At 44.2% G+C, this 288,358-nt stretch overlaps 9 protein-coding genes across 10 annotated transcripts; 4 read left to right on the top strand and 5 right to left on the bottom strand.

The window, feature by feature from the left end:
* Nucleotides 1-43,034: 43,034 nt before the first annotated feature.
* On the top strand, nt 43,035-58,357 carry LOC306734435 (serine/threonine-protein kinase pim-2-like; the record flags this gene model as incomplete). Its single annotated transcript, XM_079215792.1, has 7 exons — nt 43,035-43,191; nt 43,737-43,831; nt 43,917-43,964; nt 44,088-44,309; nt 44,394-44,577; nt 44,690-44,863; nt 58,326-58,357. 7 exons carry the CDS (start codon nt 43,035-43,037, stop codon nt 58,355-58,357), a joined length of 912 nt encoding a protein of 303 aa, XP_079071918.1.
* A 4,877-nt stretch (nt 58,358-63,234) lies between these two features.
* Nucleotides 63,235-78,567, top strand: map3k7 (mitogen-activated protein kinase kinase kinase 7). Of its 2 annotated transcripts, XM_079214614.1 has the most exons (17): nt 63,235-63,352; nt 63,524-63,634; nt 63,822-63,887; nt 64,028-64,073; nt 65,932-66,070; nt 67,016-67,144; nt 68,371-68,495; nt 68,888-69,018; nt 69,731-69,812; nt 70,221-70,345; nt 70,457-70,604; nt 71,265-71,345; nt 73,472-73,539; nt 75,246-75,342; nt 75,748-75,809; nt 76,133-76,248; nt 76,851-78,567. In XM_079214614.1, exons 1-17 carry the CDS (start codon nt 63,260-63,262, stop codon nt 77,029-77,031), a joined length of 1,800 nt encoding a protein of 599 aa, XP_079070740.1. In that variant the 5' UTR covers nt 63,235-63,259; the 3' UTR covers nt 77,032-78,567. The 2 variants fall into 2 exon arrangements, with proteins under 2 accessions (XP_079070740.1, XP_079070741.1); XM_079214615.1 differs by lacking the exon at nt 71,265-71,345.
* Nucleotides 78,568-111,012: 32,445 nt separating this feature from the next.
* bach2b (BTB and CNC homology 1, basic leucine zipper transcription factor 2b) lies at nt 111,013-178,095 on the top strand (the record flags this gene model as incomplete). Its single annotated transcript, XM_079215911.1, has 5 exons — nt 111,013-111,051; nt 151,934-152,188; nt 165,427-166,938; nt 176,207-176,413; nt 177,625-178,095. 5 exons carry the CDS (start codon nt 111,013-111,015, stop codon nt 178,093-178,095), a joined length of 2,484 nt encoding a protein of 827 aa, XP_079072037.1.
* A 6,526-nt stretch (nt 178,096-184,621) lies between these two features.
* Nucleotides 184,622-188,038, bottom strand: gja10b (gap junction protein alpha 10 b; the record flags this gene model as incomplete). Its single annotated transcript, XM_079214642.1, has 2 exons — nt 184,622-184,660; nt 186,710-188,038. The coding sequence occupies 2 exons, from the start codon at nt 188,036-188,038 to the stop codon at nt 184,622-184,624; spliced, it is 1,368 nt and encodes a 455-aa protein (XP_079070768.1).
* Nucleotides 188,039-190,133: 2,095 nt separating this feature from the next.
* On the bottom strand, nt 190,134-199,438 carry casp8ap2 (caspase 8 associated protein 2; the record flags this gene model as incomplete). The annotated part of the gene is made up of 9 exons (XM_079215791.1): nt 190,134-190,561; nt 190,653-190,752; nt 191,348-194,105; nt 195,339-197,695; nt 197,907-198,022; nt 198,573-198,647; nt 198,910-199,010; nt 199,177-199,251; nt 199,405-199,438. The coding sequence occupies 9 exons, from the start codon at nt 199,436-199,438 to the stop codon at nt 190,499-190,501; spliced, it is 5,679 nt and encodes a 1,892-aa protein (XP_079071917.1). The 3' UTR covers nt 190,134-190,498.
* Nucleotides 199,439-202,035: 2,597 nt separating this feature from the next.
* On the top strand, nt 202,036-251,438 carry mdn1 (midasin AAA ATPase 1; the record flags this gene model as incomplete). Its single annotated transcript, XM_079215005.1, has 102 exons — nt 202,036-202,131; nt 202,421-202,647; nt 202,753-202,977; nt 203,989-204,096; nt 204,346-204,538; nt 204,615-204,824; nt 205,205-205,336; nt 205,482-205,585; nt 206,099-206,213; nt 206,306-206,481; nt 207,903-207,984; nt 208,119-208,214; nt 208,347-208,459; nt 209,499-209,647; nt 209,769-209,829; nt 210,243-210,454; nt 210,545-210,648; nt 211,014-211,158; nt 211,503-211,599; nt 211,775-211,888; nt 212,307-212,454; nt 212,587-212,694; nt 212,844-212,995; nt 213,603-213,781; nt 213,888-214,096; nt 214,600-214,746; nt 214,868-215,009; nt 215,104-215,238; nt 215,863-216,001; nt 216,210-216,342; nt 216,545-216,675; nt 217,034-217,172; nt 217,331-217,445; nt 218,084-218,344; nt 218,425-218,622; nt 218,802-219,010; nt 219,102-219,224; nt 219,353-219,550; nt 219,740-219,847; nt 219,964-220,152; nt 221,028-221,117; nt 221,232-221,495; nt 221,585-221,849; nt 221,935-222,094; nt 222,245-222,361; nt 222,449-222,657; nt 222,741-222,889; nt 223,417-223,616; nt 223,849-224,072; nt 224,901-225,014; nt 225,780-225,909; nt 226,078-226,184; nt 226,300-226,433; nt 227,642-227,808; nt 228,007-228,127; nt 228,282-228,495; nt 229,068-229,308; nt 229,392-229,515; nt 229,869-230,033; nt 230,118-230,332; nt 230,419-230,806; nt 231,027-231,139; nt 231,419-232,097; nt 232,190-232,351; nt 233,198-233,483; nt 233,571-233,809; nt 234,450-234,545; nt 234,671-234,765; nt 234,932-235,056; nt 235,239-235,391; nt 235,566-235,675; nt 235,764-235,837; nt 235,965-236,148; nt 236,261-236,405; nt 237,052-237,198; nt 237,297-237,423; nt 237,561-237,666; nt 237,808-237,923; nt 238,817-239,224; nt 239,314-239,540; nt 239,694-239,834; nt 240,487-240,674; nt 241,388-241,549; nt 242,436-242,573; nt 242,938-243,073; nt 243,284-243,456; nt 243,652-243,783; nt 243,931-244,078; nt 244,677-244,978; nt 245,087-245,248; nt 245,886-245,987; nt 246,084-246,282; nt 246,390-246,554; nt 246,866-247,023; nt 247,157-247,246; nt 247,627-247,742; nt 247,906-248,080; nt 248,181-248,254; nt 248,383-248,497; nt 249,274-249,340; nt 250,101-250,243; nt 250,340-251,438. The coding sequence occupies 102 exons, from the start codon at nt 202,036-202,038 to the stop codon at nt 250,523-250,525; spliced, it is 16,584 nt and encodes a 5,527-aa protein (XP_079071131.1). The 3' UTR covers nt 250,526-251,438.
* Nucleotides 251,439-258,314: 6,876 nt separating this feature from the next.
* gpr63 (G protein-coupled receptor 63) lies at nt 258,315-259,535 on the bottom strand (the record flags this gene model as incomplete). Its single annotated transcript, XM_079216351.1, has 1 exon — nt 258,315-259,535. One exon carries the CDS (start codon nt 259,533-259,535, stop codon nt 258,315-258,317), a length of 1,221 nt encoding a protein of 406 aa, XP_079072477.1.
* A 6,446-nt stretch (nt 259,536-265,981) lies between these two features.
* ndufaf4 (NADH:ubiquinone oxidoreductase complex assembly factor 4) lies at nt 265,982-268,235 on the bottom strand (the record flags this gene model as incomplete). Its single annotated transcript, XM_079215525.1, has 3 exons — nt 265,982-266,456; nt 267,866-267,957; nt 268,091-268,235. 3 exons carry the CDS (start codon nt 268,233-268,235, stop codon nt 266,151-266,153), a joined length of 543 nt encoding a protein of 180 aa, XP_079071651.1. The 3' UTR covers nt 265,982-266,150.
* A 1,972-nt stretch (nt 268,236-270,207) lies between these two features.
* Nucleotides 270,208-284,437, bottom strand: dse (dermatan sulfate epimerase; the record flags this gene model as incomplete). The annotated part of the gene is made up of 5 exons (XM_079214654.1): nt 270,208-273,022; nt 273,832-274,039; nt 275,061-275,300; nt 280,294-280,547; nt 284,001-284,437. The coding sequence occupies 5 exons, from the start codon at nt 284,435-284,437 to the stop codon at nt 271,285-271,287; spliced, it is 2,877 nt and encodes a 958-aa protein (XP_079070780.1). The 3' UTR covers nt 270,208-271,284.
* Between the last annotated feature and the right edge of the window lie 3,921 nt (nt 284,438-288,358).

The following is a 288,358-nucleotide window of genomic DNA, read 5'->3' as shown; positions in this document are numbered from 1 at the left end:
ACTTGCAGCACTTGAATGATCAGTTCTTCTGTCTCACTGTATTAGGCCAACAACACAAGAGGCAATTTGTGCTGTCACTCGGTTCAAAATTGCTCCAATCATGACTTCCAACACTTAAAAGAGCAATAAGGAAGATTTTTATTGCTCTATAACACAAAATGACCGCAATATATCTGCAGGAGTTTGATAGGATTTTAGATTAATTCAGTGATTACTGAGCCGGATACTGATTTATCAGGCTTGCACAAATCACATTTTGATCTATGGTTTCTTTCGGAAAAAAGCATTTACTTCTTTTTTTTCTTCTTATTTGTGATGTATTACATGCTCAGTATACATTTATGTTTGATCGCTGTGCTGCATTTTAAACATGTCATTGTTTGTGTCAGATACTGGCCATTAGAAAAGTTATATCTATGTGGTTTTAAGTTTTCTTTGGCTATGGACCCCTTAAAGTTAGGCTGGGTATTGTATTTTAGAACAACATTTTTTTTGTATTTGTTGAAATTCTCTTTATATCCTGACAGTGCTCAATGAATCAAATGCTCTGACAGAAAAAGGAAGACAACAAATAATCTGCTACTCGTGGATGTCACAGGATTGTAGTTCAATCATTTCTTTCATTTATCATCACTGATATCCTCAACTAATCAAGTAAAGTCTAAAATTAAAGCAACAACAACAACAAAAACACTTGAAAACAATCAGCGGGCACATTGAGCATTTCAATCGGTTTGCCGGTCATCTTCAACCGCAAACAATGTCCAAATTAGTTATGAATAACTTCCAGAAACCTTCACCCTTCCTCTTTAAGTCCTGACCGTCTACTACAATGCTTAAAGTAGGCCGGGTCGGATGGTTGATTAACGCAGATTTCTGCTGGTTGGGTGCTGCAGATTGGCTCTGAGAACGGGTCAGGTGGGTGCGGGTATGCAGCACTGTTACCAAACAGTGTACCAAATCCATGAGAATAGGACCTTTAGTTGAAACAAGCCAGAGTTTGCCTTCAACTTTTTAGTAGCGGACACAATAGATCTGCTCGTAAAAGTGAAACCCAAAGCAAAATGTGAAAAACTGCACTCCAGACACAGATCAGCGTTTTGCCAAAACTCCCCTCTCAACAGCTCTCGAGCTCATTCCCAGGCATTGTGCCACTGCAGGAAACGGGCAGCCTCCTCAACTCATTGACAGCTAATTTAATAAAGTGAGACAATAAAGACCTGGCCAGACACTGCATCAGCCGGAGCCGTCCTACCTCCCCGAAATGCATGAACAGGCGTCCTCGCAAGGACAGAGGTGCTGCCTGTCAAGATGGCCAGAGCGCTGTCGAAGTCTGCTAACTTTTCTCTCTCTCTCTCTCTCTCTGTAAAAGCACAGCACTACAGCAGCCGTCACAGTCTGTCAGGGATGAGACGCGGCTCCATTAGCACCTCAGGCTACCTCCGATTCTGAGACAAAAACACCAGCGTCTGAGTGCATTGGCGTCCAAGTGTTTTCGTCTCAGTCACGGACATTAAAAGTGATGGGGCTGTGCCTTATAGATAAGTGATATCTGACAGGCAGGAATGTTTTGATGATCAAACCGGAGAAAATAAATTTCCCCTATCTGGATGTTTTTAAGGTGCTTGTAGTGGAAAGTCCCCCTTCTCATACTGTATATGGTTTTATTCGTCTGTATTCTCCAGTGATTTATATTGTGGACGTTTGTATCAATTTGTGCCCCCTCAAAAATGTTGGCCACACTATGCCCTTGTCAGTATCAGTTTGTTCTGATGTGTTGGTTCATAGATCTCATACATCATCCAAGTTGCCAACAACCACAACAGTGTGTGTGTGTGTGTGTGTGTGTGTGTGTGTGTGTGTGTGTGTGTGTGTGTGTGTCCAGCAGATTGGTATTTTAGTTTCACAACATTTCTTGGAGGCAGAACTTTCTCGCTCTGGAGAAAGAAATAATCTCATCGGAGTTCAACCTCAATGGCTGCAACCACAACTTTTTTCAAAGTAACCGTCCAGCAAGTCGCCCTGTTTTTTCTGTTCATGTCCATTTTCGGTGCAGGGACCACTGTGGCACCGATGGCTGTTTCTAATAACTGCCGTGGCCTCTTCTTCAGAGTTGCTTGTTAGTGGGGCCCGAGTTGCGAGTTCAACCTTGTACACAAAATGGGCAGAAGACATACAGCTCGGCTCAGACAATTCTCTCAGCAACCTCAGCTGCCTCCGTCCTTGTTTCGGGGGCCAAAGGCTCACATGAGGTCAAACTCTTTCCGAAGTGAGACAAGCTCTTTTTTAAAAAGGATGGCGATCGACGCAGTGGCCAGATGACCGTCCCACCGTCGATCGAGCCGACCCTTAATGCGCTCGGCCCTTGTAATGTGCAGCATTCAAGGTTTCCTGAAAAAGTCGTACAGTGCATTGCAAAATCCTCATTTACGACCAGATGCATCTGATCTATGGAAATGCACGTATGGTATGTTTGTTTGACGCAAGTTGCAAGGTCCCCTTGTAAGATTTCTGCTGAACTCCACCGTGCTTGCCGGAATGTTTCAGCGTCGCCCTGCAGACGCCCAGCAGACGCCCAGGCCGTTCAAAGCAGACGCTCTCTTCAGAGAAAAAACTAATGACTATTGATACCTCGTGCCAGTGAGATGTCTTGAGACCCCTCCCCCTCCCCCCGATCAACTAATTCTGCACATTGTGGCATGTGTACGTCGCGTTACATGGGACAGTAATTGCCTTATCGAATACAGACAGAAAATGTCCACTAACTCCGTCTGCAATTTCACGAAATGCATCAACTTTACAATAGGCATCAAAAGGCAACTGATTGGATACTATAAATTCAATTATATCACTAATAGCCCAAATATCGTATCTATTGTTTTTCATCTGATCTGAATACACAAGTGATTTCTTTTCAAATGTTCCTACTGTGTCGCCTGTTCGTTACACGGACCTGACAGGAGAGGCGCTCCTTGGTGGTGGCGTACTTGTGGAAGCCTCTGTAGCACTTCATGGCATGCTTCCAGTTACAGTAGCCAGGAGGCAGCTCCAGGCTGCCCCGCTAAATCTTCGGCATGGATTATCAGCTTTGACCGAATATTCTAGTAATATGCAAGTGAAATATATGGTTTGGTACATGAGAAAATTCAAATGTCACAGATGCGCGCAAATGTGCCCCAATGCAAATTTTGGAGACCTCGTCCAAATTTTCTTTGTACTAAACCCTCTCTAACTTTGTTCTGCTTCACTTTATCAAAGTCAATCTTTGCAGAGAGAATGTTCACATAGTGTGCTATGATTTGGGTTAGAGTTGGACCTTACAGCTGCATCATTTCAAAGAAATAATCATCCTGAAAGGGATTTTTTTCTAGGCGAACCTGAAACCTTTTCACTTTTTATTTTATTATAACCCAAATTATTCAAATAGCCCTAATGGTTGCAGAAATACACCCTTTTTAGTTTAGGTATGCAATTTTTGAGGAAAGGGACGAAAAATAGGTTGGTGTTCTCTTGTTATTAATCAGTAAGCTAAACAGCTGGATAGCTTGCTAACTGACATTCTGTTCAACACTGTTCTTCTCTCTGGTCTGACCATTACATTACATTTCATTTAGCTATCGCTTTTATCCAAAGCGACTTACATGTTTGCTCTATACACCGTAGACACAGCAACGGGGAGCAATTAGGGTTTAAGTGACGTGCTCAAGGACACAACGACATGGACTAGCGGAGCCAGAACCACAGACCCTCTGATTGAAAGACAGGCATGCTAACCACTGAGCCACAGTCGCCCCCACACACCAGGCTTTTGCTCTGAGAACCTGGTCCTCCTTTGCTCCACCAAGTGATGTTCTTTGAAGTAGATTGGTGTTCACCTTCCGACATTGTCCATCATTTTGTAAATTAGATTCAACAAACCTTTTTTTTTTACTAAACAAAAAAAATCCTAATTAAAGTTGTAGGCAGTGAAGCAAACTGAAAGCATCTCTGATCTACTTGCCCTCACTCCCACACACACTCACACGCTTCCTCACACTTGTCTGCGCTGGTGAAGGTATGTTGATTTGAGGTATAGCACCACTGTCAACCACATCAGCTCTGAGTGGATGGCCGATCAATAAGCTTGTTCTAATGCCTTTCTGAAATGTACCTGTTTACCACAAGGACGGTCCAAATGAAAAGCTGTCAGTCAACCACACAGATGGAAGATAAGGCTGTGGTGTGTGTGTGTGTGTGTGTGTGTGTGTGTGTGTGTGTGTGTGTGTGTGTGTGTGTGGAGGGGGGCTGAGTATTACTTGACTTAAGGGGACATACATTTGTAGACACAGACATTATGGGGACTCGCTTTCCTTTTGGGGACAAAAAGTCCCCGTGATTTAAATCAACACATTTTAGGATGACGACATGGTGAGGGTTTGGTTAAATTTAGATTTAGGTTTAGATTAGGGTCAGGTGTTTCAATTAGTCTGCAGAAAATGAATGTAAGTCAATGTGATGTCTTCTTAAGTCACGGCGTGTCTGTGTTTGGAGAACTCTTATAGTTTTTGATTGTGCACTGTGAACCAGAAAAGACTCTATATGTATGTATCATACACAAGATGTTGTTGGCCTGCTGACTCTTTGGTCCTGAGGACAAACAAACAGCCCAATGGAGTGGCTGTGTCTATTTCCTGTCTTCCTCCCTGAGCTCCCTTTAATTTGCTCTGGGGCACTGCACCTACAGAAAAGGCCAAGGGCCTGGACCTGCTCATTTACTGGAGTGCGAAATGTCAATATATACTCACAACAAAAGGTATGCCGCTGCACATCCAGCTCTGTATTTAAACCGAAGCCCCCGCGCTCTGAACAAACGGGCAGTCTCCGAACCAAAAGTTTCGCATTGCGAATACCAAACGTCCACTTTAAAGACAAAAAGTCTGCCGGTGTCAGAAGATCCGGCATCAGGTGTTCACACGAGACTTTGGTTATTCTCTTTGTGGTTCCTCAGCCAGCACTCCAAGAGGATAACTCTCTGATAATGTGTATAGATATGGTCTGTTGAAGGAAAGGGGAATAGCCTGTAGAAAATCTCCTTTCCCTTCCTCCGCCAAATGTTAATCTCTTCTAAAAATGAACGATGATTTTAGCTCAGGGGCCACATTGTCTGCCTCCCGAGTCACAAAAGGCAGCAATTAGCATCACAGGAGCAGACAAAAGTACCTATGATTGCCTCTTTTGAATCCTGTATTGTAGTAGAGGTTTTTTATGCTATTTTAATGGGGAAAGGTAACATGGAATCTGACAATATTCAAAGCCACACTGGCAGCAAAGGTTATGAGCATTAAGTGAACCGACTTGTGACGGCGAAAAGCGAAAGTCAACATAAAGGGCAGCACTTGAGAGCCGCTTTTATCTGTACTTGGAGTGAACCATCATCCTGTTTATTCATGCACAAAGAGGCATGTTAAGTTCCTTACATCCCCTTTGATGCCGTTGGGCTAGCAAGGCGCAGCTATCCCTCTTTTTACGATTGCAGCAGTGGATCTGATTTAGCTGATCTCTTGTGGGATTTGCCTCCAAACTAATGGGTTTGCCATGTTTAATGATGCGGGAAATTTTATGGATGGAAGTTATTTATCTTTATCAACGTTCCTTTAAGTGCTCTGTCTGTCGGAAAAAAGCGCTCTGTCATAGACTCTGGGTCGAAGTAATACAAAAGCCAATCACCATCACCAGGGATTTCAGCCAAAGCCAATAGTTTGGGTGAATGTTGAAATTATAATAACATTTGTCATCACTTCAATATACATGATTTCAAGATAGAGTCTTATAATGCTGCAGTGACAAATTAACTGTGGCCAGAAATACAATCGATGACTTTCACAACTTCTTCAATGAGTCCTACAATCAAATGACATCATCATCACTATATTTGGGGACTAACACAGTATGTGAAAACTAAAAAAACATGAAAACAACCAAGCGATAAATGATAAAAGCAACAATGTTAAAAATAGATAAGAAAAGCTTATAACAGAAACTGTCAGGTTTCGTAGGATCAAATTAAAGCTGCTTGAATATGTCAACTTTGGCAGTGCAAAGGCTAAGCTACAGTATTTAAGGATAGGTAGGTAGGTGAAAGAAGTCACTCATAATTGAGCTTCTATCCAGCTATTTATATGGACATTTTCAATTTATGCATAAAAAAAAGAAGAAAACAGAGTGAAAATATGATAATGTGTGGAGCCAGACCTTTCTTTATAGCTGGCACGGTGATGTGGAGATTTGTATGTATATACAAAACTGCAAAAAAAATGTTTTACACGTAATTTAATTACACTCACTATACATACAGGTACATACATTACATTTGACCTCTGCATTTAGCCCAACCAAAGCATTTTTAGAAGCAGTGGCTGCGGCTCGGGGAGCATCTTGCAGTTCAGGGTCTCTCTCAAGGACACGTTGACATGCGGACAGGACAGTAAGAGCTACGGACCAAACCACCAACCTTCTAGTTACAGGACGTCCCACTCAACCCACTGAGTTGCCCCCCAAAAAACAACTAGCAGATATATTTCATGAGTGAGTGGAAACTAAAACACAGTTAAAAGAAAAGTCAACATTAAAGTTACATTCAAGAAAAATTAAAGTTGTTATGGGAAGAGATCAGTGGTCTCCTTTGTAAAGGTCACATAGAAGTCACTCACTATACTATATCTTGCCTTGTGAGGATATTCTCATCTGTATCAACAGCTTTGGGGATGAATCATAAACATTGGGGTAAAAAGTGAAATATCTAGTCAGCATGTTGATTCTATTCTTTAAAAAAAGAGAAAATATGTAGGCCTTTCAGATCAATTTCCCTTTTAAGTTTCTCTTGCCATTTTTTGTTGAGATACACTGAAATCAAGTGGAAGTCGGCACCGGTGTTTCCTTTCCTTCTTGACCAAAATATTAAATAACGTGGAGATTTTTGGCACTGAAGGAGCCAAAGGCGTTGGAAATTTGGGGTAAAATGCTGCCAGATAGACCACACAATAAGATGAGACATTTGAATTCTAACGGTTATTCGTTCTGTCAGACCACATCGTTATGAATAGCCAGATCATACCAAATAACCTTCCCTGTGAAGCCCTATAAAAAAAATGCCTTGAAGCTGCATGGATACCAATATATGTTGTACAAGTTTGTACAAGTCAGACATTGCTTCAAGTTTTGGATTTGAACTTTGGACTTCATTTTGGAGCCAGCAGTGAACACCCTCCAGCATGAGGTTGTTTTGGATTACCTTCAAGAGAAACCATCAGAAAGACACCACTGTAGCATGCACTGGGAATATCCGCTGTTCACCACTACCTCCAACTGAACACCAGTGGTGAACACAGAGACGGAGGCCAGGGGGAGCAATTATGTGTTAGTCTTCCTCTTTTTCTTCTTCTGGCCTTTTTGCAGGCCAACCCGGAAGTTAAGAGCGCACTGGTTCCCTCGACACAAAGCCATCTGGATTTTTCCACTGGATTGTAATACTGTGATCAGGACCGACCCTGGTAAAAACATGCTTCTCCATCGTGGAGCAAATGTATCTGCAGTTTTTTTGTTTGGCCCAGATAAAACAGGACAGTACAACATAAAGTAAAAAGTTACTCTGTGGAAAATGGAGACATCGCAGTACTCAGCTGCTGATACTGAGTTTGTATACAAGATCAGTAATTCCACCTCTCGTTATGTTGACAAGGGACAGGAAGTCTATTGCATCCTGTTGTTGCCTCATTATGGTAGGTGTCATTGGACTGACTTAACTAACCTGTAATCAGCACAACACATGGGGACAGTTGCTACACGATACGATTGCTTTGATTGCACTTGCAACTGCACCCAACAGGGATGTTGCCATGTCCTGGAGTGCACATATGCATCACTGCAGAATAAGATAACCAGATAACAAGTTAAACCACTGGAGATCAGCAAAAAGGTGAGATCAAGACACTCTTGAAATTTCCATAGCGGGCCCAGTTTTTTCTTCAGACATGATTACTTTTTTTTGCCCCCATGGACATAATTAATTATTTCCACACTTTTTTTTCCATGCTTTTCTAAATAATTACATTCCTGAATTGATCTGGACAACTGATTTACATATTGTTTTTTTAAACGATGGCTACGAGTAGTCCTTGAGACTCAAATATTTTAATTGTGGTTAATTCCTCTTTCTTAAAAACAAATCACTAATTTGATTTCTTAAATGTTACGTGAGCTTTCCATAATCAGGGAAGACACCTGATTTCCCCTGCTAGATTCATCCTGGAGAAAGTGGATTTGTGTAAATGGGTTTCTATTTGGCCTTTTTACATGAATGAATGTGCAGGACAAAGACTTCAGACCGGGAGAGCCGTGCTGTGACAGAAAAGCCCACCATGACACACTCTTGTATTCAAAATAACCTCACGCAAACTCCGACGACGACTGACAGACAACTCTGTGACTCTAAATTAATCAATTTCCACCTCTGAGCGCTCAACTCTTTGTAAAATTCAGACATATTCACGCTCTCATGCAGAGCCTGACCTCTCACTGCACCGACGGTCCAAATGCTACAAAAACAACAAAAAAGATGAAATCTGGGGTTGGGGGAGAAATGCATGTACCACATCGTCTGTTATCTTGTGTGATGTGATTTGTCCGCGAACCTGGTTTCTTGTGTGCATGAAAACATAATGAATGTTATATTGTTTCCATTCTCGGTTGTTGTCACTAGCTGTGTTTCCATTCAGTTTCTTTTTGTGCGCATTTTGAAGTATCGCATTTGATTTTTTTTTATGTTCTCAATTGGACAAAAAAAAGTTTCTACATTTGTGTGAGGTGTTTTCTTCTGCTCTAAATTCGATGTGGGGAACGCCTCTGCCGAAACATATTTTGACATAGCGAACATTACATTTTTTTGGGGTGTTGGTGCCGCATGAATGCTTGGCCAACATAGCCGATACGAGCTGACATGAAAGAACGAATAAAAGTTGTCAACTGAAACAAATTCCTGAGGACCTTTCTCCATCTGTTTACTGGCGGAATACAGCCATGCGTAACTTATAGCGCCAACTTCTGACCATACCATGCTGTCGCCGAGTTTATTCGCTCGGAAACAGTTGATGGAAACACCCTATAATATTTAAAATTGGAGTCAATTTGCCAATCATATGGTTCATTGCAATTCAAAAGACCTTGAACCGCCAGATACAGAGGAGGAACTAACTACTACATTGCTATCTTTCAGTATCTGTCTTCTTCCTGATTGCCCTGCACATACAATAATTGGCTCAATTTCCCCTCGAGACCGTTTGACCACACAGCTTCATTCACCCATCTCCTCTGTCGAACATCTCTCCAACATGCACGGAATATGCCGCCGACATCTCTGTTGTTCAGTTGTTTATTGCTTCATGTTACTTCTTTCAGAGTGTGAAGAAATGTGAAAAGCATTTTACATGCCAGCGGAAAAAAAACTTCTCCTGCTGGGTTCTGCCCTCACACTTGCCTTTTTAACAAGTTGTTGGAGCGGTGCTGTTGTCACGCTTGACAAGAGCGCATAAACTGAGCCGACGAATTCCTCCAGCTACGGCTGCTTGCGAAACAACCCACTTACTGTCTGCCGACATCATGCTCTGGATGAAATTGCACTCTTACACGTTTATCTGTTACACGGAGAGACACGATGAGTTGTGGCTAAATATTCATTGTTCCTCTTTCGAAATGCACGTCTGACTCCCGAATGAAACCTAGATACGCCGTGAAGTTCTCATTTGTCACGCAAAAGATGTCATCTGTTGGCGGGAGCCGAGTCTACAAGAGAAGACAGCTGTGTGATTAAGATTCTCACACGCTCTCGCAGTCTAAAATACTTTGGGGCAGACGGCTTATTATGGCATTCCCTTTCATGTCTTTGGAATAAACTTATCACAGTAATACTCTTCCCCTGATCTCACATTGATTCGCATCCCCGTCGGCGTGTCAGGAAACTTCAGATGGAGATGAAACGAGAAGGGGAATAAATAGTCTTTCAGATATGCAAGTCTCTCTAATCAGCTGTGAGACAAACAGTGAGAGTTCATGGGGAGGTCGTCCGTCAGCACAGCTGTTCAAGAGTTATCCGGACAAGTGGTTAACAATCGTTTTCTCAAGTCGGTCGCCCACGGACGCATGATGTAACCCTACATGGATGTTAACACTGTTGGGGGAAAAAACTGGATATTGTTAGCCTAGAATTTTGTTTTCAAACGCTGTATTTTATTCGGAGTGGCTGACTTTCTATTTTAACTGTTTATCCGGCGACTGCCCATTGAGTGAGTAGGGCGGGTCATGCCTTTGTTGGAACAATGGCATGGCACTTTTTTTTTTATCAAATTGTAATATAATTTACTACTAAAAAACATTCTTCATATCTCATGGCCACTACACAAGAATCCTCTGAGGTACCATGACCTTGGTTGGGAGTCACGGATCTAGACGTCTAAGTGTTTGCGCAGCTTCTAATCAGGAAAGGATCTCACTCAGGGTACCTTTTATAAATGGTCCAAAACCCCAGACAAACTCCCCTAAACCCTACATTGAGTGTGCGAAGTGCCAGGTAAAAGGATGATAAAAAAAAAAGTCATCACCGACCTTGGAAAGGTACATTTGAATAGCTGGTGTCCATTTAACTGTCAGCATGCCATTGGTTTCTGTGAAGTCGAGTCCTGCACATAAGACGCCAAGCAGCAACCTCATGCTTTGATCTCTTTACCTGCTGTGTATATTTGATCTCATCCTCACTTTGTTGGACTCTGACTGGAGTCACAACGTGGAAAACTATGGCTGGATGGAGGGTGATTGGAGATGAACACAGGGCTGCCATACGTCCAGGGTTTTCCATTAAGGCAGAGTAATGTCATCGAGATTTCAAGCATTAACGTGATTTCTTCTGGGGGCGCCTGATAGTTTCTGTTCAGCTACATCAAGTCCTGCTGTCCAGGTAAGGAAACAGCATGCTTCTCATTAATCCTCACAGTGGGACCCCCCAGTGGTTCTCCAGTCGGCCCCCCGATCAGCTCTTGACGCTGCATCAAGTCACCTCCACAGGCGCGGCACTGCTCTGGTTACCTTCGCGCTGGGAATTAACAGGAACACACGTGAATCCGGGGAGAAATGGGCCCAATTAGTCAGTTGAACCACCTCCAGTGTGTGAAAGGAAAGGTCTCTGTTACTAGAGCAACACAGCGAATGCATGTACTGCAAAAAAAACAAAAAAGCACAAGATAAGTATCAAGGACAGCTCCCCAGCCCTACTTTCTCAGGCTATTTCTCAGTACTATACCTGCCTATCAGTATAATTACCACTGGGGTCAGTGTACACCCTTTGGCCCTCAGCAGTAATAAATGTTACATTCCGGGCATGTTGGAGGGAAACTCCCGCTTGATTGAAGGAAAACGCAATGGAACAATTCCCTGGAAAGATTTCCCAACTCTTGGCTATCTGAGATGCAGTTAAATGGTGTCAAGTCCACATTGCAGCTGCCATTGTGCATTACATGACACAGCATTACGTCGAACAAATGTTCAGTATAATCCTGAAAACACAATTTGGTACGACATTCCATGTTGCCTAAGGGGGTAGGTTTGTTTGCAAGTTATACATTTATATTAAACAGTGCATAGCTTTTAGCAGAATATTATAATTACATATTGCAAACCAGAATAAAGATTAGCTTTTCCAAGAAAAGCGGGACAATGTTTTTTTCTCACTCTGTAGTGTTTGCAGATCACTCTTCTCTGGCTGTATAAAAGTAAAAAAACTATTAAAAAGAACTGCTTTGTGGCCTGAGAGGTTAACCCAGGTGTAAAAAGGTCATCAAGCCCTCACAGATGCTTTTGCTTATGGTGAAAGTTTGCGCTTTTTATTTCATTCTTATATATGTTTTTATGTTTTTCTATGTATTTTATCTTTCCTTTATAAAATCATCCAACGCCCCTTTCAATGGACTTGGTATAGTCTGTAAAACTAACCCTGATGGTGTCATAGTGACGTCATCTGCGTTATTTTCATTTTTTTCTTCCCGCCGATGCTAGGCCGCTTGCATTGTTGTCGAGAATCGCTTGTTGATCGTTGACGCCAGAGAAGTGAAGAAGAGTTCGGTAGTAACATTTGCGCAGAACGCGATTGCTTGTATATTAACAATGAATGTGTGCCGTGTCCAAATTGCACCAACTTCGACAGTAGTTTGAGTCCTTGGATCCCCCAGGAACCCAATGCACCCAACCCACCCAAGTGTGAAGTAGATCAGATGAAAAGGTTCTCGAGAAATGCTGACGACATAAACCCAGAAAGAGCATACAGACTGTATTCACCATGATGTCACCCATCTGTTTGTGGACTACGGTTCTGAAGACTCAAGTTTGATGCTTTGGCCGTCGCCATCTTGGTTTTTGGAACTAGAAGTGACAAGAAAGGGTGGAACTAGGGACAACCGACCAAAATGTTCCTATTAAAAGAGCTGTGTCTAACATTCTGAACCAACAACTATTTGCTATGTCAAGATAAAGTGAAGTAATGTGTACCAGAGCAGAGAGTGAAGTTCTCCCTCTGTGTGAGTCGCTGAACAAGCTCCTTCTTGCTTTAATTACATTGCCTGGTTTGCCGTGCGGGGCTTTCAGTCCATTATTGAGTACCCTTATGGAAAATGTAGGATTCAGTGTTATTGGAGCTTGCCCTATAAACACCTGCTTCAATTTTAACCATTGGATGTAATATGGAGAATGGAGTGTTACACAGTGTGTCATTTAGTCTCCCAGACCTTTATGTTTCACTTTGTACGAGTCGGACTAATGTAATGCACTGAGGTTATAATTATCACCTACCAGCTGTGAACAGTCAACCCCTGACTTTTACTGTAAATTGAATGCAGAACATAATTCCCACCTCCACATGATGACACTGCCAGCTATGGTAAGTGTATATTAGACATGACACACAGCAGTCGCTGTTCATATATAATAATAGCAAGAGCTCAAAATTCAGACGTCTTCCAAAGATTTCTCTTCAGAACATGGCTTCTTCACCTCCTAAGCAGGCCAGCCAGAGGCAGATCAATATTTACGGTGTACACACTCAGGTAGAAGAAAGGAGATCACCGCTTCCTGAAACGTATTTGTTCTCGTCAAATTGAGGGCTGAGGGTCAGTTTTGTCTGAAGAGCAATATTTATCTGCAAAAAACAGATTTTTTTTTCTATAGTAGTCATCTATTTCAAGGGTAAGGTTAAAGTATCAGACACATTTATCTTTGCGATATTATTAATTTGCAGCTTCGGGCCAAGTCATGTCCACAAAATCAATACAGTGCACACAGGTTACAATTAGGTGGGAATTAATAAGCGCCACTGGGCTGTTCACCCTGTAAATAATCAAGGGACAAATCCTTGCTACCGCCTGGAAACCAAACCGGAGTAAAACACCAGAGTCTGGTGCGATTCGAGGATCAATCAAAAGGCTTTTATGAAAATGGTTGGAAAAGAGAAAGATTCTGAAATCGAGCTGTGATGAATACGCTGGTGCAGGAGAGTGTGCAGAAATCAATAGCAGATGATTCATTTCTGGCGGCGTAATGGTAGCAAGCTGAGTCCCCCAGGAAGTCTGAGCCATTTCCAACACCGTGTGTGTGTGTGTTCTTGTATGAGTGGAAAGGTGGGTGCATGGAGAGAGTGTGTGTGGGCCTCTCTCTTTTTGTGCGTGTTTGAATTTGGCCATTTCTGCTTGTGTGTAACCCTCAACAATATCGAGAAAAAGGCACTTGTACCCAGAAACGATGCTCCCAACAAAAGATTATATTGGGTGCAGTTATGACCTCTTCAGTGGGGAACACAGCATGTGACAAGAAGGTGCTTGATTCAACCATAGGCTGTATATAAGAAGTGGACGTAGTCGTTGTGACGTCACCCATTCCTTTGTGGACTGCCATTTTAAACCCTTGAGTATGGGGGTTTTGGCCGTCGCCATCTTAGCTTTTGCAACCAGTTAACAGAAGTCTCCATGGGCTGTGTAGGAGTGACAGAGACAATGGATATGGCTCTGGTAACGACCTGTCAATCATAAGGCAGCTACCCCCTAAAGCATATCCTGCTATATCATCTATTTTACTCTAAATGGGACTGTCATATGCTGTATTGAAGAAGACTTGAAACTAGTGATTGATACTATAAACTCATGTTTACAATGTTTTACTGAGGTAATAAATCAAGAGAGAAGTAGAGTCATTTTCTATAGACCTCTATACAATTCAACTTGTTTTTGCAACAAAAGTAGTCGGCCCCTGCTGGCCATTAGAAAGAATGCAAGTTGAAGGCACTTCCCCAATGGCCTTACTTTTCAGGGTTGCTGCCTGGATTCAAACAAGGTTGCCTACCATCAATACATCAAAATTTAGAAATTTTGCGACACAAAACTCAGACCACGTATATAAATCAACAGGGTATATTCCCAAACAACACCTGAAAGCAGGCATTTCTGAATATCGTGATATTTAAAATGAACAAAATAGAAAACAGTTAACATTAAAATGCAAAAAAACTAAATTAACAAACATCAGTGAGCTGTGGACTTTAATGTCAACGACTTGTGACTTCACTGGCACTTGTTATCTCTTCAGGCCCAATCGAGAAAAATAATGTCACGTAAAAGTGTGCAGCGGATACGCTTTGAATCAATAAGCTGACCCGCGATCCAGACGGCGTCACGTCTCATTGTTGCCAGAAATCCTCACCTTTTCAACTGGCTTTTATTGAATCGATAATTTCAAAAGGCATTTTGAGGTCTATTGTAAAGGTTTTACAAAACCTGCCTTTTCAGGTAAACCGCTGCATCAGAGCTGAGGCGAGTGTTGAGAGATAATCTTTAAGTCAGGTTACAGACGAGGTGGGTGGGCACCCCTTGAGGGTGCCAAAGACAAATAGAGAGGGCAGAAGCAGATCTCTTCATTCTGCAGAGATTCATTGCTGCTGCCATGCCATAATTATCTCCACTCTGGGGCTTGTCGGCCGACCATTCTACAAAGCACTCATTATACGCTGTACATTGTGGGCGCAGCTTTGTCTCTGTCGCTTCCCTCTCACCCCTCCCTGCTCTCTGTTCCCGTCTCGCTCCCTCTTCCTCTCCATCTGCTCCATCTCTGCAGGCGAGTGTGTGTCGGATGTGTTGTCACTTCTCACCTGGTGGGCCCGAGTCGCGTAATTGAACGACTCTGCCTCCCGACTTCATCTCTATCAAAGTGAAATGAGGCCGGCCTCCCAAGATATCTTCAAAAAGACTAGGCGGGGGGTGAGGAACACGGGTGAAAATTACAGGTGGGACGTGTCTCGAGTCTGTTTATTTAACCTCCCCCGGGTGTTGGAGTGAACTTGTCCTCTTTTTTGAGAATCCCTGTGATACACGTAAATAGTGTGGCCTTCATATTGAACTTCAGAGAGAGGCAGGAGCTCGTTCAAGCCATTCATGCATCATTAAAATTGGTTTCTCTACACATCCTACATGGAAGTTAGTTGTTCGAACCATAAACGCTGAAACCCAGTAACTGCAAAGGTGGAACTGTTGTCAGCAGAAGTTTGGGTGGTTAACATTGGAGACACTGACAAGAGTGCAATTTAACAAAATATCCAATGTAAAAGACCCTGCCCAGTGTTGCCAATTCCTTTCCAGTGAAAGTAGCCAAAAGCTCCAAAAGTCCCTAAATCTGGCAAGAAAGTCGTTAAGTCTGCAACACCAACAGGCCTTCGTCAGGCCCTTCCGAGCCACTCCCCTAAAAATGCCCCTTGTGAACATACACAACCTCAAATCATTTTATTTGTGCCAAATTAAATGATTGGACGGGCTAATTACAGCCCCGCATCAACCACTTACGCCATTTTGTTTCTCCTTTGTCAAGGCATCTCATGTATTGATTTCTGTCTGGATGTAAACAGTGTCTAAAAATAATGACCCACCTTAACAAAGTATATGTTAGCTTGCTAATTTAGGACCGACTTTTTCTGTTGCTAAATTCAACTCAGAAGCCCATTCAGGGGTCTGAAAACCAGGCTAGATTCCTCCATGTTTACCTCATATCTTGATGAATTCACAGCACTACTTCCACCATTGCAACTGAGTAACCGTTATGATCAACATTCTCTTTTTACTTGAAATATTGTTCTCATTCACTTATTAATTTACAATATATCCTACTTCCTGTGGTCATAACTCTTTGCAGATTTGTCAAACTGCGAGCGACACCTTTCACCTTACACATAGTCGTTTGATCCATTGTTCGTGAACAATCATTGTTTAGTGCACCTTTTTAAAATTCAACAAAAACAGCAAAGGGTAAGTAATTGGAATTGTGCCATTCCATTGTGTGTGTGTGTTTTTAAAAAAAAATTTTATGAAGGTCTTTAGCAGTGACTGTTTTTATTTGTTTGTGCTGGCCAAGAATTCATCATAGATGCAGATGATAAGATTTCCTATCTCATTACTCTGAGATTTAGACGCAGCAGAAATCTTATATATTGTAATATTGCTGCGTTGAAATCTCATTCACTGTGCCAGATGCCTTCTGCCCTTGTTTGTGTGCGCCGAAATTGGGGGTTTAAATGGATTTCTGTGCCGAAGGAGGTCCAATGGAATTCTATATCCTGACAAAACATTTGTCCTTTCTCCAGTGCCAGAGCTGATCTAACGGGCTTTACTGTAGCTCTCCGAACACCTGAGCGGGGCCCTGTGAATACAAATACATCACTACACCTCGTCTGTTTCATCCCGGTTCAGCTTGCCTGCGAGCCTCGCTATCTGCTTAATCTGTGGAGCCTGAAGTTGTAAATTCAATAAAGTAACCTCTCCTCAAAATCCGTGCATCCGTCCGCTGTTATGACATTTGTGCCGTGCGGTCCCGGCGGTGCGAGAACAAAAAGTAGGGCCGCCTGAAAACTTTTTCCATGTGAATGTGATCAGTCCACGGAAAGAGGAATCGTGGTTTCCCTGCTTGTTTGTGCAGAGCAACAGCATGGTTCAATTTCTTTACAATGTATTTGCTTCATTCAATTATACCGCCACGGTCCTGTTTTTACTCTACAGTGGGTTTTTTTTTGGCTTACAATCATTCCACATTTATCTGAGTAATGATGGAAGCAGCCGCTGGGAGATTACAACCAAGCAAAGCCTGTGCACGTATCGGGGTTTAAGTCACGGTTCTCACTAGCAAGCCCCGGAAAACTGTTCTGTAAGGGATACTTCTAAAATAAACCGGTTGAATATAGTTTGTCAGAGAGAAACTTTGGGTGTGTTCAGATCATAGGCTGTTCGTGAAGATGGACGACGCGTCTCCACTTCCTCCCACTTCAAACAAGTGAAGCCAAAAGATACGGGAGCTGCCATCTTGCGTTCTTTGATGTCGTTGAGGGCTCAAGGTCTCGCCCATACACCCGGCCGAGCCAATCGCGAGCTGAGTATAGCCCGGTAGCTATTTGGCTCAACAACTAACCATCATTTCTCTACTTGTTTATTTGACTTGTGATTCATGCTTCAGAAACGTAATTTGCGTGTCTGCTGATACTACCGAAGAACACACACGGCGGTCCGACAGCCTGGCTTGTCTTACTTTCACTAGCTAGCTACACGAACAGTGAGTGTATAAACCAGAGTCTGTATATCATGATATCTTTATACACACCTCAGACAATCACGGTTATGGAAAGTTAAAGTATGTCTTCTCTCAACGTTCCTCTACGTACAATTCCACTTTACTCAGAGCAGCTGTCAATCAACGCTGTCCGTCATGACGTCCCGCCCCCTTTGTAAAGCATCAAATAACTAATTAAAACCAAACTCATCACAAAAAAACAACACTTCAACATGCACCAGAGTGATATGAACTACTTAGACTTACAGAAACCCTCTTTGGGAAAATATTCTTTTGACGTGTAGTTACATTTTTTAGTTTGTGCTGTGTACGAGCCGCTAACATGGAGGGGGCACACTGCAATCAAGTTGCTTTAGCTTCACTTTCAGGGAGCTTTGATGTCGTCCATCTTTATTTCCAGGTGATGGTTCAGATGGACTTAAGTTAATATGTCTAATAATAGTTCACATATTAATATATATATATATTTTTGGAGGGTTGTTTAATGTATGCCTTTGGTGAAGCAGTGAAATGAGCTGGGTACGTCATAAAAGCACATTTGAACCCTTCCCAGACAACCCTGGCTCAAATTCTGATATATGTCTCCTGCTCCTTTCTCCTCTCTAGTATTTGTCACCACCGTCTAGACTCATACTGACTCGTGTGCTTGGGGCCTGATGGCCTCCGCCGGAGGTGAGGCCCCTCTGCTCTGCCCCGGTGACACACATGTTGCCTCCCGATGCTCCGGGCGAGCAGCTTGTCCCCCCCGGGTCACACTTCAACCGCAGGAAGGAATCTTTCAGCCGGTGCCGTTCGTCCGTCAGCACCGGCTGTCTTGTTGAGCTGCCAAATTGCAGCCCCTTGATGTCGGGCTTCATTGGCGGAGTTCTCCAAAAGAGCGAGCAGAGATCATGAACATTTGAGAAACAAAGCGCCTGCGATTTTGAAGAGATGTGTTTACTCCACAGGCGCGAGCCGGTGGGGTTCGCCTAATGCAGGGGCAGGGTAATCGTGGAGACAACACTTAAATCTGTGATAATTACAAGTGATTTGGGGAGGGGGTGAATATAATAACTAGGAATTGTGCCCTGGAGGAAAGCGGATGAGGCTGTATGTCATGAGCAAAACCAATATGGCTGTCGGTCGGCCACTGTGCCGCCGCATCACAACGGTGATCTTAATAAGGGAGCATTAAGCAAATTACCTGTGAAAATGGACAGTCATTTTCCTGCCCCAGGCAGCGCATTTTTTCCCACTCATCTGATTAGACCATTGCCGTCATTAATGTGAAAGGAGGCCATTCTTCAGCAGCTGCGTAGCTTTTTCAGGAATGAGGTTGTTTATTCATAACGTCGGGTTCCAAAGCGACAGGGGTTATGAGCCCGGGTCGTACACAGATGTATATCTTAATCGACATCAGGTGGCTGAGCTCTCCCCTCTGTTACTCACACCGTTTAACACACACACACACACACACACACACACACAAAGGTAGATACACAGTTTTAGCAACCAAACCAGGTCGCTGGTGGATTAAATGGTTTGGATATGAGGCCAAAATTAAATTTGATTGTATGGTCTTTAGGTTCGGGCACATAATATATAAGAATTGTACAATAGAAGTGTCAGATGTAATGGACTAAATGATTCATATGGATGAGCCATTTTGCTTTCAAGAAAATAAAAGTTATTATGGATCATTTCAAATGCTTTTTAAATCACCGTCCAAATTAAATGATTGCACTGTGTATAATTCAAATACACTATACTACAGTACAATTCCTACTGAATATAAAATATAGCTTACTGTAGTACATATTATAATTAGGCTACGGCCTGAAATAACAGTGCGCCGTTACAAATAGAGTCATGTTAGTAGTGCAATTAGGCGTAGGCTACTCAGCAACAGCCTGAAAATAAACTGGCTATCATTGCCAAACATCAAATAAAATAGATCATTGTTTTCCCCATATGATATGTATGAAAAGACCTAAAAATGAACACTGAAAGCGCACAACTTGATTACTAAAAGCTAATTATTCAAAACAGCAAGAATAATTTGCACATGGTGCAAAGACCTGCCCTACTCTGCCTCTAATTGGCCGGTACTTATTGCCTTCTCCGCAGGATTTGTTAAATTCATTGCAAATAACTGATTAATGAATTAATTCAACTTAATGTTAACTTCAATGTTGATACAGCACACTGATTAATAAGAACATTGTATATGGTACTTCATATGAAAAAGGTTGCCGACCCCACAGACAGATAAACCATTGATAGAAGCTGCCACCTCCATACCTCCTCTGACAAATCATGTAATGGGATGTGTCCCGGTCCTGGTCTACAGACTGACACCTGCTATTCACTCACACCACTGCACATCTCTACTGGAAGTACAAATCCACAGACATCCTCCTTATCTTGCTCGCTCACATTGTGCCCCCCATAGGGAAGCTGCAGAATTGCATTTGCCAATGTGCAGCAAGTACATCATGGTGATGAAAATGTAAAAAAAAAAAAGCGTTTCAATGCGTTCTGGGATGTGAAACATTTTCGAATTAAAGATAATTCCTTCCTCTCTTTGAGGTACAAGATGAGACCGGTTATTAGAATGTATTAACATTAAACAGGAACAGTGATTCAATCAGATTACAGGACTGCAGGCAGTACCTTGCCATGTCTCTGAATTAAAGTGGCACAATAGGATGTAGTGCACATGATGGGTATATAATGAGAAGGGGACATTTTTTGGGGCTGCATGTCGTGCTGAATGAAAGTTGTGTCTCTCTTCAATCCCACAGTAACTGAAGAACTGCAAAGGATTTCTGCTTACCCAGCAAGGAGCTGAACAGTTGACAATATAATTTCTTTATTTATTCATTTGCCTTTTCTTTCCCCCCCGCCACAGTGGAAATAACGAGACATGCCCTGAGAGGACGTCCCAGCTCTCCCAGGTGTAATTGGTGCTGCATTCATTCTGATGTGTCAGTCACCCACTGCAGTAGATTTACAACTTCATCTGGTGTGGGTGAAACCCCATAAGAGCACTTTCCCCTGACAGCTTTGTTTTGCAGCCTTACAGTGGTTCCTCCGAATATTTGGAACATTTTACCTGTTAAACAACCCTTAATATTTGGAGATTATCCATTAAAAACATCTTAATATGTTCTAATCTTGTTTTTTTTATTTGTATTAAGCTACACATTTGGGGTGAATGCTTGAATTTCCAATTAAGGAAAAAGTTGTTTACCTCTTAAAATCTACTTAAATAGAAAAATACAGTGTTTAAAGGCATTTGAACAATACCTTTTCAAAAACTTTGTTAGTTCGGTATTTTTTTCACAACTGATTATATATAACTTTCCTGATCTGCCTGATATGAAATTTGTAAAGTGCACGAAAGCCCTTAAGATTCAGCAGTTTTTTTTTGTCTGTGTTTAAGGTACTTGGTGTTCTTCAGATGATTGATCAGGGAGACATTGGAGAAACAACAGGGTGGGAAGGCTGAAGAGTTATCTGCCATCACCAACTTTGTGGACTGCAGTTTTATAGCTTTGAGTTCGACATTTTGGCCATTCCTATCTTGGATTTTGGCTGTCATCATCTTGGTTTTTATCAAACAGTAAACGCAAGGAACCAAGACTTGAAACTAACATTTGAGACCATAAACTCTTTTACAAATAGAGGAGTCACTTTTCCGTACCGGAGGTTTCCGCCTGTTGGCTACGCCACACGTCATTGAAATGTCTTCTCAAACACTCAATCCATCATTCAGTCCCTTCTGACATATATTAGTCCCACAAAACAAAATACCCATAATATGACAGGACCCATGGTTCACAAAGTAATAACTGCACAGAGTATTGTGCAAAGAACATCCCAAATATAATACAATTTAATGTCTTTGGGTGCTCCTTAAGAGTTGAAGATTAAACTGAGCCCAGCAGCTCAAAGATTCTTGGTGTTGGGCCCTTGTTAAGATAAAATAGGTATTATACATAAGAGAGGATGTGGCAACATGAGATCCTCTCCTTTTTAAATAATCGCTTCTGTCAATTTCACTTTCTGGGCAGCCAGTGTGCCCCATGCAGTCACGATTCCCCTTTCAATTATTTACGGTGTTGAGAAACTGTGGTTTAAATGGCCTGGACTGTGCCGAAAAGCCACAGCAGGCTCTCCAGTATTCTGGCTTCCAAATGAGAGCCACTTGTCAAGGTCACATCACAATCCGTTATTAATTTGTCCCCCGACACAAACTTCCTGGGGTCTTCCCCATCATCTCTCATTGGAACAACTCAATCTCTTGCCATTTGTGTTTACAGAAATCAGCAGCATCAGTCGCCTGCAGACAGCCAATTGAAAATGTCGCCCCCTGCATCTTTTCAAATGACCATGTAATGCCACCGCTGTTGCTTAGATCCGATCAGGAAGATATTTCTTAGAGGCATTAATGGGGACAACAGTGCCTGCAGATGAGATTGCCTCATCACATTTTGGCTCCATTCTGCAGTACTTAGTATTAACGAAAGGCCACAAACACATTATTGTCTAAGACTGTATAATGAAACGACAAAGCATAAACTGAGGTTGTGAAGATGTTTACTGTTTCCTTTAGTTTTCTGCATCGCATGCCAGAATCACCCTACAAACAAGACTAATTTGACTCCCGCTCTGCTGGCAGCCTCTAGAGGCTGCAATGTTCATTGCATCATATAATGTGCAAGAGATAAGGCCCAAGCGAACAGTCACTGTCAAACAGGGTTGAAACTGACTGATCTTTAAGTGCAGCAGCAAGCGCATTGACCCACATGACCCCCTGAAGTAATGCTTCCGCAAGGTTCAGTGTCTTTGCTCTCTCCCGAAGGAAAACAATGGCTCGTTAGCAGTTTCTTTGAGAAGCAATGGCATTTACGTTTAACGACTATGATTCAACCTGTTTCATGGGAAAATATCGTATCATATCATATAATTACATGTAAACTATTCTCCGGCTTTCTCCCACAGTCTGGTTATGTTATTCGTTGACTATAAATTGTTAGTAGACGTGAGTGATTGTCTGTCTTTAAGGCCGTGGTTTCTTGTCTTTTCAAGGCGACTTCTGTCCTCCGATCATGCCAGGACACATAAACTGTCGAGACCGCAAGCTCTGAGAAGGCATCGTGCTCCAATGGGGTCCGATCAGCCAGACCACATGTCGAGGTGGCCTTGCTTGCATTGAGTTTGGATGTCAGTGAGGTGTGGACAGCTTGTGGGCACAACCAGGACAATGTATCAACTGTTGGTCTCCGTCATCATCTTCCCCCCAAACGGGGGTTCCACAGGGATTTTCTCAGCAAAATTCACGGCAATCTGCCATTCCGATTGTGTGCAAAACTGACACTTTGGCCTGACGATGTTGACATGGTAAAAGCCAGCAGCAACATTTGGAATCATCTAGGCAGATTTGATGGAAGGACAAATGTCTTTGGCTAAATTATTGGTTAATGTTCAAATGAGACAACACAATAACACTAAAGGTCAGGGGTCACCAAAAGCAGTCTGAATCATCCTCTGGGGACCTTGAAGATACGGCTGGGCGATGTCTACCAAATTGGCATATGACGATGTCCACAGCAGTGTTGTAGTACTGGAGGTCGGTCTTGGTGTCAAGGCCAAGGTCTCGGAATCAGCTACACTTTAACACAGTCTTGGCTTGGGCTCAGAAAAAGAGAACTCTGGATTACATTTCGAGAGCAGTCAAGACAAACATTTTAAAGATATTACTAAACTGCCTCTGCATTGACTCTGATAAATTTGCTGACATCATTCCTGTGATTGCTCATAGAAAACAGATTGGAATTCCCAACATAAGAGAGAGTCGTCTAATGGGGCAAGCATATAAAGGAACTATCATTTTAACTGATCGAACAGTCATAATGTTTTTGAATTCCAAGGTATTATTAATTCATATTATTGAAGCGCTCCCCGTGCGCTCTAGTCTGTTAGGGCCCATCTGTCTCTATACCAGTCATCCAGAGAATCGTGACGTTCTTTTGCCAGAAATGAGTTCCATTGGTCTTTAGACTTTTAAATCACGATGTTGGGCTCTGTCAGCCATCGCCAATGGATGATGGCATCGTTCAATCGACCTAACCCGACTCGAAGATCCTTATGTAAATTGTTTTGTAGTCTGACCAACTGACATCCCCAGCCATAGACTTCATTGCAGCAAAAGAACTTCCAGCAGTAATTAGTGACATAATGATTTTGTCCTCTACTTGTGGGGCCCCCTTACAATCACTATCGGAATCTCTGCTGACTGTCACAACCAATACAGACACTTTGCACATTTATCCAGTCTGACATCCTGGCGAACCACCATGAAATACTGAGGTCCAGGTTTGGCAGCTGGAGTACAGCCAGAGGCAAGAAGTGAGGGAGTGTGGAGGGACGAGACAGAGGTACGTGGAAGTTCTTCTATATGTGTGTGTGTGTCTGCACGCAATGAGTGCGAGGTTCTCCCTTGACTTCAGAGGAGGCGTCCAAAGCTCTCTTGGGTAGAGGATTTCGGAGGAAGACATTGAACAGGAAGGGAGAGTTCATACACTCGACAGTGCTCAGTTGTGATGTGAATTATGCAGTGTGGAGGCATTAGGGCTTATTCACCCTGGTCTATGGAGACCCATCGCAGACAGTCCGAAAGAACAGAGAGCCTGTTTTCCCTCATTTCCTACAGGGGAATAATCTGATGGGAGATTTCTGAGCAGCTTCTTATCTATATTGAGGTCTGTCAAGGTGTTATGAACATCTTACTCCTGTATGAGGAAGCTCATATTCAAACCCAGCGGATGCTTCAGTACATTTCCCTCACTTATCAAGTTGCAGTTGTTTGTAAATCTCTCACTCTACCGTACATCTTCAATGTTGGAAAACATATGTAATCCTTAATCTTTTTTAGTTTCTAGGAAAGATTTCTAATAGATACAATTATATTGAATGTAGTGAAGTGGGTGTGTGGAGTAGTGAAGGCGGTACATTGTGAAGTTAAGTGGGTGGGTCTTATAGTACAGTGGGTGTGTTGCATAGGGAAGTGGGTCGTTTGCGAGACTGCATCTAGACCAGGGGTTCTTAACCTTTTTGACCTCGGGGCCCAACTTTTCAAGTACAAAGTGCCCCGGGGCCCATTCAAATACTAACACTGTATTGGTTTATTAACTAATTGATCTCCCTCTTGGTTTGATTTGTATTCAATAACTAAATCAAATCTACCTACAGTTTAACAAGCCTTGTCAAATAAATGACTTGATGCAATGGGATCATCACAAAGACATGCATTGATCATGTGCATGTAAACCTGCACAGACAACAAGTCAGGGAACAAATCAAGCTAATACAATAACTAATTTAAAGGCTCAACACTCGTATTAACACAAAAATAACTAATAATTTGATTTTTCAACAAAAACAAGGGAGACCCTTCATAGTGCTCTAACAACCTTTATCAATAAGGTATAGCATGCTGCCTCTCAATGTAAGCTCGGGTTTCTGTTTCATTTCATGTTTAAAACAGCTACAGGTATCCGTTTTCAACAAAAAACTCACTTCACTAATAACCTGTCCAGCAGGGATTAGCAGACAGACAAAAAAACACAAAATGAATGCTAATGTTGCCACATGTCTGCTGGACATTTTGTAAAAAAATAATAACAGTCTACTTTTTCTGCCTTTTGAATAGGGCTTTCCTAAAACTGACACCAACATCTTGTCACAAGTGTCACTTCTTACTCAGTAGAAGTGTGTGGCTGTGTTTGTATGTCTAAAAAAAAAAGGATCGGAGGCTCACATCCAAGAGAAATCTCTGAAAATGGCAGAAAGAAAAACACTAATATAGAGATGCCAAAACGCCAAGCAAACAGATGTATCAACATGAGGGATTCTTAGGGGTGGCTTTCATTTTAAGGTCAATATAAATCTGCGGAGCAACGTGTTTTAAAGCTGTTGATTATATTTCTTAGTGATTTAGAATAGGCTTGTAATATTTCACTTTCAAAAATGTTTGAAAATGTTTAGAAACCACCGCACTATGTACACTTGCATTGTGTGTTGTGTTTTAACTTTGGAAATTGCTCGGACAGTTAATTAATCTAAAAGAAATATTGGTGTTCCTGAAGTGTAGTATTGAGAGATTCTCCCAGACGAGTGGGCAGTGTAAACACCAGTTTGTTTTGTTCATTGATTACCATTTGGACCCTCCGGCTTAAACCAAACCTGATACAAATCTGCTGCTGCTCGTCTCCTCCGATGTGTGACTCTGCTACACAACAGAAGACAAAAACAAATCTCCATATCACGGCTGTATGTCCACATGTCCGTCTTAAATCACACTTTTTTTTTCAATTAGATGCAGATATAATGATTTTTTGTGCGCGCAGCTGGGAAATTAGGCTCTTAGGGCGGGACTGGATTGGAATGATCAAACATTATTATCCTAAACAAAATCACAACTCATGTCAAGTGAGAAATGATACCCATAATTAGCACCAGTTGCTTCACATGATTTTGCTGCCTGTGTGTAGTAATCAGGTGAAGTGTGATGCACTAAAGACTCTCAGGGGAATATAAACTGATGAGTGCTAACAAACAGAGAACACATTTCCTCCTTTCCCCAGCCCTGGAATATCTAACCACTTTTAAAAACCAAAGCTCACCAAAACGCAACTTCAGGGTGACTTTGACTTTGTTTCAAAAACTGTTTCTCTTTTTTTTTTATCCTATTTGACGGTGTGACACAATGAGGACAAGCTGCTGGAACGCACGGTTTGACAATGGCAGATTAAAAGATGGATAAAAGGAATAGATAACAGCAGGAACGATACTGAACAGATGTATATGAGGTGTGGATATGACAAGGTGATACAAAAGAGCAAATGTGGAAGGAAGACACCAGAAAATATGGAATATTATCAGTTTAAACAGCAAAAATATATGGATGTGAACTGCCAACCAGTTCCCAACTCATTAAATATCGACTTTGATACCTACGCACCGAGGTTACCTTTAGCATGTTTATGAGATACACTTGGCTTTCAACTAATTCCAATGTAAACCCATCTGTGTCATTATTAGACGCCCAGAGCAGCTGACATAGTGGAAAGAGCAATAAAGGGTGGGGGAGGGGGAGGATGTTGGATGGTCACACAAGCAGGACCTTCACCAAGGAGACCGCTGTTCGTGTCCCGTGTGAACCGCCGATCCTCTGATTGAAGGACGACCCTGCTCACCCCTGAGCCACAGTCGCCCCTAAATTCATGCTTATAATGTTACATTATGCTTCCTTCATGCATATGGTCTTTTCCAAATTTGGGTTATTCTAACCCAAATTTGTCGTTTGGGTTAAAATAACTATGGAAGTGAATTGCGTGACAAATAAATCAATGTCAACTTCTTGTTTCTCGCGGAGAACCAATAGCAGTCTCCTGTCTGATAGATTTAAAGTTTATCTGACCCATCTACTGGCTTTTGAGGCTTTCATATACTTCCTGGTTCATGTGGATAACGCACTGTCACATAGCGTCATAAACTCATGCTTACAATGTTTGATGAAGTGATGAATTGACTTCCATTCAAGCAGACTTTTTTTTTTGCAACAAGAGGAGTCGCCCCCTAGTGGCCATTAAATAAAAATGCAAGTTTGAGGCACATTGGCTTCACTTTTCAGACCCGGAGGTTTTCATGCAGGGATTGGTTTATAATCCTGACAACAGCAGTGTCAGTTTAAAATATGGGCGACATCTGAAAATCTATGTTAACAGCCCGAAAAAAAAATGATACAAATTGAATATGAGCAGCAGCAGCAGCTGAGCACGGCGGCCTGTGGTGTGAACACAAGCCTTATCGTCAGTCCCCACATCAACACGTTTCCCATTTGCTGCTTGATGGCTGAACAGCTCAACAGGTCCTTCTCAGCATATGGTGCGACTCTGTGATTCCCAGCAGGCGGTGAATCCTGCGCTGAGAATACATCCGCGCATTGGAACAGCTGTGGACACAAGAAACGTGTCTTTACTTTTCTCTGCAAAGCTCGACACACTTGGGGCATGTCCCGTCTCCTTTCACAAAAAAGGTGACCGCTGTTAGTCAACCGCTCCTCACAAAGAAAACATTTCGATCCTCTACTGTCTGGCACGCTGGCGTCGACTTGTTGAAACTTTGTCATCACTGAACATTTTTTACACGACAACTCTGCCGGGTAAACAAAATACTTGTGATGAGGACTGGATTGCTTGTTTTTGAGGAACTTTGACTGCCGTCTCTTTATAAGCGGCGTGCAACCTGCGGAGAATGCCAACTCGTGCAACACCAAAAAACGGCGGCATGAAAGAGCAGTCCGTTTTTTTTTTTTTTTTTAACGTGAATCCGGACGCGAGCACATAACAGTCCACGTATAAATACCTGACAAAAAAAAAACTGCCCTCCGGAGAGACGCACTGCGGCGGTTGATGGCCCATTCTCTGCAAACGGAGCTCCTTTTATTGGAGGTGACTTCTGAATGGCAGCCTGTCTCTCTCACGAGAATGTGAAGACTCAGTCTTCCTGTCAGCAGGCGCTACAGGCGCTGCCTACTCTGACATGTATTAGACCTCCACTGAATTAATAAGCTCCCAGGCAAGACAAGTCCACGTCCTGTATGGATGTAGCCGGAGTGATAAAAACATAGAAGCCGAGTGATTACCACACAGATGGAAAAAAAAAATAATGAAAAAACTGTAAGACCTCAAAAAAAGAGGAGAAACAAATACATGTGTCCAGGCGTGATAAAGTATCCTGAGGGGTTTTTACATAATATTTCAGAAAAAAAGAAGCACTTCATTTTCTGTTATCTAATAGCACACCATGCAGGGAGGTAAAACACGGCACACATCTGGGTCACACTTGATTTGAATAGTCTAACGCTGACATTCAACTTACGATCAAGTGATGGTGAAAAAAAGAAGAAAAAGACAGAAGGTGAGAGAGAATTGGTGAAAAGTAGAAGGTAATACAGTGTGGTTGGATGAGGGTTCATCTGCAGGTCATGGTGGGAGTTGCATTGTGGGTACACGCGTTGTGGGTACTTGCTTGGGGATGAATGAGTTAAGAAGCACAAAGTTGATATCTAAATAGGTATTCTTTTTTCTTTTAAGATTTTCCTTTTCACTGGCATTCAAAAGGCGTAGAAAAATCCTAGCTCTGCACGACAGAACAGCACTTCTTGTTCAGGAAAAGAAACAAGAAGATTCATTTCAATTTCAGGTTTGTTAAAAATACAGAGCTGGTTGAATAAAGACGGGAAGCAGGGGGAAACAAAAAAACTGGCATCGGTCCAGTTCAAAAATACATTCCTCTAAATTCACTAATTAACACGTTGTATTTTGTTCATTTCATTCGTACACAAACAGCACGTCAAAAAAAAGACGTGGGACACCCTCCTGTGTAGTCTCGCCATCGCAGTGTCTGCTGCTGTGCTGCTGAGCAGGTTGTGTACAGTGTTTGTTTGTTTTTCAGCTTTTTCTCCGCCTGCTGTCGCCGGAAACGACACTATATGAGCAGTGAGTTCAGTTTCTGGTGACTGTAACAGTGAACAGATCAACAATGAGCTCAATATAAAGCTCTGTAAAGCCGAGCCAAACCATCTCCTGTGGGTTCATGCCCTTTCACATTTGATACATTGTTCAACAAATATATATTGATTAGAGCTGCTTTAATCACAGTCATTTTCAAGAGCGTAAAGCAGGTTGCTGCGTGAATGTGCTCCATTCATTTCGCTTCACTATCAAGGTCAACCTGCAGACACTTGAAGATTGCGTTCCACAAAAGAAAAGTCTGTTTTATTATTTATTACTATTATTGTATGCTAATGCACTGAAAGTGTGAACGCACTAAAAAAAACAAGTCGACAGCGATATTGTGTGTTTTTAAAAATGTTTTATTAAATGAAGACATAATAAGCAAACATGGACATTGAATTTGAAAACTGCTTATATTCAAATGTGGCGGTTTAGCAGCCAGCTGGCATGGCATTGTTGCTCCACTAAATTATTATAATATCGTCAATTTAAACAATGACGGATTAATTATTGACTGAATAATCAGCGTCGGTGACACATAAAAACATGCCCTATTCATGGTTTCAGCTGAATGTGAGCACAATTAATCTTTCCGTTCAAAATGGCATCAGGAGTCCAAATTTGTTGATTAATAATTCAGCTTCATCATGTTTTGCTGTTTGCTGTAAAGAGTTTTACAAAATGTCTCCATAGAAAATGAACATTCGCTTTCTTTATCTTTATCAAAACTATGATCTTGTCCTAACTTAACCACGTTTTAAGAAATGGATGTGAAAGTGAAAAAAAGAAGAAGAAAAAACCAGAACAGAATCGTGGGTCCTGGGTCCGTGACGACCTCTGCAAAGTGACACTACTTTCTGTCACCTAATAAACCAAGATAAACATCAACACCGCACAATCCAATATGAACACACAGCCTCAGTCACACAGCTTGATGTCAATTGAATTTGCTAAATCCGATGGGGAAGCCATGTAAAAGCCAACGGGGCCGGTGTTGCTGTTGCTGTTGCTGACTTTGATTTAATAAGGGAATTGCGATGGTGATTGAGGTCATCTTCCACGTCCGCTTCTTTCAAAAATAGTCCAACATCTGAGCTCATGAGACCGCCTCCACTCCCACTTCCACACACTGCTGCTGACATCTTCATTTTCCTTCTGCCGGGGCAGGTTTACTCCTCTGCAATCCTTCCGAAGAGGATTAAACGCAGGCCCGTTTTATTCACCTACAATTCCAATAGAAATGTTTTAGCTAGTGGCAGGAAAAGGAGAAGAAGAGAAATCTTATTTGATTTAGTTCATAGGGCTGTTTGCTCAGCCAGGAAAATAAAGAGCACTCACAGGTGAAACCCGCTTGATAATTGCTCTATTTTCCACATTCATTTTTCCTCTGCCGTGTTTACACACAGGCCGCGGGAAAGAGAGAGGGCTCCACGAGTGAAGTCATTACGGAGGGGTCACGGCGGCTGCTTTCTGCCGGCAAGCCGACCGGCTGCATTCATGAGGTGGAGTGCCTGACTGCTCTGCCAGGGTGGGGAGTGGGGGGGGTGGCCGCGATTGAGCAACTTTTCCGGACGGGCCGGACTCCGCTACTGTCTAATCACAAAGAGACGGTGGCTCCCAAAGTGATGAGCGAGCGTTCCTGCCTCATTATTTTTTTTTCAGCTCCACACAGGTTGTCACTTTGGCTCGGCAGAGTCAAAAATAAGATTCCAGACTCCTTCCTCCAGACTCTCAAGGTTTGAGCTCTCAGTAGACATCTTTATTACCCTTGCCGCTGGAGGCTGCGCCGCACACAGTGTTCCTGCTTCTTGACAGTAAAAAGACATCTTTGTTCTTTTGTGTGGATTGGGAAAACGGAGAGTCGCATTCAAGATGTAGAGATTAAAGAATTAAATTATTTGAGATAGCGGATTATACATTATTGTATCAGGTCATCTATGACACGAAGGTGATGAATGTTATTTTACCGGATTTCTCTATTTGTGGCTTTTCTTTACTACAACTGCAGATAACTTTAATAGAAACATCCTCATGTTATAGACCTATGTATTATGTCTTATTTATCATATTAAAGTAAGAAACCTCCCTGCTGGTCTGTGTATGTGGGAGAAATAAAAAATATGGCATCCCTAAGCCACCTGGAGGCTGTGATTATGCAGCTGGTGGTTGGTTTGCTGCAACACCTCCAACACCCCTACTTTTACTTTGTATTTTCCATATACCGTCTAGGTCTGGGGTCGCAAAATCAATTGGTTGGGACCTTCGGTCATTATCGCAACAATTGTTGATTTTCATGAACAATAACTTGACTTGAAGAACAGCATGCGAGTAGTAGACTGGAATTACTGTAAGAATACATTATATTACGAAACAAACTTCATTATTTTATGTATTAAACATACTTATTTTACAAAACAAACATTCTTTAATTTATTTAAACCCAAACCACTATGTGTTTCTGTTGTGTTAGTAAAACAAAAATCTAAGTAAACCTACATTGGAAGTTTATTTTTGAAAAGAGACTTTATACATATAACAGGGTTCTTACAGTCATGGAAAACCTGGAAAAGTCAAGACATTTTAAAATGGTTATTTCCAGGCCTGGAAAAATCCTTGAAAAAAATAAAATCCCAAAAGTTTTGGAAAAGTCATGGAAATTTGTTATATTAATGTCGTTCATTTACGCTGAGTTTGAAATAATGAATATGCTTTTAAAAGAAAGATGCTCAAAATATAAGCAGGCATCTGCTCTATCTATAAATGTTTATTCTTTTAATCAAACTATTGTCTTTCATTCATTTGTGTCATTTAAGGTATACTGTATGCTTCTGAATTCTCATTGTTAGTTTACATACTACATTTGATCACTTTTTCATGTTTACACCGAGATTTCACAAAATGTTTGGTCATGGAAATTTGGTTTAAAGTCATGGAAAAGTCATGGAAATCCATTGGTCAAAATGTGTATGAACCCTGATATAACAAGCAGAAACTGTATGTTTCCTGTGAACATGGAGGTTTATTTTGAAAAGACACCATGTAACAAGCTAAATGGTGTCCCTGACTCGAGTTGGGAGTGAAAACGAGTACAGGTAATTTAACACCCACTCTGTGTGCTGTACCTGCCCTATTACCAAGTTGTCTTGACTCAGCCATTATTGGGCCATCCACCTGCTTCTATTTGAGAATTGACAGCACTACCTATTCATTTGAAAAACGCCTCTATCGTCAGCACAAAGTGTACAAGGCTCTGTTCTTCTAAATAGCCTCTAAATAGGTCTCTTTCATGTTTATCTGCGGTAATGAATGACTTTTGCAGGTGAGCAAGCTGAGGGAGAATCTGCACCTGGTCCCCTGACAGAAGAGAAATTTTAATTAGCATTGCTTGCAGTTTGGGTCACCAACATAGACATCCATCTGAGATTGTTCAATATTTAATTAAATGGCTCTTGCTTTACACCTTTGTTCACCTCAGAACACAATTCCCAGCAACACCTTTTATTCCGCTTCCCAATTAATCAGTGCAAAACACTTAATGAGAAACAGCTGTCAAAGCAAATACTCAATAAATCCCCTAAGCGTCAGTTTGGTGTCGTTCTGAGTTATATCAGGTCTTTAAAGTGTTACGCAGAGGCTGAAGAGCAACAGATTTCATATCAGGTACAACAGAAAAACGCATCAGTGTTTTTAAACGCTAGAATATCTGCAGTTGTCTGAAAGGCGTGTTGGGGGGCAAACTCATCCCTCACTATCACCCACGAGCCCATTCATTACTTGCCGACAGAATAGATGCAGTAGGTGAACTGTTTGTCTTCATCACTTGTCATTTCCTGCATTCGCTTCTTTTAAAAAAAGAGAGAAAGTAACGTGTGTGTACTGAATTTGGAACATTAATGTTCTTTAATGCAAATCACATGCAGTATTACTTCAGCACTGGCCAGCATCTATGAGCTTGTTGTTACGTTGTTACTCTAGTTGCATTGTTACTTTTGTTATGTTATGTAGTTAAACGTGTCATGTAATGTTATTTAAAGATTATTTATTCTCGCTAGTTGCATTATTATGGTTGTTATGTTACATGCTCATGTAGTGATACGTAAGAAAGTCAGCTAAGGGCTGTTGCTATCTATTTTAGCTAGTTTCCGTTGTTACGCTGCGTTGTTACGCTGCGTTGTTACGCTGCGTTGTTACGCTGCGTTGTTACGCTACGTTGTTACGCTGCGTTCTTACGCTGCGTTGTTACGCTGCGTTGTTACGCTACGTTGTTACGCTACGTTGTTACGCTGCGTTGTTACGCTGCGTTGTTACGCTGCGTTGTTACGTTGCGTTGTTACGCTGCGTTGTTACGCTACGTTGTTACACTGCGTTGTTACGCTGCGTTGTTACGCTGCGTTGTTACGCTACGTTGTTACGCTGCGTTGTTACGCTGCGTTGTTACGCTGCGTTGTTACGCTGCGTTGTTACGCTGCGTTGTTACGCTACGTTGTTACGCTGCGTTGTTACGCTGCGTTGTTACGCTACGTTGTTACGCTGCGTTGTTACGCTGCGTTGTTACGCTGCGTTGCTACACAAGTGTGATACGAGTGTGATACGAGTCGGATATCTGTGATTTGTGATATCTGTGGCAAATCTGTGATTCAGACAAGTTGACATTCAACGTATATCGTGGTTTGCAGAAACCTTTTTTTCTGCCGACTGGGTTGTCTTGCTTGTGCATTTCAACAGGACACATGGTGGTCGTTGCGTCCAATGAGATCATTTCTGAGACATGTTTCCCTCCCAGATGAAACTACCAGTGTCATCTACTGTATCGTCATTTGAAATGTTCTGTGTGTGCGCCTCCTTGTTTGGTGTGATTCAAGTGTATCCTCTACTGTTTGATCGTGAGGATTATTTGGAGGTTTAGTCTTTTAAGTCCTGTTTCGTTTTGCCCGTCTAGCTTGTTACCATTTAAATAGCTTTTTGTAATTGCCTAGGCGAATCTTGAAATAACATGACTCCAAAAGCTTTCTTTCTTCCCGCTCCTCGTCTGCACTCCCTCCTTGTTGTTAACATCCCAATTCAGTCTCAATAAACAAACAAAGAAATCTCAGGATCCCTGTCAAGAATTTGGTTCACTCCATATGATTCACGTTGCGGCTGCGAGTCGGCCTTTGAAGTTGGTCTTTGCAGAAACCCTTTGAGTTTTTCTAGCCCCCCTTATATGGAGGACATATTCGCCAATGATACGCACAAACCCCTGGGAATGAGCCACGAGGGACTCTAAAGTGCAGCATGCTGCTAGTGCGCACACGTTGCAGTTGCAAGAGCTTCTTTGAGTGTGTCGTGTTTGTGAGAACTGTATAAGGATGCCTAAGATGGCCTGCGGTGAAAGCCCCTATCTTGTATTTACACATAAGGACTTTGGGCAGGGCACGACTTCATTTTTAATCTTTAAGCCAGCTATTCCAATATGATTAAAACCAAAAGAGGAAGCTATAGAAGTGTGGCCAGAACATCCAGCAGCACTTACCCGGCGAACAAATCAAGGAGGTCGCAAGAGGAAACAACGTTTTGCCTGTGAGAATTGGAACGCTAGCGCTCTGAAATTAACAGCTTTTTTTCCATCCGTTGGGAAGCAGCATTGTTTTTAAAAAACATACACAGTATCCACAATTAAAGTATCACTGACTAAAATTAGCAGACGAAACAGCTTTGACTTTCAGACGGCGACGTGCCTGTGGGGCACCCTTTACCTTAAGTAGGAACTCTCCTTTGAAAATGCAAGTTATTTTTATCCCATAGTCAAGATAAGTCAGTGGCTTAATGTAGAATCAAGTACTTTTAAAAAGTGTGTCTGCATCATACTGATAAGCAGGCAGTATGTAAATAAAGTGAATATCAGCAATGCGGCATACACCATTGGAGGAAAACAGCTTTGTGACAAAAATGATAAACCCAGCAGAGAGGAAATATGTAAAAAAAAAAAAAAGTGTCTCAGTTATATGTAACGTGATATGGGACATGATTACAATGCTAACGCTCGGTATAGCTGATTTATGTGTGATTAGCCGAAATAGCGGAAAGTTGGGCACTTGTAGGGTCGCCGAACATATCAACACATTTCACATGTGTGGAGCATTTAGAAGGGTGATAAAAGCAACTTTATTGATTCCTTTGTGGGTATTAAATTGCAGCAGTGAGCCGTGAGCACGAAAAACAACAAATGAAAATGAATGGAAATAATTAAGAAACCAAGGAGAAAGTAGGGTGACCAAATCTGAATGCTCAATTCAGTCAAGCAGAATTGTCAACGTGCGCCCATCCACCTTGTTCATTTCATTACTGTTATCTGTAATTGTGTGTGCAAAGGTAAACGCAGTAGGCTGCAAAATGCAGTGTGTCTTCTTTATGAAGAGTTTTATTTTAATAGTGTGCATTAAAGCAACCCCAGTCAGCTGCCAGAATCTATTTTGGCTATTTGATTGTTTTTACTCATTCCGCTGTTTAGCTCAACTAATCCGTGAATGTTGGTGAACTTCAAACAAAGCAACCTGAGCCACAGCATGCGATGAATGACTCTGTGTCCAGGTGCTGGGATGACAGGAGGTGGATGAATCAGCGCTATCATGGAAGTGTTCAGAGAGGTCGCCCACTTCTCACTAGTGGGCGTGAACTATTATTACCACGGGAGCTGATATACATTCAAAAGATGAACATGATGATTAGTGAACTGAACAAGGGAATCACTGCAAAAAGGACCCTATTTCTCACTTGGTAAATAACTCAGTAAACATTGTAAACAAGCAATGTAAAGGATGATCATTTGGTTTATGATTCCTAAATTATGATCCCATTTTGAGTAAAATACGTCAAATGTAGCTTCTGGTTGAAAAAAACTAAAACAAGATGACCAAAATCCGGCTCCCAAACCAACTCAGTGGCTATGTCCACTACTTGTATACAGTCTCCGGTCAGACGCCCTGTTCCTATTTATTTCTGGCTCTGGCTTTGAATGTGTTGCAAGGGCCGACAAACAGCTGGTTGGTGGAGCTGGAATGAGCAGTTATCTATACCTTACCAGCTCATGTTGCTACAAAAAAATAAGATAAAGTGACAGTTGACTGAAAAGAGATCATCTCAACGTTTCCTACTTACTGTTGATTATATTGTATGTCATTTCCAATAAATATCACAATGTAAAATGTGTGTTTTCTGTTTAAAACGTACAATGAGTAGGTGGATGGGTAGAGTGGTAGGGTTGGGAATGAGGATTTCAATTTCATCTTTAATTGAAGTCAAATATATGTTGTGTATAAAAACTGTGAAAAGAAATAAGACATATTTACAAAAAGACATGTTGGAAGACAGCAAGTATGACTCACCCATCATTCAAGTGGGAGCGTCTCCAGTCTGAGCTGGAGCTCCACCGTCGTATTGTTGAATTATTCCTTATTGCTTCGACATTTTATATATATGTATATATATATATATATATATATATGTTGACCGTCCTAGTTTCCACCCCGATACTGTCACGATTCAGTCATGTCATAATGAATGATTCTGCTCCATGAAACGAAGAAGTGGAAAATTGTGAAAGTGGAAAGAGATACAATTTTAGGTCATTATCATCGTTATCATCTGTACTATGAGACTTAATAAAATTGCAGGCCTTAGTGGATTTAATCAACCCACATGCCTCCGTCTTGTCCAACTATTACCATCAGATGAATCCAGCCTGTCCTCATTTACTGATTCCCCCAGTGATTCATCGAGGCTTCACTATACGTTGGCCGTCGACAGTATTGTCTGCGTCTTCGATGTCTTCCCGTTGTTCTCCCGGGCAGTTCACTCACCTCCCGGTGAATTAAATAGTTCCAAATGAAGAGCTGCCAGCAGCTATTCACTGTGAGCGCTTCCTCCCTTTTCAACATCTCTCACGAAACACAAAGGTGACCTCGGAGCCTTGCGTGTACCTCAAATCAAAAGGAGAGGAGCTGGAAGACACAGAAAACTTTCAAGGACTTTCAGATGTTGGAAGTATCTCATGTCTGGCTAAATAGAAGAAAAGAAAACAAAGAAGCAAAGATGTATTCTGTACTTTTGCTTATTTCAATGTCAGTACCAGACTGGCTGACCTCTGTTTTATTGAAGGTAGCTCATTACAAATAATGACATTGAAAAAACTTAATCAAGTTACTTAATATGTGTTGCTATTTTTCTATTACTCTCATATCAAACTCTATAAAACTGATGAGCCGACAGTGAACATTTCAAAGACCAGGCTTGAAAAACAGACAGCTAAATAATAGGCTGCAACGAGTGCCTTAATATCACGGTTGGCCCTGTCGACGGATATCGACAAATCTTTTTTTATATATGATTTATTTGTAGAAATTACAAAACAAGACTTAATATACAATATACCTCACAAATAAGGAGTGAAAGGATAACATATCAGACAGCCAAAGGGTACACATTACAGCCCCCCTCCCATCGCCTCCCTTTCCCAAAACAAATATACAACAAGGCAATTTGATACACAAACAGAAAAGAAAATTATAAAAGCAACCAAAACCCAAAATCAACAACTGGCGGTTAAATGCTTGCAGTGGCAGATAATATTGTAAAAACATATGCTTATTCTTACTATCCCACCTTCTCTGATAATATGAGTCCAATCTCGGCTGTACCAAGTAGTTCAAAGCTTCAAAGCTTGATTAATTGAAACAAACACAGGACTATCACCCAGGAGACCACTGTCCGTGTCCAGTGTGAAACCTAAAGTCAACGTTGACTTTTTGTCACGTTAGTTGCTTGTCACTCGTTAGCATTGTTAGTCCCGTCAAACCTGAAAATAAACAAGTGTTGCATTTTCAGTTTTTAACTGCATCTGACTGATGTGGTGATGATGTTTTCCTGCGTATGACCTCCCATGTCCACCCATAAAAGCATGTAGCACAATATCAAGTAATTTGCTCTAACAAATTAATTACTTATAGCTGCATAATTCATTATTAACAATGGATCAAATTATTATGTGTAATAAGAAATGGGGGGCTCGTAAATATAAACCCACAAAAAATTATCGCCAGCTGTGCCGTTTTCCCCTCAGCTCTTTGAGTCTCTTTTATCTCAGCGCTTTGGTTTTCTGGCACTTTTATCGGCCCCATTTCCAGCAACAGTTTCTGTTTGTTTATTTTTTTTCTGCAAAATAAAATGTTAAAAAGTGTTAAACCCACTGTACACTTCCTGCCCAGCACCAAACAGCAGACAGGCACAGTTAGTGACTAGCTGGTGAACATAGTGGAGCATTTAGCATTTAGTGGGGGGTTTTCCTCAGAAGTTGGTGGAGCAAAGCTAAAAGAGACTGAATATTTCCTCACATTCATGAGGTAGACACAAAACTCAAAATTCTAATGTTGCTATGTGTCGCCCCGATGTGTAAGCAGCAGCAGTGGTTTGCAAACATGCCGGTCACGTAAAGTTCTCCCGCCATAATATGTCTACTTTATCTGAGATCAAGATAAAGGTATCTGAATAATACAATGTTATGCCACTCACCTCCACTTATTTCAGGGGGAAATATTATACTCTTGTAGTATGTCTAAAGAGTGAATTATTTGCTTTCACATTAGCCATAACGATAACGTAAAAAGATGGAAGATGTTTTCAGCTTGGCTTGCAAAAACCAGTGAATGCAGCTTTAAAGTGTCGGATGTGCATGTGAATAGAGCACCTTTTGGAGACAAATAAGACAATCCCTGTGAAAACTGGAGCGGCCTATATGTTGCTTTCTGCCCATTCATTCAGCTACTCTCTGCTTCTTTGATTATACCACTAAAACATTCAGAGATTTTACATTTTATTCAGGCGGCAACCCTCTGGTTCTGAAAAGTGATGCTTAGAAACTTGAATCCTTCCTGATGGCCATCAGGGGGCTATTGTATAGTATTGAGGTTGTTTTTTTTTTACATTTTGAGCATGATTTATAGTCTCAATCTCTAGTTTCGAGTCAAATAGACCATAAAGCAGGGTATGATTTAATCTACCTTGTGTTCAACAGGTCACTATCATGCTGTTGTCCGATCTGGGTGTTTTTGTCTTGACTAATTTAACCCTTATTCAGCATTTGGATGTACTTAACTCCCCCAACAAATGGATGACATCACAGTGACTACATCCACTTCTTATATATAGTCTATGATCTTATCCTTGTGTTGAGGCCTTTTAGAGAAATATATAGTTTGTAAGCATAGCATCAATGTGCTCCAGTCATATGGCATTCACCAAGAGACAATACTTGTTAACTACCCTTTATTTACCTATTAAATCAATAATGATAATAAGCAATATATTGTAATAATTATTATTTCTATTATTATTTAGCAGAATGCAATACAAGATACCTGTAGAATATGTATAAGCACATGCTGTGCTATTGGGAACTATATTGGATTAGGTCAAATCAAGGTAATTTCATAAAAAGACAATAATAGCACAACATACCACAAAGATGTGTATCAGTGTGATAAAAAAAAAAGTAAAAAAGATTTCAAAGATCCAGCAACTGTATGACTATAATGTCCACACGAGTGACAGTGGCAGCTGGCCATGCAGCAGGACAGGGCCCTTCAGCTCGCCCTCTCTTCTGCAATGACATCCTTCAGCGTTTGCAGTGGAGGGCTCCCCGGCAGAGCTGGATGGCACAACAAGGTAGAGCAATAAGGAGCGGCGGCGACGGGGAGAGGAGCGCTGTCGTCCTCGCACTCAATCACCGTGAATTCATTCGGGGGAGATGGAGGAAGTCTAATCAGTCTCGCAGGATCACCCGTGGATCCTGTTCTATTCACAACGGAGGCATCTGCTCCAGCTGCATGAAGCATGGCACTCTCTGCGGCGTCGCTCCCCGCTCTCAAGGCGGAATGACGAACGCTGTCTGTGCCCTCTTTTCCTCTCGCTCCTGTCAAAACACTATGTAATTATGTCGAAAGTTCCAATTTCCAGGGCCCGTGTTTCTTTCTGTCTTTCAAGTCCCAGCTGCTCTGCTAATGCCTTGTAAAAGTCGCAAATTACCAGCGTAAATAATCCTTTAAATGACGCTCAAAGTACACAAAGACTGAACCTCGCAAAGCAGTTGCCGGCTGGAGTCCATGTTTGGTCTCATCTGAAACGCATACCTCGTCACGTTTGCAGGGAAGGTTTTTTTATTTTGCTTTCGTTCTCATTTTGTGTTTGTCTGATTCAACACGGACAAGGTATAAAGAAATTAGGCATCATGCAAACATCCTCTCCAAGTGGAATGCACTGGTATAAAACTGCCTTATGAAGTTGTAAAGTTGATTTATTAAACCTGCTGCAGAGCCACATTAGCATTTCAAGTCTCGTTTCCGCCGTTCTGATGAATGGATTTTAATATAATGTTACAATGTTGATGCCGTTTTCATTAAATGTTACAATGTTGATGCTGTTTTCATTTAGTGTCTGAGCTGGTCATTCATGATTTTATGATTTCATTCTTCTTAACATGTGAGTTTAGTGATGTTATACAAATGTACCTTTAACATTTGTCTTGTCGACATGTAATAAAAGGCAACAATGATGTATTAGATTTGTACTCTTGTCTATCTTTTATTTGTTGGGAATCAAATGCAAAAGTAGCGTGTGTGTGTGTGTGTGTGTGTGTGTGTGTGTGTGTGTGAGACTCTGCTAGTAGTCCTATGGGTGGGGCCCTGGGTAGTTTTAAAAGTGATGTCGCTATTACCTGTTCTTATAAATTAATATAATGATACTGACAACCGTTGCTCTCTTATTCTGGAAATTTAAATAACTGCCGGTGCCTCCAATAATATTAAGGAAGTAAAGTAAAAGGTCTATGCCTCTTATCAAGTCTTTTTATCTTGTGTTTTAATTGTATTTTAGCCCTTTTTCAAACAGTTCTTAACAAAAACATGAATGTGTCTTACTGTGATGAACTTTGACACTCCAAAGATGCTTTAACTGCCTTAAAAACTGTTTGGTATTTATACAACAACAAAAAGACATGCAGATCCCTTATGAAATGCATGTCAATAGAGATATGACACAATATCAAAAACACAGAATAATTATCTCTTTGTATTTCAAGTATTTGATGTTAGTTTCAGGACAACCCAATTACACAAAGAAAACAAAGATGGACATATTCCTCTGCTAAACAAGTGAAGCTGTTCGACAGAATGCAAACGCATTAAGGAATCATGGACATATTATGCTCATTTGCATGAACTCTAACCTTTGAACTGTCAAGATTATGACTCTTATTTCTATATGTATCCACTTTCAGCTTAATTTTAGAAAACTATGTACATCTTGATGTCTAAATGATAATTTGTAGACAGGGCTACCTTATTAAAGTCATATCTCTGTTTCGAGTGGTCAGTTATCTCCAGGTTTATGTATTTTGGAGGTTTTACAATGACTGAAGTCAATTGGATGTCTTCAGTGAAACCCAATACATACTGTAATTCACCTTTCCAGCTTTTTGACTTTGACATTTTTATGTTTTATAGGTTTGTTTTGTTACGATGGTTATTTCAGCCTCTATATGTATATGTTTATATTTAATATTTGTGATGTCACAGAACTTCAGGACCCATTGTGGGTTCTGAAGTTCTTGTTCTTGTCTTTGATAACCAGGGTTCCATTTCATTCACTCTCATTCTCAACATTTTAGCAGATGGAAACACAAGTCTTGGATCTTTATTGCAACATATTTTCACAAATATTTCTGTTGAGGAACTTTACAAAAACAACATGGATGCAAAGACATTAAAGACTCTTCGTTCTTTAGATTCGGAGAAGGATTTAGGTGAGAGTGAACTCTTGTTTCACAGCTACTTTTCATGCACTGCAAACAGTTTCTCATCAAGTCACTTTGCCTGTAGTTTAGTGTGTTTTCCTTAAAAACAGGTAAGTTGCCTCACTCTTTCTTCTGACTGAAAAATTCTTGAAACAGATTATATACACAGTATTCATATCTTATATAGTGTTAATTCACAGTTAATTACAGACAGAGGTAACTTGATCAGCTGAACTGTAGTTGCAGATTGATGATAATATGATTTTACTGAAAGGCTGTGTCCTCCATCAGAGTTAGTAATGAGTTGGAACTCAAGTAAAAGTATAAATACTTCCATGACATAACAAATTTGACTGAAGTTATAGTACAAAAGTATCATCAGCCAAATGGAGTTGGTGTCAAAAATACAAGTACTTGTTGGGTCCAATGGCTTTTAAGTGTTGTTGTTTTCCTTTATATATATATATATATATATATATATATATATATATATATATATATATATATATATATATATATATATATATATATATATTGCTATTATTACATAACTGCAATGTTATTACTGCTACATTGATAACGAATCAGGATTTTAATCACAGCTGAGTACTTAAATCTTCAATTGTAATGTGCAAAGTCACTCATAACTAAAGCTGTCAAATACACGTAGTGGAGTACAAAGCTAAATGTTTAACTGTATTTAAATGCATTCATTTGTAGAACACAGTGGCTGCACCACCAAACCCAACAACTGCGTGGGAACAGACTGCAGGTTGACAGAGACCAAAAGATCGGCCGGCATTAATTGCCCAAAACCACCCAGAAAAAGGAAGAGGGGTGCCGGAGGACCCACTGAAACCAAGCGGACCAAAGGTAAGTACTGCACAGAATGGGAGGTCCCCCAAAAGAAGCAGAGGGTTGGCAGAAACAATGTTGACACCGGAAAACTCATTGAGGTGACAGTAGAGGGCCGGATGGCCCACGGCACCAAGAGAAAGGCCGGCGCTGAAAGTGTGACACCCAATAAGAAGAGGAAGGAGATGGACTGTGACGTCTCCAAGAGCTGCAGCAGCCCTTCAGCCTCCCAGCAGAGCAATGGCAGCATGGCCACCTCAGTCACGATTTGCAAACGTAAGCTGATAATGTGACAGAAAATAAGATGAGTGCATGTGAGCAAATTCACCACTCCTGGCTAGTGCTCAGCCAAGGAGTAGTCCGGCACATAACTCCCTGTAAAATTAAAAGATGTAGGGTTTTTAATACAAGTTTTGTGCGAATTAAAACAAACCAGATCAAATGTCTTCATTGGTGAGCTTCAGAGGTTCTGGTCAAAATATTTGTTGCTACATTTGGGCCATGGCAGCCATTTCCCCCTGCTTACAGTCTGCAGCTAAGCTAACCTGCTAATGGGGGTGCTTCATATTTACCGCACAGACGCGAGAGTTGTTTCCATCTTTGCCTCTAACTCTCAGCAGAAAAGCAACGGGAAAATATCCCTTTTGTAATTTAAAGCATTTACACATATATATATATATATATATATATATATATATATATATATATATATATATATATATATATATATAGCTCTGATTTCAACCATAGAGTCTAGCTTTAGCTTTAGTTTCAGCAGAGGTTAAGCTCATGTTCCTCACAGATGTTGTGTTTGTGTTTAGCCACATTTGAGGACGCATACCTGCAGCTTGAAAAGCTCGGAGAAGGAGGCTTTGGATCTGTGTATGCTGGGAAAAGGAAGACTGATAATTTACCAGTAGGTATTACGTTCGTATTCTCACATCACACACACAGTGATTGCTCCGTGCTCTAACCAAAGTACTGCTGCTTCTGTCCTGTAGGTGGCCATCAAACGCATCCTCAGAGTTGATGTGGAGGGTCGACCATCGGTGAGTGATGTCTCAGCACCGACCGTTAACATCATTGTTGAACTTTCTAGTTACTTTTTGGTTGATGAGGGAAACACAAGCACATCTATTCAAACATTTAGTTCTGTATATTGTTTCCTCCAGGTGTCTCAAAGGAGGACAACCTTGGCCCCCATGGAGGCGCTCCTCATGTTGAGAGCAGGAGGTGGACGGGCATCTGTGGGGAAATGTGCCGCTGTGTCATTAATAGATTGGTATGATCTGGACCAGGAGGGTATCCTGGTCATGGAGAGGTCAGTCCCCTGTGTTGACCTCTTGACATACCTGGATAACAACAATGGTCCGCTGAGGGAAGACCAGGCCAAGGTGCTGAAGCTGGGTGGAGCCTGCTTCTGTGTTGGTGTTTGGTCCTCCAAGCGTTTACATTTGTTTCCTTTCTCTCTGTCTCAGGACATCATGAAGCAGCTGGTGAAAGCAGCCATCCAAATGCTCTCTGAGGAAGTCTGCCATCGCGACATTAAGGCAGAAAATGTCCTCGTCCAAACCAACTCCGATGTCCCTCGAGTGCGGATCATAGACTTTGGATGTGGCTGCCTTGTGAGGAAGATACCATACTTCTATACAGAGTACTTTGGTAAGCCGTCTGGCTTCTGCTCCATCTGTTGGTCTCTGGAGTGACTTTCATTTGAATCGTACCCTCATCCTTTGTTTCTTTCCGTCTCCATCAATGTGTCTGTGTCTTGTAGGAACCCCTGCGTACGCTCTTCCCGAATGTTATTCAGTGGGGAGGTACGAGGCCGGCCCCACCACGGTCTGGCAGCTTGGCGCGCTGCTCTTAGAATTGCTGGATGGACACAAACAGTTAAACACCTCAGAGTTCCTCCAAAGGAAAACCACCCTCAGCAGTGAACTGTCCCGAGGTGAGACGATGCTCGTGTCAATACAGTATCTGAGTTTTGTAATGATAATAATGTGCAGAGTCCTTTCCTTCCATGTTCCAATCGATCACTGCAGCATCCCCCCAACGTTTGCTTTGCTCTGCCTCCTCTCTCCCCTCACACTGCCAGGATTTGTTGCAGAAGTGTTTGGCCATAAACCCGAGGGGTCGTGCCACCCTGGAGCAGATGCAGCGGCGCCCCTGGTTCAAGTGAAACGGCACAAGCCGACCCCAACACATCCCACCACCCCTTTTGCTGTGTATCTATCTGTCTGTCTGTGTGTGGAATATTCTGTCTGTCTATATGTCTGTCTGTCTGTCTTTACGTCTGTCTGAATAGGATATAGCATTTTGTCTCTGTCACTGTGATGCAGTTATATTACAATGTTCTTGTTACTATTTTAATTAAATGTTACAATGTTAATGCTATTTTAATTCAATGATACTATGTTAATGCTATTTTAATTATGTTAAAATGTTGATGCCATTTTAATTCAATGTTACAATGACAATGCTATTTTAATTCAATGTTGCAATGTTAATGCTATTTTAATTCTTATGTAACAATGTTAATGCTATTTTAATTCACTGTTAATGCTATTTTAAATAAATTGTACAATGTTAATGCTATTTTAATTCACAGTTAATGCTATTTTAAATAAATTGTACAATGTTTATGCTATTCTAATTCACTGTTAATGCTATTTTAAATAAATGTTACAATGTTAATGCTATTTTAATTCAATGAATGAGTCCGCCATGTTACAGTAGCACCGAGCGGACAAACCGAACACTGGCTGCATTAATTCCCTTCTTTTTTCAGTCGTTTGCTGGATAATAGATGTAGGGAGAAACTTTGTCAGAGTCTGCCACTACCACCCAACTTGGGTGAGTAGATTTCCAACAGCAAAAAAAAAGAGAGGGGGCAATCATCTGGTGTGTGCCCATGTTATTTTTCACAGAGATAGTGTTTAGATTGCCTGGGGGGAGGAAATGGTATTATTTACTCCAAAATTGCCTTCGCTTGATCCGCATTGGGTGAACTGGCAAGCTGTGACTATATATGTCTTCTCTCCTCAGCGTCTCATCCCCTCAACACAAGCTCTCTTTTTTTCTGCCGCTATGAGGAACAGTCTTTACAGCTGAAGAAGTTGGATTCTACCAGTTCTCAGCAAGATAGCTGTGTCAAAGGGCTCAGTGGGAATACTTGAACACAGCAGGGCCTGAGCAACCCGTCTCCTCAGATGAGAGTTCTTCATAGCAGGATGGGCTTGATTTGAGCGGTTCAGGGCCTCTCCTGACTAACCGCCAATAAGAAGAAAAAAGACAAATCTGTCTACTTTGAAACTCTCCACTTGTTTTTTGTCAGCATGACATCCACCAGCAAAAAAAGTGGTGGACTTTCTGTTCTGATGTGTGTTTTTTTTTCCTGTAATCATCACTGGCACCAATTAGCAGCCGCGTTAAACACCAAGCACTCGGATAGCAGGTGCCAGATGAATCACGCCGGCTTGTGAGTTCATTGAGGGAAGATAAAATTAACGCATCACTCACTTCTTGGAATGCCTACATGGGCATATGCAGCAATCTGGATGACAAACCAAACACAGAAAAGGGCCTTTCGTGTAGCGGAGGCGTCGCAAGAACGGATTCGATGTGCGTGAAACACGGAGGAGACAGAGGTTGAGCCATCTCTATCAGCTAAATCGCCGTGCTAATCAATGCCAATAAACTGGGGGCATCGTGGGGTCACCACCCCACCCCTCCTTAACACTCTACCCTTACATATCAAATGGCAATTAATGCCTAATATGTGTTAGAAATTGTCTAATTACCACATATGCCCAATACTCCCGGTCACCGTTCGGGTTTAAACGGGGGGATGAGTGAGCTGTTAATGATGCTCACTGCACTGTCGCAATCTGGCGCGACCCAGACACTGTTCCTAATTACAAGCCTGCATTCTGTATAGAGCACCATCATTACCGCCGGGAGAGCGAGGACTCGTCGGCTCCAACTGCAGCCTTCATCAGATGAGGGTTACCAGTCGCCCCTCATCTACCTGCATTGAATTTCTTTTATTATTGGTTTGCTGTGTCAGTCTGACTTATTTAATTTACATACTCTGCATGCTTTTGACTTGCTTCTGTTTTAAGTGTCTAACAATGCAACATAATGATGCCTCTAGTCCATGTTTCCATTTAGCATAATTATCCCTCGTTTTATTTGCCTCGTATGTGTTGTTTTATGAGCCCCTGCATTGCATGTCTTAGTAATACTTGTCAATGTCGGACAAGGGTGTCCTGTATGATGTTTCTACTTGTATTAATATTCTCTCTTCTTTTATTGTTTCTGCATGCTTTGTAAAGGGTAAATAATGCATAACTTTGTAATTTTAAACATATATGCTGTTTTTCTGGTGACTTTGTAATATCTGTCCGGGGACTACAGATGAAAAATAGCTTATTGGCTAACTCTGGCGCATTTACAGGAATGTTTTATTAATGTGCACTGTCCTACCAAATCAAATCAAATAAAAATAAAAAATCAGCACTGTTTTTTCCTTTTTAAGAAAGCAAAATGAATAAATAAAGTACTGCACCTAGTTTTTGTAATTTCACATTTTACATTTGTGTCACTATTCCATATGATATGATTTGCATACTATCTCATATTGACGTCCGGATGATTGGTGACCCTTTTTTAATTAGTCACCCATAAAGGTGCTCAATATGAAAGTCAGAGCCTTCTTTTTAAATTATTTATAGTGCAAATGATTAAAGTGAACGCAAACATATAAAACACATGACACCGCACAATATAAGCTGGAGAACTAGACTCAAACTAACCGAAACAAAAGAGTAAGCAACAACACGGGGGCAGCAACAAAAAGAAAACTAAAACAATGATATATAAGGGTGAGCTAGCAAAGCAGCTATCTCTAAACAACAAAGTGACGGCTGAGCTGGCGGCTCGCAGCTAACGGGGCTTACAGCGCTAACAGCGCTAAAAACGGCAACAGTGCTATCAGAGGGTAACTTTCATAACTGTATGACCACTGTGCAGGGCTTTCAGCCATGAGCTAGCCCATATGGGGCATGCTAACACGCACTAACATGCACTAACAGGCATGCGCTAACATGCTACGTAAACAAAGCACGGAGAAACTCGGATTGTAACACACACAGAAAGAGGGTGACTTAGTTCTCTGCTCAGTTGGTCGTTAGTCCACCATATCTTTACACAGCAAAAAGTTGTATGCTGCTATATTGATGCCCTGCATGTTTTTAGAGAGAACCTTTCATAAAATGTTCTCAATTGCAATTAGTCTCAAAGATTGCGAATCAAAGTTAGTGTTAAGAATCTGCCCAACATCTTCATAAAGCATAATCCATCTTTACAGAATGCAATATCACTGACAACAGGAACTGATAAGGGCTTAAAATTATATTATTCATGAGGATTTACTTCCCTGCGATATCATTTCCATAAATCGTTAATAAGTAAAAAGAGATGCTCATTATTGATGGCCCTGCACAATACAGCCAAAACATTACCCCAAAACACAAGCTACAGGAGGTTGTCCCCAGAGCTGGGACCACTGGCGGTGCAAGGGATTTAATATTGGGCCCCATGATAAGATATCACATTGGGCCCCACCACTAGGAAACACCAAGCCTGTGCAATGTATGTATTCACACGTCCAGAACTCATGGCCATAAGCACAATGGGCTAGAGTCTAAATGTACATTTTTATGGGAAAATCTTGAATAGAAAATTCTCCTAACATTAATGAATATAAATAAAAGTTCAATATACATTATTATCTTCAATTAGATAGTGGGCCCCTACTCTTTGTGCAAAATTGGGTGACATACTGTCGCCATTTATTTTCTTTCTCCCGTCTTGATTTTGGAATCCAGATTTAAAAAACAATTTCAAAGCTGAGAAATGATGCCAGGTCTGTAACCAAAACTAATTTAATCGAGTTCAAGTCAAATCCAAGACAAGACCTGGTCCAAGGCAGTCAAAAAAGACCTTAAATGAAAATAAGTATTTGCTTTATTTATTTTTTATGTTTACAATTGCCCAGCTCATTACTATCTGGCACAAGCGCATGCCTCTTTGTAACCGCGCGTACAGAGCTCGGCTCATTTCCGTTGATGCAGACAAAATGCTTCGTAAGATGACAGACGGGGGAACAACCCCCATACGGCAGCCCCGGCTGTCACTCACTGATGTTTCTCATTAAAATGAAAATGGATTTTGAGCGTGACATTGCATGCAGGTCGCATCATAGGCCCGTTTCAAGTGAATGTGAGGTCATGTTTGTGTTCCTTTCATGTCCTGATACCAGAGGAGGCGATGGAACACTCTGTCTCCATCTCCTTTCTGCAGCCTTTGTAGCTGCATAATGAAAAAGTCTCTTCACACTGTGAAATTTGAAACGTCTCCTTTCTTGGTACTGTTTCTGCCGGCTGAAAGGCAAAACAAAGAATGGATTACCTTGCGCTTTTCTTTTTTTCTTCTTTTTTTTCACAACAATTTAAACAGCAGTGCTCTCCGGTATTTTATCTAATCCTTCGTTTGAGTTCCGTCTCGGCCACAAGAAAGCGATTCTGTTCACACAAACAGGAAGATGCTCTGATTTTATCTCGCCTCCTGGCTCATCTCGGCTCCAGCTAATGCTTTTTTTCTCTCCCCCTGTTCAAAAGCAGCTCAGGGTTGTTAGCTTTTGATAGAACGCCAGAAGTGGTTAAAATCCTCATAACGGCATATGTCATTTTGCAGGGCGCGCGCGTAACCATCTCCGAGAATGCTTGCGTACTGAGAATGAGTGTCTTCAATGACACCGGCAATGACAATCAGTTCCCTGGGAGTCAGCCGGTGTTTGTCTCGCGCTCTGTTCGTGCATCCATTTGGGACCACGCAGTTAAATACAATCTGAAGACGTGGGAAATCGCAAGGAGAGCTTGATTTAGTTCAGCCTGCAGAAGAAATACGCTCACAGTGTGAGGCGGCGAGATAAATGAAGTGAGGTTCAAAATCTACGCCAGAGTTTGCAGCGTGCAAAAGCACCGGTGGGAGATCTCTGCTATTATCAGTGAAGGAATCACAATTCTTCTCCAGCGATACAGAGTTTATTACAGTCATGCACAGCAGACAATACGACCGGCTGTGGGCATGGCATGTTTGGCACAGAGTAAGCGCTTGTTGGTCATACCTATCTGCACTCGTGATCGTGTTATCAAGCAAACGCACATGTTAACTTCCATTGTCGGCCTTGGCGACGGAAGGCCCGTTGAGGGCTCGTCATTTTAATAAGCAAATTCAAACCCCCTCCGGGTTCGGAGAAAAATACACAGGCAGCGAGGCAACTGCACTTCAACTTATGCATACTGTATGTGGCATTCCGGAAATTGCTAAACACTGATTTATGTGCTCTCCTGGAATAATTAGAGAAAAATATCTCCTGCGCACGCCCCGCTCTTTCAGCTCTTTGAAAACACAAGCGGCCCTGAGAGGGGGTTGCACCCTGCGAGCGCACATGCAGGAGGGAATAATTGGACCCAGCAAGCTGTGAATTGGGCTTGGGCAAACAATGTGCAAATGGGTTGAATGTTTAGCTGCTGCTGATTGATAGATATACCGTGTGCCCCGGGCCCTCGAACGTATCCTATACAGTAGCTAAGGCTCCAGAGGATATGGTTCACAGCGCTATATTGAGGAGTCACAGTGGAGTCGGCGGGTGCTGGTATGCTGGTTTAGTATCTGTCATCTGCCACACAACGCAGGAAATCACTAAATGCTTGGTCGTCCCACTGATCAGAGGCTTCGTTTACATCTCAGTTTTTTTAAATGTATTAAAAGAATTTCTTCAGCATTTTAGGAATTGTTTTTATTCACTTTCCTTTCAAGAGAGAGATCAATATCCATGTCCGGCCTGATTTCCCTCCCAGGGAGTCAAATACCGATGCCAGGCCCGCGCAAAAGGCATGCTTTAGCGAATGTATGAGACTCCCTGGGCTTTAAACTAAAGTTCTGCTTGGCACATCCGCGAGTGTCAGTACAACGAAGTATAACGGATCCAAGCGTTTCCACCTTTCCCGAGATTTCCGCGTCAGCTTTAACAGGCAACCAGCACCACCACGTTGAACGGAAAATGAGCTGCAATGGTGTCACATTTGTGATGTGAAGATATTATCTGCCCAGAGAATTCCCCACTGCTTTTGTTTCTGCTGTTTACTTTCCTTTTGATGCGAGTCAAAAGGGAGCTTGGAATTTGAAGAAAAAAAGTCTCTCATGTCTTGGATGATATTAAACAGAAGTCAGGGAAATTGTGAAAGCAAGTTACAAATCTCTATGAGCCATGTTGCTCCATTTCACATAAAGTAGAGACTGTGCCAATGATTCAATAATTGAGGGAAGAGCAACATTGCACCATTATGTTTTCGTTGCAAAAATTGCTCTTTTTTTTCATTCAGTGCTCTGCAACTCCTGTTGTTGCAGACCAGATCAATCTTTTTAATAATACATATTCACTTATGAAAACAAGTATGAATTTCTTTGATACATGCAGTCGGCCGTGGTCTCCAGATCACTTTAAAGTTGCCCACCAGCTCCAGTTACGTGATTGAATCTGATGAAATGAAAAATTTGATTAAAGCCGTGCAGAATTCGGGTAAAGTAAGGCGAAAGTTCTCATTTCATTTTTCATACTATAGCGAGACATGCAGGAAATGAAAAAGGAGAGCGAAAACGCTGACTCGAACATTGGAGGGAAAATACAGAGGAAAGCTGTAACTCAGTTATGTTCTTCCCGTGGAGTATACAATATACATGAAGACTGCGGCACCAAACTGAGATGTGGATAAGAAACAATGATAATTGTGTCCAATGACCCGAGAGGGAGCCGCCATGAGGATCAAATTAAGCCTCTTTCATTCAGCTCATCAGGGAGGAAAACATGGGTTGTCGGAGTTGGGGAGATTACTTAAAAATCTGTAATTTACCAAATGACTAACAGGAAATACATTATAAGACTTTCTTACTACTGTCATATTATATATATATATATATATATATATATATATTATATTGTGTTATATACGGTGTTATATGGTCTTTAACCTTCATTTACTACCGCAAAACGTAAGGTCCGGGTCACTGGTGATGAAAAATGTGGAAATTGACTGGATCGAGAGTAACAATGGGTAGAACCATTTGAAGAAACAGCGATTTAGCATTGCACTTGAGTTAGGGAGAAATAATGGTGCAAATCGAAGCAGTCTGAAAATTCCTGACTTTGGCCCCTAATATGGGCCATGTCCCTGGATCCTACACGTCCCGTGAGTAGCGCCTTTCACTAAACCCTTCCTGCCCGATAAAAGCTCACATCTTTAAGACCTTCACAACCTCAGCCAGTGAACGGAAATGACAATATTTTGACTTTGGAGAAGTGATGCCGTAGTAGAGATGCCATGTATGGCTCTGGTATCAACCTGTCAATCACATGTTGGCCATGGTCTAAAGCGTGCCCTGCTTTTTGGTTTATTTTTTACTCTAAATAGGACCATCATTTACTCAATGGACATCATACTTTAAGGAAGAAGACTGCTGCCTGCATGCTTTCTGTTACAACTATGATGTCCCATAGCAAAACTAAAGTCATCTTGATGACATCATAGTGATTTCATCATCTCATATTGTCACGGATGGGTCACCGAGGGCCGTGACAGAGCGCCCGTATTTGACGCCCTTGGAACGAGACTAGGCTGAAATATGTGTGCAAAAGACAGCATATTTCAGCTGGCTTAGCGGAGTGATGTTGTTGTTTACATGTGTGGCTCCTTCACTAAACTCCACAGAAGCAAGCCCTGACAAGCTCTGTTAAGAGCCCTGATCTATTGCTTCTACATGGGATTAGATGTCTGCTGCTGGCCACAGAGAAGACTACATCCTGTTGGAGTTGGAAAATATGCAATTTTCTACTTGGCATAGGGCCTCCTCCATCGGAAGCATGGAAATATGTGACCTCTGTTTGACAGTTTTGCTGATGTGCCTGCTGAGGCCGGCATGTATAAATGAATCTCAATTTCCTTTATTAATTTCAAACGTCACTATAAATTTGCGTCTAAGTGGACCTGACCCAATGTTTCAGCTCACCACCACACAAGAGGAGGTGACTCCCATCACATTTGCACACATTGTACAGACGACATTGAAAGTTACCTTTTGACTCCTTAAAGCCTTTACACATAGAGGGCGTTTGTTTCTTTTTCGCACGGCAGTACATTTCACTTTAACGCTTTAACAAAGAGCGTGAATATTACACGGCGAAACATTCCGAAACCAAGACGGCAAACTTTATTACTCTTTCCAACCTTGACAAATGCAGCGCAGACCAGATCCACTTCTTCCCGTCTTACAAGTTTCACAATAAAAGCCCGAGACATGCGTAACCAGAGGGAACTCAAATTTCACTCAGAGCTTTTCACTAAAAGGTAACTCAATAAAAAAAAGCTTACAATAGCTGAGGCTATACAACAATAACTCAGACATATTTCCAGACAATGCTCTTGGTCAAAAGGATCCTGGTAGCTGGTCTTCCCATTGGACAAAAGAAAACACCCACTAACATCTGGCTTTTGTCTTCAGTGAGAAAGGTTACGATCTTTATTTATTCCTGGGAATATTTGTATTTGTATTTATTTTATTTAACCAGGAAAAGCCTCATTGAGATTAAAAATCTCCTTTACAAGAGTGTCCTGGCCAAGACAGCAGTAGCACGTTAAAACAAAGTTTCAGACATACAACACAAAACAGTAACAGAACATTTTTAGATCACGGCATGAGTAAAAAATCAAAAACCAAGACTCAAAACTGAAATAATGACGATTGTTTATGGTTGGAAATCTGACACACATGTGAACGCGGCAATTCCCCCCCCCCCCCCCTTTTGACGTGTGTTGAAGTGAATATATAATAAATAACATCAACCGGGATTTGGACAATTGTTACAATTCAATAACGTACAAAACATACAATTATTATAATCTACAGTCATCAACTCTGGTTTGGTCAAAATCTCCACCAAGCCACCAGGCTTACTTCTTCTTTTTGACAGAAAACATGCATTACAAACTGACAGTGTTGAGTTTGAAAGCTGTAGATTTTTATAAGGCAGGAAGTGTCAAATGAAATATGCTGCTGCATTGCATTATGGGACATGTAGGATTGAGAGTTTTTGGAGATTATCCACTCAGCTAGGGGTTAAAAGCCAAGATATCTCAGCCTTTGCTGCATCAATTTTGATTATAATTTATTTTGCCTATCACAAGTTCCCCAAAATGATTCAAGTGCAATATGAAATAGCTGGAGTGCCCCTTTAAACACTTTAAATTAATTGTAACTTCCTGCAAGTCCTTCCAACTGCACCGGTGACGGTTCTGTTGTGAAGTTTTCTGAAGTTTGGTGTTTGAATCTGTCGTGGAAAAACATGTAACACATTTTAGCCGACTGTGATACAACTTGGGAGTATGCAATTTAACGCGCGAGAAGAACTAACTTGGCATGATAGTAGAGAGCATCTCATCCCACAGAAGAATGTGAGTTTTATACAGATGGATATATTAATGATGTACTAATTAAAATGTTAGTTGCGCTATAGCTTTAACATGGCTACGTAACCTTCAAATCAGGGGGAAATGTAGCTTTTCAATTAGGACTCCAAGTACAACTCCAGCCAAGACGGATTCCTATTGTTGTCTAAATCAACACAATCTGGCTTTGAGTCTCGCTTTGGCCTGTTTCATCCTAAAGGCAGCTGGCCAAAGCGCGACTGCAGGCCAGATTCTGCATTTTCTATGAAGCCGTATATGCGACGAGCCACATTTTCACACGTGCAGGCAGGGCCAAGATATTCGCTTCTCCCCCTCTGCTCAGACGGAGAGTGATCTCAGAATAACCCACCAGCAGCACGTGACAGCCACCGGCGCATCGAGCCTGCCAGAGCCGGTGCGGCCCTGGCAGAGCAGGGGAATAACTTTATCTGAAATATGATGGCATCTGTCTCTCAAGCAGCAGACTCCTCATTACAGGCAGTTTCTTTGACTGGTTGTTCAGACATCAGCTGTCACAGTTCATCAGCTGGGCCAAGGTAGGGGCAAAATAAGCAGCTGCCACAAGTCTCCTCTACTGCAAAGGAGCCGTGTGGAGATAAATGCGGGGCCACAGAGCTCTGGAAACACTCCAGACCCCTCCGTCACTCTGATGTCTGTGCAGTGTACAACCCCACATTTCATTTGAGTTCACGTCTGCAGGATTAAATGGTGATTGTTATTGAAGAAGTCGAGAGAGGAGTTTAATGTTAATATGTCAACGGACTGCTTTTATATAGACGTTCTCAAAGTTACGACAAGGAACTTTTAACAGTCTCAATTTAATGCCTCTGCATGCATAAGTAAACAGGACCATCAGTGAGATTGTCCATTTCTTCTTAGTTATTCTTGATGCTTGTGATCTGTGCAAAACCAGAGCGGAGAGAGACCGGAGAGCTGCTCTCCACCTGGCAGGAACAGAGCTGCTGGAGGCCCAGGCCTTATTGCTGGGCCCGCATGGAGGGAAGGGAGGCAACGGCAGAACCAGAATCAGGACTGCATGGTGCAGACCTTCAGACCCCGCTGCAGGAAAATTAGAGGTTTTCTAAAGGGACTCTGGTGCTCATGAACGCTGTTGTCCACAGGGACCACCAGAAACAACACCAAATAAAAAATCCTCGTAGTAGCTTTAACTGAATGTAAAGCTAGGTTGTGTGACAGTGGATATTCATCGTAATAAGAGACAGTATTGTTATCTTGCTGATTGGATTTTTTATCATTGTTTTTTTTTTACCTTGGGCGCAGTCGTTCACATCTCTCCTTGCATTTTTATGTGGCCTTGTTCCTTGGACCTGTTATCATCAAATCAGACACAGTTGTTCATCTTTTCCACTGATTCATACTCCCCTACTTTCATGATTTCCATAATTAACACTGACGGCCACAACGTACACCTACAGTACCTCATTGAAACCTTATTGGTTTCAAAACAGCTGGCCAAAGGACTACAGCTGGCTAACCCTGGCACATTTACGGAGATGTTGATTAATGCGCGTTGTCCTTACGAATGGATTTAAAAAAAGAATTGAATAAAATGTCCATCCAAGTCTTTAAAAAGTGCTCCGACAGCCAGTCGCCTGACATTGTCGCTGCAGCAAATGAACGTCCCCCCCACCCGCATACCTGTCACATACACCATCCCCGGCGTTGCACAGGTGCCGGAGTGAAAGCCTGTGGTCAGGCGGAGAGACGGTGCTAAAGGGTGGCCATAATCCCCCTAAATCCCCGAAAGGTTGTACGCCTGACCCAGTGGCACTGAAAAGAAATGAGTTCCTCGCACTGTAACGATTTCTTACGGGGCTCCTGAGTTGTGAAGGAGTGGCTCCGAAACGGCCGTCCACTTTTCCATGCTGTTTCTTATCACCTTCAGAAGCAGTCCTGCAGATACTAGGAGGAGCAATCTCAAATAACAAGAACGCCCTTGATCCCTGTCTGACCCCCCTCTGGAGACAGCCACACTCTGCCCCTCTGTGTTCTGGCCCCCGATACCGTCCGCCTGCTCAAGGGCATGGACATTACCTTATCCCATTCCTCCAGATGCTCTACGCTGATGTGCTGCTGCACCGGCCGCTCGCTTGGAAAATGGCCCCCGTCTTTATCGGAGCTGCAGACTCTTGACTCGTTGACTACCTAAAAAGAAGATGCCAGGAAAGCAACTGGAAAGCAGCTGGGCGTGTGATGTCTGCAAACCACACAACAAAATGAAATCGCATCTGTCGAGGATACAAGCAGCGGAAATAGGTTTAATAAATTAGTATTTATCAGGAGCTCTATGAGAGCAGTCGTAACTCCACTTCGAGACTCGGCAACCAGACGACGTCACGGGTTGTATTAGCCCTGCGATAACCTCTTATGTTTCCGAAGAAGAAGAAAAAATAACACCACCCAGCTTCTAAATTAGTGTAAAACCAGTGCAGCTTTGAACCACAGTGTACCAGTGATTTGTTTCCATAATCATATACTCCAAAGCCAAAACAAATCCGCAGACAGGCCTGTCAAGCTGGTGGCTCCGGATGAAATGTAGTGTTTACCGAGATGGGTCCCATGGGAGCTCTTTGGAGAACTAATCTACAGCTCTTGATGCTATCCAACCGTTTTGCAATTTGTTTAAATATGATTGAATCCCTTGGAAAATATACAAATATACTGGTGCAGTGAGCTAAATGCAACACAAAAAAACACAAAAAACAGACAGACGAGGCCTTTCAAGGAAGAATTGACTGATATGGCTGGTTATGCTCAATGTGGTCACTTTTCTTTCAGCCTCAGACACACATAAAGCTGAATGCTAGACATTCCATAATTCATCTTGTTAGATATAGAGCGCTGGGTGGAGAGAGCGTCGCATGAAAGGCCCAGGGGTGAATGACAGAGCCACAACGTTTGGCTAATATAATTGATGAGGGAAGGGTTACTGTTTTTAAGCTACTAAATTGTACAAAGTCTGGGAAAAGTATTAAAAAGATAAATCTCTTAAAGTTACTTTGAACCGACTATACTGCCGGACAAAAAAAAATCCACTGATATGGGATCATTCTGCAAAACCCTTCACAAAATGAGTTCATGCCCACTTCCAAATTCTTGCTTTCCAGAAAAGCAAGAAAGTTACGGAAAGTTTGTGGTTTGGATAAATAAAAAGGCAAAGGCTAAATGCAAGTCTGGGACGCAAGCTAAACCCAGTCGCCTGGAAAAGAATGTTGGCATCGTTCATTTCTGCAAACCGTTGAATGACGACATTTTGGCATTGTTACATTTTGGTTAGGTATCCCTAACCGTTATTGAAAGGTATGCGGCAAAATAAACAGTATTACATATGAGAAAGTTCACTCAGAATGCTAGGTTGGTGGATCAAAGAAACACAGGACTTTCATCCAGGAGACCACTGTTAGTGTCCTGCGTGAAACCAGAAGTACATGTTGACTGTACTGTCATTACTACACGTTACTACACGTGTCACGTAACATTAATCAGGCTTGTTACGTCTCATTTCTTAAGAAAGTCCGCTAAGAGCAGTTGTTGTTTTGTGGTTACGGCTGTTAAATTACGTTATTCTTTCAACAGGAGCCCAGATCTTTTTTCTAACCTTAACCAGGTAGTTTAGTTTCCTAAATCTAACCAGTCGTTCACAATGTTAACCACGTGGTATTGTGCGTTTCTGCAAGCATGATATTCAGAAACGTTGACTTTCAACACGATTTTCTGAAACATACAATGCCAAAATGTCTTATACAAGACAATGAAAAAAGCTTCTGTGTCATTCGCTCTCTGTACGTATGCTTTACACAGGCTTTAACCTGAACCAGGCCATGGAGCAATGATAGCAATCGAGTTTAGAAGTCCAGTAGTTCACTGTCCAGACTGTAACATAGGGTGAGCAGGGCCTGTAGACACCATTTATGTTGGGGTATATGCCGATGAGGCCAAACTTTATGGCCGTAAAGTCCACCCCATCAAGCCCACCAGGCTGTTGACAGGTTGGTTTGGGAATCAATTAGTATCCTCATCCGGCCACTTACTGTCTGACCGGGCAAGCAGTGCAGGTCTCAGCACAGCTGCTTAAGTTTCAGGTGCAGATTGCAACAAACTGAAACTTGTCCTGTGTACCAAGCTAGTGTTCTGCGTCAATGGAATTAGATCTTGGACACTATTTTGTCATCATTGACATGTGTAGGTGTGTGATTTAATGTCTCCCCTCTTATAATGTCAAAAAAGGAGAAAAAAATAAAAGAAATCTTTACAATCTGTCAGGTGGATTATTTCAGTCTCTACCTGTTTTAAAAAGCGTAAATGCACCATTAAGAGAGGAAAAGAATATTATATATATCAAAGTAAGTTTCGTGGTAGAAAATAATAAAACGGCCAACTGAGCACAATATTTGTACCTCATTAAACGTTAGGTGAACAATATTGCTACTACCAATGTAACACAACCAGCTTGTCGGGTTGCTAATCCAGCAGGCAGGTGTCTTGTCCAACACACCAACCCCTGCCTTGAAATAAGAAATCACCCATAAGGTAGCATTGGCGGTGAAAATTAAAAGGTCAGCCACTCCCCCTCAGATACACCTGGGCGGAGAAATCATCCCAGACGAGAACCAAAGGGAGTGTTGGCGTTTCGTGGGGAGACAGACTGCGTGTACCGGCCCCCGCGCTCTCCTCTCTCAGGGCCACTAATCAAGTCTGATGCATCCCAGTCTTGGTGGAACAATGCAGAAAAGGTCATTCTCAGCTGGTACCCCACTTTGCCCGCCCCGCCTAGCAGTCGGGCCTGTACTGTGGTACAGCCACCACCAACTGTGACTGACTGGAGCCACTTGGTGAACAGGAGGGAGAGGAGGTCGGGGTGGCAATCTGATTCAAATCAGCCCCTTCAAATGAGAACAGAGAGGCAAATAATGCATTCATCTCTACACTGGGCTTTGAACATGACTCTGCTGTAATAGTCCCACCGCTACCGTCTTTGCGGGGCCTTCTATCGTGTTTAAGCCACTCTTTCAGGTGTAGCTCTTTGATTCACACTGCGACTCTATATTGGGTATTCATGGCGAGGCGCACGCTGCAGAAACAGTTCCTCAGACTAATACTAATTAGCCTCCGGGATTATTTTTCAGGTGCTGCTGCTTCATCCGTCAAATAAATCCGGCGGCAAGTGAACGCAGCATTTAGATAAAGTTAAAATGATTTTGCAAAATGACTTCTTTTTTCCGCCGGTCCCCAGTGTCTACGGTGTTTACTTGTCGCTGGGGTGCAGCGGTGGGAGTTGCTCCACTTATGGAAAATTATTTGGGTGAATATTTGCAAACAGTGGTCTTTTTTTTTCCGGCCGCCCCGCCCCCCCCACCCACTATAATTAAACAATGTAAGTCCTATCGGGGACAGGGGTATCAATAACAGCAACCTGGAGCACTTAAAAGCCATAAACACAAGACAAATGTTCATCAGCTGCACGAGTGAGCCATAATCAATCATAGGACTTATAGCGGAGGAAACAGATTATTTCCCGTGCAGGAGAGTGCTGATGCTGACATAAGAATATAAATGAATGCATTCTAATTGTGAGAAATTCTCATGCATAACCAGCACACAAGTACTGCTCTTATATAAGTGGAGGAAGAGAGCGGAGCTGGGATTGATCACTATCGGACTCATCCGTGGGAAGTACAACAGCAGCACCCTGTGGCCGTGGCAACACATAACACTCATGAGTCCCCCATGTGCACAAGAGATCAGAGGGTTGAAGAAAAACAAACATGCAGAGATTTGGTATCAAACACTTTTTGACATTTAGAGATGTACTGTAAGAACTACATGTGTTGGTGATTGGATGGCGAGCCCCTCTGTTCTGGAAACTTCTCAGAACCCCCGTTATTGTCAGTATATCTGTGAGACATACATCCTCTGAATGATCCAGGTCTTTGTGGCTACTGTGGGGACTAACATCGTCACACATGCATACAACTGGGCTCATTGAATCTGAGGCTTTCCTAGTCATAATTCAAGCAGAGATATTCAGGGGCATGTCGATGAAGGGGAGACCCATTTTCATTCTTGCAAGTATTCCCAGATGATTGAGGGCTGCAGAAGGCCGTTATTTAGTAGAGTTGTTTTTTTCCCCACTCACTGCTGTTACGGCTGATAACTTATCTGAAAGCCTAACTCCTCAATGAGAGAGGCATATTGATGTCGGTACTACCCTCCGAACATCCAGCATCAGTCACTTCGAGCGGTTGACCCGCGGGCCCCCGAACCATATGCCGGGCGTAGTCCCCAGAAAAGCAGCCAGGTGAGAGCGTTTTAATCACCTTTGAAATGAGTGATTAGAATAATTATTTCAGGGGAAAAGGATGGCTCCTGCTATTAACAGCACTCTATTCAATATCACAACAAATGAGTCTGTGCTCATTAGCATGAGTTGTGCTTGCCTAGTGGTTTGGAAAGCCTCCACCGGGGACCCGCTTTATTACTCCCCGTGAGTGGGGCATGTAATTAGCATTCGTCAAGAGCAATGTTTATATAACGCCCCTCCTCGCAAAAAAATAATTGTAATTTTGATGTTACATAAGTGTTACTTGCCTGATCAAGGAGGGTCTTGCTTGCGGAGGCCAAATTGCACATCAAAGGTCGGCAAAACTTCCTCTTCAACTCAGAGTCCCTGGTGAAGGACCCAAACCGACAGGCTGCGTTCTCAAGTGTCAAGTGAGAAGTCAAGTTTATTGGCTTTCATCACGTATTTTACAGGCCCGCTGAGACATGCAGCAGTTGCAGATGAGCCAGCCTGGGAGATCTACAGTACAATGGAAACAGAAAGCAAAACCTAAAATGAGAAAAAAACGTCAGTAGGGGGAAGTCAAAAGGACAGAGGTCCAAAAATGGGTAGAAAGTTGTACCAATCAGGAGAAACACAACTCACAACAGCTGGAATAAAATCAAAACAGTGGCAAAGAAGTATTCAGATGTTTGAGTAGTGAAAGTATCAAAGGTTAAAGTACTCATTAGGCAGCAGAAAGGCCCCTGTCATTACTGTGTAATGCATTATTACATTAAATACAGTTGCATTAACATGTAGGCAGCATTTAAAAAGACATATTCCTTGTCCTTAGTTCGCTGATGATGTTGATATTGTAACTTTCTGTAAACTCAGTCAGTTCTCCAGGGGGAGCAGAACCGAGCCGAAGACCAAAACCCTTTTTTATGATGTTGTATATATGTTTGAATAAATATTCAATGAATCGTTTGTTTGGCAACTCCTCTCGTGTCTTTTCAGTTTTTGTATTCTACCATTTTGAACTTGGCTGAAACTTTCTGTGAGTATAGGGTATTAAATTATACACTCCCTCAAACGCTATAACGTTAGACTTGCTGGGAGTGAAAGTGAATTGCTGTCCTTGGAAACAGCAGCTTGACTATGAGATGGGGTTGAAATATAGAGAAAAAAAACTTGGAAGGGGACCTTGACTTCTGAATATTATGCGGAAAAAATTGAATTTTGATTGGATGAAAAACATTGACTTTTGAATTTAGTAGGATTGCAGTGGTGGAATATAACTAAAACCATTTACTCAAATACTGAAGGATACTTCACTTCTACTTTACATGAATATTTCCATTGTGTATTACTTCAACTCCACTCATGTTACATTTCAGTGGGCAATGCAGTTTTTGCCCGACTACATTTTACTGTTAAGATTTCCATTCATACAAAACACATAATCATCTTGAAAAATATGCTTTTTTATTTTTATTAAATGGTTTAAACTATCAAGCAGTATATATACATTTGCTCATATTAGCATAATTAAAGAGAGCATTTCCTTTTTTATAATGGTTGGAATGAGGTCTCCTGCTCGGCGTGCAGGGGACACAATTGCAGTGCGCACACACTTCCTGATGGAGCTGCTCCTGCGAAGAATAAAAATACACTCCTAGCCAGCCAAGCTAGACGAGTTGTGAAAAAAAAAGTTATGTCTGGCTGTCAAGTGGATAGAGAAAGACTATTTCTAAAAATGGACGTTGTCCCTCGGTTTTCTGTCCATTAATAGCAGAAAACGTCCCCCATGTCCAGAGAGCCACCGGCGCTGGCGACAAGACAACTACGAAAGGGTTGGATTGTTGGAGCTAACTAAGTCCCGGTAGCTACCTAGCGTTAGCAACCAGGCTAGCCAACTAACGCAAACTGGCTAGCCAATATACTGTAGGCCTTACGTATCTTGTTTTTACCCGCGAGCGTTGCGTGGTGCTGTGGACTTATGGCCGGCTCTGGTCTGCAGTGATGCCATGGGCCCGTGTTACGTGTGCCGAAAGCTAACTTTGAATACTCTTGAGATAACAGTGACAGTTTTGCTAGGGCTAGCTCGCTAGCTGCAGTTAGCTGTGCTAGTTAAGCTAAGTGGTTAGCCAGTTGTCTGACTGCATCACAACTAACTTAGCTGACAGGAGGCTCACATTAAGCCATTTAATCGGGTTTGACAGGATGTGTAACTGACTGTAGCTAGCTAACCTCAGCGTTATGTATTATGTCGCTCAGCCACGTCCCTGGACCGGCGACAAGTTAGTTAGTTAAGCTAGTCATACACTTGTGCCAGTGTTGATAGCTAGCTAAATGTCTTGAAGCAAGTCTTCGCACCCTTTTTTTTGTTTGTGCCCCAATTGAACTAACTGAACAGACAGTAACTCTCGTGTTCTTCTCTTTTCAGTAAGCTGCTAGCTGACGTTAGCTAGGAATGTCTCTGACGTTACCGTCCGCCGATATACTTGAAACACCTCCTGGATATCCATTCGAAGAAATCAACTATGAGGATATTGAAGTCGAGGAGGTAAGGGTTGTGTTTGTTTGTTTGTTTTGTTGTTGTGGTGTGACAGACAAAGACTGGACGCTGTTAAAGCTCTTAATGCTCTTAACTACATGGACGTGCAGGAGACAAGGTGTTGACGTTTTCTGAGGAGCAATGGGAACTTTCTGATGAACTGTCCCCATTGTTTTGCAGGTGGTGGGGAGAGGAGCCTTTGGGGTTGTTTGCAAAGCCAAATGGAAAGGCAACGATGTGGCAATCAAGACCATTGAAAGTGAATCAGAGAGGAAAGCTTTTATTGTCGAGGTATTGTTGTTGTTGTTCTCTACGTGTTTAGTTGACACACACACACACACACTCTCACTCACTCAAGTTCAAGTAGGACAGAGTTTGTGTAATGACAGCCTGGGTGATAAATATTTGTCAACTTAAAGTATTAAATAGCATGCATGCAGATGATATTTGCGTGTGACGTTTCCCTCTTTGTCCCCAGCTCCGGCAGCTCTCCCGCGTGAACCACCCCAACATTGTGAAGTTGTACGGCTCTTGCAATAATCCAGTAAGTTATGCGGCATCATATCGCATGTCGTGCTCTCTTAACCACTCTGCCACGTTGACGATCTGACCCCCCCAGTGTGATCTTGTATGTTTGTATCCGTCTGCCAGCGTTTCTGAGGACTTTCTCTCTTCCCTTTCCAGGTCTGCCTTGTGATGGAATACGCTGAAGGCGGGTCACTGTACAATGGTGAGTCCGCGTGCACGATGCTGAGCGACACCGCTGTGTTCCAGGTGTCGGCATTTGTTTCTCCTCGCTGGTGGTGAAAACAAACCCTGCACAGACATGAGAAGCAGCCCCGTTCAGTTGACCCCTCCCACTGTTTGCATGTTCGGTCATTTGTCCCATTTCCTCGATAGACTAGTATTTGCACAGTGACATGCAGCACAACCTTGTTTGTACCTGCAGTTTAGTATCCGAACAGACCCTTGGAAATAGTGAGATTGAACGAACGGCAATATGCAGCAATGTTATAAATGTCTTATTGAAGATACATGTGTGTCTGCAAAGTTCAGCATCATCGAATGTGTGTGCAGATGACCTTGTGACTGTTATGTTTAGGCTGACTTAGTGGATGTGGTCCACCAAAGCTGACCACACTTGATCACAAAATAATCAAATGTATTACTCAAATTTCACAGAATTTAGTTAGCACGTCACTGTTTCCAGTTGATTAATTATTTTATTGGAAATTTGGGTCTTGTTTTTACAGTTTTGACCATCTGTTGGTAATAATAAGAGTCAGTCTATTGTTGAGATCAGAGAATGTGGAAACATCGTTAAAAAGAACTTACATGGGGTCAAGAGCGGATGTCAGACGGTCAAGAGGTTTTTAAACAAGCCCCCAGGTTAGTTCAATTGTTTTCTCAACAGTTTGTAGTAAAGGCACACTTTCTGCTCTAACTGTGACAGTGAGGGATACCCATTATTGGGTGGTTTAGCTCCGTAACAATCTGAATACCCTGTTGGTTTGTTTGCAACCTGTCTGACCATCTGACTTCTCGGTTTTGTTGCCAAACATGGACTTAGATGTAGCTGCTGCTGTCGCTGTGTTCCCAGATCTCTGCAAGTACTTTGGTGAGGACAAAGTGATTGAAATAATGGCCAAAACCACAAAAGACTTGACTTAAATACATTTGGAATTTTATAAATGCTGTTAGAGACTTCTCAGCTTTAAAAGAATCATTGCGGCGAAATCGATGGATGCGTGCCTATTTCATGTGCATCTAGGCCTTTTAGCGGGTTTCCCAAGACATCAGTGGTTGGAACAGCTGTTATTCCCAAAAGGTTCAGATTGGAAGGTTTTTGTTTTTCCAGGATGTGAATCCCACCGTGTGGGACTCTGTGCTGCGCTTTACTCTTCACAATTACCTCTCCTCCCTAGTTACTGAGTCTCCATCAGAGTTACTCCTGGGAGCTACGTGATGGCGCCACAGCTTTGATGCCATTAAGTTGAGTTGGGAATACTGATGGAACCTTTTTGAGGAACGGATTGCGTTTCGACCGCAGGGACCAGGAATTAAGTACTTTGTGAAAGTACAGGATTGTTCAGGGTGGGGTTTGCAGGGATGACTGTCTCTGATTGGCCATTTAGAAAAAAGAGTGTGGTAGAAGAGAGAGACTGTTGTGAAAAAATAGGTTATTTCCGATCGTTTCCAAAGCAGCAGCAGTAATTGTCGTTGCAGCCAGACAAAACTGAGGTTTGGGGATTTTCTTTTGACATGTTTTTTTATTTATTTTTATTTTAAACACACTGAGCTACATAGTGCGTTTACTCCTGCGACCACCAGCAGCCCTCGTCCAATTTCCTGTTGCCTTTTTAAAATGTTATATGCTAGACAAATTGACCTAATCCCGCTACCGAAACGCCGACAAGAATAACATAACCAGGAACTTCTTGGTGGCAATGAGGTGTGTGTGTGCGTGTGTGTGCGTGTGTGCGTGTGCGTGTGCGACGGTGTCGTGAAGTACTACTCTCTGCGTGGTTCCTTTTGTAGGTTTATTGTCTGTGGTGGCGGTGGTTGTGACTGTGCTCTCTTGTCCACAGTGCTGCATGGTGCTGAACCCCTCCCCTATTACACTGCTTCCCATGCCATGAGCTGGTGTTTTCAGTGTTCCCAGGGCGTGGCCTATCTCCATGGCATGAAACCAAAGGCTCTCATTCACAGGGACCTCAAGCCACCCAAGTATGCTCCTTCCTCACCTCACTCTCTTGTCTCCTGTTTCACTGTGCCAGCAAAGTGCCCGGTGGTTTCCCCTTTTTAAATGTGTTTAATTTAGTTCATGTTGTACAACAAATATTGCCCTTTGAATATGATCTGATGGTGTGTGGCAGAAGTGTAGACTTTAAGTGTTTTACCACGCTTTACCACACTCAAAAATGTGTTGTCATGCAGGGTTATTTAGTCTTTACAGATGTGACAGGTGTGCAGAGGTATCAAAGTAGGCAGGGTGTGAACTTACCTCTCAAGCTCTTCTTTAAATGAGAGTTGACCCTCTGAACCCCATTTTAAGTCCTGCACCACAGTGGAAACATCACAGTCTTGTCTAGAAGTAGTTAGAACTCAAACGGTTGTGCAGTATAACACAGTTATGATGCCATATTTCAAGAAGAAGAGGAAAAAAACTGAATGTTTGTCCAATGACTGTTGGTCTCAGTCGAATAAAGACCGCAATGTTTTTTTCAGGATCTGGTTAGTGCAAACTGTTTATTTTGTTCTGTTTATATATATATATATATATATATATATATATATATATATATATATATATATATATATATATATATATATATATATATATGTGTGTATGTATATATATATATCTATCTATCTATCTATCTATCTATCTATCTATCTCTATATCTATATCTATATATATACACACACACACACACACACACACACACACACACACACACACACACACAGTATTTCTGAGCCAAGCAGTTTTTAAATGAAACAATCTGAGAAGGAAAGAAGGGTTCAGATGTCAAAAAGTTTGGAAACCACTGTGTGTACGCTGGACCTGTTGCTGTGGTTACAGCACAAACTTTTTTTTGTATTGATTACTTCAAGCTCAAAGCATTGTCAGCATCTAATCGAGTTCATGTCTTGCTTTCTTTGTTCCAGTCTGCTTCTAGTGGCAGGCGGCACTGTGCTGAAGATATGTGACTTTGGAACAGCGTGTGACATTCAGACCCACATGACCAACAACAAAGGAAGTGCAGCATGGATGGCCCCAGAGGTATTTGAAGGCAAGTATGAGTGGCATTTCAAGTAGTTGAACATCTTTGGATACCTGCCCTGTTAACTAAATAGTGTGAATGTGTATCCAGTTGCTGTTTGATTTTTGTAAATGCTCACAGAATCGCCATAATCCAGTAAACCAGCTCTTGACCTTTAACTTCCTAATACTAGCTCTAAGCAGTTTTACATGCCAAAGATGTTTTTTCTTTAAAGCAAATCATTTAAATAAAAATACAATCATTTATTTGACATCATTACATTACATCATTTAAATTGTGTGTTTTTTATCCAAACAACCACTATAGAAGACAATAACAAAGTAAAGCGATAATATTTTGAATCTTCGAGGGATTACAATGACATTGGAACGCTTAAAATCATTTTTTGAGACGGTGGTGGAAAAGGTTAAGATTGGCTTGCCTTGCCTCTGTGTACTCTTTCTCCACCCAACAATTGTTCAGGAATCACTAAAGAATCGGATCGACAGGCGGAAACGGTGAATTCCCATCAGCTCACTCATTTGAATGTGCTTCTTCTTGCACCCGCCTGTGTTTGGTCACCTTTCACCTGAATGGCAGCGCCGCGCCTCCAGCATCGTGGCACTAATCCTTGATTCAGCAGCAGCAGCCTTACTGTGCTGCGTTATCGATGGTCGGCCTCCCAAGCACAGAGAAGATGAATGGAGTGATGTCGGTGGCTTTATTTCCCTCGGGAGAGCACGGTGTAAAAATGTGTCTCATTCAGCCGTGAGCCTAATGTATTTCTACATGATGGGATGTGTTCTCGGCGAGGGGGTTCAGGAGGAAAGATGAATTCAGCCCAAGTCATTATCTTGTTTTTGGAGGCAACTTACAAGACTCCGGTGTGATTAAACAACTCACTTCTGCCCTCTCAGTGAACTCTTTACAACTCATTTGCATCAGCTTTAGCCACGCAGCAACTTTAGAATAGGTGTGCGATGTGCACTTCAATTACGCAATAATAGGCCCACTAATTAAGCAACACAGGAGCCTCGGTAAGAAAAGAAAAAAAAAACTTGCTCCCTTATTTTCCTCCTCCCCGAAAGCCGAGATGAGATAAAAAGCTGCTGTGCTTTCTCAGGCGCATCCCTGCTCTCATCTCAAATGTGCCACAGAGAATTACCTTCATCAAGTCAGTCAGCAGTGTCAAACGCAGCCTCCTCTCCCCCTTTGTAAAGGACTAGGTGTTACTGTGCATTCTTCTGTACTTGCAGGCAGCAATTACAGCGAGAAGTGCGACGTCTTCAGCTGGGGGATCATTCTCTGGGAGGTGATCACACGCAGGAAGCCCTTTGATGAAATCGGAGGACCAGCCTTTCGCATTATGTGGGCTGTGCACAACGGTGAGTCACTGTGTGTGTGTGTGTGTGTGTGTGTGTGTGTGTGTGTGTGTGTGTTGGGGGCGTGGGGCGCTGCAGGATGTACCGCTGTGAGTCTTTAGACGTGCCCTCCCGGCTCGGCCTGCTGGGAGACTGTGGGAGTAAAGAGTCCAGCTGAAAGGCATGTTCACCTGCGCTACTGCAGAGATGGATGATGGGAGAATACTAATGGGACACTAATAACACCTGGGCACAAGTTTAATATTTTTCCCCACTGAATCTGCCTGCCTGAGTCATTATGGTTCGAGCAGCGGGAGACGGGGGATTTAGCATAAATATATATTTGCTTGTCTGGTGTGATGCTACATTTAATTTCTTTGTTTGACTCTTTTGTTTGTTCTTTCTTCTACATTCAGGCACAAGGCCTCCTTTAATAAAAAATTTGCCCAAGCCCCTTGAGAGTCTGATGACTCGCTGCTGGTCCAAAGACCCCTCTCAGCGGCCTTCCATGGAGGAGATCGTGAAGATCATGACTCATCTAATGAAGGTAACCCTGCTTACCCTTTCTCCCAGACTCTCATTAGACTGGAGTGGAGGGAATCTATAAACCTGACCAAAAAGTTAAATCACAGAGAGCAGAGTGAAATATATAAGATAAAGTTTTCATGCTACAGTATACACTATATGGCCTTACATAGAGAGGCGTTTCTGTTATTTGGCCGACCCTCATTGATATAAATGGGGTGGACAAAATAATTATTTCATCTCTAGGTTCTATAACTCATTTCTGCAGCACTCCATAGAATTTAATATTTGAACTTTGATTCAGCACATGACACAGTCACGTAAGCAGCTCATGGGCAGAAATGCAGCCTGGCTCCTCAAAGCTTTTTAAGTCATATTAGAAAAGAGTTTTCTGTCTTTCTTTCTTGACAGTAGCCTATCAACACAATGGCTTTACTAGTAGTTTAGCTTTTAGATTGAAGCTAAAATCGCATGTCTACTGTCAAAATCCTGTGGTTTGGTCTTCATCGCTTTCACACTACAAGTCCAATCAGGCCCGCCAAACAGTGTGTTAATTGTAGCTCATTTGTAGTCTTCCTGAATAGAAGTTGTTTTATATTGTAATCAACCTCACCGTTTCACACCCAATGAGTTTGTGTAGAAAGGTGTAGTTTTGGTCACTTTTTTTAACTCAATTAAGAGGTGCATATTTAAGAAATGACGTCTTTAATTGCGCTTCTTTCTTCTTTTGGCAGTACTTCCCAGGATCTGATGAACCCCTGCAATATCCATACCAGTATTCAGATGATGGACAGAGCAACTCTGCAACTAGCACAGGTACAGGAGTCTGCATTTAATGGGGTGTCCATGGTCCAATTTCTAAGTGTAGTCAATGGTTATTAACACTGAAGCATGTAGGATGTTTTACTTATTTGTGTGTGTGTGCTCATCCTCTGTCTGGATAGCATAAGTATTACTTGGAAACATCTCTATTTATATGATTTCTCCTTTGCACTAGAGAATGTGGTCATGTCTGAAAGAACTGCTGTTGCTACAGTTGCTTTGCTAACATGCAAATAGACACTCACACTCCCTGTCCTCTGGACCAATACAGCTGTGAACTTATTTATCTATTGCGGGTTTCTACATTTGTCTTATCTTTCTGAATCGTTTGAATACATTTTTTTTTTGACGGTTGAGATATTAAGAAACCTCTAAAAAGCTCTCTCCCGTCCTGTGTCTCAGGTTCGTATGTGGACTACACGAGCACAAGCAGCAAAAGCGACGCGAACATGGAGCACAGCGACTCTCAAGGGAGCAACGACACTATCAAGATCACGCCTCAGTTCGCTCCCTACTTCAAGCCCAAGGTGAAACCAACTCTGTGTTATTGTTGGTCGTAGATTAAGTCACGGGGGGGAAAGCAAATCTTGTCAAAGCGGACGTTTAGAGTGAGAGTTTTGTCTTTTCTGTTCTCTCAGGCAGACCCATTGAGGACTCTGCCTCTGTCCAGGGGGGGCAGCGTCGAGAGTCTTCCCGCACGAACACAGTGCCTGGCGTCGTCGGACAGCAAGAGAATGAGCGCCGACCTGTCGGAGCTGGAGCCCAAGATGCCGTTCACGCCGGCAGGTAACGCCAGACATCACACATGGCACATGAGAGCGGGAAGAGGAGCTCAGCGAGGCACATCTGGCATGCTGTTATGAGATCCAGAATGTTCTATTAAACAAGAAACGTTGCACAGGAGAAGGCATGCAGTGGTATCGTCAAGTCATGTTGAAATGAGGCCTCTCCAAGTCCACAAGAAACTCCTCCCGTGACACTCGTGTCAGTTTATTTTTCATCACCTTAGAGGGGAAGATTGATTCCTCATACAAACGCACCCATATCCCCCCTGAACGCAAAGGCCCGCCTGTAAAGACCCTGCCAGAAAGACAGAAAGAGGATGTCTGGGCTTCTGTCGTTGCTCTTCTTGTTTTCACACTTTGACGCAACATTAAGGAATGGAGTTCCTGTAGTTCGAGCACCAGCAGTCCCCGTCCTGAGACCGTCTTGTTGAACTTCTAATCCAAACAGCGATAGAGCCGAATGCCCGCTGATGTTTTTGTGCTGAGAAAAGCAGCGTCTGCATCGTACGTGCATGCTGCCCTTGCACGTACACCGTATGCTCTTGCATGTGCGCGGCCCACAATTCCACACAGTCCTGCTGTGGGCCCCGCCCCCAGTCTGTCTCAGTCTGCATGCTTGTCGTGTTCGCAGCTGTATGTGTGTATGTGTGTGTTTTCGCAGCACGTCCCCAGTATAAACGAGGCCACCGTAAAACGGCGTCGTACGGCACCATTCTGGATGTCCCCAAGATCGTCGTCACAGGTATCTCTGGGACCACTGGGCCTTCCTGGTGACCGGGTGGAGTTGGCTTGGCTTGGCTGGTGTGGGTTGCTGTGCTCTGACGTGGCTCTCTCCTGTGTGTCACTCCATATGATACCAACCGCTGAATGTTTATTCATATGAAATCTGTTGCATGTTTTAGGGCAGTCTCCATTTTCAAGAAAACAATGTTATTGACCCTTCGCTAAGCACCTCGCCCCACTCCGCTGCTCCTCTGTCTAGCCCTCTGAGCTTCCATGGAGCCCACACTGTCACTAACCGCACTCCGTGACTATAGATTATCTCATTTTTGGAGAAAAAAAAACATTTCAGAATGGTCAACAAAAGGCTTTTTGAAGGACATATCAGGATGTTAAATTGATTCAACGAAGAAAAAAACGGGTAAAAAAACAAAGACAGACGCTGACGTCTACAGATCACGGTAGGAAAGTGACCCACCACATCCGGTGGCGGATGCTACACTATGATTGGCCGGTCTGCTCTCGAGCGGCGGGACTTGGCGAAGGGTCATTTGAGCCGGTCCTGGAGTAACACACATCGGAGTTGTCTTTTGTCTCTGTGTCTTCTGTGATTTTTAGTTGGCGGAAGCGGGACATGAGTTAATATTCTCATCTGGTGTCACTTTTATCTTTTATTTTGAACACCCCAAATCGAGTTCCAACTAATTAAGTGTCTGTCACCACTCATTTTGAGCTGACTTCAGGGAATCCAATCAGTACACAGATGAGACCAGCCGTCTGACTCATGTCCCCGTGCTCTCGTCACCTCGCTGGCTTGGCTGCAGCAGAGCAGGAGGAAATCGATGCGCCGGTTCTCTGCATTTCAGCTTGTCCTCGCCTTTCATGCATCGAGGACTTGGCTGTTTTTTTTTTGGGAAGGGGACGCGGTTCCTCCCCCCTCTTGCTCTCTTTTACATCCATTAACCTTGGGAAAAAAAAAGTCCTTTTGATTAATTTCTTTCACATTGAGGGTCAGAGCTATTATTACAAGCAGAGGTACGAATGAAAGGAATGGGGACAGCGCTGGATTTTTAGAAAAGGCTTCTGTTTCAGAGCCGCGTGAGACACGTTGGAGGTGGCTAATTTAAGCCGGTGACTGAGGGAGTTATTACGTATTGCACATGGACGCCAGGACATCAGCTCATAACTCCTTGGTAGCCATTGAGTAGGGATGTAACGGTATTCAACATGCACCATTCGGTATAAGTCGCAGTACAAAGCCTTTCCAGTAGCAAGGAAAACAAAGAAATCCAGAAAATAGCATTTTGTTATTGTATAAGATGTGATCATTTAACGGTGCTTCATCTGCTATGTTTCTGAGTGTAAAAATCAGAGTGCTCAAACATTGGTTTATGGACCATAATAAGAAAAAAACAAAACGGACATCAATATGTCAATAATGCACCATTGTTATTACGAAAGAATCCGATATATGGTGTATAATTAACTGAATTTAGAAAACAGCTGTAAAGTTACAATGAAATGGAAGTTGGAGCATCTTTAGCTTCAGTATTGTGGCGTATTTCCAAATGAAACGGAACATGTGGACACATTATTCACAAAATGTTCAAATTCTGTTCAGTTAACAACAAATATAATAACTGGAAAGAGTTCCAGCTCCTCCAAGTTCTTTGTGTTCTCCTCCGTGTGTGTGTGTGTGTGTGTATGTGTGTGTGTCCTTAAGCGTTGTGCCTTCAGTGTGTCGTAGACAGCTTCTAGTCAGCCAAGAGCAGATGAACCCGGTCCTCTGTCTTAGCTTTGAGTGAAATCCACTAGAGGTGTCCCATGTCATGTAAAGTTTAGGGGGGAAACCATGTGCAATCCCAATACACCTGGCATAGTCATGTTGCATATTGTTGTTATGTGAACCCTGGTGAACGCCATATCATATGTGCTGTAGACTGTGGTTGTGGTTAGATTTGGTCCACGGTGATCCCGTCCTGGCCATGCCACGGTGCATGCAGACAGGCCGGGACACAGAGGGGTTAAACCGGTGCAGCTGTCCCCCGTGTCGCTCCATTAGTCTGGATCACCCTCAAGCCAGCACGGGGGCATCAAACCCAGCGCCGCCGTCTGTACCAAGTCTCACTCTTTCTCCTCTGTCCGCAGCCACTTGCGACCCTCAGAGACGTCGGTCCGTGCAGGACCTGCCAGGCATCGGCACAGAGTCCAGCCAGGTAAAACACGGGGGAGGAAGGAGGGACGGCCCAGGGATACAGTCACAGTCGGGATCGGGGGTGGAAATTGGTCTGTGCAGCTGGTGTCGTGTTTCAAATTCTAATCTAAATTAAATTGCTCTCTGAAATGAAGTGGGCGCGGTGGCCCTCTGTCGCTCGTTTCAAAGTACATGAAAACAGTTACTGCGGGAAATACAGTTGAGTATGGGCTTATTATATAAACGATACATCTGTCCAGTGTTGTTAATAATGTGCGCTGACACACACACACAAAGGAAAAGAGAGAGGGAGCTCTTTAAGAGCGTTTGTCGCCTTTCTTTCTCCTCTCTGTTAGTCAGTAAGAGAAACCCATCTCAGTTAGATACAACGTAAAAAACGTCTGTGAATTAAAACACATTTGGGAAGGGGGGCACACGCTGTCATACTTTCCTCAAACGAGCGGCCATTTTTAACTTCTATTGTGCTTTACTTTGCTGTCATTGCCTCATGACTTCGCAGGTTTTCCTTTTTTAATTTGAACGAAAACTGCCACAAAATGTGTTTAATAATCCCACCAAATGCACAACAGCGGTAGCCCATGAAAGCAGATTCGCTCATACGTATAGGTCTATAAACAACCAAATGAATGCGTAGACTGTCGCTGATGCCAACGTGACTTTATTGCGACTGCGTTTCAGCACCCGGGACAGCGCCGCACACACAAACAGGGCTATCCACGATGAACTCATAATATTTCACGATGATGCATCATGAATAATGTGAGAGTACTACTCGTTATTTCATGAGCTAATGAATAGTCTACATTAAAAGAAACAACGGATGAATTAAAATGCACGGATGAAAACTTTATCTTCACGATATGCAAAATGAAAAGTTGAACTCCACCAGAACCCGACCGAAGGTTGTTGCGTCTTTGTTTTTATTTCTTTGTTTGCGACTCATCATTCCTCCCGCGAAGCCGTGTGTATATGTGACTGAAGCCGTCTTTCCGGAGCATTTGATGCATTCTTTGTCAAGAGCGGGAACTCCCTCGGGGGAAAAAAAGGTCATCGAACGCGGCGCGCGTCTTGATACGTCACTAGACGCGCCCTCTCCTCAGACACGCTCGGCTTCAAACGAGCTCCCGGGCTTAGAGCGTTCCTCCCGCTCTCCTCAAACATTTGTCTCCATTTGTCTCCATCTGTAACGCTCGTGAACCCGCAGCTTCGTATAATCAAAAGTTCATTTGGAGTTCACCCTGAAGACTTTGAACACCGATACTGTTGGTACAGGAGATGCTGCCTGCTAAGAGTCTCAGCGCGGAAACGCTGCCATTGATCGTGGAGTTGTGTGAATTTGCTTTGTTGCCATTTTGATTCCATTCCCACATTTGGATCCAGAGAGACACTGAGACATGTGCACGCGGGTTTAACATCGCTTTAACCTCAGATTCACAGGATATTTTTCACAAGTCATAATTCTTTTTTTATTTCGATGGCATTGAATTCGGCAAATGTGGCTTTCAGTCTCCAACGACCAACTAATTGCAAGCGGGCAGAATCACAAACCTCACCGGTGTAAATGGAGGGTTCTTCAGTAAGCTATATTTGGCCGATGCCTCCAAAATGTTCATTATTCGTATTATTTTAGCCAGATCTCATTTTTGCCCCTCTGGAGCTGCGAGTGGCTCGCCAGGTGATGAGACGGTGTCTTGTGTCCTCTTGCAGGGGAGCAGGAACAGCAGCCGCTCCTCCAGCCCGAGCCTGAGGATGATGCCCGATAAGACGAGCAGCCGAGGCTACTTCTCCCCCGACGACCCCTCAGGTATGAATTAATGAATATATACTTTATTAATCCCCAAGGGGAAATTTGTTGTCAGAGTAGCAGCAATTTACGGACTTAAAAAAATCAACATATTAAAAACAACAGGGTTGAGATGAGCAGAAATGAAAAGTGTGTATGTGTAAGTATATGAAGTGTGAAGTTTAGGTAAACATAAACGTGTACAGTGATTAATCAATCAACAGAGGATCTGTCTTCCACTACAGTCGGCTACGCAACACAAGAGTGAATGATGGAATGTCACCATTATAAAGAAAAAAGATAACTGGCATCCCCCCACCCCCCTAACTGGGATGCGTTTTGGTCATATTTAGTTAACATAGTGGTTGTAACAGCATCGGTGTAATCCCAGAGAAACCCAACGTTCTCTTTCCTCTCCTTTCTCAGACACCAACGGCTCGGACAACTCCATTCCCATGGCTTATCTCACCCTGGATCACCAGCTGCAGGTGCGCCGCCGCTTGTTTCCCTTAAATGTTGTCAGACAGCGACGGCAGCGGATGGGATTCTAGCTGTCGCAGCTCCGCTAGATCCTCCCAGAGATGAATTGAAGGGCATTGTAAATGACTTAATTATGAAGGGATTAGCCCTGAAAACATGATGCTATCTAAAAAGCGGAATGTGCACATGAATACACGTTGGCAGCACCAGTGAGATGTTTGGCGTATTATTAACTGCTCAGACGCTACTCGCAGCCGGTATAAATACATTCTGCCGTCATGCCACGGGGGCCGACGTCGATTAACAGCAACATGTGTGTGTCTGTTTCCAGCCTCTCGCTCCCTGTCCCAACTCCAAAGAGTCCATGGCCGTGTTTGAGCAGCACTGCAAGATGGCCCAAGAATACCTGAAGGTGCAGACGGAGATCGCCCTGCTGATCCAGAGAAAGTACGTGTACTTGCCCCCGGGCGTCCAATTTCCAATCCGCTGAGATCGTTAAGTGCTTTTTGAGTGGTTTGGTTGGCGTTGAGGTGAACTGCACGTTTCTTTTCATGCATGTGTTGTTCCCACGAGGCCAGCGGATTAAAGGAGGCTATACCAAGGTCACTTCACAGGATGAAGACGTTTTAATGTGGAGCGTATATATTTTGTTATAGAACGTGGAGGAATCCTCATTTTCTCCACGATCATCCACTGCATTTTATTTTGAAGGTCATATCATCCCTCTGAGAATAGTGATGTTGTAGACATGTTGGTGTCTATTGTGTAATGTAATTTCTATATAATCCTATTCAACTTAACACTTAATTCTGAAAATGGAGCAAAGTCGAGAAAAAGTCGTTATCACGACATTGAAACGTTTAAGAATCAGTTTGTGGAATTATATGTTGGTCTCTAAACTGCAGATGGCAAAATTCCCAGACTTTTGTGTGGCAGCAGAGGCTCCAGAAACGAGTGCAGCCATAATTAATCAAATTAATTATCTAGAATAAATTCAACGTGTTAGTTTGAATTGATCCGAACGTCCTCCATGTCCCCCGTCTGCGCAGGAAGGAGCTCATCGCCGAACTGGACCAAGACGAGAAGGACCAGCAGAACACGTCCCGTCTGGTGCAGGAGCACAAAAAGCTGCTGGAGGAGAACAAGAGTCTGTCCACGTACTACCAGAAGTGCAAAAAGCAGCTGGACCTGATCCGGGTCCAGCAACAGAAGAGACAGGGCACGTCGTGAGGAGACGGAGACGTCTGCTGAACTGCTACCAATCCCCTCCCTCCCTCACACCGGCACTATAACACTACTCACTCTTTCTCTGCACACACACACACATACACACACACACACACACACACACACACACACACACACTGTTCCCAGTCCAGCTTTGTAAAGAGACCCGTGTCCTGCATGTCGCATCGTAGACCCTCAACGTCTGTCCAGCGGGAAGACGACGTCCTCTGTACATACATTTGCACATCCTCACAGTGTGAGCTGTGACCGCAGACCAAACAATCACTCTAGCCCACGGACCCTGCCGCTGCGCTCCGGGGGTCGGACCCTTCCCTTCAGCGACCGAGCGTCTACCCCCCCATCCCCCTTTTTCGGGTGCGGCGACGGACCGACGAGTGCGGGGTCGTGTCTGGGCTGCCCGTTCTCTCAGAATGTAAAATGGCTTTCTTTTCATTTTTCGGGGGGGGGGAGGGGGGGTGAATCATATGCAAGAATCTTACGAGATCGGTGAGGAAGTTTGGAACCTGTTCTATAGCGCGTGTGCGTGGAATCCCTGTTATGCAAACCACACACCCCCTTAAATCAACATCTCCCATTTTCTCTAATCGTGAGCATGAGCCCTTTTCCGAGTCTACTTCTCCGAGGTGCCGTCAGGTCGGAGAGGGGGGGACTTTGTGTCGGACGCTGCAGGAAAGGGAATAGTGTGAAACCTGGATGCAGCGTTAATAATCTGCTCCTCATGCTCTTCAAACAAAACACACACCTAGCTTCCCGAGCAAACATGGGAGGCTGCAGATTCCCCTTTTTATTTGGACTTCCGTATTGTTTTTTTTTTGAGTGTCCATGTTTTTTTGTGTCTTTTCTATTCAGTAGTTCACTTTGTATGATAGCTCTTGTGTCATTTCTGCGTTAGGACATGTTTTATCTGGTCTGGGAATGCCCTTGCGGACAAAAATAGAGGGGCCTATACCTCCCTATACAGTATCTAGTTTGTTTTTAGTTCACATGTTGCCTTAGAAGTTGCCTGCATTTTAAGTGCTTGTTTTATGTGACATTTAGTGGGGATAAAAGCTAAAAAAAAAATCTATTTTTAATGTAAAGGACAGTGAATGAAATTCTCTCTGGAGGTGAGCGAGAAGGAATGATGTCATTAAAGCTGATCATGTAAATGTCTCCCACCAGCTTTACATCCAAAACATGACATGTACTCTAAAAAAAAAAAGAAGAATGTGATATAGTTGTTTCTTTCTCGGTTTCATAACCCTCAAGTACTTTTTGCACAATCACTTTTGTTTTGTCTGATCATGTACAAATTTTATCTCTCATTTAAGGAATTCTGATTTTAAAAGGGTAAGACTTGACGAGTCTTACTTTAAAAAGAGAAAAATGTGTTACTGTACAGGTGTGAATCTTCACCCTCGTGAGTTTTCTGTTCACCAAGAATGAATTTACCACGCGCACAGCACACCGGTCAAGGAGTGTTTCCTAAGTCAGAGGGAACCGAGCTGCGGTATACGACAGTGAGCAAGGCATTATGAAATAAACTGAATGGTGAAAAAGATGCACCTTTTCTGTTTGTGAGTGTCTGTGGCGGATGAATTTACAGTATTTTTCTATGTGTGCTCTTTTTTTATTGTCAAGCCATGTGATTTATTGAAGTGTCAAGTAGCTCTTACATGTGATGGTTTGATTGTTTTCAGCTGCTCGAAGGTGCAATGTGTAAGATATGTGTACCAGCGGGCCCAGGGTGGCGTCTCGGGTGGAGCAGCGAGGTGAAGCTCCTAGAGGAGTGAGTGGTCAAAACAAACAAAGTTATTCAGCATCAGTGTCGGGTTTTTTTTTATCTTAAAAGGACAGCTTGTTTTCAGTGTATTTTCCCAAAAAAACTGCTACATTTTAGACAGAAAAGCTTCCCAGATTCCATCTACCAGCCCAACGCTGGTTGTTTTTCACCGTCCAATAAATTCAAAAGTAGCCGAATGTTGCCAGGTTGGGCGGAAACCAGTCTAATCTGGCAACATTGGTCAGCCTTATTTTTTTGGAGTCATCAATGGCACTATATAGGACTTTATTCCACCACGCAGTGAAAGCTGTGTTTGGTTAAAAGCTTGGCTGTATGGAGAAGTTTACTGACCACCCTTATGGATTCTCACATCAAAGGACAAAGAAGCAGAAATTGGATTTTCGCAAAAGACCCGATCGAGTGTGATTTGTGATCCCGTCTTATGCAGCCCCCTCAGTGGCTTTCAGTGGAGGCGTAACCCGCCACATTAACGTAAATAAAAGCCAACGTGACTCATTATTATGACTGGCCATTCATGTTTGTGTGCGCCACACACACTGGCGTAAATCCAAATGCATTTGTGTTTGCCAAAAGAGGATGGACGGTTGACTGATCGGATACGGGCCAGCTGATCTGTTCAAGCGGAATCTGATGCACACAAAGGACAACAAAGTGTATAAAATGTTGTGGTTAACCTCGAAAGGTTGCAGGGTGCCAGGAAGACTAGTTCAAATAATGCAAGTAAGTTAAGAAACATGATGCAATTATGCAAAAAAATAAAGATAACAATGTGATCTTTACAATTTGTGTGATGAAGCAAGAGAGAGGTCCATGGTTCTTTGATGGGAGGTCAGCAGAGGCGATTTCTTACATGACTTGGAACAGTTCACTAGAAGTCAGCCAAGGGAGCTAGTGTGCATCTGCTGGCATCTGACTCCTGATCACCCGCTGCAAGAACACTTCGGCAATGAGTATATGAAATTGCTGCTTCGCCCGGTAAATGGTGTTTGCTCGGCCTTCAATAAACCGAGGGGGTTTTAGCCGACTCCTGCGTTCACCTTGCAACTCCATAAGGAAGTAGGATTGGACTTGCCCAGCAACAGGAGAGCGGTCATGTCTATATTGCCGTACAAGCTAAGGTAGCAATGAAGAACCCGTTAAGACAATAGACTGGCCCTGTTCAACGATCTGGTAGTATTCATTGAAAAGCTTCATAATTCTATTGGATATACCATCTACAGCAAAGGGTTGACAGGTTGTCGATAGCCAGGTCTTACCGGCTCTCGACTCCACAGTGACGTCAACTTGTGTTGGCTGAACTCAAAGCCAGGGCGCTTTCACACCAACCCATGTGGTTCGGTTAAAACTAACTAGCTGTCAATCAATTCCTGAAAAGGACCAAACAACTGAGACCGCCTGACAAGGTGGGTGTTGAGGTTCGTTTGCGGTGACGAAGGAGTGGTGGTCTTGGACTTGTGGTCCTATCAGAGCCGGAAAGGATTCACACACATGCTTTGTGGTTCCTGGCAGATCAGCCCCCCTTTTGTTTTGGAGCATCTCATGAAAAGGTTCAATATGGCTGCCAGACGAACCCACTTTCGGCCACAAGCCGGGGGACAAGGAAGGGTTGTGCCGTCATATTTGTGTTCTGGCTCTGAGACATCTCTAAGCTGCCAGAGGGAAATGCCTGTCAGTACAGACAACATTGTGACTCAAGGAGATTTGGCAAAAGGAGCCATACCTTTCAAAGGTACGATCTCCAAGGCCCAGCAGCGTAATGTCGATCGGAACCAACACTCCCCAGATGTTGGAACCTTGGGAGATCATTCATTTGACCATGGGGATGAGCCGTGTGCTATGAGCGCAGCGTTGGGACGGGTCATCGATGGTCCTTTGCCAGGAAAAAAACAGAAGCTTGGAAGCGCAGTTCCCTTCAGCAGTGGTTGGAAGGAAATGCCGAGCAGCTCAAGCATGATTTCAACGAGAGCCATACGAGAGGAGGAAGAAATGAGGAAGACCCAGACGACACAGGAGAGGGTGGACGAGTGTCAGAGGGCTGTTACCCAGTTTATGGTGAAAGGCCTTCACCCCTTTGCACAGTGGAGTCATTGAGATGTAGGTAACGACTAATACGTCTGTCAGTGTATATTGAGTTGTGTGATAGTTAAGTGTATGTAGAACATAAGTAACTGTGAGCCTTGTGCTCTGGGTCATGTACGGTACAGGTGAGGACTCACTCGGGGACAGTTCAAGCTCAACGGTGGAGGATAAATATATATATATGAAAGCTGTGTTGTTGTAATGGTGAAACGTTTGGCTGCAGATTCATGGACAGCCGTTAGAGACCGTGAACAGGTTGAAATGCCGATGCTGTATCCACACTGCAGGAATGGGCCCCCACCGGAGACCACTAAGCAAAGTCCATTTACTAATAAAGACCATTAGAAACGGTTGGATAGTCTCGGGTTAGTAAGTAAGTGTACTTTGAGTTGAGATTCCACTCTGGTGCTCACACGGAGCGAGCGATCGCATCGGGATCTACTCGGCCAAACCAACCCGACGTCCGCTAGTTCTATGTGTGTCAGATGTGAGGACACACCGAAATTAGTTTTGTGATCCATCGTCCGCCTTAATTGCAAATGAATGAAGAGGATAGTCTTTGGACTGTTGATCAGACGACACAATACATTCTGTTGACTGAATGTTCGGACACCCACATTCTTTTGACTCTTTAGTGCATATCCAAAAAAGTGGTTCGTACCCAATTAGATGTCCCATTTGCTTTTTGAGATTATTGAACACATAAAACATAGAAGCATGCGTCTGGAGACCATACAGTACAACCCTGCCGCAGTGCCTCTGTCCAGCCAGCAGGCGGTGCTAAACATCCAGCCTTTGCCAGTTAAGGAGGCTCCGTGGAGCTGTTTTTTTCACAGACAAAGAACCATGCACCTTCAGTGTATCAATTGCTGGGATCAAAGTGAATCCTCATTATGTCATGCCCCGACCGACTTCACTGATTGTGTGAACACCCGCTCCTTTTGAATTGAGCTGATTCGGATCCGACATAGCGACGGATTCGGTTACATAAGCCGCGTCTGGCCTTTTGATAGCGGAGGGCCTTGAACATGACCCGTTTGTCTGTTTCCGCAGTCAAAGGGCTCACGGCTTCTGGTTGGAAATCATCTCGGCATTCTGCTGACAAAGGGACTCCGTGCTTTTCCTTTCTTTCTTGTTGCCGTCTGTGTTTTGAAGTCGATCGCTAAATGGGGAAGAGTGAGTCATTTCATTGTGGAGAAGTGATGTCACCTTCCCTTCCTTCCTCCGGCCAGGTATTGTGCACATGTGCCCCTGCTCGCCCTCGCTGAACTCGGAGAATGGAGGAAGACAGCGTCCTGCGCTCTTTGTTCTCACAAGGACGTGGAAGCGTTTGGTCCCACTGTGGGCTGCTTATAGGAAATCCAAGTGTGTGTGGAAGGGGTGGGGAGGGCATTTAGTTTATCTTGTGGCCGAGGAAGGAAGGCCACTTTCTATTTGTGGTCAAGCTTTCTTTATTTTCAACAGGGGCCCATGAAAAAAAAAAAAAAAAACCTCTGTCACATTTTAAAGACTTTAAATTCATGTATGCAGAGTATTTTTCCGACGAGGAAGCCAAAGATGTCAAGTGTTAAACATAAAGCCAGTCCAGAAATATGTCTAAATAAATTTAAAAAAACACATTCAATTCAATCTGGTGACCTAATAGGTCAGTTGTTGGGATACTACAGAGATATTTGGGCCAACCCTGAAAAAGTTTTGTGCGATTCAACGTCATCCCTCTTCTCACTTTGCAAGGGGGAAGTTGGTGTTGGCTTGAGAACCTGTGTGTGTGTGTGTGTGTGTGTGTGTGTGTGTGTGTGTGTGCTTTAGATTTTATCTATGGCATGGTAGCCATGGAAACTGGGTGACATAAATAGGCTAGCGCTGGCAGAGAGAGAGAGAGAGAGAAAGAGAGAGAGAGAGAGATGGGGGAGAGAGAGAGTGTGTGTGAGGGAGATGTTGCCGTTTTTAATAATGGACAAAATGTGGGTCATAACATCTCGCATGTTGGTCTATAAATTGCGCCGTGTGCTAGTTAGAATTCCATTAATCTGCGCGAATCCCCGGCCGGTCTCCGACGTGGCCGCAGGCGCCTGTGTGAGAACTCGCCGAGGCCTCCGTCCAAAGCCGTCAGAGGCGCAGAGGGAGCCCCGCGCTCTTTGTTTACTCCACTTCATGCATTATGTAATAACACGTTGCGTTTGGAGTTGCGTTTGGAGCTGCGGTCGCGGCGACAGAATGCTAATTGGGATCGTGAATTAACTGCGCCTCGCTCTCGTCATTCTTCATTCATAATTTTCACCCCGCCGGTCTATTTTGGAGGGGCACTAATGAGGACGGAGGGGAAGGGAGAGCAAACTCCTTTTTCTGCCACTAAATTCATTTTTCTGTGATTTATTTAAACGACACGCGGCGTCAGCGGTCCGAAGAGGCCACGAGCCGACGCGACACCCTCCTGCCCCTCACCAAGGCACAGGGGGCACAAGTTGAAACGGAGGTCTCGTATTGAAGCACTTCAAGGAGCACTTCAGTGAAGGAGGCACTTCACTGACATAATTGAAGTGGCAGATGTATTAAAAAAGTAGCGTGTCAGTGGGAGACACAACGGTTTGTGTGACATCTCAGGAAAGGTCATTGCCGATTTCCTGTGTTCTCCTAATGTCCAGCAACACGCGTCGATTTGAACTTGGGTCTTTTCAAAATAAACTTCCTACTTATTTCTGTTTGAGCCAACATAACTATTTGGTTGGGTTTAGGAAAAAAATTAGGGTACGGAAGACGCTTAACGAATGGGTCAATGTTTGAGTTACAATAACTACGTCAGTGGTTATTTAACTACGGGAGTAACGTGACAAATACGTCGACGTTGGCTTCTGGTTTCACGGGGGACGCAGACAGCGGTCTCCATGGTGAAAGTCCGGTGTTTTTAGACCACACCCATCCACCTCGACCTCATCCCTACAAAGACCATTAACATGCTAGTAATAGCTTAGTATAGCAATTATGTCAATTTGATGCCAGAAAATGTGTCGTTTTATCGGCACCAGTATTAGTTCCGTAAGTGTGTTCTAGATAATTATCATATTTACAGTAGGCCAATTTGAACAATACTTTTTTTCATCATAATAGAATAACATTCCATTTGATAGTACTTTATTTTCTCAAATGTTTAAAGAACATACAATTAGTGTATCATTAACAACGATAAGTGAAACTTTTATTTCAGTAGTCCATTTTTATTACATTATCTTTACTACCGTTACCATAAAAGGACAATGGAACCATTTTGTGTGTTTTTAGGAAAAGATTTGCCCTTTCTTTTTTTGTACCAAGTGACATCATTCTGTTCAGTAAGACCTAGGACTCATCAATCCTCGCAGTTTTCATTGCAATGCATGGGATTTAAGAGGTATTGTTAGCTCACTGTATCGTTAGCTCACTGTATCGTTAGCTCACTGTATCGTTAGCTCACTGTATCGTTAGCTCACTGTATCGTTAGCTCACTGTATCGTTAGCTCACTGTATCGTTAGCTCACTGTATCGTTAGCTCACTGTATCGTTCCCTCCCTGCTGGTGTGTTGAATGCTGAACGGCCTCACGCTGGAGGGCACTGCGTGGGCGAGAGAGGTGAGGCGGACATCTCCTTCCCGGGCGCCCTCGGGGTCAAGGGATGAGAGCGGCCGTTACAGAAAAGGAAATGGCCACCGTACGCCGCATCAGCAGGTTCTCTACACCTCGTGTAGCCACATTGTTTAGACGCTTTTTTTCTTCTTCTTTTTTTTTTACAAGCAAGAGTGTGTGTCAACTAGATTTGTATTCAGGGCGGGGGAGGCCTCTGAAGCCGCGTCGATGCGCTGTGATATGACTGACACTCTCCACGGAGGCCTTTTATTACCGCGGGGTTTAAAGCGCAGTCACACTGCAGCATCTATTCAGCAGCAGGTGAAACCCACTGTGGGAGTGCAGGCTGCGGAGTTCAGACCAATAACATGCTGCTTTTTTCTTGCCGTGTAAACACAGAGCCTGCGTCAACCCGCACAGTTTTTCCACGAGCAACGGTCTGGGAAAAAAAAAAAAAGCACAAATAAACCATCAAATGTCACAAGAGGGCTGTTTATTCACTGGCTGGTTGGGCTGGAGGTTTGCAGGGCTGGAGGCGTAATATGTGGATTGTGTTTGCATAATAACAGGCCCACACGGCGAGCTTTGATGTGCCAAGCGCTCCATTCTGATCAACTGCACGGAGCCGATGTTTTCAAGGAAAATTCATGCACTTTTGTTTGTGAGTTGACAATTTTGAAAGAATCCTACCCAAGATGCTTCAGTACGGGGATGGAGATGAATTAATTCCACATACGTCGCGTCGGCGTGGAATAGAAGTTCTGTGTATTCTGATAAACTAAAGTTGCATTCCCACATATCAGGCTGTATCAAATTTCAAAATTCCTATAAGAGAGGGAGGAATCAGAGCCGAACATAATGATGTGGTGGTTTTTTTCTCCATTTCATGTCATTTGATTAAGACGAACAAACATACCAAAACCGAACACCTACCCAATGAACGAAAAGTCGGAATATTTGGTTTCCGGCAGCTAGAAGATTCACACCTCTGATGTCACCTGCAGTGGGAATGTATTCCCAGTTTGAGCCATGCATGTATTAATCTCAAGAGAAATATGAAAGTAATTGTGTATGTCAATATTACAGTCAAGGTAACATGGATGTAGACAAATATATAATGTTAGTTGTTTCAGCTTGGGAGGGATGTTCATTTGGAAAAGATGTATGATGTAACGAGCAGAACTGTTGGTTGACATTCGTGAGAGACTGTACGCAAAACATTTCGTAATATCGCACAAACCGTTGCACGAGGATATGTTTCTTTACTATTTATCCTCGTGACAATGTTGCTGCGGTTTATTATTAAACCTACTGTCTCTATTCATAGTCGAATGCACCGCTTAAATCTCAGTTATTTGCGTATTCTCTTTTTGGCCACTGGAGGGCAGTGCAACAAGCCCAACATTGACATAATATATATCGCCTTCTACATGTGTGAGCAAACATTTGCCCGTTGACACGTCCCAGCAGATGCGGAGCGACATCAGCATTCATTTGGAGTCATGTTTGTGTGCACATGTGGAAAGTCCAATATTTACTCTCCCTTTTAGCTGCTAAAAGCTCCACTATGTCCACCGGCTAGTCGCTAACTGTGTCCGTCTGCAGAGTTTCTGTGGGAAGCAATTCATATTAATCATTTAATCTTTTTGAATATATTTTATATGTATATATGTGTGTGGCTTTGAATAATGAATTGACATTTTTTTATTGAATGAATATATATTTTTTTAAATGGGAAAAGAAGAAAGACATATCTCTTTGTCAGCAGTTTAAGATGCAGCCTCTGGAAAAATCTGTTTAATGTAGTAATAAAAAAAATCTAATAGTGCCGGGTTCAGCCCATGTAATCATATTCAGGATGTGTGTGTATGTGTGTGTGTGAGGGGGGAGAAGAGAGCTGGAGATCGCCTGTGAGCGAGTTTTGGAGTGGGACAGCAGGACAGCCTGTTATTACGGCCCATGTGACTGACAGCGTGTGGGCGAGAAGGTAATTGCTGAAGTATGCCTGCGGTGACGAAGGGCCTTCGGGGGAGCGGATGTTCAGCAGACTGAGGCACGCAGAGCGCACAACTGATGACTCATCCCCTCGCACCCAATCCACTCCCGTTTTGTTTACTCGGCTCGACTGCACGGTCCTGAGCCGGAGAGTGGTGACAGACAGGGAACTGTCGCCCATATGATTGGGCCGACTTAAAGGATTTCACCTGTTTAGACTTCGGGACAAGCGGCTTAGTTGGATCCAGGTCCACTTCCCATGTAAACAGACGCCTGAGGCTGGGAGACTGTAAGCCTCTGTTTACCGGACTGAGCAGTCAGACACAGGTCTAAATTTACTGACTGCCCTCCCGACCATGGCGGTGCTGCAGTGGATTGGGGGGTTAGACCGCTAGATATCATGTCTTTATGTTACATTTATTCATAGGTTAAAAGGAATTAGGAAATGTGTATAAAACAATGCATCTTTTCCATTTGCTGGAATGGTGCAGTGTTAACAAAAAATGCGGGAAAAAAAGATTTAACTTTAAACGTTATATAGCTTCAATGCTGCTGATAACATGTGATGCCATAAGTCTCTATTTCTGATAAGTGCAGCCAACACAGAAGTGCCTTAAACCTGCATGGCCATCAGGGGGCGACTCCTCTGGTTGCAAAAATAAGTCTGGTTGTATAGAAGTCTATGAGAAGATGCCCTGACTTCTCTCTTGATTTATTCCCTCAGTTAACATTGAAAGCATGGGTTTATGGTTTCAGTCTTTGGTTTCAAGTATTCTTTCAAACAGCTTGATGTTTATTTTGTAAATCATAGTCCATTTAGAGTCAGATATATGCTAAAACAGGGTATGCTTTTCGGGCGTGGCTACCTTGTATTGGCCTTTCCTCCGCAGTCCAAAAAATGGTCACTTCCGTCTGCTGTTTGCAAAAAAAGAAAGAAAGATGGGTACAGCCTAAAGATTGCAATGGCTAAAAAAAATGGGGGAGGGGGAATAAAACCCCAACTATCTGCATGGCTTTTTTTCTTTTGCGCTGTCACTTCTTTGTCAGTTATGATACCAAACTCTGTGGTATTCGCAGGATGTGCATGAGCCGGATTCAACGGGCGTGGTGAGTGCACAGATACAGGCTGTCGACAGTCAGATCAGCGTCTGCCTCTCGGAAAATACTTGCAGCTTGACATTAATCTCCACCTTTTCAGATGATCTTTTCCGTTTGTTTAGATCCGCTCAGGCCCCCACCACCCCCACCCCCTTAGGGGTCAAAGCGTGAGCTCAGACTCACAGAGGGTAAACAACGCCTGCCCCTCCTCTCTGGATTGTTGTTGCACTTCTGGTTTGTGAAAGCAAAACAAATATGATGGTCGTTTCGTCTTATGTGCACGCAAGGTGCAAACTCTTCACCTCGCCCCAACTCCGCCGCCCACGTTCACCATGCGTGCCGCGCACACTGGCTTAAAACACAGCGATGACAGCCTGTCGTCCGTGGAGGTTCAGACTTTTTTACCTTTTATCATCTCTGCAAACCAGCCCAGTCTGTCGGATGGACCCGGTGGTGAGCCGGAGGCAGGGATTGACCCCATCTTCTTTCCACTCAGCCAGCCAAACAGTTGTTTCTCAGAGAACACACACACACACACACACACACACACACACACACACACAGACTGGGAGGTGGGTGGCTTTCCGGCAGCAGTCCAATAGTTTCTGTCTGTTAACCCTTGCAGTGGGTTCATTGTTGCCATGTACAGTATGCAGTGGTGCACTCGAGCATTTCAAAATGGTACTTAAATTTGGAGACTATCCAAGGATGCCAAAAGTCTAAAATAATGCATAAAACATATAGAATAATCCCATTTGACTGACTTGACGGAGTCCACAAAAAAAAAGAAGCTGTAGTGAATGATCAAGGCTTTTTCCTACACTCAAAGAAAAAACAACCTCACTAACCCAACAATGAGTCAGACAATAAAAACTCAGCCTGTTGAACTGTGTTCAGACCTACCCAACATGATTTTTTTAATTCTTCTGGAACACCACAATCGTTTGCAAAGATAACAAACCTGTCATGATGAATTCCAGGGAGATGTTCATTTGATGGAGTGACTCAGCCATAAAAACATGGAGTCCTGTGTTTGAAAAAACGGAAATATATACAAGCTAGAAAGAGGAAGATTTTAAATGCAAAAATAAAAATAATCAAGCAAAGGAATGAAGAGAATCGAATACACACAGTTGCAATGTGCAAAATCTCCTCTCAAAACATCTGTATTATTTATTGCATATAACCTTATTAGGGCATCACAATATTGTCGGTTGGACGTTGAATGTAAGATGAGCACATGAGAAATGGTGTGTGTGTGTGTGTGTGTGTGTGTGTGTGTATGTGTATGTGTGTGTGTGTGTGCGTGTGCGTGCATGTGTGCATTTGTATGTGTTTTATTTTTTTTGTCTCCAAGGAACGAGGAAACTGAGTCTGATAGGTCGGTCTGTGGCAGCCGCTGTTATGAATGGCAGTTAGATTGCTCCCTGAGGCACCGCCGAACTCGCGGTAATTGATGTAATCAAAGGTATTTTGGCTCGGGGGTCACAAGCCGGCTCGCTTGCTGACAACAGCGCTGCATTTACGTCTTGTGTGCCTCTTGCCTGGACTTGCCGCTTCCCTTGAGCCAGCAAAATTCATGGAGAGTTCTCTTCTGGCTGGCGGGATTCTATGTGCATGGCCGCAAAAAAAACAATGATGAATCACTTGGAAGTGAGTCATCCTCGCTCTCAAAGTGATGACTCTTTGACCGAGGTGCATCTTGTTTTAAGCAGGGCTTCTTTTTCTTTCTTTTTGCTTAGAACGTTTTTCCTATGAGTCACCGCTTTGAGAAGATGCAGGATTATACATGTGCCTGTTTTGCTCGCGGAGCAAATTTACTGAACGGCACCGGATACAAAGGCTGTTGCTGTTGCTTGTTGAATGACAAGCTTCGTGAAATCCCCAAATTGTTGAGTAAAGAAAAAATAATCACTGAAAACACAATAGTTCCACAATGTGTTGTGAATGGCTCTCATGGGGGATTTTAATACTGAGCCGTCTCTGTGCAAACAAGAAGCTGAATACAGCTTCAAGTTGTTTTGGTGTGTGTCTGTGTGTAAATGAGATCATGCTTCATCCAATCCCTCCTAAATAGCGCTGTGTGATTAATCTGACGTTGTCACTCAACTGCATCGCCAGTAGTGCTGCATCCAGGAGTCGCAAGTCTGCACAAGCTGATCTCATACACTGCCTTCCAAAAGTAATGCACTGAAATTCGTATACTGTATATTTAATTCGTGCACGTAACCCGGGGAGGAGTTTGGGTTGGGTGGTCTAAAAACGCAGACTTTCACCCAGCAGACCGCTGTTGGTGTCCTGTGTGAAACCAGAAGTCAATGTTGACCTTTTTTACACGCAACTTCCCTGTGCTTGACTACATTTACGTATTTATTGTAACGCGAATGTTGACTTTATTGTCACGTAATTTCTATGCTTTATTATTCAAAAACTTTCCCTTACCGGATTAATAAAGTATCCATCTATCTATCGATCTATCTTAAGTAGCGCCCCTTTCACAGTTATTCAAACCACAATGGTGACTCATTTGTCACCTAACTTGTATGCTTTGGGAGCATCACCTTTGTACTTATTTGACCCAAACGTTGACTCATTTGTCACGTAACCTCCGTACTTTAGTAACATCACTTCCATCGTTATTTTAACCCAAACCACAATCCTAACCTAAACCTAGCCAAGCCTAAACACCACAGAGGCTTGCACATGCGCACTGTTCGCTAGTGTTGCCTGACATTTGTCGGAAAAATGCACGAAAAATTAACAAAACAATATTTTATAAGAGATCATACAAACCCGTAGTATGAGGATACGTTGGTATGGCAAGGGAAATCTTTACGCAAAGGTACATTGTAAAAATCCCCTGAGCCCATCGCAAAGTGTTTTAGTTGCCTCACCTTAACCATCATTGATTCACGCAAATATATATGTGTTGACTAAACAATCCTATTGAATCTTACACAGAGTTTCGCAAAACAGTTGTCTTTACACATCACAAATTTGCCTAATTTGCACCCAACACCTCTTGAGAGTGTCAGTTTTGATAAGGAGAGAATACACAGAAACAGTTATCGGGAAGAGCAACTGCGGGGGGATCCCCAACTCTAGGAACAGACATGCACTAGATGTTGAAATACACATAGAGGTGCACTCATTGTACAATATGATTATGTTTCAGTTAAAAGGTATGAATAGAACAAAGCTCTTATCAACTGTATAAAGGGGTTCATCATGCAGTAGGAGAAGTGGTGAAAACACTTGGATTTGTAACCAATTGCGTCACAGTTACTTACTGTGTTGGACACAGTGTTTCGGCACGGTGCTGCACCTGCGCATGGCTGTCATCGGTTGCCTCTTGGTAAAGCATTTTTCATCTGACAACTATCCAGCAAACGGTAACATTCCACTAATGTTGCACAAGTGCCAGCGTTGCCTCTTCCCGAAAAGCTGACGGGTTTCGGAGTGTCCCCCGTAGCCTCTGCGTGGAGCTTCCTCTTTCTGTCATGGAGGAATGGCAAGCGTTTCACATGCTGCTTTTATTAAGTCTAATTGGACTTCCTGACATAAGAACGCAGTGTTTGTCCACAGTACGGACGCTGGGCAGGAAGGCGAGGCCAATACCATCGAACTGTGGACTCTTTTACCCCCCCCCCTCCTCCTGCACGTTTCCGTCACCCAACTTCAGTCAGCCGCCTTTCTTGAAAAGGCCACGTAGGAGAGGTCAACGAGTGCAGGAATGCCACTGCTTACTGTGTGTCTTTGCATGTGTGTGTGTTCAGGGACTCCATACTCTTTAATTAAATTCTCCTCATGCATTTAAGTGCAACGGGAGCATGAGCTAGATGTTGACTGTGAATGCACCGCACCGAGACAAAAGCAGTCGAGGCTCGTCTCCCAGCCCCTTTAGACACGGGGTCCGCTCCCGGGTGCTTAAGGCCCCCCCTGGCCCAGCTTTTGCTCAGCTCGACTTTAGGTTCCCGAATTAAAAAATAAACCTCAGATGTCTCGGAGGTTTCGGCAGGGATGAATATGAATATGAATACCTTTCACTAATCTAGGGGATTAGCCGCTGGATTGTCAAAATGGTTTCTCTGGACCCCAAAAAAATCTGGTTTCCTGACAGATTGCAATTCTCCTTTTCAGAGCTGTACTTTTTATTTAGCATTTAGTTCCTCATTTCAGGACCCCTTCTGTCACATTTAACTTTTAAATGATCAGTAATGCATTCATTTCAAGCAGAAGCACGTGCTGGCTGCAATGAAATCTGTGGCCGTCATCTGAGTTCTTCGAGGTAAGCTGATTTTGCGTACCATTTGGATTAAGCCCCCCTGTCTGTTATAAAACATGTTTGTAGAGTTTGTGGAGGAGCAGCATGTTGAGAGTAACAACTCAAATTTGAAATAACCTGTCCTTTTGTGGAAGGAAATACAAACTATGGGAAATACAAACTATGGGCATAGTGCAGCTATTTTACAGATCACTTTTTCAATATTCAAAAGAGCATAAAACCATTTGAGATATTTGTGGAAACCAGTTGTTATTAAATAGCGTTTCACCCTATTTTGGGGTCTACATACAGTTAGCTAGGCAATGGTTAGTGATTAAAGCTGTGTGTCTTAATACGCGTCAGTATCGTGACAAAGAGAACGAGTATTGTGCAGATGTATGCAAGGCTATTGTCTGTTATTACAGTAACAAGTAACTAGAGGGCATACATAGTTTTTTTGTTTTGTACCTAAAGAGGTAGACAAGAAACGAAAAGGGATCAATAGCCATAGTGCTAAAGAGCTACTAAACAGATGGCCAGAACCCCAGAAATGTTACATAAACGTTTGTTTTTTTTGTAGTTGAGATCTGACAGCAACACTGCGCTGCTAGCTTAAAACACAGGCAAGTTAGTTTTGCTTGCTAACGTAGGTGTTAGCGCTGACTTCCACTAGACGCTACAGCTTGCTAACGTAGTTTCAACACCTGCTACGTCATCGGAAGCTCCTGCACACTATGGGAAGAATTTGCAAAGGGGTTGTTTGGTTTTTACGACCACTAAACGTGCACAAAGCAAAAGTCTCGGAGCTACCGCACTATTTAGCTTACCTGTATTTCAATTTGGTAATAAAACAGAGGTTTGGGCACAAAATCGTCCTCTTTCCATGCCAATGAACCTAATTGAAAAAACAATCCACGAGGATCCGTGGGGCCGTACGCGATTTTTTTAGACAGCATTGCCTGCTTTTTAGTCAAATCTATCAAATTTACATGCAAGTTGTTAATGCTAATGTTGTAGCTGTCATTGCTTGAAGAGTCTGGGTTACTTGTAACAATAAGTGAGGAAATTTAGCAGAATTGAAGCGGAATCTGTGAGCCAATGAAGCCCACACAATGTGCTGTTTGTGTTTCAGAGAAATCCGCTACACCATTTAATAGTTGGCATGTGTGACTAGTTTGTATCACATTTTTAAACGAGCAAAAACGAGCTGTAAGATAGACAGATGTGTAAAATATGTTACAGCCATCTCCGACCTCCCCTCGTCTAGTTGATGTTGAGTTCAGGTTAAATATGTCACATTAGGTTCAAAGTCATTGGAGCTGATTTTATAAAGATAATTATTGTGTGTTAAAGATAGGAATTCAATCATGATGTTGTTTTTCGACTTATTTTTTAAATATTTTTTGACATTTGTTTCATAAGTTGCCCTACTCATCACAAAATGGCATCATCACCTTCCTTTTGCATACAGTGTGCAGTCTTTTTTTTTTTATTCCTCCCCCCTGAATCTCACTCACTTTGATGCTTTCTCCACACCAATAACAAACGCCTGTTGGTTGTTTTGATGTCAGCAGCAGCAGCGGCACCATCTCAAATCGCCAGTTTAATGCATGCAGCAGCACAGGGAGCTGCTCTTTGAATGCCACTCATGGAAACATCCTGCGAGAAGTGACGGCTGCTGCGAAGAAGGGGCCGTCTGCTGCGCTGTGATAATTCATAATTACATGCAAACTCCCCAGGGGTGGTTTTTACATTAGAAATTAAAACATCTCCAGCGAGTGTTCGCTTGTCCAAATAGGATGTGAGCTCCTTCCAGAACAAAAAAGAAGAAGCTTGCCTCCCTCACATGGCTGCTGTTCAAGTCGAGCGGCGCTCTCGGGCTTACCTCCCTCCCACCACCTCGCTCCGCTAATTTAGCATCGTGCATTTCCATTTCTGTTTGTTTGCTTTGGTCTGTTTTCACTTATGAAAACTTGGAAACGAGCCATTCACTAATACCCTTTTTTCACTGAAAGTAGCATGTGTGCACTTTTTTTAAACACAGCGATAGACTCCTCATCCATTGATAATAGAGTTTATATAGGATTTAGCATATATCAATATATCAATACAATAACCCCAAAACATTTTTTTTTTTGCTCAATGTCCTTTCGAAATCCAATCTGCCTGTGAATTTCGCCACTGTAAAACCTTTTGGTACACCTTTACTGCTAATCTGTTAAGCTGTCAGAGCTACCATGGAGCCCACACTGTCACTAACTGCACTTCCTGAAGAAATACTATAAATATTGTGTAAGGGGTAGACCTTTATTCCCTGTTATAATCATTAAAAAACAAAAGCAGCATCTGTAGGAATTCCGTATACCGCAGAGTGGCATAGTTGATAGAGCTGACAGATGCTTCTCTGTGATTGGACAGTTTACACGTGCCTATGGTTTACATGGTGAATATTCCTTTATAAATTTTATTTAAAGGGGAACACCATCTCCAATAGGTTGTTTCCGTGGCCAAGGAGAGTTCAAGCAATGTTTGTGAACATGAGCTAAAGAGAATATGAGCCTTATCTTGGCTGCTCCCAGTGTCCTCTATAATATATTTTCCAATTCATCATCTAATAAGCAGCTCCATGCTTTATACTCAGTGACTTTAGTTTTGGAATTTGGGAGAGAGTTCCTAATGGTGACTAATATGTTTAGAATGTCTTAGACCGAAGGAATATCATGTATGAATTATGAAAATGGGCGTGTAGTTCCCCTTTAACCAAATTACCACGAGCTAATTTCTTCATCAGGCGAGTAAACACCAGAGAGCGAGCAAAACATATGAACAGAAACACATCACACACAGCTGCAATCTGCATGATTAATGAAGCATCCAGACGTGCACCAATCAGAGCAGAGTTGAATTGTGTGATACTTCCCAAGGTGTGCTTGTAGAAAGGAAACGGCTCACAGCAAACATGCTGAATCAACAACACTCCCCACCCCCAAAGAAATCTGTGAAATACACAAGTGACAAAGGAAGCAAATGTGGGGGCAATTCACACTGTATGTCTCAAATAGCGATAAGGGAATATTATATATACAATATGCAATATAATGTACAATAAAAAAATACAATATATTCGGAATATATATGTATATATATATGCATATATATATATATATATATATATATATATATATATATATATATATATATATATATATATATATGCATATATATGTACATAGGTGTGTATATACATGTGTGTGTATATATGTGTGTATATGTATGTATGTGTGTGCATAAACTGTATATATTAAATTAGATAGTCCTTTATTAGTCCCACAAGAGACATAGTAAAAAATCAAAACAAGTAATATAAATAATAGATTAGACGGTATATATACGTATGTATATGTACATACAGTATACATACACATGAGTTAATTTATACAGTATATATATATATATATATATATATATATATATATATATATATATATATATATATATATAACACACAGTGGGAATATGAAGGGGAAAGATGACACAAGGCATTTTTCACAAGCTGTAGATGCAAATGTGAAGAATATTTAGTCCAGTGTACTTATGTTTCGAGTCAAACCACCATACAACAAAATTCCATTCAAAAATAACATACACACAGAGGCTTACATACACACATGTATAATATACACTCAGCTAAAGGATTATTAGGAACACCTGTTCAATTTCTCATTAATGCAATTATCTAATCAACCAATCACATGGCAGTTGCTTCAATGCATTTAGGGGTGTGGTCCTGGTCAAGACAATCTCCTGAACTCCAAACTGAATGTCAGAATGGGAAAGAAAGGTGATTTAAGCAATTTTGAGCGTGGCATGGTTATTGGTGCCAGACGGGCCGGTCTGAGTATTTCACAATCTGCTCAGTTACTGTGATTTTCATGCACAACCATTTCTAGGGTTTACAAAGAATGGTGTGAAAAGGGAAAAACATCCAGTATGCGGCAGTCCTGTGGGCGAAAATGCCTTGTTGATGCTAGAGGTCAGAGGAGAATGGGCCGACTGATTCAAGCTGATTGAAGAGCAACTTTGACTGAAATAACCACTCGTTACAACCGAGGTATGCAGCAAAGCATTTGTGAAGCCACAACACGCACAACCTTGAGGCGGATGGGCTACAACAGCAGAAGACCCCACCGGGTGCCACTCATCTCCACTACAAATAGGAACAAGAGGCTACAATTTGCAAGAGCTCACCAAAATTGGACAGTTGAAGACGGAAAAATGTTGCCTGGTCTGATGAGTCTCGATTTCTGTTGAGACATTCAGACGGTAGAGTCAGAATTTGGCGTAAACAGAATGAGAACATGGATCCATCATGCCTTGTTACCACTGTGCAGGCTGGTAGTGGTGTTGTAATGGTGTGGGGGATGTTTTCTTGGCACACTTTAGGCCCCTTAGTGCCAATTGGGCATCGTTTAAATGCCACGGCCTACCTGAGCCTTGTTTCTGACCATGTCCATCCCTTCATGGCCACCATGTACCCATCCTCTGATGGCTACTTCCTACTTCCAGCAGGATAATGTCACAAAGCTCGACTCATTTCTAATTGGCTTCTTGAACATGACAATGAGTTCACTGTACTAAAATGGCCCCCACAGTCACCAGATCTCAACCCAATAGAGCATCTTTGGGATGTGGTGGAACGGGAGCTTCGTGCCCTGGATGTGCATCCCACAAATCTCCATCAACTGCAAGATGCTATCCTATCAATATGGGCCAACATTTCTAAAGAATGCTTTCAGCACCTTGTTGAATCAATGCCACGTAGAATTAAGGCAGTTCTGAAGGCGAAAGGGGGTCAAACACAGTATTAGTATGGTGTTCCTAATAATCCTTTAGGTGAGTGTATATATATATATATATATATATATATATATATATATATATATATATATATATATATATATATATATATATATATATATATACATATATATATATATATATATATGTATATATATATATATATATATATATATATATATATATATATATATATATATATATATATATATATGTATATATGTATATGTGTGTGTATGCTATTGTTTAATGGAAATTAGTTGTATGGTGGTTTGACTCGAAACATAAGTACACTGGACTAAATATTCTGCACATTTGCATCTACAGCTTGTGAAGAATGCCTTGTGTCATCTTTCCCCGTCATATTCCCGCTGTGTGTTTGTGCACGAGAGGAGGAGGAGGAGGAAGAGGAGGAGGAGGAGGAGGGAGTGTGGTGGGGGCTTTCATGCCGCCGAACCAGCGAGCGCGAGGGGAGGGACTTGAGCGAGCAGCCCCTAGTGCGATTCTCCATGCCCGGCTGCGCACGTTCGAGGGAGTACGCGCGCGCCCCGCGCGGGCACCAACGGCAAAGCCGCGCCGCGCTGACGATGTTGTGAATGAGGGGATGGAGTGACGTCAGCGGCCGAATGTCAACAATGTAGCGACCGAGAGTAGGCGTTCCAGTCGAGTGTAACAAACAGCGGAGACGGAGCGGCACGCCGCGCTGGATCGCACACGCACACTTTTACACACACGCACACACACACACACACACACACGCAAACAGGCGCGTGCGCGCGCAGTCGTACACACGGCGGCAACAAACAGACCGTGGAGTCACACAGAGACGCTGTGTGTGTGTGTTTTTTTACTAGAAGAAGTCACCCATATATCTGCAGCCCGGGAGGCTTTGAGGAAGCGACAAAAGCGAGTCACCATGTGAAAGAACTTATGTGGGAAACGGACGAAAGCGCTGGAATACGAGCAGAATAGGAAGTAAAAGGTGAGCTGCCGTGCACGCTGCTATACTGTATATCGCTGTGTTATGTGTGTGTGTGCGTGTGTATGTGCGCGCGTGTTATGAATGCCAGGTTTGTCAATCTCAGTCTTTTGTTGACGCTCTCGGAAAGCGAGTTGCAAACTTGCATAAGTGCCGCAGCGGTGGGAGAGTGCTGCTCTCTGTGATATATGTTGGGGGGGATATAGTACTTATAGTAGAACACCACAGAAGAAAAGCAACAAAACAACAACAGCATGCATGCCTCTGGAAAGCTTTTTTTTGGCGGCGGGGCGAATATTGAAAGAGTGTAAGATTTATCTGTGTCGGGGTGTGAACGCGGGTTCAGGAGTGAAACACAACTCTGTACCACATCCTGTTGTGCTTTGACTCAATGCGCTTTTCTTTTTTTTTCTTTCCTCCTCTGTTTTTTTGTGTGCAAAGTAGATGCGTCGGTGATCCCGGAGGAGGCACAATATATACACATATGTAGATATTCCCATAAAATAAGTGTCTGTCTGTCACTTTGCAGAGTCATTAAACGCCTCCTTCGTCCACTACATGTACATTCATCAAATTAATCTGCGGCTGAATTGAATGCGTATTATTATTATTATTAGTAGTAGTAGTAGTAGTAATGGTAGTAAGCATTGCACTTTCTCGTCTTTTCCCCCAATCTGAAATGATGTAATCACCTGCTCATTATTCCACATGAGGAAAAAAAATCATCAAAATATTTGCTGTGTAAGGACGAGCCTTGTTTGCTCCGACAGCCAATAGAATCGTCTCAACCGCTCGACGGTGTCGTTTAAGAACCCATATTTTGATTATCATTAACCCTTTATGTGAAAAAAAGAATATATAAATAAACGGGAGCGAGCGTTTCTCCCATCTACTCTCTAAATAAGATAACACATTTTTTTGTTTTTTAAATCAAGTGGTGACTGTGTACATCCAACCAGCTGCGCCTTTACGCGCGGACCTGCATTGTCATGTGGATGGTGCGCTGCAGCAGCGGCTTAGTCAGTCCCTGTCAGTTTAGTATGGAGGAGCCCGCGCTGTGCTGGGGAATGCTGCTGCCATGAAAGGGTCTCTCAACTCCATTTAAAAGAACATAAAGACAATAAAACGGTTTTTTTTTGTTAAGAATCCCGTAATAAGCTAGTTAGACGCACGCGGACCATTAAAGGTCAGCGCGACTTGTGTGTGTGTGCGTGTGTTTATTTTTTCGGGACAAAGTTTCCGATGAGAATGAATGCACGCTTCCGCCGTTTGGCTTTGCTGAGTCCACTCTCGTGGAATACAGAGGTGCAGCGTGTGCCCACACAGAAACAAACGCACACACAAAATACCTCCTATCTAAAAAATACAACAACCCATAACAAAAGACGGAATGAATTGTGTTTATTTCGGGATACCATTGTTCGATTGCCACGTGCGCGCGACGAGGTGCGCCCGAAATCATAAGGGAGTGGAGTGTGATGCTGGCATTTAATGCGGTGATACAGCATTTTGCAGGAGGGGGGGTTAGTGACATCCACGGCAGAGCAGCCTCTTTGTCTGTTTGTGCTGATGCAACGCGATGATGGTGGTGGTGATGATGATGGCACCGAGCTGAGGGGATCGCAGCATCACCCTCCGTCCGCGGCCGTTATGCGGCGCGCTTTCTGCTGTTATTACTCTAATCGCCAATCAACGGGGGCTGCACGAGTCCGCACGCTGAGTTGAGCAGGGACGGTGAAGAAGGTGTCGGCATTTAAAACAAAAATGTGTGGGGGTGGGGGCTGAAATGTCAACACGTTCGGCCGTTCAGTGGCACCGCATGCTTTCACAACACGTGCGCCGATAGAGCAGGCGGCACTCATGCGCAGTTTTTACGCAGCGGAGAGCCTTTTGTTCTGTACAGTAGCCCCGATGCCTTTCTTTTTTTTTCTTCCCATGCGTGGCAACCCCCCGTTTATTGTAAGGGAGGAGGAGGGGGGGCTCCAAAAAATGTGTAAATCCCTCAGTGACTCAGTCGGGCTTAAAATGCCACTTCATCGTATCTGCCGGCGCGTTGTTTGTCCTGCTTCTAGATTGCCATCTGAAATATGCGGATGTTTATTTCTCTGCATCGGGATTCACTTTGTTCTTTGTCCGACCACTTTGACCTTGGCAGAAGGTTCTTTACAGTGTATCATTGTTTTTTTAAAACGTGTGTATTACATGTATACAATGTGGCTTGTATATTATTATCAGTTTAATTGGCCAATGATTCGTGTCAGTGCATTTGTGCAATATTTTTTTGTCTGTAAATGGAGAAATTTGCATGTTTTTGTTTTGTGTTTTGCTGGAAAACCTCTGATTTGGACCGAATCTTTTTAAAAATCTTTTCTTTCGAGGCATTCCTCATCCAGAGAACGCTTCTCCATTGTTGTCCAATTATACCTCCCATTTATTTATCTTCTGGAAATACTTATTTTTATGATAGTTCAGCATTACTGCTTTAGTAGATGTGCACAATACAATACTATCACCACTCATAGGGCAAGGCGATTATTTAAATCAGTATCGAAATGTGAATACCAACATTTTCATGCCATTGTTTCATGCATTATAGGCAAAGCTACAATAATATATATATACTAATATATACTATTCATATGATTGATTCATTTAGGCAATATATTATATGATAATAGATCACATAGAATATATTATATGATTTCAATGAATGTCAGTAAACATTTATATACAAATTATTGCCCAGTTGTTGCGTCAATTTTTTTTTATTTCCCCTCGCCAAGTTCTGCCTCTACCATTAGTGTAAAAGTCGCCTTTAAAAGTTCCCATATGTCTTTTGTGGTTATTAATCTACGCTCAATCCACGAAGATGGCAAAAGCACAGATGCGGAAAATCAGAAGAAGAAAAAAACGCTGACCAATCAGAGCACACTGCTTTTTCAGAGGAATAGGGTCTTAAAGAGACAGGCGCAAAAACCCCGCGTTTTAAAGCATGTCAACATGTTCGAGTAGCAAAAAAGCAAAAAATGTCAATGCAATTATGAAGTAAAACAAACCGTACCTTATAAGTCATAAGCAAATGCTTTATAATATGTTGCGGTTATTGTTATAAAGTATTATGGAGTACTTGTAAGTATAAGTACACACTTTATGGAGATTATAATGCATTATCAGTATGTTTATTATTCATTAAATACATAGAAAGTGTCATAGAAAGTGAATATTTTCAAACTTTTTCAATTCAAATTAAAAATAAACTTTGCACAAAACATTTTGGAAGGTTATTGCAAAGCTTCATCTTCCTTCATTTCATCCTTCTGTCACACAACTGCAAAGTGAGTCAAAAATAAATGTGGCGAGACCCCGCCGAAGTCCTTTTTTTTTTAAGACAAGTCATCGTGTTGTTGTTATATAACAAGTTGAGCTCAGCTTGGGAACATGTCCCAGTCTGAGCGAGGCTGTTTTGGGGATCTCGACATAATGAGTCCCTCAGGGTTCCCAGCCGCAGCTGAAATCCCACACGGCAACAGGATCCCCTCCATGTGACCCCCCCCCCCCCCCCTTTCATGCTTTCCATTCTCAACTGTACCGTCCAGGACTACAGCTCCTCCAGCTTTCCGCTGAGCCCGTAGTAATCACGCTTTTATCTTTAATGTTCCTATCAAGCTAATTGAAATGGTGATGACGAAAAAAGAAGCCGCTTGTGTTCAAAAGTAACCGCGCACTTATGGGTTAATGATTCATGAAATTGCATTTGGAAGCCGGATGGGACAGAGTGATCTCTCCGCGGGGAGCGCAGCGGCCCCTCAAAATGCCCAAACTAGCAGCAATTTTTTCATTTTTTGTTGTTGATTCTTCTGAATCTCAGCAGGCGTACGGTTATGGAAAACCAAAAAAAGCGGGCTCTCTTTTAAAAGAAGTGAACAAAAAGCTGCAAATCCCCGTCGCGTTCCCCCCCACCAGCTCTGCATCATTAAAGGATCGTTTGCATCACTGAGGATATTTGAGTAACCCCCACTAGCTCAGCTCAAACATCCCAAGTCAGTGCCTTGGCCAGAAGAGAGAGAGGGAGAAAAAAAAACATGTTCCCATAGCTCTCCCACGTCAGCACAAAGGCATGTTTGACTGGGCTGCTGCCAGTGTGAGGCGTCGATGGAACAGCACTGCTGGGAGAAATCTAAGATCCTGCTGCACGTTACACCAAGGGCTATTGTTTCCTCCCTCTCTCTCTCTCTCTTTTGTGATCCCTTCTTCTCCTCCGTCACATCGCGGGCTCGTCTTCTTCTTCCCGTCGTCCGCGGCGACGTGCGACCCGGCACCGCGTGAATCAGACTGCATTATCCCGCCGAGACCTGGCTGTCGTCGTTCTGCGGGCCGCGATGTTTCGAGCGCCTGTTTGTGCGTTCGTCGCTCAGCGGAGACACTTGCCAAGAAGCTATCACCAATCTAAAACACCACAGGCTTCTTTTGTTTTGTGTTTTGTGGTTTTTCTTCTTCTTGTGTGTGTGTGTGTGTTGCCTGTAATAAATTAGCGAGACACGCAAGTCATCCCGCGTCGAGCCTATTTGGAGATGTCGCCCTCTGAACTCTTTGAGTCGATCCCCTTTGGTAGCCCGTCCCGAGGTCGTGTCCGTGAGATTGTGACAGTGTGCGAAACGCTCTGAGCGGAAATAGAATGATGCACATCTGGTCCTAATGGCTGTGAGAAATACACCATTGGAAAAAAGGGCGGAAAGAGGTTCAGTCGCCATTGAGGCCGTTTAGGAGAATTGGCCTTGTGTAAAGTGGCGTTCGGCGAACGCAGAGAAAACATTTAGCGCCATGTAATGACCAGTTTGGATTGGATTAGAGCAGCACTATTACTACTACTACTACTACTACTACTACTACTAGCAGTAGTAGTAGTAGTACTACTACTGTCAAGGGACTGGAGAGCATTGCAGAGGTCTGTTTAAAGCGAGCTTCTTGACGAAGGCTTGGTTTGCACCGAGGGCGATCCAATCACGGTTTAACTTGAGGGAATATAGTTGAGGGACTCATGTGGCCCTACTTACCTCGGTCATCGTCGTCTGCTGTCAGTTGGACAATTCAGTTGTGAAATTGCCATGATATTGCTGAAAAGAAAAAAGAAAACACAAAACTTTAGCATCCAGTGCTGTGGTTAAAACGCACACCACCATATTGTAACACAACATGTATGAAGCTTCCACAAGAACAAAACAAAGAAACTTAATTAGGAGAAATGTATTTAAAGTATTTAAAGTAAAATACGTTAAAAAAAAGTTTGCTCTTATTAAGACTTCAAAATGAAGAAATCAGCAGGAGTAAGAGCTAAATAAAGTAAAAGTAAATGTAGTAAGATAAGATACTGAGTTGCAGAACTATTAGATAATAAGATAAGAACATATAAATAGAGAAAATAATTAGAAGTATAAAAAACAAAAGTGAGAATAAAGAAATAGAAACTATACAACCTTGAAAACTTAAATATGCTCCACCAATTACACCAGAACTTAAAAGTTGCACAACAAGCTTACGTAAGGAGGTCAGAGTTCACACACACACAGACACACAGACACACTCACAGATTCTGTCTACCACTTAGTGGTGAAGTAATAGATTACCTCAGAGTTACTTAAAGTCCTCGCGAAAGACTAAAAAAGCAACGTTTTCTAGCTGTTAGGAAAAATAATAATTTGTGGTTTCTTCTACTCGTAGCCAAACGACGCTAACAAGCATGCACACCTGTAAACACCAAAGTATCAGACAGAAAACCGTTATTAGTTTTTTTCTAAATATAAAAGACATCTGCGTGTGAATGACGTTAGAGGGAAAAAAAAGAGTGTTTCGATACGTTTGCCCCCCCCCCCACACACACACTCCCACCCCCCGTCCTGCGCAGGCAGAACAATGCTGTTGTGTACTTCTTCCTCTGAAGTTTCAGCTCATATCCTTATGTGACACCCTTTCGTTCTGTCCGCTGACACTGGAGCAACGAAAATGTTGCCGGCGTTGCTGCAATCATCGGTGTGTGTGTGTGTGTGTGTGTGTTTGCAGGTGCCCAAGGAGGAATTGCAAATACACAAACTGCACTTTCTTTTTGTATATTTAAAAGTTGTTGTACTTTAGGTGTGCATACTCGCTCGCTCTGGCTTAAAAGTTACATTCTTAAGCTGACAAAGCGCTCGAAGTCTGTCGATGAAGACCATGTGATAGGGTTTCAAAAAGGTCCCGAACAAGTGGACCAGGAGTTCAGAGCGCCAAGAGCGATTGGCCAACGATTTAAAGTTGAATTGTGGTTTCTTTATTTCTTCTTTTTAATTATGGCTGAGTATCATTCCCATTTTAGATGTAATGTTTATTTTTATAAATATTTTCCTCTATGTCTCAATGACAAAATATATTTTCTTCAACATATCTGTATTACAAAATATGTACGTTATTAAAACAATTAATATCAGATTTTTCTGGAAGTATCAGTGTCGGCCTCTAAGTCCTGTATCCTCTGTGTTTTCTGATGAGACTCACTGAGTTACATCACAGACCCCCCCCCCTCCACCGTCTCGGAGTAGTGGAAGGTATTTCAAACAATCAGCGGATTCCTGGTGAGGTCATTGTTTTAGTGAAGGAGGGGGGGGATGACCCTCGTGGCAGGACATTGTTTTTCCGTCAGAATTCCTCCCTAGATGGATTTATTTGCACTGCTTTGCACATCACACAGACACCCTGCGGAAGAAGAAAAAAAACACTCCCCCATTGTGCCTGTGAGGCGCGGTAACACGGAGCTCTGACATCTGTGGCTGATGAAGCGCAGTATAAATAGAAAATAACAGGCTCGCTTTTCTAAAGGGCCGGAGTAAACAAATTGTCGAGGGGGAGAACTATTGATCACCCGATACTCGATGTGATCTCTTGTTTGCTTTGTGAGCTCACACACAAACAGACAGACACAGTCACAGACGACAATGAGGAACGCTCTTGGTTCGTGCGCATCATTATTGCTGCACGATTGCAAAGCTTGGCAATAACATAAGATCGTGAACTCTACGGTGCAACATCCATTTTTAAAGCGACAGTACACGCGGCGCCGCAACAAAACCTACTCCTTCACTGGAGCCTGGTGGTTCCTCTGCATGGCAGCGGAAACCGACAGATGCCTGCAAGTTTACTCAGCCGTCACTAATTAACGAGAACCCTGTAAATCGGCTAACGATTAGATTTTCTACCAATGTGTATCATTTCGATGTTAGAAACAAAAAAATTGATTGTATGGACTTTCTCTTGAAAAAGACCAACAAAGTCGTCTTTCTCTAAACTATTTCCCTTTTCAAATAAAGTTTCGTAAAATATTTCACTTCCGTCAAGTATGCAACGTAGGTTAACCTGCGTATGGAACAAACACATTTATTTGAACCCAACCAAACCTAACCAAATACTTCAGGTACCTAAACCTAACCAAGTACTTTAGTAATCTAAACCTAACCAAATACTGTAGTAATCTAAACCTAACCAAATACTGTAGTAATCTAAACCTAACCAAATACTGTAGTAATCTAAACCTAACCAAGTACTGTAGTAATCTAAACCTAACCCAATACTTTAGTAATCTAAACCTAACCAAATACTTTAGTAATCTAAACCTAACCAAATACTTTAGTAATCTAAACCTAACCAAGTACTGTAGTAATCTAAACCTAGTCAAATACTTTAGTAATCTAAACCTAGCCAATTACTTTAGTTATCTAAACCGAACCAAATACTGTAGTAATCTAAACCTAACCAAATACTTTAGTAATCTAAACCTAACCAAATACTTTAGTTATCTAAACCTAACCAAATACTTTAGTTATCTAAACCTAACCAAATATTTTAGTTATCTAAACCTAACCAAATACTTTAGTTATCTAAACCTAACCAAACTGTGACACAACATAACATAACTGTCTTGTTGTGAAGATTGATTGAAATTTCCCAGGAAAACGTTTAAGCACATTATAATATTGTTTGAAGCTCATCACCTTTGTTGCTTTGAATTAAGACCGCCAAGATAAAATAATAATAATAATAATTAAAACCCAGCAACATCTGGAAATTAAGTTTTCAACTTGCATTTAAATCCACTCGCAGTAAACCGACTCATATCTCCTTCACTGGCGTTGTCAAAGCAGTGGAGTGTAGAACAGCAAAGCGTGTGCAGTGTGTGGTTTGGTGAAAAAGTGCAGCTGTAGAGGAGTTTGTCTGAGGGGGAGAAGAGGGTTGGAGGGGGGCATCCTGTGAGACCAGCACAGGTGGTTGGAAGGGGGTAGTGGTGGGAGGGGTGCAGGGAGGTTGTGGGCGTGGACCTGCAATACTGTGCCCACTTCCTGTACCGAGCCCCCCGCGCTCTACTGTAAAACAGTAAGCTTACAACGAGATCAGCAGGATTTGCCGGCGGTGGCTTCCTGCCATTTCGCAGCATGCAGTCATAGGTGGAGATCCCGCCTGTGCAGTCTAGTGTCCCACTGAGCCTCGTACTGCTCCTAATGATGGCAATTTCTCTTTTCTTCTCCGAATGGCACAGGACAAGGGGCAAGAAAGGGGAACATTAATAGCAGTGAAATGAAATGAAATGAAAGCATTAAAAAGCGAGAGCATGACGTTTTCAGTCCGATGGGTTTTCCATTTGTTTCACACTCACAGATGGGGAATGGAAAACATGAAAGTCTAAGTGTTGGGTGGAAGCCACATACATGCGCCGTTCCTGTTTGGGCGGGGGGGTGGCGATGTGCATGCGGATACTTGACAGCCAGGTTAATGCTGATTTCATCCTGTAATTTCATGGGAATGGGCCTGTAAAAAACATAACGATAGCAAGTCCTCGCCGGGCGGGCTCACGTCAGGCATGCTTGATGGAGGAGCCAAACAATCGTTCGGACTTTCACCCAGCAGGCCGCTGTTCGTGTCCCGCGTCAAAACCAAAAGTCGACTTGTTTTACCTTGATTTTGTGACGCATCTGAACTCAAGCGAAGTGTCAAATCAGACTTAAAGTTGTTTAATTTCACTTCCCAATTTTAACTTTCACTTATACAAGGTGGTGGTTGCAGGTCGGCCGCGCCGAAGCATTTGAACGGTAATGAACGGTAGTGATCACATGACCACAGAGAGCGCCCATCAATCAGTGTGCAAATGCATGTCATGTAGATACGTGAAGACGGAAAGTATCATTCGGACCCTAACAAAAACATACACATACGCAAGCTGTTTGCATAATCCAATGTCATAAAAAAAAGTTTGTGGTACAGAATTAGCTCAGAATTGTATACTCATAACAGAGACTATCTAATTGAGTAATTGTATATGAAAAACCCCCAAAAATGATTTACTGGTTGTTAATTACGTACAAATGAAAAGATACACATCAGACATAGTAACTCAGAATTGTCAGTATCAGAGTTAAAGATTCTATATTAAATGAAGATGCTTATAAGTTCGGCGCACTAGCTGCCCCTCCAGCCTATCGTCATTCGCCAAATTCCACGCTTACGCCCTGACATCATTGACGTTTCTTTAGTCTACAAATTGCACAAACGAACCATTCTAGCTGAGGAAATGATTGCACTTAGTTATGAATAAATAACTTAAAGAGACAAACCCTCATCTCCTCTTGCGCTGTGTCAAAAAAACAATGTTTTTCTCCCGCCCCATCTGCCAGAGCGCGCTCGCTCGTTAGGAAGAGGTGTTAGAATGTAATCCAGAGTAACGAGGGGAAATTACCCCGGAGCGCAGCGTTTTATAGGGCGCGAGAAGACGGATGTTGACGTCTGATAGCCAGCAGGTACTGATTCTCACCTCAAGTAATAAAAGCTGGTTTTGATAGTGTGGCATTCAGAACAGGTAAGTTATGGCATTCCAAAAAAAAGCATGGGGTTAGTGTGAACCCTGGTGGGTTTGCAGGAGGGGGGTGAACCTAGATGACCCGCGTGGGCTCTTTAGTGAGGCAGCAGACTGTTGTTGTGTACCTGCAGCGGTCACATGCAGTCCATGCCGTGTCATCAAGGACAGACGGGGAAAAGGTCAACAAGTTGGAGTTGTGGACGGTCCGCTGTTGATAGTGAGTCACAAGATCTGTGTCAGCCAAGCGTGTCAAAACAAGCCGGGCCTCTGACTTTTAAACTCTTCACTCGCGTGTTTGATTTTAAAGGTGATTTTTTCAATATGAATATTTTTTTTCACCATTTTATTCCCATAAAAATAGATTTGAGTCTAAGGGGTTCGACTCCACACGATATCTTGGCTCAGTCTTGATTGGTACCCACTTATCACCCTCCGGTCTGTGTGTGTGTGTGTGTGTGTGTGTGTGTGTGTATATATGTGTGTGCGTGTGTGTGTGTGTGCGACTCTTCTCACTTGAAGGTGTGTGTCAGTTCCCATTTGCTCTCGATTTCGTAACTCTGACATGTGTCAACGGTTTTCTCGGCAAGTGCGAGACACATTGTTATCACCGCTTCATTATTGATGTATCAGTCAGAGCAGTTGGCGTTCAGGGCTCAACAATTCATGGAACATTAATGGCAATCGCAGTCTTAGCTCATTTAAAATCCGTGCTCTGCTGCGTTGCCATAAATAACCAACAGCCAAGCCACCAGGGGGCGATACAGATGTTTCGGCCTCACTTTGGAGGACTGTTGTGCCGTTGCGAACATTTTACTGGCAAAACAAAAATGCAATGAATGTAGCACAACGTGAGAATCAAAGCAGTGCTCTGTTTATTCCATTTAAATTTGCTACTAAGGTTGAATTTTGACTCTACTACGCACGCATTTTGGTGGATGAAGTATTTATATTTTAAAGGTACAGAGTATTTGGCGACATCTAGAGGTGGGGTTGTAGATCGCAACCAACTGAAACTTTTCGGTGACGGGCGCAAAAAAAAAAAAAGTGAAAGTGCAATTGGCCCTATCTTGAGACAGTGTTCGGTTTGTCCGTCCTGGGCTACTGTAGAAACATGGCGGCCAGCTGTGTGAAGAGAACCCTCTCCGTATGTAAATGTGAACGTCTCGGAAAAAAACGCAACAGATGACATACTTGTACAATATTATATTCCATTTCCACCAATAGATCCCCCGAAATGCCACACGCGGTCCCTTTTTTAAGACGACACGGAATGGTTAGCGAGTCCACATTTAAAGTTCAGTTCCATAAAAGACAGAGAAGAAGAAAGATGGAGAGAAAAAAAACAAAGGCGGACACTGGGAGAGTCAGTGAGAGCGGGGGTGGATCAGTAGCCATGACTGCATGAAAGGATGCAGGAGCCGGCCATTTAGATGGATTACAGTAGCGCAGCTTCCCTTTTCATCTCTCTCAGGGGGTCGTATCTGGAAGGGAGGAAGCAAATTGGTTCCCATCATGCTTCGCAAAGCGCTGCTCGGTCTCACTCCGATGGCTGTCTTGCAGAGTGTGACGTCGAGGCCAACGCTCACAGTCATCTCGCCCTCGTCCTCCTCCGAGGGCGACGAGGCACGGACAGGCTCATCCATCGCCCTCTGCGGCCGATTTTTCCCCAGATATCGCGATATCGGCATCGTTCAGGTCGAGCATGTGCTGTTTGTTTCCAGTGGAGATTTCACAACTGATTTGGAAATGAAAGTGAAGGGTTTCTTTTTAACCACAGTGTTGTTAGTCAGCTCTCACTATGCAGCCGAGACTCAACCTCATCATGTCAGACAGTCCATGGTTTTGACTGCTCTGTGATGGTGGCCCTGATGGGACTACGGCGGGCTCCTCCTTCAACACTAGTTCCACCTGTGTCATTGTTTCATGATCTACTGTTACGCCAAATGAATCCGATTGAATCCAAATTAATCCGATGACATTTCCTCAACAGCTGCAGTCGAGATTAGCGGTTGGAGGACAGCAATTGAGATTGTTGAAAATTATTATCCTTTTTTCAAAAATATTTTTAGCCAATTGATGAAGTCCACGAGATGTGGTTGAAAGCTCTGGAAAAGTGGACCATAAGTAGAACGATGGTCAAGAATGAGCACATGATTGTATTAATTAAAAATTAGATGAGGAGGTGCAGCCACAGATGTCATTTAGAATTCAAAAATCTTTTTTTCTCATATTATTACTAAATAATTCGAATTAGTTTATGAATCTTTTTTTTAAGATAATATTTTAATTTTAATTTAGAAAAAATAAATGAAAATTATAAATACATTTGTGTAATTGTGGTAATGTTTTAAAGTCAATGATTAATAATATATTAAATTCATACTTTACTTTAGTTTAACAAGAAAAATCTCTCTTTAGGTGTACTTAAGAGCTTTTTCCAGAGCTTCATTGGTGGATACATGCTAACTCTATCCACTGATGAAGACTGAGATGCAGTAAGATCAAGGATTCGGGCAAAAAAAAGAGTTTAAATCAGAAATCTGAGAATAAACTCACTGTAAGATAACTTTAAAGTAAACAAATAATTAAATAGATAAAGGTTTAAAGAATTTCCATTTAAAACTCAAATATTTATATATAAATTTCCAACAATATAAATGTCTTCAAACTGCTTATTTTGTACAACCAACATGAGGTATTGGTATTTGACAAAAACATCAAAGCTTTAAAGAAATATAATATTATTAAAATTATGTTTTTGGATGAACAAGTAACTGATTGTCATTACATTGTTTTAGGAGCGAACTTAACTTTGAGAAACAGTGAAGTGAAACCTTTAAAGCAAGAGGCTGGAAATAAAGTGGGTAGATGTTCGTCACTGTGAAGATTTTTGAAATCTTGGGGAAAAAAGGGGGGTGAAATATTTGTTTGAACTTGAAAAGTTTGCATGTAGTACATATAAGTTAATGGATTATGAATAGTGTAGCCCATATCAAGGGGGTTGCACTGCAAAACAAAAATGTAAAGTTAAATTAATAAAATAAATTTAATACAGAAAAATAAAACTGAACAAACAAAAACATCATGTCCCTTGTTTAGAAAGCAAATCGACATAAACGTTTTAAGAACAAAAACTCTAAGAACCAATATTATTCATTGTTGCCAAGTATATTGATTTTCCCTTTTTTCTTCATCTTCATTCTTCATTGTTGATTCTAGAAAAATCCTGAAACAAAAACTAAACTGAGGCAAAAGTATTGAGCTCGATCTTAACCGCTACACCCCCCCCCCCCCCCCCCTCCCCCCCAAACACCCCTACACACACACACATCCCCCCTCTGCACGCCCCGTGGACCTGTCAGTTATGTACCTACGTCTTTCTGACTCACAGTGATGTCGACGTTTCAGTGTGACCGTGCACCGCTCCTGGATAAATGATCACAGATCGCCATCGGAGGATGAAGGACAAGTCTGCAAGTACCGCTGTATGTACTCCACCTTCTGTTTATTACACGTCGAGACTTTATTTTCTGTTGGCAGGAAGGCCGTTTCTTTTATTTTTTCCTGTTGTGGTCTGACAGCGTGACGCCGATGCAAACGTTCTGTGACACGCGCACACACACGGAGCTTCAGACAGGTGCTATATAGTCTTTGTTTATTCAGTATGCCATTCGTGATTCAACAGCGACAGAAATTTATGTATTTACTTTGCTGGAATATAATACAATGCTTTCCTTTATGTTTTGAAGTAAAAAAAAAAATATTAATCACAATTCTTCCAATAAAACGGATAATTCTGAAGTTCTTGGCGACGAGCGAAAAGCACACCGTTCCAAACTCGTAAATTGTGCGCGTTTCCATTTATAGCTAACTGTTGCAAAGGAAATAAAGCTTCCTTCTCTGACTTCCTTTGCAGGTGCTAGAATAGCAGCTGTAGTCGACTTCAAATTAACTGTTAATTGACCCAACCCGCGCCTTTCGTCCTCTCCCGTGCTCGGGTAAATCTTTCAACGGGCCTCGCCGCCGCCGCCGCCAATAAAACTCGTAAAAATAAATGAAGGAAACCTACATTTTTAACCCTCTCATAATAGACCCCTGGCAAGATATCCCATTGAATATGTGCTTGTTAAAAGGGAAACTATAACTCTGACGTGACACGCTGCCCACAGATCTCTTTATGGCAGCTCTCGTGTGTGTATGAAGTCAGAACTCTTATCCCGGCTTTTCTTAAGTCTTCTCTCCAAACACAAAGAAGTTCTTTGTCCTGGAGCTGTTAGTCTCATAGCCAGAGTTTGTGGCTCAGCGCATATACCGTGGGGTTAAAGCCGCTGTAGTAAGAGCACAAGTTGTCAGAGTGCTTAGCGCAGACCACGTGGAGCGCTGGCATCTGTGGAGACCGGCTCACCGTGGAGACTTTTGCTTTCTGGCAGCAGCTGTGGCGTTCTGTTACAGGGCCGGTAAGACGTGGATCTTCCGCTGTGAAATGCAAGTTTTGGAATCATAATTCACTTTTACTCTTTTACTTTTAAATCTGTTATAAATCTCTATCAATTCCACATCCTTTGTGTTTGCTTTCGTCTTATTTAGTTACCATTGTAGTGTTCTTCAGATAACGTCATAGTCTGTATCAAAGAAGTGGACGTAGTCGTTGCGACGTCACCCATTGGTTTGTGGACTACGTTTTTGAGGCCTTGAGTTTGGCTTTTTGGCCGTCGCCATCTTGGTTTTTTGCTGTCACCATTTTGGCTTTTGAGAACCAGAAGGGACTCAAAAGGGTGGGGCTTAGTTCAACCGACTGCTGAAACAGACATTGTTGGCGCCCAAAATGTTACAGTCAACTTTCATCTCACTGTGAAAGGGTCAAAGTTCTAAGATGGACAACGCTGTGGCAGCAACCAATCAATCACAAGGTAGTCATGCCCTAAAGCATACTCTGCTTTATGGTCTACTTGACTCTAAATGGGACCATCATTTACTAAATGAACATCATGAAACTAGAGATTGAGACCATGAACTCATGTTCACAGTGTTTACTGAGGGAATAAATCAAGTGAGAAGTAGTAATTTTCTCTTAGACTACAATCTGACTTATTTTTGTAACCAGATGAGTCGCCCCCTGCTGGCCATTAGAAAGAATGCTAATTTAATTTAAGGCACTTCCCCATCGGCTTCCCTTATCAGACCAGGAGGTTGCTGCCTGGTTGGCTCGAACGTTTGGTGCCAGCTGATGATATTGGTACTGCAATTTGATTGGTGCAATATCTGTGCTGGTGCGGACTAAAAATGGTTTGTCCCCCATGACTTCTCACTCCATGACATACAGAGCGCAGAGGCCACTGGAGAATTCACTGGAATAAGTCCTTAGGTTGACCAACGAGACAAGCTGTTTAATATTTCTTCACTCTTCATGAATGACTTCCTGCTTCCTGTTTCTAAAACAATGTTGTGACGCATGTGCGTATACCAAAAGTATCTGAAGGGGAACCCCCGTCTCCAAATTGTATTTGAGACACAAATCCTCTTATTTTTGTTAAAGAAACTTTAAGAAATTCCACAGCCTTGAAATGGAAATAAATAATACATGCATCCACATTAATTTAAGTATATTTCCTAAGGCATTAACTTGAATTCTTGCAGGTCCCCTTTTTATTTAATCGCCAAGAAAACCTCCTTTTCAAGTCCTTTGTGCACCTGAGAAATCATTTGTGAAATGAAATACGGTACCAGTTGTGCTTGTTCGACATCTTGAAAAGAGTTGCGAGGCGCTCTGTGAACCGCCTGCCCTCTGATCCGGGTTTAGCGTTTCGGCGGCCTGTGCTTTTTTCACAAAGCGCACAACTCTCACATGGCCCATATCTGGAAGCTTTAAGTGCCGCCGCTTGTTGCCGGGGGTTTGTGCGAGGCCTCTCTGAGCTTGTCCGCCTGTCTGCTTCCCATGATGCACCTCCCCATCTCCAGCCCGGCGACGGCAGTGAAAGAGGCCATTGTTCCTGTCACTCCGAGGCATGTTGCATGCACTTCTGACACAAAGTGGGAGAAATGATTCCCTTTTATACCCCTCGGAATGTCTTTTGAACCAATCATTTCTGAATGAAGAAACGCTGCTCTTTTCTGTCCTCTGGCCGTCGAATGTGCTTGTGTGGCAGAGAAAGGGAAAGTATTGCATAGTAAGGAAAAAAATTACAACACCTTGTTTTATGCTAATTGTCTTCCTCATTCAGGCATATTTTATTTATTTTGACCTGGAACGAAAAAGACCACCTCTGGAGCCCGATTCAGACGTCTGATCCTCTGATTGAATGGATCGGCCCGATAACACTTTGCAAGAAAACAAGTGGCTTTCAGGAACCCTCCCTCCCTCTCAGCGCCCCTCTTTTCTCACCGGGCCCTTGATTGATGCGCAGCAAAGCGCGCTTGGAAAAGCTCGCGGCTCTTCTCGCGGATTTTTCCTGCATGACACAATGTTACGGCGCGCGCAGTGGCATCAAAACTAAAAGAAGAGTCCTCCCTCTGAAACAAAAAAAAAAAGGTGGTCTCCTCGGCCAAATCAACCATGCCTCACATACCATGAGGGCCTTTGAACCCGTTCTTTGCTTTGACGTGCGTGAGAATGTCGGATTCCCTCTGTTTTCAACTTCCAGGCCACATCAAATCCTAATAAAAGTGAAGCTTTATTTCTGAATCTTCAAATGCGCGAAGAAAAAAAAAGGCTAACCGTTGTTTTGTTTTTTTTTCGATCCAAAGTTTGTCGGAGTCTTACTCGACCTCTACTCGGGATTGTAAACCAATAACGCTACGCAGAAGTCACCAAACACTGCCCCGTCCGTCAGCGGCGAGTCTATTTTTAACCCTGCTGTATCACGTATCGCCTCTTGCAATTGTTTTCCTTTGTTTGCCGAGGAGGGATATAATCAGGACACTCTCGGGTAGCGTGGGAGGCGAGGTGAGGCCAATCCTCTCCTCCCGACAATTGATCTCCGTCTCCGCTCTGTGCATGTGTGTGTGTGTGTGTGTGTGTGTGTGTGCGTTGCGTTGCAAGGGAGGTGCAGGCCCACGCCCGCCACTGACCTGTTGCAAGGGGTTGAGAATGTGCTCTCCCCATTCATTAGGCTGGGCGGCCCGCGCTGCCACCGAGCGCTTTCACTACATCTGCGTTTGCGGTGTGTGATCGGATCCAGATGGCCGTCTGGAACACCCGTGCAGACCTCGTGCGAGCTTCCCATATGGCGAACGGCGAAGGAACATTTAAAGGAGCCTCGCGCCCGGGGTTCACGCTGTAAACAATCTCTGCCCCTGGGCATTTGGAGTATTGGCAGTATGAGCTGGCACATTTTTTTTTTTTACAACTTTCTGTCTGTTGGTAAGGTGAAAAGCCAGTCGTCATGGGGGCAGGGACAAGATGGACCGAATTGGGACAACACTTCTAGACAGTCTCCTCGTAGGCCTTCGTGGTGTTGCATTGGGGTTGTAGGCTACACCCCCCCCCCCCCCCCCAAAAAAAAGAGAGCGCTTTGAGAAATCAGGGTGGCGAAAGTGGGGTGACGCTTTTTGGATTTAGCTTTGCAACAGAGAAGCGGCGCATACATGCTGCTGGAATCCGTGGGACTGACTCATCACAGCAATGACAGTATCTCTGACTGAGAGAATTTCCATGAAAAATGCTCGGTCCCCAACTTCCAGTGTATTCCAGTACAGTAAAGCATTCAGCAAAGTTGTTCTGTTGTCAACAAAGACACGTCTAAGCATACAGGCATGAAACTTCCTCAAAAGGTGGTTTGGAACATGTGTGGTGCCACACACACACACACACACACACTGGTGGTGCTTGTCGGTAAATTACGATGTATGACATGCAGTGACCGAAGGCTCAAGTGGTTTAAAGGGTGACGAAAGAGCGACAAAAGTTGCTGAAAGATATACCACTCAAACGATAATTTGGTGAGTTTGTTGAGTTCTAGTCAGCGATGAGGAGCAGACTTAATCTCCTGGAGGGAGAAGCCCACAGACTCGTCTGCTGCTGTATTTGTTTGGGTTGGGTTATGACCATTCTATCCAGTCTGCTGCTGTTGCTCTGTTTTGCTCCATTTTTCTTTTCTTTTTCTTTTTTTCCTGCTGCTATGAATGTGGCGGGGGAATGTGCGTAGGGCGGGGTGACAGAGGTGGGGAGGGGCAGCAAGCACAGGAATTCCTCACTAACTTGGCTCATCTTGCATTTGCTCTCCTCCTTCGCTGCGCATGAAAAAAGAAAAAATTAAAAAAGGGGAATGTTTTGTTTACGCGCTCTCCCGAGGAGGCATCTCCGGGACCCGGGGACTCTGCACAATGTCGTGGGCCCGGTTTAGCGGGAGGAGCGCTGCTGAGTTCATTAATCCGCCTTTTCCGAGGGCCCCTTTTATTTGCTTTTATTTTTAGCCCAAATCCCTCAGGCCTGACAAGTGGGGGCAATTTGAGGCAAATCGAGGGCAGGGCTCCAGGCCACGCCCCTCCGCAAAGTCAATCTTCTCCTTCCCTCTTGGGGGGAAAAAGAAAAAAAACAAAGCCCGGGGTTTTGCCGAGTCATGTGAGATCATGTACACAGCAACACAGGAGGGGTGGGGCCCCCTAAGACGGAGGGGGGCCGCGAGGCAAATGGGGTGGGTGGGGTGGAGGCCGGGGCCAGCAATGGGAGCTAAAATCTGCTCACAGGGCGGCGGGACGGCACAACGCGCCGGTGCTGGCCTTGTATAAGGTAATGTCTAGAGAGCTTGCTGGAGTGGGACGTGTGCACAGATTTATTTTAATACACTGCCGCTCTCGCCGGTGGGGGGAGGGATGCAGAGCCTGCCAGCTCGTCCCAAGACCACTGTCACACTTCGGACCAGACGGGACTTTTTAGTAGACAAACCCACCACCACAGGCGAGTTTAAAAAACACAGAAAGGAGGCAAGTTTCGCTCCAAGTTTGACTTTTTAAATTTGCATGACCAGACCGGGTGGATTGCTTCATCCCCTGAATGCTGTTGACCTTTACCTACCACGACCAGCTCCTCTCACACATGCATGTTCTGAGTGAGTTGCCCTGCAGGGGAATACTGGATTTGGCATGTCAGGCTTGTTTTTAGCATCGCAGTGATACAGTATAAGTGGAGCCTTGAGGCAGTTACGGTACGCTGCTCACAGCTGAGTGTCTGATGTAGCTTCTCACCTGAACCCAAATGTCTCTGCCTGAATAATTAGACACTGTTGGGGCGGCAACTAATCCTTTATGAATCTCTTTTTTTTATTTTATTGATTCATTTACCAATTAATCTTGAAATATATTCATGATATGATAATTAGTGGATTATCAAAATTGGTTTCGTATAACAGTTGGTTGGGTGTGAAAGCTCATTCTTCCAGTTGAAGAAAAAAAAAAAAGGAACTAAAATAGTAATCATTTTAGTAATATAATAATAATTCTTCCGGCTGCCCCCATACACTGTTCATGAATATTTCTACGATAAAAGTAATTGCATCTAATTCCTATGTCTATACCCCACAAAATCAATTCATATGATAGTAGAAAGTTACAAAAAAGCTTAAAATTCCGCATAGGGAGGAGGTTGGGGTTGAGGGGTTGGGTCCAACAACACATGGCTGTCTTACTGACTTAAGTAACATCACTTATGGAGTCATTGTAACCCAATACACAATCTTTTCCAGAACCTAACCAAGAAGTATTCTTGCCTAACCAGCCTTCCCATATTTGTTCAGCATCGGGATAGAAAATGGTTCGGTGAGGGTGCCGGTGTAAATTTTATTTGTTCATTTTCTCATACACTTCTATACAATCAGACTTTGCACGGGAACGTTAGCATGCCAACATTAGTATTAATTATTATAGTAGTACAAATGTGTCTATTCACAGAGGCGCTAGCGTGGCCGTGGACTCTTGTTGTGCAACCAAAGACGGGGCGAGAAAGCATGCCTATCCGGCATCCATAATTTAATCTAAGCTAATTTTGGAGTCGAACTGGCACAGAATGCTACTATCAGGTTCAATGTTAACTCCATGGCTGGTAGCCAGTGCTGTGATGCCAAGTGAGTGCTGCTTGGTTGTAAAGTCCACTCCGAGAAGAGAAAATACATTTTTCTATTGCATTAAATTTCTTCTTTGACAGTGCAGTAACAGTTTTTTTTGTTGTTTTTTACATGATTTTTTCCATTGTGGAATTAAACTGTTTAGAGGACGATCAGCAGGTTAATGCTTTTTTATAGCCTATAAAAAGCGGCAACACTCTCACAGGACATAAATCAGCACAGTCTGGTTCCTGTGAGCACGTTGGAAGAAAACAAGGCTGTATACACTGCAGTGGCAACCCCTACTCAACCCACCTTGAGCGACAAAGGGTCGCAGAAGATGAGAGTTACTCACCAACACACAGGGCAACTTTAAAGAGCCCTGCACAAGTGTTATTTAGATTGCATCATAGCGGGTCTCACCACTCCCATTGGAGCTGTCAAAAGGCTAGCCTCCGTCTGAGCATGTGTAACTTTTGTCTCTCTGGGAACTATACGTTTCAATGCTGCTATTTGTGTTCAACAAACACCTGAACCACAGCTCTGATGTTTTGCATCTCATTGCTGTGCATTAGAGCTCCAGATGGTGCAATCCTACTAGGTATCCAACATGATCTCACCACTACCCGTCAAATTGGAAGAAGCACGTCACTATAATGACGCCAGGGCGAAGTCTTTTGCGTCGTATCTTGACGCAGAAGGGTCGCATGTCTTAGGAACTAAACTACTTGTTCAGGGTTAGAAAAAAGTCCATTTAACATCCGTTAACCATTTACCTTAGCGGCACCAAAGAATCACTCATCTTTTGGTTTCCACGCGGCAGTAAAAGTGTTTGTTTGGCCCATCCACCTCCCGCCCCTCCAACTCTTTGCCTTCTCTCTTTATAACATGTCGGTTACTCTGCGCATCTCATTGGACAGAAATGGGTTCATATTTGCATTTGTTGAACGGTGCCATGTGCGTTGGTATCAAGATGCCGAGGGCCGCTGCCCCACCATTGGTATTTGTATGTGTGAACAGCAGTTCCCCAAATAGCTCTGCAAGGAGCCATTACCTCAGCGAGCTCCTCGCACCGTCTATACACTTCTGTCACTTATTGATGCATTCCTTTAGACCAGCCCTGCCTTAGACTTCGACCCCATTCGTAACGTAGACATCCTGGAATACATTTGAACTCTAGAGCCAACTGAGATAACGCTGATGATATCGCTGACGTCATCAGGGGTCAGACTTGACAACGCTCCTCTCGAGGCAAAGGAAGTCATTGCACAACAGTTTTTCACTTGCTGAGTCGTACTAGCTCTAACACGCAAGATAGCGGTACCGGCCGCATCTTTGTGACTGTACAGTGATATGTTGTGCTATTACTGAGAGTCATTGGGGCCTTTTGACGTCTCATTCCAGAGCCGTGACTGGATTTATTGCTCTCTCTGTATTTCATGTTGTGTGGCATCTAGCCTTTGTTCCCTGTGACCAGGGGTCTATAAGTGGGATGTCACCCACCCAGCTGTGAGCACGGTCCACAGAGCCTTCAACCAAGGGAGGTATAGCGGGGTGGCGTGTTTGCCAGAGCCGTGTCTGTGGTCAGTGCGGAGCTTACCCGCGGTTCCCTCTTGCAGTGTGACATCATAGCCTCCAGCTATGTAGCTTTACTCAAAAGAATGGATTGTTTTCCTTCCTTTTGTCGTCTTTCTGTTGCACTACGTTGTGAAAAGTGTTAAATTGCAAAAATGTGTATTGACTAAAAACGTAATAAATAGCTCACAAGAGACGATAGAATCGAGGGCTGCTACAAATCCATAATGTAGATTTACCAATTATCTCACTCTGGCTGCAATGGAAATGACCCTCCCAAAGGGATGTGGCTCTCCAGACTTGTGGATTATGTTAAGGATGTTGTTTTCTTCCAAACTATTGATGCATGCAAATTCCCACTGTGTTGTCAAGACCGTAGGCTGAAAGGATGCCCCTGGCAAAAAAAAAAAAAAAAAAAAAAAGCTTTAGGAAGTTTGGGGCTGTAACCATGGGCCATGGGAACAGCAGAGATGGAAACGGAACACGGACAAAAGCGGATTTTCTTTTCTGTAAATCAGCGTTTACTTACCTTCTGACACAGAACGGGGGAATAAAAGGAGCCGGCTGAAAAATGTTCTGTAACGTGGTGGAAGTTGGGGTCATTGTTCTGCCGGTTCATTTCTGTACCGCAGCCCTGGATCCGAGGACCCATCTCCATGGAAACCATTATGTGGGGCAATTGGCAGCAGAGCACTTTAGAAATCTCCTTGGAATATATTAGTAGCTGCAAAGGCCCCACTCTCCTCACCTTCAACCTCTCGTCATTGTCTCGGAGCTAGTCTACTTAAGGCGCTGTTCTCAGGATTTCAGACCTCGCCTCAGGAATGCTCGACCTACAGCCCGTCTCTGCGCAGGGACGTCGAAACAACCCCGCCGACGTCGGCGGAGGCTTGAAATCTCAAGTACACGGACTGGAAACCAGCAAACCTGCCCGCCAGGTGAAGCTCCAATGCTTCCCAATGTCTTTTTTTTTCATACAGAAGAAATCAAATTAAAATCCAAAAATGATTAATTTCACAGACGCATACGGACGGTGTCAGTGCAGAATGTCAATTTAGACTTTGACCGAGGAAATTAAATGATTTGCACCGCAGAGCGAAAGAACCCCGCGTCTTTTTTTTTTTTTCCCTGACGTGGCACAAAACGCTAAATAAGATGAGGTCTTCATATCGAGCAGATGTGCTGAGACTCAAATTTCAGAGGGAAAGTGCTGCTGAATCAGAGTGCTCGACGAATTGTCAAGCTGTGCATGTGTGTGTCATTAACTGAGCCCTGCCTACTGAGCAGACCGCTCATTTTCTTCTCCCTCTTTCACAGTGATATTACCTTTTTGCCCTTCACAGACATTTCCCTCAGGTATTTAGTCGGAGGTATGAGTTCTGAAACATAAAACCCTCAGCAATCTTGTAGCCGATCACCTGGGATCGCTCAAAGGCGTTGGGGTTTGAGCGCCACGTTCTGTGCTATGGCCTGATATGGCACATTTTATGGCAGCAGGAAAACAAGCCTCCTAAAGATCCGCTAACCCATCTGGCTTAGGTGATTAGCAAAAGCCGAGGCAGATGGTCGCCACGGCCAGATTCTGCGTCGCCTCGGGTGTGTTCGTCTGCACGTACAACCGACAGCCAAGTTCGTCTGTGAAAGATTTAATTTGTTTGGTGTGTGTGTGACATGACTGACTGGGAGTGTGAAAGTCGGCCTTTTCCAGCACAGTGTGTGGGGTTTCTGGTGGTGCTGGTTCATTTACCGCGCGGCAAGCCAATTGACTGGGACCCTCAGGATGTTTTTGTTGGGAGACGAGGAAGGCGGGGGGTGGAAAGGGGGAGGATATGTGGACCTCCCCCCGCCCCCTTCTTCATATGCGGCAAACACGCTAAAAGTGAATGAGCCACGCAGCCGCCGGCCCTCCCTTCCCTGATGGCAACGGGGTCTGGAAATGTTGACACACGGAGCGGAGAGCAGACCCAGAAACCCCAGGAATCCCCCCGAGAAGGCGCTGGGCGGGAGGGTGAGGTGGAGCCTTGGAATGTGCTCGGAGGAGTCACTTATTTACTAGCTGAACTTGGTGAACCCTGCCTTAGTCAGCCACTTCCACCCGGCCAGTCTGTCCCACCCCTCCCTCCTGCTCCCCTCTCTCTTGTTTTCTTCTCGGGACCAATCGCGACGCTCCTCCAGCCCCCTTGTTGACAGACGCTCCACTTCTCGGCCTCTCATTGGCCGGGCGCCTTCGCCCAAGCCCCGGAGCGGCCTAATCCAACCCCCGTCGCCCTGTTGCTCACACTTGAAGCACTGAGGTCATACGCTCATGATGAGTAATAAAACAAATGTCAGTGGGAATGTGAGTCAAGCTGGCCAGTGTGTGCAGTACAAAGGGCCGTCAGTATCATTCCTCCACATTTTCTGGAATTCTAAAATGAAACCTAATTGTTGTTTTTGACAACGCTTGAGTCCTATCATATAAAAATAAGTCTTTTTACTTTGTGCATCCACAAGACGACTTCCCGAACTTGATTGGGCCGAGTCAGGCCAGCCAAATTCTTTACATGTATACAGTATTTTGTAAACGCAGACCGTATGTGCAATGTAAGTGAACAATCTACGGGCTGAAGTCTTTCTTTTTAGTTGATATATCTGTGTCCCCCTCGTCATTAATTAAAGTCCCAGTGAAACTAAAAGAACCTAAAGTCATTAGCTTCTGTACTGTACGTATCCCCCTGTGAAACAGAATATTGGAGCGTACAATTATAAGGGGGGGAGGTTTGAATAAAATCTTTCCCATTTGATTGGACAGCTAAAATGAGGGCGGACTTAGAATGTAGTGCGAAACTACAGAGGCTCCACACCCCCTTCGCTTGTCGCTAAAAGTCTCAGATTGATTGACGGATGGATGTCATGATGATCATTATCAGTTGAAATTGGTTGCTACTAGCTTATGTAAGCACACGTCATATTTTGATTGACAGAAAAAAGATGATTGGATTTTGATATACATTTTTGATTACATTTTTTTCATATACTGTTAAATAGATGCACAATATGACCAGGGATCTAAAGGGGTTGCAAAAGGCACTTAAAATCCTTCCATCGACCTGCTAGGTGGCTCTTCCCGTGATCGTCCTGTCATGTTTGAATGAAGCCATTACAGAACATTTACAGCCAAACACAGATCCCACGTCCGAACATGTTGACGGGGACGGGATCTGGTGGAAGTCGATCCTCGGCCCGAGAGAAGCATCCCGAGGAGGAGGTGTAGTGATTAATAGCCGTCTCAGTCTTGGCCACTGATCTGATGAGAGAACAATAATCCATGACTCAGTGGGAATCCAGCGCTGTCTTGTCAGTGATACTCCCTGCATGTCAATTATTCGCACTGGGAAATGTCAATGGGCTTCATCTGAATTCAGCACAGCAGACACCGGAGCGCGGCACAAAATCGACAGCGAAACGACTCGTTAGTTCCGATGTCGAAAGATGGACCAAGATTTTCACGCAAAAGTGCAAACAGGCAATATTTCGTGAAGACGGAAACATTAATAGAAAAGTTAGATGGGTGTTCAGCCATCTGATGTTTTGTGTGTGCGTGTACGTGTGCATGTGTGTGTGTGTGTGTGCGTGTGTGTGTGTGTGTGGTCTACTGGAGAACGCCTGCATGTGCTGAATCTGTTTGAACGGTAGTCAGCAGGACGTCTGGGAAATAAATATCAATATTTCAAGGGAAAAAAAAGAAGTACATTGATGAAAGAGTGGCTTTTTGAACATTTTAACAAACCACTTATATTATATGAACCACTTCCTTAGACATATCTGTCATATGCATGACATCATCGTCGTTTTGTTCCCGATCCAGAAACATTTTCTTTTTAATAGGAACTTTTCATTTTGTGTTGATTTTGGCGGTCCCTGTGGACAAAAGCGGTAGTGTTTCCGAGGGACCAGATTCTCTTTTGCAGCAGGGTCTGTCATTCAGATAATAATCAACCCGACAGCACACACACGTTATATTGGAGTCTGTTTCTTTTGGTTTGTTGCTGTGGTGTTTGTACACCTCTGGAGAAACACCCGTCAGTCATGCCGTTTCTGTTTGTGCAGGTGCGGCCTCCTCTCCTCTCCTCTCCTATCCGTCTTTTCGCCTCAAGGCGGCTTGCCCTGTATCGCTATACTACTGTTGCCTGTGGTCAGGTTGAGAAATGCGTCTACTTGCGGCGGCTTTAGAGCCGTGCTTCCCTCGAATGACCTTTGCTCTGTGTTTATTTTGGACCGCGGGTGAGAAGCAGCCCCAACCCCATTCCACAAAGCCTCCTTTCCAAATCAATCAGTGAGCAAGTTTCTTTTTTTTTCCTTTCATACTTTTCTGTTTTGACTCCCCACATCCAGCAGCAAAGTAGGTCACACGCTGACCGAGGCAAAGTATGAGGCAGCAGTTTGCCGGGGCCCGAGGCAGATTGGGCCTCCCGTACAGGAAGCTTGTCGCAGAGAGGAGAGACGTTAAACACACAAGTTCCTGTTTGACATCTGTTTCCAGCGGGCCTCCCCTCCCCTCCCCTCGCCACTCACGCTTCACCTATAGCTACTTTATCAGCCAGGTTTGTCGGTTGAACTGCTCTGTGACCTCCTTCCTCCACTCCCTTCCTAGAAACCAAAAAGAAAATATCTGGTGACGCTCCCGCCGTTGACTCGGTGCCCAGAATAACAGAAGTCTTCAGAGATACAGTCGGGAAAGACGGGTCCTGACGCAGGCAGCTGCACCACTAGACTGCGGACCCTCAGGGCAGTGAATAATTAACCAGGTGTATATTTAAGGAGACGAGGCAGCGACGTGTGTGTGCTAGATCGTGAACGAGCTCATCCTGTCGCCTCACACTTGTGAAAATCCTCACCTTTCTCATGCCGAGGCCCTGAACTGAAAGAGAGAGTTCTCCAAGTGAGACATCAACGTGACAGACACACTGTGACACACCCAAGGTGCTCGGCGACGGCTCTAATTTGAATTTTTTTTCTCCGTCATCAATAAACGGGTTGTGAAGCGCTTCCTCTCTTGTCTGTGAAGCATTATATTATATAAAAAAAAATAGTAAAGTTATTGTAATATAATAAATCAAATGTTTGCAATTCATAATATATATATATATATATATATATGGCTGATATTTTACATTTTCCGGACACTCAATTGAGGAACAATTAAGATCGTTAACTAATTACACTAATTGCCTGATATTTTGTCACATTGGGCGCAAAAATCTTTTAAATCGCAGAAACCGCCATAAAACAGTCCTAACATGACCTCAATGGGCCCTCTATGGGCCCTCTATGGGCCCTCTATGGCGTAACACAGAGATAGTAAATGGAGCAGACGAAATGTCACAGTTGATTATCATCCTCTGGTTTCCTTAAGAATTACGCTGCCGGAGGACCAAAGTGGGAGCCTGGTTTTCTGTTTTGTTTCTCGACGTTTCACGAATATGTTTCTGATCACAGCAGGGAGGAGATCGGCTGGACGGCCGGGTCGATCAAACAGTCACCCAGAAGGGGGCGCTGTCCCGAGTGACACAAAGTCAATGTTGACTCATTTTAACGTTTTAGCGTTCACTCTCAGCCCTTTTCCCTTTTTTGTACCGTGATTATTTTGTTGTAGTTCGGGCCATACTTTCTGCAAAAGTGCTCTACCCACCAAATAGCTGGGAATGAGGCATCGTGGTTTAAATGTGTTGGCTTGTTTACAAGCTGTCTGATCATCTGAGCTCATCAGATCCCCAAAACTGATTAAAATGAAACCAAAAACCAACTTTGTAAGAAAACAACAACAACAACAACAAGAAAGCAAGTCTCAGCACATCCCTCAAGTCGAAATCTGATTCGCAAAGTTGTCATTCTTTCTGCAGAGTGGAGCACTAACGTTCTCTCCTTGTCAAAGTCTTAATGTAATCAAAACATTGCGTTTTACCAAATGCCAGACCGTTTACTCATCATGCATTCGCTCAAAATGGTTCTGCCCACTTCCTCAGTGGAGGCCGATATCCTGCAGTCAGGGATGTGATACAGTCAGATTTTATAAATGTTAAACCGCTGTACATTTTCCTGTGTGGAAACAATGAGGGGTAGTGGGCCCGGCAAACATTTCCACAGATTTCTTTTTTTTTGGGGGGTGGGGGTTGAAGCGTTACAGTGGGTGATTCACATTTTCCACTTAGTGTAAACTCCTGGCAGCCGAGGGTTTCTCTGTGAGCAGTTTGTTGGCAGCGAGCACGGTGAGACAGCATCTTCAAAGTGTTTCTGCACTACGACTCATCATCACATCTGACACAAGTTGAGTCAATGCAGAGGCTCTTACATAGTAACATTTATTTATATTTTCCTCCTGAGCAGCCTACTCCGCTCTAATTAATCGAAGTGCGGAGCGAAGGCATCTGCTTTACGAGCGCCGAAGCGCGTCTTCTTAATGATCGCTTTGCTGCAAAAATCTATTTAGCCGTGAGGGATGCAAAAAAAAATAGATAAAGGACAGGAATTTAAAATCGCAGCCGCATCGACCCGGCTCTGATCGATAAACCACGAACGGAGAGGGTGCAAGGGGGGGGGGATTCAAGGGAGGATGCTGGGAAAAAATAAAATAACAAAAATTGGCACAGTTCTTCTCGGAGTGTGTGGGAGTCAGTGGGATGAGAACAGAGAGAGAAAAAGAAGAAAAAAACCCAACTCTGTTTGTTTTTGCTCGCCCCGGCGCTCTGGGCTGAGATCAGACTAATCAATAGCGGGGATAATGTGGAGATGAGTAGTATGACATCAATATTAGGCGCAGAGGTCCGGCAACACCATTGTGCCGCTCTCCGGCTCGCCCTGTGCTGAGTAAACAGTGGCTCCCCGAGGAGAAAGGAACTTATTGATGCCTCCCTTCGGCCTCTTTGCCTCTGTGCATTGTTGGGCCTCTCATACAGAGCAACCTCATCACACAGGGGGGGGGGGGGGGGGGGGGCAGACACACACACACACTACCTGCTGGCTAGCACCAATCGATCGGCGGTGAAATACGACGACGTCTTAGTGGTTTGCGACATTGGATCCGGTACCCCCCCCAGGCCCCCCCGACTCCACTCCACCACCATTCACCTCCCAGCGCTTCTTTGATTGGATCGTGAAATAAATCACCGAGGTCCGGTCGAGACGATTCCCGCGGGTGACTTAGGAGTCGTCCTCGAGGAAGGTTAGGCTTTCACTGGCGCCCGGCGATTTCGCAGCAGCGTTGGTTTCCCCCCCGCTGGGAGAGTGTGCAGGAGTTTGGTTATAAAATGAGCGATGCACAATTTAATGGAAGAGGAACGTGAAACGGGTGCTGATGTACCGAGAGAATCTACTAGAAATAAGGGAGGTAGTCTGTTCTCTCTCTAATTCATAACTGACTTGTTACACATTACTCGCCTTTTCAAAAATAGATTTTTCCCGTACATGTTTTATACTTCACGGCCTAAGGAGTGGTCAAGGCAGTGGGCGGGTCAGTGTGGTGCTCTGTTTGCTCACTTTGACCCTGACAAATACTGGATGGAATACCAAGGACAGTTTGAGACATTCATGGTCCCCAGTGGAGGAATCCTCCTGACTTTTCCATCAGCCACCACAATGAGGGTTGACACGGTTACATTTTAACTGACATGTCAGTCATGTGGAAGAGAGCCAGCGGCTGAAGTATAAAAGCACTTCATTTGCTGATCTGCTGATGAAGCCTCTTCTTGTTGCGGCAAGAAGTTCAGTTTTGTACTGATGTGCACATTAACTGCAATATTTTCAGTTTGAGGACTTTCTCCTGAGTGCTGTCATGTGGGGGTCTTTGTTTCTTTGGATAGCCATGATGTGGTCATTCATCAGGCGTCACCTGCTAGTGGGCTGGTGTTTTGACCGTGAACACAATACCTGTCATTTTAAATTGGGGATTCAGGTGTGTGGGTGAAATCATATTTTTTCAGCATACTGATACTGTATTCTTCTTACTGTTCTACTACTGTTTATTGTTGTTTTATTTATACTACTTTTTTACTATGTGTGTCTATTGTATGCAAGGCTGCTGTAATCCCACAATTTCCCCACTGAGGGACTAATAAAGGATTATCTTATTTTATCTCTTATCTTATCTTATCATGAAACACATCTGTCTTTGGAAATAAAGCCTTTTTATTACAATTTGTCAAACTGTTTTCCATGGCCCAGAGTGAACTTTGCAATTATACTTTAATTCCTGCGAATGTGTAAATCTTTCATCCGAATAATTTGCATTAAGACCAGTCTCCGTTTGAAGCGAATTGGACTTGTCAAGGTGTAACCAAATAAAAACTAGTTTTTGCTAGTATATTAATGACCTGCGTAGTAAACGTGCTCTCGCCTGCAGCCACAACTATGGCTGAGATTGGTGAGTCAGGGAAACTGTGTGTAAGGGAGCGCTTGATTTGGTGCAGCAGAGCGAGCACTCGTAACTGCAATATTGCTTTGTTGATTGTGAGATCGAAATCCCTAATTGTCATTGTGTTATTTATCTGGAGTCCCCAGTTCAGCCCGGCATCCCAAGAGAATTCCTGTTTGCATTCTGCGGCGCGCAATTTACCGCTGTTTGGTTCGCTTCCAGTGCAGGATGCAGTGTGCCCTCTATGTATAGCGAAGAGGAAAGTAATCTTCTGTTTCACTGAAGTTTAAAGGGCAATGTTGTTTTTTTTCAACCCATGGTTTTGTATCTGTATGACTAATGGGGGCAACCATTGTTGTAGTCGGTCCAGTATTGAAGAAGAGCCACTAAACGGGCTGCCATGCGATCACATCGGGCAATTCTTCGCCATCAATACGTACACTAAAAGTGCTTGTTTTTTCTGAGTGTCTGATAACATTATGGAAGAAACCCGATGTATAAATTCAACCTTTTGCTTTACCTTTCTCCTCTGTTTCTTATAGCGACTAACCCAAAAAAACCCTAAAAGCATGGGAAGATGGGGGTCCAGGCAGAAAAATACCCAAGTTAGACTTGTTGTCATTGAAGAGAGGTCCATTATTAACGCTCCTGTCTGTAAATTGGTTACTGAGAGATAGAGATGGAGCGGATCTGGGGGCAGAAATAAACCTCAATAACACTAAATAAATCCTGCTGGTGCTGAACAATGAGCCTACGGTGGAGTGTGCGAGTGGGACAGACGGACTCGGGACGACGCTTGAATTGTCATCCTACCCAGAGTCCTCCTCTCTGCCTTCCATCCCCACCCCCTCTGACGGCGAGCCCGGCTCCCCTCAATGGATCGGGGGATACCCGACGTAATTGGCCGCGCTTTGATGTGACGCGGCTCCGCTAAGCCTCTCAATTCAGCACTTAGCACTTCTTAACAATGCGCATTCTCTTTCATCTGCAAAGCCAATTAATTTGTGGCGTAGAATTTCAAAGAGCGGCTGCAGAGAGGGGCAGTAGATATGTTTTATTTTGTTCTTCTGATTCCTCGGCAGAGGACGGTGGTGCGTTACGCGATGCATGCGCTTGGTATCTGCAGTGTTTTTGCAGGGAACGAATCTGAGGCGGTCACACAGGCAGTTGAGCCAGTTCACCTCGGGGGAACCTCCGTTCTCTACTGCGAGATCAGTGTTTATCTACACTCGTTTTTTATTTATTGGAGGCAGCAGGCAGCAAGTTCAGTCTCGTCACTGGTCTTATTTATCATGGCATGAGACAAATGGCTCCTGAGAGTCATTCACGCAGCCCTGAGATGTACTATTAGGCTTGTGGAACATTTTATGACTCATTCGTGGCTTCCTCGTTCATATTGTGACTCAGAGGCACGTGGTGAAAAAAAGTTTCAGACTTTAGAGCATTCTTCTGTGTGTATCCGTGTGTGTGTGTGTGTGTGTGTGTGTGTGTGTGTGTCACCCGTACCATACACCCGTACCGCATTCATAAAACGATGTAATCAGATTACAAGGAGCTTGAGTTGCCCCGAGATGCATTTCTAAAAGTAGGTGATCCCATTACTGGGGCTGTTCCAAGAAATCGCTGTACACGTGGTTTACTTTGTGAATTATTAATTTGAACATTGGGAAGTTCAATGCATGAAATATAGATGTGCTTATTGACTTTTATGAAAGTGTTAATTCTGTCTCAATGTAAAAAGGTGTAATCATGCATTTCAATGTAAAGACTCATTGGTTGTGCCCCACTTGTTTTTAGCCTATCTGCTCTTATTGCAGATTATTTAATTTTTTTACTGCTACCTACAATCAACAAAATATCTTTTACCAATATTTTCTTTTGCCTATGAATAAGTAGCAATCAGGCAGGATCCATGATCTCATCACGGTTCTTTTTTATGACTATTTTGCAAACTACTGAACAGTACAATCAAACTAAGTTCCCTATTTAAAAATACAAATATAGCCGCACCACACCGAATTCCTTTCTCAAATTTAACACTAACGCTTTGTTTAAAGTTTCTCTAAATTGTGCGTTTCTGTATAAGCATGATACGAGTTGCATATGAAGCGTATTCATGACATTTTCTGGGTTTTTTGGAAATGCAGTTCACCGTTGTGCTTCCAAGCTCCGATAATGCACACACACACACACACACACACACACACACACACACACACCAGGAAGACTGGGAATAAAGCAGGTAGACAAAATAATGGCAATACAGAGCAAAAGTAATACATAATAATGAACTATTGCACAGACTCAGTAAACACCACCTATAGCATCAATGCACATTTTAGGGCTCGGTCAGACAAATACTTCATCGGATGCAATGGAGATTTTAGCTGTAATTTCTTTGAAAGTAAAAAGTGCAAACAGGTCTGACAGGGCCTCCCTAATGCCGAACAGACCTGTTGGCTCATACTGAGTAATCCCCTCTAACAGCGTATGGGCATTTCACATGGGCATGAATGTGTGTGGGCCTCCGTTGCTCTATATCTGTGGGAATGAGGAAGTGAAGTAGAGTCCAAATGCCCCCACCGCGTCCACTTCCAGTGTGTGTGTGTGTGTGGAAGAATGGGAGGAGATGCATGTCCTGCGGCAACCCCGGTGCTTTGTGAGCTGTTTACGAGTCTCCTCTGCAGCCCAGCACCTCCCTCCCTCCCTCCCTCTTTCCCCTCCCTCCCTCCACCACTCCGCCCCCGCCTCCTCGGCGTGGAGAGTTTGTTGTGACGAGCCCGAGCAACTGTTAGAAACACGGTTGCGGCAGTCGCACAGGATGTGAAAGAGTTCGGAATAAGTCAGCTTGTCGCGAACGCCATCAAGTGATATCTGGCCGGCCTGTGTTTACGTTACCATGTGTGACTGTCAAGTTCCTGGATCACGAGCTTAAAAGGAGTTGAACGCCCCTGATGCGTGTCCCTTTAAGAAACTACAAACTCTGAGGCCAAACAGCAGCAGTCAGTTTAGTTGACGTCAGCTCTTCCCTCAAATAACCTTGAGTCAGTGGAGGGCTGATGAACGGACCATGACTCATTCTGAGCCGTTGCCCTGACAGGTGAAGTCTGGGCTGGGGCTGTTTTTCTTTTACGAGTTCTGAGAGCTTTAGAGGTGAGAAAAGTTCACCAAATGAGGCGGGCGAGGACCAGAGGCACTGCTAGTAAACCGTGCTCATGTTGGAGCCTGTGCAGAGGGCCGGAGATCCCTGAGATACTGTGACAAAGCACACTCTAGGAATGTAGAGCTGCTGTACTCCTTCATGATCTGTGCATGAAAGCTCAGGAAAAGGACAGATTTTTTAAGACAGTGGCGAGGCTGTTACAGTTTGCCATGCTGTGTTAGTTAAATGAACACAAAAGCCCTCAGGGTTTCCCTTTTTTGCCTCTTTCCCACTGATTTTGCTCAGAAACATGTCAAGGGTACACTGGAGACGGTGAAATATTAAATCTCGACGAAGGGCACGCTAATGACCCGGCAAGCATTAGCGTGCGATAACAAACACAGGACTTCCGCTATTCATGTTTGTGACGTGTTTTCTGTACTCTCGTTACATTGTTTACTTAGTTCACTTATTTATTTTACGCCCAACCATGAGTTTTCTTTCCTGAATGCAACTCACAGTTTTTTCCTGGCTAAACACAACTCATCGGACACCAGATTTTGGATATCCTGATTTGAATTTAAAGTGTTTTCTTTTTTTTAGAGCCTGCATTACAGTAAAGCAATGTCATTTTCTCAACTCTCCACTGAAATCATATTTTTGAAACATTATATTTCACACCTGCTGATAGATCCCCCGAAATGCTGCACACTGGCCCTTTTTAAGTCGCTCACTTTCACACCTCTCGAGTCCGAGTCTCACCTCTGCAACGCTGCACTCGTGTTATTGTTTTGTTTTAGGTGCTAGAAGCTGTGTCAAAGTCTGAATTCTGGTAAGGCGGAGCGTTAACACTCACTTATGCTTTGAGACCGGATCCCGACGGTTCAGCACGGATCGCTGCTTCTGCCTCAAGCGGATGGCATTCGCACTCCGTACAGCGACCACAGCAGTGTGTGTCGACGGAGTTATCGAGCCTGTGTTGGCTGCGCGTCGATAGCCGGCTTTACATTGGAACATATTGAGCAGCGAGGGAGAAAGAGCAGCTGGTTGGGGCTGAATACCTGCCTCTGACATGCACCCATTCATCAACTCCTGGAAAATGAATCGCCTGCTATCCCATCATCCCTAAGTGCGTGCTCTTATCTCATTGTAGCGTGAAGAGGTTCCACTGCGCGCCTCTTGTTCTGCGGTGCGCCGCCGTCTGCTCGTTCATCTGCCCGGCCCGAGCCGCTGTTGTCGGAGTCGTTCGAATCTCTTGACGATCTTCACTGTGAAGTTATTCACGCCTTGCTTGCCTGGCAATATGTCTTACAGACACAATGGACACTTAAAATAATGAGAGGACAAAAGACATAAATAGTATGGAATGAGTATAATAGAAGTTGACGATGTGAACACGTATGTATTTTTGAATATATTTCCAAATGGGATCATGAATTAAATATTTAGAGGACAGGAAAGAAAGGACAGCATGGCCAATCTCCCTCCATTAAAGGACAATTATATATATCACAATTCAATCTCTTTGGGGATCACTCCTATCTGTCATAACATTTTGCTCAAGGTAATTGCTGAGATCTGGTGATGTCACTAAAAAAAATTCTATTCTATTTTATTGTGTATATTTAAATATAGATATATATGTATAACTTTATTTTGATTTGTATATATCTCTCATCCTGTGTTGCTTCTTTATATATTTTATCTTTTATTGTTGCTTCTTTATATATTTTATCTTTTATCTTGTGTGTTTGTATTTCAAGTGGTAAGGCGCTACTGATGACGACAAAAAAAATTCCCCTTGGGGATTAATAAAGTATATATTCATTTATTCATTCATTCATTCAAAAACAGACTCGCTGTGTGTAGCGAGGTTGCTGTGTTTCCAGGTAATAGCAACTCATAAAAAACTACAAATTGCAATAAACCCAAATTATTCTGTAACGGTAATCAGTAACGTTGTGATTAAGTTGACACCATAGGCCGTATATAAGAAGTGGACATAGTCACCGTGACATCACATTTTTGAAGCCCCAAAAGAAGTACACCTGAATGCTGAATAGGATATTTTTATCAAAATGTTATAATTAACTTTCATGAACTAAAAAGACAAGAAACAAACATGGACAACTCCCCAACCGCACAACGATGTGATAGCGACCTGTCAATCACAATGTAGCATACCTTGCTTTATGGTCTATTTGACTCTAAATTTGACCATAGTTTACTAAATATAAATCCTGTTGTATTAAAGAAGACTTGAAACTAGTGATTCAGACCATAAACTGATGTTTCCAATATTTACTGAGGTCATATATAAGTCATACGTCATTTTTCTTATTGACTTGTGTACATTCAGACTTCTTTTTGCAATTAAAGTAGACGCCCCCTGATGGCCATTAGGAAGAATGCAAGTGTAAGGCACTTCTGCCTTGGCTTCACCTTTCAGACCCGTAGATCTGTGGCTGTCTGGTTTATACCCATTACGATACATGTGAGCACCTGTGAATATGTCTTTACATAAAATGAAAGAAAAAAGTGAATTCAGAGGGCAAAAAAAAGATAATTGAAAAAAACATTTTGTTGTGGAGTTCCCATTGGCCTTGTACGTGCACAAGCAGTGAACAAAAAAGTGTTTTTAATGTGTAGTCCCCTTTAAAACCAATTAAAGGGCAAGAGGTTAAGGCCCAGCCTAGCCGCTTTGTGTTAACGTCTCCAAGATTGTAAACAATTAGGAGGGTTTGATCTAAATAAAAGCTGAGGGGGGAGTTGACCCAGTCTGTGTGGTCACGTTTGTCCCCGCCCACCTCAGCAGATTAGCTGCACAGTTAATGCTGAGCCGGACACAAGACACTTCGGAAAGGAATGAATCTCGCTGAAGAAACTGCTGTTTTTAACACTGAAACCTCCTCCTAGTCGTTCAGATTCATCAAACATATATGAGAGCATATCACCACAACCATGATTATTATGTTTATACATATATATATACATTTTCGTAGCCACAACTGTATGATGCAGAGATTTTTTTGTTGTTCTCATAATGGAAATATAAAGGGCAAAAATAATGACAGATGAGACATAAACCTAGTGCACTCTTTAGCATGAAGCTTCTTTTTTATGTGTATTTTCGTCATCTGGCAAGTTGAGGCCATTATGAATCCATCGAAGGATTAGGCAGCTAAAAATAGCCTCTTACGACAGGGGATTTACTGCACGGTCGGAACTATAAACAAAAGAAATGGCAATTTCTCCGCGGCCCTGTCTGCTGCCACCAGCGTTTCGGGGAGTAATTTGCGGTGCGCAGAGAGGTTTGACCCCGGTCAGGAAACAGCGGCAGGATAAAGACGGGCCCAATTGGCCCAGTTTTTGAGCTTCAGAGTGACATCCTCGCGGGCCGCCGCCACAGACGGGCCGAAGCGCTGAGGGCGCTCGAGCAGTGATGTGCATCCATCATGCCTTCCTCGAACTGTGCGCCACTAGAAAGCCAGAAAAGCGAACCGAACGTCCTCCCGCAGACCACCGGCCAACGTGTCATTTCTGCCAACGCTGTCTCTCGTCCGCAAATAGCAGCAGCAGCTTGCGTCTGCGTTTACATTTTATTTATTTTCTTCTGCCAGAGGTTTCTTCAGTAGCACTCACTGTACACGCACCAAACTTTCCAGTTTCATTCCTATCAAATTCTTCAGGGTTTATTCGAGTTCGGGTTTGTAGATCTTTCCTTCGTAGTCTGATTTAAAGAACAATGTATTCCTAAAAACATGGCCAGAATGGATTTGTTTTGACAGTTGAAAGTGTAGAAGCCCTTCACTCTAATATGTTAACTAAATGAAACAACAATGTTGAACCTGGCTGCATCCAATGTTCAGACTTCTGTTCTGGAAATGGCTGCAAGTTAGCACATACTTCATAAGATACTTCCCCATGTGCATATTGAAACTAGCATTTTTGGAAGTTTTGGAAAACTTGGAAGGGGGTGCGCCGCGAACAGCTGATCCACTGAAGGCCCAGGTAGAAAATCCACGGCCCGCCACTGCATTTGATCCAATGTTAATATGAGACATATTTAGTTTGGTGCAGCTTCAAAGAAAAACAAAAAGCAAAGCAGAACACCTCTCTGACTGTGATGGAAATCTAAAAACAACATATGCTTATGAGTAACATCAATTCCACTCTGATTGACTCGCGAATAAAACAGAGCATTAACATTTCCCTCAGTCACTCTTTTCATGTTTGCTCTGAAAAGGAGCAGGAGAGGACTAAAATGTCATATCAAGGTTCTCCAGTTTTAAAAGCGCTTCCTGCATTACAATCTTTTAAAGGGATGGACAGAGATACGGACGTTCAGTTTGGCCCCACGTTTTATCGGTCAGCCTTGCCGCTCTCGAGACTTTTTTACGTACGCCAGCGGACTAAATTCCCTTGTATGAGGAAGAAAAAAACAAACAGAATCCCATCAAAAGAGGATCGATGTGTGACAACAAATAGTGCAGCTCCGACTGGCTGTGTGTCGCCTATAGACCTGGTGCTTTCGACTGATTATTGGATTAGTTGTTTCCAGCCATGATGGAAAAATCAATCGCTCATAGAATTGCCGAACATACATACGTACATACATACAAACATACACATACCGCCGGTGTCCGTGCTGTCGTTCTCCTTGAACCTGTGACGATTCAGTGTTTTAATCAAGAAGGAAATCAATAGCCCCAGAGATAAATATTGATCTTTCAGTATCGACTGACTGCGACAAGACTGTGGCTGAGTTATCTGAAGCGGGGAGGGGGCTCTTTCGCTTTCGCGCATTTGCGTTTGGCGCATGAGAGTCGCATTGCAACACTGTGTTTATCAGATTGCTCTAATAGCTGCATGACACAGCCGACCATCCCCAGTGTACATAAATCACAGGAGTCGAGCATTGGGATCAGCAAGGGCTTAACGAAAGAGCGGCTCTGCAAAAAAAAAGCGTTGATGTCACAGGTTGTGGATTTTACTACTTTTATTACTGCCAGACAGACAGATTTTCACCTTTTTATTTATTTACAACCCCATGTTTCTTTGTTTTTTGTTGTTTTACAGTTGGAACCCAGTGATCAAAACCAGTGCCAGTGATGTCAGTTCCTCCTCCTTTGCGAATATATTCCCACTGTGACTTGTGATGCCTGGGCGTGGAAAAGGGTTAAGTGGGGGGTCCGATACACGAGTACCGCTTTCTCTTCTCGGCTTGAGTCACCAATACCGAAGCCGCGAAACCGCACTCAGTGTCACCATTCTGCGCACGCTTGAAAAAAACAACCCAAAACCTTTCATTCTGTGCCCTCGCGCTTGATTTCCGGCAGCCACGAGGGCTTTGTGTTGGCGTGCTTTCGCAGCCCCGGCTGACCCCGTGATGCCATATATATACAGTAGATGAATGTCACATGTGTATTTTATGAATCATGGCTGTCGGGAGAGCGCACGTTTCAAAAAACACACTGTTGGATTTTGTGATTGTTATTTATTTCCTTTAGCTTTCTTTGGAATCAACTGAAATCAGCTGACTAACGATTGCTTTGCATGAAATCTGCAGACTCTTGCACATATTTTCAGGCGGCCGGGATTCTTCACCAGACGCTGCGAAATGAGCACAGCGGTTATACAGAAACCACTGAGATTACGGATGACACAGAGACTAGTAGAAGCAGCTCCTGAGGTCGTTTTCGCCTACGTTGTGATTCTATCATTATTAGGGCGGCTTATTCTTTCAAGCTGGCTGTTTGATACCCAAGTTTCGGCAGCGACACGATATCCAAAGTGATTCTCTTTTCCCTATCTTACTTTGAAGAATGGCAACATGTGTTTGGCAACTTCTTTTTTTTCCCCCAATCCAAAACGTGTAACATTCCAATGCAGCAGAGGCTTTGTAAGGCCGAGGTGAGAGTGGATGGCAGTGCATAGTTTAGCCTCGTAATAAATAATAAAAGTAAAAGTAAAAAAAAAAATACTCACCGTTATCATCCTTTCTGGAAGCAGGTGCTTTGAGAAGCCTAAAGGCTTTTGAAAACCAAAACAAAGGATATCAGTTGATAGTGAAAGTCTTGCAGACAGTATGACCATTTTGCATTTTACCTTCACATGATTTGATGCACACAAGTAATATGGAAATGCAGAAGTTGATAAAACTTCATCAATATGCAAAAAAATACAAACTAAAGCCGTTTTTTCCCTTTGTTGAAAAAGAGTTGATGCGCTAAATGGGATATGTAAAACGCCTGATCACATGACTGATCAGATGTTGCAGCTGTCGGCATCTTCGTGGATGCATATTCATATTGTCTTTGGACAATGTGAAACACGGCCAGCACAAGCTGACATGAAAGAACAATTCAAACTTCCCAAATACGTCTCTCCCATTGTTCTCCCATAGACGGTTCGGCAGCCGATGTGACTTGTTGGGGTTTCTGGTTTGCAACCTCTACTTCTTCTTCTACTCTGTTTACTGGCCGATTGCAGCCAATGCGTAGCCTTTAGCACCACCCTCTGACCAAAATACACTGTCGCAGAGTTTATACGCTCCAAAGCCAGTTCAATGTAAATGTCTCTTTAAAAAAAAATATATATATATATATTTGAAAATCCTAAAATTGACTTGGAAACACAGCTACTGAATGATACTGTCCCTGAACTTCGATTAGGCTGATAGCCTAAAAAAAATTGCGTAATAACTGTCGTCACGACGACATGATTCTTTTCATGTTTGGACAGAGTGTTAATCACAGAGAGAGAGAGAGAGAGAGAGAGAGAGAAGGGCGGCATGTCAGAGCTCTTGTTACCTAAAGGCATGATGGTGCAATATGTATGTGTAGGTACACCTGTCTCTGTAGTACACCAACTGGCCTGGCCCCCCTGCCCCTGTGAGTGTGAGTGTGTGTGTGTGTGTGTGTGTGTGTGGGGGGGCATATATTTTCACCCTCACATCACTTCCTAAATTAGCTCCTTCAGTGTGGCTGCTGCTGCCAGTGGGTCATCTAACCCGGTATGGCTATTCCCTGGCCGGGTAATGTGAGTGAGCACCAAGCTCGACTTTGAGCGTTGGAACATGCGTGTGCCCGTCACACTGACAGCAACGGCTGTCCTGCATCCCTGGACATGCACCGCCTGAGTGACAAATAGGTTTTTTTCACGTGATCTGACTGTTCTGTTTACCTCAGAGTAGGCCACACCAAAAGACTCTACTCTACTGTTCCTGAAGCAATAAGAAGAGGGACTGTCAGGTACAGGTCATGACCTGACCTGGGAAAGGAGTTGGGCTGGTTCAGCCTAATTGGGTTCTGTCAGAGTCCTGTTGTGGGCTGTGTGTCATACACACTCTGTGTCTACTGTGATGGATGGGACAAACAAACACAGGACTTTCACCGAGGATACGGCTGTCCGTGTCGCGCGTGAAACCAGCAACGTGTTGTTTTGTCTTTTTGTGTTCGCAAAGTTTCACTTTCCCTTTTCAAACAGCAAATTTAACCCAAACCTCGATCTTTCTTCTTCAACCAAACAAAGTGCTTTGATTGCCTTAAAACCTAAGCAAGTGTTTTTGCTTGGTGACGACGGTAGCCACATGTTTACTGCGACCGCAGCGGAGCGCCATTGTTTGAGGCGCTGGGCTATACCCGAGGGTCCTGAGCACCAAGCGTCCGTATGTGACGACTTGGGAATGCGAACCAGCTGGCCTCATACGCTGAGTGCCACGTGTTCCTCAGATTTCCAATTTTCTTTGTCACATTTCTTTTTTTTGTTTGACAAGAACTGTTCAAGGCTCTTGTTTGTGAATCACTGAAAGAAAGAAACCACTGACGTGGCCGTCTCTAACGGCAGCTAGAAGAAGAACAGAACAAGACAACGGCAAAATAAACAAGGGAGAATTTGACGTGAAGCGGTGCCAGCATGGCGTCCAGCTTCCAAGCCCCGGAATTCTCAGACGTTGCATGTCTCTTGGTGCTCGCCCAACGGTGCATTACAATCAGTCACATCGGTGGATGTTGTCTTTCATCTTCCTCACCGCCCGGCTTTGCAGTCCTTTTGATCTCAGCGGGATATTTCATACCATTGCGCCGGTTTTGCACATTTCTGCATCTTTCTGCAACAACAAGAGCTCTTGCATGTATTCTTTAAAATGAAAAAGAATGTGAGCAATGTGAGAAAAAAGAATGTGAGCAATGTGAGAAAGAAAAAACTTGCTTTTCTTTGCCTTATCAACACCGTTGTACCCTGCAGCCCACACACACGTACACACACGCGCACACACACACACACACACACACTTGCTTCTGCACACAAACACACACCCACACACACACATGCATGCGTACAGACGTGGCGTTTGAAGGTTTTTTTTTACGTGGGCGACGCCTCTGTGTCAACTCTTTCCTGTGGGGAGACTTTCCACTTGCCTTTTTTCCATGACTCCTCTGAGCGTGAGCTTTTTTGCTACAGTCGACGGCTGATTTTCAACTTCCTTGCACGCGCTGAATTTATTGTTTGGAATAAAAGGCTTCCACCTCAAACCCTGCCCGCCGCTCTGCGCTCCATCCGCCTTTTTTTTCCACCCGGGCTCCATTAATAATGCAGCACATAATCCAGTCTCGGGCCACCTCATGCTTGCAGCCTCTTGGCCTGCCAATCATTGGCCTAATTAGCGCAAGATCTGCTCCTTCCTTGGCTGCTGCTGGAAAACACGCCACATATCCTAATCCGAATCCCTCAAAGGCCACTTTCCCTCCTGTCAGTGATGGTTTCTGGCCGTTTTCTCCTCCTCCGTGAGGCGCTTTTCCGTACTTGCTGACTGAGGTGTCTGCAAACACCACGCTTGTTTCCTTGTTGATTCAGCCAATCACACAGGAAGAGGTTTAGACGATTGCATTGTTGTGTGTGTGCAGGTGTACCTTGTCAGTGTCGATGCGAATATAAACAGGAAACGCAATAAGCATCTGCTACTCTTTTCTAGAATCTGGCAAAGTCTATATTTATCTCCGCCTAGGAGGTCATGTTTTCAGTTTTCTGTGTTTGTCTGTTTGTCAGCAAGATTATGGAAAAACTGCTCGTCAGATTGTCGTGAAAATTGGTGGGAGGGTTACGGGTGGACCCAGGTAATTTTGTTCCGAATCACTGTTGTCTTCCTTTTTAAAATTCGCTATATAGGGCATTCAGAGTCTGGGTCAGGATTGCCTTCACACAGATGTCACAAGCAAACATGGAGGTGGCTGAGCCAAAATAGCAGTGGCTAGCAATGCCAGCAGTGCCGCCACCAGCCGTGTTAACCTGGAGGGGGGGGTCACTTAAGGATTCAGGAGCATTCTCTGCTCGGGTAAACATTATTCTACTATATCTTTACATTGCAAATACTTCTGTGAAGCTACGTAACTGCTCTCAATGTTGTATTTAGAACCTTAGCGAGATTGCGAGAGGCATTCCAGTGCCCTTCGACCCTGTGTGACGTTGGGTCAAATGAAAACCAAAGTGGAGTCACACCAAAATGTTGGGCAGGCTGTTCATAACTGAAATCAAAATCCCAATATATCAAAGACAAATGAGCCCTGACACTATCTGACGGCCAAGACGGAGCTGGAGACGCAGCAGCTCTGCTTCAGACGTTTGAGACAGCGAGCCCAGTCTATAGATAACCCCAGTGTTTCTATCACATGTGCACCGCGTTACCATATAAGACAGCAATATGACTCACCCCGCTCACTGACCTACTATGTGGGAAGTCATGATTCATGCAAGCTGCATTTGAGCAGGCAGGGCCCAAAAATACTCTGGCATGCCATCACACAAGCACATACACAACTATCACAAACGCACACTCGCACATACCTCACTTGCTCAGTCATACTCACCACCCACAGACACCGATAGGCTCAGATGCTGTCGGTAACACACGGTGAGAGACATTAGAAAGTTGTCAGAGCAAAGACTGGAATAACAAGATGACTGGATCTGGGCTGATGCCTTTTTGAGGTAATGCCAGCGTAATGACAGTTCAATTGTTGTTTTATTTCTGTGACTTTGAATCAATGGAAAAGGTGATCCTTGAGATCTTAAAGTCAAGTCTGGTTTGATCCAATGGGTTGCCTTAGTGAAACCGATTTCATAGCATTTTAGTCATGCAACTAATACCTCGATGGCATCTGCTTTAAGGAAAATTGATTTGGCTCTTTGGTGTTCGTCTTAGTCTTAGTCAGCAGAGTACATCTATTAATAGCTTCTTGAGTGTTGTCGTGACAGATGCAGACGCCACCATGACGGCAAGTTTTAGAAGACGAGTCTGAAAAAGTTGTCCTCTAACACCTGGTTTGGAGCGCTAACCACCTGTTTCCACATCCTGCACTTTGCTCGTCTTTCTGTTGATCACAGGGATTGAAACGCTCTAAGATGCTCCACTCAAGCTTTTTTTTCTTCTCTCATGTCAAAGACATAAGCCTCAACGCATTTTTAGTGCAGATGTTGGTCTTCTCCGATAACCCGTTTCTTAGCACGTAATCCTGCTGTCTTCGGCGGTTTCCATTGCCGCTTGTGCGCCTCGCTAATTGTTTCTTTTAAAAGGTAAATCTCTGCAGTGGTTTGAGAATTGATTCACGTGGTTGAGGTCACTGCCGGGACCTTTCCATCGCTGGGAGATGAAGTAGCTCTGGTGGTAATTAGGCCGATTGCGGATAGACGCAGGTTTGTGCGTACGGATGGATACTCGCTCTCAGAAAAAACGATTTATTAGTGTCAGCAGCGGGGTTCACCGCACGATGGTCCGCAGCTCGGCGGCACCCAGGGGGGAGGGCTCAGACAAACCACAACCACAGTCACCTGACCCCTTTAGAACTGGGTTTTGCGATGGACGTTACATGAAGGGACTAAGAATTTGAAGTCGATCAAGAACATTTCTCGAGTCCAGTTGAAGCTTCTGGATGAATACTTTGTCCGGGCGGAGCTTTCTTTGTTCAGGAATCGATGCTGTGTGTCTTTGCTCAGTCCCCGGATCGAAGCACAGGGAGACAGTATTGATTTACTGTGTATCCGGAGCAAGAAGCCCCGGATCCATTTATAGATCCACAAGTAGCCTGAGATGACTTCTACCTCGAACTTTCTTGAACACAGCCCATTGTAAAAACTTTACCTGTCGCATCTTGCAGATATCAAGTGTGAGGGATCTTTTTACTTTTACGCAATATGTTTCTTCGGCTGTGTTTTTCACAAGACACCCTGGTCTCCTTAAGATCACATTCCCATTCCACAGAACTGCATTGTCAATTGTGATTTGAGGGAAACGTATTTTCTCCCTGATTAAGTTATGTTAAATTAAGTTAGGATTTATTATGTTTCTAATCTGGTCTGAGGAATCTGTGTAGGGTTGAAGTCTTATTTCAAGCCAAGCCATGATATTTTACGAAACCTAACCAAACAAATTTGTTTTGTTTCAATTTACAACATTAACCACATGTTTACAACTGCTATCATGCCTCAAAACGTCATTGAGAATGCAGTTTAGTTGTCAGATGGGAATGTCATTTTTGTTGGAGACGGGGTTGCCTTTGTTTTGGGTTCAATTGCAGATGTAAAATAATTGAAAACCTCTCTCATTAGACTGACTACATTCCTCAGTATGTAATCTGCTGAGCATCAGCCGTGTGTCTCAGATGTGTCTGTCTTGCATATGTTATCTCAGGATCAATATCAGCAACCCAGTGACCTTCTGAGGGGATGTTTACCTTATCAGCAGTGAGGAGAGTGAAGAGCCTCTGCCATGAATGCTAGTGACCTTTCTGAGTGGAAAGCCCCAAAAAGATGCTTGCCTTCAATCTAGTCTCAGAATCTTCAACGCAGGAGATCACTTCAGGGATGATATTAGTTTTGCTTGTTTGATTGCAAAACATCAAGATTAACATAACGCTCTTACTTCAAGGTGTGAAGAAACTTGTTGAAGACTGAAGTTTGCCAAAACACGTGGAAAAATTCTTCCCCCTTGGCAAGATTTGTTCTCTTTTTTGAATTTCAGATTTTGTATGTATTTAATCAGTTATTTCCTCAGTCATAGTTTGCTTGTTGCAATGCAGAGACACATAAGGCGTCTTTCCTCGTACTGAGAATGACCTTAGAAGCATGGCGATCGATCCTTAACAGCAGACTCTTTGTCTGCAATACCAACAGTTGCAGATGAGTAATGAGACAATGTTTATCAGGAACTAACACCGACAGCCTTGTTTTAAGTCTTGATGACAGTGCTCATTTATTGGTATTCAATGGGTTTTGCAACGGTGTCATGAGCCGCAAAGGTCAAAGAGTTGCGTCACCGAAGAAATTACAACATAACAGTGATAAAGAATATTTGTACAGTGAAAACCATTCATCAGAATTTAAGTAGCAAAGTGTTTAAACAACCAAGTCTGGACGATTCAATTTCTTTGAATTATATTGACTATTTGGACCAGAGTCTTAAACAATGAGTGTGAAGTAATGGTATAAAAGCAACAGAGAGGGGGGTGTAATATCAGAATAGCCAGGGAGACATTTGATAAAGGTGAGGAGCTTTATCCTCATTAAGATTCTCTATTATGGTCCAGGTAGACCAATTCCAGTTTAATCAATCCCTGTGGCTGTGTTATCCCTATTGACGTTGTATTGACCCATCAACACGTTTCTGATGATCTCTGCAGTTCGTCTTGCAGCGAAGCACCATTCTGGGTATGATTAGCAGCACCACCTAGGCTCTTGATAAATATTAGAGACCATCTATGGTGCATTAAATGCATGATGTACTGTATGCCTAGACTGGCACAAATATAAACTAAAACGTTCTTCCAACCTTGTAAACCAAAAATCTCATGAATTTAGAATGTACTGATAATAAGTCATTTTACGGCAGGTCAATGTGCAATTTTAGCCTGACAGCCTGCAATAGAAACTGGTTGAGTTTGAAAGACATCGGTATTTACCAGACAGGCTGGGTTAAAGAAAAGATGATTGCATTATGGGAAATGTAGTGTTTTTGGAGCTCGACCTATCATGACAATATTGCAGAGCTCCAGGTTTGGGCACACCTCAGGTGCTGGGACCCACGGTGGAAAGTCACCTGTGTTAAGGTGGAAAGTCAAAGGTGTTTATCCCGCCTCCTTTTCGATAAATACTGTTTACATGCCACTGTGTTATACTGCGCAGTGTCGTCTCTTTTTAAATAAAGTAGCCTACTGGGCATATATTGATACATTCTATCAAGTCCATTGTATGAAGTCCATGCCACACATCCTCCACCAATGACACCAAGGTAAACAATACAACCGTAATATCTTCATATAACTGTAACTCATAAAACTAGGTATAGTAACGTTTAACCAGCAAAAAAACGTGTACTAACCCTGTGAGTTTGTTAACTTTAGCTAACGTTAGCTAGCTATGCTTTAACATTAACGTTAGCACAGCAACAGGAAAGAAATGCAAAAAAAGTGACTGTCACTGCATTAGAATAGCTAGCTACTTTATTTCATCCACAGGTGGCTATTAGCTTGCCAGGCTAGTTCAAGGCCTTTTTTCTTGTGTATTCCTCTCTTTTGTGCAAACCGCAAATTCCATAGAAACATGGAATTTTAAAACGCTGCTATCTATCACTCCGACCAACGTTGCCTCATAAACTGATCTGAGGGTTTAGGGAAGCAGATAGTTTCACTTAAGGAAATGAAACCTCTCCAAAAATATCATCCGCATGTTCCATTCAAAGAAAGTACATTACGTTATGAAATTTGTGGCGGAAAAAGGTTTCTGCTTGCATTTGTTTCGTTTGCAAACTCCGTCGTAAAAGCGGACCTGCACGTGATTTCCATTTGAACTTAACATGGTAATAAACGATTAAGGCTGCCATTTACCTGCCCATCATCATCACCATCACCAACCATGTTGGCATTTGCCACCTTGCACTGCTCCAAGGGCAATCGTTGCCGTTGCATAATTTGATCATTCCAATTAAAACCATGTTCATCCTTAGTGTATTCTCAGTCACCTTGCAGGAGTCCTCCCCCCTTAATTGCACACAGTGTTCACATTAGTCTGCCTCTGACTGTACTGGCTCATGGATAATGTTGTTAGACTGTAGCATCAGCGGTTGAGACTAACCTTGTTTATTACAAGCAGCCACGGGGGGCGTTTGTGTTTTGTCACGATCAGGCTGAGTAGATGTTCCGCTTGACGAAATCATCCCAATAACTCAAGAGATGTTCAAATGATTGTCCCGCAGTAAGCTGTACATCAGACCTCCTGTCTTGGATTTCAGTTATTTGCAACAACTCATCACTTGCAGCTGGTGTTTGGGAATGTGCCGGTGGGCCTTGTTCTGCTCCGTACTGATTCATTGTCTCCCTGTCTGAGGCACTTCATCTGTCCGGAAATGATAGAAAACACTCCCAATATGTTATTATATACAGTAGAGTGAAAAGAATATGCGTCCGCTTGCCAAAAAAATGCAATGTGATCATTTACGCAACAGCGTTTCTCAGAAATGGAGCAGCTGCTACTTTATATTAAAGGATAGTCCCTAGTATTACAACACCGTTCATATTTTTGTCTTGACTACCGCTTCGATTGGATCACAGTTATCGCCGAGATCTGGGAACATGCGGACGTTGCTACAAGAAATTCCAAAGAGGCAAGAAACAAATACTGAGAAAATCTGATCAAACCTAATTGGAAAGAGAGAGAAAAAATGTGAACAGTAAGAGTATGTTGACGTCCCACATGGTCTGTAGTCCAACATCCTGCTTCTTCTTTGACCAACCAGGCTCATCTCAACAATGACTTTGATGAGTACAATCATCGTGACTGATAGAAAGCATTTATAAAAGACCCAAGTCATTAAGAAAGCTATTCCTACTCAAGGTCCCCTGATTCGCTGGCTCTTGGGTTTTCTCTCACATCACAGTTAAACTGTAGACTGTAGATCAACTGTTGCAATATATATATATATATATATATATATATATATATATATATATATATATATATATATATATATATATATATATATATGAAGCAATGATGGGGAAATAAACAACCTGAAAAGAAATTGCAATGCCAATTTGGCCCATCGTCTTGCTGTATAGGTGCAAGTGCAGAAGTGTGTCAAAGCTTCCGAAATGGTAAATTATGTTTTTTTCAAATCATGAGACTGAATCCTGTCCAGAGTCAATCATGACTCTGCTGCCCTCGGGGGCTCAGTTCAGCTCCCGAAGTCTTGTCATCGTCCGCCCTCGCTCCTTTATACATTTCGTTCCATCATGAACTCTTCCTTACAAACAGCCTGCACATTATCCTGCTGGGAGAGAGAAAGAGAGAGAGGACAGACATCACAGAACAGAACATTATGACACACAGTCAGACGTTACCACCCCACCCTCCCACCCATCCCACCCAAATTCCCCAAACCAAGACCGCGTGAGATGACAGTCAGGCCAAAGCTGACTCAAACATCCTGCGGTTTGTCCTGTTCCGCTCACTTGATTGGCTGTGTGAATGTGTTTCCCCTTTGTAGTCTTAATTCAGCTCTTCTAATGTATTTATGCATGAAAAAAAGAGACTAGAACTAACCGCTAAGGTATCTCAGCTGTGTTTCCATGGTTATAATAAGTGACACCTGTGATCTGCAGATTAAACATGGCCCACAGTTTGTGGTTTGTGTTGCAAGCGAAATACTGTGACAGTGAGCCTGGAGCAATATTAAAAATTCCGAAACCATCCTTGCACGTCTATCAATATAACAATAATTGATGACAATTCAGATGATAGAAGTGATTTATCAAGCAAAAATGCCAAACATTGACTTGTTCCAGCTTCTCAAATCTGCTGTTCCAATTCAATTTATGAAATTAATATCTTTGGATTTTGGACTGTTGTGTGGGAAGATTTAGCATTTGGGCTTTAGGAAAAAGATTTAGTTTGCCAGAATCTTCAATTTACACAGAATGCATAGTAAATTAGCTTTTTTTAAAAGTCAACTTGTTTTCTGGCATCAACTAGCCTAATTTAGCATAATGACTAAGAATGTAATTTCCCCTAGAACCACATATTTATAATTTTACAGATTAACAGACGTACAGATTAAACAAATGAGGTCCAACGTGTTAATCAATGAGCTTTATAGGTGTACGTATATTTTTTACTTTGGACAGAGCCAGGCTAGCTCGGCGGCTTCCCCCTGACTCCACTCTTTATGCTAAGCTAGGCTAACCATAACAGGTTTCCAGCCCTGTATTTAAGAGAATGTTTCACCCCCCAAATGCACAATTGTATATAAATGACTCTCCCCGTTTTACCTTCAATTATATAAGAAAAGTTTTGTCTTGATGAATTGAGTTAAGCGGTTAAACGACTATATCAAAACAACTGTTTACAAACTCTCGCCCAACTCATGCTGTATCAAGTCTCATTCATCCAGTCGTATGTTCACTACTTCACAAAACACGCCACTGGTCCGTTTGAATCCAAATGTTTTGAATAGCATGATTTTAGCCAAGATGCCTGTGTTTCCATCAGCAGTGACCAGACAGGACTCAGACAGCAGGTCTCAACTGTGCTCCAGCCCCAGTTATACATCCTCTCTTCCCTTTGCCCTCCACTGGAGAGGAACTCTCGCGTGGGAGGTGAAGATGATGGATACTCACGTTTAATAAATTGTCCGGATTGTGCCCACAGTGTTGTCCACGCCTCACTGAGATCCACTGCACTGGCTCACCGGATCCCAATGCGAGCAGCAACCTCGGCCGTAATGAAGGCATTGTTAAATACAGGAGGCTACCTTCAGCTCCCTCTTATGCACACATCCATAGCTCCACAAACATAATCGCTTTAATAAGTAATGCAGAGGTGACGGGTCTCCAGCAACATTATTCTTTAGTCTTCATCAGCCTCCCTCAGATCAGCGGGCGCGCTCCAGGAGCATCCAGCGGTAAACCCTGGAGTCAGCTCCGGCCGCTGCTGGAGCTGACTCATCACCGTCACGCTGTGCTTTTGATCTACACAGGAATGCGAGCAACTCCCAGAGAAGGTTGGCGGCGGCGGTAGTAGTGGGGCAGAAAGAGCTGCTGTCAACAACTGGCTCAGGAAGCCGAAAAACTAAACAAAAAAAGAAATATTTTGCATCCATCAGCACTTATCAAAATTCTGCCACAACCTGCTATTTTGTGGTGCATTTGTCTGGGTATGTGTCCGTCTGGATGTGTGTGTGTGTGTGTGTGTGTGTGTGTGTGTGTGTGTGTGTGTGTGTGTGTGTGTGTGTGTGAATATGCTTGCACTGTACGCCTGTGTGTGTTGTATTTGTGTCATCCTTGCATTTTCCTGCCGCTGCAACAAACCCATCCAAAGTCCAAGTGAAGCCCACGTGCATTCCAGGGTAGAAATAGCATGTTTGGATTGCCCTAAACCTCGCAACCGCATCTGGAAACATTATTCTTGGAAGACGGGTCATTATCATAGAAAGCCAACGGAGAAATGTTTGGTGGAAATAAGCAAACTATACGACAGTCGGACCAGCCAGAACCACAGAGAAAGCCTGGACTGACATTGTTCCAGCACCAGGCTTAGTCTGCCGTAGCAGTGGACCGCTCCAGTCAAATCATTGCTCCAACTTTTTCCCAGGTAAACAACTGCATCTACAAATGGCCTGCTCGTGGTGCAATCAGTGGCTCGGTGTAGCCTCGTAAAAGCCAGCCCACAATTCTCACTTCCCCCTGTGGGGACCAGGCTCAGTGCACATTTGCTTGTGTCAGGCGCCGATTCTTGTCGGCTGCACAGCAGACAGCGGACGACTGAAAGGTGCTCTCCGATGTGGATGAGACATCAAACTTGACCCCTTCTTGCACCCGATTGGACAAAAGCACCGCTCGCGATTAATCTCGTCAAAGAAGCCTGTCGTTCTGGAAATGCTCTCAACTGTCGCCCCAAAATCAATTTCTTCATAAAGCTGAGGTCAGAAATAGGTCACCAGTCACTGAGTCATTTGCATATTGCACCTGCAATGACTGGCCTATATATATATATATATATATATATATATATATATATATATATATATATATATATATATATATATATATATATATATATATATATGGTCGTGACATTTGAAAGTTTTAAAAGGTGACAAGTTACGTCATCAACTTAAACACTTCCCACTGTTTGTTCCACATTCAAACCTTGCATTTGATTATATTCATCAAAAAGTTGTTCAGTAAATGCTTCTACCAGTTTATATTCTATATCTCAGAATATACCTCAGGCTTGCCTTTACATTATGTTTAATATTACAGTTATTGTACAACAACTATCCTGGTCAAAGTGCAGCTTCCGGGGGGGAAAAAAGAGCAGCACTTACGCAATGAGAGTAGCAAACACTTGCACAACGCCGTACTGGTGTGTCATGAGTAGTAGTACATAGAGTCCCACAGACAATGATTTCATTCACCACTCCTATCTGTTTTTTTGGGTATAGACCTTTCGCTAACTGCTGTCCTTCAAGCGCGGACTGTCCAATCATAGTGTAGCATCGGCTCCCTCTGACCAGGGGTCCCACAGCTCTTTGTTTCCTGATTTCCTTCATTTTCGGGCTGGTTTTGTGGATTTGGAGCTAGTCGTGGTTAAACTTTGTGTAAAGGTATTACTCGTTACCCGGAGAGGTTGGAAAGACGAAGGTTTTTACGTAAAAACCTGTGGAACTAACATTAGGTGATGTGGTGTTTCACTTTAACACTGTGATCTATAGACTTGAGCTTTTATCTTCATCTTTTATTATTGCTGAATTATTGTGAATATGTCCTTCAAACACATATTGTAGACCACTCTGTCTGTTTCTCTCTGAATTCCATTTTTCAGGCGAGTGCAGTTAGTGACAGTGTGGGCTCCACGCTAGCTCTGACAGTCTGACAGAGTAGCAGCGGGGTGCGGCGCTTAGCTTAGAGTCAATTGTCAATTGAATTAATTGCCTTCAGAGGAAAAGCTGTCACTGCCAGTGATCAGGTTCTCAGATGACCAGCTGAATGTGTGTGCCTTTATTAAGGGATGTAGCTCGGCTTCCTCTTTTTCAGTAACTCTTGCTAAGCATTTTTCATACAAAGTGAGTCAATGAGAGCTTTCTTTGCTTATCTTGGTTATTTACTCATTGCTAAAGGGAAGTATAAATGTAATGTAATTTCCCTTTATTTATATATATATATATATTTTTAAATGACATAAAAAACACATAAAGTTCACAAAAATTCCATTTCTATTTATAAGAAGCCCCGATGAGCTGTCAATCGAATGCAGCAATTTATACGACATGAAAACGTTCAGCACAACGTTCAAATCATAGCAAGGAGAAATTTAATAAAAACAATTCCATGAAAGAGGACATTTTCTGTGTGTAATCACGTTTTCGAGACCTCTACATTTGTCGGATGGCTTGCAGGACAACAACAAAAAAATACGTGGAAACTTTTCTGAAATCTAATTTGGAGCGAAACTAAGACAAAAATACAAAGTCACCCCGTGTCAAAACATTCATTTTCGCAAATAATATATATTTCATTCGATGAAATAGCACACAAAATTCTACTCTCGTCGAGTAGAATCCTCACCCAAAAAAAACCCTATCAGGGTCCAGATCAGCGAATTAAAATGAGCGTCGGCTGAGCAGCTTCAGTCTGTGGCAGCAGATGACAGAGTGGTGGAGTTCATCTGAAACTTGTGACCGCAGGCCCACATGTAGCAGAGTAGCTCAACTCATGTGAAGGCTCTTTTGATAAAGTTGTGTGTGTGTGTGTGTGTGTGTGTGTGTGTGTGTGTGTGTGTGTGTGTGTGTGTGTGTGTGTGTGTGTGTGTGTGTGTGTGTGTTTCTGGTGGGATCTCTGAAGGAAGCATAGCTGTGCATCAGCCATCGCTGGTCGAGTGGGGGTCAAACGTTTTTTTGCAGGAAGATCAGGGGCGCGTGCTCGCCAGTGTTCCTGCAGAGCCGGGCTTCTCGGAGTCTGTGTTAATGGTCCTCCAGACAGTCACATGTGATTTCATTAGTTTGTGAAGCAATCGGTCATTTCCAGCCCATAGAGCAGGATCTGCCACCTTTTTGAATGTCCTGTGCTAATTTGCAAAATTGGCATTTTTCATACGCGCATTGATTTATTTACTGCCTGCTGCTGGTCTTGATTTACAATACAGCAACACTAATATATAACTCGTCGCCTACTATATTGTTGGCTGCGGGTCAAAGTATGTGGTATACAACATATCTTAATATCTTAATATAAGCATCGCCCAAAGGAATAACATGAGATTAAACAATGACCGTATATGGAAGTAATGTATAATATGGTGACTGCGGTCTATATGTCCGCGGTGGCGGTCAGAGGAATAAATGCTCAGAAATCTTGTGTGTTTTATTTTAGTAACTTCTCGGCTTTGGAAAACATCAACTACACGCATTGAGGGAAAGTTAGTAAGTTAGGGAAAGTGAGAGGCTCGTAGTTTTTATTTAAACAAAGGTATTTGTATGTAAAAACCCAAACTGACAGTGCCAGTGTTAACATATTTTGGTTATACATTTTGGCTATATCGATATACATATACATTGACCTGATGAAGTTATTGAAAGTGCCTATGTTACACAGCATTTCTTTAATTGTTTTCACATAACAACCTCCGTGCTGCCTTTTGGGCTCTCGTCCTGTGAAGCAGCTGCTCCCCATGCTTATTGTTCCCATTCCCCTCAAGCTGATGTTATCTTTCTGAGTGTCTAAGATGCTCAGCATACCTTTACAGTGAGCCCTCCTTACATTACAAACACATGTGGATCTCTAAAACCAAAAAAGCACAGAGACAGTGCTTTTAAGCGCCGACTCCGCCACCTTTAATTTAAACGTAATTGCTTTCTCAAAAAGATTGTGCGATTTTATTTGTTGATGATGCGCTTACCCTCATTTGTGCACGCGATTTGAATGTGCAGCGTGTGGACTGCATGCATGGATGTCCTGTGCGGGTTCTGCCTGCTTTTTGAATGTTAAAGAGGCAGTGAGCATGTGAAGCGGAGAGCGTCAGTTAGTCAGGCTTGCATGTGTTGAATCATGAGGCTGGCTTGCAGCAGGCCGCCGGAGGCTGATGTCAGCCCTTGCGGTATGCGCTTGTTGGGCTCGGCTGAAAACTGACCTTCTCTCCCCCCTCTGTTGTGCTTCTATTTCCAGGGCGTGAGCGGAATGTCCGTGGATGAGAAGCCTGAAGCCCCCATGTATGTGTATGAGTCGACAGTTCATTGTACCAATATCCTCCTCTGCCTCAACGACCAGCGGAAGCAGGATATCCTGTGCGATGTGACTGTCCTGGTGGAGGGCAAGGAGTTCCGCGGGCACCGGTCCGTGCTGGCCGCCTGTAGCGAGTACTTCCTCCAGGCGCTGGTGGGCCAGGCGGAGAATGGCTTGGTCGTTAGCCTTCCGGAAGAGGTACGTCCATCAAACGCGTCGTTTCCCTGACAGGTTTTCTCTTGCGGGAAGAGCTATTGACTTTGGGACAATGCAACCCTGAAACTCCCCCCAGTGACACCAGGACAAAAAGCAATAAGCAATACTTGCCCGGCTTTCCGCACACTCGCCCCAGCATCCATAGCCACCCACAGTGATGTGTGACCACTGGACTATGGCTCTCTATCCAACCTCCACCTGAAGCGGAAAAAAACTTAGCTAAGAATGCTACTTTTGCCACTCGCTTGAACTTGTGTAATCAGTGGTTATCAGCCTCATAGATGTATGGATTAGGAGGGGGCGATGATTGCAACAAACAAAGGAAGCTGTTTGTGTCTCGTGCAGAAAGCAAAAGTCAAGTCAACTTACTTTACCTAACTTAACTTACGTACTTATTCCAATTCCAATTTGTTTATTGGTATCTGCGACCCTATATTTATCACATAAATACTCAAAATTGTCTGGTTGGTTTGGTAGCATAAAGCTCAACAAAGGGATCCATGGAAGTATGACACATACTTGTGAGCTTTATTCATTTTTATTTAGTCATTTGGCCGATGCTTTTGTGCAGAGCCACGTTAACAGCTGTCTTGTAAAGCCCAACCACATGAATCAACGCAGACACTTTGTCAAACAATACAACAGCAATCCTGGCCACTGCTATTTTTACCATTTATGTTGATGGCAAAACCTTTAAAATCAAATTGACAGCAATATGTATCCTTTCAATTGTCCCAAAAATTATTAATCATCATTAATAGCGTCAAACTGAATTTTGTGTCATAATATGTGGGTGTTGTTATGTTTGGATTGTTTCCTTCACTTTTTATTGAAACAGCTTGCTGTAAAAACACAAGCGCAACACACCTCTGTTTTCATTCCTTTTCTCTTTCTGATTGACCAAAGTTCCCACACTCAACTTTTTTGGCAACGCTCCAGCTAACGTTGGCACAGTTAGTGCATTCTCAACTATCCAACTGTTATTAATATAGTGGGCTTATGCTTCAAACTTCTTTTTACTTTTATGCGTTTTAAACAAAAGCACTTGCTTAGGCATAGAAAAAGATTGTGGTTTGGGTTAAATCTCCTCACGGCAGGACTAATAAAGGATTATCTTATATTTTCTTATCTTAAAATATGTCTGTTACTTAGCTGGCTGCAGTTAATTACTTAAGTTATGACTTTGTTTTTTATTACTCTTGTTTAGGCAGGGGCTTTTGGGCACTTCAGACCAAATAGTGGTTGAGAAGGTTACTTTGGATTTAGAAAGATTTAGATTTTTACCATAAATTAATTTGACTGGTACCACACACTATCCACAGACCTCATCTTAAATGTGCTTAATTCAACATTCAGAGCAGAAAACATAGCAGAAAACTATTTTCTATGTAAAGAATAGATTCAGTCCCCCCTGATGTATTATTCCTTCCCAACTCTTCACTTGACATTTTGAATATCTGTTGAGTTATTTCCGGCCTCTTTTCTATTTGCAGTGCCCTTTTCTGCGATGAGAGAGGATCGCGGTAAACCAGTGTTTTAATTTGAAGCGCTGTTCGCTGGAGTATAAAGGCACGGTAAAAGGTGTGAGAAGATGCATTATTGAGCCGATGAGGCTGCGATTACCAATTAGCACCTGTCAGCTGCCTCCGCCGCCGTCGTCGGTGCAGGAGGCAGCGTTTTCGGGGCGAGATTAACGCCACCTCGGGCTCAGCGCTCATCAGGTTTAGCAACACTCCTCACTCTTGATCACCTCAGCTCTCACACTGTCACTTTCAACCGATCCCCCTTCAGAGCTCTTTCACGGCACACACGATGAAAGCGTATTGATGTCTCACAGCCACGCTCACACAGGCGCACATACATGTGTGTGCTGTGAAAACTGGGGCACATCCCGCATTTGAGTTGTGGCTCCTCGCTGGGGCCGGCGCGCGTTAATAAAGTAACGCCTGTCAAACGACTTTGTCGCTACGCTATTTGAAAAAGGAGTCAGCGTCACATTGTCGTCTTATGTGAAATGAGCATATGGGGCCTTTTTTCCCCTTTTTTTTTCCTTCCCCCTCCTTAACTCAAAGAAGGGACTGCAGGGAAATGGCTCCTGGATGCTCAAAGCAGCATCTCTTTTCATTCACTCACTGTATGCATGAATAATGCATGAGCTGTGTGTTTCAGGTGTGAGAATGTGGGTGTGTGTGTGTGTGGAAAGTAACATCTTGTAATGTGCCAGAGAGAGAGAGAGAGAGAGAGAGTTTCTCCATTTGAGGTTTTAACTTAGCTGTCTTCCCTTTGTCCATCCCTGTTCAATTTGACAACATTTCATGTATTTGTTTTCATCATTTTCTCTAAAGTGGCAAAACAACACATGATGAATAAATCTGCTTTATTCTGTCACAATGAACACTTGAGGTAACTACATCATAGTCAGCGACCCCCAGCTAATGGGACCATAAACTGTGTAGACAGATGTTTTCATTATGTTGTTCAGTGTCTCGGTACTCAATAAGGTATTGACCGAAATGACCCAAGTAGTAGTATCGCAACTTCCCCCAGCTTAACGATACCTGCATTTTATCCTTTTTGTGGCCAGATCTGGGAAAATAATACTATTTGTATGATTTTGCTTGTAGCCAATCACTTAAAGCCATCCATATTGTGGATGTAAAGTGACTTGTAAGTACAATACAGCTGTCAAATAAATGTAGTAAATGTACAAAGTGGAAAGTCATGAGAATACTTAAGTACAAAAATAACAAAATGGCTTAGAAACTGAAGTAACTTTGCCAATGGCTCTCTTTTTTTTTTTTACAGTATTCATCTTTTTAAGGTGGAATTTCCCTTCAAAAAGCCTTATTCTGCCCTCAGCAGTTGGCATCTGACTGGCTAGACCCAGGAAAGTCACTTCGTTGACGAGGCCTGTCACGTTTGTTTAAGGTGCCTGTCACCCTCTGATTTTGCGGTCAGTGACTGAAGCAGGATGACGCATCCCCGTCTCGTGTCTGAGTGCCGTCTTTCCCTCTGAGGATGATGGGGGAGGTCGGCTCAGAGTAGCAGCCTTCAGCTGTGGCTCTGGTCACGGAGAGTATTCCTTCATCAGCTACACCGACGACTGCCACCTATGTGTAAAAAATAAACATCGGCTCCTCACTGGGGGAGAAAGAAGGAGGTTGGTGTAGATGAAATGCGAAACAAAGACCACCTCCCCCACAACCTACATCGCTCCTCTCTCATGGTCCCCGCCGCCCTCCGGAATAGCCGGGGCGAGCGCTGGTGAGTGACATCATCTATATCTAATGTGATTGTGGGCTTGCGGAGGGGCAGCCCGTTTCATCAAGGGGCTTTGTTGGCCATCACATCATGGGAACAAAACAATCCTGCTTTATCTCAGCGCTGCTGTCGTCCAAGCCAGCCGGCTGGCCGGCAGGGGGAAGGAACAGAAGAGCCACGGTGTCCATGTTGGACGACGGAGGCTACACACACAGACAGACACACACAGTGTTTCTCCACATCATGTTTCTTGTGAGCGTCAGAACAAAGGGGGATTCATAAGCATCAGCGTGCCACAAATGTGAGCCGGGGAGAAGATTTTTTTTTTCTAAAGAGGGCCCTCCACTGGAGAGGAGCATCCATCGCTGTGACAAACACAGATGACCTCCATATAGTTGGATCGTAATTAAAGCTGTGACTCAATCCTCACTGCCATGATCACAGCAGACTGCTGCCTGTCAGCTAGTTATTAGCGCGGCATGTTGCCTTTGTTCGCCCGTACAAGAGGCTGATGCTGACAATCTGATGATGCTCTCATAAATTGTAGCAGAAATCTAATTTGTTGTAGTAATTACATTAGCAAATAATTATCTTCATTCCAAGGACTGGCTACTGCTATGTCTGACATTCAGTTTGGTTCTGAATGACTGTAAATGATTGATTCCAGACCACTGTGGGGAACGTAGAGGTCTCCAGAATGTGGCGGATAATCAATGCTACCATTTCTGCTCTCTCGTAAGTTTTATTCTGGGGAGAGAAAAAATAAAAATCAGGAGAAAGCAGCCCTGTGATTCAGCAGAGCGGGTTCACAGACCTCAAACCACCTCCTGTTTGTCAGTTCTTTCCTTAGTCATGAGCCAGGGAACGCTGCACATTTTTCATCTCGAAAGAAAACACACACACAAATCCGAGTTCAGTGTATCCACCTGCAGTGTGTCGCAAAGGATTTGCTGTGATTTATTTGAACAAGAGTAAAAGTCTGAAGTGCTGCTTGTGTTCTTTACACCACACAATTCGAAAAATGTTGGATGGAATACTAAAGAGATTGTTTTTTTAATGGATTACCTAAAAGTAGCCTTGGCAGCAATGGGGATGGCGGTAAGGGGGTATATGGCTGAGAGATCTTCGATGGCTCTCCACACTTCCAGCGATGAGGGAATAGGGATAGGGAGAGATATGACCCTCAAGGTAACGCGCGTCATGTGGACCCTCATTCTGCAATAAGTTGCCCCCAAAACCATGAAGTGTCAGTAGAGGAGAAAGATGAGAGGAACAGAATACATAACAGAGTGGGATGTGTTTGGCAAACACAGCTGGGGTTATTCATCCAAGCCGAGACGGTTGGGGTCTGAGCAGACTGGTGCAAGGATTAAAAACCAGGGCAGATTTCCAAGAAAAAGATGGGTTAGGCTAACAGAGAGAAGGGTAAGGTTTAATGTAGGATATTAAATGACCCCTTCGACTGCATTAATGTACTCAATTAGATTATGACCATAGAGTGTTGATTAGAAGTGGATTTAGTCACCGTGGCCGGCGTCATCTTGTTTTTTGGAACCAGAAGTGACACCAGAGGGTGGTTCAACTGAATGCTGAATAAGACATTTTTAGGTGACCAAAGTGATACAATTGACTTGAAAACATGGACGTCGGTGTATTCTAAATGGGACCATCATTTACTCAATGAACATCATGCAGTATGGAAGAAGACTTGAAACTAGTGATTGAGATAAGGACTCTAGAGAGAAAGGGGCTCATATTCTCATCCTGCAACCAGAGGAGTCGCCCCCTGGTGGCCATTAGACACAATGCAGGTTAAAGGTAATCCGGAACCGGAGGTTGCCGTCTGGATTGCGACATATCTCGTTTGGAAAAGTGACAGTGGTGACGTTACTCAAGAAAAAGTTCCAGAATTACCAAAATGGACTTTTCCCAGCTAAACCATCCACTGGTCACCATGGACTTCCATGCTAAACTACCCGTAGACCTGGTAATATCATTATGGATCGAAGGCAATCCAGCCAGTGGTTGTTAAGATTCATTGGTTTGGGCCAAAGTATTGGAGACAACCGACAATTGGAGACTGAAGTGTACAGCACTGGTTGCATTGGTTTCTTTTAACAATGACCATGATATTGTCATTACCTGAACCCAGTAGATCTAGCCACCTACAGATAACCAGACCTGAGCCATAGAGGTGGCAGGTGAGAAAACACTGACTATGGAAGCCACTGACCAAAGACCTAGTGTGTTGTTTGGGTGTGAGGATTTATTAGACTTCAGGCTCCTCTGCTTGTGAGGTAACTAAAACAGCTGTCTGAACAGAGATAGAGGAAGAGCTTGACATAGACCAGAGACCGTCAAATGTAATACCCTTGTGGTGGTTTAGTAGGGTTGACGAGTGACATCCATCCATCGCCTCAGGTCAATCAGTTGATCGCGGCTCGACCTGCCCAATGCCGGCTTATCTGAGGGGGCCTCACACAGACTGGCCCCTACACAGAGGGCCTTGCCAGGATACTATCTCAGAAATACAGCCTATTAGACAGATGGTGATAGCCGGGAACCAGGCACAGAGCTCTGCCTTCCTGAAAATCGGAGGAGGGGGTTGGGCGGTGGAAGATGAAGAGGAGGTGGTGGCGAGAGGAGCGATATGCTGCGGCGGTAGCACCGGCACTAATACCCAACCCCCTCGGTCCAGCGGGGGGGTCTCGCTTTCTCTGTCAACGCAAGGACACATCTCGTGTGGTAAGCTGACAGAGAAGGTGGCGGGTCTTTGTTTGAGCGCGAGAGGCCGCTGGGTCCATGAGCACCTTGAGCAGCCAGCCTGCCGGGACGACAGCCTGCTGTATTTAACCTCCAAACCCGGCGTTTGGAGGTTAAACACAAAGAGCAGCTAACATCACCCTTAATGAAAGGAACACACAGACTTCCATTAGTCTGGGCCTGAAAAACCCGCCACCACACAAGGCATGGTGGACGAAGCAAATGCTGGACACTGGAGCAGAGAGTATTGTTAGTGTTATTGTGTTTGGGTAAATTCAACAGCAAACAGCCCAAACACTGGTGTCTTAAAACGGGGGTAGAGGTGGGGTCATGTCCTCCTCAGTGTCTGGCCTGTACAGTAAGCTGCACTGGGAGAGGATTAGGACATACACCATTTGATTTAATCCACTGTGAGGGGGAGGTTTACTCACCCGCAGCTCAGCACCGGGAGCGTCTGAGCTTCTGCTGTCACTGAGGGTGACACTTTCCTTACGTTTCCAAATCTCTCAACGTCTCTGTGAAAATGTGTTCACCGTGCCAAGTAGCTCTTTTCACTGGTAACGCCGATGCCTCACTCATTTAACAGCAGGCCAATATCAAAATAAACTGTATCACGATGTGTTATTGCTGACAGATCTGCAAGACTATAATTACACAGTGTTTACAGGCTGCATGTAATGTGTTTTGACTTGTTCTATCCAGTATTTTAGGATCAGGTTGAGAAGTTACAATCAGTTGAGTTGAGACATTTTACATACAATCTGTGTCAATAATATGTTCATGTCATATTGTTGTCAGATTTCTTTTGAATTTATTTATTTGATTGAACTTTGACGTTTTGTTGCCTAAACCTAACCAATTGTTTCACAACCTTAACCACGTGGCATTGTGTTACGCATTGTGATACGAGTACTTACTACGCGTACTTTTAAATCAGAAACGATGACATTCAACCTATCCCGTGGTTTGCAGAAACATTCATTGCCAACATTTTTCCTGGCGGACGGGTTTGCGTAAAAAGACACTCCACTTACTTACAGTACATTTCTGATGTGCTGCAGGTAGCTCGTCACATCAGATTACACCTGACTGTATGTCATGTGTTTCTCAATATAATTTCTAATGCAAGGACAGATAGAAGCTGTGATATTTTAGAAAGTTACTGTATGTCTGCCACATCTGTCTTTACAAAAAGGCTTTCCTCTGGCCCGGGAGCTTTTCTGCTCTGCAGCAGGCCCTTTGTCCCCACACATTACCTGTCGTCTTCTGCAGCAGGACAGCTTAACCCACAATGGCGTCACGACAGCGCACACAGGCCACTGCGCCCGTTTCGTCCCCCGTCAGTGCCGCGACTCGGCCTGCTCATTGTCTCGTCTGTGAACACAGAGGTTGATGTCAGGTTAGCAGATCGGATGTTAAAGCGCCGGCCGCTCCCTCCGTTGGAGATTGAGTGTTTTCCCCTCAGCGCTACATTGTCATGCCATGCCATGTCCTCATTAGCATGCATGACATGCAGGAATTCGCTGGGGAGCATTTGCATGAATTAGCCCCTCTCCTCCGCGGAGGCGAAAGGCCGATGTAAGAGAGAGAAGCGCTGGCTGGGTGAGGGTCGAGCGAGAGTGATTTGAGGAGGACAGGGGAGGGCGGTGTGCTGTTGCTCGGCCTGTTTATGAAAGGATGTTTTGGCAGGCTTCCTGAAAAAGTCATGGCAATAGTCCGGGTTCTGTGATGAGCCTCTGCCTGTAATTTCCTGCCCTGTAATGGTATCGTCTGCCCACTCCAGACGCAGACTAGGGGCAGTGTCGGCCTAAACGGGCCCAATATGTCATGTTGATGAATTTGTATCCTTGTCCTAACTAGTATGCTAAGTGCCGCTATCAGCTGAAAGGCTTCAAACGCCCTAACCCAAACGACCAGGAAACACTGTCTCATCCTCTTCCTTCTCCTTCGACAGCTTCCTCTGCTGAGACTTTGTCTCCCCTGCCCCTCTCATTTCGATCTGTTCTCCGGCCATCCTCCCCCTCCCCCGTCCAACTAAACCTCCCTCTCGCCCTGTGTCGCTCACTTTACGCTTTCCTTCATTAGGCCTCTGTGCCGGCTGTAACAGTGGAGTAATCACATATGGTGCAGGGCACACATAAAGATGCGCTCCCGCAGGCAGCAGCTGCTGATACTGGCTGAAAATAGATCCCTGGTACGCTCAGCACTTTTCCTCCTGCAGCTTTGCTGTTTATCAGCGGCCCTGGATGCAGCCGGCCAGCCTTATTTAAGCCGCCACTGCCTCACCGTTGCAGTCGGCATGGCCAGATCCAAGGCAATTAAGTGTGTGTGTGTGGGTGAGTGGGTGGGTGTACAGAGAGGCCACTGGCATTTTTTTTATAGCGTACACTCCGACAGGCTGTTCGAAGGATTGCGTTTTGTCCTTCCCGTGTGTGCTGTATATGCGAATATAATAGATATTCATTTCTATGTCAATCCCCAACACACAAATCACGTATTATAAAACATTATCTTTGGTGATGTACAGAACATCAAATACCCACAGTTTTAAAATGGGCGCCGCAACCATGAGCATTTTTGGCCGGTGCAGTGGTCGTCAATACATTTACATCCTACCGTGTTTCGTTTTAAAGCGTGGCGCGTTAACTGGTGACTCTCGGCCGAACGCGGTCGTGGTCGCTCGTAGTGACGGCAGCTGTTGAATACACTAATGGAATATGTAGGTGTCAATGAATTTCGAATACACACTCATTAGTGTTTTTTTTTTTCTATACGCCAAGCATTTAGTAAAGTTACTACGAGCAACCACGGATGCATTTGGCTGAAAAACACACAGAAGATCACAGTTAACGCGGTCACTCTTTAAACTGAAACACCTGTTGCTCTGAAACTATTGTGATTCTGTCCGTCTGCTGTTGGAATGACGGTTCGGACAACCAATCACGTAACACCCAGACATGTTGATGCTGCTAGCAGTTTTAAAGTCAATGTTTAAATATTTTTGCACTGGAAATATAGACTTAGTATTCATTCATTCGTAAATATTACAAAGTTGTATATATATTATTTTTTTTTACAAATATGTCTGTGTTTTTTATGGCTCCTCGAGCAATGAAGCAAGGTAATAGGTTTTCACTAGGAGTACCTTTTGGTTAGTTTTTTTAAATGGCACTATGAAGGTGTGTTCTGTTTGTGCAGTCTGCTCATCAAGTGTGTCGACGGCCCTGTTTACACCTGGCATCAACGTCTTGGGTGATCCCATCACGAGTGGACAGCTCTCAGTTTATGTGTGAATGCACTGAGACTTATTCACAATGAGGAGCTCTACTCGGCCTGCAAAAACAGTTCTGTCATATCTTCTGTGACTCTGAAACAGCTTTGTCCAGTCAGAGAGAATAAGGTCTGATAATGAATGTCTGGGGTGTCTCTTGCATAAATACAAATAAATACAAATATTAGGGTTTATTAATGTCATCGAGATCATTAAACTAGAATTGACTTGGAAGATGGAAGATCAGTCAGCATCCTAAAGGGCAAGCACAGTTTATCAGCATATAATATAATATACAGTGAAAAAGGAGCACAAGATTCAGATCCAATGGATTCAGTCTTGCAAGTACAGAAGTGTGTGTGTGTGTGTGTGTATGTGTGTGCATGTGCGTGTGCGCGCGCGTTCCTGAGCAGTGCTGCAGCGGTAGTGTAGTGGATGTGCTGCGCTCATCACTAGAGCGGATAGTCCACTCAAAGCCTCTCCCCTCCCATTCCCCCAACAATCCCTCACAGTCAGACACACACTCCCACCCACCCACTTACCCTGGTATACGCACGTACACACCATCCCCCCTCACAGATATGGAGTCAGCAGCTTCCTCTTAACAATGACTGATACGGTTGGTGCTGGTGGACTGTCTGTTAGCCGGAGTTCAGCGGCGCACCGTTGCTTTAGCCCAGGGGCATGCTGGGAGGCGGCAGCCTGTGGATGCACTGGGTAAACACGAGAAGGATACAGAACCACAAATGCAGAAATATCTCATATCAAGTGTTCACAGTGGTCGCCATCACACATTAGACACTGTATGCAAACAGATGTGTATTTAGCATATCACCCATCTGTTAGGGCCGGTGATGGTATGATGTTTTACATCACAAACAAAAGGCTGTCTGTTGCCACACACAGCAACAAAGCAATCCAGCAGATTCGAAAATAGTAATGAAAATGATTATAAATATTCAAGCACAAAATGAGTGAGCGCATCTAATTATTCGAGCGGGAATATACATTTCTCTTTGTCGCCTGTTTGATAAAATGTGGTCACCGCTACATTGGCGATGTTAACAATCACAGGTCACAAGCCACGACTTATAAACCCATCTGGGAAATACTTAAAACTGTCACGGGCCAGTTGAAAGACATATTGAAAGATATGACAGCTGCTGCCGTCAAGAAGAAGCGCCTCAATTCACCGACTGCAATAAGAAACAGGTTTATTTATAGCTTTTCAAGAGGCGCTCTTCTAATAAGCAACAGTAGTTCATGGAAGAGAGCGATGAATGGAGGGACAACTCGAGAAAAGGTCGGTGGAAGTTACAGACCAGGTGGCAACCTCCGGTTCTGAGAAGTGAAGCCAATGCGGAAGCGCTTTAAAGTTGCATTCTTTGTAAAGGCCATCAGGGGGCGACTGCTTTGGTCTGATTATATAGAAGTCTCTCAGTAAACATTGTAAACATGAGTTTATGGTCTCAACCGCTCGTGATTTGGGTTAAAATAAATATGTTCATTACGTAGCATCAGTACGCTTGTTACGTAACTAGCGTTAGTACAGTACGGGAGTTACGCAACAAAACTAAGTAGAGACCGTGTTGAAATTTAAGGGTTTTAGCAACCTGGACCGACGTGGGAGTCTGTGTAGGTTTGAACCATGTATTTTTTTACAGTCAGTATAACAAAATGTTACTACTTTTAGGCCAATAAATACGTTAACAAGGGAGGAATGACATGGGGTTTGGTTGAAAGATTTGTAATAAGCTAGTAAATCTTGAGTTTCAAAAAAGTATTTCTAAAATGCAGGCTTTGACACTGCACAAGCGCTGACAACATGCATGCTGTGCAGCATGAATGTCAGCGGTTTGCTCGCTACAATCGTAGACAGTATCATCCGACCCAAGTTCAAAGCCACAGGCAGTTCAGTAAAGCTGTCCTGACAAATTACCTTGCAGATCATGGAGTTCAGCTGAAAGTTAAATTGGGTGTTTTACAATTTAAATCTGTAATTCTCATACCTGTGCTTTAATCAGATAATCCCCGTCTGTATTTTTGGGTCATGTTCCATTCAAATTGGCACAGACAGATCCTCAATTGTGCTGTTGTGTTCTGCGCCTCGAGCGTGTATTATGTCTAATTTCACACAGAATGTCTGGAAGTGAACAAGGAAGAGGTCAATGAAATATGGTTTCAACCTTTCAAAAACAATTTACAGCAGCAACCTATTGCACATTTGTATTCATCTCCCTGAAAATCCACCAAGCCAGATGATTAAACACATTCCTAGACCTCAAGCTATTTTTTTACTGACATATTTGTGTTTCCTCATGCATACTGCTTAGTTGTTTTTCCAGGCGGAAAAGTCCACAGCACAGATTATGTGGTTTTTGAAGCTCGGTTGCTAAAGAGGGAAAATCCTGTTTTACTCGTGTGTCTGGCGGAGACCGCTAGAACTCTGGAAGCTGCGGTGCTCACACAGTGTATATATCGTCCTACCTAGGGTAATTTGTCTTCTTACCAACTAACAAAGGACAGCAAAACAATCAGTAAACAGAGGGCTCATTAAAACCACATTGTGCCGCGCATCTGCCTACATCTGCCAGACCTTGTAAGAACAACTTCACATCACTCAGCCTCTGAAAAGGTGCCTTGTAAAGCAAACAATGCCCGTCTCAGATTCAAAGCGAACGCGCCGCAATTGTGTTTGCGAGCGCACCTTTTCTCTGCATGCGGGATGATTGCATATTCCCCGGGCGCCTAACACTAATGTGTTTGTCACCAGAGAGTGAGCCGGGATAAAGCTGCCGGGATTGGTTGCTCGAGCCTGAGAAAAGTGTTGAATGCAACCTAGTGTGAACCTCACGCTGATCTCCAAACGGCAGACAAGCCTCGAATTAAAGCCGGCTCCTCTGGCTCCTTTCTCCGGTCTATGTGCTCAGTGACAACAGCGGCAGAGGGCGGCCTGGACTTCTGCAGGCTCAGGAGTTTACCTAATTATGTGGCATTAAGTCTAAATGGAAGGCTTCCCTCTGTCATCCCATGCCACATGGCCACGACAGGGATAAGCCGTAGTCTTACAAACCATTAGGCTTTACAGGCACTTGACCTGACGACGCAGGGTACTAGCACAGAAAGTGAGGCTGTGGGGCCGTGCCCTGACCGGGGCACTTACAGTGTAGAGCACTGCTTGACACACTCTAATCAGCAATGTGAGGGCAGAATGCCAAAGGGTAAGCAAGGTTCCGCGTATAATAGGGGCTGGGTTATATGTGTATATATATATGTATATATATTTTTACATATACATTTATAGTTTCTAACCTGAAGTAAGTATCAACAGATCAATTATTGAAAAAGTATTAGCTTGGTATGGGTGTCAAACCTTTTGAACTGGCACCAAATCTCGAGCTATAACTCCAAACTTGGCGTTGGTATAATGCACAGTCACAAAGATCTTTGCTGAGTTTTTTGGAAGAATAAACATCACTTGGCCCACCAGCTGAGACTGCATTTTCTACATATATTCCTCAACAGCGAATACATGCAAAGTGTATAACTATAAAGAGTCACTTGTGCTTAGACATCTTACCTCAAGTATGTAAGGGTTTTGCAAATGCAAAAAGCAGTGACGGGGGTGGGTGGGCGAAACCAATGATATGACCACAGAGCAGACAGTGGTAGACTGCTGGAATGTCCCACAGGTTGTTGTTATGACCATGAGGCTGGACACACAACCTGCCAACACTCCATGAACACCAGATCTTATTTACCGCTGTATAGAAAGTTCAGTGCTGACCTGATGAAAAGATTAACCGGTACTTTACAGTGTTTGTTTATGGTCATCGGAGCTGTCGGGTTGTCTCACCACACTCCAAGTGCTCTGAACAATGGCTGTGCTGATGGTAATGCTGGCAATTTCCCTATTTTTTCGCAGGTCACTGCCAGGGGATTCGCTCCATTGTTGCAGTTTGCCTACACTGCTAAGCTGTTACTCAGCAGAGAAAACATCCAGGAGGTCATCCGCTGTGCCGAATTCCTGCGCATGCACAACCTCGAGGACTCCTGCTTTCGCTTCCTGGAGGCTCAGCTGCGCAGAGAGGAGGATGGCTTGCTGCTCTGCCAGAAGGTGGCGGCGGAGGTGAACAACTCGGAGGATGAGAGCATGCAGTCAGAGACGGAAAGGCCCGCCTCTCCCAAGGCGCGACATTGTGCCGACGCCCTCAACTCCTTCGGACACCCTGACGATGATCGGCTAGCGATTGCCATTCCCAGTAACTTCACAGATGGCCGGCTGGACTTTGATCGGCATGGAGCGTCAGACCTGCCGCGGTGCCCAAAGTACAGGAAATACCAGTGGGCTTGCAACAAGCACAATAATGACACCTCCTCACCAACCAGTACCTCAGGTTTTCCAAGCACATTAACGGAGAGCAGTGTTAGCGGGGCAGTTCCGGGTCAGGGCAAGCTGCCTTTGGCACAGATCAAAGTTGAACCGCAGGCAGAGGAAGAGGCCATCTCATTGTGCCTGTCAGGGGACGAGCAGGAAGTCAGGGATAAGGACAGTGAGACAGCCATGGAGATGGACAACCCCATATCTGTGGAGAGAACCAAGAGAACCAAGTCCCCTTCTTGCCTCCGAGCCTTCTTCAAGAAAGGGACGGACCTTCCCAGTCTGCCCAACACGTCACAGCAGCTATTCGCCAACAGACTTGCCTGCCCCCAGGACAAAGGAAACTCTCAGGGAGATCATAAAAAAGACTTCAGGCCTTTCACTGGGGAGCTGTGTCTGTCTGTTACATCCCCAAAGGACGAGGACGGTTTCCCTGCAGGGTTGTCCCTCAAGTCCGCCTCCTGCGATGGGGTCTGCAAACAGGAAACTGAGCTCGATCGCCGTAGTGTCATATTTTCCTCAGGGGCCTGCGACCGTCTGGGAACCCCAGCACATTCCTACCCTGGTGGGAACTCTTTGGAGATGGAGCTCTCTGAGCACATGCCAAAGGGCCTGTGGGCGGGAGCCAGCCAGTCCCTCCCCACCTCCCAGTCCTTTTCTCCCAGCACCACCTCCACCGAGCCCCCACTCTTGTGCTGCCCACGACCCAACACCAGCTGCCCAGTGCCAATCAAAGTGTGCCCGCGCTCGCCGCCTTGTGAGACACGCACCAGGACTTCCAGCTCCTGCTCTTCGTACTCCTACGCGGAGGACGGCAGTGGAGGCTCCCCCTACAGCCTGCCCCAGTTTGAGTTCTCCTCCTCGCCATGCTCCAATGTGGCACGCTGCCTCAATGTGGACCAGCAGGAGCAAAGTGTGGGTGGCGATGCCCTTTTTAACCAGGTGCGGCCCAAGATCAAATGTGAGCAGTCCTACGGCACCAACTCCAGCGACGAGTCTGGCTCCTTCTCAGAGGGAGACAGCGAGTCCTGCCATGTACAGGATCAAGGGCCAGAGGTGAGTGTAAAACACTGTCTCTCACATGTAGCACACAACGTAGCCGTTACCCTCAATTCCACCGTGGCTAATTATAATGCAGTGCCCTGCTCTCCAGGTCTGCATTAGCAGTCATTAAATCATCATGTAATTGAAGCGGGAGTGTTCAGTACAAGATTTACAGCATCACCAAAGGGCACAGATGTGCTTTGATATTATTAATCTGCTTTATGCACTGCTGGAGATCTGTGTAATGAGTTTGAATATGTGAGCCCAAATGCACCAGGACAGCCTAAATGCAGGAGGCTGCGGAGCCGTCTTTTAAGACTGTGATTGGTTCATCACCGGAGCTGAGAGCAGCGTGCGTGTGTGAAAAGCACTGCAGGCCATTGAAGGCTCAGGATCCTCCCAGGCTAGAATTGCCCTCTGAAGTCATTCCCTCTGGCTCTATCCGTCTCCCTACCAGTGCCAACTACCCTAACTAGCTCATCGCATCCCGGCAGAAACACCGACATCTATTATCCGCCCCTATAAATATGCAAATTCTACATCTCAATAAAGCCCAGCCGACTTCTGACATTTCTGATCTTTATTGACAATTAGCGGCGACACCCAGCTGCAGCGGAGGTGTGCGGCGCGTCGCAAAGGGATTAAAACCAATACATTACAGCAGCGATGTACTACGGCCGTTACGTTTTAATGGCCGGCAGTTGCAGTTAGTGGGCGAGAGGTTCAGCACGGTCCCTTGGCGGGACGGTAGCGTAGCTCCACGGTGCTGACAAGGATGAATAGACAATCCTCTAATCATCCTCTCCCTAATCCACCTGGGCAGACGTCCTCCAAGCTGCAGGCTAGACGACTGTTGTTGTTTACCAGGTAAAGATCAGTGAGGGACTCTCTAATTCACAGATGGAGCGCAGCGCCGGTGTAATAATATCAAAATGAGCAGATCTCCCACCTGAGGGAAAGTGTAAGGCATTAGAATCAATTTACACTGAATTGCTTTGCTTCTTCATAGCGCTGCTGTTTACCCACGTTAGTGATTAAACTTTCCATCCGCGGCTCAGGCCTTTCACTAACGCATGCCGTTAGTGCCGGCTGAAAACCCTTTATCTCCAAAATGGCTCTCAAATGCTATTAGGAGCTTGGAAATATGTTTTGGTTTCCTCGTTTGTAATTTGAAATGCATTTACAATAAATTATACATCACGACACTCAGTTTCTCCCCATGCCACTAGCATTGTCATGTCTCTCCCTAGACTGTGACATCACACGTTTGAACTTACGACCTTTTGGCTCCGGGTGGCTCCAAGTTACCGCAGGGCCATCTTAACTCTTGTGACATCACATTCAGTGATGTGTGCTCAAGGTGCACGCAGAATAATGTTTGATGAGCTTGGTGGAGAGGACTGCTCTAAGTGTCTAAGAGGGGGAAGAAGGGGGGTTAGAAAGAGAGGGCGAGAGAGAGAGAAAGTGGTGCGTTGCCATGGTGATCCGATTGAAAGAGCAAGTCGGTGTGTTGCAAGGGTAGGAGCTACATGACAGGATTTTGCTTTTCCGTGGAAAGAATTCAGTTCCACTGCTCAAACAGAGCTGCGCGATAAAGAGGCTCAGCAGTAATGTGTAATTATTACCCTCATAGCGTGGCACACAGCTCCCTCCGCCATTAGATTTATGGGCTTTCGAAGGGCCGGCTGAATGTGCTCCTATAAATTATGTCGGATTGATTCACAGCGCTGAGCTATCAACCGGGAGAGCAGCCCAAAAAAATGACTAAGAGACGTTTTAGTCCCCTTTGTGTGGGTAGGACTGTGTTTATGTATGTATCAGCCATTGATGGCGCTCCATTACTCCACACAATATCCTCTGTCAAATCTCTATTGACTCACACAGGGTTATCTGCCAGCTTTCCACTCGCTATCGCGGGCCGTTGATAAGCTCCTTTATGAATGAATGTTTCAGAAAGCCGCCACAGTTTGTTGCACCGGCTTTTAAAGCGGAGGTAGCAGAGAGGTACTTACAAAGTGAAGCGCGCTGTTAGGTTACTCTCCCTTGGCCTTTATGTGGTGAAGAAGTGCTACCTCATGCTTCCCGGGCCACTCGTTTCCCTACCGCCCCGCTCTGTAATTTGCCCGTACAAACAAAGCACGGAGATGGCCGGGCATCGCTGCGTTTGCCAATGGCAAATGGCAGCCGCTTCGGTAAAAAATAGCTGCAGCCTTGGACTGCGGACTGGATGCAGTGGATCCCGATGAGGAGGAAGTTGTTAAAAGTGCAGAGCAGTCTGACCGAAGCCTAGTCATTCAAGGTAGCTCGAGTCACTTGAGGTCTCTGGGCAGCTCCTGCTCTGTGGTTACGGACTGTTGCATTTATATGAGCCACATCTGAGAACTATCAGCAGCTTCACGCAGCAGTCTCCTTAAAAAGAGACAAGCAACTTTTGAAAGAGGATTACCACATTCCCTCGCTTGTAAATGGAAAGTTGGACCCAAGGAGGGGTTTGATTTGACTCGATATGGTCTGACTTGTTCTGACCGCAGTAATGTATACTGCTGACATACCTACGATGATGGAATTAACTGTTATTGTGTTAAAAGAAAATCATGCATAGTGTGACGGAAAAACAGAAATGTTTTGGAAATGTTTGAGCTCCGACCAGGGCTGGATTTGAAATAAGACATTAAAATGAAAAGTTGACATAATGCTGTCTTTAGTCTGGAGTAGTGGAAGCTGTGCAGTTAGAGTTTAGTGTATCTATATCTTATCATTCACCATCGTCCCATTATTGATCCTCAAATGTCAGCTAAGTTCAGCAGCAATAAAACATATTCCTGTTAATGATAATGTAGGCTAATGTTTAGCAAACTTTGGCTAGCTGTTGTTGCGTAACAGCTAATATTGAGTCAGATCGCTGACTCTGTATGACTTGTGCTAAAACATGAATCATTATCCTAGAAAGTAAAAAGTTTAATTCATGAGCAATTAATCATTTGTATGCTTACTTCAGTGCACTCAGGGACTTTGTCACTGCTGCAGCTAACTTGATTTGGTAACTTACGTTATAGCTAATGTTAGTTCATGTTTCCAAACTTCAGACAGAAAACACTGTGACACTACCAAGCCAGTTCACTAACTGTATGCATCTGCTGTACTTGGTGGTACTATTATACTGTGTTTTAACATTTACCTTCATCCCAATTGCCAAATTAAAGTTGAATATCAATTATAGCCTAGCGTTAGCTTTGTTTTACTTTTGCCGGTTGCATTGATGCTGCAAAAAATTCTAGAAGTGGGTTTCCATTTGTTGCAAAACAAACAAAACAGAGCTTATTCTCTGCAATAACCCCAAATCCAATGGAAAAATCCCACTTGCTTTTTGTCTGAGACCCCAGAGCAATTCTGACTTACTGGTCCGCCTACAACAGTACGTTGACCCTGCAGCACCCATGAGCAACCATGCCGATTTCTCTGTTCAGCCCACTTTATGACCGGCGTGGAGGCATATCTTTAGCAAACATAAATAGGTAAATATTGTTGTGTAACTTACATCACTGTGTCAGTCCACTTAATTACTCTTCATTACGATTTTGCTTTCACGCTTTTCAACTTCTTTGCTCACACATGAGAAAGTGGCCACCTGCAACCAGCAGCATGTCAACTGTGAATGTACCCTGCATCTCTACACTGCCTCTCTCTCTCTCTCTCTCTCTCTCTCTCTCTCTCTCTCTCTCTCTCTCTCTCTCTCTCTCTCTCTCTCTCTATCTCTCTGGCAACCCGGTTGCAGTGTAGGCGTTGAGCCCATTCTAGCGTATCGTCTGACCACAGCGGTAAAAATATTGATCTCAGAGCGAGTGGGAGGAAGGAATGAGGAAGTAGTCCTGATACATCAGCACATTGTTTTAGTTTTCGTTGGTATCAGACAAAACATGAAATAGAATGAACGCATGACAGGAAGTGCACTGGCCCCAATATCAGTTCTACTGCCCTTGCACAATGCTAGATAAACTTTGCAACACTCTAGATATGATGTGGCTGTGGTCCAATTTGACAATTGTAACGTCAGCTGCTGATCCATTTCAGTCATGTGTAATAGTAATAATGATATGTGTAGGATAAATGGTGCCTTTTTTTCCTTTTCATACCTAGGCACTATGATTATTTAATACATTCCTCCACAAGAGCGTTGCATATTAAAATATACGTGAAGCCTTACTTTTTAGCCTAAGGTGTACGCAGAGGGAGGCTTGTTCCTATTGAGAAAGAGAAGTGCAGTTTACCAAAGCGTTTTACTTTGAAATCTATATTTATCTAGCTTGATGCATTTACAACACCAAAAAAAAAGTAGCAAAGAAATGAGACACAGTGCCTCTTCATTACCCCCCAAATCGGCCCTGGAGCGCTCAGCGGAGCGGGACGAATATAGACTCCAAACGGAGGAGATATTATTCATGCTCTTATTTGTTTGCGCGTTGCGGAGAGCAGAGCACAGTACGTGGGCCCCTCGGGCCAACCGGGGCACAGAGACAACTCCAGCTGGTTTAGGCTGGTAGAACTGGGAAGTCCAATTAGCTTCCAGCTATACTTTACAGTGGTAATCTGCAAGAGACTTGTGTTGATTTTGGCCACGTTGCTGCAGCTTGGCGGTCTGTGATGTGCTGTGGTGTTTTTTTGTGTTTGTTTTTTTTGCACTCCCAGAAATAACTTGGCAATCAAACAGAGAAGTCCAGTGTTGCGAGTTCGGTGTTGTGTTTTTGTTTGTTTTTCAACACCTTTTTTCGAATAAACTAATTTCTCCTCGCGTTGATTCCAAACAAACTGCAGCTGCCGCTGAAGTAACACGCATCAGATGCTTTGTCCGTGACACTGAGCGCTGCTCGCATAAATGAAGCTCCTTACCAATGCAGTGCAGGTTGTCGTTATTCATGATTCAGTCAGAAGAGAGCAGCTAAATACTCATTTATTTATCTAAACATGCGGCAGATTATTGCTACTGAACTTCCCTGCGTTATCTTCGTTAAGATCTGACTCAGGATAAGTGCACCGATGCTTCTTTATAATCTCTTTTACAAGCGAGTGCGGTGTAACAGGGTTAATTACAGAGCGGGCGTGAAACACACACACACAGACGTGCAGAATGCTCAACCTCATACCGCGAGATAACATCTCATTTAATTTCATTCTTTAAGATTAGGGACAAGTATTAAAGAGACCTGGACCTGAAGTTCTCAAGCGGACATTGTTTTTTAGAAAATACCTTTGGTTACATTAAAAAAAACGTGTTTTAAAGTGACCAAATCTGACAGGATTGGATGAGATCATCTTACCAGCACGCAGCAAAATATTCAATAAGGGAAAAAATTGTATTTGCGCATGTGCGATATTACTTTCATTATACTATGTGCAATATATTATTACTTTTCCTACTTTTCAATATGAATCTCCATATCATGCTCAATATTACTTTTTCTATTTTAGTTTCTTTTAGTTTTAGAATTACTTCCTGTGCAATTTTTAATTTTTTTAGCATATTTATTTACCTTGCTCTTATTGCTTTTCTATTCTATTGTGCACTGGTGTCAGTATTACTTCTTTTACACTTAATTATTGTTATTGTGTTTATATTTTTATTCTACTGGTTTGTTTTCTTTTTAAACCCTCTTTCCGGTCTTCACGCCCAGCTAGGCTAACCACGTCCAGCTCTGTACTGGTACAGACATGAGACTGACATTGAGGGACATCTCTCGGAAAGAAAGCGGTAACCGTTATGGTCATTTTCCCGTAACGGTTGCTCCCTTAGTAGTGGAGCGGTATTGTTAGGCTTTGTTTAAAAGGAACAGATTAGACAACATCAAGACGCCACTCATTGGTTTGTGGACTGCCGTTTTTGAATCCTCGAGTTCGGTGATTTTGCTGCCGCCATATTAAATTTCCATGTTGTTTTCCATGTTGTTGTTTTTCTGCAACCAATGAACTGAAGTGACCATATTTGGAATGAGGAGGAGTGACGTAAACTCATGTTCACAATGCTCACCGAGGTAATAAATTAAGTGAGAATTATGGCCATTTTCTGATTGACTTCCATACAATCTGACTTCTTTTTGCATCCAGAGGAGTCGCCCCCTGCTGGTCCGTCGAGAGAAAGCAGGTTTTAAGACACCGGTAGGCTTCACTCGGCAGAACTGGAGGTTGCCACCTGTCTGTGTGGGCGCACACACATCCGACTGCTCCTTTTTTAAAGATAACTTTGCGCACGGCGTCGGAGGGCCTGAGGTCCAGCAGAGCGCTCGGTCCTGATGTCAGATGATGCCCGTATACGTTACACTCCATCACGACCCAGAGGAAGAGAGCGAAGGGGGAACGAGGAGCGCAGAGAAAGAAACGCACATTTCGGAACAGTTGGCCGTGAATTCTCGACCGCCGTTGAAGCGCACTCCGTCATCCCCCTGCCTCGCTGCCGAACTGGGTCTCTCACGCGGTGAGGCAGTTAAATATAGCCGTCCCCTGTGTACCGGCGGCTGGTGGATGATGGCGGGGAAGGGGGGTGGGGGGTAGAAATCAAGGTCACATCGTCTCCTACACCCCCTTGCTTTTCCCAGCCTCTGGGTTGTGGCTACAGATCCCATCAGACCCACGGAGGCTACTTGATCACAAACAGAGTCATCTCGTGTTTTAGATGAAGCTGGCAGCCCGGGCTGATGTTTTACAGCTTTTCACTCCCCTCCTTGCTCCTCTGTTTGAGGCTAGAGCTGTCATGCCCTGGCAGAGCAGCGAGCCTGGCCTTGAAAGCTCGGGTCGTTATTTATTCATGTGTCTGCATGCGGATGTGGAGCTGAGATGAGGAGCGTGGGGGGCTCACAGGGCTGCACACCTAATGAGGAAACTCAAGCCGTTTTCCTCGCTCGGGTACGGATTGACGTCTAGATTTGGGTTCTGTCATGAGTAGGCACCTTGCTGCTCCCCCTCTCCCCGAGGGGCGCCGCTCACGCCAGGTGACGCCGCAGCCACCGCTGTGTAACCACTTGGCGGGAAAACATTTAAACAGAGCTTCCTCCACCTGCGCCGCCTGCCGTCATCCGAGCGGTCGGGTGTCTCCGGGGAGCATCTGTCCCTCCACCTCCCCGACCCCGGCCTTGAGCAGCCAGGTACAAGCAGGAGCGTGGAGTCTCTCGCTCCTCTTTCTCCTTTGTTTGACTTCATCCGCTCCTCAGAGGCAGCCACGGGGGAAAGGGGAGGGGGTGGTAAAGGGGGAAAAAAGGGAGCCGCAGCTCCTCTCATCTCTGCCAAGCTCTCGTCGGCTGTCTTCCTCTGGCCCTTTGTTGTGCCTCCACCGCTTCACTCGCCGCCTACAGCTGCGGATCCCTGGAGCACGCAGATACCGCTGGGACGGATCTGCCTGTGATGTGCTTATCACAAGGTTTGCCATCACCTGAGGGAGGGAGGCCCGAGTCATTGTTGCTCTCCAAACTGTGAATAAACACTTGATGTGGTGCCTTGTTTTTTGGGGGGGGGGGTTACCAAATTGCTGCTGCGTTCGTTCCCGCTAATTCTTTTGTTCTGCTGCCCCGCGAAGGACTCCGCTAGTTGCCGGCGTAGATTTTCATGCCCCCCAGAAATCACCTGACACCGATTTGAATCAGGTTGACGAGTCACTGCCCACCTCCCCCTCAATCTGTCACACTGGCACCTTTCCAGCTGCTTAGGGACAGATGGAGAGAGACTCTTTTCTTGGATCACCTTTCCCCCTCTGCTTGGGAATGCGAGCTCCATGTGAAATGTAAGGCGGAGGAAGCTGGAGGCTCACACCGAGTCCTGCCAGTCCCAAGAAGTGGCGCTCTCTTGCCACCTTGTGGCCGGGCGCTGCGGCTGCCTTGCAAGCAAGCCGGCGCGGTGATGCGTTGACTCACCTTGGACGTTCTCCTCTAAGCACCTGCGGCCCTTCATTAATTTACCCCCGTTAAATCACACCGGAGACGTTGGTCCAGGCGAGACGCCGCCGGGGCAGTTTTTCATGCTCTGGTCAATTTCGGGCTTTGTCTTCTTTCAGATTATAGTGGGAAGAAAGCATCCGGAAATACACATTTAGATGTTCATTTTAATTTTTCTGTTTGCGTTTAGATTTTCTCCTAATGCATTAGAACATTGCTAATTTGCATAATTAAACATAACATTTCAGAAAAGGGTACCAGAAAAGTATCTTAATGTAAGTAATCACCTGGGGAAGTTTTATGAAATGTGTGGAATTTACTTTTGTTACTAATGTGTTTTTTGAGCCAGTATTTTCCTCTCACCCACACCAATTCCATTCCCATCTATATTTTGACTTCGGAAATCATATGCACAGTCACTTTTTTGTACTGTAAAATGGCTTTGGGCCAGATCTGTAGTGTTAACATAACAACCAGGCAACATTTTTAGAAAAAGAGAAAAACCCAGTGCCAAAACCTGCAGCTTGTAAAATGTAGTAATGATGTTTTGTTTCAAATACCTCTGCACCATTCCAGTTACATAACCCTGGAGAGATACAAAATGGATTTTTTTTAAAAAGAAGAAATAATCAGAAATCCTTTGTGCACTTAAACCTGGAACAGGCCCAACAAAAACTCAACCAGGCAAACAACCGGGGCACCGAGTGAAGGCGGCGCGCTGGCAGATGGGGCGTTAAGTTGCTCGTCACATTGCGAGCGTAGAAACTCAAAGTAAAAACTAAAGAGCAGATCCAATGTCGCCGCATAGATTCTTTACTTCTTTACAGCTGATTGGACCTTTTGTGGGAGTGGACTTACACCCCCTATCTCCCTACAGTTTTCATTTTGACCCGATTAGAGGTCTGATCGGCCAGAACAACCGAAAACATTTTGAAACATTTTAAAATAGCAGAACTGGAATATTTACAAGATGACAGTCACGTTTTTGGTGACATATTTCCAGACAATGTTTCTTGCAAAGCCTCGCTAGAACCCTCAAATCTGATTAATTGATGTCCTGACAGACTTCTCTTGTAGATTAGCCGTCGACAATGAGAATCCTGCGAGTTTTCCTTACTAGACATCATACAACCTGTGATTTGTCCAATGCACGTGCGCACTTCACAATGTCGATGCTGAAGCGATATATGGTGCAGGCCTAATTTAATTTTAAAATGATTAATGGATTCAAAAGTCTATCATTATTTAGGCCTAAAATGAACTAAGTACTTTGTACATCCACACGTCCGTCCACCTTAAGTAATGCTCGATAACAAAATAAATTGCAATTCACGAGACATGATGTCTGGTCTTTTTCCCCACAGGTGAAGCTGCCTTTTCCCGTCGATCAAATCACAAATCTTCCACGGAACGACTTCCAAATGTTGGTGAAAATGCACAAACTGACCTCGGAGCAGCTCGAGTTCATCCACGACGTGAGGCGGCGGAGCAAGAACCGCATCGCGGCGCAGCGCTGCCGCAAGAGGAAGCTCGACTGCATCATGAACCTGGAGTGCGAGATCCGTAAACTGGTGAGTTGGCCTTGAGCAAAGGCAAAGGAAACGACGATGCAATGAAATGCAGACCGGATCAATTTTTTTTTAAGCTTTTATTTTTATGGAGGGTCCTTTACACATTGTTGTAAGACACTTAATAGCAATATCTGATCGTGCCAGTGGCACAAAACAGGCACTTTTGGAGGAGGCACATTGACAGCGAGAGCGGTTACATAGCAGTCCGTTTAGCGCCGTTCTAGCTCCATACTTTGACCCTACATACTTTTTTAATGCCGTCCATTAGTGACTTAGACACAAACATTTAGGAAAATGTGGTCGTAAAGTACCAATGTTATCCAAAGTTCCGTCATGTGCTTCCGATGTAAGTGCTCAAATAGTCTTTGTTCTGTGCAAACATGGACGCCTCTAAAAACATGGGCTTTGTCTACCTCTGTTGGCATGAAGTAGGAACTGCAACAACATCCTATCTGTCCTCCAGCCCTGTCTAATTACAGCAGTCTCACAGACCAATGATAAAACAATCCCAATGTTGGTTTCATTGGCATTTTTGGCCCAAGAACAACGCCCACAAAAAGCTTTTTAGGTTAAACTGGTCGTTTGCCTTTGGAATCTTGAACTTTAGCAGCACTAAAAGGAGGCAGACAAACCCGATATTGTGCACAGATTTTCTTTCTTTGTGTATTTATTATTTGAGATTGAGAAATAATGCATGGGGAGAATTAAAAAACATGATTGGGACAGATGGTCTGTGGAAATGAACAGTTGTATTCCTCTTGAAAAGATCACATATAGTCTCAGAAAGAAATACAAGTTATTTTTTAAACTCTGGCATCCTTATTTGGAGTACATGGGTACATCACTAACGGTGCCATAGAACTGCAACTATTTGGAGCTTTGAATAACATCTCTCTTTGTGCTGTGTCATCCTATGCACCAACCTTTTATTTATTCATATTTTTATTTGGGTGGGGGAAATTGTCTATTTACTTTATTTATTTAATTCGTTTTATTTCATCTATTTGTGTATTTTATTTTTTATTGTCTGTAATGTTTAATGTAGTGTGCTCTGCATGTTCTCTTGCAGTGTGAAAATATTTGAAAAAAAAAACATGATTGGGATATAAGAGAGATTGAAATTAGATCTTTCGTATTTTTATTGGAACAAAGAAGCTAAAGACGCTCTTCTGTGTGTGTGCGTGTGTGTGTGTGTGTGTGTGTGTGTGTAGGTGTGCGAGAAGGAGAAGCTGCTGACGGAGAGGAACCAGCTGAAGGCGTGCATGGGCGAGCTGTGGGAGAACTTCTCCTGCCTGTCGCAGGAGGTGTGCCGGGACGTCCAGCTGAGCCCCGAGCAGGTCCAGTCCCTGAACCACTACTGCCCCGTGCTGCAGCCCGGCGGCGCCAACGAGCCCAAGCCCGCCATCAACCACAACGGCGCCAACGACACCAGCATCGACCTCACCGGCCGCTCGGCCTCAGCCACGCCGGAGCCCAGCCTCCACGGGTCGCCCGACGGGCCCTCGGAGAGCGAGCCCGACTCGGCCGTCAGGAACGGGGCGGACGAAGGGGACATGGACGGCCCGGACGCCGGTGTGTACACAAAGCTGCCCGTGGGGAAGTCCAACCAGGCGGTGACGGTGGATTTTTGCCAGGAAATGACTGACAAATGTACAACTGACGAGCAGCCAAGGACGGACTGAGTAGCGGTGGTTCAAATGTGTCGTTGTATTTTACTTTTTTTTATTTTTTATTATTTAATTTTACTCTTCTGACAAACCCCCGCTCTCTCTCTCTCTCTTCCGGGGTCGCTGAGACGGTCAGCCTCTGCCAGTGTTCACTGAAAAACAAGCTTTGTTTGTATTTATGTCTTCTTTTTTTTTGAACGGTCGACACTAAAGTTGTCTTAACAGCAGCAATACTGTTCTCCAGGTATTCTCTTCTCTTACCATGACGGAGTGGGAACTTCTCACCAAAACACGTACATTGGTGCTATACTCGCCCGACAGCAACCTCCACGGCGGAGCCTTCTGTTCTCCGCGAGTCACAACTCAAAGTTAAACCTCATCGGACCTAAACAGCAGCTCTCTTTTGTCTCTCTCTCTCTCTCTCTCTCTCTCTCTCTCTCTCTCTCTCTCTCTCTCTCATGTACCGACAGTATCTCTGTTCCTGCCTTTTCTATTTCTGCTCTTTTGTTATTTTTATTTTGTTATTTTTTTCACTCACTTTTTTCTCTATCGATCTTCTCTACCTCTCGCTCTCTTTTCTCTCTCTCGGTTCTACTCTCGCGATATCTCAGTGGCCCTTTTCGTCACAGCAATTCAAACTCAGGAAAAACAATAATAACGAAACAAACAAAAAAAAGAAGAAGAAAGAAAGAAAGAAATCCTCTGAATGTTCAACATAATTCATGACAAATGAGAACACGGCTTCTGCACAGACGGGGAAGTCGAGACGCAGTCAGACGGTAAAATGTTCATATGCAAAAAAAACAACAACCAACAAAAAAAAAATGTCTCCACGCGTTTGTATTTCCGTGCGGGAGAACTTTGTACAGGCTGTAACCTGAAAACATTCCTCCTTTGCCTTCCTAAGCACTGAATTGAAAGGAAAAAGGTTTTTTTTTGCAGGCAGTTAAATGGCTATTTTTTATTTCCCACTCATCAGCAATACCATTGTATTTGGATGTTGTACCGGTGACTTTCAAGTGCTTGTTTGGCAGAAATGTACATAGTATGGAGCATGATGACTGTAACAGTGGTTTTGTACAGGTAGAGGCTTAGATGTTTCTTTTTTAATTTTCTTTGTCATACGGGGTTATATCAAGCACCTTTTTTTATTTTTTTTGCTGAGGGAAAATGTTTTGCTATTTCCTGTCCTGCCTAACGAACGCCCCACCCACCAAGGTGACCGTTCTTATACTCAGGAAACCGGCTCGATACACATGCAGACACACACGTGCAGCACACAGACACAACGCGTCAACGCGCGCGTACAATTCTGGAGCCCCATGCATGTTTAAAAGTTAGACATTCAAGACTCCTCTTTAAAATGTGAAAAAAAAAGAAAAAAAGTTCTGCCTTGTGTCGTTCGGAGAAAATCTCTTCTTTATTTTTCGTCAGTATTTGAAGACGCTATTTGTGTTTACACTCTCGACAGACATGCTGCAGTGTTGCTGTTTGATAGAGACAGCAAAAAAATTAAAATAAGTGACGGATGCTTTTCGAATTTCATCCGGAATGAAAAATGATTGACTTAAATCAGGCACTTTGTTTCCAGCCCTGAGCGCTCAGCGCCATTTAGCACTTCGTCTTTTTGTTTCAGACCCCTTAAAAAGTCTCAGACTAGAGCACTTAGAGAGGAAAAATCTCGTTGATATGATCATAATAATTACACAATTCAAAAAGCTCTTTTATGAAGAAACCACGTCTGCAAGCCGAAACGTCAAAAGAAGCTAATGTTCCAGTGGGAGAGCGTTCACGCCTCGCACTGGAACATGTTCTCCTCGGGAAGTGAATAAGCTAACTCGGGTTTCGTTTGACGCAAACGCAGTGTGTGTGTGTGTGTCGTCCCAGTGATTGCGTAACAATCATGTTAAGATAAGTAACACGTCTTGCCCCGGCCGTGCATTTGTTTTTTGAGCATCCTCCTTTGTGACGTGCGTGCATGCCGCCTACAGCCGTAGTAGGCCTAGTTAGTTTGTCTTTAGCTTATGTACAAATGATATTTTCATTTTGTTGAATTTCTATGTATAAAACGGCCAAGACGGGCTGAATTATCTCAACCCTCGCCGCACCGCAGGCTTCAAGCACAAACTAGTTGGAACCAATTGGAATGTGAAGCTTTTTTCCTCGCTCTGTTTATTTTTTCAAAGTCCCAATCCAAAATGACGACCGCTCTTTGGCTTAACTGACGTGGCTAATGTGGCTAACCCAGTTGGCTAGCCGTTGTTCTGCTAGCTTCTGTACAACGGCGGCATCTCTTTTTGTCTTTCTGGAAAGAGGGCGCCATGATTTTCTGAAGTTCACTGGCCTCGCCATGCTTTACTTTACTAAACACACCGGGGCTAATAAACGGCGTGAATGTTCATTTGAGTATATGTCTAGGGCTTTTATTGTGAAAGGTAAGAACAGAAGCAGGGGATCAGGTCTGCCGCTGCCTTTGTCAAGATTTGAAAGGGGTGACAAAGGTGGCCGTCTTGGTTCGGACTACGGAGCCGCCACGTTGTTGTACACTGTAATGGACGCTGAGAATATGTCAATATTTTGCGCAGCCTGATTGGTTGAAGCCTTCAATTCGCGGTGCTAAAGCTAAGAAAAATGGCGCCTCGTAATATGTGAAAGTAACAACTGCAAGGGTTTAAAAAATATATATCGACGTGCAAATCAATCGCACAAAGAAGGAAAGAAAAAGGCCCCGTTGTGTATTCCTCTTAAATATTATTAATAAGCTAAAAGAATTTTATTCCCCCCCACAAAAAAAAGAAGCTATTTTTATCGGCCAAATAAATCTGGGGTAGGGGCTTTAAAAGTTTGGATGAAATGTTTGGAAATGTTTTCCCCCTGACTTTAATTGATGTACATTTTTAGATGTCGTTTCAAATTTGATGTCTCGTGTGAGACTGTTTTTTGTTATGCAGCCGAACAGAGTAAGTGTATTCTATAAACTTGTCTTTAAATTCTCAAACGACCGGTACAGAGACCCGTACATGCACACACACAGACACACACACACACACACAGACACACACACACACAGACACACACACACAGCACATAGGGGCAGTAGTTCTTCATCGTCATTTTGTCTTCCGTGTGGAGATTCTAACCACGCTCACGCCAGAAAACTAAAGTGGAACCATCAACATCACAGGAGCTTCTTTTATTTTCTGCAAATGTTATGCAACTAATTTTTCTACTCACGTGCTTTTTTCATATAAAGCTTTGATTTTAAAATCGAGGACACCCTCAATGAATGTGTGTTGTAGCAAAACTATTGCCCCCTCCGGGTGTCTCCACAATGACCACGTTGTTTTTGCATATAGAATAATTTCTTTCATAACTGTGGAATGTTGATAATTAACCTTAGCAAAACCCCTTCGATCCCTTCTTAAAGCTATGATGACAGGATAAACGGGCTCCTAAAGCGCTCTCTGCAGTCAGAAAAGCTTTTCATCCAGACCTCTAAGCTCCCCGAGTCTTGCTTGCATGCTCCAACACCGACTTTTTTTTTGCTCAAAGTGCAGTAACAGGCAGCATCCCTTTTACGCCACACACCGCTGGTTGTTAAAGGGGGTCAAGTTCAAGCTTTTAAAAAAAAAAAAGAATAAGTTCATATATAATTCTTACCTGCGTCTCGTGGCATCCAGTCATGTTTGGGTTTGGGTTTTATTTAATGCAGGATTTTTGGGATATTGCTCTCATGGGATATCTGCCTTTTGTTCTTATACAGCGGAGGAATTTCCTTTGTGGTGCTCACATTGCTATTTTTTTTTTTTTTGTCAGGCAATCTCAAAACCTTGGTGAATAAAACCAAACCCATATGCATGACTAGATACAACTAGAAGTTTAAAACAAGTTAATGTGTTTTTTGTGTGTGTTTTTTGTATCATTTAAGTTGAATTTACCTTTGGTGTCACTCTTGAGCAGATTTATTTTGTTTGAGTCAAGCAAAACATCCTTTAAAAAGGAATTTGTTAGTATTACTTAAAACTGCATTAATTGTTTTTTTTTCTTTTCTTTTTGTGGCCACTTGGGGGCAGCAGAACAAGCTGTAAACACAACATTGACATATTATCACCTTATTAAGCTTTATTGGCTGACAACTTAGCAAAGGGTTGCCCACTTTCACACGGAGCCGACACAGGGCAACAATATCGTTCATTTGATGTTGTGTTCGTGTCCGCCTGATGAATGTAAGTCCAGCATTCGCTCTTCTTTTAGCTCTGCTTTGGTCTCCACCAACTCCTGAGAAAAACATACCGATGCCGGTGGGAAAACAAATTGAGCTAAAAGAAGTGAAAAAGCGCCGCCGAACTGAAGGGAAGCGGCGTTGTTGATATTTCTTTCTGCTGGTTCAAAGCTACGGGCAACTCTTTTACACATTAGACATCCATTAATATATTGATTAGTGCAGCTTTAAAATGAAGTTACAGTAATAATAAGCATGAACACCTCAAATTTGATCCTCTAGGTGCTTCTTTTTGGTTATGGCCATTACAGCAGATTGCGGCTGCTGTTATTAAATGCTCGTACATTTTTTATTTTTTTTTGCTTTGTATTTGTTTTGTTTACTTCAATTTTTGTTTTGTTTGGTTGCTGCTGCTTCTCTGAAACAAACACTGGCTTTTCAACTCCAAAGGTTGTTCTATGAAAGAATATGAACAAAAACATGCCTTTCTCACAGATTGCAACTTTATTGAAAAAAAAAATGCAAAAAAAAAGAAAAATCCGGTATCCTGGTTGAGATCATTGAGTAAACTTAAAAAAAAAAAAAGGAAAATGTTTACAAATGGGTGTCATGTTTGATCAATTATTTTGCTTTGCCATGTAAAAATCGCTCGTCTCAATTGGACTGGTTCTCGGTTGTTGTGTAAAGAGACAGACAAGCTCTTGGGATGGGTCAGCATTACATGGATACAAGTGCACCTCCGATATTTGCCTTAGAACTTGCAGAGGCCATAGTTCACATTCAAGTGAAGTGAGTGTATGCAGGGGCCCGGGGCCCCATCCCTGAGTCACCAGTGCGGACTTTCTTACACTTATCTACCTGTGAAATCCTTCATACCTCTCATAACTGGTCAATGACTGTATCAGCAAACTGCATCAGGTGTTTTTTCTACATGCTTTTTACACAGATTATATGGATTATTGTATTAGTAGATTTTGGTGCATCAATTTTTAATGTAATAGCTCTTAAAAGCTCGTAGTTCAAGTTGTCTTTTTTTTCCTTTCATTTTTCTAGATGACTGTTTTGTGTTAATATTGTCAATTTGAAATAGCTGTTATTTGCTTATTCTCTACTAAGAGTTCTTACCTTTATAATTTTTAAATGCTACATGACCCTAATTAATTAAAATGACTTAATAACCATTGTAAATACGGTATTGTGCAAACCCCATTTTCATTCATTTCAATTGCTAGTGTTATATAAATGACTCTTTTGTCTAGACACCATTTCTCTTTATGAAATAAAGAAACATGCATATCACGTTCTGTGTTTTGTGGCTGTTCTTGCAAAGACGTGGCGAAAATGTTGAGGGAGATATCCGTCCCTTTAGGCCGCCTTCTTTTGAGATGAGCTGTGACCTCATGATGTTTTATAAATGTCTTTCTGCTCAGACAGGTTTTCTTTAGGGTTACATAAACTCCAAACGATGGGAGATTGACAGTAACTGGTTAAAGGGGCGCTGATTTCATAGATCCTCCCTGATTGGCCAGCAGGGGACAGGATATGAAAGGTCATGCAAGACTGACAACTGGTGTGTCTGTGTTTTTCCAGCACTTGTTCTCATTAGTTGTCTGCAGAGAACCACAGATTGCCTCGTGTGGTTGGTCTGTTCACACGTTACCCATCATGCAATAGAGAGAGATATCTTCCAGCAATGTTTAGACCGAACCACATACCACTCTGACAAAACAATCCGGTCCTGAGTTGTTTAATAGAAAGAAAAAAGAAAAGAAAAACATTTCCTCAATAAAAGCTTACATTTGTGAGATATATTCAGGCTACTCTCAGATAAAAAAAAAAAAAATGCTAAATTTGAAGAGCCCTTTTTCCTCCAGCTCGTTCTGTCTGCTCAACCATAAACTCTCTTTTTTTGTGGTTGCCAATTCCACAATCTTTTATTACAATCTTCAAGTCAAACACCTTTGCAGCAGGCTTTCTCATTATATGAGCAGTCATATACGCTTTGAGACAAATTGAATAATCTTGATTCATATTTCATTCAGCAAGTGGCTTGCAAACTATCAATACAAAAGTAATCAGGCGCTGAAGATATCATTTGTATTAGCAGTTATCATGTTTGAGCTGAAGCTCTTGTTCAGGCACAATACATATAAACTGCACACACCAACGCGCTCTCATCCCAACTGTGCACACGTGCTGCGAAAACACAAAGTTACAGATGAGAGACGGGACGAGGCTCCCTTTGCGATCAGGATCCGTCGGTCCCTCTTGAGCCCCCGTTCTCCTCTCGCTCTGTCCCAAAACTCAGTCACTTTCAATTTATTTCTTCATGATAGAGGACAGCTCCAGAATCATGCTCTGAAAGAAAGAAAGAAAGAAAGATGTGTGGAGAAAGCATGGTTAGCATTCAAATCGCAGACACAAACACATTTCTCTAGCAGCAGCTGAAGATCTTGTTTTCTCCTGGGCGTGTCAGGGCCTCGTGACATCACTGGTGGGTGTGGTTTTACAGATGCAACAGGGAACAGGGTACGTTCGGTACCACCGAAGAAGAAGCGCAATTTACAAACGTAATACCCACCAAACCAACGTAAATATTTAAGGAGACTTCTGTCGGCAAGGCTGACGAATTGGTCGGACGACTTCAAGGAAGAGACTCGGTTGTTAATAGCCAAATTACCGCAGCGTTTTTTTACCCAGGTGCTCGCTGCTCGCCGAAACCAAACACAGTGTTTCCAGCCGCTGAGAATGGGTCTCCTGTTGTGTGCTACATGTGTGACCTTGACCTGACATGTATGACATTTCCCATATTCCTTACAAATGTTCAAGGTAGTTAGGGTTACAAAGTCCATCGGAGGGGTAGCAAAACAAGATAGAAAAGGCAGGTAAAAAAAAACAACATACAATTTGATTTTGGGGTTCTACATGAAATCAAAAGTACATCATTTTTGAAGACTTCACGCCGTAGATTTTAGTTTTTTTGCTTTGTCCAAGGTCATCGCACCTCATCTCACCTCACAGGTAAGTGGGGTTTGTGTCGGTACACTGTGACATCACCGGTGGGTGTGGTTTCAGGTGCAAGAGAGCACACCTCTGACCACACCATTCACACAGAGAAAAGTCTTTCAATGAGAGAGGCCAAATTAATATGGACGTTTTTATACGTCGAAATAAAGATGAATCAAAGAAAAAAAAATACAATAAAGTGTGTTTGCTTTTCATGTATAACGTTACTAAGTCGTACTCTGTCCTTAATAACTGAATGCAGTTTTCATTGTGACATGAAGTCACTATTCAGTGGCGTCCAGCAGAGGGAGCCAAAGACTTGCCACCACTAAATAAAAAGCTCTGTCCTTAGCTTTGACAAGAGAGCCTTTTCTCTTTGAAAATGTCACAAACACAATTAACACTGCTTAGTGTCCTCATTGTGAGCCGATGGCAGCCATACATCAAAAGGAAAACGTGTTATTGGATGTTCTTTGTTTGATCTGTTTGACTTTAGGCATTTTTTAATCTTCCATAAGTGAGACGTTGTATTTCAGCCTGATGTCAAGTTACACTTTACTAGCGACTGTACTACTTCATTACCATCAGTGTACTATACTGTCACACAGTTTTTGCTCTGGGGCAGTAGGCAGGCCAGGTGAACATGATCTATTTCACAATGAAAATAAATGTACATATTTTTTTGTTTTTTTGTTTTCATACTCAAACCTTTGGAAAATATAGATAGGAATGAAACTAGACCATTTGGTGCGTGTGAATGCTACTGAAGTAGAGATCATGCTCAGAGTCTGAGAAAAAAAAACTCATTTTGAGAAAATGCCTTTTAAACATATGTACTTGAAAATTCCACACACTATCACACTGATCTATATCACCATGAAGCTTTTCCCAGTTGATTACTTACATTGTGTTTACACTATTACAATGTATTACAATGAAAATGAGGCGTTATATAAGGTGGTATTTTGGGGAACTTAGGAGAAATCTACAGACGCAAATAGACATTAGTCATTGAAATAAACACATAAATGTCTATTTTGGATGTTTTCTTTTCTTTTAGTAGACGCGTAATGGAAAAATAATTCAAAATAGGTCAAAAATCGCTAAATGTATCAGTGCATACAAAATTATGTTATGCCCCGAGTATCTCGCCTTTAGAAATAGACTTGTTAATACAAAGTGCCAGGGGAGGGTCAGAATTTCAAAGAAAAAATTGTTATGGGCCTTTTATTGTTTATATTTGTTTTTCCTGATAAATATTATATATGTATTAACTGCCCCCTGGCCCCTGGCCTACCATCCTTTAGAAAATTGGCCCCCTTGCGAAGCAAGTTGAGTATCCCTGCCTTAGGGGGAACCCGACAAAACATGATCGGATGACCATTTTTCTTTTGCTCTCACCATGGACATCCTCCTCCCTCCGGCTGGAGGCGGCGGGGTCACCGCCAGACTCTCCCCCTGGTTGAAGTGCTGGGCCTCGACGTCCGATCCGCTGTGGGAGTCGCCGCTGTCGGACGGACTGGTCTGCTCCGACAGTCCCCGGGACATGAAGCTGCACTTCCTGGCCGTGGGGTGGTAGTCGCTCTCTGGCGAATCGCTCATGTCGCTGAGCTCCTTGCAAGCGCTCACCTTGCTCTGCTTCCTCAGGGCGGCCGGGATCTCCATGTGGCCGCCCATCAGCGTGGGCCGAGGCCCCGCGTACTGCGGCAGGCCCGCGGCGTGAGGTCCGTTCGACTCGTCGCTGCTGCACGAGGGCTTCCGGTTGTCCGGCCGACCTTGGCCGTCTCCTTGGCTCGGCGGGTACGTTTGCGCGGGCTGCTGGCGGCAGCTGCCTGAGCCCAGATCCAAAAGCTGCCTGTGGCCGTCTGACGCGGCGGGGAAGGTCATCTGCGTGAGCTGCATCAACCTCTGCGGCGAGGAGTTGCCGAGCACGCAGACCTGCTGCACCATGGAGTTCTTCTTCGACCTGTACACGCTGTCGTCGTCTCCGTATTTGTACCCGTACAAACTCTGCTTGATCTTCTTCACCCCGAGGTGGAAGATCTCCAGGAGGTTGAGGAACAAAGAGACTCCGGCAATGACCAGCATGAACACCATGAAGATGTTCTTTTCAGTGGGCCGCGACACAAAACAATCCACACTGTTGGGGCAAGGCAACCTCTCGCATTTGTACAGAGGAGACAGTCCAATGCCGTACAGAGCGCACTGGCCTATAATGAAACCAACCTCCACCACAGACCTGGTTAAGATATGGAAAACGTACGTGCGCAGCAACGAGCCCCTCAGGGGAGCCTTCCTCACTTTCTTCAGCTCGTCCAGCTTCCTGAGCTCCCGCTCGATCCTCTTGTGGTCCTCCTGGACGGGGTGCATCCCCTCCAGCTCGGCTTTCAGCAAGGCTTTCTTCCTGTGCCGCTCCTTCTCGAGGGTCCTCAAGCGGTACAACGCATGGCCCATGTAGACCAGGGACGGGGAGGACACGAAGATGACCTGAAGCACCCAGTAGCGGATGAGGGAGATGGGGAACGCCTGGTCGTAGCAGACGTTCTTGCAGCCGGGCTGCTCCGTGTTGCAGACGAACTCGGTCTGCTCGTCGTCCCACACGTCCTCGGCGGCCACGCCGAGCACGAGCATGCGGAAAATGAAGAGGATGGTGAGCCAGATCTTTCCCACGATGGTGGAGTGAATGTGGACCTCTTCTAAAATGCTCCCTAATAAGTTCCAATCCCCCATCTTCTGTCACATAATTATTCTCGAAAAAGCGGTTTGTAGGGTTTCGTTCATCAAATGGAAAGACAAAAACTCAACTACTTTTCACGTTTTCTAGGGCCCTCGTCTCAAGTGCTTCAGCGTGGAACCGCGGACTCATCTGTGGAGACACCGCCGGCTCACTGTGAGAGACCCCGCTGTGTAAATGTAGCCGACACTATTTCAATACCGTTGCCAACTAGGACTCCAGTTTGAACACATTGATCCGGCACATGTCCCCGTTAGTGCCCCGAGGTTAGCTTCACCCTGACCCTTTTACCAGGACAGTACACTGAAAATAGCACCAACCGAGACATCAATACACATCTACGTGCAATGTGTTCTACGATCATGCTTATGAGGCACAGCCAATCAGAGGATTGGCGGTTCGATCCCCGGCTCCGCCACCCCATGTCGATGTGTCCCTGAGCAAGACACCTAACCCTAAATTGCTCCCGTAGCTGCGCCTACGGTGTATGAGTGTTAGATAGTCCCGATGTGGCATCCTATGTTAAGTGTCTTTGAGTATCCAGAAAAGTGCTGTATTAAAGAAATGTTTTTCAGTTGGGTATGGAAGAACTTATTTTTACTGTCGATAAAAACCTCCCCCTTTTGCTGCTTGCATGACTGAGTTTCAGAGAGCATATTCAGCGAGGAAGTGAAACAGGAAACATTCAGGTCGAAATCTGGCGCAACAAATCTAGCCCCACATCTCTGTTCGGTTCCATCCTCAAATTCATGTTACTGGCTGGTCTGCCAGTGATATAACCCCTGAGGTGCTGGCCTCGATTTCCCACCCACTTTGTGTATATTTGTGTCATGGCAATACAGTATACAGTATGCTGATTGTGGTGGAGTTTATTCCACCAATTGTCAACCAAGTGTCGTTAATCCAGTGGTTCTCAAACTGTGGGGCGCGCCCCTCTAGTGGGGTGCGGAGGTATTACAGGTGGGTTTTTTATTGATTTTTTATAATCCATTATTAATCCCAGTGGGGAAATTATTCTCTGCATTTGACCAATCCTTAGTAATTAAGGAGCACTCATTTTGTTTTGCACAGGTTGCACGTCATTGTTATTATCTTGAAAAGATATTCAGTGCAAAACAGATTAATTGCAGCCACAATAATCAATTTTTTTTGCCAAATATTAGTTTCTTTTTGCACAGACAGAACTTTATTTACAGTGTTCTAACAAAGTGATTGCACATTTCATTGTTTTAGTATCAAGTAGCAATCTGGTTTTCTTGAAAGGGATTGCTATTTTCTTTATTCTATTATTTGAAAAGCCATAAAAGGTTCTTTCAATAAAATTTCAGCATGGACCATTTTGTTGGCAGTGGGGAATGAAAAAAGTTCTTCCTCCAAAATGGGGTGACAAACCAATTTTGAGAACCACTGCATTAATCCAATTAAATTAAATAATCCAAGGAATAAAATTAACAGCAAGACATAAATAAATAAAACTTTATTTTCAGTAAAGAACAATACACAATATTCACAATATTGCATTCCATCCTGTCAACAAGCAATAGGGTGAATGAAAGAAAAAGCCATTCAGGCCCACAGATAAAACATTTCATTTGTATTAACAGATGAATGTACTGTCCTGTACATTGATAGGACATGTAAACATTGTTAACAACCTTCTAATAGTTCCTTCACTTCAACCCCCCTCCCCAAATATACAAAAACATCCAGTAAAATAAGATCCATACCATAACTGTGTCAATCCTTCTATCTATCAGTCCCACAGCTCCAGCTTTACTAACAGGCGATGCTTCCAGTGGTTTCCAGTGAGCGTCTGAGACGTTTGAGCACACTTGAACCTGGAAGTATTATAGTTCGAAGGCATTTTTTTTTTTGCCCCAGCCAACTGTATTGAGAAGAACACATGTTTAGGACTTGTTGAGGCTATCATTGTTGCAATGCGTCAATCATATCTGCAGTCAGAGCAGAAGGGAGGCGTCTTAAGATGCTGCACTGAGTGAGGACAAAGACGGGACACTTTTGTAAGTGTAGATTCCAAAAACCCTGAAGTGCATCAGAAACAGTAATACTGATGACTGCTCATACCGCTTATTGTAGAATCCTTTTTAATTATTTATATATATTTCAAACATTGGATCTTTTCCAACAGGTCCAGTTCACTATCCAGAACAAAATACTTGTACGACCTTTGGTTGAAAAACAACGCGGTGCTAAAACAGCTGCTCGCGTTTGTATTGGTAAGACGATGCAGGGATCTAGATCTTGACCGGCAGAGTGGCCTACGTGGGAATCGACCCTGTGACCCACGTGGGAATTGACCCTGTGACCCGACGCTGTGTTCACATCTTCCAGCACCCCGTCACGTGAACAGCAGCCAACATGCCCGTGTTGGTGCCATGGTGAGTGAGTGGGAACGCTGCAACACAAGGACTGCTGCGATAACGCAGTCAACGGGATCAAGGGTCCATCTTCTCCTTCTTCTTAAAAAGCTTCATCAGCTGGTTAAATCTGTGAGCGATCTGGTGAAAGAGGGAAAACAAACAGTTATTACTCCTTCATCACAGTCATATGCATCGCAGAACTACAGAAAAAAAGAAGAGCTGGACATACCTGCTCCGATGGCTTGTCGAGTTTCTCTGCCAAGCCAGAGAAAGTCTCACGCGAGGCACCTTTTATCTTCAGGTCGATGAGAATGGCACGATCTTCATCTCTGTGGTGGGGGAGCACAATAATGGTGATGAGCATTAATCCTTTCAGGCACATCGGGCCTCACAAAAGAACCGCTCGCACAAACGGCTCCATTCTTAAGTGGCGTGAACGAGGAGAACGCGCCGCATTCAACGACATTCTCAGTTTTCTACCACCGTCAACGAGCCTTTACGCGGAAGCACAAACACGTCTTCGCCTCCGACGGAAACGTCAAAGACACGTTCAGAGTTCAACAAGAAGTAAAAATACTAAAGTACTATTAGCAAAATGCACTTCAAAAGGATTAAAAGTAAATGTACTTGCAAAATGTCAATCAATGTGACCATTTCTTGTCTCTCTCTTTTTTTTTAATCCAAAGCGATTTACGTTTTTGCTCTATACGCCGTAGACACAGCAACAGGGAGCAATTAGGGGTTAAGTGTCTTGCTCAAGGACGCGTCGACGTGGACTAACGTAGCCGGGGTTCGAACCACCAATCCTCTGATTGAAAGAGGGGCATGCTAACCACTGAGCCACAGTCGCCCTTAGTTTACTGAATCTGTTATTCACGAATTCCTGAGGAAGGGGAACAAACGAATACACAACAAAGTACTGACCTGGTCCACGCCACCACCACCTCGCCCTTCTTCCGGACGACGTTCTTGGCAGAGAGACTGTTGGGGGATAGACATGCCGGGGAGGACTTTGATTCACCGTCGTCTCTCTTGCAGTCGGACACGACCTCCTCCTCTTTCTCCTCCACATCCTCCTTCTCCACCTCCTTCCTGAGTCGCTTGGATCTCGAGTTCTTTTGGCCCCGTCTGCGTTTTCTACCTTTGTCGCCATCCCCGCGGCCTTCCTCCGGTGTGCCGCCCGCGCCCCGCGCGGTGGCGACGCCCCTCTGCGACACCGCCGCTTCATCTCTCTCAGAGACGGAGGCTTGCGACGGCAACACCTGGCTCCTCCGAATCGTTCCCAAGCCTCCGGCTGGTCGACGCGGACTGTTATCCGACACGCTTTCGGAGCTACTCATCCTTTTCCGACGATTCGACGAAAAAGCTTTTGAGGAACCTCGTCGAGTCGTCGCTTCTTTCCCGCGACTCGCCTTCTCGCCGGTAGTGACTGCGATCTCTTCTCTGCTGGCTGCCTGGCTGATCTGTCCGAAGAAATGATCGGGGCTTTGAACACTGTTGTCTAACCGGTTGCCTGAAGCGGCTTTGGGCGGATTTGTCCGTTTCTGTGAATCCTCAGAAAGACAAACCTCTGATGAATCTTTTTCGTGGAGTGAATCTTCCGTTAGTGTAACGTCGGCGTCTACGTCCACGTCAGCCTGTTGGCGCCCAGACAGACCGTTCTCCAATGGCGCCGCACTTTCCCGACCGCCTTTGGCTCCCGCGTCGTCTTCTCCGTGGCCTTCTTCCGTTAGTGTTCGATTTAAGCTGTCGTCTGCGGTGAGCGTGGTGTCTGCGCCGCTGCTCGCTTGGCGGATCTTCACGATGAAGTGATCGTTGGACTTCTCCATCACCAGCGCCTGCATGGGCAGGTCGGTCTTGAACACGAAGGGTGTGGCGAGCACCTCGCTGCTGCTGCTGTTCCTGCCGCCGCTGCTGCTGCTTCTGCTGGAGCAGCAGCTGGAGTTGTCGGTGTCCAGGGCCAGGTGAATGTCCTGCTCCGACGCGTCCTCCCCGTCCAGCAGAGCGTCCTCGCTGATGTGAGCGCTGATGACGCTGTCCGGGGTGGCCATGAGGCGCATGCTCGACGGCTGCAGGAAGCTGAGGTGGCTGTCGGACTTGAGCGGCGACGGAATGGTGAGGGAGACGGCCAGGTCTTCGGCGAGAAAGGAGTACGTCCTCTGTGAGGCCGAGCCGGACTGCAGCGACGACCGGCTCTCCGACGGCACTTCCAACATGCAGCTTTCGTCAAATATAGCCGGATTCAGCTGGATCTGGCCTCTGGATCGTGGGGACACCAGCCTGCGGGGGGAGATGCTGGACCACGTCGCGATAAGCTTTGAGGGCGTATCGAATTTCATCGGGGACAGCAGTTTGGACGGAGAGTCAAACTTAGTTGGCGTGGCGATGCTGATGAGCCTCTCCCCGTCCTTCCTCGGCGTACCGAGGGCCCAGGCCGCGCCCTCTCCGGCGATGCCGCCGGTTTCGAGCAGGTCGGACCCTTGCAGGAGACACTTGAAGATTTCTCCCATTTGAGTGTCCCTCACCAGGTTGAACGTTAAACTGGAGGCTTGCTGCTCCGTGAGAAGCTCAAAGTCGGTTTTGTCGAGCAAAGAGCCATTCTGGGACGGCAATGACGGCACGCTGCTCTTTCTCTCTGGAGTTGAAGGGATGTTTTTCGATGGGAGGAAGACACCCACAGTTTGTGCATTTGGGTTACTTGTAGGACGTGGGTCAACACTTCTGCCTCTTTCCGAGCGTGTGATTCGGATGTCTTTTCCTCTGCTTCCGAGGCCGGTTTTGTAGGGCGCGACAGCACGATTCATGCTGGCCGGAGACAACTTTGCCTCCATTTGTTGAGACTGCGGCTTCTTTGCGGGAGGCTGTCTGGACACTTTCTCTTTTCCGCTGGTTCTGTCGTCCTCAGGTTGAGCTCTTGCTGGTTTGCAAAGGCTCTTCAGGGTCATGTGAATGTGCTTAAACAAGTAGTCAACTTGGACATCTACAAAGTCCCACAGCTTTTGCTTCAGGTCGACCGCTTGCTGTTCAAAGATGCGTTTCACGATGCCGTTGTTTGATACGTTGCCGAACACGGAAGCGATCAGTTTCTTCAGCTTGGACTTCAGTTCCTCTGCCTGACTGCATATTTGACCGAAATGAGCGCCATCAACAAACTCTAAAAAAGACTCCTGGAAATTCTCCATCACGCCGTAGAAGCTCTTCTTGGGGAAGGTCTTGTGGAGCTTCATGTACTTTTTTCGGATCTGAGCACGAACAGCCTTGAATGTCCCCATTATTTCCTCTGTGGTGGAAAAAGAGGCTTTGCTGGCCGCGGGACAAACCGTTTTAAAGCGACTCTTCGGGCTTGGTGTGCTTCGGGTTGACACACCCGCCGTTTCTTTTATCGCGACACACTTTGCTTCAGACTTCCTCTTCAACAAAGTCTTAGGACTCGGTTTGTTTCCAATTGGTTGCGCTAACTTCGCCTTCTTGGTCGCAGGAACAGGAGAACCTCCGGCCAGCTCGTCACTTTCGCTTAAGATCTCCCCGTCTTCCAGATCGGTGTCGGAGCGGCTTGAAGGCGGGTCGGACTCCTTGTCCACCGGGTTTTGGGCGTCATGGTTTGCAGGAGAACCTGGATACTTGTTTTCTTTGTTTACATCCAACTTCTTTGAGTTGGCATCAACAGGACTACTGGAGAAATCTGCCCAGGAGAGAGAAAGCAAGAGGGACATTCAGCATCTCATGATTAGGATCAGAATATCCCATTATTAGGAGGTTTCTTGTAAAAGATCTGTATCATGTATTTATGATATTCAGTACATGATTACCTGTTACTGCCAGAATGGATTATGGATTGAATATTTACAATTTGTCTCTCAAAGTGCTTATTTTTTATTATTATGACCATCCTAAAACAAACACATAAATATTGTGTAATTATCAGGTTGGGATGCAAACTTTATAATCACAAGAAAACTCTTATTTTCTTTTCTTTGATGAATAATACGGGCTTCCATAGTTTGGCTCTTGTTGTACTGTTGTGGTTTACTACAGTTTTTGGGCCATTATCTCAAACTGTTCCCATGTGATCATAACTTAAAATATGTCATTATCTTGGAACAACAATTGTTGGTACTTCCTATTCTATTATCCAAGTCCATTTCAACAGGTTGGCAAGAATTCAAGAGGATAAAGAGAAACTGGCAGACGTTTTTATATTCCATATATCCTTCTTTACCTGACATTACTCACAATGCAGGGATGAGCAGTGGACTACAGAGGTACGGTAAACTCACGCCTTCAACTCCACACCTCAAGATAAACTTTTCAAAATTGTAGTCTTCAGACCAAACTGACACTGACTCATGTGACACCACTTGTGGGCACAAAAGGCTTTATAGTACTTCTGGTGCGTTCCCCTTCCAGATTAGATATCTTGAGTACATGAGTTGTGCTTCGAATTCTGAGGTTGGATCGATCAAAATGGTTGAATTAAACCATCAAATGATTACTTTCTTAAACATGTATATGAGCATAAAAAAAACAAAAAACAAATTGTCTGCCTAAGAAGGCACACAACTAACCTTTTAAAGTGGCTGCCATGGCGGCCAGAAGGCGGCTTTTAGTTTCATTTTGAAGTTATGGTCACCTTATATTTAGTAATTACAATACAATGCAGTTATACGCCAGCTTAATAATAAAAAGTGTGACAAAAACTTTTAAACCAGTAACCAAACTAAATGTTTCAGTTGGTAGATTATATGTCCATCACAGATCTCTCAATAATGAATGCAGCAAGTCACTCTTTTTTTCTGGACCTTTGTGCTGATTGTAAAGCCCTCCAAGGCAAATGTGTATTTGTGATTTTGGGCTATATAAAATAAACTGAATTGAATGTATGTGGACATATTGTTTTATAAACAGGCACCGTTACCTTTTTGAAGGCTCTTGACATGATTTGGCTTGCCATGAAGATGGAGGTGATTTCTCTTGGTTATCCGTATGGGGCTCCTCAGAGGGCTAATGGCGTCGGGGATTCTCTTCAGATTGCTCAGCGTGTTCATCATGGAGTCCTCGTCGTGAAGTAGCGGCATAGAGCTGGACGGCTCAACGTTGTTCTCGCGACTCTTTCGGGGAGTGAAGCTCTTTTTTGGCGTGAAGGCGAGGCCGGCGTACTTCTCTGGCGGCGCCAGCTCCCCCGTCGTGCTGCTGACTTTGGGGATGCCGATGCAGCCGGTAGAAGAGCTCGGCTCTGCTGCGACGCTACTGCTGTCGTTGCTGTCTTCATTTGCCTGTGTCAAAACGTAAATGGCCTCAGGCAGACTTAGCCCTTCCTGTGGAAGGGAGTCAAGGCTTATTGTACTGGATACAGCCTCTGCGTCTTTAGGACCGCCTTGCACGTGGCTGCCGTCTTTCTTGCGACTGGAAACGGACGCAGGAGGACACGGTCCTCGCCGGCAGTCCTGAGGTAGAATAGTCGGAGGAATTTGCTTAGCGACGTCTTCAGCTGCAGGAGTTTCCCTTAGGAGGGAATCTTCTTCGACTGAATCCACGGGGAGGCTTTTCGGTGTACTACACTTCAGCTCCACACTTGGATCAGGCACAACGGGGTCTTTAACAGCAACAGATTGACCGTTATTATGTCCAGGACTTACTTTTTGTGAAGAATTGCCGGACGTGGCAGTGTCACCATCTGAAGTCTCCAGGGGTCCGCAATCATCTACCTGGCTGTCTGAGGCGACCTTGCCCTCAGGATTTCTTGAGATACCTGTGGCGTTTAGAGAAGTGATCGGCGGTGAGGTTGGCGTGAGATGCACAGTCACCCGATTCAGCACAGCGTCTGGGCGTTGGCTACGGGCTGAGGTAGTTTGGGCTGAATTGTCTTTAAATTGTCCGTCAGCAGCAAGAGCGCCACTCTTGTTTCCGTCCTTTCCCTGGACAGCTTTTATGTCCTTGCATCTCTCGCGTGCCCTTTTGAAACTTTTCGCCGTGCGCGTGGATTCTTCTGCCAAATCCCCCGACCCTGCTTCTAATTCACTGCTGTTCACTTCATCGATCACACACATGTCCTCAATGTTGGGCTGCAAGCTCTCATCTTCCGGTTCGTCTCCAACTACCTTGTCCGCTGGTGTGAGGTCAGCCTGGCTGGCGTCGAAGGGCAACACTGGCTTCTTAATTGGCGAAAGGGTCAAGTTCAATGTCTCCATGAAACACAGCTTCCTGTTGTTTGGACTGTTTTCCTCCACAGAGCTTTTCCCGGGGATATTTGGTTCTTCTGATGATCTATGTATGGTCTTGTGTGTCTTCTCTCGTCTTTCCTTACCACCGACGTCCACTTTACCCCGGTCGGATTCTTTTGATCTCGCTTTCTCGTGTTCCCTGCTTGTGCTCCTCTTGTGTTTTCTGCTGACCTTATCTTCATGTCGTCTGTCCTCTTTCCTTTCATAATCCTTTGGTGGCCTGTCCGCTCCCCTCTCTTTGGAGAACTCCCCGCCGCGCTCAACACGTTGATTTGAAGAGGACCTCTTCCGGTCTTTTGACTCTGAACGTCGGACATGTCCGTCACTCATCTTGACTTTTCTATGATCTCGGCTGTGGCCCTCTTTCGAGCTGTGAGTGGCACTATGTTCAGAGTCTGATGTGGACATTTTGACTGCATCTCGCCTACGTTCCCGACTTCTGCTCCTTTTCTTGTCATCAGAGGGAACTGCACTCTCTGGTGGAGGGCTTTTAGACCGATCTGATCTGTGCTTGCTTTTACATGATCTGGAGTCATATCTTCGTTCCGTGTCTTTGTCCGCTTTGTGAGACCTGTTTTTGTCGGGGGCAGAACTGTCCTTTTTGGGATCTGAACCACTTCTATGTCTCTTATCAGTTGGCTCAGGTAGTTTTTTACATTTTTCCTCTCTGTGCTTGGACTTGCGCTTGTCAGATTCACTGTGTCGGGTTGACGAACTGCTACCGGACCTCCTGCTGGATTCGCCGGGCGGATTGCTTTCTTTCTTGAGGGGTTGAGGAGGATCGCTTGGAGGATGATCCTCCCTGGGAGGTGAAGCTGGTAGAGGCGGAAGAGGACAGGATGGAGCAGGAGGCGGCGGTGGACAGGAGGGTGGCGGTGGACAGGAAGGCGGCGGTGGAAGACAAGAGGATGGCGGTGGAAGACAAGAGGACGGCAGTGGAGGACAGGAGGGTGGCGGTGCAGGCGGCCTACTCAAAGAGCGCTGACTGGTAGGTTTTTGATCCCGCAGATTACTAACGTGAGGTTGGTGATGATGGTGACGTTTGACTGATCTGAGGAAAACCAAAGTTTTAAAATGTATTAATCACACATAAATACAAGCAGTAGAGCGCTCAGAAGAAATAACAAGCTACTTGTCCTCGTTTACCGGCTGACATTATATTCTACAATTCCTACATGAAATTAACCTACAGCCCTAAACAGAGATCTCCGCCTGCCGATCGTCTGGGGATTTATAAATGAAAAGCTGCTGCTAAAACTTACTGTTGGTTCAACCTCTGAATCTCAGCATCTTTTCGTGTGACCTCCTGTCTTGCGGTTTGTAAAAGTGCAGAGATGTTCCTTTTGAGACGGCAGTTCTCAGTGTTCAACCCTGTATTCTGTTTCAAAAGACAAGAGAACCATTTTTAGTGGAATAGCCAGGTTCCCTCATCAGATTATTCCAGGATCACCTCAAGAAGGGGCTTCAAACATATATTTGTACAATACATTTGACAACAAAACTTTCGCTTTCAGTTTTGGCCTTCCATGAACACAAAGTAGAGATGTTATGATACCGGGGATGATTGCGTATTGGCCGATACAGAGTACTGATCCGATACCATTGTGTTAAAAACAAAGAACGTTCAACAGGTCATAACTCCAACTCTCATACCTATTTTATATTTTCGTGAAAACATATTTAAATAACTGTATTTATTCAAGTTTCTCGCCAAAAAACAACAACAACATTTTAGAAGACTACAATTGAACACTATAATTTATGATGCTTGAATGATCGCATCAAAATTTGACCGTTGCCCTGTAGGCAGCTAACCTACAGGAACTAAGAATGGCAGTGACTTGGGGAAACAAAGAGATCGATGAGCTTACATGTTTCAAACATTTAAGCAATAACGCACAACTGAAGGATAAGGAAAGAACACAAACCTGCGTCTGCATCTGCTCCACTCTCCTGCGCAACTCGTGAATTTGGTTTTGAGCCGCTTGGAATCTGGTCTTCAACTGCAAACAAACAAAAAAAGAAAAAGTCTGTGAGATAGTTGGCCCGCTGACAGCAGCATTCTGCATCCGAGCGTGGCGATCTCTGCAAAGTCTGCATCAGAGCATTGTTATACTCCTTTAACAGACTTTTGTTGCGTATGACGCCGAATAATGAACAAAGAGGTAATGCCATACTTCACAATTCACACTAGACTGTTGGCCAGAGGCCATGCTGCTACAGGTCAACAGAGAGAAAGGATGAATGGAGCACACGGCAAATCACCTCAGAGTACGACGTCTCTCTGCTCTGCTGTTCCTCTGTGACAAGTTCTTCATAAAGATCCATCGATTCTTTCAGCTGAGACGCCTTCGGGGACGCCTTCTCTGCGATACATCAAAATAGGACAAATATGATAAACCGCAATTATAAAGCCTCAATGTTTGACGGAGGAATCTGTGCCGTACTATCAGCCCAGCACTGGAATATTATTTATAGTAATAACACTGTGTCACAGCGGAGCAAAGGGAAACTTTCAGAAAGGACTTTTACCTGCATTGCTGCTAAAAGTGATATCCAGGCCATCATAGATGTCCACAGAATCCTCATTGTCATCAGGTACAAAGACTGTGGAATGTAATATACATGTATTATGAATATTACCCTTTTATTCATTATATAGCAAAATAGCCTCATTACAAACCAAAATTCCTTATAATACACAAATACCACTAAATAAAACCAAATGTGAATGTGTGTATAAATGTTTTTTTTACTTACGGCCAGAGGTGTCGTCGGTGTCCATGTTGTCCATTATCCCAAGTGTCTCTGTGGCTCAGTTCCTAATGGAGTTCCTTATAAAGCCAAAGGAAAAGCAATAGTTATTACCAGTCTACAAACAAAGCATAGAATAGAGCAGTGATTGTCAACCACTGTTCTCTGTTCTCCACTGTTGTTTTCCACAATAAGCTATTTAGTAGTAACTAAATATTAGTTATTTTTTGCATAACTTTATTTTCATTTTTCTAACAAAGTGATAACACTTTTTTTTTTTGTCTGATGGAGCAATCTGGTTTACTTGAACACTCTTCCATGCCAGTAGGTAGCACAAAAATGACCTAACATATATGCTGCATTATGCTACACTGTGACATTTGATAACTTTTTGGGTTGTTGGTGTGCCGCGGGATTTTTTTATTGTAAAAAATATGCCGCGGCTCAAAAAAGGTTGAAAAACACTGGAATAGAGAGCAGAGACCTGACCACAATCAAACAAACAGGGTTCATACACATTTTGACCAATGGATTTTCATGACCAAACATTTAGTGAAATCTCGGTGTAAACATGAAAAAGTGAGAAAATGTAGTATTTAAACTAACAATGAGAACTCCAAAGCATGAACGTCATGAACGTCATGAACATATGAATACAACACATTTCCATGACTTTTCCAAAACCTTTGGGATTTTATTTTTTTCAAGGACTTTTACAGGCCTGAAAATAACCATTTCAGAACCCTGAATAAAAATACATTAAAATAATCCACAATTTATTCTAGTGTAAACATGCCAATCTTGAAGCGGCACTCCAACAATTCTACACAAATGTCAGTGTAGCAGCTGTTCAACTCTGTTTGTAAATTCTTCAGTGGCTCTGGAGAAGCTTTGAGAATGACCCAGATGATGTCATCTGAATAACCTCATCTTTTGCTTTGCTATGATACATTTCCAACACAAGGCTTTGGGCTGCAAACCACAGCTTGTGGAGTTTCAAATCTGTCTGTAGGGGAGGAGGACAAATAGACTATTGGTCGCATTATGTGAGGCTAGAACTTTAATTTGGATCGCTTTTAAAAAATGTGTCTCTTGTTTGTCACCCAACTCAATGAACGTGCAATACCAAAACACCATACTGGTTACAGATAAGTAGGGCTGGGCAATATGACAAGATATGAGGATATCAAGTTGTCAGTTTTCCATATTGTTTATACCCTGGTAGTCATCCCTGTATTACCTCTAGTTGAGGTAGCTGCAGGGAATGCTGCAAAAACAATGAGCAGAACTACTTTATGACAAATTTATTTGGTTTCCACGTCAACCAGTGCCTTGATTTTACATTTGATGTGTCAAAAAGATGGAAGTGTCAGTTTGGCTGTTCTTCCACTGAGCAATTTCCTAATCGGTTTACCCACAAAACGCACGATGAGGTAACCTACTCGTCTCTGGTGGGCTAACAAAGGCCGAACACTGTGTCGTTAGCTAACGCTGGACCTCTTTTGTCCACTTCCAACCTAACAAAGACGACAGCTGAGGACAACAGACTTTTTTAACAGCAGAGAAAGGCAGAGGGGAAACAAGAGGAAGCCCACTGCTGAGTTTTCATCTCGTGTCGGAATATCGCTCCACTTTTGTCACTTTCCTGAAGCTGAAACTTGACACTGAGCTCAGACTCGAAGCTAACGTTGACATCACATAGCTAGCTAACCTAACTAACGTAACTATCGTCTAGTCTGGGAACTCTGAAACCACACACGACTTTAAGTTCTGATTACTTATTCTTATTAATAACTAACAGGCTTTTGGTCTGTGAGACCACTGTTTGCTGTGTACAATTCATATGCTGCCAGAAGGGGTTAGAAACTGACGGTACTACCGGAGAAAGTGCTCCGCGGGTAAATTCGGGATACGTATGTGAGCGCCGTGTACCGGCCCGACACGAACGACACGCGCATTGCAGTTCGCTAACCATGTCGGTTGACTTACTTGTTTGCGTGCCGTTACGTGTCCTCCCGTTGTTTACAACTGTAATGTCGCGCCAAGACTTCGTTGCACCGGAAGTAACGACATTTCCCGCCGCGGTCTGTCACAGCCGTGGGTGTGTTCTCGCGGCTCCTCGGTTTTTTTTTTAGAAAATATTCCTCAAAACAGGGGTGAAACACGGAAAGGGAGCCCCGTTGTACGGCGTCTCGTGGCCTTCACATCCCGCCACAGCCAACTGACACAAGCGAAAGCATTAAAAATAATGATAAATAAATAAAAATCCGCCGATGTGGAGGCAGCTCGCTCGCGCGAAAGTTGTTCCACCCGCGGGGTTTGCGCTGTGCTCGCGCGTCGCTTTCCGGGCGCGTCACGCACGACACGATCACAGCGCGACGCAGCGGAGCGCGAGAGGGGAGGAAGGGGGAATTCAACCCCGACCCGACCCGACCCGGAAGGAGTTGCGCTTCACTCACATGTGGACAGGAATTTAACGCCAGACACGGGAACATGCATGCGTGTTGTGATACAACCACAGGCAGACAAGCGCGTGATGTAGCTCGTAGTTTGGTTTAATATCAGCCACTGTTCGTAAAACGCGCGAGCTCGTTTTTACGCTGAAGACCGCGCCGCCAGAAGGCGACAAATGATACGATGGAGAATTTAGAATTAAGCCTATCGTCACTGGGCACCATATCCAGGCATGTTGCCAAAAGTCACAACGAACTGAGCCAATATCTATCCAAGCAGGTAAGACATTTTCACTTCGGGGTGGTTCGGATAAAAGATAAAAAATGTATAGAGTGTTTTCTTTTCACGCGGACTCGAAACGTGTCCTGCGCGCAGCGTGCTGTCACCTTCCCCATCACACGTCTGTAGGGACCCTTCAAAGGACACACGTTGAGTGTGTTTTGAGTCATTGAACTATTCTGCTGCCCGGATGTCAATATTTTTTAAGAAATAATGATTTCTGTGTGTCATTTTTATGTCAGCCAATCAATGTCAATTGGGACCCCCATCCCGCACAATCTCTCCTCAGATATGGAGCCAGCAGGACAGGCAGTGTATTCTGGAGTGTGTGGCCCAGCTGCTGTTGGAGAAGGATTACACCCTGCTGATCGCACGACACCTGCGCCCGCTGGTCCTGGATCTGCTGGAGCGCAACGCAGAGAGGGTCAAAGCCGGAGCCAGGATCAACCATGACCTCCACGAGCGCCTGTGTGTGGCCCTCAGCAAGCTCCTCGGCGTCAGTCCTGATGCGCAGGCGTGAGTGGAAGCCGGACCCTCTGGCACTCAGACACCCGACTGATCGCCCGGTCGTTTCCGCGGCCCACGTCCCCTCTGACCGATTCTCCCACGTCTCTCCGCCAGGTTTGCTGCGAGGTACTTCAACGACGCCCCGCCTGTGTTCCAGCGGCTCTTCTTCACCAGCGAGGAGTCATCGGCCGTCCAGTACGGCCCCAGGAGGATGAAGCTGCGCGACCTCATGGGTGCCACCCTGCGCTTCCTCCAGAGTGACTGTGCCAAGTTTCGAATGCTCTGGGACTGGAGTCCCTGCGTTTCCCAGCTGCTCACCAGCGATGTCATGGTTCGAGGGTATGTACCCGTTTTCCTCTTGACACCCATAGAGGTGAAAACCATTTTTTTTTAAAATGCATTTTTGGGTCATAGAACATTGTAAAATGTTGCACCAGATATGTGTAACAAAGTGTATCAACCTAAAAAATTGCTGCAACAGACAGGATTGAGCATGTGAAGGGCCTTTCTATACTTCCATCATATTTCTCTAAGCTTGTATACACTATATCTTATACACAACATCACCAATTATAAGTGGAATATACGACTGTCCCGCTATCTCCCCCGGGGGTAGGGAGGTTGTGGAAGAGATTAAAGATTAACTGAACACATTTAGGCAAAATGATTCTGAACCCACCATCACTGGCACATCTAAATATAATTCATTAACCCTAACATTATTTTTAGTCAATCCAGATAACTAAAAGAAGAGCTGTACATATATATTGTTTCTCAGGTCAAAAAGTTAACTTTCTTGCTTAAGCTACACATTTATTTTGTGTGTGTCTGGTTTCACTTGTTAACAAGCCGCTGGTTTTTGGTCGCTGATGTCTTTATTTTATTTTTTTGGAACCGGCAGATACACAAGTTTGTTGATTTTAAGTACAACCAAACGCTCTAAAGACATTTTTAGGCGACCGTTTAAAAAAATAGTTTTCTACAACAAAAAAATGCACTGGGAAGAAGAAGTTGTAAGACGGAAAAACTCGAGAGCACGTCGTAAAGCATAACCTGCTCTATTGTATTTGACTCTAAATGGACCATTATTTACTAAATGAACACCATGCTGTATTGAAGAAGACTTGAATCTAGAGATTGAGACCATAAACTCACGTTTACAATGTTTCCTGAGGTAGTAAATCAAGTGAGAAGTAGTCATTTAAACTTCTGTACAGTTGGACTTTTTTAGCAAGCAGAGGAGTCGCCCCCTGATGGTCATTTGAAAGAATGCAAGTATAAGGCACGACTTGTTTGCATTATTTCGCCTAAGAAATTAAACATACAGTATTTTCTCTTTGTCTCCAACAGGTACACTGCCAATTGTTTAGCGATGGTTTCCCACATGACTGATAATCAGAAAACCATCTTTCTGAGAAAGGTGCTGTCGAACGATGAGATCCTTCACATGAAAATTAAGTATGTGCCTTTTTAGTTTTTCCTTGTTTTTAAATATCTTGCCATATATAGGGCAGAGTGTTTTGGGACATTCTTAGTTTCAATCTGCGGTGGAAGAAGGGATCTGATTCCGTACTTGAGTCAAAGCGCAAATAATAATAACAATTACTCTACTACATTTGCTGAACACAACATTTTACCTAAACTTAAAAGAACAGAAGTATCATGTTAGTATCATAACTTTTTTTTATTTTATGTATCTTTCATTAGAGCTTTGGAAGAAACTCAGCAGCTGGAGGTAGAAAAAGCCCTGGTGTTATCCAATCAGGGCTCTGTGATGTGGCGCCAGGAGAAGGCTAATAAGTTCACCAGGGGTCAGGTGGTATCAGAGGATCTCTCCCAGAACGTTGTGGCAGTCTGTGGTGTTGTGCTACCCCGGATAGTTCCTAGACATACTGAACAGGTCTGTACACTGATTTGTTGCATAAAATAGTCCGCTGTTGATCCTTTTTGGTCCTAATGTTGGTTTTGTTTTGCAGAGAAACCCAAAAGATCTGGTGCTGGTGGACTCCACGTGCCGTAATCTGAGAAGACTGGCCTTGGCCGTGGCTTCCCAGAAGCCCGTGCTGCTCGAGGGTCCTATCGGATGCGGCAAAACTGCCCTGGTTGAGTTCATGGCTGCTGTCACAGGACATACGAAAGCTACAGAGATCCTGAAGGTCCAGCTTGGAGATCAAACTGACAGCAAGGTGAGACTGAATGGAATCAGCCTGAACCCAAAGGGGCACTCCACCAAGTCTCCACATACAATTCAGTTTACTGAGGCTGAACAATTTTAACAGTTATAACGCCTGCAATACAACCTGCAAATGTTTTAAACAGTAGGAAGTTGCATTATGGGGATTGTAGGATCCAGTGTTTTTAAAAGCTTGGCCCATACAAGGGACTACTAGTCGGGGTCTCGCAGCCTCGTCGTCTCCATTTTCTTCTTCTTTCTATTCTTAAAAATAATTTCCCATGACTGTCTTTCAACTTTATAGATATTCAAATACTAAATCACCGGGGTGCCCCTTTAACATTCGATGGTGGGCCGAACTTTTGTGTGAATGTGTTTTCGTTATGTTCACAGATGCTGCTCGGGATGTACCGTTGTACTGATATACCCGGGAAGTTTGTGTGGCAGCCAGGAACGCTGACGCAGGCCGTGTCCAAAGGCCAGTGGATCCTCTTGGAAGACATCGACCACGCACCTCTGGACGTGGTGAGTTCACACTTGTTGACAATGCGTTCGCACCAATGCATCCTCCAAGTAGATTCTAAATACAACAGCTCAATGTTAAACCCCTTTTGTTGTGGCTGTATCAACCCCCAACTGGACTGAACTCTTTTTTTTTTTTTATATAAAGATATCGGTGCTCCTGCCTTTGATGGAGAATAAAAAGCTGATGATTCCGGGACGGGAGGATTGCATCGATGTTGCTCCTGGATTTCAGTTCTTTGCAACAAGAAGGTAAGAACGTCATTACATTTCAAACGTACTTGTGGAACAGCAGCTCGTATGATCTTTGGCGGTAACCTGATTATCTTTCACTGGATGTGTCTCACTGTCTGTGTCATGTTCCTGTGAAAACAAAAATCCTCCTCGACGGTATCCTGCAGTCGGCCTCTCTGATCTTTTTGCATCGTTACGGTCTCAGTAAGCTTCAAACAATGTAGATCGTCTAAAATCACTTTTTCGTTGGCAATCGCCAAGCTGAAGCAAGCGAGTTACACCCATATTTTGCAGAAAGTTTCGTTAAATCCAACTCGCGACACTCGTACGGTTTAGAATGAGAGTATGAAAAATGATCTTGCGTGAACCCTGGTGTCCTACATATTGGTGGACAAAGGCGCTCAGCTGCACACGCAAACGGTGACGGAAGTAGCCGTGTGATCAATGGGAAAAGAGAACTTGAGAAAGTTCAAACCGGCCGAATCCAGTGGCCAGTCATGACATGACATGGGTTTGCTTGTGCGTTTGCAGGATGTACCTCACTGCCGGCAGTTGGCACAAACCGCAGAACTCCCATGCGGCGCTGCTGGATAAGTACTGGACCAAGCTGCAAATGGGCAACATGACACGGGAAGAGCTGAAGAAGGTGAGTGTTGACTATGTGTCTTTTATCATCTACGTTTTCATTATGGAGTGAGGAGACGACCTTACCCCCCCCCCCCCCTTCTCTCCGTGTAGGTGCTCATCAGCCGGTATCCGAGGCTGACGGTGGTGTCCGACCGCCTCCTGGACATCTACTGCCAGCTGACCGGGGAGAGACACTCTGACCCGGACCTCCAGACCAATGACACCAGCCAGCAGCTCAAGTCTGAGGACAGAAGCACACCGCTGGAGGGGAGAGCCCTGTCGCTGAGGTGAGGCCCAGCTCACCCCTCCCCCTGCTCTCCCTTTTGCTTTCCTTTGTCGCTGGTTTTGGCAAAATAGTGATTTCAGGAAAAGGCGTCCCAGTGAACACTCGGCGCGTGTGCGTGTGTGTGTGTGTGTGTGCGTGTGTGTGTGTGCGCTAAATGAAGTGGGGGTACCTTTGTGTTCAATAGTTAAAGGTGCAGACCATGAACTGAAATCTCAAATTATTATTATTATTCTGAGCCTCCTACCAAACATCTTTCATAATGATGAACACAAACCATTGGGCAATTATTGGACATTTCGCTTGGCTTTATCCATCATTATTGTTATCTCGCACTGACCAATTGGTAGCGAGCGACGCATCCATCCTGCCATCGAAATCCTGCCATGCAAAATTGTTATTTGTGTAATGCGCCGCACTTATCGCAATTTTTCTGGCAATTCGTCTTTCTGTCTCAGTCTTCTTCTTTCATGGATCAAGCTCGCTAGTTAGCTATGTAGGACCTTTTTAAAAAATGTATTCTAGCCATTTAGCATCATAAAGATGGCGGTTTTGTCAAATGTGCAGCAGAAATGGAAAGGGAAGAGATCCGGATTTTAAGTCCTTAATACACCGGGTACTTCGTTTCCCATAATGCAGCTCGTCCGTGTTTTTTTTCCCCCCTCCATGCCTTCCTATAATCTTGTGCCCAACCCAAGAACAATAACCCCCGATAATGACATTGTCTCACTTGAGTTATCCATAGACGGATGCACAGTTCACGTGCCGTCCACAGCCCCATGTTACAGTGTCTGGCCTCTCTGCGCCAGCCCTTTTGATCCCGACGGACACCAAAGGCCTTACATCATCAACACTGCCAGCCGGTCTGCAGCGACAGTCTGTAATTAGCTTTCCGCTGCTGCTTGGATTATTGATTGGGCCGCCCTCTATACGAGTGGGCCGGAATCCCAGATCCTCCAGGTCAAACCGAGGCCTTCTCGTTGAGGTAACTGGTTTGTCAACGCTTCCTTGCGGGACATCCTGCACAAACCCCGCCCTTTCTAAGTAGCCAAGCACCCGTTGATAGCGACAGGCAAATCTTTTATTCACTTTGTCTCGATTTTTTTTTTTTTTTTTTTTTATTAAATGACAACGCGAACGAAAATCCGGCCGTGAAATCAATGTGTGTGTTTTCCATGCCCTGCGCTTCAATAGCACATGTATGCTTTTCATGGATCAATGTAATTAACTGCATAGCTCGGGCCCGCGGTGCTTGGATGTGTTGCTCATGTTACATGTTGTTGAAGAAAGCCTCCATTTGCTGGCCGCCACAGTGACGCTGGGTCTCCGTTTTTTTTTTTCCAATGCGTGAATGTTTTAAATGAAGCCCCGTTTTAAAAATAATAAATAAAAAGGTTTTCTTGATGCGCCTTCGTGATCCCACAGGGACCTACTGAAATGGTGTGAGCGGATCAGCGTTAACTTTGACGGCGCCTCATCGGTCACGGCACACCATGTCTTCCAAGAGGTGAGTGGGTTTGACCTCTTGACAAAGCATAGCGTTTTCGCTGTATTTAGCTCGGTGCCGCAAGTGGTGGTGTTTTTAGGGATGTGTTGTCGTTACTGATGGATGCCTTTTTGGTGGGTGCCTCTCTTTGCCAGGCTCTCGACTGCTTCACAGCCATGCTGTCTCGTCCTGAAAGTCGGCTGCGAATGGCCGAGATCATCGGAATCAAGCTCAACATCTCCAAAGAGAGGGTGAGTGGTCAGCTTTGGCAAAAACAATTTTTTTTGGAGGAGAGGCATTTCCCATTCCTGGGGAAAATGAATAAATAAATCTAGCACTTTGTAATTTCCGATTTGCTTTTATAATCTACGTTGTAATTCCAGGCCCAGCACTTCTGCCAGATGTATCAGCCCGGCATCTCTGTGTCCGAGCTGGAGGCCTCGGTGGGCCGAGTGACGCTTTGTCGAAAGCAGACCGAAGCGGTGCAGCTGAGTGTGTAAGTGAAACATCCCGCCCATCGCCCCCTTTGACCTCTTGTTTACAGCGCATCAGCTGATCACTGCATTCACCTACTGATGAAACCAAGCAGACCCCCCTGCTGGCAAATTGAATAAACATTGAATTGATTGTGGTAAACTCGTCCATCTAATGGCTCGGCCATCAGGACGTGCCCAAATATTCTCATGGATTATTCCCGAAAGTCAATATGAATGGGCGTAGACTAAAAAACGAACATTGCGTGTGACTTTATGGACCATTATCCAGGCGTAAACGCAAACATCACAACTGTTTGCCAGTTTGTTTCTTGTCGCAGTAAAATAAGCCATAAAAGGTGTATATTCCCAAGAGCAATTATTATAATTGTTAGCTAATAATTGTGGCTAATGTTAGCTGTTTTGGCAAACATTGCTCTACTCGTGCTATCCTGTATCTTTCAAAATGTTCTGGTCACGACAAAAAATGTCACAATTATATTTCTCTTCACTATTCTTTTTCTTTCAATCGTTTGCAGTGTAAATCCCTTCATAGTCTGGCGTGTGGTCATGCCAACGACTTTAATCAATCATTTAATACTAAATATTGAACCTGTGATCGCGAGATAACAGGATTGAAACGCACGGCCTCCCTCGACTTCCATAATAAACTTTACAAAATGATCCAACTTAAACACACTAAGGAGACGCATGACAATTGACAGCGTTATTCTCTAAATATGCATCTACTGTCAGTTAATCGGGGCTCTTGCGGTCATGGAAAACCTAGAAAAATCATGGAATTTTAAAATGGTTATTTCCAGGCCTGGAAAAGTCTTTGAGAAAAATTAAATCCCAAAAGTTTTGGGAAACCCTGGTTAATTAAATGTGTTTGACACTAGAGATGTAACTTTTCCCGATTTTTAAAAGGCATTTTAACCTTCAAGCCTGTTTCGGTAGTCTGCATATTATGGGTGAGGGGCGGTTGACTGTGACACCAGCATCTACATACATGCCACTGAATGTGTAATCATTAAATGTGTTCTTCATGGCCACGAACAGGGACAACCAGACATTTGCTGCCACGCGTCCCTCTGCCGTGCTGCTGGAACAGCTGGCCGTGTGCGTCGCCAAAGGGGAGCCGGTTCTCCTGGTGGGAGAGACGGGAACCGGCAAGACTTCGACCGTCCAACACCTGGCCAGAGTCACAGGTCTCTATGTTCTCAGGGTTACATACGAGCTTCTGATAAAAGCAGCAGCACATAAATGACTTGACGTGGTTTCGACTCCATCCCTGATTCAAATATCCCCCCATTGTGTTCTCCAATGCAGGACACAGGCTGAGGGTTGTGAACATGAACCAGCAGAGCGACACTGCCGACCTGCTCGGAGGGTGAGAGGCACACAAATTTGACCTTACTATCACTATCGTAGCATTTTTCCATCACATAGAGATTTCATCTTGTGGTGAAATCCCCCCAAAAATTGGTAATTTTGATGGATAAATACAGTTTGGGCTGCAACAGGCTTTCCCTCTTACACAAGGGCAAACAAACACAATTCCATCTCCGTATGATGGTGCATAGAGTTAATTGTATTGATAATATTAAGACACTCATTTGTAATAATCTGCTCAGGGACTACATATGAAAATGAACCCTCATTACACATTTCCATTGAGGTGGAAACTGAAATGCTGATTAATGTGCACTGTTCCTGGTCGACGTATAAATAAATGCGTCTCCAAACAAACTCCCTCTGAGGTTGCAACTTGCATCATTATGTTATTTATTCTGTCCAATGCAGCTACAAGCCCGTGGACCACAAGCAGATTTTGCTCCCTCTGCGGGAGGCCTTCGAGGACCTGTTCTCCCAGACATACTCGAGGAAGCAGAACCTGACCTTCCTGGGTCACGTGCAGACCTGCTTCAGGGGCAAGCGCTGGCAGGACCTGCTCAAACTCATGGACCACGTCTGCAAGTCGGCGCTCACCAAGGAGCTGCAGGAGAAATCAAATGGTACTGTAGTGGAAAGAATTAAACCACGGTTTGTATATTGGCTTCTGTAGCACAATAAAAGACTAATGTTCCCTGTGTGCGTTTGTGCAGCTGCCTTGCTGCAGGAACACTGGGAGGCATTGGCCGCCAAGCTGAACCAGACCCAGCAGCAGATCCGAGCCTGTGAGGCGGCCATGGTCTTCGCCTTTGTGGAGGTAAAGACCTGCAAGGGGTAGTTCGGGGGCGGGGGGGAGATTTGTTGAAGAGATAGTTTGTATCTTTTTAAAGGGGTTTGTATGAGATACTTATGCATTGTCGGCGTATTAGCTACAGTAGATAGTCGACACTTCCCCAGTTCAGAGAAACAGACAAGAGTGCCATCACTGTGGACGGAGATCAGCAGCAAAACCTATTCTAGACACCGCTCTGGTATTCCTGTCTATTTCTCCAAACTGGGTCTCTGGTAGCCTAATGATTAAGGAGGCATATAACCTCTCTGTACTGTCAACTGTCAAATAAATGCAGAAAGTGATGTAGAGCCTTGGTGGAGCAGCTCTGACCACTTTGTGTTCCTCTGTAGGGAACGTTAGCTCTGGCGGTAAAGAAGGGCAACTGGATCCTGCTGGACGAGATCAACCTGGCAGCGGCCGAGACCCTGGAGTGTTTGAGTGGACTGCTGGAGGGCACCGCCGGGTCTCTGGTGCTGCTGGACCGTGGGGACACTGGTGAGGACCGCTGTCATGTCTGAATCCAGTTTCAAATGTGTTCATCACATCCAAATAACTTATTGAATACATTCAGGAGAAAGTAGTAAAATACTCAACTTGTGTGTATTTTGGATGTTTTCCCTCCTCCAGTCTGAACACATGACAGCCTTTTAGGGCTACGCAGCATCTCTACCAGCACCAAAGCACTACATTATTCACTTCATCATCAACTAGATCCCACTGATGGGCCCCGATTTTTGTCATTGTGAATGAAATATATTTAGCCAGTCTGCATTGTCTTTTTCTCAGATTCCTAGGATTGCAGCTCATATTGATATGTTCTTTTAAATCTTTTATCACAGAGCCCCTGGTCCGCCACCCAGACTTCCGGCTCTTTGCCTGCATGAACCCAGCTACTGATGTGGGGAAGAGAAACCTGCCTCTGGGCCTCAGGAACAGGTGAGAGTGTGCAGAGGTGAAGGCAAAGGGAACGTCTTATTGATCAATCGAGAGCTTTGCCTTCTGGCTCAGCTCCCACTCCATTGTTGCTGATGCCGAACCCAACTGTCTGTCCATCTCATGCTCCGTTTTAACCTAACCTGTGTGGTTGTGTGTGTGTGTGTGTCTCTCCCAGGTTTACTGAGCTGTATGTGGAGGAGCTGGAGAACGAGGGAGACCTGCGGATTCTGGTTTCCGACTACCTCAAGTGCTTGAATCCACACAGGAGTGTCATCAGTGGCATCATAAGGTTGGCCTTTTACGTCATATCACAGCAGATCAAATCAAAGTAACCGCTGTTTGAGACCCTGCTGAAGGAGACTTTTTTTTTTAGCAGACAGATCTTCTAAAAACTCGCCCTATTTGTACAGCTTGTTTAGGCTGTATGAAGTTTTGAGTTGACTCGAAAATCAATACAAAGAAGTAAAACATGACGCTCTTTGTAATAAAGATGGAAATGCATTATCTGTCATAAGGCTTCTTTTTAAGGTAACTCTAGGGTGCAGGGTTTTGGGGACACTCAGTTAAAAAAAAAAAAAGCACATGCCAGTCCTCATCTTAACAGACTCTTACTCCTTCCTTACTCGTCATGCCTACTTTTTTTTTCTTCTTCAAAATCCCACTGTCTACTCAAGCTGATTTACTCCTCGATTGTGTTTTGTGTGCAGCTTTTACCTGTCCGTACGAAAGGAGGCCAACTCTCATCTGGTGGACGGGACGGGCCACAGACCCCACTACAGCCTGCGTACTCTCTGCAGGGCACTGAAGTTTGTGGCAATGAACCCCTGCAACAGTGTGCAGCGCTCTCTCTACGAGGTAGGAGGCTAGGAAAACGTGTGTGTGTGTTTGGAGAAGTTTAGATCATTTCAATATTTTGGAGCTAGTTGTTTCCGTCCCCATCACCTGCATGTATTCAGAGTTGACGGTCTCCCTGATTCATGTTGGCAGGGTTTCTGCCTGAGCTTCCTGACTCAGCTGGACAGAAGTTCCCACCCTGTGGTCCAGAAGCTGGTGTGTCAGCACATCCTGATGGGGAAAACCAAGTGTCTCAAACATGTAAGGACATCTGAGAGCTACATTATGATGTGGGGGTTGAGCAGCATCGTTTGAGTACCAGCAACATTTTTTTTTAAATGTACAACCTTTTATGCAAACCGGGATATTTGTGAGCAGCCCAAAAAGAAATTTTGCTTTGTTTCCTGCAGCCCATCCCGGCGCCCTCAGGCCGGCCCTGCGTGGAGGTGGAGGGCTACTGGGTGTCCCAGGGAGAGATGGAGCCGGCCACAGACCCCAGTTACATCCTCACCGCCTCAGTCAAACTCAACCTCCGCGACCTCGCCAGAGTGGTGTATGCAGGGTAGGAAAACTGAACCAACTGAACCCAGCCTGAACCCTATGCCCATGACTTCCCCCAAATCAATTGGTTCATCTATAAATATCCAGACATTCATTTTGTTGGAGCTAATTCTGGCTCCTGGGAAAGGATGCATCAGTGCGGTCAGTGATCGACTGAGCAGGAAGCGATTTGCTTTTGTGCCTCTTGTATGGCTAGATAAAGCATTAGTGAGATTCAACATTGACGTTGGGCTCAGTCAGGGATCCAGTTCCTCCCAGAGGTGTGGGGAGAGGTTTGAGGTCAGGGGAAACTGGGAGAACCGTTACTTTAATACAGCTGGCTTTGTGCAAAATATCATTCCACGGTGCATCGTTAGACTTTGCCTTTAATGGAAGTGATGGGCCCAAATCATGCAAAACACTCTGAGACCAAATGTACTCAATAATATGTTGATATACGATGTACTTTTTGCCATAAAGTGCAATTTAAATTCACATTGTGTCTAACAAAATAAGTACATTTAATTTGAGGAAAGTGTTGAGGGTTTTGGATTACATGGAGTACTTTTCTTTCTTTCTCTCGCTCGCTCTGTTTCTTTCTTTCTTTCTTTCTTGGTTGGGCCTCACAGGACTCACCCGGTGCTGATCCAAGGGGAGACGTCCGTGGGGAAGACGAGTCTGATCCGCTGGCTGGCTGCATCCACGGGGAACCAGTGCGTGAGAATCAACAACCACGAGCACACCGACATCCAGGAGTACATAGGCTGCTACTCGTCAGACGACAAGGGCAAGCTGGTGTTCAAAGAGGGTACGTGGGGAGAACAGTTTCTGACCATAACAGAGAATCTGTCGACCATTGTTCTCCCATTGTGTTCCACACAGACTTTCATCAATTGCGTGTCTCTCTGCTGCAGGTGTTCTGATAGACGCCATGAGGAAAGGCTACTGGATCATCCTGGATGAGCTGAATCTCGCCCCCACCGACGTCCTGGAGGCTCTCAACAGGCTGCTCGACGACAACCGGGAGCTCTTTGTGGCCGAGACACAGGAAGTCATCAAGGCTCACCCCAGATTCCTGCTGTTTGCCACCCAGAATCCCCCTGGTCTCTACGGCGGTAGAAAGGTATCCACATTCGTTCAGTCCGAGAGGGATTTGTCCCTCCGGTGGCATGATTACAGCGAGGTTACCTGCTAGATTCCCTTTGGTCAAACACAGAGGTTCAGGTCGAGAGAGCTCGATAACGACGCGGCAAGATTACCATGAAATTTGATGCGGATATTCTTGGTCCCCAGGGGATGAACTCTAATGCCTTGGTGACTCATCCATTCTATCTTGGTGCAACATGTTTAAGTTTTTACGCACAATTTTACAGACCATATGACGTGAAATTTGCAGAGCACATGTATTTTTCAGGGAGTTAAACCCTATTAATAAAGTGCTGGTCAGGCTCCTTTGGCTATAAAAAATCAAAAAAATCACATGGTTTGCAGACAGTTATGAGAAAGAAGTTCACGGTACAAACATGTCTATTGCACAAAGAGTTGGTAGTGTTGTCTGGGATTGTGTTGTATCTAATATAGTCCACCCACTTCTGTTGAGTAATCTTTTCACTGTCTGATCTGCAGGTGCTCTCCAGGGCTTTCAGGAACCGCTTCGTGGAGCTGCACTTTGATGAGCTGCCCAGTGAAGAGCTGGAGACCATCCTCCACCAGAGGTGCAGCCTGCCTCCATCCTACTGCACCAAGCTGGTCAAGGTCATGCAAGACCTCCAGGTAATACACACAGGTTTATACACTCTTGTATGTTGTTGTAGTACGGACTGTGTACCTTGCGTATCTCTTTGTATTATGTATCTGTTTTGGGTGATCCTAACTCCCTACCTCCCACAATCAGTCCCTACGCAGGGTATCTTCTGTGTTTGCGGGGAAACATGGCTTCATCACCCTCAGAGATCTGTTCCGCTGGGCAGACCGCTACAGGCTAGAGGAGCAGACGGACGCCTCTCAGGACTGGCTGCAGCATTTGGCTGATGACGGTGAGGCTTTGACAGACGTGTCTGTGAAGTCGCTAACCGACACCAGCGTTCCATCGGAAACCTTCGCTAATGTTGTCTTCGCCGTCTTCATCAGGGTACATGCTGCTGGCAGGACGCGTGAGGAAGCCGGAGGAAGAGGCAACCATCCTGTCCATCCTGGAGAAGCACTTCAAGAGGACGGTGAAGCCTGAAAACCTGTTCTCCCAGAAGCAGGTCACCAGCCAGTTCAGTGAGTGGAACATAAAAACACGTTGGCTTCGGGTATCGGCTTCTACCGAGTCCTGGTCCAATACCAGTCTTTAATTAATAAACTCTGGGGAAGTGAATGGGATTATCTTTTATGTGTAATCCACACCAGTCTTGATTTATATTACTTTCCTGACCTTGTAAAACTACATGTAACGAATAAATTAATAGATATTAATATATCGAATTGTTAAACCAGCAACTTGGTTAACAAAATCATCTTCTGTAACACGCTATTAAAAGTTTGGCTCAATTAATGTAGGATGTTTTCACATTCAAAGTGTCTCTGCGGACTAATGTATCAGGGCGGGAAATCAACGTGAGACCATGTCACATATGAAAAAATGTAATTGTCAGTCTTCCTCTTACAAGTTAAAAGTAAAATTCATAAGAAATAAAAACACGCCCTTCCTCAGTGAAATGCATGTTGCAGGTGGTTTTAACACAAATGTAAATTGTCTGTCAAACTCCATATTTCTTTTGGTTGCTTTTAAACTCTTTCAAATGTCCATTTAAAGGGTAAAGAGAAAGTGGACGCTGTCGTCTTGCAGTGAACTATTCAATTGAAAAGTCAGATGAAAGAATGACTCTTCGCTCTGATTGGCAGGCCCCTTCATCGACAGCATCGCCGGAGTCCCAGAGGAGTTTCGCCATGTGGTGTGGACGTACGGCATGAGAAGGCTGGCTGTGCTGGTAGGACGGGCGCTTCGATTCGGCGAGTCTGTCCTGCTTGTAGGAGACACCGGGTAAGATTCAAATCTGTCTTTGAGAGGAGAGACTGGAAAATGCAAAAAATATCCAAACTGGACGCATCAAGATCAAATGTTGACCATTTATAAATGTGTAGATGCAAAACTATGAGTTCTTAGAACTCTAGTTGTATACTGACCTTTCCTCTAGCGCCACCTGTTGCCTTAAACTATTTTAATCATGCTCACGTCGTTCCTTCACCAGATGCGGAAAGACTACCATCTGCCAGCTGTTTGCTGCCTTAGCTGGACAGAAGTTTTTCGCAGTCAACTGTCACTTACACATGGAGACATCTGACTTCCTGGGAGGCCTGCGACCCGTCAGGCACACGCAACAGGTACTGACAAGTCGGGGAGGAAAAAATCTGTAGCTGACATTTGACATCTTAATATTCCTGAAACTTGTGTTCTTGTGTAGAAATAATATCTATACAATACATATAATCTAATTTACATTCCATATTGCATTTATGTCTCAACCTGAAGTTGAATAGCGCCATTAAGGAAAAGCAAATCTATAAAATGTACTTGTGTGTGTAGACGGATGGTGAGGACTGCAGGCTGTTCCAGTGGCATGACGGCCCCTTGGTGCAGGCCATGAAGGAGGGAGGAGTATTTCTATTGGATGAGATCTCCCTGGCAGACGACTCTGTGCTTGAGAGACTGAACAGGTAGACACACACACAAACACACACACACAGCATGTCTGTTTACATTTATCCAGGAGGAGACTTTCAAGTTTTTAAGTAATTCATTATCATTTATTTGGAGCAAAGTACTTCCCAGGGTGGAAGAATAAACTTCTCAAGAGTTATCCTGTCCTGCTCTGATGAACAGTACTTTCACATTAGATAAGAAATGTGCTATACGAAGGTAGCTTAAGTCCTCATGAGAGAAACCTGCCTAAATCTCATAAAATAACCGTATTTTACATTTTGAGCCACAAAAACCAACATTACCATGACACGGCACCCGTTTACAGACGCATCCTGGTGGATAACATGACCGTGTGTTGTGTTTTCCCATCAGCGTTCTGGAGACGGAGAAGTCCCTCGTGCTGGCAGAGAAGGGCAGCGGGGACAACGATGACGTGGAGCTGATCGGAGCCGCCACAGGTTTCCGTCTGGTTGCCACCATGAATCCCGGAGGAGACTTCGGCAAGAAGGAGGTAGATTTTAAAAAACAGTAGCAGCAGAACTGCTTACGGTAGAACATTTGTCCTGGTGGTTTAACATGCTTTTCACAATGTGCGTACTTTTAAGAGTAGCCAACCAGGACTGTACAAAGTCTGACCTTTTTTCTTTTTGCTTATGTTTTTTCCGCCAGCTCTCTCCTGCCCTCAGGAACCGGTTCACAGAGATCTGGTGTCCGCAGAGCAACAGCCGCGGTGACCTGGTTCAGATCATCCAACACAACCTGCGAGCAGGCCTCTCACTCGATGGTAAACTAGCTCGGAGAAAGTTGCAATTTTTTTTTTCTTTTGTCATGTCCCGATTACAAAATCAGTAAATAACCATTATTACATAATCATGATTATAGATATTGCAGGGCCTGAATTGCTTAATGCAAAAATAATGGCGGATAATCGGCATGAGACTGAAGAGTAATTAAATGTTTTCATCCTAATATACATTGAATGTTTTTGGTTATGGAATACTAAGCTAGTTGGCAGTTGAATATGTCTGCTAGTTGCATTGTTAACCAGCCTCTTGCACTAATGCAGGTAGACCTAGTTGGTCTTCATTTCTTTTCCAGTACGCCACCACTTTTAAGTCGCATCGCTGACAGTGGTCATCTCATTGATTTCACATTAAACAACCAAACAAGGTCAACGTTGATATTGGTTGAATTTCAAGCACAACTGCAAGGAATAAAATCAGAGCGATGTAGCACTGCCATAAAGTTCAAAGTCATTGCCGTCTCCCATAATTCATGGATCATAATGGAGGGTTTAGACCAGAGGGCCTCAGTCTTGTTAATTAAATCTCAAACTGCAGACCTCAGGGTTGTTATCGTGAAGCAAAATTACCCAGCGAATGAAAGTGTTACTCATGTGATTCCTTTTGGTCTCAAACGCAGGCGGCGACATCGCAGAGCTGATGTTGGACTTCATCGATTGGCTGACCCAGCAGGACTTCGGCCGCCGCTGCATCCTGAGCGTCAGAGACATCCTGTCGTGGGTCTACTTCCTCAACACTGTGTGCGAACGGGACGAGGACGGCTTCATGACCATGGGAGCCCTGGAGGAGGACGAGGAAGCGGAGTGGAACCTCCGACTGGACACCGTCACCGCCTTCATCCACGCCGCGTGCCTGGTCTACATCGACGGCATTGGCGCCGGTGAGCTGACGGCTCTTTTTATTTTAGTTCCACCGAGACTGTTTTTAAGAAATGTGATCTGAGACTCCATTTTCTTGCAGGGACCACCGCGTCCTGTGCGGACAGCGCCCTTCTGGCACGCCGGCTGTGCCTGGATTACCTGCAGCAGCGGCTGGGCAAGATCACTAAGCTGGATGAGGAGATGCTGGACGCTCTGAGAGTCTATGACAGCAGCCTGTCACGGGAACCTCAGTGGGGCGACGACTTCTTCGGCATTGACCCCTTCTACATTGCTTTAGGTACAAAGTCAACCGACATGACAGCTACATCTAATGGCGTATGCCCCGCTTTCATCCGTCTATAAAATCTCTTCAAGAGGCTAGATTGTTGTCAAATCATTCTTTGGGAAATCATACCTAGTTATTGCATACTAATGTTGACACACAGCTAAGTTTCCCGTTCTTGAATGTCCATCCAGGGCCTCAGACTGAGAGCCGTGACCTGTCGGACTACGCCATCGGAGCGGGCACGACCGCCGTGAATGCCCAGAGGCTTCTGCGGGCGCTGAAGCTGCAGAGGCCCGTGCTGCTGGAGGGCTCACCCGGCGTGGGAAAAACCAGTCTGGTGACAGCGCTGGCAAAAGCTTCTGGTAACCAACTAGTCAGAATCAACCTGTCAGAGCAAACGGTAAAACATTTTTTAACATGAATAATGCTCAAAAGTTCCCCCAATGTTGCTCAGGAATGAACTGATGCTGATGATTTTTGCTCTCTGGCAGGATGTGACTGATTTGTTTGGAACGGATCTCCCTGTGGAGGGAGGAAAGGGAGGAGAGTTCGCGTGGCGCGATGGTCCCCTTTTGGCTGCTTTGAAGGCAGGCCACTGGGTTGTCCTGGACGAGGTGAGGAAAACTGTTCAGGGATTTTATTTACAGTTTTTCACAGTGTTTCTTTTACCGCTTGGAGAAGACAAATTGTAATCGGATGAAGTTGATATAATATTAAACTGGCTTGTTTCTCCCGCTGACAGCTGAATCTGGCCTCTCAGTCGGTGTTGGAAGGTCTGAACGCCTGTTTTGATCACCGGGCAGAGATCTACATCCCTGAACTGGGGATGAGCTTCCAGGTTCAGCAGGAGAAGACCAAGATCTTTGGCTGCCAGAACCCCTTCACTCAAGGCGGCGGTCGTAAAGGACTGCCTAAATCCTTCCTCAACAGATTCACTCAGGTAAAGACCAGTCAAGAGCATTGTGATAACTTCTTATACATGTAAACTTTAATGGAGCCAATAGAATTGTGTTGCAATGCAATTGTTTCGCCCTCCCAGACTCATTGAAAAGAGAACTCAAAAGCTGGACTCTTATCACTGAGCAAAGCAATCGCTTTCTAGAAATCTGACCTCCCCCTGTGTCCTCAGGTGTTTGTGGACCAACTCACAAGCAAAGACATGGAGTTCATAGGAGATGCCATTTTCACCAGCATCGAGAAGGAAATCATTGCTAAAATGGTGGAGTTCAGTAACAAGGTAAGCGTTTCTTGCATGGCGGCTGATTGAGAGACTGCCTCTGCTGTGCCAGCTGAGATATCAGATACAACCTGCAAGTCTGGACACGAGACCCTTTTCTGTTCTTCCTCCGACAGCTTGTCCAGGAGGTGTGTGTGGAGCGGCAGTGGGGTCAGAAAGGAAGCCCCTGGGAGTTCAACCTGCGGGACATGTTCCGCTGGTGTCAGCTGATGCAGGCCGACCAATCCCCAGGCTTTTTCAACCCAGGCCAGCATGTAGCCTTGGTGTATGCCGACAGGATGAGAGCGGAGGCTGATAAGGCTCAGGTACAAGAGTCTGCGAGAAACTTTATCAGTATATCTCTGGGTTAAAGTTCTAGTGGGTTTTCAAGGAATCCTGATCAAAGTATTGATGTCTATTGTTTTTAACAGATTATGTTGTTTCCATAAATTCAGTCTCATGTTTCAGTTTTTAATTGTTTTATTGATCTTACTGAAAACACATTTTATATGCTTATGATTAAGATTCAAAACATACTAAATATTTGTATTGGACAAAACCTCAGTTTTTTTAAACAGTTGTCTGGGTAGAGAGAGCGCAACATGTAAGACTCTCGGGAAAGGGAACAACAGAGCTAGGTTTTTGTTTGGGGAAGCAAATGGTATGACTCTGTAGGCCAATGCAGAAGTGCCTTAAGCTTGTATTATTTCTAATGGTCAACAGGGGGCGACTCCTCTGGTAGCAAGTCTGATTGTATAGAAGTGTCTGAGAAAATGACCCTACTTCATAATGTTTACTGAGGTAATACATCAAGTTATCGTACGTTTATGGTCTCAATCAATAGTTTCCACTTTGTTTTGCAAATTCGGGTCCCATTTAGAGTAAAATAGACAATAAAGTAGGTTTTGCTTTAGGGCGTGGCTACCATGGGATTAAGAGGTCGCTGTACATTTATAAAATAATAAATAAATACAGTGTAATATTATGTAATTGCTTTTTAATGCAAGCTGTCATAAGTGGATTCGCACCAAAAAAAGGACCGTTTTTTTTTGTGGTCCGTTAAGCCTGTGTTTAAGCATATTAGATTCCCCTCACTTTTCTGAATTCAGCGACCACCCTCACTTCTCTTTGTGTCGTTACCGACCCGTATGAAAGTATTTTTCCACTGTTTAGTCTGTAAAGCCCCTCCTCTCCCACACAGGTTCTGTCCGTGTTCAGGAAGGTGTTCGGCGAGGACTTTGAGCCTTACAGCGGCTCCAGACAGTTCCACATCACTCCGCTCAACCTGCAGGTTTGTCAAAACTACAACACCTCTTACTCCCCTTTTTTCTTTTTCTTACCAGAAACGAATGTTTTAAATTGTTCAGACAATGAGGCTTTCTTCTCCCATTGGTCGCCCCTGTAGGTGGGGTTCTCCGTCCTGCAGCGCAGCGGAGGAGCCCCCGTGGCTTTGGACCCCCCACTGTCCATCACACACCAGGCGCTGCGGCCCCTGGAGTCCCTGATGAAGTGTGTGGAGATGGGCTGGATGACCATACTAGTCGGCCCCACGGCCAGTGGAAAGACCAGCCTGGCGAGACTGCTGGCTCTGCTGACGGGACACCGCCTCAGGGTCATGGCCATGAACAGCGCCATGGACACCACAGAGCTGCTGGGAGGCTTCGAACAGGTAACTGGGAACGCCCGTGTGTCTGGCTCGCGCTGCCTCTTCTATTGTCTTGAAGCGTCACTCTGCACTCTTTTATTCCCTCATTCCAGGTTGATATCATGCGGCCATGGCAACTAGTGCTGGAGAGCGTGGACCACATTGTCGCCATGGTAATAAGGCGTGGCCTGATGTCGGTGGATGTCGGCATCCAGGACACGGAGTTCCTGCTGCAGACGTGGGGTCTGTTCTGCCACTGGCTGAAGGATGAAGGGCTGCAAAGAACCGGCGGGACCATCAACTCGGAGGCCCTGAACAAGCTGGAGGTCATCATCCTCCTCCTGCAGAAGCTCAACACCAAGCTCAAAGTGTTCACTGGTAAGTGGCCGAGTAGAGTCTGAAAAGTGGTTCAGTTGTCTCGCATGTATAAAAACGTGCTGTAACTCTTGCGTTCGTCCTCCAGACATGTCCAAACTGCAGATGGACTTCACGCTGCTGAAGGAGCGTCTGGCTCAGCTGGAGGACGGCTGGACAAACGGAGGCTTCGAGTGGCTGGACGGTATGCTGGTCCAGGCCCTGCAGGCTGGGGACTGGCTGCTCATGGACAATGTCAACTTCTGCAGGTGAGCTATTGAAGTATTTGTAAAAAAAATATTATACTTCAACTGTGACGAGAGCTGTAGATGAAGGAAAAGCCTAAAATCAGCATCTGATACACTTTTGGAGGTCCAAATATTTCAAGAAATTCCACTGATCAAGTATTATTCGCTTAGTGCCTCCGTGCTGGATCGCCTCAATGCTCTGCTGGAGCCCGGCGGATCACTCACCATCAACGAATGCGGCGTCATAGACGGGAAGACCCCCAAAATCACCCCACATCCCAACTTCAGGTAGTACGCAATATCAGAGCCTGCTCACTTCTTTTTAAAGTTTTTTGAAATACGTGCATGCTCAGCTGTGTGTGGGGGCTGTTGCAGGTTGTTCATGACCATGGACCCGGCGCATGGGGAGCTCTCCAGAGCCATGAGGAACAGAGGGGTGGAGGTGTACATCCCGGGGGAGCACGAGGGGTCCTGCTGGGACACGCTGGACCTGAAGACCCTGCTTCACACCGCGGGCGTGACCGGGGACTGCGTGTGTGATCTGCTGATTGAAATACATAAAAGCATCAAAACTGCCATTTGGGGTAAGCGCTGAAGGGTGACCACAAATACCTGTGCTACCAGTCAAGCTGCAGAATAGCTCAACAACTGGCCTCTACCTTTTTAGATTCCCCGGCCTCGTCGGTGGCCTCTCTGCTCCATGCCGCGACCCTGCTGTCCTGCCAGCTGCAGCGAGGTGTCGATTTGCCCAGCGCCCTGCAGCATGCCTGTGGGGACGCCTACTCGCTCTGCCAACGCACCGCCGGCAGCCAAAAGGTATCAACACCCCCAACTGTAACGTTTCCATTGTCTCACTAGCATTCTATAAAATGCACCAGGTGGAGGATTTGTCAGTCCCTGATCATAAACGCAACATTCAAAGTAGAATGAAGGAAAACATTTAATTTTGTAAGGTTTTTTTATCCACTTTGGATTTACATAATATGAATTTACAGGGAAAACTTTTCCAGAAAAATGTTTGATGAAGGCTGTGTAAATGATTAAAAATAATAATTTAAATACAGCAAGTTTTATCTTTGAGTTTTTTGGCATTTAGTTATAGTAAAAATAGTGGTCGAAAAGGATGGAAAATTGCATAGTTTTAAGACAAAATATCAAGGGAGAACCCCTAAACACAATACTTATCCTGCTGACATGAACACTGCTCGTAAATCCTGGATCGATAGCTCGCACCCCGTCCTAAATCCAAATGCTTTTCACCGTTCCTCCTGCTTCAAGACATCCAGTGAACACAATCGTGCTCCCGAGGGAATGAATAAACATGTCCTGTTATCCTCTTCCAGCTGGCCCAACAGGTGATAGAGCAGCACTTGGCCATCCTGGACACGGAGGACTGGGGCAGCGGGCTGCTGTGTGCTGGAGTTTGGCCTGACGGCTTCCCGTCCGCCCTCCTCTCCACGGAGGATTCCTGCTTCTCCGCTGTCCTCCGAGACGGACAGGTCCTCTCATTTTGCCTGAACACCCTCAGCATGCAGGGCAAACGGTAAGGATAGCAACTACACAATCACACAAGTCTGCAACGGAGAAGTGCAACACAAAGCTACCGATACTGAAAGCAGCTAAAGTGGCAGTTGAAATCAAATTACTGTCAAAATAAAATCGGTCCAAGCACTAAAAGGAGTTAAAATGCAGTTTGACTGTCAGATAAAGGGAAGTAACGGAACAGTTAAAATGCCAGTTGTGAAGTTCAATGCTCAAAATTGTGTCGTCCACAGGAACCGTCCACTGAGTCTGAGTGACCTGCAGAGGGCGTTGCAGAGCAGTGGTGTCCATGAAGGGCTGATGTTCACTGGAGGAGTGGTGGATCTGGCAGACGGAGACACTCTGAAGCTGATCCCCACAGCAGTCAGGCTGCTCACAGAGAGAGCGTCTCATGGAGACTGGATCCTGCGCAGTAGCTGGCTCTCACACCTCGGGAAGAGCTACAAATATGCCCCCGGTTCGTGACTCTGCGCACACACACACGACCAGCATATTTTAGACTCAGAAGTGCAGCAGTTTCATTCTCTAAAAATAAGGTATTCATGTGCGACGATAGATTTCAAGGTACGGGATTTTGTCAAATTATAAAAGTTGGAGACATTGACATTGCTGACTGGTAATTCCTCTGTCCACAAGTTATCTGTTCATGTGCTCTACACTCTTAGAAATATAGGTGGGAACTAGAACCATAACGTTTAGTGGAACCTTTTTAACTGGATTCTGCCTCTGAGGGTGCTAACAAGAACCCACCCAGAAGATTCTACCCCTTTTTTATAATAATACTTACATTTTATATAGCGCTTCAGTTTTATGATGATGTCACGCAATGCAACCCACAACAGTCATGGCACACAGTCTCGGTTTTTGGGGATGTACGCGTGGGCTGGGAGGATCTTTTAACAGCCATGCTTTCAACAATCCTCGAAAACCTTTTTTTCCCCAAAAAGGGTTCTTTGTATGAAAAGGGTTCTCAATGGAACCCTTTTCATACAAAGAACCCTTGACAAACCTGATTACTGAGATTGCATGCTATTTCTGGTGAAATATAATCGTTTTTAAACTACTACTACTGTTTATTTACATAAAAGTATGTATATATTTTTTTGTTTGTTGTTGTATTTCTTCCGAAGCAAATTGCTCCAGGTGAGAACCTCATAAATAAGGGTTCTTCCTGGAGGGCTAAAAGTGTTATTCGCACTAACTTGGCGAAATTAAAATGGGAGTTTCATTTATTCGCAATCCAGTACCTTGGATTCTGAAACAATGTGCTTCTTGACTCTTCCAGATCCGGCTCTGGTCCAGGTGGAGGCGGGAAACCGAGCTCTGAAGGCTGTGTTTGGTAGCAAACTGGCTGCCAAGGGCAAGTCACTAGCAGAGCTGCTCCAGCCTCACAGCACAGGTAAACTCTTGTTCTTGTCTTGTTCGTGGTCTTGTTCTTCTGTTTAACAAAAGACACACACACACACACATGCAGAGAGTGCTGCAATCCCTGACCAGAACATTGAAAACACAGCCTGCAAATAAAGGTATTTAGTAAATACATTGTGACCGTTGAGTTAATGGGTTAGCCGTGAAAGAATAGAAAACTATTTTGCAATGGCCTGAATTGCAGTTTATATATTTTTCTTCTAAGTATTTTCTGTCCAGTATTTTCTTTTTCCCACAATTCATGGTAAAGCTCAGTTCACTGCTGTTCATGATATGCCTTTCTATCAGGCATTTGACTTAAGTTCTCATGGCCAGAATATGAGACTATGGGTTTCTGGACACAGGCATGCAAAAGGCCTCACTTATATAAGTGTTTATAGGCTTTATAGTTGCTATGTCTCATTGTCATAGTTTTCGTGTCTCTTTGTAGTTATTTTGTCTCCTTGTGGTCCTCCTGAGTGTCCTTGTAGTGTTGCTTCGTGTCTAATTGTTGCCGTTTTAGTCTCAGTGGTTGTTTTTCCCTCAGTGGTTGTCTTTTTGGTCTATATTTAATGTCTTTGCTGCTGTTTTGCATATCTTTTTTAGTGTTTTGGTCCCTTTGTATGCATTTTGTGTCTCTTTGTAGTCACTGTGTTTCCTTGTAGTTATTTTGAGTCTCTTCTTGGTTAATGTGTGACTCCACATACTGCCGCCAATCTTCACGGAGTAATAACCTCTCTCTCTGTCACTTTGCCAGATGAATACAGGATTCTGGTGGACATGCGATGGAACAAACAGTACCTGGATATTTTGGCTAATAAGTGCAACTTTGAGGACGAGGAAAGATACATGGAGTTCCTGGAGGCACTGAACGCCGTTGCAAACAGGTACACCAGGAAGGTTGCCCGTCAAGTCTTTAAAATATTTATCCAATAGAAAAGTCAGCATATATACATTTGCAAGTGGAAGGATAACGACTCCAAACGCTGCAAAGAATTGGAAGCGTGATGCGGAATTTTGTTGATCTTGACTTTTGTTCATGTGCGTTTCTTTAGGATCGTTCTGATGATGGACAGAGAGGAGAGGTCTGTCATCTGCACCTGTGCTATCAACCTGTCGGCTCAGAACTGTTCCCTGAGAATAGCCACGGCCTTCAGCAAAGGTACTGGCTTCCACCCCCGCCTGTCAAATGAAAAAATTGTTTCAAAACGTCTTAACTCCTAAGGTACGTAGTATGTGATTCAGTTTGTGCAACATGTGTTTTTCTCCCCACACAGGGACTGTGGACATTGGTCACCTTCCCCACCCAGTGCTGATGCACCTGCGGACCTTCTTTGACCTGTGGGACTTGTTCACCCTGCAGGCGGTGCAGAGCGGACAGCCCTACATCTCAGATCACATCATGTTTGAGGTACCTACTTGCTTTATTACTGTGTCGCTTTACAGACACGTAGCCCTTTTTTTTTTTTTTTTTTTTTAAAGCATAAAATAGATCACAATGGAAGTCTTACAAATCCTCCCGAAATTGAAACGCCCTTGGTCGACCTTCGCTCATGGCCAGTGTTCCCTCTAAGCTGTGCGCGTGCGCGGCCACGCAGGCCAGTCGAAGTGGCCGAGCAATAGATTTTTCAGACCAGGCACATTTTTTTTTTTTTTTTCAGGGGTTAGGTTAAAAATCTTTTTTGCGCCAGTGCTTCTGAGATAAGAGTGAGCCATCTCCACAATAATAAGATCTTTGATGTGACGTGTCGAGTCTTCTTGGTCAATCAGCGTCCCGTTTCTCGACATGCGCTCTCTGTACCTCTGCTAGCGCTCTGCCTCCGTTAGCACCCCCCACCCCCGCTGTCCTCCTCCGGGCGCCAGGAGTGAAGCTCGCCTAGAGCGCCACATGAGCTCGGGCCGGCGCTGTTTAGGTTCCTCTTGGCGGGCCCTGCTCCAGCAGTTATAGGCTACCATGGCGAAAAGAAAGGCAGAGCAGGTGCCTCAGAAAAAGGTCTGTCTAACGTTCAAACATGAGTGGCTAGATGAAATAGTCCAAACAGACACAGGTAGGATGAAACTTTCAGACATATTTAAATATGAAGAATATGAAGTTATTAAATTGTTTATATAGGCTACTTAAATGACACTATGCCGATTTAATAGGCTTATAATTATTGTTAAGCACTGCATTAGCATTTTTCTTTCAATGAAGTTCCACTTAAATGTTGTACCTGCTGAGAAATGACTAAACACCTATGATACTTTTAATTTTTATATATATATAATTATCAGTCATAACCAGTGAACCAGTCATAACCTCCCCTTATTGAAGTTCAACAAAGATCCTTTAAGTTCAACTAAACTGACTGGTAAAACACCATCACTAAAATGTTCCCAAAGTCCAGCCATTTATAAAGGATATTGAATAAATATCAACCTTGTATACATATTGATGCATTTGCTGTCATCTCTTTTAATCCCCTATGGCTAACGCAGGCTTGTGGTCATTTTCGGCAGGTCCCGTGGTTGCGAATTGCTCACAGTGCTGAAATGTGCGCTCAGAAGAAAAAAAAAATGTGCTGAAAAAAATTAGAGGGAACATTGCTCATGGCCCCTCTATCTGTCGCCTGTGTTCAGATCCTGCAGCTGCTGCAGTGGCTCGATCGTTTCTGGGACGTGTGCAGCACCCTGTCGGCTGACTCGCAGGGCATCGCCGTGCTGTCGCTGCACTGGCAGTGGGTGCAGAAACACCTCATCCTGCGACTGCCCCAGCTGCTGCTGGGAGACACCTACGGCGCATTTGAGTAAGCACTTTTTACTTGCTTTGTTTATTTCCATTTGCTCTCACATTTCAAAGATGGTATGATGATAAGATTGCAATCAGACTATTTGATATTTACTAATATGCTACAATTGCGTTTATATGCTACAATATGTATTCATTCAATGTCGACAGTTAATATATTTGACTGACTAACACCTGTGACTGTGCTGTGCTTCAGAGGTCACCAGGAGCTGCAGGCGGTCTCAGCAGCCATTCAGACTGTTCTGTCCACCCCGGTGTCTGTGGCCTCAGCTCTGAAGGGCATCCAGAAAACCCTCGGGAAAGCTTTGCCATTTAAGGTCTGGAGATCCTTCATCAGCTCTGCTTGACTGATTTGTAGATATTTACTCATCATCAGTAGTTGTTTTTCCGTCTTTCCTATGGTCTTTCTGCCTTGTCTAATATGGTTGACCATTACTTCACAAACTAAACCATATGCGCTTTCTCCTTCAGTTGGAGTCGGTGGCTGAGTGTGCGTCTCGTCTCCGACTCTTGAGTAAAGCCCTGGATGTCAGCGATCTCAGGCTGGACGGCACCACGGGTCCATGGAGGCAGGAGCTGGTGCGACTGCAGGGCGCCGGGCTCGGGTTGGACATCAAAGAGAGTCTCCTGGAGGCCTGGGGCCTTGTTCTGCTGGCAAACAACCAGCTGGATCCACAGAAGTCTGGTGAGGCGTTCCCGCATCGCTGTGGCGGCTTTAGGGCCTGAGAATAGCAACGTTCAGTGGGTTGGTTGGCAGCTCGGTCTCATTCTCGAGTCCAGCACAAGATATCTCAACAGTTGCTGGTATTTCGCCGCACACTGTCGCGTTACACGACCAATACGATTTATTGTGTAAACGTGAGACGTGAAAGGGAGGGGTGAGCGGAGGAGCCACCAAATCCTGTACACTGGCTCTTATTTAAGCAAATCTGTTTTCCCACGTGGCTCCATTCCCACTGCTTTTATGTGATATTTGATAGGCTGAAGATAGGCCTAATTTGCCTTTCATGCTCCCATCAGGATAAACCCACGTTGCATATCTTTACATCTTTAGCCACCATGCTGTTCTTGCTCTGAGAACACCTACATCATCACAATATTGTTTGTTCCTGTCCAACACGTTCATTATGTGGGGTGTAATAAACATTGCAGCATGCACAGAACATGGTCATGTGCTGTTGAACGTTTTGTCACCTCTGAAGAGAAAACCCCAGTGTGATTTATTAAAGGGTCTCCGTGTGAATGTTACACCACCAGGAGTGTTGGAGAGGTTGGTGTCGAGCGTGGAGCAGCAGCAGCGTCAGATGACCTCCAGAGGGCTGCTGGAGATGTGCGCCCTGCCCGAGGGCGAGGAGCCGGGGGAAGGAGTCCACCTGGCCAGAGAGGAGCTGCAGCAGCTCAGCCGCAGGGCTCAGCTGTGGCCCCTGATGGAGGAACTGGCTGTACTCAACCAGCTGCGACTCAGCACTGACCTGCTGCACCTGGCTCTCTCCCCTGGGTAAAACGCTACTTCTTCCTCAAGAAAGCACAAAAGATTAATGCGGACTGATGTTGAAACATTTCTTCCCCGTTGATTTGCAGCGACCAGGAGGCGGAGGACAGCTTACGCCGAGAACTCTCCAGGCACCTGCGCTACTGCCTGCAGTCCACACCGATGAACGTCAGTCAGCTCCAACCGCTGTGGTTCCTGCTCAGCAGTGACAGGGTCAGTAAACCATGGAATATCAAACAGGAACCAACATTTACACAACAATAAAAGAAAAAAATAGGCAGTTACACAGCTGAAGTGTCAGCCCAAAATTGCAGCTTTAATTTAGGAAAATCACATTTGGGTACGGCCTTATTTGTTGCCCGAGAAAATATGTGATCCAAACTGCTGAGAGTACATTAAAAATCATGCATCGGAACCTGGTGGACTCGGGGGCCGAAGATGCTAATCGTGTCATCGGCTTTGTTTTCTGTCAGCTCTCCACTGTTTACTATCAGATAAAATGCTTCAAACATGAAGAATGTTGCTCATGATTCCCCATGACTTTTTTATTTTTTTTATTTATTTAGCCGGCCGAGGAGCTGCAGTATGTGTGGTGTGAGCTGCTATCGGAGGCTCTGGGAGCCCTGTGGACCAGCAGTGTGACCTCGGACCCAAACCTCTGGCTGAAATGGGACCCGCTGAGTCCCAAGACCAAGCCATCTGTAAAGCCGCAGCACGGAGCAGACAACGTGGTACTCGCCTTAAACGTCTCTTGCTGATGTCACTGTATTTTATTGATCTCCTGCTGGTTTAATAATGGTCCATGTTGTCTTTAGGGACCAGCCTTGCTGAGTAAAGCAGTGTGGTCAAGTTGCATGCTGGGAGTGCTTTGCAGCAGTGAGACCGGAGGTCGGTGGGAGCCATCGGGGGAAGCCCTCCTCACCCTCTCCCATGTCACCCTGGGGGAGTGGAAGGAGAGGATCCAGCAGCTGCAGGACTTGTCTGCTGTGTTGTGGGATAATATGGCCCTCCCTGCACTGGCTGAGTTCAAGTAAATTATAACATGAAAAAAACAATTGTTTTCACAAGCATTTAATTTTTTTTGGGGTTTACTAATCACCCCGATTACTTTTCCAGGGGCACAGACTTCAGGCTCCAGGGCGCGGTCCTGCGTCGCCAGCTCCAGAGCATGGCTGACCTCCTGCCTCCCAGTCTGCAGGAGGGCTACATGGAGAGCTGCGAGAGCCTGGTGGAGGACCCCGACCCTCTGATAGCCGCCCAGGAGATCCAGACCGTCTTCAGGGACTTCATGCCACCCAATCTGCTCCCTAGCGGCCTGGTTGAGGCCTGCATCACCTGTCTGCAGCAGTACGTCCAAAGCAAGGTCCAAGGCTCCAACCCACTGGCCCGATCTGGAGTGTTCTGGGTCAACATGGGCCTGCTGCAGATCAAAGTGTGGACACCACAGACTATCTTTGATCCAGCTGTGAAGAGAGCCTACAAACTCAACTACTTACAGCAGGAGGTCGGTTACTGTTTATTTTATTTTGTCATATAGAAATGTATGTATTCAATTTAATCATCTTCACCTGACAGCTATTAATTAATCCAAGGCACATATTGTGAAAGACATTTCCAGTATTAAATATTCCTTTGGAACGGTGGTCACTAGAAGGTGGATAAAGCCCAGAAAATACTTTGGCCTGATGGTGGGACGGGCATGTGTCCCTCTGTGTCTGTTACAGCTGGCTCTGCTGCAGGAGGAGTGGAGAGGACGCAGCCTGTCGTCTCAGCTGGTGACCGGGGCAGAGCTGGAGGAGAGCAGCACCACGGATGGCTTCCAGCATCCTCGAATCAGGTCAGAACCAGCAACAGGTTCTCAACACGTGATATTATAACAGAGAACTTTTGGCAGAATACAAGTAAAACATTACCACAATCCAAGCCTCAGTGGCACCGCGGAAGGGTCCGATTTGCTCAAGCAAATTCACGACCGGTGAATGGAAATGAATAATTGATTCCAAATTATACAACTACAGTGAACCATGGTTATTTCAATGTAGTTTTGTCATGGAAGTAATGTATGGAGACAGACTGAAACATCCTTTAACCTTGTGTATCTGACTTGTTGTCGCAGGTACCTGTGGATCCGTATGCAGCAGGTGAAGGATCAGATAGCTGAGCTCTCCAGGAAGCAGGCATGTCGCCCCCATGAGCCGCAGTACGGTCGCCTCTTCCAGGACCTGCAGCACTACCTGTGCAGCATCGGCCAGGCGTCGACTGTGGAAACCCTGTTGTCCCACCTGCTCAAGGCCCTGCAGGGCTCCACCTCCTCCTCCAAGTCCAGGTCTGCCATCCAGGTCCTGCTGAAGGAGGAAGCTGTGTGGCAGAACTCCCAGCAGCGCTTCTGCAAGAGGCTGCTGGAGGATTACCCCCTGTACCCCGACATGGTTGGGCCGGTGCGGACCGGCATCCTCCAGCTCCGGCACGGGATGCGGCTGGTGGCCTCCCAGGTGGCCGCGTCGCTCACGCCTGTGCCCGGTCTGCCCAAGTTGGTGTCCTGCCTGCTGGCCTTCCCCTCCCTGTCCCCCAGCCTGCCATCCTACCTGGCCCGAGCAGACTTCCTCTGCTCCAGGGCTTGCACAGACAGTCTGCGCTGCCTGGCGAAGCTCCTGCCCCAGCAGCAGGACCCCGAGCACGTGATCCCCCAGTCCTCCACGCTGCTCCTGAACTCCCTGCTGTATGTGCAGTGTCACACCCTGTCCACAGGAGAGTTCAGCCCCGAGTCACGCAGCCTCTTCCGACACATCTGTCAGGTCAGCGCTTTAAGTTCATTCCAAGATGGATTGGATTTCTGGGTTAACGTTTGAAGAATTGTATGTAATTTGTGTTGTTGCCGACTGCTCAGGCCCTGGTGAACGAGTGGGACGACCAGGAGAGACAAAAGAGAGAGAGAGAGCAGACGGAGGCTAGTCTGTATCGCAACCGCAGCCGACTGCACGGCTCAGGACTGACTGAGGACGAGCAGGAGGAGAGGGACTTCAGACGCCAGTTCCCCCAGTTTAACAAGGTATTTACAAAGAGTCTGGTCAGATCCTGGTGAGGCTTCTACAGACTGGCCTAGTTGCTGTGCCTAAATCAACTGCAACATTTCTCTGAAATGTTTAATCTCAGAAACAACGTGTTTCGATTTTGATGAATGAAAGATGCCAGCTGCCAGTTTGTTTCATTAGATGCTGAGAGGCATTGCAGCCTCTTGTTTTCTGAGTCTTATTCAAAAACCATGAACCATTCTATTATTCGAACCGCTTATCCTGTTCAGGTTCGTGGGGACATCAGCGGACATGAAAGCAGGGTACACCCTGGACAGGTCGTCAGTTTATCACACATAGTCAGACAACCATTCACGCTTACGTTCACACCTACGCACCATTTAGAGTCTCCAGTTAACCCTAAGCTGTGGGAGGAAGCTGGAGAACCCACAGGGAACAGTGCTATCCACTACACCACCTACTTAAAAAAAACATAGTAAATTGTACTTTAAAAGGGGGTAGTAGGTGCGGCTCTGTTCGTGGTACTGAAATAGAGAGTCGGAAATCGATAGACAGACGTAGTCTTAGCCGGCTTGCTTTTTCAGTTATTTAGATGGAGCTATCGACCCTAATTCTATTTCCCAAAATATAGCAAATCCACACCGTGCCGTTTAGTTAACAATTGTATTAATAGGTTGATATTAACTTTGCCTGTGAAAACGCTGCTATTGTATCAATCATGATCAAAGGTCATCACTACACCCTCTAATTAGCCTCGACATCCAAAGCAAATTTCATGAGATTTGGCACAGAGCCGGATGAAGTGTGACATAGCGTGTGTACAATGCACAATCATTGAAGGGTCTCTGTTCATTCTTCTCTAGGACTTTGAAGACATCATGACCGAGCCAAGTCTAGAGGGCCCAGCAGACTTGGGACTGAAGGAGGAGGAAGAGAACGACCAGGAGGAGTCCAGCGAGAACAGCTTCCTGTCTCCGGCTGTCATGAACACAGTGGTCCAGGTTCATCAGCGCCTCTGTCTGGGACACGCCCAATCGCTGTGGTACCAGAGCACGACACCAGCCGATCACAGCAGAGAGCACGTCAAAGCCCTGGTCTCCTCGTATCAGATTGCTTCCCCCGTGATGTCACGCTTCTATCATCTCATCGGTTAGTGTTGGCTGTCTGTCGTTATGCAACAGGAACACAGAAATGTGCTCTTTTTGAATGTACTAAATCTGAATTATTGCACTTCAGATGCTGAACTGGACCAGCAGCTCACGGGCAGTGAACTGCTGCTCTCCGCCCTCCTCCAGAACACAGTGCAGGCCTCTGGGGGCCCTGACGGTCTGTCAGTCGCCCCAGAAGGACCGTATGACTTCTACCAGCAGCCCAACATGAGCGAGGCGCGCCTCTGTCTTCCTGTCCTGGAGCAGCTGAATGTGGCAGCGAAGCAGAGACTGGCAGAATGGCCAGAGCACCCAGCTCTCATACAGGTCAGTTACCAAGGACTTGCAGATGGTTGGTTGACACGCACGGATTTAGTGTCTTCATGCAAGAAAGGTTACAGGATGCAAAGTGTCTTGATAGACATGCTTTGGTTATTCCCAGGATCAAACCTGTGACATTTGCCTTCCGTCAAACTGAAAGGCACACCAAGGTTTTTGACGTCTGGCAGGTCGTGTTCATAGCTTTTCAATGGAAACTGTCTCCTGATGCTGCTGCTGGAATAATAAGAAAAAGTTTATATTTGGGGTCATCGCTAAAAGTAAAAAAAAAAAAAGGGCAAAAGAATGTTCAGCCGTAGAAGTGATTGGAGCCATTTATTATAAGTTTACTGTATTTAAACAGGACAGGTAGTAATAAAGCCACTCTGGCTTTATTACTATTTATGACTACTGTGTTAGAGTATTGATGACGAGCTCAAATCACTAACCATAACCCACGATGTCCATCTAGACGTGCAAAACTACACGATCTCTGCACAGATTAGAGAAATCAGTGCATAACATTCCATGTGACCGGTCTGGTCCTGTGGCCTGTCGACAGCGTAGGTAATATCTCCTGCTGTGGAAGGGGACTCTTGTGAGACTATATGCTATAATGTGTATTCTGTCTCTGTGTGTTGTTTTCCAGCTGACTGTGGTTGTGGAGAGGATCATGGCTTTCAGTCTGGCCAGTCCACTGGCCAAGTTCCTCAATGGGCTGGAGATCCTGCTCACTAAAGCACAGGTGAGCTTTGTTCGCAAGATTCCTCACGTGCCACGCGTTATTGCATTAGTGAGCTCCTCATTTAATGAACGGAAATGAATCGGTGACTATTTTTTTGCCCGTCTGTTCTCTGCCGTTCCTGTCAGGAATGGGAGAATAACGCCAGCCGGTCAGTCTCTCTGCGGAAGGAACTGGAACCGGTCACCCAGCAAATTATCCAGTGGCGCAAACTGGAGCTCAAGTAAGACACAAAGGGGGCTTGAATCCAGCCAGCGTCTTCTGTTGTGTTTCTGCTTTTAGTTACTCAATGAGAGAGTCCTCAGCTTGTCCTGTGTTGCTCTCAGCTGCGATACAAGGCCATGACAAGTATGTGAACGTTTCCTCTCCTGTCTTCTCTCGTCTGCTAGTTGCTGGTCGAGCAGTCTGGACAACGCAGTGAAGCGGCACACTGAGAAATCAACCAAACACTGGTTCTCTATCTACCAGCTGGTAGAGAGATATCTGGAGGAACTTAGGACGGATGCTAACACGGGTACATGCGAAACGGTGTTGGCCGTTGATTCACTTCAATAAACCGACTGATGATACAAAACAATTTAGTTGTTTCTGACAATTCATCAATCAGCTAATTGTAGAGCAAAACAAATGATTTCATCATTGAAATGTTATGACTGCTAAGACTCTCTGTTGTCTCCCCATTGCCGCCCTCTCCAGGCGAGGAGGTGGGGCGCCTCTCCCTGTCCTCAGTGTCCTCCACCCTGCAGGCCTTCATGGAGGGCTCCAACCTGGGAGAGTTCCACACCCGCCTAGGCATGCTGCTGACCTTCCACTGCCACCTTCTGCTGATCCCCAACCAGCCAGGACAAGGTCAGCCATCCCCAGTCATTTAAAAAAATCTGTTTGACCTCTGTATAGCCAAACGTATCCTATAGCTACAGGTCAATACACAGTCAAGTTTTTTTTTTTTGTTTCTTTTTGCCTGTGAGAGGCTGCACTCGTGTTGGGGGGGGATGACCTCTTAACTCTTCCCTTGTTATACAGACTCATTGTCCAGCCTGTTGTGGAACCTGCACAAATACTACAGTCAGTTCTCTGACGGCGTCCAGGCCAGGATCGGGCAGCTCAGACAGCCCATTGAGAAGGAGCTCAAGGTCTACATCGGCGTCCTTTCTACGTTGCGTACCAATACTCTGAAACCTTGTCCACCACAGAGTAACACACTGCATTTTCTGTCCCCAGGACTTTGTCAAGATCTCCAAGTGGAACGATGTCAGTTTCTGGTCCATCAAACAGTCGGTGGATAAGACACATCGGTAAATTATCACTGCGATTACTTTGTGCGATGCCGCCTATTTATTATTATTTCTTTAGGACTTGCTTCGGCAGGACAGATGGCCGCCCTACCACCAACATTGCTCTGCCTGTATTCTTTTCCCTCAGGACTCTCTTCAAGTTTGTCAAGAAGTTCCAGGAGGCTCTGAATGGTTCGAGTGTTCCCTCTCTGGTGGAACAGGGAAGCAGCGCCGGCTTGGACAGCGTGGACGCCAACCCGGAGGAAACGCCCATCCATCGGGTTCACAGGGCACTGAAGAGCAGCCTGCCTGGGAAGGGCAGAGATCTGCAGGTACAAGTGTTTCCATTGTTATCCATTATTGTGAAATTGCTTTTCTTTTTAATCAAACTATTATTTATGGTGATGAATGAGTGAATAACTGATGCTGACCTGGGTATTTCAGCAGGAGGGCCCAGAAGAAGGAGTTGATGCTTCATCGCTACAGGGACGTCTGCCTGTTCTGTCCAGGAAGATGAAGAAACTGTGTGTCCAGCTGTTGAAGAAACACCCAGTGCCTGAGCTGGCTGAAGACCTGGACTGCTTCACTGGTAAGAACCTCACTTGTAAATAAGAAACCTCAACATTTAATGGACAGACTGATTTGATGTTTCCTGAGCCTGGAGGAGAGCGAGAGGAGTAGCCGGTCTCTGTAGAGACCAGAGACTGCATATAAGAAGTGGACGTAGTCTTCGTGATGTCACCCATTGGTTTGTGGACTGTGGTTTTGAAGCCTCTAGTTTTGTCATTTTGGCTGTCGTTTTTTTTTACAACCAGTGACTATATTTGTACTACGGAGGAATGACGCGGTAGACACGCCATACGGCTCTGTTAGCAACCTTTTAATCACAGGGTAGCCACTCCCTAAAACTTACCCTTTTATCGTGAATTGTACCTGTCAATCACAAAGTAGAACATCATGCTGTAATCAAGAAGACTGGAAACTAATGATAGAGACCATAATCTCATGTTTACTGAGGTAATAAATCAAGAGCGAAGTAGAGTCATTTTCTCGTCAACTTCTTTTTGCAACCAGAGGAGTCGCCCCCTGCTGGTCAGTAGAGATAATGCACGTTTGAGGCAATTATACCTAGCCAAGCACACCAGGCATTTTTCATTACACCACAAATTGCTTTATTATATTATAACGCTGCTGCAATACCCTCGGTGTAAATGCAATGTTCTTTCCCCCCCCAGGTGAGGTCATCAGCAACCTGCGGGACCTGCAGAACCTCACCATTGACACGTCAGCAGAGAAAGATAAGCAGATATCTGAGGTCAAGCACATCCTGCAGCAGAAGCAGAGAGCTCTGTCAGAACTGTTCAAGATGCTCACAGAAATAGGTGAGTTTTCCTCCAATTTAAAGGCGTCGCTAGTCGTTTAAGACTCGGATGGGAAGGAACTGTCTTTAAACTTCTCTATGGATAATTCTCCCATTTAGGTCTGTCGTACCGTAAAGGCCTGAACTGGAACAGAACTGTTGACCCGGAGCAAACGCTCTGTATGCAGCCGCTGGAGATGATCACCGCTCTCTCTGCGGTCAGGAACCAGGAGCCGGCCGAGAGCATGTAAATACAAGTTGTTCATAGATGCACTAACAGCCGAGTGACATTGTATTACTTTGGTTAACCACCGCCAGGTCAACTCTAGATTGTGTATTCTGTGCTCTCTTAAAGACACTTTCTCTGCGTTCTTGGTGTTGCAGGTTGTTTACAGAGTTGCTGCCCGCATGGGATGGATGTCAGAAGTACTTCTACCGTTCATGGGCCAGGAGAACAACCCTGCTGACTGCTCTTCAGCAAGCTGCCAAGGTCAGACACGAACACTGATGACAACTTACTGAACATAACAACTTGTTGCATTTACCTCTCTTACAGCCGTCTGTCTGAAAGTTGGCTCTGTGGTTTGACACTTGTTTTGGCGCTTGTGTTTGTGTTACCGTTTGGTTGTAGGAGGTGGGTGTGGGCAACATAGACCGCTGTCGAGGTTTCTCATCTCACCTCTTCAAGCTGCTCCTCAAACAGAGGCAACGACTGGCCAAGCTCACGGAGCAGTGGGTCCATCTCAGGTCAGTCTGCCGCCACACGACTGTGTTTACGAGACGCCGTGTGGAGCGAGGGTTTGACTTCAGAAGTGGTCGCGTTTCCATTTTTGCTCCAAGGAGCTATTTCCTTTACGGTCTTGTGTGAAATTAGCTCTTGAGTCACTGGAGCAGAGGCAGTAGAGTTGCGAATTGTAATTTGAGCTTTCTAATGAACAGACAAAAAAAAGCTGTAAAGAGTGATTCTTTATTGCTTGCAAGCGGAGAGCAGCTTACACAGACACGTATCAGAGTGACAGTGGAAAAGACTCACACGGACCTGTGTCCGTTCCTTTGGTATTTAAAGGTTCCTTCCCTGTCCGTCAGATGAAGTTAAGACCACCAATGAAAATGAGCCGCACCCTTTGAAAAAGGCCAAAATATGAGTCACACAACCAAGTCTTATGTTCTTGTTCCAACTATTAATACAATTTATCAGCAGGTGCAGACTTATCTATTCACCCTCGTCCTGTATTCGGCCTTGAGGAGAAAACAGCAATATTTCAAGATAATTGACTGGGAGCCTAGTTTGTGCTTCCACTGGGAGTATTTGGGCCTTCCAGTATATATTTTACCATTACAGTATTGCCCTAGATGTTAAACTTGCATTATTTTAGAAGAAAGAATGAAAACATCTCGATTATGGAAGTTTTTTTCAATAATAGTAAACTTGGGGGACATGTGCCCATATCCCTGGAGGAATACACCCTTAGTATGGAACAATAATATAAATGCTTCTGATATCATTTTTACTTTTTATGAAGCCATACATAACCTGTAGCTAGAATGTACCGGATGGCTTGATTTAAGTTGAGACGATCCACAATGTGTTGCTGTGCTGTTAAATACTGTCGCCTGACCTATCGTCTCACCACGCTCAGGTGGCTAACCGACAGCGTCCAGGCCATCAAGGCCCACCTCCAGAGCCACAGTGAGGACGCAGGCTGCGCCCTCCCGCCCCAGGCCTCTCTCCAGGGTTGGGTCAGCAAGGGCCAGGAGCTGGCTGCCCAGTGCACCACCCTCCTGCAGCAGCTGACCTGGATGCTGCAGTGCTGCCCGGAGGACCCCCAGCAGAAGGAGGAGACCAGCAGCTGCAGGCAGCACACCTTGAGGTGTCCGTCCCCGCTGGCAGCGCAGCGCCAACCCCCGGGCTGCCTGATCCGGAGGGGGGACGGCGCCTGGTGCCAGCTCAACCAGCGCATGAGCGCACTGTCGAACCAGACCCGGAGCCTGAAGGCGGAGCTGGACAATGTGGTGCAGCAGAACTCCGAGAGGACGCTCCACACGTGGTAAAACACTATCACCTGAAAAGGTTTTATCTGAAATCTGGCGTAGCAGTGACAAAAGCGGCCCAAAAAAACACTTTTATTTTCCACAGGAACCATTTTGTCACGTGCTGCTCGGCCTTCGACCAGCTGGGAGCTGTGGCGGCTCAGATGCCCAGCATGGAGCAGCTCTTCACCCCGGACGCGCGTGTCGGCGGCGCGGACAGCCAGCCGGCCATCACCCGGAGCCTGCAGTATGTCAGAGGACAGGTGGAGGCTAGCATCACTGAGTTCACCACCTGGAAGACCCAGCTGCTCTCCCTGGGACACCAGCACTCAGGTGAATGCAACGAGCCGAATGCTACCGTTCCTTCCAAGTATTAACAACCGACATCCTGCTCACAGACGTGACAAACTGGACTGTGCAGTGAGAAGAAATCCCATTTTGTACCATGAGTTCACAGTTCCTCTGCTTATCTCCCCCTCCTCACAGATCAGCAGTCCGCCTTCTGTACCGAGTTCTCTGCTGAGCTGGAGACGAGCATCAACACGGTGCTGTGTGCTGTCCAGACGCTCGTGAAGCGAAAGGAGACGGAGCAACAGAGGCAAAAGGAGCCGCAGTGTGGAGAGACAGGTGAGCGATGCAATAGTTTTCGCAAGCTGTGCAGACATTAACTTTTCAGGCACCAAATTCTGAGCCTTCACGTCTTTATCTGTAGCATAAAGAACATTAAGTGTTGATAAATGCATCAATGTAAGACTAAGGCCGTCTGAACATGCCTTGACAATTGGCACTCCATGTGCTGCTATTGGCATCTTCCAAAGTCACCGTGATTACTTGTTTTGTTCAAACGCTCATGTGAAGGAGACAAAGTAGACCCAGTAATGTAAAAACATCTCAATCGCACTACTAGAGGTCTGAAACATTTTAGATTGTTGATGTCCAGTGTTGGACAGTGGCGACGCGGCAAGTAGTGTCCTAACTTACTACATTTCTTGGTAACGTGGTGGTAGTGATGTCGTTTGCTGATTTCAAATGGCTTTTCAGTAGCTTAGTTCTCATTGTTCAAGGAGTGAGGTGGGATCCACACAAGCTACATTCCCCCATTTTATATCAAAAGCGCTGACTTGGAATGAAGTTGGTTCAATGTAAAGCTTCATTTAATGTCTTGTAACTGGTAGCTTTCCCAACGTTGTTGCCGACTCATGAATGACAGTGTTCTTAAAATGTCCTCAAAAGCTGATGCATTAGAATGTCATGTTTTTGATGTCATGTGATGTTTCAGAGGGTGCTGAGGCGGAGGAGGCGCCCATGGAGGACCTGCTGAAGCCCGGCCACCTGACTCGGCTCCTGGAGGAAGGGCTGGCAGCTGAGGTGGAGGCTCTGTGTGTGGGAGATGTTAGCGGCGGGCTGGAGAGGCTGCTGAGCCGCCTGAGGACACACCGAGACTCCGGTCAGCCACCACAGCTCCAGGTACCAAGAACAGCTGCTCGCGTGACCTCTAGAATACTTTACCGCATTTAGCTGCATTTAAAATGGAGCCAGCGCCTGTGGCTTGATTCAGTGAGCCCATTCTTTGTGTTCATTCTTATCCTTACTAATCCACACTCGTATGCTCATATGATGTTAGACAGGTAAAGTGATCCAGTTCATTCTAATTGCTCCAAACTCACCGACTGAATTGATTTCCTTGAATAGGAGTGGGTCAAGAGTTGAAACCATGATCAACAGTGCAAAAAACACAAATTATATTGCGTGACATATTTGTATTATTATTTTTAAGTACTTAACTACATTTTTCCAATCAAACTGTATATAATTTAAAACTACAATGAAAGTATTTTTTGACCATTGGTCCCATTGATAACAGCCAAATGGTTTTAATCGAAATGTGAATAAATCAGTCAAAGTGTCTGCGATTTAATTTCCCTTCACAGTTTGATCATGTTTAGGCATTAAACTCATTTAGATATTTTTTTTAATTCAGAATGGGGCATCCTAGCTGGGTTGCATTTTGCCATCATGCAGTGCCATTAACGTGTGCGTGTGTGTGTGTGTGTGTGTGTGTGTGTGTGTGTGTGTGTGTGTGTGTGTGTGTGTGTGTGTGTGTGTGTGTGTGTGTGTGTGTGTGTGTGTGTGTGTGTGTGTGTGTGTGTGTGTGTGTGTGTGTGTGTGTGTGTGTTCAGGAGGTGAACAGAGCGTGCAAGATGCTGGTGCATCTGGAGCCTCTGTTGGGGATTTACACCGACACGGTGCGTTACTACGTGGCCGCGTCACTGGCAGCGCACCGGAGCACCGGCAAGCTGCTGTCTGTGCTGGCCAGCATCTTCACTGAGCTCGCCCAGAAGGTACGGACAGCACAAACGTTACTCATGCTCATCTGGACAAAAAGAAAAAGTATTGCATATGGGTATATACCTTGAGGGGCAAGTGAGATCTCCTGTGAAACGAATGAAAAAAAAGGTTTTGGGATTATCTTGAATTTGCATTTTTAAGAAGCGGTATTGAAATGCAGCCAAACAAACACACAAACTGCAAATGCACAGGAAGGAATTTACTGAAAGGAAAATCCAACGACTGAACCCAAAAAGTCTGCAATCTGTCACATGGTGGTGAGACGGGATCCTTGATCTTTTGAACATTTCACACAGAATGTGATGTAATCCAGTGGGAGTGAAGTGCAATCTAGGAACATTTTCCACACAGGTTTCCCCACTAGCAGCACCTTTTAGTCTGTGGTTTAAAAGTCCAGAGAATAGCTAAAGCAGCATGTGAAGTGTCTGCTGTTGCAGTGAGACAGGAGCTGCAATTGTAGAAAATTGTAGAAAATTTAATTTATATATTTAACTTGGAAGCTGAAATGTCTATTAAATGTAGAAATCTCCAAGAAAGATGATGCCGGGGACTCCAGACAGGTTTAAGTGTTTAATCTTACCTTATTGAGTTGTCGCAATATATTTTATGGGCTTCAGTGCTGATATCACCCGAGATCAAACTTTTTATGGAGTCTTTTTTTTCTCAAGGAACTTAGAAAGTTATCCTGGCAAAACCTTTTTTCTTCACTTGGTCTTAGTTCATAAACAATGTATGAACTCAATTAAAAAGCTACTAAAATCAGACCAAATGCATCTCAATCCTTTCCCCCCCCCTCAATTGCCTCTCAGGGCGTCCGTACAGGCGTCATTATATGAAGGTTATGGAGTTGTACGTGATTTGTTGTGGCCTCCTCCCCAGGGCTTCTGCCTCCCTCAGGACTTGCTGGCCGGAGCAGGCGGAGAAGGTGCCACCGAGTTTCACGACTATGAGGGCGGAGGCATAGGAGAGGGCGAGGGCAACAAAGACGTCAGTGACAAGATTGAGAATGAAGATCAGGTAATTTTACTTTGCAAAGTCTACTTACTGTCTTTCTTTTTTTTTTGTAAGCTTTCAACTCCATGAGCTGAGTTTGTAATGAACAAAGAGCGAACTCCATCAGCTGCATGAAAACTCTACTCTCACAATAATAATACAACTGACGTGTCATTGGTATTTAAAATAACAATATATGGCATGTCTAACTCAGACATGTAGAGACTACGACAGAAGAAACAAAGAGTTATTAATGAGAACTTTATCTGAAAGTGCTGAATGTATGATAAGCCTATCAAATGTCTGATGTGGATCCTTTGACCAACACATTTCTCACGAAGCTATCCACGCATTCTTCTTCTTCTTCTTCTTCTTCTTCTTCTTCCAGGTGGAGGACACTTTCCAGGAGGGCCAGGAAAAGGAGGAAGACCAGGATAAAGGGAAAATCGAGGCGGAGGACAACGCTATCGAGATGTCGGACGACTTTGATGGAAAAATGCAAGATGGGGATGAGAATGAAGCAGGTAACTTGGAACTGTCTGTAACCCACTGACTTAATGGGGCCCCAGTGATTTTGGGCTTTGACACACTTCCAGTTTTGTCTCTTGACTTCCGGTTGCTACTGCTGGCTGTGGTTAAGACAGTGAAAACTTTAAATGATATGTAAATGAACGTAGAAACGTCTCCCAGGATTCCCAGCCGAGTGTATTTTTTGACTTTTGACTCGTGTGCAGGTGAAGATGATGATTCGGCTAAAGAGGAGGAGGAGGAGCTGGATAAAAAGATGGGTGACTTGGGTGAAGGACAGACGGAAACTCTGGATGAGAGAATGTGGGGGGATGACGAGGATGACGAAGAGGAGGAAGGAAGCGACAAGGAGGAAGAGTCCGGCCAGGGCATGGACGAGGTACAGAGCACAGCATTCCCACAAGGCTTAAGAAGGAAACATTTTTATTTATTTAAAAAATGGAGAGAAAAAACCTGCGCTGCAAATATTTCTCCTTGCTGATTTTAAATGAAATTATTATTTAACCCAGATGGATGTCTTTTCTTTTTTGGTTTGTCAATGTACCCTAATTTCCTGTCAACACTGTATTCTTAGGGTGAATCGGAGATGGTTGCTAAAGACGACAACCTGGATTCTGCAGACCCCAACAAAGACAAGAAACACCAGGACAAAGACGAACAGATGGACGTGGAGGAGAAAGAGAAAATCAATGAGCAAGGCGATGAGGTAATGGTTTTTATTAAGAAGTGAAGAAATTCACAGATGCCCCGCCCCCCCTAAATCCAGAATTAGCAACCGATATTTCCATCACATCGCACATCGCTTACTTCGTGGCTTTGCTGTATTCTGATCCGTGCTGTTGCCGTTTCCCAGCGGGAGTTTGACGAGAATGAAGTGGACCCCTACCACGGGCAGCAGGACAAGAGGCCGCAGCCCGACCCCATGGATCTGCCCGAGGATCTCAACCTGGACCAGAAGGAGGAGGCTGGAGACGAGGGAGAGGGAGAGGGCGAGGGTGACGGTGAGCATGCAAAGCAATGTGTAAAGTGCATGTGGCCACGGCTCTGCCGTGGTCAATGAACATAGATTCTACCTGGCAACAGAAGTTCGTGGTTGACGTGGGACTACAAAGAAAAGTCAGGACTGTGATTTCAAAGGATATTGAAGGGAATGAAGTGGACATGAGTTCACTCTCAGCTGGCCTCCACATATATTTTCTGCTGCGACTGCTCAAGTAGACTTAGAAACAGCTGACTACCAGGGGTGTGATGCTATTTGTGTAAGTACCGGAGCACACGGTTTAAGTGATGTCCCCATTGTTCCTACAGTGGAAAATGTACATAGATTAATGTATCTGACCACACAAATCAAATGATCAACAGACTTCATGGATTATGTTGATAAATGGGGGGGAAAGAAGACCATCGCCATTTACCGGAACCACGGTCTCATTTGTTTCTGGTAGTTACATAAATCCGGGTATCACAGTTTACATTTAACACAAACTGTGAAAACCGTTTCCTTATTAAAACGAAGGCAATGACATGACTGTGTTTGTTTGGGCAGTTGGATCAGATCAGTGAATTGTTACACTAAGGCTTTTTCCCCCCTCTCTTCAGACGAGAACCCATTCGACATTGATGAGAAAGCCACGGCCCAAGAGGAGGAGGAGGACGGGCAGAAAGATGGAGACGACGAGGTGGAGGAGGGAGGAGAGAAGATGGACGAGGAGCAGCCAGGAGAGGAGAACGACCAGGAGCCCAAGACTGAAGGAGAGAAGGACGAGGAGGAGGCAGGGGGAGAGAAAGCAGAGGGAGACGAGGAGCGTGCTGACGAAAAGGAGGAGGAGGAGGAGAGAGGACAGGAGGCAGGAAAAGAGGAAGAGCTGACTATTCCAAATGACAAAGGACCCAAACCAAAGGTGTGTATGTCAAAGAACCGGTGCACCCTTTGTGATGAGCACAGTAGCTGTCCAAACACATTATTTTGTTCTGTGTGTGTCACTGTTTGGGACTTCTAATGCTTACAGGAGGAGGAGGAGGAGGAAGGAGCAGGCGAGGATGAGGAGCAGCCCGAGTCAGCTGAGAGGAAAGAGCACAACACGGACGGTCAGACCGGAGAGCAGAACGTTCAGAGCGACACGGCTGTGGAGCTGGCGGGAGAGGCATCGGAGAAAGACCAGGCCAAAGAGGTACGCTTCACCTTGGGACGTGGATTCAGACCCGCGGGGGTTTCACCTCGAATCAGGAGAGACGAGTCCACATGGGCGGCAGGTCTGAGCCCTCGGGTCTTGATGCGTGGTTTCGTGTGACAGCCTCCTCCACTACAACTTCACACATACAGTACAACCTTGTTAATATATAGAATATAGACTACTGTAAAAAAGGAGGGCAGATCATTTACCAACATCTTCAAAGATACAAACATCTAATACTGCAATTATGTAGCAACAGAGTGAAACAAAAAAAGGTCATTGAGGAAGTTGGCGGCTTTATTCTAGGTCCTGGCAAGAGTTCTTGATGAAAATATTCTGACAATTTGTGACATTTAAGTTAAAATAAATATAGAGGGAGTCCTGGTGACAGTGGTAAAAAAAAAAAAAAAGAATGTAAGAAATTGACTTGAATTTGATCTGCTAGAGATGACTAAAGAAATACAATATTATAGAGGCGTTTTAGCGTCTGGTCCATTTATTTTTTTTATTTTTTTTTTTTTTATATCCCGCTGGATTAGACCGACGGTTATATCTTATATTGTAAAATATATTGTAAAATACAAGCGCTCACTGCGAAGGTCATCGAGCATTTCCGTTTTTTCCGGTTCGTCAGGAGCACGGGTGCGGGGCCGCTGACGCCAGCGAATCGGAGGGCCACCAGTCAAAGCTGACGGCACGGGTGTCTTCCCAGTTCCAGACGCAGAGCAAGACTCAGGTACGGCTGGAGAGGACTCTCCACTTCTTCGTCCCGTTGTTTTTTTTTTTAAATCCATCTTATCACAGTGTTTCTAAATGGAGTGTGGCGTTCCAGAGCTTCAAGAGAAAACCCGGTCAAGCAGACAACGAGCGGTCGACGGGCGACTACAATGAACGCGTCAACAAGCGCCTGCGCACCGTGGAGAGAAGTACGGACCGCACCGAGGACAACCGGCCGAGCGACGCCAAGCAGGAGTCGGACCTGTACGAACACATCAAGCAGGGAGAGGCGGGCTACGACGCTCAGACATATGGTCAGTGGACATTTCAGACTTTTTTTATTAGCCGTCAGATCAAGTTTTCAAGAGGATGCATTGGATGACACGTTGAGCTGCTCTTTGGCGGTTCTTTCTGTTTCCAGATGTTGCCAGCGCAGACCAGCAGAAAGCAGCCGGACCTCACCAGGATGATCAGAACGATGAGGATGTAGCCATGGAAACGGATAAGCAGGAAGAGGACCTGAAGGCTGCAGAGGTCCAGGAGCTGAGGCCTGAGCAGCTTGACGCTACCAAGGCCTCCCAGAAAGGTGACAGCTTTCTTCTTCTTTGATTCTTTATCATTTTAGAAACTTGGTTTTTTGGTATGTTTAAAACAAAAACAAATGTATTACTTAGTTTATTTGTATATCACATTCAACAACAAGGCGATTCAAAGTGCGTCACATAAAACCATTAAAAGTATCAAAACATAATGCAGAAGAAAACAAGATTTAAAAGCAAATTAAGAACATTCATTAAAACATAAAAAATTTCCATTAAAGGCAACAGCAAACAGAATTTCTCGCCTTGTAAAAAATGTGCACTTCCCATGACTTTACCTCCTCCTCTTCTCGTGCAGGTGTAGACAGCGGGGAGATGGAGGTGCAAAAGCAGGAAGAGGAAGAGGAAGAGGAGAGGCGCAAGGACCGACAGAATCCCAGAGAAGAAGAGCGAGCAGCCAGACAGAACGAATCCACAATCCACACAGTTCCTGAGCTGCTGATGGACACCATGCAGGTAGAGAACTACTCTGTGTGAAGCAGAAAAGTACAACGAAAAGAAGGAAGACCAACATTTGACCTTAAGTGTCAGGTCTGAGATAAAATACTGCTTACGTTGTATTGAGTTGTGTGTGTGTGTGTGTTTGCAGAAAGTAGAGAGCGACCCAGAGGAGATCAGGAGGCAGATGGAGCTGCAGCTGGAGGCGTGGCACAAACTGGCTCCAGGAACTCAGGAGGAGGTGAGGCCCACCCACTTATTCTTTTAGCGGTTTAGCATCACATCAAACATTATACATATCAAACATTGATCGAGGGGCATCTCACATTCACATGTATTTCTGTGCATTTTGAAGAATCACAAGACTGGAGGGGAAACGGCAAATCGATGAAAGTTCCTCAATTGTCTTCTTCTCCTCCTCCATAATTTAAAAGTCTATGACAAACTCCACCCGACTGCCAATTATCTTTACTTTACCTTAAAGTCTAAATAGAAGGAATTTCACGGTCTACACACAATATGTCAAGAGAAGTGTCTCCATAATGAGCCATATCCACAAACTATATCATTGTGAGTGTTTGAGTCCCAGGTTGTAACTTGTTCCTCTGTCTGTGTTCCCAGGAGAGTGCAGCATCGTCCATGTGGCACCGGTACCAGACCTTGACCTCCGCTCTGTCCCAGCAGCTGTGTGAGCAGCTCCGCCTCATCCTGGAGCCCACGCAGGCCGCCAAGCTCAAGTGAGGAGCAGCGCCCTCACTGCCTCATGTGTTACAATGGACGCTTTGAATGATTTCTTCATTTTGTTGTCTTCTGCGACGACACGTCGAGGCTCTTTGTTGACCCAGCCCTGATGCCGTGTGAACAAGAGACACATTCTAACTGTGTGTTTTCCGCACACAGAGGTGATTACCGCACGGGGAAGCGTCTGAACATGAGGAAGGTCATCCCTTACATCGCCAGCCAATTCCGCAAGGACAAGATCTGGCTGAGGAGGACCAAGCCCAGCAAGAGGGAGTACCAGATCTGTCTGGCCGTGGACGACTCGTCCAGCATGGTGGACAACCACTCCAAACAGGTGAGGGAGCCCTGTGTGACTCTTCTTAGTGGTGAAGCTTTGCCATGATTACATTAGGTAGAACGTATAAATAAACTTCAGCTGTGTGTGTGTGTTGCAGCTGGCGTTTGAATCCCTCTCGGTGATCGTCAACGCCCTCACTCTGCTGGAGGTTGGACAGGTGTCTGTGTGCAGGTAAGGTTCTGCATTTATAGTGGGAGACAACGAGGTTAAAAAAAAAAAGATACATATTGTGCAGATGAAATTATGGCGCCAGGTGACCAACATCTAGACCTGAAAACCTAACCTGCTTGTGCGTTCAGTTTTGGCGAGCAGGTGCAGCTGCTCCACCCCTTCCAGCAGCAGTTCAACGACGACTCGGGGGCTCGGATTCTCCGGCTCTGTCAGTTCCAGCAGAAGAAGACCCGGATAGCACAGGTGGGAGTTCCCCTTTTGTACGGCGCCTCCTTCGGCTGTCCTTCGCTGTTACCGCTCTGCGTGAACTATTAGATGTAATGTTTGAAATAAAACGGAAAGGAAGAACCGAGAGGCAAGCAAGACAAATAAATTCTGATCTGAATTGTTTTCCCTCCTGTGTTAATTAATTTACAATGTCCGGCTCATTGTGTTTGCTTCCACTAGAGGGTGAAGTGCACCGTGTTCTAAATGGGACTAAAAGCCTTCTGCTTTTCCCTGAAGGCGGATTAGTGCTAATTTGAATACTTTTCTATCCGAAAGAAAGACACGACAGAAATGCCACTTAACTTAAAGCTACAACACAGACTCGCCCTCAAGGAAACATAAATGCTTTTAGCCTTATTATACTCTCTTATATTAACATGGGATTTTTTTCTCAATTGCCTCTTAGTAGTCAGAATACATTTTTATTCAAGCTACTTAAAAATGTCTCTATTAAGGAACACAACCTCGAGCTGGCATACTGTATGTTGACACTGTTCCTCGCTTTATTTCTAAATGGAACAGTGCAAGGTGCTTCACCTGAGACGGATACAAACAGATCACATGAAAAGAGTACAATGAATCAAAAACGGTCCAGATGGAAGTAACTGTACAGCAATCCATGATGTCAACCACGGCTCTGCATGCAGCGTGAAGTGTGTCGCTTTTAAATATGCTCATTAAAACACTTAGTTCTTCCTCTTGAATTGGATGCTCTAATGCTCCTTAAACGTCCTCCTGTATCTCCTCTGTAGTTTCTGGACACCTCAACGAACATGTTTCTCGCGGCCCGACAGCAGATTCCTGGATCTCTGAACTCAGGTGAGGACTCGACCTGCATGTTTAAATATCCAACGAATATATAACGGCCAGCTCAATAGATCAGTATGCTGTTGCCGTGAAATTCTGATTAACCTAAGGCAAGTTAGTTGCCTCTCTCTGCTGATTGTGTGGACCTTGAATTTTTTTGCACTAATGCAATACAGAAGTTTTTACAGCATCTCAAGTCACTTAAGCATTCAGCATTCATACAAGTATTTACCGGTATGATCAATAACCTGGCCTAATCATAAGGAGAGAAAAAGATCCGTTTCAAATATCTGATGGACTGATGAAGGTTTTAGTACTTTTTAGTACCCGTAGTGGAGCTGGAGAGAGAAGATGTATGTTGTTCAGCTTTAAAGTTGCTCTAATCATTATTTGTGTGAAAGGTGTTGCATATAGTGAGGACGCAACGGAGAAGTATCGGCCGATGCTCCAGATCTCGTCAGCCTTTTTTAAGCCTCCTTAAGCTGATTGTTTTGGTTTTCATGCCCACAAGTTCATCTCTCATCAACAGTAACACAAAAAGAATAAACAAATAACCAAAATTCTATGTGCTACCTGTCCAGCAAAGTTAGCGACCAGCTGGAGCAGAAGGTGAAACATTTAGCGGTTAACGGCAGATCGATCCATAAGAGCAACACCAGACCTGTTTGAAGTCAGGCTAGTTTCAGTGATGTGAACGTGTTCTGCTGTAACTGCCCGACCAGCCGCATTGTCACCTTAACCTCCACTGTTCCCTTCTGTCCTCGCCCCACAGACACGGCCCAGCTGCTGGTCATCGTGTCCGACGGCAGGGGTTTGTTCCTGGAAGGGAAGGAGCGGGTGACGGCAGCCGTGCGGGCGGCGCGCAGCGCAAATGTCTTCATCATCTTCGTGGTGCTCGACAACCCCAACTCTCGGGTAAGTGAAGAAGAATTTGACCTTTTTTTTGTTTTTTTGTTATTGTATTTAATGTCCAGACACAGAGTGTAACTCTTGCACGGTGCTGTGCTGCAGGACTCCATCCTGGACATCAAGGTGCCCATATTCAAAGGGCCGGGGGAGCTGCCGGAGATCCGCTCCTACATGGACGAGTTCCCCTTCCCCTTCTACGTCATCCTGCGAGACGTCAACGCGCTGCCGGAGACCCTGAGCGACGCCCTCAGGCAGTGGTTTGAACTGGTCACCGCAGCCGACCAGTGAGACCGACAGAGGAGCCATCGTTCACAGGACGGGATAAGTGGGCGGCAACCAACTGCACAATGCCACGCTGCTGCCAGCCGCTCGGCCACAACAACAACACAAAAAGAAAAAAAAAGGACTCTAAAGAAAAAAAGACGGATTTGCCGCTGTACATGTGCCTTTATTTTCTTATTTTTACTGTAGAGATATTAGTAGCGTTTGATAGCAACCTTTGCCGTTTTTGTCTTTATCAGGGAATCCTCTCAGTTTCTTTTGTAATGTATTGAGGATTGCTTTAACTTGCACGTCTGAGATGAAACGATAAACAAAAATGTGATTCCCTTTCGTGTGAAACGCCTCAGTGAAGTCAGTCAATACCTCTGTCCCCCTCTTGTACTGTAGACCTGAAATCACGTGTGTGTGTGTGTGTGTGTGTGTGTGTGTGTGTGGGGATGTTGTAGTCGGTGTTAAAAAAAAAAAATCATTCATCTCCAATACGAGCGCGGGTGTACAGCGCTGACGGGAGAGAGCTGCATGACCGAGCGGCAGCATGGCGGTGCGCTCACGGACGACTGGCATTCGAAGGAACTCAAAATGTGCCTTGGGAGAGGAGAACGGTGTCGCTGGCGTCTCGCGCCCTGAATCAGCTGTCGGGAGGCTTAGGGGGAGGGAAGATGGATCCGAGGCACGGGCGCTGTGCCGTTGAATGAAGACGCACGTCTGCTGGTCTTCCATCCGTACCGTTCGGCTCCTAAGGGACACGGGGGCGAGCTGTGAGTTATGTGGCGATGACGTTGAAATGTTTTATTATCAACTCTGTGTTTTGTAGCGTGGACCTCGACGTGTCAGCCAACGTTGGTCATATTTAAGAGGCCGTGTCTTCATCGCGTCCATCCGTTTCACCATGACATGAAGGATCCCGACAATAAACGGTTTACAAGGCTTTTCATGGCAAACCCCTTTTGTGCTGACGTTTTTATATTGGAGCTAAAAATAAATTAATGATGAAGAAGAAAAAAGTCACAGGTAGTATGTTGAAAAAGCACATTGTATGTGTTGCAAGAAAAGTTTAAAATATTCTAGTATAGAATGTTGAAATAGTATAGTATGTCGGAAAAGGTCATGACAGAAATAAATAAAAAAAGAACATGTTTAAAAGGCCATAGTGTATTGACATAGGACAACAACATAATAGGATAGTATGTCGGAAAAGGTCATGACAAATAAAAAAAATAGAACAAATGTTTAAACGGTCATAGTGTATTGACAAAAGACAACAACATAATAGGATAGCGACAATACAAAATCTAAGACGGTGTAGCGTGACCCCGTGGAAGTAGCGCATGTGACTGCAGCGTCCTGGCAGGAAAGAAGAAGACGGGTGAGGAGGCTGTGAGGTCATCAAACACACAAGCACATGCTCCCCGTCGCCATGGAAACAAGCATCTCCTCACAGAGTCCGGGTTGGTTTTCTTTCTTTTCTTGCTTTCTGTTTTTACACCGAGGCCTCCGGGTTTGGCAAGTGAGAAAGTGTCAAATGAGGAATTTCTTTCTAAAATGAGATATTCAAAAACAGAGCCACCTACACTCTGCGTGATTCATACTAATAAAAAAATAATACATTGATTTAAAAGTTAAACCACACTGATCCCTTTAGACTACACAATATCTCACTCAAGGAATTACATTTTTGGTTTACAAAATAGCATATTCAAATGCAGTGGTGGATAAAGTTCTATAATCGATACTATATTGCCATTGTCATATTATAAAATTACTTTTTTTTGTGTGGCAAAAGTATGACTTTTTGAAAGGCTACTTGACTTTTCTCATAATCATGAGAACATGATTTCATATTTACATCAGGATCAAGACTTTTTCTAAACATTTTTACAACATACACTTTTATTTTCTAATTTTTTATATAGTATGTGTAACTCTTTGACATTTCTATGACCTACCATACTATGACTTTTTGACCTTTCAATGGCATTTAGACTATGACATACTAACCAATTCTTTATGACATTATAATGACATACTATGAGGTTTTTGAAATTTGAATGGCATAGAAAATCCGTCCAAATATATAAGACCATCAGATAGAGGTGGAATGAACATATCATGCTCTTTTCCGTAATCGTTGGGATCCATTCCATCCAGTGAAGAGGACTTCAGGCTGTTGTGCTGATTAAATGGGTGAAATGCAGCGCCGCTCCATTACCGGTTAAGTGAGGACCAACTCTGCTGTGTGATGATCTGGCAGCTAGTAATTACCAGCTGATTGCTTGTATTGTATTAGCTTGATGATGCTACAGGAAGATACTATTTTCCATCAATATTATAATATATTCCATTGCCAATATGTCCTTGTTTCAGTTGTCAAGTCCAATTCATCAGACAGTTTTATCGAACATATTTTTCAATTACTTGTCAAATATTCATATTCATATAGTACCTCTTGACCTTCAACGATCATGAATCCATTTGTCCATCAACAGAAAATCAATCTGCCACCACGGTATTTTGATAACTGTTTTGAGTCTTTTCTTTTCGACCCAAAAATATCATCTTATCATTTCACCGAACATCACCATACAATCACTTCCCCGACTGGATGTCAGTCAGAAAGTATTGAGAGACTAACACATTGTTGTTTTTAAGATTCTTTCATAAAATGTGATGACAAAAAAGAAAAATATGGAATAACAGCAACATTGTCAACCGGAATGAAAATATATATAAAGTTATATCTACATTCATTTGGCTCTATAGTGGATGTTGTTTTAGTGAAAGCATGTGAGAATACTGGTGGGAATCATTAACAATAGAAGGGTCCCATCTACCAATTCAATATGACGACCATGTAAGTGGCTCATCCATTAAATAGAATCCAGTCAAAAATAATTAATGTTTATCCATAAAAGCCTCTCCTAAATTCACCTCTGTGCACCATGCACTTGTAATTACAGGGACACTGGCTACATAGCAACAACAACATTATATATACAAGCGTTTCTGAGTTTGCCTGAGCAATCACAGTCCTGATATTGATTCAGGAGCTAATGGGCCGATTGTTAAATCAGAGCCATTTTACATTTTCCAGACGTTTCCAGCTCATTTGACTGCGGGCAACATGGCCGTGCCGCTCCAAACTGAAAATATATATTCCAAGGAATCTACGTTTCGTGACATGAAGAGGATTCCCAGAAGATGAAATGAAGATAACCGAGACTCCCCGGTGCTTGTTCCCATTAGGATTCATAGAACAGCAGCTTCACAACACACACCAGGTGTGGCAGCAGCAAATCAGCTGCTCTCTGGGAAACAAACCGCCCCAGAAGACTGCAGCCATACCTCACGTTGAAGTGGTTGAACACATTAAACATGGCGGCTCGTCTCAGTGTCACTTTGAATGCCTCACTGTCACTTTTAACAGAAAAAGAAAGAAGGAAAAAAATGCATACATCATTTGTACACATTTTCCTCTTCTGGGTGTAGTTAAACTATAATTGTATAACACCAACACTCTTGGCAGCTTATGATCCTGTTCTCAAAGTGGTCATATTTGAGGAAATGTTCAAAAATGTAAATGTGAAAGACAGCAGAAGCAGAATTATGCAAATTATTTCTTTTCTTTCCTTTTTTTTAGCCTGGAACTTCAAAGCAAAGTTGGATTAAATAAAAAATACAGCCTAGCTCAGTTCTACACACACACACACACACACACACACACAGAAAAAAGCAATCATCTAATCCACAATACCAAGGTGATAGGAGACCTGAAGAGGAACCCAAATGAGAAACGATGCCCGAGTGGTACCCACAGTTGGATAAGCACGAGCAAGTGGCTCTTTGGACTCCATCTCATCTCCTTAGGTGAACATCACCCGGTCTGCCGTCGCCACGCATCCTATTGAGACATCCGCAAGTTCCTGTTGCTTAGTAATAGTCTTCAGTGCCGTGATTAAAGTGAGCTTCAAAGCTCTGGGCACACTCATCACTCACTGCCGGCTGCATAATGAATCCCGCGGAGGAAGCTGATTAAGCCCAGCGTCCTTTCCTGGAGCGAAGCGACCTCAACTCATCTCCGTGCTCATCGGAGGCCGGAACCCCGCCGCGAAAGGGCCACAGAGGTCACCTGAAGGTCACATCGGCTTTAAAAAAAACAACCTGCTGACCTTTCCTGGACTAGGGGGGTAGGGGTTGTTTTTCTACGCGATTCCACGAGCCAGCGGCCTCATCTGCTCCGCTTTCATGTCTCACAGTCCGCACAGATTAGCTTCTCTTTGATGTGTCTTCTTGGGCTGGCGCTTTTATTTAAAAGGCATTCTATTTCTCATTAAATGTTGACTTGCAATCATATTCGGGCACACAAGCAGCGTAACACGGGCAGGCAGTTGTGCCAGCAGGCGAGACTGCGGGACATGTACATAAGCATCTTATATGGATCAACTTTGGTCATTACATTTAGTGCCTTTAGTAATTGACACATACCGTATTTTTGTATTATTAAATACATGTTAATATACTCAGATCATGCTTTTTATTGAGAAATAGTGTAAAGACCCCCCGTCTTTAAAATGTGATTGTTTACTATTATTTACTTATGATGATGCTTATGACTATTCCTACGTTACATGGCTGCAGGTTTGTCGCCAAGTAGTCTGATAAAACACAAATCAGCGTTAATATTGCATTAATATGCATCTTGTCGGCCCAACAGCCGCAAACTAATTGCCACACGGTGTGAACTTCGGGGCTGAAACACACGATCCCTTTGATTGCGTTCGACCTCTGCAGCGCGAGACACTGCAAACACTACACTACAAACAGACTCGGGGGCTGGTTGTCAGGCACGGGCCCTAATACAGGCCCCCCCACACACACACACACACACACCTCCACCCGACGTGGCCCTCGCGAGAGCACTCAGCTGAGACTATGACAGGAAGTAGAGTCCCTGGGTGGAAAGAACAGACCCAGGTGACGCACTTGGAAGGAAGATAATTAGCACGGAGGCGTCGCATAAACACCCCTCGCATGTCAAATAATGTATTCACACGTTTGATTTGGATGGATACGTTTGTGTGAAGTCTCGAAAGATTACTCGGGAAACTCATTAGAAGTAGAGATTTATAGGGTGCGGGGATCCGTAACAGTAATCAAACATGAGAACCTCAGGTCAAAGGTCAATGTTGAAGCACGAGTATGAATCATATAAGTGTCGATCATATTAGGATGGATGGAAGTCACTTCACAGGAGGAGCATGCTTTTACCCAGAAATCTACATTTCCAGAATAATGAGATATTAACAGTAAACACATCCAGCGTTGTATGGAAGATACACATTCATGCAAGATGAACATTTGCCAATAACAAAGGCCTTACGAGCGGCATGTAGACATTCTTTGGTTGCAGTCTGCAACCGCACTAAATCAGTAAATCCTACGCACTGTCCCTTTAAATGAACACTGTACCTTTAAATGAACACCATTTCCCATAAACCTTTCAGATTAATAGTTTGTTTTACACAGCAGAGTGAGGTGTATATCATGTACGAAAGGGAGAAAACCCAACATTACAATGACATATGCCAAATAACAATGGGAGCTTTGGATATCTGTATGCTCATCAGGTAATTGTAGTTTGTTGAAGTTGCATTTTCAAATTTCACAAGTAAGTGCTGTTGTAGATATTCATTTATCTGCAAGGAAAAAAACCATGTCAGACAGTTTACCAAGGTAATAAATGTCTATTTCTTTATTACATTCAACAGTACAGTACACTAAAATTGCACATTTTCACCAGATATAGCAGCATTCTGACTGGCAAATGGACTAATTAATAGGCACATCCAAAACATTTAAATAGAAATACACACGTCCAAATGTGTCGGGGCCACTTTCTGACCATATTCAAATTCCATTTAAGCTATTAATTTACATGCCTCATAAAACAAGTTCTACGCAGAGTCTATGCACAGTCTCCCCCCCCACACACACATCCTCCCAAGACTCGTGATTCCAGTGGCAAGAAAAGTCAAACCCAGCAGCGCCCGTCTGTCTTCTTAGTACAACATCAAATGAAAAATACACCCGTTTTATACTCTCACACAATATGTGCCATTCAGTGCATTCCGGGAGTTATACAAGAGTTTCATTTACTTTGACAGTTCCCTTCAGAAGACTACTTCCCATCCTCCTCAGAGAAGACATGTGTACTTTGTGTTAGCCGTAGCCGTAGCACGAGAAGAGCAACACAGCTAGTTCACCACGGTCGCATTCCTCAGCTGGAAAACGTCTCTGCTCTGCCTTTTGGTCTCCCGGATATAGAGCGGGCTCCAATTTAAATACCTTTTGTTCCGAGAGCAAAGTGTCGGTTGAGCCGAGTAATAAAAAAAACTGACAATCATCAAAAGCTGGCGTCAAATATTTGGACAATTTTAGCGATTTCTTTTCCCAGACTTTTGACTTTGGGCAAAGATCTTGTACGGTTGCTTGTGTTTTGACAACAATAAATAAAAAGAGAAAACAAAAAAAAAAACTTCTGGTATTAGTAGCACTACTGAAGGGGCCGTTGGTGGAGAAACGAGTCGCCGCCACTTGTATAAAAGAGATATATGGTCGTTTATCTACAATAACTCAACCGAAGGCCAATGTACCGGTTGCTTGGTCTGTTTATGAGATCAAACCGCCGGCACAGCTGCTCTTCAGCCGGTACTTCTTGATATACAATGAAATGAATGGAAAGGTCTCCACGCACACTCAAAAGGCAACTGGACTTCCAGTGGTACAAGGCCAGAGTTTTGGGTCAGGATTCCAAAAAAAAAAAAAATAGCAACTTCCATTCTAAATGACCTGCTGTAAACTGTAACTCCTAAATATATATATTTATAAAAATCAAGCATGGTACTGCGTCTGCACCACCAGCCACTACAATTTTCAAAAATGGGAAGCAAATGCTAATGGAATCTGACTACAATGACAGATATGAATATTATAGGTGTCACCAGTGATGAACCTCTTTGATTGAATGCAAAAAAAAAAGAGTCCTTCCACACATGAAGTCCAGCTGCCTTTGACCAAACTAACTGATGACCTACTGAGAATCTTCACACACATCCGAGTTGTTGTTGAACCCAGGAAGTCAGACCGACATTAGCACTGCATGACAACACTGCAGGGGGTTCAATGCACAGGAATGGAGCAAGGAAATGCAAAAAGAAAGTTGACCCTGACTCAACTCTTGCACAATATCATCTGGCCAATCAAAGCGCACGCTCATCGATTATCGTGTCAAGAGAACAGTCCAATTCTACCAGTTCCTTCGCGGCCGTCAAGACGCGTTCAGGTAGAGCTGGGTGTTGAACTCAGTGGCTATATTGTGTCTTCAGATTTGTAAAAACTATTTTTTACTTTAATATTTTGTCACATTTGGCTTTTGGGTTTTGTAGAAAATCATGTTAATAGTCTTCAAGTAAGATTTCAAGTATGTACAGTTTTTTTTTTTTATCCAATAATATCATAAAAACCACGGTGAACAAATGTTTTGGTCCCACCGATGTTTGACAGAAAGCAAAACTTCCCGGATTGTAGTTCATTTTCTCACTGGTACCCATAGCAACAGGGCCCCCACCCACCAACTCAGCCCCTTTTCCTCTTTTTTTTTTCCAATGCAGTGCTGATTTCGCTCTGAACACACAACCAACAGAAGTATAACCACCAAACAACAAAAACAGGTCCAGAACTGCAAAGTACATGAAGTAAAATATGTGTTTTTAACAGTGCTCAAGGGTGAACGTTTCCTTTAAACCACCGAGCGATGCTCCCCGCACACATACACCGCGCTCGGCTGTATGCGCCTCTTCGTGTTGCCCGGCAGCTGAGGAAGAAACTTAAAGTACTTGGGCATCAGGTCCAGGCAGGCGTCGCGGAACTTCTTGATCCGCCAGTAGTAAATGAGAGGGTTGAGGGCCGACTTGAGGTAGCACAACCACAGGACCCATGTGCTGATTTGAAAAAAGCTGTCTTTGTGGTAGAAGCCGTCGCTGAAGGTCGCTACCAAACTGTAGGCGGTGAAGGGGGCCCAGCACACTGTAAACACCGAGAAGAGGACGAGGATGGTGGTGAAGGCACGGGTCTTGAAGCTCATGTCAATGTTCATTTGGAAGGGCCTCTGGAGGCTCAGCAGGCCCAGTTTGCTGGCCTGGCTCAGACAGATGCTGTCCGGGTGGCTGTGGATGCGGATGGCGTTGTGGCGGATGGTGTTCAGGATCCCCATGAACGTGTACAGCATGACCATGAAAGGCAGGAAAAAGAAGGCGAGCATTATTACCAACACGTAGGTGTGGTAACCAGGCTCGGCGCTGTATCCAAATACACACTGAGGGGCCCTGGGGGGGATCTGTAAGGGAGGGGAGCCGACCGCCAGGGGGAAAGAGAAAATGAAAGAGAGTCCCCATGTGACCACGATGAGCACTTTCGCTCTCTGTGGGCTCAGCTTATCTTGCTTCTGGACAATAATAAGAAAACGGTCGATGCTTATTATAAGCAGTATGGCCACGCCCTCCATCACGAAGAACCAAAAGAGCATGGCCGAAACGCGACAGAAAACGTCCCCGAAGATCCACTGGGTGGTCATGACGGTCACCAGAGCGAAGGGCATGTTCAGGATGGCCAGCATCATGTCGGCGAACGCCAGGCTCGCCAAGAGGATGTTGATGGCCGAGCGCATGGCCGACCTCTGGTACACCATCAAGCACACCACCATGTTCCCCAGCAGGGCCAGCAGCAGGATGGCGACCATGGCGAAGCAGAAGAAGACCTGCAGCGGCAGGCCGACGCCCGGCGGGCGCGCCGGGGGCTCCGCCGTCGGCGTGACGGGCTCCGGGGGCGACCGGGAGCCCATGGAGGCGTTCTCCGCGGACGACGGCCTCTCGGAGAGGTTCAGCAGCCCCGCGACGAGGCAGCAGAGACTGGCGTTGACGTCCCCGGCCTCCGGGAGCGGAGCGGTAGTGGAGTGAACCATTCTTCCCCAGGGCGAACGGGCATCGTCGCTGGTGAGCTCACGGCGAACGCGATGCCATCGGCGCTGATGTTCCCGGACTCGCGCAACATGGCAGCGTCTTCATGGCTGCGAGACCCTAAGGTGTGCAGAAGAATGTAGTGACTGCCAAGTACATATTTTGAACAATGGAAATTCTTTTCCATGACTTTGAACCAAATTTCCATGACCAAACATTTTGTGAAATCTCGGTGTTAACATGAAAAAGTGAGAAAATGTAGTATTTAAACTAACAATGAGAACTCCAAAGCATACAGTTTACATTAATGACACAAATAAAAGAGAGTCAATAGTTTGATTAAAAGAATAAACATTTATATAGACGTCTGTATGTACGCCTGCTTATATTTTGAGCGTCTTTCTTTTAAAAGCATATTAATTATTTCAAACTCAGTGTAAATGAACACATGAATATAACACATTTCCGTGACTTTTCCAAAACCTTTTGGGGTTCTTATTTTTTTCAAGGACTTTTCCAGGCCTGGAAATAATAACCATTTTAAAATTCCAGGACTTTTCCAGGTTTTCCATGACCGTAAGAACCCTGCAAGTAAATCAAAGAAAGAGCTTGTGAGACCAGATCTCACCAACATTATTTCAATCAAAAACAGCCATTAAACTTGTATTGACTGAGCCTGTGATCCATTCAGCACTTAAAGGCAGAGTTTAGATGAAACATAGCGCTCAAAGTGCTTGAATTTGCTTTGCAGACATTTCCAATTGATTTATTTTTATGCCGACTACTTTCCTTCCTTTAAACAGAAGAGAATTTGGTAGCTATCAAAGCATGAGGGATTCAAATACAATGTCATGATTAAAGATGAAATGAACCGTGTAACTCGCACACTTAAGTCTTCCCTTTGTCTTCTCTACATCTAAAGAACATGTCTGTAGGCTGAATACTCTGACCTGGAATGACCGTTTGTATTTAAATGACTCAACCCCCATGTTACCTAAAAGTCTCAAGGAGAACAGCGTTTTTTTTTTTCCTCGCATGCATCCACATGGATGGAAGATTACAAAATCCAGCCGTATGCTCACAAACGCATGGATTTAAAACAAACAGGATAACCGAGAGTCGGGTTACACTGCAAGAGAGTTGTGTGAGAGTGTGTAAACGGATGTTTTGGTCTAGTTTTACTGTCGTTAAATCAGATTCTTCAGGACTTTTCTGGTTTTTGAGACTCCCCGTTCACCGTGGAGGCGAGAGAACGTCTTCTTCAAGGAGTCAAAGTCTCATGGGATCTACAAACGGTCATTTTGGAGATGAAGTATTCTTTTTCAAGCAAGTTCAAACACAATTTGACATTTTAATGTTACACAGTAAATAAAAATGAAAATAGTTTGTAACACGTATTCACTCTAAACGTGAGCGAGAGAGATGAAAGGAACAATATCAAATGGTATATCTGTGCATTAAGCAGAGCTTTGAAAGTCGTTTTTTTAAATATATACCAATGTGCTTTTATTTTGTATTATTAACCCAACTCTTTGAGCCTTTTTTTAAATAAAACACACCCCTAAACACCTGTTTGCCTGACATGTGATCATAAACCTTCTTAAAGTGCTTTTCTTAACTGCTGCCAGCAACCAACAGCCAATGCTCAACCGGGGACAAGTCAATTACTGCAATAAAAACCCTTATCCTTGTATAAACATTGGATATGTTATTTCAGGCCGCCTGACATCATTTACAACGAGCAGAAAATGCCAAAAAATAAATGTGCCGTGTAGAATAACAGTTCATTTGTAAGTACTAAGTGATTTATTTGCAGATAAATTACTTTTTGTTTTTGTTTTGATGAATCTGTGTGGGTGTGAAAAACAAGCAATTAGAGGCAATTATTATGAGAACAGTGCCTGTTGTGTCTTTAATGGTAGCCATTTTGAAACCTCTGGTACCTGGATATGTCATTCCACAAATAGTGTTATCTCCTCGTCACCAAGACAGTCGGGTGGCAAAAGGCCGGAGTGAGGAGATAAGCAGGCCGGCAGCAGCGAAGCTGCAAGACTTTGCTTTATTCACATCGCATGATGACGACAAGCGTTACAGTGACGACCCGCTGAATGAGGGCAGCCGGTTTATTCCTGGCCTACTTCCTGTTCCATCCACACACACAGCATCTTGTTTTCTAAAGGACACGGGCCTCGCGGGTCACGAGACTGCAGTCTACCTGCTGTGGGGTGACCCGGAAATGTTAAAATAGCCACTTCATCCCTCAAGCAATCATGTAAATACGCAGTTAAAAAAAAAAAAAAGAAAAAGAAAAAAGGATGTTCCGGTACTTGGCGTTCAAAACACACTGGGAATTGTTCAAATACTGAACGTGGTAACGCAATTATGCAACGGAGGTGTCGCAGGGAGGATGAAGCCGAGAGCTTCTCGCGTCTCGTCACCTTGAATCAATAGGACGTTTAATGAGACGACAAACTGTGGGCTGGAAAACCTGCATATTAGCCCACGGCGGTGGGATTTATTTGTTTATGACAATAACAACCTGTCAGTTTATTCCTGGTTTATTCCAGATTTATTCCAGATTTATTCCTGGTGGCTTTGACCCCCGTCTGCCTCACTGAATGAAGCACCGTTTCTGCATATTTACCAATATTTAGTGAGTCAATGGAGATGCTCACTGACAGCAGATTGTATAGTAAAGTCTCTCTGGAGGGAAAGGAAAAATAACAATATTCTAATAATAATAATATGAATTCAATTTTGTTGGTGAAGTTCATCAACTACCGAATTTAAAGCTTTGGAATATTTCTATTATTGATCTTAAACTTTTGCAGTCAACGTCTACAAAAATCTGTATTGATTTCTCTACTTTTGGAGATACAGAAATCACCGAACACATTTTAGCGTCCTCTTCAATACTACACACTAAAATGTTTGTGGAACCTTTTCAAAAATCTTATTTTAGAATTTGCAAAAACTTGCCTCCTGGACAACACTTCTAAGAAGGGGATTCAAACCACATGCATTCATTTTCAAAGCAAAAACCTTTCAATTACATTAAAGACCACTTCATCATTTAGTATTAAGCACGTGATCAAACGTCACGATTCGGTATCCAGCCTCTAGACTAGAAGACGCTCACGGTTCAAGGGGTTGAGCGACAGTCATTTCATTCTCCATGTTGTGTTTGCATTGTGTTGGCACCAAGCCCAGTTTTTTGTTCACTTCTTTTATATGAAGTTCGGCTCGTGTTGTTATGCATAGCACATAAACCCAGGTCTGTATTGGGACTGTGATATATTCTAACAGCAAGTGGCCATCTGTGAGACACATGATGATGATGATGGAGTCAGACTGAACCAGATCCGCGCGGTCAAATCCCATCCGAGCATCGCAGCACCTGATGGGTCAATACATCCGCGAGGAGAGTCGGGAAAATAACTCGAATGTTGGAGAGAGAAATACAATCAAATAAAAATGCAAAATAGGATGCCACCTCATTCAGAGCAGGCTTTCACTTAGGAGCCATCCGGGCCAAAACCCCGGCAGCTCTCTCTCTCTCTCCCGTTTGTTTTGACGGCGTTACCGGATCCTTCAGGGGATTCGAACCGCTTCAAAATGGTCGAGACGAGAGAAAAAAAAAACATCGATTCACGGATTCATGGAGTTTGCTACAAAGGTGTCTGTGGACGAGACGAGTGGGTGTTCTTCATTTTGCTATAATACACAATATTGAGTGTTGTTGACATTACCTGCTGCATCCCCCGTGTTGAAGTTCAGGAGCGGCTTGCAGGGCTCAGGCCACCGAATGGTGCATCTCTCCGTCCAGAAGGTGCTGTGTTCGCAGTCGAGACCCAGAAAGCAGTTCTTCTCCCAAACAAGAAGGCCGGTGATGGTTTTTCCTCCCCCCCCCCCAAAAAAATAAAAAATATGCAACGTTAGGCCCTGTTGCTGTGGGATTTTGGATCACCAAGCGAGACCTCCGGCGGCGCCGCTACATTCACAACTGGAGTCGGAGGAAAAGTAGAATCCGCATTCGTCTCGCTTTGTGTGCAGCGCGAGAGCTGGGTTTTAGTTTAGTTCCGGGGTGGAGGAATATTAAGCTTCTTCTTTTTTTTTATTCCTTTCCCTTCATCCAGATGTGAGCGGCCCCTCCTCCAGCACCGAGTACCGGGGCTATATCTGCTGGATTTGTGCGGTCCAAACGATCGCCACACTGTTACAAACTACGCTCACTTTCGGCTGGCTCGATCCGCGGCAAAGCGCGCGAGCGTACACAAACACAACTTCCGGTCTGGACTTTTCAAAATAAGGCGGGGGGGGGGGGGTAGATCCAGAGTCGACTCTGAAGAACCCTTCAAAGAACCTCACAGCTCTTTCAGAAACGCAAATGAGAAATGTCAGCCACTGCTTCGGGTTAAGTGGACATTTCTTGTAAAAAATTAAATAATAATAGGCAGCTGTTTACATGAGGAAGAAACAAGACGACAGCTACTGAGGAGGATCAAGTCATATTCTGGGCAATGATGGAACAAAATTTGAGTTTTTAATAACATGGGCATACATTTACATTTCACAGTTGTGCACATGTAAGGACTTTTGCCAGCTGAGAGCGATGTGTTTTTCAAACTAAATATATCATTGCTTTGAAAATACAGTTTTTATGAAAACAATACGCTGGGCTCTCAGTAGACCACGGACACTTTTTTGGTCACTCACCTGGTGCAATATCCAACACGTGCAATACGTTTAAGTATTTTTATATACATTTGTATTCAGTCTGTATGTTTAATATTCTTCTTTACTGTTTTTTATTGTTCTCTATTACTGTTTATTTATATTACTTGATTTTTTAAAATCTTTTATTCACTTGTGACCAATGCTGCCGTAATCCTGTAATTTCCCCACTGCGGGACTAATAAAGGATTATCTTATCTTATCTTAAAACAATCAAAGTAAGTAAAAGTGTGTGAAGTGAAGGGAATGAACAATTTAAAAATAACCATGGCTGCACATACTAGGCAACTAAAGTAGGCTACTTAAGTAAAAGTGCACAAATACCTTCTCTGAGTAACAGCTGCATAGTCAGCATGAAAGGGCCAGTGTAGAAAGAATGTATTGTATATAATATCAACCAGAATATGTACATAAAAAAAGGATTTTATGACAGTTACTAGGCTATTCAACCGTTATGTTCTGGAGACAGACACACCACTATTTTGTATTTAATATATATCTATAGCATAGATCCACTCAGCATATTTATGAGTTTATTTCTCTGCTCTTATTTTGAAGGGACATACCGGCGCGTTGTGCGGTATTCGTGCTCTCTCTAGTTAGCTTGACGCAGCTCTGTATGCAGCGATAACTGACACCCACGGGGGCCAGTCGCATGGGCAAAGCGGACTCTTCGTTGCACACGCCCCGTTTTGAGCGCCGTCCAATAGAAACGTCAAAGTATCCAAATGGGCGTGGCCCCGGCTGGAGGAAGCGCTTTCTTTTGGGCACGTGCGTGGTGGGTGGCAAAGATGACAAATGGAGCCTGTTATGGCAAAAGTGAGCTCAGCGTTATCAGAATGTCAATTACTGCCCGTCTGTGAACATCATATTAATATGATTAAAGCACAACACTGGTGGTTTCTGGTTAAAGTGCAGCAGTGGTTGAGCTGAGGAAACATACCCATGACAACCACTTTATATAAAAAGGGATGCAACACCTGCAATAGCACGAATAACAAAATAATATTTAGTTCAAATAATAAAATAAGTGTACGTATGTGCAGCAACAACTGTACTTGATATAAGCACAGCTACCAACACCCTATTTCTGCAAATCTTCAATGCTATTTGATGTCATCTTGGATTTCTATAACTGATGATGATCTACATTTTATCTTTCGTCAAGGGGACCAGTATGTTTGCCGACAGGCCGGATTTGGCCCACAGGCCACTGTTTGCTTACCACTTAATTGAATCCAGGGTGGAAAAGTAATCAGACTTTGTTAGCTACCGACCATATTTTCTTTCTTTCTTTATCCCAGTAAAACCCGTCCGGGACATCTACTGGGGAACTGCCAGTGGAGGAACAATAACGTCCGTGTTAGCACAAGAGACTTTATGGTCAGGTGTCTGTGTGGGGAAACGACACAAACACCTTTCCATGCTCCACAATAGAGGCACTTCAGCCAAAACCCTGGGGCTTAGTAACACCTTAACATGGATTGGATCAGAAAGTAGACAGACTGCTCAGCTAAGTAAATAACTGATAAACATGTATGCTGATGTTAAACCGCTTCAAAGAATCTTTTACTTATGTTAAAATAAAATAAAAATTGGGACCTTCCGGGCTCTTTCAAAATGTGGGAACCTTAGTATGAATACTATTTATTGTATTTTATCTGACGAATCAGCAAAGGGACTATAAAGACAAAATGTTTTAAATAAAATACTGGTACATATTTATTGATTTCATGTTTCTTTGTTAGACATACAGGATCCCGTGATCCCACCTACATATCAGGTACAAACTCGAGGCTTGAGAAACTCAATCAGTTACAGTCAGGTCGCTCTCACGACGCACATAAATAAGTCTGCTCATATTTTGTCTACTGTACAATCCAGTCCTACGAATCCTTTATCTGCTTGGCATTTGCAGTCTTGGGCGGTATGATGTGAACCTGGAAGGGGATGAAGAACTCCAGAAGAGATTTGGTGTCCTTCAAGTCCAGAGCGTATTCCTGAGCGATCTTCCCCGGCGTCCACGTCTGAGGCTGACGCTGGTGGCTGCCCAGGGCCTTCAGGGCCTCCGCGATGGTCAGCTTGCCTTTTGGGACATCTGTGAGCTCCACCTGGCTGTAAGGTCCCCCCGGTAAGCTGAACCTCAGCGGCCGACGCTCCGCCGCCTCATCCGCTGCCACGTCCTTAGAGTCCTGTGAGCAGAAGGAAAGGAGTCTAAAAAGGACTGAAATCCCCAATACTTTTTTTTAAACAGTAGAAGAGGTTTCCCTGTGACCGACGCCTTGTTTTGTGACAAAGCTATCCCACAAAATAATGGCTGGATATCGATCAAATCTGCTTTGGATATGGTCCATAGTGACATGTATTCTTCGTCTACTAACGCTATATTTTTTTTACCTTGTGTTGATTCCTTGTCCGCTATTAATTTGTCATTTTTTATTAGGGGTTGCTTTAACCATGTTTTAGTTTTACTATATATTGGCTCTGTGGCACTCTGAGTTTCTTCTGAAAGAAAAGTGTGTTTAAAAATGAAATTTATTATTAGGGCAAGGTTTAAATACCTAGTGTGCCAAGTTTTGAGAAGAACATCTTTAAAAAAAGGTGCAATGCATTTAAACATAAAACAAAACCAATATCATGAACTGCATGAGAAGAGGTTACCTACTGAAAGTGAACTACTCAAATGAGCATGCTAACTAGCTAGCCCCCGCACGTTCTGTCTTGTAATACCACTAGCACCCTCTAGAGGCGACGGTGAGTCACTGAAGCTTCCAGTCCACCCAACAGCTGAAGCGCAATACGCTAATGGGTTAAGATCATGCGATAGCAATGTTAATAATTTAACTAAATAATTAGACACATCGTCACGGACATTTTTTGCGCGAGTTGAATGAGGCAAATTGTTCGTGCCGACTGGCACAAATTTGTGTAATCAGCACACACAAATAAATGTGTTTTGCGTTTGGTGTGAATACAGCGTTAGGCCTGCGCTAGGCTAGCAAAGTCCACTTCATGAGGACCATAATATGTCGAGATAGTGTGATGTCAAACTTGTTGCGCAGCGCTGCCCTCAAGTGGCCAAAGCTGTTAGTGCAGCTATCAGGTTTACAGTAAGTTACTTATTGCCAAGGCCTCTGAGGTTTCTTTACTGCACCCCACATCACAAACCACACTTCATACTCTATCAATATGCTTTTAACTGGGCTACACGGAGACACTACGTGTTTTTTGGATCAGGGGACAGGGGTGTCTTTTGCTCTTCACTTGAAGTAGCCAGCTGTATGCAGAGCAACAGCAGTGACCTCAGCTTCAAACATATGCAGCACACCTACAGACTCGGCGTGGTGAGCAAAGGGACCAACAATGTTCCTTATGGGCCACCATAGACATTTAAAAAGGAACCGCATTCCCAGGTAAAAGCTCAGGTTCATGTTTACTTCCTGACTGCAAATGTCATTCACGTAATCTGTAACAGGGAATATTGTGACATGGACCACAGGCTAATAATACGGGTCATCGAATGAATCAAGTCAATTATCTAGAGCAGCATCCGTCATTAGGGGCATTTACACATGCGACACAGTCGGGGTCCCGGTCTGACCTCTGCCGCTGCCGGATCCTTCGACTCCACATACACGGACTTCAGGAGGGACAGCAGAGGGTCGTTCTTCTGCTTGACTGCCGTCTCCACAGCTGAAACAAACGGCACAGCATCGTCAACAGGGAGGCTTCCCCCGAGCCTTCATTCCTAAAGCCTAATTGTTCATTATCAACCCGGTGTGTACCCGGAGGAGACAGTAAGTTAGCAGAGGTTTCGGACGCTCACCTTCAGAACCTTCAGCGGACGGCGGGAAGTTGGTCTCGTGTCGCGGTGCCGCGCGCGGCTTTTCCTTGGAGATTTCTTGGTGTACGCGGTTCTCCAGGTTGAAATTTCGGAACATACGTGCGACCCGTGCCCCCATGCTTGACATGTTATGAGAGTTCGCCGATGACAATAAAGTTTAGTCAAACTGTCGACGGTAAGCGAGAAGGTTCAACTCGCGGTGGAAAGGCGAACGCAGAAATGAGCAGCGACGCCTGTTGGCGGGAAACGTGTATTGTTGACCAATTCCTTGTTTTCTAAACAAACAATTGGCTCTATTGTCTGTTCTTTTTTAATCTATTATGGAAACAGATTTCAGAAAGGGGAGGAAGAAAAAACTGAATAAATGTTAAGAATGATGATACAATCACAACTATAAGATACTCATGAAATATAATTATGAGGAAACAAGTCACATACATGAGAAAATACATTGTTCTGAGAAAGTAGGCCTTAATTTAACCTTATTTATCAAATTAAAAATGATGATATAGCAAAAGGAAGCTCAGCTTTTATAATGTCATAAGTATAAATCTCATGATTTATATATATTATTGGAGATATTAAATTAAAAAAACCTAATACTATGATCCTTCTTTACATGTTTTTTTAGTCTACTGTTTAAAACTAAATGAGCAGTTACACGACCAGCAGATGGCAGAATTTCATATTGTAACACATTCAAAATACCCTCGTAAAAAAAAAAGTTTGTCTTTGTTCTGAGGTCCACGGTTTATCAGTACCAATTTGAAAAACAAGCTGAAGCTCTGCTCTTTTGACACAACGAGGATTCATTTGTAAGAGAGACAAAGTCAATAAATCCATTATTACTTCCCAGGTGCTCTGACCAGGCAGCACAGGTCACCTTTTACATAAGGGAGGACATATGGAGCACATCTGGAAGTGGTCTACTCAATCATAACAAAACAACTCACCGCATACATTTTTCCTATGAGAAGAGGAATGGAAAGGAATTCTTTTCATTTCACTCACTCACCAACTGGTGTACGACTTCTGAGTTAAGAGCTGATGAAAGTCACCAAAAGGCCAGAGGCTCTCAGCCAATGATGTTTCCCGGTTACACCAGAGCTGTGCACACACAACTCAGAGGTACACAGACATCATTTATTGTACTGTGGAAATTTATTATAAGATACAGTACTGAACCCTGATGTTTGCGTGGTTGTTTGCACGTTTTTTATTAAAGTGGATTTGGCAACACTTAAAAAAAAAAAAGATGGCTGCGAGGCACGTCGTCGCATGTGAGGCCTGAGGGTCGAGGAGGAGTCGAGTGTCTAGACTGTTGACTTGAAGAGTTAAAACAGATGTGTGTCAGCATCCACATTAAATAAAAGCCTTCCACTGTTCAGAACTCCATCGCTGCTCAGACAGGCTTAGTGAATTACTCTGTTTGTCTGACAACAGGTTGTGTACATTCTTACCTCAGCTATTGAATGACCACCACATGGTCTTATAGTAAACCTTTTCCCAAGTTCAGACCCAAACCAGCAATGAATGCATCTACTAACTCTAATCTAAGTATTGTCTGCATATCTTCCTCCGCACCGCAGAGCTCAAATACATTTAATTAATATTAATGAACATTCCTGATTATCTTCCCTGCTATTTCCGCATTCACCTTATCTTTATCTTGAAGGAGGTACGCCAGCCATTTTGAAAAGATATACAACATTGTCGTGTGCATTTTTTGTTAACTTTACGAGTGAAGCCAAATAAATGCCTTCAGGTGGAGTTACCAGACGGACTCCTTATTTCATTTCCTCTCATCAGTAAAACAAACGGCAGCCTTTAATATTGGATCCAGTGTTATAAGAAGGCTTCGGTCATCACGACAATACAAATACTCAAGATTAAAGACATACATCTTCGAGAAGAATGAATGAGAGATAATGAAAAATTAAAAAAATGGCACTAATGCCGCACTCACGTCATATCAGAGTCTCCGTCTGCACGTACGTGTGTGTGTGTGTGTGTGAGCCAGCATGAACAACACATAAGGAATGCATACCTATGCATGTAGTAATTTTATTTACAAATGGTAAAAAACAACCATAAAAATATATCTCACTTTCACATATATACATTTAAATGTATTTCCATGTAGACAGGACGAATCTCAAGCACAGATGTGGCGACTGCATCATAGTGGCTAACCTTGAGACCTTTGACACAAGGCAGGACCTCTGAACACAACAAAGGACAAACTTCACACAGACTCGGTTCTAAAGCTCCACAGAAGCTTAATACACCAGAGGTGGTCTGGTTTCATCTCGGCTATTCATCGATTCCTATTTGGAATCAGTTGTTTTTCCTGCTACCCATTAGGTAGACTGTACGAGTATTTGGGCTACAGTAAAAAAAAAAAAAAAGGGAGAGTTTAAGAATTTACTTATAATATTCTGAGGGGGAAAAGTCAGAATGTTATGAGAATACAGTTGTCATTTCTAGAAAAAGTCACAATATTAAGAGAAAGAGGTTGTAATATATATATATTACTATCCTTAAGGCCTATGAGGCAAATTTATAATTTAGGGTTATATAAATAAAATAGAAAAAGTAATATAATGAGAAGTGATTTCTAGCAAAAATAAACCAAAAAAATATCAAGACAATTAAAATTGCAATAGTAGTATAAAGTAATATTTATCATAATATTATGAGAATAAAATGCATAATATTATATGAATAGTGTGGTAATTTCTAGAAAAGGTAAAATATGATTGTCAATTTACAATAAAATGTCCTAAAATCTATTTTGTGTCCATAGATGAAACCTAGATTTTCAGCCCAGTCACACCACTAACTTGACCAGTTAAAGCTGGCAGCCTGCGTATCACTACGATATGAGAGCAAATGAGAATCTCATCACATGAAAGGCTATATTGATGCAACATTGTGACTTTTTTCTTTTCTTTATTCTCACAACATGACTTTTTATTCTCAAAATATTTCAAACATTTCTTGAAATCTCAGATTCTCAATTTTTTTTGAGTTTCTAAAACTGTCCCCTTTAATATTGTGTCATAAGATCCGGCTCAGACTGAGGTGTGGGGTGCAGCATTTACTTCACCACGAACAACGCGCCGTTCGATCTGCCGTTGCACGAAACCCCGCCCTCTTCGGGCCGGCTCGTGACGTTAACACTGCGCGTGAGAGCAAGAGGAGTAGAGGTACAGTAAGATGAAGCAGTCGATCAGGAGGATGGTGTAGAAGCATCTCTGCGTGTGCAAACTCCGCCCTCTCTGGAAGCGAGTCAGTAACACAGCCAGCAGCAGAAAGAAGGTGGCGGTGTTCAGGAGGAGAAACAGTCTTATGTAGGAGGCGGTGTTGGAGAGACCCTCGCTCCCGGCCGTGGCCACCATGTGAACCTCCTTGAATTTACGGCCCTTGACGAAGGCCCCCTTTCTGTTTTTGCGGCCGTCCGCGTAATCCATGAAGGCTCCCTCGCCCTCCTCCGGACTGTCCTCGTACGTACGCTTTGAAGTCCTCTGCCGCACCTTTTTCTCGTTCACCTCAATCTGTGCAAAAATGTCCGGCAGACTCTCAGAGAGCTTCTCCCCGAGGTTCACCTTCTTCCCCCCTTTGCCCTTGCCCTGCTTCTTAGACATGGCGAACATCTTCTCGACCACCTCCTCCGTCTTCTTCTTGTCGGAGAACTGGAGGAGGCGCTCTGCGGTCTTCCGGAAGCTGGCGGTGTTGAGAACCTGTCCGAGGATGTGCCTCTCCATCTGCTGGAAGACGGGCTTGACGTGCTGCAGGTTGTCCTCCATCACGTTGACGTACTCCTCCACCTCCTCGGGAGAGCCGTCCTCCACGCCCGCCGCCTTCTCGAACACGATCTTCTTGTGGTCCACCAGCACCATGGCGAACAGAGGCTTGCTGGTGAGCTCCCCGGTCAGCAGGTAGATGGTGTACGTGTGATCCTTAGTGGCCAGGTAAATATCCACTCTCTGGTCGTCGCCCCGCAGGCTGAAGCTCTGTACGTCCACGCCTGGTCCGAAGAAAATGTAGGCCACCCTGGTGTGGGGGTACCTCAATGGCATTGTGACGTTCACATAGTTGGAGCCATTGTACGGGTACCCTCGAGGGTAATTCCAATAACCTACCACTCCTTTGCTACTGTAGCCTGTGTCATCCATCCAAAACATCTTATACTTATCCTCCCCGTGCGACACAAACGCTCCGTGAACACCATCTACCTTTGTGCTCTGGAACGGGTGATCCGTGTTGTGAAAGAAGGCACTCGTGGCCCGGGTGGGGCTGTCTGGGTCCAGGTGGATGTGGTCCACGAGGAGCAGGAGCTGTGGGTGAAGAAGGAGCACGTTCCTCTGGAAGCTCCTGATCTTCAGCTCTGGGTTATAAGCGGAATGCCCCTCGCCTCGGATGAAGACCATTCCCTGTCTCTCCATCGCGGCTTCGACTTTGCCCTGGGCGTCGGCCGCCAGCCCCACCTTGTACTTCAACCACTTGGAGTCGCAGGCTTCCGTGACCTGTCCAACCCACGGCTTAAAGCAGCTCCCTGAGACCGCAGAGCTGAACAACACCGCGTTGTTCAGCAAAGTGTACTTGGGTCCATACAGCGCCTCGGTGATGAACGGGACACCATTGGGCGCAAAGGTGAAAGTGTTCTGATCGGGGTGCTCGTGGCCGGCGTTGAAGTTCCTCCACCCTTTGATCCACTCTTTGTACTTGTTCCTGTGGACGATGTCGAAGATGGCGCGTCCCCCCAGCTTCCCAGACTTGAAGGAGAGAAAGGTGCGGTTGGTGTCTGCAGGTAGAGCGCTGCCGTACGTCACCACGCCCCAGTCCTCAAAGTAGTGGAGCTGGGATGTTCCAAAGTCTGACGGAGGCTTGGCAATCAGTCCTGGGTCGTACCTGTGGGACACCAAGAGAGGACGGATATCAGGTGGATAAATTACAAGGGCGGACATCAATCAAAAGCAACCACTGATGGAAAGTCTCATCAGTTTAAAGGTTTTTCAGCAGTGATGACGTGCTGCAATTTACGTTTTTGGTGAACCCACTTATTTATGCGATTCCCTACGTTTTCCCACAATGCCTTTTGGCAACCCAAAGAGAAAAGCTGTGAGATCTATAGTACATCTCACGATTAAAACCACTCTCAAAGATAGAGAATAAGAATACGCTCGTCTGTATAAAAAACAGTTCTTGCGCGCCACACACCCTGTAGTAGCATCATGTGCTGCTTTTGTTTTTTGTCCATAGAAAGATATAATGTGTTAATTAGTGAGCTTTGGCTGCCTCATTTTGCTTTCATTCTTTAGAGGATAAAGCTGGGATTCAAATACAGCTGAGAAAATCAGTCAGGTAATCAATTTGTAGAGAATTGATTTCAATGAAAAAAAGCTAACCATTGGCTGTCCCTGGGGGATTTGCCTCTTTCATATATTTTTTGACAGTTGAACAGTTGAAAATACAAGATATCCCCTTTTTATGCTCTGTATTTGTCATTATTTTTCAATTAATTAATCTTCAATGAATCATTAGGTGCAGCCCTAGATTCAAATATCTCGACCGTGGCAAGTCAACGGATATAAGAAATGAAGGAATGCGAGGTACTTAGATACAAATAGAGTAGTTTAATAATAGCTCTAAACAGCAAAAACAAAAAGAAAACTCATCTTCATATGTTTCCTATTATGAAAGTAAATCCAGCAGCTCACCAGATGAACTCTGTGTGAAGAGTACACCATCGCTGGCCCTTTCCAGCCTGTCCTGGCCCCTCCGTCACCCTGTTCTGATGAATCAGATCCGCCAGCCAGTTTCCACTGCCGTTGCGCAACACGTAGCGATCCAAGAAGACCAGCTGGCTCTCCGGCCCGTAGAACCAGTTGTAGTTGGAATCTGCGATGGCCACGGTCCTCTGAAATCCTGCGGAGGCCGGGAAAAAGAGCAGCGTCAAGTGGCGGCCTTTCCCAGAGAGGTCACGCAGAAATATTCACAAAGGGTTCAACGTGAGCGATAAAATGCTGATGTTCCGACATGGATGTTGAAGTCTGCAGTGCAAACAATGCATGAAAATATCACTTACAAACAATATGCAGATTCACACAAAGCACACACACACACACACTCTCTGTGACCCACTCAGTCCCAAACAAGCGATAATTGTTCACACGGTTTTGTTGTCTGTAATTATGTAGGGAAGACCTTGCTCTCTGGAGCTGAGAGGGATCTTACAAAACCAGCTACATTAACTACAGCATGTAATCACAGCCAATCATTTGTCAACCAAAAACAATCAAGAACATAAATCACAACAGAAACTCTCGGTCGAGTAAATTCTCTTCGCCCTGATCATCGCTGAACAAAGAAGACATTACTTTTTATTTTATTTTTGATTGGACAGTTGATAGTGAAGAGGCAGGTAGCAGACGGTAGGAGAGAGGGCATCGGCTCTAACCATTTATCCACTGAGGCTCTTCCTTGGACTGATATTTTAACCCCTTTCAGTAATGCTTGGACTTGAGTCTTAAGCCTCTCTCAGCACATTCCTGCTGCTATTGTGGCTCCGGATCCAAGGCACCTCCTGGTGATGTAATTAGAGGTGCAGCGGTGCTGCTCGGCCACAATACAGAAACAGTTGGCAGGGGGCTGCCAAATGTCCGAGCCTGATCTAGGGGGCCCCTCCCCCACTGCTGCCCTTCCGCCTGACCTTCAGACAGACGAAACTCCCAAGACACTGTGTATCCCTGCAGGTCTCAGCTCAGCAAATGCATCCAGGAAGGTAATAACTACACGCATGCATACCCCCATATCGGTTCAGAGGAGCTAGTCTCCAAAGTGGCAGCCGGCCTATGGTGAACCTAATATATCCAACTTCTGGGATAAAGCTAAATTGCAAAAACAACACTGCTGGCCAGCTGGCCACAGCAGGCGGAGTGACAGTTACCCGGCAGTATAGTCCTGTACAGGAAGGCGAAGTGTTTGAGGAGCCAGGGGTGGTCGAAGTGGCTGATGGCGAAGTGGCGCTGCACCAGGAACATGTACTGGAACAGAGAGCGGGTGGTGTAAGTCCCATAGGCCACTCCTTCATACAGGGAGCCATCCGTCACATCCTGCAGAAGGACCATGGACTTCTCCATGATGGACAGGACCTGCTTGGTCCACAGGTAGGCCTCCTGCAGGTAACCTGGAACACAGGAAGTTGAGATGGTTTCACAGGTTAAATACAGTGTGAGAACGCCCTGGATCACACTTTTGGTCCGTTTCTGCCCATCTACTGGAATAGTGAACAGCTGACAAACATTTTCCCGAAAACACATCACAGAGTTTTGGTTGTGTGACGGTGTTTTTCCCATCCTTCTGGTAGTCTTTAGTTAACAGATTCATATCCTTAAATCAATGAACTAACCACAGGAATATCCTATCTTGACATTCTATTGGTTCAAAAGGAAAATGCTTGACATCTTCAGCGTCCTCTGATGGCAGATACTTAAAGATCCACATCCACTTATTTGATATGGTTTTTGAAAGTATGCGCAATTGCACTCTGCACATTTTAAGTGCAGCTTTAGACAGAACCCCCTCTCATTTTTTGTTTCCGTTTATCACTTACTCTGTTCAAGGCAGAAAAAGATGTCCCTTTGGCACAAAGAGGAACTACATTGTCTCTACGTAGATTTATTTAATCTGATACAGGGAGCGGTTTTTACATCATGAATATGTTCACACTGAAAAACCTAATCAGAATCACCCTGGCTTACAATCAGACAGGCTGCACAAAGGTATTACACAACATACATAATCCATTTTTACGGTTTTCTCCAAAATGGGAGCGCAGTAATCCTCTTTACAAGCAGGGGCCATGAAAGTGCTTCGAGAACAGAACTCAAAATAAGAGAACCTGCATTACAAAGTGACTGGCGACACTATTTTTATAGTGTGTGTGTGTGTGTGTGTGTGTGTGTGTGTGTGTGTGTGTGTGTGTGTGTGTGTGTGTGTGATGTCACTGATGGAATGAATTCAAAAACAGCTTCTTAAGTCTGTTACCTAAAGAAACCTCCCACACACACACACACAACATGTACCTGTGGCTATGGAAAGCATGACACCTCCATGGCACACTACACCATGTATACTCTCTCGCACACCGCTGGATCACACACATAGACTTTACTATGAGAACAGGCGACCACATGAACACTCCGGCCTCAGTTCATGGAGGAATCCCGGGGCCATCGGCGGTAACTGGCCGGCTCCCGCCCACTGGAGCCGTCCCTAGCGGTGTTTGGTTTGGGGACGGCCGGTCTACACAGAGCAGGTATTTACCATCAAACAGGAAGTCTTGGCACGCACAAAGACCATATTTACACAAACAGAGCGTCACCAGCGCTCACACAGTCTAGGGCCAACCTCCATAAGCAGCTCAGCAGCTTGAGACCCCTTCAGAACTTTCCTCAAAAGCAAAAAACATGATATTTCTAGGAATAGTGAACACAATTTGTCTGTGTCTGCGAAACAATCTGGTTCAAGAAAACAAAATCATATTTTTTTTTTCTGTGGCCTCTGGAAGGCACAGGAACAATTTGAAAATACGAGATGTTTGTCTGAGGTTTTTTTTTTTGGCTAACTTGACAATACACTGTTGGGGAAGCTACTTTGAAACTGCATCGTTATAATCACTGTTTTCCTTTCCTTAGAATTAGCCCTTTACCTCTACTTAAGAGGCTAAAAAGCCACACAGAGCTGACGGGAACCACAGAACCTGCGTGTAAAGGAGACATCTCCTGAGATTAAAACCCTCTGCCACACAGACAGTTACGCATTTTAGATTTCCAGCAGCACGTCAGTAAAAAATATGACCGAACAAAGTGTCCTGAAAGTCCAATGTCATCGAAAACAAGATCCAAGGCAAACGAGGACACAATTTCTGAACAAACAATTACAACACAGCGATTACTGGAATACCAAGGACCTCAACAAAAAGGAGAAAGAAAAAGAAAAAGAGGGTCATCACGCTCACCCACAATGAATGGGGAAACACATACCAGGCAAACTGCATCGCACGCACGTGGTTTACAGCTCCTCTGTTTTCCCACTGTCTAATAATGAGGCTGGTTTGCCTAATGTCTAGCAGAGACTGCTGCTGTCAGGCTGAGGGCTTAAGCCTGACTGTCTCCCATGCTGTTAGCCAGGGTGCTGAGTCTGGACACCCACAGATCCCTCCCTCAGCACACATTATGTCCAGAGGAATGCGAAAGGTCAAGGGATTTGCTATTTTCCAACAACGCTCTTGGACATTGCCCTCTGCTCCTTGTCACACGTGGGTTGGTGTGCAATTGCAAGGATCTTGTATTCCCACTGACCAGGGAGTGTGTTATTTGTGTTTTCCGATCCATTTCACATTGGGGCGGGGCAGTCAGTAATGAAGGACATGTTTTCCAGAGAACTGACGGCTCAATTGCGGGGGAGGTGCATCCATGTAGTGCTGCTTTCTATCAAAAGCAGTAACAGAGGGAAGGGAGGGAGAAAGGAGTTTTTTGGGGAAGCAGTGTTGAAATTGCTGCTATTGAGGCAAAATGCTGCTACCCATTGGATGGAGATAAAAAAAAGGATAGTGTGGGTGCACCGAGCACAGTTCAGCTTCAATGCGACAGCAACAGAAAAACACCTGCCTCTGGAATGTGCTGCTGCCGTCTTCTGTGTTTATCTGAGTCGGTCCGCGCTGCCGAAGAACCAATCACATGCATGGGTATTTTGTAATTTCAGTGAGCGGCTGTTCACGGGAAGAGAAAGTTATTTTAGGGCACGAAAGAGAATGATTAAGGGAAAAAACTGCTCCAAAAAGTCAGCAATTAGCTGAAAGATTGTGTCAGATAGCCAATGAAGAAGACAAGAGTTTGTTCTTCTCTCCCGGTAGTGCTTATTGGAAACTTTCCATTTATTCTCAGGAATTTTAGCACAATAATATTTGGACGTAATGTCATCCCTTTGCACAGGAAATTAATGATACATATACGCTAATGGAATGCCGGCGGGCCTCTGCACAGTGTCCGGCGAGACATGTGCATCAAGTGCATCATGTGCCAGCAAACTTTTAAGAAGCAATTTTCTCACCCTTGCTCGGTACGACAATATCATCATCTCCACTTGAGGTCTGCTGTAAAGCCCCACTATAAGCAAAATAAAACTCGTTATAAACGGAGCAGTGGCTGAGCACAAGCCCTTCCCCTGAGTAACAAAGACGGGAAAGCAAACTCACTTTTTCCTCGGCTCGACACAAAACGTAATGAAGCGAGTAGAAGTCCGTGTTCACTGAGGTTTGCGCCTGTTGTTGCCCTCGACCAAAAAAAGAAAGCCTCAAATAAAACCACTGTGACCTCAGCGGTTCTCTGTAAGCCAGCTGCCATTTAGTTCACGTCAGGACTGGGATCTTTTGTGCCAGGAATCATAATCCCTGGGGGCAAAGCACTGCAGGCGTTTCACCTCCTGATGGCCTTTCTCTGCCGCCTGCTACTCAAAATATTTAGTGCAGGATATTGTGGCGAAGAGGCTTGTTCAGCGGTGAATAATTGTGTCAGGTCTCACAATGGGAGTGCTGCAGAGTCATGTGGAGAACCTCATCTGGAGAACAATTACAAAAGGATTATGTGCAGCTATGACAGCTGACCTCAGGCTGACGACACTGAAATTCCAGTCAAAGTTTCTCTCACAAGCGGACTGAGGTTTGCAAGTCTCCCCATGAAAATGACAAGACATGTCTTGTAGCATATATATGTATATATATGTATATGCAGTCTGAAGGCCAGGTGATGGGCTGTCGCTGAGTATGACAGCGGGGCGGGATAAATATCACAAAGACCAACAGTCACGCTTCTACATGTAGGCTAGAAGCATTGTTGCAGTAAGGAACTGGTTCTTGTCTCCGTCTCAGACAAAGAGGACTCCGGATTCAATTCAAGAACGGCCAAGACCACAACTACGAAGACATCACCAAACTGCCTGTGCATCGCCTCTGATTCAGTCGTTACCATCAGTGCTTTAATTGCCCACAGAAATCAAAGGAATAATCCAGGACACAAAATTCACATCCGCAACTCCTTTGGATTATTTTTTTATTTTACTTTCTAAAAATGAGGTCAAACTTGCCCGTAGAGCTGAAATGATTAGTTGATTGATCAGTTAAACAACAACAAATTTGTCAGCTATTATGATAAACAATTTCAAGTTCCAGCTTCTCAAACAACATTAGTTAATCAATGATGAAAATAAATATCAGTTACAGCCCAATCAACCTTAACTGACTCTATAAACAAGCCACAGGGAGCAAATATGACTTCACATTCACGTCCGGCGACGTCTGTCTGTCGGTCTGTCCGAAAAACACAATGCCCCTGGCTATGGCCGTCGCTGAGGCATATAAATATACATTTATTTGACTGTTTTCCCTCCACACCTGCATCCTTAGTAGGGTCAAAATCCTCTGAATCAGCCATAAGACTTTGAGACTAAACCTCCATAGTAAAAAACTAATGGCATTCCTTTAGTTGAGCTGAAGCTTCTTAATGCTGAGCAAGGCAGGCTTCTAACCCTTAAAGCTCCCACACAGACTGGAATGAGCTCCCTTGCTGAGTGAAGAGGTTATACATTCATTTATAAAATATATAAAGAAATGAAAACATCTGTAAACATCTGGGAATCCTCCTGAAAGGAATATGAATATCTCTATTAAATTGTATGACAATCTTAACCACTAATTGTAAAGGTTTCTTGCTCTTTACACACAACACTTGTTTTTTTGGAACCAGAAGTGACACGAGAGGGAGCTAAGTACAACCTAATGCTGAATAAACTCATTTTTAGGCAAACAAAAAAAGTTACAATTAGCTTTCATAAGCTTAAAAACACACTGAAAGGGTTACAGTTGGAAGACGAAAACACCCGACAACTGTCAATCATAAGGTAGCCCCGCCCTAAAGCATACCCTGCTTTATCGTCTATTTTACTCTAAATGGAACCATCATTTATGATGCTGTATTGAAGAAGACTTGGAACTAGAGATTGAGACCATAAACTCATGTCTGAGGTAATAAATCAAGTGAGAAGTAGGGTCATTTTCTAATAGAACTCTATACAATCAAACTTCAAATGCATGAATAATAATAATAATAATATCCACTAACCTTGGGTCATGTAAACCAGGCTTCCTGTGAGCAGCGCCACACAGTTGGTGGGCTGGTGGTTGTGCAGGTACTGGAACCCCCAGCCTCGGACGTATGACTTCTCGTACATCAGACGCGACGCGTTGCCGATCACCTGGAGGAACCGCTCCTGTTGGCCCTTGTTCAAGTACTCGTACAGGAAGTCGTAAGCGGTGGCAAACCCGACCAAAGAGTGCGCCAAAGGAACTTCATCCCAGGGAGCATCTTTAACCAACCTGCAACACAAACAGCCACGTGAGGCTTAAGTCAAGGCCTTAAACATATGTGGAGCACATGGAAAAATAAACATTCAACGGTAATCAGGTGTCAAATTTTCACTCTTTAAAAGTTAAGTCCTGGAAAATGTTCGTCATGAACAAGAAGGCCTTTTTCTTTGCAAAGCCTTTTTTAATTATCCTTACCACAGCTGTAAAACGTATATTCCCTTTGAAAGCAAAAATAAAGATGCTAAGTAGCAGCGTGCACCACAAGTGCTGCACCATTGCTCACCAATAAAAAGACATTAAAAGTGTAGTGTGCGCAAATTCTCTCCTGGTTAACGGGGCGCTGGGATCTGAGAATGCTGACTCCTGTGGGTTTTAAGGGTGCTTAAGTGTTGGTGTTGTAAAAGAGTGAAAGGTGTTGTGTAATCAAAAGAGGAACCTCAGATGTGGGGATGAAACCTGGCGCCGATCACATATAAGTACAGCTTATACATACATATGGACACATATAAGAACAGCTGTGAACACATTAAGATCCGCTCGCTCAGACCACATTCAGATGGGTTCTGGCTGGCATCTCAATACTAAAGCACAGCTGTTAACCCGTTCTTTCCTAGTTGTTAACACTAACGCAGTGTAAAATAAACAGTGACACTCGTCAGACCTCAGACAATCTATAAAACTGAAACCTATTTTTGTTTTATCTTAATTCGACTTGTTGAACAGCACACGTGTCAAAATGTTAAGCTCCTTTAATGTTTTACATTTTTTCCAAAACTGTTGACTGAAGAGAGCCCTGCACAAAAAAGTCCAATGTGTCTGGACTGTTGGTTTAGGCACAAATGGCAAAATAAAAACCTTGAACCTTGTCATGTTCCTTTACTTCAAGAGCACAAGTTAATAATTGGAGTGCATGAATTATAATTTTAGATTCACTCTTTTCAGTTGTTGTTGAGGTTTTTTTTAAACCCCAAAGGTTTAAAGCATTAACTGGCAAAGAAAGTATAGACTAGACCATAAACTTGATGTTGGTAATACACTGCTTCCACATGTTAAATGCAACTGAGGTTTATTTGTAAACCACTTCCTGTCTGCTCATGCAGATTAACCCCAAATGGGTTGCTTCTTTATGCTGCAATTTGCCCGTAAGGAATGCGATTATAAAATGGATGCCAAGTCACAGGTGGACTGTATATTGAATCACGCCAAAGCCCACAAAATCACACTTTTGTATGTTTGTACAGACTGTGTATGAAAAAAAAAAAAAAAAGAGGAAGCAGGCACACCAGTATACCACAAAGTAGAAGTTCCCCAGCCCAACATGGTTGATGGAGCCGTTCGGAGACATAATTGAAGGTCATGAATACCACAGCTGACTGATTCCTGCAGCCGCTCTGCGCGAGCCTTCAGAGGTTCAGTGACCATTCTAAAAGTGCGGCCAAGGAGAAAACTCGCAGTGTGTTCTTAAGTTGTGAAAACACATGCTCGGTGGCTTCTCCTTTCTGCACTGCGGCACACGTACCGATATTGTGAAAAATGTCCTGCAAATTACAATAACACCACACCTCTTAGAAAAGGTGCCGCGGAGCAAATGCCCCTCTACACGTTCAATGACTGGAGGCAACACAGCAGCCTATAAACAGAAAACTATTGCAATCAGGATTTAGGAGGGTAACTTGAGGCTGCTTTGGGGCAGAGGAACTTGAGGCAGAGGAACTGTTGGTATACAGAGGAACTGTTGGAATAGAGGAACTGCTGGAATACAGAGGAACTGTTGGAATACAGAGGAACTGCTGGAATACAGAGGAACTGTTGGAATACAGAGGAACTGCTGAAATAAAGAGGAACTGTTGGAATACAGAGGAACTGTTGGAATAGAGTAGTCACTCTAAAGGATGCACGTAGACAGTAAATACCTGTATTTAACCCGAAATGTAGTACGACACGTCTAACATCTGTAACTACAGATATATTATATATTGAGCTTATGTGAATGAACAGTAGACGGTTACCATGGATCCCAGGACTGGATGTCTTTTCTGAGACCTTCATTCCTATAGTCTTTGAAATAAAAGCCGTGGAGAGCTGGGGAGCAGTGAATGGATGTAATCCACTTCTCAGGCCACTTTGCACTTGAAGGCAGAACTAATGTTCATTGAACTTAATCAGATTGTTAGGGAAATGAGGAAGCACCGGCGACGGCAGATGACTGCATGCCGTTCAGCCATGGCTGACTCTGAAAAGCCTGAGGATTGTTCAAATTTGTGCTGAATGGATGGATTCAGCTGACTTGTTGGTTGTACTTCTCACGGTGTGCAGTATGGCAAAGATGTTTCTCTTTTTTTTTTTTGCATGAGCTAAAAGCCCAGAGTTTATGTGTGGCAATTTGTTCGTGGTGAAATGATCACCACTGGTTTACCGATGACCTTAAATCGGTCGTTCAAAGGTGAACAAAGCTCAAAGTTTCTTCTTTCTTTGCTCTACAATTTGCTCATTTGATCCCACCATGGCAATGCTCCCTTCCAAGAAATCCAACAACCCATTAGCCAGATTTCTTTGGGGGGCATTGTACGTTTTTGCAAACCACAGGACAAGGACGCTTCCAAGAAAAAAAACGATCGGGAAGAAAAACGATGATGGTTTGTGTTCAAAGAATAAGGTAAAAACGTAACAAACATAACATGACAACCATAAATTACGACCGCATTCAGCAGACTGTCCTGTGTGACGTTACATAACGAGGGTAACAATGTTGTGTATCGAGCGTAAAGTCCGGTGAAAGTCTTGAGTTTGCATTTTGTTTGTTTTACCCGTCCGCACCTCCCACCTGCCCTTGGTCGGCTTTCTCGCTTCTTATACTGCTCATTATACCCAAGGAGGATTATACCACGTAACTTTCCATAACGGTCTCTAGATATACTACATTTTTTGCCTTTACCAAATGCAAAAACGTCAACATATCCTTTATTTGTAGAAACGTAAAAATACCAATTTTTTTTCCTGTAGACTGAGCTTTTTTTTTTCATGTATCCATTTGAACCCTGGTTTACATAATTATGACAATCTGAGCAGAGTGGTGTCAACTCGTGTCCGGTCACCTGGACCCCGAGCTTCAACCTCAGCCCGGGTCCCTGCAGTGGTCTATTCAGCTCACATCTGAACATTTCATTTCCTTTCATGTTCGGCACACAGCTGCTAAACATATTTCCCGGAGCACAAACTTATCTTCACCAGAGCTCTGCCCACAGAGGAAAAGGTAACACTCCTGAGATGGGGCCGACCAGAAATCCTCTGAGCAGGAGGACTCAGCATTAATACCCGGTTGATACACACATGGGGGTGGAAACCTATTTCTGTAAAAAGAACAGGGCGGAGGGCGGCTCACATTTCTCATGCGCAATACTCAACAATAAACAGGCTCTCGTAGCGACAGTAAATAAAATAATGAAAAGACAGAAAATCTACCAACTAGGCTGAGCCGCCATCCTCTCCATGTAGTCCTTGGCCAGGTCGAGGGCGCCCGCCCTGTGTGGGTACAGCACGCAGAACATGGACAGCACACCCAGGTTGTTTCCGTACACCTCGTTCCAGCGGGCGCTGAACTCCGCGGGGCTCCAGGGTGGCAGGTACTTCTCCGGGTGCTCCAGCATGGTTTCACCAACCTCGCGGATCCTCCTCGCCATGTCCCGATGAGTCCCTGCCGCCGCGTACTGCAGCTCCTCCACATCCCCCCGGTTGAAGTACAGCATGGGGTGGCCATTGTAGTTTCCCCCCATGAAGGGGATTCCTACGCTGGGGTCCACTTCCGCTGCTGCTTCCGCCGCCGCCGCCACCGGGGCGAGCAGGGGCCACAGCAGACTTATGAAGAAGACTGTGGGGGCCCCGCGGGTGTGGGTTCTCATCGTCTCATCAGACAGGGGACTGTGGCATCGCCGAAGGAGCTCAGCTGAGAGGGAACAGTGGGGGGAAGAGAAGGATTAGAGAAAGCCAGCCCATATTCTGCACGGTCTTTTCTTACAAAAGCCCTGCATTCCTTGAATAATTAGATACAGCTGTATTCCTGATGATGTAGGCGTTTCATAGTAATGGAGACTAGAACTGAAAACACTACTGTCCGATGACGTAGGAGCCATTGGCGTTAAAACTTAGACCAACAGTTTTCATATTCTTAATTCTCTATAGTTCCCAAAAATAAAAATTATACCCTTCCGCCATAAAATCTTCACTTCTACATAACAGCCAAATCAGGATATCGTATTACAGCTCTGCCCGCTGTGTTACCTCAAATTCACTTCCAGAGATTGATTTCTGAGCTGGTCAGACAAGTCTAGCCACGCACACCCAGATGGCGAGACGAGCAGGCCTGGAGGTCATAAATGACCCATTACTGCAGGAACATTACTCTACAACCCCTAAACTCAACCGCTGTGCTCTACAGAAAGACAAGAGTTGGCCCGTCGTCTCTGCTCTGAACATGAGAGTAAATTCCATGACCTTAGTGGAGCTCTTGGCAAAGGCCGGCTGGAAAACCCTTTGGTAGTGATTTCAACAACGTCTAGACTGGGGTCCATTCGAATGCAGCGAGCCGTCCGGGCTGTTCATGTGTTTTCTGTTGCCTTTTAATAAACAAGGAAAGCTCGATGTTCATACATATATGAAAAAGCTGCCCGTCCTGAAGTTCATTTTTTACATCTGACACATTTCACATTCCTCTGTGGTGAACAACGAGGATGGTGGACCTGCAGCTGAGACGGAGCCATGAAGACAAGTCCGGACTAATTCATCACACTGGAGCTGCAACTGTGTCAGGAGCCAAGGATCTATTTTTACTGAGGACTGAATTAGACTTACTTGCTTCGGGCTACTTTACTAAACTCAAAGGTTACAATTTTGGTAGGTACGTTGTTGAGATAAGTGCTATTCAGAACAAGTTTATCATTAGTAGGTCTTTACACTGAGACCCGTATTTTCATGTTTCATTCATTCACCCAAATGTTTAATTATAATTTCCGTAAATGATATAATGCCATAACCAAAGAACATTTATATATGCACGTTCCAGCTTCTCAAATGTCAAGATCTGCTGCCTTTTTTTCTGTTTCAAATCATTGTAAATTGTTATATATTTGGGTTTCAAACTGTTTCGGATCCACCAAAACGAGACATTTAAAGACATGCCCTGAGAATGGCTCTTATAGACAGTGATTGGTTAATTAATGTATTAATTAGAGAAAAAATGTATCAATAAGTGGATAATGGAAAACAATTACAGTGTTTCAGCGCTACAATGAAATCCCTAAAAATAAAAAACTCTGTGTCAAAACGTAGGCAAGTTTATTTGTATAGCACATTTCAACAACGAGGCGATTCAAAGTGCTTCACATAAAACCATTAAAAGCATCAAAACATAATGCAGAGAAAACAGGATTTAAAACAGTTAAGAAAACATTAAAACAGTCAAAAAGCTAAAAATTGAATAAAAGTTGCAGTGCAGTTTAAGACAAAATGCAGTTGTGAGATGCAGCAATTGAATCTGGATCCATTAAAGGCGCTGAGGGTCTCAGCAGACCTGCAGCTTTCAGGGACCTTGTTCCAGATATGTGGAGCAGAAAAGCTGAACGCTGCTTCTCCGTGTTTAGTTCTGACTCTTGGAACAGAAAGTAGACCCGTCCCAGACGACCTGAGGGGCCGGGATGGTTCATAAGGTAGCAGCAGATCATAAACATACTCACTAAATACGCCCTAAACCATTCAGTGCTTTATAAACCAGCAGCAGGATTTTAAAGTAAATTCTTTGTTTGACAGGGAGCCAGTGCAAAGACCTCAGAACTGGAGTGATGTGATCCACTTTACTGGTCTTAGTGAGGACTCGAGCTGCAGCGTTCTGAATCAGCTGCAGCTTTCTGATTGACTTTTTACAGAGGCCTGTGAACACACCGTTACAGTAGTCAAGTCTACTGAAGATAAATGCATGGACAAGTTTCTCCAAATCCTGTTGAGACATAAGTCCTTTAACCCTTGATATATTCTTCAGGTGATAGTAGGCTGATTTCATAATTGTCTTGATATGGCTGTTCAGGTTGAGGTCTGAATCCATGACTACACCTAGATTTCTGGCTTGGTTTAAGGTTTTTAACATTAGTGATTGAAGCTGAGCGCTCACTTTCAATCGTTCGTCCTTGGGACCAAAAATAATTACTTCTGTTTTATCTTTATTTAATTGAAGAGAATTCTGGCACATCCAGTTATTGATTTCTTCAATGCATTTAGCCAGCCCTTGTATGGGACTATAGTCCCCTGGTCATATAGTTATGTAGATTTGTGTGTCATCTGCATAATTATGACAACACACTTTGTTGTTTTTCATAATCTGAGCCAGTGGAAGCATGTAGATGTTGAACAGAAGAGGCCCCAGTATTGAACCTTGGGGAACACCACATGTCATCCTAGTCAGCTCTGATGTGTAATTAGCTACACAAAGTATTGTCGGTCTAGGATTCAAACCAGTTAAGTGCTGCGCCAGAGAGTCCTACCCAGACTTTCAGTCTGTCTAGTCGTATGTCATGATCGACCGTGTCAAATGCAGCACTGAGATCCAGTAATACTAAGACTGAAGTTCTGCCACTGTCTGTGATTAAGTGGATGTCGTTGAAAACCTTAACAAGAGCAGTTTCAGTACTGTGGTGCTGATGAAAGCCGGACTGGAAGACATCAAAACAGTTATTTTCGGCCAGGAAGTTGTTCAGCTGTTGAAAAAACATTATTTTACTTAAGAATGGGAGGTTTGATATTGGTCTATAGTTTTTCAATATTTCGGGGTCTAAACTAGCCTTCTTTAGAAGTGGTTTAATAACTGCAGTTTTTAGGGCTTGTGGGAAGACACCTGAGAGAAGGGATGTGTTTACAATTTGTAAAAGATCAGCGGTCGTGCAGTGTGAAATATTTTTGAAAAAGTGTGTTGGTAGAATATCCAAGCAGCAGGAGGATGTGTTCAGATGTTGTATAATGTCTGCTAGGCTTCTTTGGTTAATTGAGTGAAATTGGGTCATGATATTTGAATGGATGTTATTTAAAGATGGGGGCAACACATATCCCATAAGTGAACGTGTTGTTTCAGAGTCGTCAGCAAATGCGAAAACTAAAACTGTAATGGAGAAGTGCTGCAGACAGCACAGAGAATCGAAACGTGTCAAGCATCAATGCAGAGGATGAAGACGGACATTAATACCCATCCCCCAGTAGTTTATGATTAATCTATTCCTTCTTTAACTGAAAGTAATCAAATTAGAAGTATATCGAATACATCTAGCCCAAACAGAACAATACATGCCATGTATGTTTTTAATTGTAAAAAAAAAAAAACCCTCAATACCCAGAAAACCACCACATAGTTCATGACCTCGTGGTCCTTTACATTAGCTGTGGCCCTGCTTTTAAGGGTCTGCTGCTCAGCTGGAGACATTACTCATCACATTGCACTTGAGTCATTTCATAAATGGCAGCACTGACAGAGTTATAATTTTGCTGTGATAAGTTATAGTATATTATCCTTTAATCAATCAGGGGAGTATTAGACGAGAGGCAAAAAGACAACGAAAGTGTGTTGTGTTGTCACTATAAAATGAAAAAGCCAAAAATCAATGCAAACTTAAATCTAGATTAGCACCGCGCCTCAGGCCTTCAGAGTACTTTAGGCTACCTCGGACTTCAAATAATTAAGTGCTGTTCAAACGCAGTAAGTAGTTATGACTCATTAATATCTGTCGCCCATTGTTCCACAGTTGTAAAAAGGTAAAAAAAAAAAAAAAAAAAGCAGAGGTCTC

This window comes from Taurulus bubalis (assembly GCF_910589615.1).
Source record: "Taurulus bubalis genome assembly, chromosome: 3".
Taxonomy (NCBI): domain Eukaryota; kingdom Metazoa; phylum Chordata; class Actinopteri; order Perciformes; family Cottidae; genus Taurulus; species Taurulus bubalis.
This window is presented reverse-complemented; position numbering and strand designations above follow the sequence as displayed.

Excerpts from the sequence above, each read along its gene's own strand:
- map3k7 (XM_079214614.1), top strand. The coding sequence starts at position 63,260 with ATGTCTCTGACGTTACCGTCCGCCGATATACTTGAAACACCTCCTGGA. Across the intron at positions 63,353-63,523 it reads AGGATATTGAAGTCGAGGAG|GTGGTGGGGAGAGGAGCCTT; the intron begins GTAAGGGTTGTG and ends ATTGTTTTGCAG. Across the intron at positions 76,249-76,850 it reads GCCCTGCTGATCCAGAGAAA|GAAGGAGCTCATCGCCGAAC; the intron begins GTACGTGTACTT and ends CCGTCTGCGCAG.